The sequence below is a fragment of the Lithobates pipiens genome, unplaced genomic scaffold (assembly GCF_037356315.1).
Source record: "Lithobates pipiens isolate NorthernLeopardFrog02 unplaced genomic scaffold, aLitPip1_a1.2 Scaffold_13, whole genome shotgun sequence".
Taxonomy (NCBI): Eukaryota; Metazoa; Chordata; class Amphibia; order Anura; family Ranidae; genus Lithobates; species Lithobates pipiens.
In genome coordinates this window covers 6,304,634-6,592,991 of record NW_027507718.1, presented here as the reverse complement: position 1 = coordinate 6,592,991, position 288,358 = coordinate 6,304,634, and the positions used below count along the sequence as shown (strand labels likewise).

The window sequence follows — 288,358 nt, the reverse complement described above, 5'->3', positions numbered from 1 at the left end:
ACCTAGTAATCACCGGTTAGTAACAGGTCAGATGAATCACATTCCTCCCCTTATTTGCAATACTAATCTGTGTGAGAAATCTTGGGAAGAAGGGTGTTGCTGTTACTCAGCTCTGCCAGCATAAAGCACTATGATGGGAGAAAGCAGATTTTTCACCTTTTCAGAGTATTTGACATAAATAGAAAAAAAGGTGTGAGACCACAGTTGGACTTGAGTATGTTAGCACTTAGTACTTAGATAAAATGTAGCACAAGAGAAAGTAGACTTTTCCTTGTTCTTGTATTTATGTATAAGACTAAAGCCTGCCATAGATGGTTTGAATCTTGACCAGGTTAGCAGAGATTCAAAACATGTATGGGGAGGCTGATTTTACTCAAGTTGATCAATTGATCAACTTGAGTACAACCAGCCTATCAGATTTTTTCATGCAAATATTGCCAGCAGCTATAGACACTAGGAATAATCACTGTTTGTTCTCCTGGCTGGGATGACTCCCCCTACTCTCCCACCAGGAGGACGCAATAGCTCCGCAGTCGAGATTCCCCCATCAACCCAGTCAGCATTGCTGCAGGAAAGAACATTGCTCCATTTATTGCCAGCTTTAGCTTATGTGTGTTAGCAGTAATACCACATATGCACGATCGCACATTCCGAAAACAAAATCCATGGGATTTTTTCCGATGGATGTTGGCTCAAACTTGTCTTGCATATACACAGTCACACAATGTTGTCGGAAATTCTGAACGTCAAGGACGCGGTGACGTAAGACGAGCCAAGAAAATTGAAGTTCAATAGCCAGTGTGGCTCTTCTGCTTGATTCCGAGCATACGTGGAACTTTGAGCGTCAGAATTGTGTACACACGATCGGAATTTCTGACGGATTTTGTTGTTGGAAAATTTGAGATCTAGATCTCAAATTTTGTATGTTGGAAATTCCGATGGAAAATGTCAGATGGAGCCTACACACAGTCAGAATTTCCAACAACAAGGTCCCATCGAACATTTTTCCGTTGGAAAATCCAACCGTGTGTACAGGGCATAATAGAAAAATTTAATATCAGTATTTGGAAATATATACATTTCGAGGGGATTAAACCTTAGATGGCAGATAATCAGTTGATGCTTAGTTAGTAGAAGTTGGCATAGTTAAACTAGAGGTGTTACAAAGATAAGTATGGCGTTTGGCATGTGGGTAATAAACGACAGAAGTTTTTCCTTATAGGAGCTGAAATGTGTTTTTCAGCTTGATACCCTGCAGTACTGTATGACCATTATATTCTGATATGAAACCTGCAGTACACATGTAGTATAGTGCCCTCATCCACACTGTAAAAGCTGGCTAGTTGTCCAAGGTGATAGGATGCTGATGTAGGCAATTATTTTTATTTTGAACAAGTATATTTTCTTTTTCTTCTTGTTGCATTATACTGTATATACAAAAAATGGTGTAAATGTAAATTTGTCACTTAAAATTACAAAAGCATAACACAAACGGTATTTTCATTACTATAGGGTTGCATTACTAAAGGCAAATAGGCAATTCGTTTGCATGAGAAGTTGCACTTTACAAGGGAATTTTCCCCAGAGCATGTGTGGGATCTACATTATTCCAGGCTGGCCAATCAAGATAGCTGAAATGTCACTTTGGGGTTGATTTACTAAAGACAAATATGCTGTTCACTTTTTTTTCACATGAACATGGGTATCCTTTCCAAAGTGAATTTTCACCACATTCACTAAGGTAGGGGAAAATTTCCCTGCAAAGTGAACAGCCAAATTGCCTTTAGAAAATTAACCACCTTAAGCCCCATACACACTATCAGATTTTCTGCTGATTTTTTTCCTTCAGATTTACCAAAACCATATAATATGAGGTCAAACCTTAGGAGTTTCAATTTGTATGCAATCCTGCAGGCCCTTGCACTACATGGTTTTGGTAAATCTGAAGACAAAAATCAGCAGAAAATCTGATAGTGTGTATGGGGCTTCAGCGTGCATAGGTACCTTACGATGTATAAGGCAAGTAGAGAGGAAGCCTGCTCTTCATCTTCCATAATAAAGAGAACAATGCATCATTTTGACTTTGATAAAACAGATGAGGAATGTAACTGATTGGGTCACGTTTTTTTTATTTTTTTTGTTCGTGTTCATCTTTTCACAAATGTATACTTCAGATGTTTAAGTACTTCGCTCATGATGTAGGCATATGTTCTGCAGGAAGTCAGTATGTAAACAAGGAAGGAGACAAAATGACATATGCACTGAAATTTGCATCAACTGAATCAAACTTTATTTATTGTTTTAACTTCAGCCTTTGGGTCTTTCCGAAAATGTAATCAATGATTCATTGAACTCTGGGGAATTTTTAAACACGTTTAAAGAGGAAAAAGAGTGTGAGTCCTGGTTAAATTTCATATGAGCCTGATCAAGAACACTACTAGGGTCTCCAACAAAGAGAATATATTCACACTATGTTGTAAGGTAATCATTTCCATGTCATGTGTAACAAACAGAATTTTCAAACTGCTGTGTTGTAGGTTACTCATTTAGATACTCAGCAGAAACAGGTTTCTTTTTTTACCTGAAGCACACATTGTACAGAAATGGAAAGACTGACAGAGTCTGGCAGGCTAGAATTTAATTGCTCGAGGCAGGAAAATGTATCAATTTAATTGACTATAATTAGCTCTTTCCATAAGGAAAGACTGTGCTGTAATTCTTATCACATGTGATTAAGAATCAATGGATCAGATTAAGGGGAGATTCAGTGATGACATCTCAAACAATTTTTGTTTTTACAGAAGGATATGTGAGCAATACTAACCATTTGAAAAGTGTATTAAAGCGGAGGTTCACACAAAAATTGAACCTCCGCTTTTCGGAACCCTCCGCCCCTCCGGTGTCACATTTGACACCATTTAGGGGTGAGGGGGTTGCAGATACCTGTTTAAGACAGGTATTTGCACCCACTTCCGGGCATAGACTCCCATGGGAGTCTATGCCTCTTCCTGTGCTGCCGTGCTGTCTGCTGGGACAACATGGGTACCAGGGACAGCGCGGACCATTCTCATTGCGTTACGCGACTTGCGCATGCGCAGTAGGGAACCGGGAAGTGAAGCCGCAACGCTTCACTTCCTGATTCCCTCACTGAGAATGGCGCAGGCAGCAGACGAGAGCCAATCGATTGCTCGGCTTCGGCTGCCGACATTGCTGGACTCCAGCAAAGGTAAGTGTCCATTTAGTCAGCAGCTGCAGGATTTGTAGCTGCTGGCTTTTAATAATTTTGTTTTAGGTGGACTCCCTCTTTAAAATCAGCAGTTTCCCTATTATAAGCTAGTATATTTGCAGTATACTGCCAAAAAAAAAAATGTGTTTTATTAGTATTTGGTAACTAACATCTAATAGCTTGTTATGACAGGTGACACATTTGCCAATAGGTAAGATTAGGATTGTATCCAATAGGTATGTGGACCACCTGTATGTGAGTTTAAAAAAAAAAAAAAAAAAGAGTGTGCCACTGATAAACAAACTTGGTTTGTTTCAGCCCTGTTCCTTCAAAGCAGTCCAGAAAATCCTCAAGGCGCCATGACAATGACGATAGTCCTGAGCGAAGGTCACGCTCTTCTCATTATAAATCTTCCAGAAGATCAGAATCCTATAGACGTCGTCATTCACTTTCGCTTCCACCGCAGGCATCGAGGAAAAAATGCTGGGCCTGTGGTGCGGTTCCACTCCCTGATAAGCTTGTCTGCAGAGACTGTCTCAGGGATTAGTGATGGACGAACGTTTCGCCCGGCGGTCGTTTCGCGGCGAATTTCCGACATTCGCGGTCCGCACGTTCGAACGCCTTTTTCCGTCGTTCGCCGCGGCGGACTTACGTGTTTAATGTATACAAGAACTTTAACCTTTGGTGACACGTTTATCATGTGATACAGGACAGCCAATTGAGACATGACAGCACATGGACACTTGGACATTCCCCCTAACCTATAAATACACCCGATCCGGTGGCCATTTTACATTCTTTCTTCTGTTACGATAGGGACAGGTTCCTGTGTGGAGTAGGGAGAGATAAACCACTAGCTATTTGGTACACAAAAGTTCTTTTCAGGACTGGTATAGGTGTTAGGTGTTGATAGGTTTGCTGTGCTGCTGATTCTTGCAGCAGCCTGAGTGTCTTTTGTTAGTTTAGAGAAAGGGAAAGGACGGTGTATGCTACAGGGACAGCCAGATTAGTCTTTCATCATCATCATCATCATCATCATCATCATTAGCTGTTACTATCAAGGTCCACAAAAGAGCTGTTCCAGTAACCACTAATCGTTCTCTTTTTTTGCCAATTTGTATAGGGACAGGAAGGAAGCAGTGTTGTCAGGCAGTGAGGGTAATTTTAAAGACTTGCTGTTATTATTAGTTCCACAAAGGTTCTTTTCAGGACTGGTATCAGTGGTACAGTAATAGGCTTGTACATGTATAATATTCTTTCTTCCAAATATAGAAAGGATATTATACTTGACTGCTGCCCTTCTGCTGCAGTCTGCTAAACATTCACAACTCACTTGTTCCACAAAAGTTCTTATAAGGACTGGTAACTTGGTATAGGGTGCTACGGTACATAGGCTTGAGTGCGGTACAGTCTGCTGTTCTGTAAGGACCGCTATCGGTCCACAATAGATAGGGTTGACGTGCACCACTGCTGACCGCTGCCCTATACTGCAGCAGTCCTTCAGCGGTATAGGGACTGACGTACAGTCTGCTAATCACTAACACACAACCTGCTTGTTCCACAAAAGTTCTTATAAGGACTGGTAACTTGGTATAGGGTGCTACGGTACATAGGCTTGAGTGCGGTACAGTCTGCTGTTCTGTAAGGACCGCTATCGGTCCACAATAGATAGGGTTGACGTGCACCACTGCTGACCGCTGCCCTATACTGCAGCAGTCCTTCAGCGGTATAGGGACTGACGTACAGTCTGCTAAACACTAACACACAACCTGCTTGGTCCACAAAAGTTCTTATAAGGACTGGTAACTTGGTATAGGGTGCTACGGTACATAGGCTTGAGTGCGGTACAGTCTGCTGTTCTGTAAGGACCGCTATCGGTCCACAATAGATAGGGTTGACGTGCACCACTGCTGACCGCTGCCCTATACTGCAGCAGTCCTTCAGCGGTATAGGGACTGACGTACAGTCTGCTAAACACTAATACACAACCTGCTTGGTCCACAAAAGTTCTTATAAGGACTGGTAACTTGGTATAGGGTGCTACGGTACATAGGCTTGAGTGCGGTACAGTCTGCTGTTCTGTAAGGACCGCTATCGGTCCACAATAGATAGGGTTGACGTGCACCACTGCTGACCGCTGCCCTATACTGCAGCAGTCCTTCAGCGGTATAGGGACTGACGTACAGTCTGCTCACTTCCTTGACCCAAAAAAGCACACCGTACTATATGCCCCTACCCTCCTCTTTGAAGAGGTTGAGCGGTGTCATATTTCTACTGGGGCTGCTTATGATATCCCTGTGCTGTGCTGACTTCCTCCTGGGGGTTCTTATTATGAAGGGATCACACTATCCCTGTGCTGTGCTGACTTCCTCCTGGGGGTTCTTATTATGAGGGGATCACACCATCCCTGTGCTGTGCTGACTTCCTCCTGGGGCTGCTTACGGTGCTGCTGTCAGTGCTGTATGTCACGGTGCTGCTGTCAGCGCTGTATGTCACGGTGCTGCTGTCAGCGCTGTATGTCACGGTGCTGCTGTCAGCGCTGTATGTCACGGTGCTGCTGTCAGCGCTGTATGTCACGGTGCTGCTGTCAGTGCTCTGTATTACGGTGCTGCTGTCAGATGCCTCTATCACGGTGCATGTGTCATTCCGGTATGTCACGCTGCTGGTGATCATCTCCTGCACCCTCTTCTTTGCCTACCCTGGTCCCTGACCTTCCCTCTCCTCCATTGCCTTCATTAGCTCCATAGTCCTGAATTGTTAGAACAATTTCCCAAATAAAATAAAAATGCTTGTAGTTATCGATCCCAAATTCACCTCATACATGTATTATGTCATTGTCCAGATGGTGGGACTACGTTTTACCCCCTAATAATTACCACGTGGCCGCAAATTCAACATGAAGGTTTGCAAAGTTCGCCTCCCATTGAAGTCAATGGGGCCCGCGGCGAACGTTCGGTTTCGCGAACGTTTGGGTCCGTTCGCATTTCGCTTTCGCGAAACGTCCCGTCGGAAGTTCGTCCATCACTATCAGGGATTACGCAGCTAACTGGGGGAATTAGAAGGCCAACAGGTGGTTGACCTGCTTAAGCAAACCATGAGAGACTCTCTTTCTGAATTGACGGCCATGATTCCTGATGACTCGGTTTCACAAGCTGCACAAGTGTTGGATGTAGAACCCGACATACCGGATCCATCAGCTGTTAGTACTCCTTTGCCTCCGGTAGATTCATCCGAGGAGTCTTCAGATGATACTGAACCATCCTGTTTCAATTTCTCCCTGGTTAAACCCTTTGTACAGTGCCATTGCCTGGGAAGACCCGGAAGAACCTCCTCAAAAATCAAAATCAAAAACCTATTTCCTTTTCCTCAAGAGAAAGCAGATCTTCTTCCCATTAATGGGGGAGATCAGGGAGATCATAGAGGATGAGTGGAACAAAACTGACAAGAAGTTTTCTCTAACCCGTTTAACCAAACTATATCCTCTGGCATATTCGGATACTCATTCCTTGAGTTCAATGCCAGTGGTTGATGTAGTGCGTCTTGCAAAAAATTTAACACTGCCAATGGAGGATTCAACGTCTTTCAAGGATCCCCTAGATAGACGTATTGACCTAGACCTCAAGAGGAGTTTCCAATGCCATCAGGTCCTGGACGGAAAATGTTGAGACAGCCCTGCACCAAGACATTCCTAAAGATGACATAATCAAAGCTCTGGAGGAGCTTAAGTTGGCGGCGGATTTCGTATGAGAAGCTGCAATTTACACAATCCGGTGTTCAGCTAATTCAATGCTGCACTCTATTATGGCAAAGCGGGCCTTATGGCTAAAACCTTGGACAGCCGATCTAGAATCAAAGCAGAATTGGTGCAAGATTCCATTCGATGGAAAATCTTTATTTGGCGAGAAAATCGACAAAGCAATCTCCAGAGTAACAAGGGGCAAATCTGGCTTACTTTCTCAGGACAAGAAGGTCTGGAGAACAAAGGCCTATTTATCAGATTCTGGCAATCAAATTCTAGAGACTTCAGACAGTCTCGCCCCTTTAGGGACAACAAGTAATTGTGGAGAGGCACCCAGACTTCTTTTTCGGAGCCAGAAAGAACAAGTCTCTTACTGCTCCCCAGGAGGGGACAAAGTCTTTTTGATGTAAAAGGGGCGGAGATGCCCCCAGTGGGGGCCCGGCTTAAAAGCTTTTTCCCCATCTGGGCCTCCAAGTGTCAAGCCTCATGGATCCTATCAACGATCCGGTATGGTCACTTTTGGACTTTTTCTCAGCAGCCTCCTCACACATCCTTCAAAGAAACAGTTACCAGCCTCCCCACAGAAAGCACTGGCCTTAAACCAATTTTTGGGGTCCCTGCAGCGTCAAGGGGCAGCAATACCTGTCCCCCCATCGGAGCAATTTACAGGTTTTTATTGCACCCTGTTCCTGGTACAGAAAAAAACAGGCGACTGGAGACCTGTAATAGATCTGAAGAAGCTAAATAAATACATCCATCTCAAAAGCTTCAAGATGGAGTCGCTCCAAATGATCATCCAAACCATACAACCAGGAGATTGGCTAATATCGATAGAACTGCAGGATGCTTACCTGCACAACCCTATTCTTTCCACATTACCTCCACATCCCTATTCCTTCCAAAAATACTTAAGGTTCGCAGTGGGTCATGTCCACCTGCAATTTCAAACTCTGCCCTTCTGGCTATGCACCTCCCCCTCGGGTGTTCACAAAAGTATTGATATTTATCTTGGCCCCTATGAGAGAGAAGGGATTAAGAATTTATCACTACCTGGACGATATCCTCTTGCTGTCAAACAACCCAAGCCAGCTTATAGTCCATAGGGAGATTCTTCTTCAGTCGTTGTCAGAGTTCGGGTGGCTGGTGAACCATCGGAAGAGCTCCTAGGCACAGTCTCTTTACCCCAGATGAAGATGGAGGGCATCATTCAGAAGGTATCCAAAATCATACAGAGATCCCATCTTTCAGCCTCACAGTATCTGAGCCTTATTGGCACGATGTCCTCGTGCATACCTCTAGTCCCATGGTCTCACTGGAATCTGAGACACTTCCAGATGGGATTCTTAATACAATGGAGACGGCAACATCTTTCCCAGACAACCTGTTCAACAATACTAATGAGCAGGAGTCTACACTGGTGGACGAATCCAGAGAATCTATCCCGGTTCCATCATTTGGGTTCCACCTCATGGACCACAATTATGTAAGATGCGAGTGCCCATTGCAGAGAATTATGGATTCAGGGATGATGGTCCTTTCCCACCAGAGGGATAGTGTCCAATGTCCTAGAAATGAGGGCAGCATTTCTAGCCTTAACTTCTTTTGCATCTCAAGTCAAGGGACAGAAAGTACTTCTATGTTTGGAGAACAAGGCGGCGGTCTCGTACCTTCAGAATCAAGGGGGCACCCACAGCAAGACACTTTTGAGGGAAGTGGAACCTTTAATGCTCTGGGCAGAGAGGAAACTGGTAGACCTCAGGGCAATGTATCTCCCAGGCAAGATGAACACAGAGGCAGATTTTTTTATCGAGGAGATTTGGGGACAACAACGAAGTTGAGTTCCCTCAAGGTACAAGTGTCCGTAATTTCTGCAGCAACCAACACCAAGTGGGCAGAAGACCCTCTAGTGGTTACGTTCCTCAGGGAAGTATTGAAGATGCGTCCTCCATCCAGATGTTCCTTCCCAAAGTGGGATCTTCCTTTAGTATTGGAAGTTCTATCTATTCATCAGTTTGTGCCGGTTGAAGAAGTCTCAATTTGGAATTTAACTTTAAAAACAACTTTTCTGTTGGCCATTATATCTGGCAGGAGGATTTCAGAACTCCACTCTCTAGGCATCGGGGATGAACATATATAATTTTTTCCAGATAGGGTAGAACTTCACGCTCTCAGAGAGTTTACACCTAAGGTCACCTTAATGGCAAACATGCCAGAACCATGGGCATTACCAGTTTTTATGGACTCAGAATCAAACTCCTGTCGCGAGTTTGACATATCCAAAGTCCTCAGGACCCACTTGTAAGCCACAGAAAGTTTCAGGAATTCTGAAAGATTACTCGTCATCCCATGGGGCAAAAATAGAGGAAAAGGAAGCTTCTACCAGAACCTTGGCATCTTGTGTTGTCAAACTAATTCAAAAAGCATACAGGGTGAAGAACTTGGAACCTCCGGCTCAGGTGAATGCTCATTCAACATCCTAGTGTTCTGCTGTTCTGCTGAACTAGGCCCAAATTAGCCTTCTGCTTCATCATCAAACTTGTGGAAACTGTATTGTAAAGGTTCCCACCATCTTCCAGCCCGTTCCAGCCCGTTCCACTGGGTGCAGGATTATAACTAATTACACCATAGACATATCTTGATTTAATCTAAAAATCAAAACAATTATATCACATTCAAACAGACAATGCATTATAATCCATATCCCTAGAAAACCTAATATATGATATACAATAGTCTTAATAGTATTAACATTGTCATATCATTAAAAATATTCAATGACAAACACTGGGTGAAGAATAGTAGCATATCTGGACATCAAGGATTAGTAAATCCTGATTTATAAGGGATAATAATATTTAAAAAAATGTAGGCCTTAAAAAAAAAACTCAATTAAGTTGTAATAATATTTTTCCCTTTCATACAGCTTTACAAATTACATAGAGGTGAAAAAAAGGGAAAAGAAAGGAAAATAAATGATAAATAATTAAATCAGTGAATATTCTTACAATAAATATGTTTTCAAATTCTAAGGAATTTCTAAAATATTTCCACACTGTCATCATATTACTATATATGCAGCATCCCACAAAAGTGAGTACACCCCTCACATTTTTATTATAAATATTAATATTATATTATAAATATTTTATTAATCTTTTCATGTGACAACACTGAAGAAATTACACTTTTCTACAATGTAAAGTAGTGAGTGTGCAGCTTGTATAACAGTGTAAATTTGCTGTCCCCTCCAAATAACTCAGCACACAGCCATTAATGTCTAAACTGCTGGCAACAAAAGTGAGTAGACCCTTAAGTGAAAATGTCCAAATTGGGCCCAGTTAGCCATTTACCCTCTCTGGTGTCATGTGACTCGTTAGTGTTACAAGGTCTCAGGTGTGAATGGGGAGCAGATGTGTTAAATTTGGTTTTATTGCTCTCACTCTCTCATACTGGTCATTGGAAGTTCAACATAACACCTGATGGCAAAGAACTCTTTGAGGATCTGAAAATAAATATTTGTTGCTCTGCATAAAGATGGCCTAGGCTACAAGAAGATTGCCAAGACCCTGAAACTGAGCTGCAGCATTGTGGTCAAGACCATACAGCAGTTTAACAGGACAGGTTCCACTCAGAACATGCCTCGCCATGGTCGACCAAAGAAGTTGAGTGCACATGCTCAACGTCATATCCAGAGGTTGTCTTTGGGAAATAGACATATGAGTGCTGCCAACATTGCTGCAGAGGTTGAAGGGGTGGTGAGTCAGCCTGTCAGTGCTTAGACCATACGTCACGGATGTCTTTCCCGATCTTTTCCAATTGGCCGATGCTGCTGCTGATCAGTCCTGTGATCACTTTAGTTGGTCAGGAGAGATGGGGTGGGCAGTATCTACAGCGTTGCCTGTCTGAAGCATCGTGACCCGGAGCAGTGGTGTCACTAATGTTGGTGTTTCCTGGTACGGTAACACATGGTGCCACCCCCCCCCCCCCCCCCATGTTTTACTGCATCAGAGCAGCTTTCCCCTCCTGCCTGCCACAGTGCTCTGTTCTGCTGCTGTAGAGTGACAGCATGAGCAGAACAGAGCAGTAGACACTTGGAAGGCTAGCGCATCAGGCTCTTCTCTCTAGCCTGCCACAGTGCACTTGATGGTGTCATCCAAGGCTCATCCATGCCCCCACCACAACCCACCCCACAGGGGGAGCACACTAAATAAAAGGGTAGGTGCAGCTGAATTGTGTGCTACTCAGGATTGCACTAAGTACAGGGTGCAGGACTCAAGATTGCTCTGTATACGGGGCGCATGGCTCAGGACGGCGCTACGTACAGGGTGCAGAGTTCAAAAGCTCGCTGTGTACAGGGGGTAGGGTTTAAAAACTCACAAAGTACAGGGTGCAAGTCTCAAGAGTGTAAAAAAGTTAAGTACTGCATGCTACACAGAACAGAAGAGAGGACAGAGGGGCTGCTGCCAAAGAGCAGCTACAGCTTACAGAAGATGTGCAGTCTGTGCTTTAGAAGGCGCTGCCTCCGGGACAGTAGAGCTGTCATATGCATTGCCCGCCCTCTCCCTCTCTCAGAGATACTGCTGGGCAGTGGAAATCTTTCCCAATCTCTATCAATTGGCCGATGCTGCTGCTGGTCAGTCCTGTGATCATTTAGTTGGTCAGGAGAGATGGGGCAGGCAGTAACTACAGTGTTGCTCGTCTGAGGCATAGTGGCCCGGAGCAACATTGTGTGATGTGTGTGGGGGTTAATATGACATCGAGCAGCCATCAGTCATAGGTGCACCTGCAGGGCTCAAATTTGTTCCAGATAACTACGTGTGCAGTGTGGCTCAGCCTCGCACACTCTGCACAGAGATAAATTATGCTCACCTAGTGTCACCCCTCTGGCAGATGCACCCGGGTGCGGGCTGCACCCCCTGCCCCCCCCCCCCCCCATAGCGATGCCACTGCCTGGTTGTGTTTTCTATTGTTATGCTTTATGTTGACTGACCTTAACTTGTCAATACACTCTGCTATTTATTATACAGTTGTGAGTCTGATTCTTGTGTGCCTCTTAAAGTGCATAAAAGGTATTATTCTACATTGGTTGTTAAGGTATAGTGGTGGTGTGAGTGAGGTAAGGTCCCAAATAGGGTTGAAGCAGGAACAAAGGACCCTATGCAAATAGCAGCTCCTGCAGGGGTAGCACTATATTTTATAGATCTGTCTCAATGAACCTTCTTGGCAGCTATAATTTGTACCTCTCATCCATATAGAAAACCATTAAAACCCCAATTATGAGATTTTTGGACATCCAATTCCAAAACAATGGGTATTAAAGTCAAACTAAATTAAACACCACTTACTTTCAGCATGGTAATGCCTACAAGCCTCCTCACTGGTGCCAACATAATCTGGATTTAGCATCTCCAATCCTTCCACACAAAACTTGTCTAACCATGTTTTCATGGACCTGACATTTGTACAGGGGCGCCGTTATGCTAGAACAGAAAAGGGATGTTGCCACAGGGTTGAAAGTGCACAATTGTCTAACATTATTCCTGTATTGTACATGGGGGGGGGGGGGGGGGGGCAAATGTTCGTTGGTGGGAGCAAATTATACAGCAGGCTACAGTGCACTAGTCACACAGTTTGAGTGAGCAGAGAGAAGGTAAGCAATACTGCCTCTTCTGCAGCCCCCTAAACTTAACAAACATCGAATCCTTAGTGTGTGTGTGTGTGTGTGTGTGTGTGTGTGTGTGTGTGTGTGTGTGTGTGTGTGTGTGTGTGTGTGTGTGTGTGTGTGTATGGAGGGCATTGCAAGGGTATCTCTTTCTTCTTTTTTTTTTTGCATTGCCTGGAGTTGAGCCAAAAGCTCTTTATTCGGACATCAGGGTCTATTTGTATCCTCTGCCCTATGCTGATGCTAATGGAGCACAAATCATGCTCTATTAGCTTCTTCCCTGGCCGCAGCAGCCAGGGAAAGTGACAGCCAAATTCGGAAGTGACTTAATAGACATCACTTCCATTTACATTCACCAGATGGCAGATTATGTTGATACTGGGTCTGTGGGTGGGACATTTAAGCCTGTGATACATGGAGGAAGCAGTTAGGCAGATGGGGTTGCTTTACAACTGCCCAAATCACTTTCACATGAAAGTTCATCACTGACTACAAATATAAACAAATATAAATGGTACTGGTAGACAAGGGGATAACATATATTCTGGTGTGAACAGAGGTAAAGGGAGCGATGCCTGCCAATGGTTGTCAAGCAATATGGTTCTCCTATTCAGCCAGCAAATTAGTCTTAACAGCAGCCTAGCATTGTTCAGAATCTAGTGCGCTTCCTGAGATTTAAAAGAAAGATGATATAGCCCTTGAAATAAAACGTCTACCAAAAAATTATACAAGACAAACCATGTTGACCTTTTATTATTATGATGAATGTAAAAAATTCTTACAGCCTTAAAATGATTCCATCTTTACCATATACAGCATCAGAGCAAGAGATATTGTCTCATTGATGTGAAAGATATGGAACCGTATCCTAAGTAAAATTTAAGGTACAAAACTAATCTTGTGTAAAACTTACCATATGTACAAGAAATTTGTCATTGGGACAAGTTTGGGCCCATAAAGTAGTTTAAAGGTTCTTTGTCTATTAGGCAAGTCATATCATGTTGTTTTATATTACTGTTGTGTGCAGTCTTAAGTAAACTAAACTTTTGACTTCATACGTGGAATGCCTCATTTACCTTAAATGGCTTACTTTTTAATGTGAAAAGTGCAATTGGATTGGATGTATCTGGCAAGCTGACAATAAATTGTAATAATGATAGGAGTCCTCTCCTCCAAAACTATCATGGCTTGTGTTTGTTTAATATCCATCTATAGTATGTTCCCTTGCTTTGAAATATTTAAAATCTTCTATAATTTCAATTTGTTCAGATATTCACTGTTTTATTTTCCACCTCTTAGTCGAATAACTCACCATGATATGTTTCAGATATTATAAACACTATCTTCAGAATTTCTCAGGTTGCATATATTCATGCAATGCCTGGTACCATTCATCCCTCTGATAGAAATACTTGCTAGAAAGCTCATCAATTACAGTATGTAGTAAGCAGGGGTGTTTTTTTTAACTGCACCATGCTAATAAGCATACTGTAGATGTGAAATGTGCCTTCATTCTATTGGAGACATGAGCTACCGTAACGTTAGGGTAAAATCTTGCCTTAGGGGGCCCACACCAGGAAATGATCAAGACAATTTATTACCCTTTCAACCACCTACTCCTAAAATTAAGAGATAATATCCAATTACAAGCTCACAATATTTTCATTAATTTCATTACAGTGCAATACATATTTGATTAAATTTATTATTGACAATGGATTATTCAATCTCTTACCATACTGATGATTCACACCAGATGCAGTACAGTGCATATTTATTCTGCATCAAAAATGCATGGATGGTGTTTAACATGAATTTCAAAGGCCCTAGTTCACTCCAGTGCAGTCAACAAAAGTAGAACATGTTGCATTTTTTTCTGTATGGAAAGCATCTGTAACATAGCAAAATGCATAAAAAATGCACCGGAATGCACATGTCCTACATGGCCTCAATTACGATTGAAAAAAAAAAATGCACTGAAATACATCAAAAATGCATAAAAAAACACACTGGAACACATAAAAAAGGCACATGAAGAGATGCATGCTGAACACAAAAATTGTGGTATGAACTGGCCTACAAAGCATAACGTGTCCATGAGTTGGAGTGCAGAAAAAAAAGCTGCTTGAGAAGGTGACAAAATAACATTTTATTATTTTGCCAGGATCAAAGATATGGAATTGATGGAGAAAATGACCGTCAGAATACAGAACAGACTGGAGGCCCATGATAAGGTCTGGGAGTTGTGGCACCTCTGGGAGGACCCACCCTGATTAGGTAGATAAGCCAATCTGTTGACTTCTTAGGCCGCGTACACACGGGCGGATTGTCTGCCCAACTAAGTTCGTCAGACAATCCGACAGAAAGTCCGTCCAAATTTTGAATGAACGGACTTGACCACACACGACGAACAAACAGTCCGCTGAAAGCTTGCGCGATGACGTACGGCACGTACGACGGGACTAGAAATAGGAAGTCCAAGACACAGCAAAGCACCCTTTGGGCTCCTTCTGCTGACTTTGCGTTAGTAGAAGTTTGGTTAGAGACGATTCGCGCTTTTCAGACTTCAGCTTAATTTGTCCGTTCACTGCGGCGCAGTCTACCTGTGAGGTTTGTATCTGTCTTTCGGTACGCGTGGATCAGTTGTACCTGTTATTAGGCGCTTCTGGTCCGCTCGTTTCTGGGTTTCAGGTCGTTCTTCATAGGTCTGGCTGTTCTTCAGTGCGTTCAGTTGAGCTTGTTTGTCCAGCCGACCGTTTCAAAGCCATGGAGAGTGGACGTACTCGGGAACGAGTTCGTGCTATATTGGGGCTTGGTGTTGGGTTAATACTTTGACCCGAGCCCAGTCTGTGAACAGGGTGAGGAGGAGTTCATGGACAAAGAGTTGGTTGCGCCAGCGTGACCAATTCTCGCATATGCCTTTACTCCGTGAGATCCGTGAGAATAATCCTGATGATTTCAGGAATTATCTCAGGATGACGGACCCTGTTTTTCACCGTCTGCTGGCTTTGCTGACCCCTTATATCAGCAGGCAGGATACCTGCATGCGGCAAGCCATCACTCCGGAGCAGAGGCTCGTCGCCACGTTGCGCTACTTGGCGACAGGGAGAAGCCTTCAGGACCTCAAGTTCTCGACAGGCATCTCCCCCCAGGCTCTGGGGATCATTATTCCAGAGACCTGTTCTGCCATTATTCGGGTCCTACAGAAGGAATATATGAAGGTAAGTTTGTTCTTTTAATATTGCATTATATGCATTGTATGTTTGTATTCATTTCATCATGACTTTTAATATCCATGACAGGAATATGATGTGAATGTCCCCTTTATATGAATGCATGCATTTTTTTTTTTTTTTTTGTATTTTTTTTGATGGTTTTTTTTTTTTTTGTGTCATTTGTTTTTTGAGCTTTTTACCTTTTTGTGTCCCACGTGCATATTTGCTTTCACTAACGTCCTCGGCATTCAATCCTGGGCCCCTATACACCCACAGCCGAGACTGTTCTTCTCTATAATTCATATTGTCAGCTCCATTGTACTATTTTACTGCCCCCCCCCACCCTTTGTATACTCTTTGTATACACCCTGTGTGTGTGTGTGTGTGTGTGTGTGTGTATATATAGATATAGATATATATATATAGATATATAGATTTATATATATATATATATATATATATATATATGGATTGTCAACTCATTAATTAGTCACCCCACTCAAATTGGTTCCAGGTATTGTCTACTCCTTAATTAGTCCCCCCACCCCACTCAAATTGGTTCCAGGTATTGTCTACTCATTAATTAGTCCCCCCATCCCACTCAAATTGGTTCCAGGTATTGTCTACTCATTAATTAGTCCCCCCACCCCACTCACCCACCTAACTTATGTCCCCTGGTCCATCAGAGGGCTGATTAATCTGTGAATTGGGCCGCCTATTTTTTGTTTTTTTTTGCAGAAAAAAAATTTGCAATATTTCTGTTTAACTTTTGTTCCAAAATGTTTTTGAGTTTTATTTGTTTTGAATTGTTTTTATTTAATGACTAATTTTTTTTTTCCCTGTGTTTGACTCCCCAGTTTCCTTCCACGCCACAGGAATGGCAGACTGTGGCTTCCCAATTCGCTGCCCGTTGGGACTTCCCCAACTGCGGAGGGGCGATCGACGGGAAACATGTGAGGATTGTGCCCCCACCCCATTCGGGGTCCTACTATTGGAATTATAAGGGGTTCCATAGTGTGGTGCTAATGGCGGTGGTGTCGGCACAATGTGACTTTCTTTATGTGGATATGGGGAAGAACGGCCGGATGTCTGACGGAGGAGTCTTTAGGCAGACCGAGTTCTGCCACCGTCTCCTCACTGGTGGCCTGGACTTGCCACCAGATGCCGAGAATGTGGAGGGTCTACCGTTTGTGTTTCTAGCTGATGAAGCGTTCGGTCTGAGTGACCATCTGATGAAACCCTTCCCCCAAAGGACCCTCACCCCGGAGAGGAGGGTTTTTAATTACCGGCTGGCCAGAGCAAGAAGGGTTGTGGAGAGTGCCTTTGGCATTATGGCCAGCCGGTTCCGTCTGTTACTGACAGCGATCAACCTAGCAGAATATAAACTGAACTATGTGATTCTGTGCTGCTGCATTTTGCACAATTTTCTCCGCAAACTTTCAGGGAACCAGTACCTGCAGACTATTGGGCCTGAGGCCGGACTAATATTTCAAGAACTCACAGGGCTGGATCATGCCCTTCCTGGTTTAGCCCCCCAAACAGTACGTGAGGTGCGTGACCGCTATGTCAGCTATTTTAATGGTAGGGGGGCTATTCCAATGCCAGCTGAGCAATAAAAATTAATTTTTCTTGAAATATGTATTGTCTGTTCAAATATTTAAGTTTGGTTCTTGTTTGCTTGTCTCCTACATTCTCCTAATTCAGGGATATGCAATTGGCCAACCTCCAGCTGGTGCAAAACTACAAGTCAATCATGCCTCTGGGTCTCATGCTTGTGGCTGTCAGTCTTGCTATGCTTCATGGGACTTGTAGTTCTGCAATTTCCACTAATTGCATATTCCTGTCCTAGTGCATTTGTATTGCAAAGTGGTTTTTGCCAATAGTAAATAAGGCCCTTTGTGACAGAAAACACAAAATGACTTCCCAAACTGGTATTGAGTATTGAAAGAAGAAGACACACACACACACACACATCTTTTTTTTTGGAATTTTTAATAGTGCACATTCCAACCAGTGCGTCTTTTTTAGATATTTTTCTTTTTGTTTTTTGTTTTTTTTGGTAATTTTTTTTTTTTTGGAAACATATAAATATATAGATATATCTATATATATATATATCAAATAAAATTATAAAAAAAATACATAAAATCTAATTTTTAACTATTTACAGAAAACAAGGGGTAAAGCCAAATTTTGAAGATGCACACCAAAAATTGGTAATGTCAACATGTGCTATGTACCATCATGAGTGATCAATGGACGTGTTTGGTGGGTGCAATCCCTTCCTCTCACATACTAGAATAGGAAGGGTTTGCAAACACCAAATGCGTCCATTGCGATCCTCTGATGGCACATAGCACATGTTGACACACCGTGTGCATCTTCAAAATTTGGCCTCTAAAAACAATGTTCTAAAAACATTAAAAACTTTTTGGCAAGGAAATGAAGAACATGATCTTCTGTTTTAGGGAAAAGGGGCTTAGATTCTCCCTAAAACATCTATCATGTTCTTCATTTCCTGCCTCATAGTGTCCAGTTGTTGTTGCATGGCATGGATTTGGTGTTGCATGGCATGGATGTTGTTCTCCATTAAATCAATCCTGCCATTCCAGGCCATGATCTGCCCAATTAGCCTCTGGGCACTGTCTGTGGAAAATGGCTCCGCGGCTTGTCCTTCCACAACCAGATCATCACCTAAAAACATGTGTAGATAAAAAATTGGTTAAAATATACAGCCATTAATTGTTTACCTTAAGCTGGGTTGTCAGACACTCACTTTGTGGGGTGTGTATCTCCACCACCTCTTCCTCCTCCACATCTAGCCCTGGGCTGGGCTGATCCAGCTCGGACACTGGGCTTGGCTGCTCCCTCAGGGACACGGGGCTGGGCAGCTCCATCACGGACACGGGGCTGGGGCTAACTGCCCAATCAGGCTGGTGAGGTCGGGGGGTCCTGGGCTGCTCCGCCTCTTGTCTGAGTCTTTGTTCCCCTATGAGAATGAAAAACCAAACAAAAAAAGGTATACTTTTAAGCATAGTGATATTTGAGTTCAGAAATTGGAATATGAAACATTGGTTTGAAGTGGTGTACAATTATTAGCTGGTTATTACAAGCTCCTAGTTTAATACATCATTAAAATGAAATTTTTTTAGTTAGGCTGTGTTCAGACTGCTGCGATGTGCGAACGCTGCAAATCTACTGTGGTTTCACGCATCGCATTCTTCCCGGAGGCAGTTCGCACTGCCCTATGTGACCTGCTGGGAGTATCAGTGTAAAGTTTTATTGACACCTCCAAATTATTTCTCATATCACAGTGCAATCTTTAAACTCGGACAGGAATCGGACCACATGGTGTGAACACCCATGTGATCCGATTCGGCTGTGGACTAAAAAAAGGGCCATGTACAAGTTTGGGCCGGATGCGATGCAAATTCAGCCATACTATATGTATGGCTGAAATCGCATCACACAGAGATCACGAGATCACATGTGATTTGCACTGCAGTGTGGTGCAAATCACATTTGATCTCGTACATTGCAGCAATGTGAACCTAGCCTTTAACCAAACTGTAATACTTTATATCTTTTGTCCAAGTTTCACAGACGGACACACTCGAATCATCCCCTGGAGTACCTGTGTGTGATTATGTCAAAAAAAATTTCTATGATGTCCCAAACTACACTAAATGATTCCCAGTCCAGATGTTGAACCAGCATTTTATCTATCTATCTATCTATCTATCTATCTATCTATCTATCTATCTATCTATCTATCTATCTATCTATCTATCTATCTCATTTTTTTATTGAGACTACATTGCTACAAATTTATGAAACTTTATTAAAAATGTATATCCTAAATTGAGTGTGACAATTCAGTTTATCATGAACAATACCAAAAAATTAATAACTAATTAAAATCTAATCCAACACCAGATAAATTTACACCATATACAAATTCATGCTATTTACGCCCACATATACGAACAACCATATGCGCTCATTACATGAACTATTAACTACACGAACGATCAAATTCGCCAGATTTACATACAATACCTATACGAACGATTACGATCAAATTCGCCAGATTTACATATAATACCTATACGAACGATTATGTCCGACAGTCACGATAAACGCGGAGTTTACTCCCTTTTTTTCAGGGCCTTTTTGATGCGATGATATTGGTCCGGCTCCCTGGACTTGATGTCGGACCATCGTTTCCGGAGCTGGTCCTTGCCTCTTCGTACCCCAAATTTGCTCTGCAAAGTTGTGACGACCATGTCCATGATGCTGCTTTTGCGGATATTGGGTTTGGGGTATGGCCCATTATCCCCATCATAGTCCTCCCTTCTCAATATAGCCACCATCTCCACCATCTCTTCAAAGGCCATGTTTGTGGCCTTATATCTCTTCTTTGCTCCGGAAGCATGGGGTTCAGGGCTTTCCTCCGCGCTGCTCAATGAATTTACGTCCGCCATTTTCACCAATCAATCTCCCACAGCGGAACGAGGGTAAAAGGGCGGGGAAATACGGTCACACGGAACGTCAGGGGCGGGCGACGCAGGCGGAGCTTGAACGCATGCGCTGTATATAAAGCGTTACCACAAGGCCGTACGCTTGTCCGAACGGAAGCAACGAGTGCTACACGCGACGGTAAAATAGTTATGTTTTTATTTTCTTTTAATTTTAAGCCTGCGTTAGGAATGTATATAGTGAAATTTCACCTTATTGATGGTTAATTGATTTTTATGTGGGTTGGTGGTTGAGTGGGGTTGGTGTTTTGTGTGGTAGTGTGGGGGTGGGGGTGGGTGTATGGGGGGGGTAGTGTGTGTGTGTGTGTGTGTGTGTGTGTGTGTGTGTGTGTGTGTGTGTGTGTGTGTGTGTGTGTGTGTGTGTGTGTGTGTGTGTGTGTAGTGTGTGTCTCGCCTACATTGTCACAATATAAATAGTGTGCATTTGGTCTGACATTATTTATTTATTTATTTTCTTTTTGTTTTTCAGAAATCAAAATGCAAAAGTATAACCCAGACCCCTTTAAGGAGGAGGCCTTCCTCTCCACATTTATTGATCTAATAGAATCACACAGGAGCCTTTGGGATTCCAAACACCCACAATATTCCAACCGTCCTGGCCGGAGGAAGACACTGGAGACAGTTTTGACGTTTGTGAAAACCCGACTCCCCCAGGCAGACACTGACTTTGTGAACTCCAAAATTCAGAACCTGCGTAGCGTGTATAGGCGGGAGCGCAAAAAGATCCTAGACTCCCAAACATCAGGATCAGCAGCAGGTCAGGTCTATGTACCTAGGCTGTGGTATTATGACAGGCTGCGTTTTCTGGATGACACGTCCGAAGCCAGGCAGTCACTTTCCACTCTTCCGTCTACCCTTCCCTCCACCCTTACCTCCACCTCAGGTGAGCCATCCCTGGAAGATCCAGACCCTTCCTTGCTGGACGAAGTTGATGCGCCCAGCTGGAGCCAGGTATATTTTAGTTTCTAAAGTTAGGATTGCTCAAATATTAATGATGTAAAGTTCAATGTTTGAATTGCTTCCAAATCTAGGATTTCATCACAAATTAAATTAGATATAAGGATACAGTAGTTTCCACAAATGTGGCTCAAATCTTGGTGAACCGAAGGAAAAATTATGGTGACAAAATGATAGCCTTTTGTATTTCAAGACAAATGTATTTGCAAGTGAGAACTGTAAAATTGTTAGTGATTGATGATTTCAAAATATAGACATATTTTATTTATTGATTTCTTTGTTTTTTTACACAGGATGAGCTCACCCAGGAGGAGGCCGGGACCAGTGGTATGGAGGAGGAGGCCGGGACCAGCCACACACAGGAGCTAGCTGGGCCCAGCAGGAGTCGGACCGAAAGCCAGGTCCCTCCCCTCCGCCTAGCCAGCAAAAGGCCCAGGAGGATGACACGTACAGAGGAGGAGTCCTTGGCACTTATACGCCAAGCCACCCAAGTGCTGAGCAAACCCCCCAATCCTGAGGAGGCCTACGGTACTTATTTAGCAAGCAGGTTGTTAGAAATGGAGAAGGCACAGCGCAACTTGTGCGAAGCAATTTTTTTTGATGCCATTCAACGGGGTCTGAAGGGTGAGCTAACACCGACCACCAAACTGTATAACACAGACCCTACTGCTCCTCCTCCTCCTCCTCCTCCTCCTCCTACCACAAGTCCACCACCAGAGGCACAGCCTCCAGCGAAGCGTGGAGGGAAGGCTAGACGGAAGAGTCGGAAGTGACTGCCTGGCTTCAGTCTGCTCTGAAAGAAGACGCAGCCTGTTGTAGTACCACAGTCTGGGGACATAGATGTCATCTGCTGCTGTTCCTGGTCTTTGGGATTCTAGGACCTGGTTGTGCTCCCTATTTACATGTTACACAGGTTCTGAATTTTGGTGGCCACTCACTTGATGTGTGCCTGGGGGACAAAAGGCTTCACAAACGTCAAAATTGTCTCCAGTGTTGCCTCCCTCTTGATTTAGTTTTGTTCTGACGAAAAATAAATATTTATTATTTCCAAAAATATTGTATGTTTTTTTTTGTTATTTTGGCTTAAAAAACAGAGTTTATTTGTGAGTAGGCAGGTACATGTCAAAAGACTCTGGGGGTTATTTACAAAACACACGTTCATGTTAATATAAATATGCTAACTTCAAGTGCAATTTTTAAAGCACTGCAAGTGCACTTGGAAGTGCAGTCGCTGTAAATTTGAGGCTTAACATTTGAAATGAGGGGAAGCTCTGCTGATTTTGAACATGCAATCATGTGTAAGCTAAAATGCTGGTTTGGGTATCTATCTATCTATCTATCTATCTATCTATCTATCTATCTATCTATCTATCTATCTATCTATCTATCTATCTATCTATCTATCTATCTATCTATCTATCTATCTATCTATCTATCTATCTATCTATCTCTACTTACATAGTCCTGTTTGGCCAAAGGCCAAAAAAGTCCATCTTGTTTCAAACCCCCCCCCCCCCCCCCCCCACCAAAAAAAATAAAAATAAAAAAAAAATTTTTAACTGACAATAGTAGTTCCAAAAAATATATAGTAATAGATAAATTCTATAGTTTTAAAAAAAAAAATATATATATATAATATATATATATATATATATATAAATATATATATATATATATATATATATATATATAATATATATATATATATATATATATTTTTTTTTATATATTTTATTTTTTATTTTTATATATATATATTTTATATATATATATATATATATATATATATATATATATATATATATATATATATATATATATATATATATATAATTTTTTTTTGTTTTATTTATATATATATTTATATATTTATTTTTTTTTGGATTTTTTTTTTGTTTTTTTTTTAATTATTTTTTTAAATATTTTTCTAAAATTGGAAGATTAATCATAGGATGAGGATGAATAAAAACATTCGGTATAACTCTGTGTGAATATAAGCAGCAAAGCTACTTCACTTTTCTTGCATTATGAAGAAGAAAAGAAGGGCTATATTAAAAAACACAAAATTAGCAGCATGACGAATATGCTAGCTTCAATACGAACACTAGTTTTACAAGACCGAGCGCTTCCGCCCTGTCCGCCCTGTAAATCCTTTCTGAGCATGCGCCATACTTAGTCCGTCCAACTTGCCTACTCACGAGCGGACTGTCCGCTGAAACCAAGTTTGGACGGACTAAATTACGGAAATTCCGAAAGACAAAGTCCGTCAGACTGTCCGCTGAAAAAGTCCGCTGAAGCCCACACACGAGCGGATTGTCTGCTGAAACACGGTTCATCGGACTAAGTTGGGCAGACAATCCGCCCGTGTGTACGCGGCCTTACTTATTTTTCCCCCTCTCTCGTTCTCTTTCTTTCACTATGAGTCCCCTAGTGACGCCTATTTTCATTTAATCAAGTTAATATATCTAGTTGATAACATCAATACATAATTTGTTTTAATAAGTTTTAATAAGTTTAAAAACATAATTTGCAATGTTATAATACCATAAGATATGTGATCACTGTAGCCTTTATATAAGGCACTGCATGAGTGATAGTGTAACAGATTGTGCTTTCTGCGAAGGTTGATGCCTTCCTGTTTAAGTAACCATGTAACCATGTAATGCAGTAGACCACCAGGGAAGCCGCCTAAACCACCAGGGAAGTGGGCAACAAATGATGCCTAATCTGTGCCAGTCAGTGCCCACAAATGGGCACTGACTGGCACCATCATGTACCAAAATAAAAACAGTGATGCCCAGCAGTGTCACCCATCAGTGTCCAGCAGTGCCACCTATCAGTGCCCATCCGTGCCCATCAGTGCCCACCTATCAGTGCCCATCGGTGCCACCTATCAGTGCCACCCATAAGTACCCATCAATGTTGCCTATGAGTGCCCATCAGTGCCACCTTTGTGTGTCCATCAGTGCCACCTTTGAGTGTCCATCAGTGCCCATCAGTGCCACCTATCAGTACACATCAGTGCCTGTCAGTGCCACCTCATCAGTACCACCTCATTAGTGCCGCCTTATCAGTGCTCATCAGTGCAGCCATATCAGTGCCGTCATTGAAGTTTAGTGTCTAAGATATCATTTTTATCATTATTAGTGCATAACCACTTAAACCCCGGACCATTTTGCAGCTAAAGGACCAGGCCCCTTTTTGCGATTCGGCACTGTGTCAATTTAACTGACAATTGTGCGGTTGTGCGACATTGTTCACAAACAAAATTGGCGTCCTTTTTTTCCCTCAAATGGAGCTTTCTTCTGGTGGTATTTGATCACCTCTGCGATTTAAATTTTTTGCGCTATAAACAAAAATAGAGTGACAATTTTGAAAAAAATGCAATATTTTTTACTTTTTGCTATAATAAATACCCCCAAAAAATATATCAATTTTTTTTTCCTCAGTTTAGGCCGATATGTATTCTTCTACATATTTTTGGTAAAAAAAAATCACAATAAGCGTTTATTGATTGGTTTGCACAAAAGTTATAGTCTCTACAAAATAGGGGATAGTTTTATGGCATTTTTATAATTTTTTTTTTTACTAGTAATGGCGGCGATCAGCGATTTTTTTTATTGTGACTGCGATATTATGGCGGACACGTTGGACAATTTTGACACATTTTTGGGACCATTGGTATTAATACAACAATCAGTGTGATTAAAAATGCATTGATTACTGTAAAAATGTCACTGGCAGTGAAGGGGTTAACACTAGGGGGCAGGGAGGGGTTAAGTGTGACCTAATGTGTGTTTTTTACTGTAGGGGGCGTGGCTTGGCGTGTGTCATCACTGATCGTCGTTCCCTATGACAGGGAACAGACGATCAGTGACAAGCTCACTAGGAAGCACGGGGAGAGGTTTGTTTACACTTACCTCTCCCCGTTCTTCAGCTCTGTGACCCAATCGCGGGACACTAGCGGCGTTCGGGTCCACGGGTCCCGCGGCCACGGTCACGGAGCTCAGGACCAGGTCGCGAGTGCACCAGGGTGCGCGCTTGTGCCTAGCTGTGCTATTCTGCCAACGTATATCGGCGTGAGGCTGTCCTTAAGTGGTTAAAGTGTAACTGCACCTTTGGAGCAGTTCCATTTTAATTGTAGCCCTTGCCTTTCGGCAGACTTTTACTTGGCTGTCCTTGATCCAGTGAGTCTGTCATGTTACACATGCATTGTTGTTTGTTTGACTTTAAATAGTTTTATCCCTTCCTTATTCTGTATCTAGGAGATTCTCTGTATAGCTAGTCCCACCCTCTTTAGTTTCTGTTCTGAGTACATTTAATTGCTGGAGCTAGACATACTATGATTTATTTATTTTTGACCTATTTAATGTTTTTCTGTAAAGATCTGCACAAGTTTTGGATTAAAGCGGGAGTTCCGCCATTTCTTTTTTAAAAAGTCAGCAGCTACAAATACTGCAGCTGCTGACTTTTAAAATAAGGACACTTACCCGCCCAGCACGCCCGCGATGTCGGCACCCGAAGCCAATCTCTTGATCGGCTCTCGGGTGCTGCCGCCACCATCTTGGGTATGGGAATCAGGAAGTGGAGCCTTGCGGCTTCATTTCCCGGTTCCCTACTGCGCATGCGCGAGTCACACTGCACAATAAGGATGGTCCCCGCTGTCTTTGGGATCCGTGTGTTTCCCAGCAGACAGCAGGGGACCCGCAGGAAGTTGCGTAAATATCCACAGATTCTGCGGATATCTATGCGGAAGTGGGTGCAAATACCTGTACTATACAGGTATCTGCACCCCTCCTCCCCCCTGAAAGGTGCCAATTGTGGCGCTGCAGGGGGGAGGGTTCCAATGAGCGGAAGTTCCACTTTAGGGTGGAGCTCCGCTTTAAAGTTTTCTACAATCTGTTAGATGTAATTTAGATCTTGTCACTGTCTGCTACTTCTGCTGAAACTGTAAGTTACAGCTATCCTGCAACAACTGGATCAGTTATAGAGATCACACTTCAGTGCTTAGATTGAAGAATCAGAACCATCAAAAATTGTTTAGCTACAGTCAAATCATTTAGCTCAAGTAAAAAGAAAATCATCTATAGCTCTGGTGTAAACTGTTAAATGTGATATGGACAATGGACACTGGATATACAGCTGCTTAAGACAGTGTAGCCATTGCCATACAGGCCTGTATATGCCTGCAAGCTAATCACAGCACATCTTTTAGCCTCAAATACCAATACTACAGTGATTGCCTAATGGGACCATTATACTAGTCAGTTTTGCATTATACTGTACATGTATACAGTTGAAGCTAACTGCATTACTACGTGACATTCTGATTTCTGCTTGTAATAAGAGATGGTATAGAGATGGAAGCGGAAGCTGTACACAAGAAAGCAGAGATGGTACCAGAAGCTGCATGCAAGAAAACAGAGATGCATGCAGAAGCAGCTTTAGTAAAAGCAGAGATGAACATTTATGATAAGCAATATGAGCATGCCACAGCCATGGCAAGGTTAAAGGTTCCAGAGCAGGCTGCAAAAGTGAATAACATGACAGCAGTAGACACTCAGCTGCATTATATCCCTCACATGCTCTTCTTACTAGACTTTAGCTCCAAGTCACAACAGCTTTATCCCTCAACCAAGGTCAGTATGCCATAGTATGGGGCTTGTCAATTACCTCCTACCAACTACAATCGGCTCTTAGCCAGCGTCAAGTATGAACGCCTTTGCACCACTATACCTCCCACGATCGCTCAATCTAAGCACACCAGCCAATGTAACTGATTTTGTGCCACTTGCAGCTCTACATTAAATTTCTGAAAACAGAGACTTATCATAGCATGTTAACCACTTTAATACCAGGCACTTTCTCCGATATCCCCCCCCCCCCCCTTCCTGCCCAAGCCAATTTTCAGCTTTCACCTCTGGGGTTTTTATCACCTCTGGGGTTTTTTGTTTTTGCTAAACAAATTTAAAAAAAAAAGAAAAAAAAAAAAGTTTTTCTTCGTTTCTGTTACAAAATGTTGTAAATATGTACGTTTTCTCCTTCACTGGTGGGCACTGATGTGGCTGCACTGACGGTCACTGATAAGGCAGCACTGATGCGCACTGATGGGCACTAATATGCAGCAATGATGGGCACTGATAGGTGGCACTGATATGGGCACTGATGGGCATTGATAGGCGGCACTGATGGGCACTCATAGGGGGCACTGATGGGTACTAATAGGCAACACTGGGCACTGAAAGGCTGCACTGATGGGTACTTATGGGCGGCACTGATGGGCATCACTGTAAAGGAGGCACTGGCAGACATTACTGATGGATATCATTTTTGGCAAAAATTGTCATAATTTTTGGGCAAAGATTGTCATCTCTGGTGGCCATGGGTGGCACACCTAGTGGTCATCCCTGGTGGTCTTGGGTGGGCATCCTCAGCCGATACACGGCTTTTCCTGTTTACACCGTGATCAGCTGTGATTGGACACAGCTGATCATGTGGTAGAGTCTCCTTCAGAGACTCTTTACTGAAATCGGTGTTGCGGTGTGTCAGATCGACATGTCGCACCACTGATCACCACGCTGCGCGACCCGGCGGGCGCACGCCAGCTGTTACCCTGAAAGACGTCATATGATGTCTAGTCAGGATAACGGAACCAGTGGTTAAATACATGCTTTGCAAAGAGCACACCAAGACAGGTCTCACTAAGTTCAATGATAAACCTGAAAACGACAGGATCTGGAAATCCACCTTCAAAGCCACAATCTGTGAAATGCATCACAATTACAAGAACTAGATCTACTTATCAGGTGGCTGGGTCCTCAATCTGCTGAACATATAAAAAGACTCAAAAAGGTGTTTACATTGACAATGCTGCCACAGGTCTTTCTGTTTTTCTCTTTTTTCAACCTGTTTTTGTCGTCTCTTTTGCTTATTTTCCCTTCACTCTTTAAATTGAAGTACAATCATTTTCTATACATCATAAATTCACAGTTATATAATTTATTCCTACTTCATAACCCCCCCCCAAAAAAAATCTTTACTACCCTTCAGGCAGAAGCCCCTGATACTGCTTGTTAAAAATAGGTATTATTTAAATAAATATTGAATAGATATGGTAGAGTAGATATCCACAATTTTCCTCCCATATACAGTGCCTTGAAAATGTATAATTCAGCTATAGACATATAGAAACATGGTAATACATGACAGTGGAGAGAAATTAAGACTGCACAACCTGTGGGACTTCCTATTGCGTTAAAAGTTATTGATAATCATAATAATATGCAAATATTCATATGAATAAAATTGAACACATGATCGGTTTATCACTGCATGTACAAGAGGTTTGACGCGTTTTGTGGGGTTTTATCCACTCTTCAGAAACAAAGATGTGTATATCTGAAATTAAATATATGTGTTTCTATGTCACTGCCTTTATAAGGGAAAAAAACCAAGATAGAAGAAAGAGTATGGATTGGGGATATGCCCTTATCTGGAGAATACTCACAACTGTCATGTAAAGAGAGTGCAACATTGAGAGCTGAAGGCTCCCCTAAGGGCATCTTTTCCGGGAGCTGTGGCAGCATATGGCGCATATGGGGCCCCCACATGATAACACCAGGGGAGGACAAATATCCATGAAGTAGTTGCAAGTGTAGCTAAAAACGTCTTGGAGGGCTTCTATAAAAAAAATGTGGACATGTATGATTAGCATATTGTAGTGTGTTTTGTGTGTGTGTCTGTATGTATATGTATATATATGTGTGTGTGTATATATGTGTGTGTGTGTGTGTGTGTGTGTGTGTATATGTATATGCATATATATATATATATATATATATATATATATATATATATATATATATATATATATATATATATATATATATATATACACACAAACATATAGGAATTAAGGCTACACCACCTGTGGGACTTCCTATTGCATTAAGTTATTGATAATGATATACAAATATTCATATGAATAAAATTGAACACATGATCGGTTTATCATTGCCTGTACAAGAGGTTTGCTGTGTTTCATGGAGTTTTAGCGATAAATGGTTTTCCAAATTTTTTTACAAATAAATATCTGAAAAGTGTGGTGTGCATTTGTATTCAGCCCCCTTTACTCTGACACCCCTAACTAAAGTCTAGTGGAACCAATTGCCTTCAGTCACCTAATTAGTACATAGAGTCCACCTATTTGTAATTTAATCTCAGTATGAATACAGCTGTTCTGTGAAGCCCTCAGAGGTTTGTAGGGGGATAACCTTACATCATAACAACAGCATCATAAAGGCCAAGGAACACACCAGAACACACCACACCAAGTTATGAACATGTCATGGAGCACTGTTCAGTCTATCATCTAAAAAGGGAAAGAGTATGGCACAACTTCAAACTTACCAAGACATGGCAGTCCACCTAAACTGACAGACTGGGCAAGGAGAACATTATTCAGCCAAGAGGCCCATGGTAACTCTGGAGAAGATCCTCAGATCAGATGGGAGAATCTGTCCACAGGACAACTATTAGCTCCCGTACACACGGTCGGACATTCCGACAACAAAATCCGTCAGATTTTTTCCAACGGATTTTGTCCTAAACTGGTGTTGCATACACTCGGACAAAGTTGTCGGAAAATCCGATCGTTCGGAACATGATGACCTTAGTTCGTTACGATGGAACTACGTTGAGGCTAGTAGCCAATAGCTTTGGTCTCGTAATTTGATCTGAGCATGCCTGGCACTTTGTCCGATCGGAATTCACTACAAACGATCGGAAAAAGTACGAAAAAAAATCTGATTTTTTTGTCGGAAAATTTGAGATCCTGCTCTCAAATTTTTTCCGTCTGAGTTTCCGATGGTAAAAAATCCAATAGAGCCCACACACGATCGGATTTTCCGACAATATAATCCGATCTGACCTTTTCCATCTGAATTTCCGACCATGTGTACAAGGCATAAGTCGTGCACTCCACAAATCTGGCCTTTATGAAAGAGTGGCAAGAAAAAAGCCATTGTTGAAAGAAAGCCATAAGAAGTCCCGTTTGCAGTATGAGAGAAGCTATGTGAGGGACACAGTAAACATGTGGAAAAAGGTGCTTTGGTCAGATGAGACCAAAAATTGAACTTTTTGGCCTAAAATAAAAATGCTATGTGTGGCGGAAAACTAATGCCGCGTACACACTATCGGAATTTCGGCCAGAAAAAGACCGATGAGAGCTTTTAAAAAAAAAACTTTCTATCGGTAATTCCGATTGTGTGTATGCAATTCGGACACGCCAAAAATCACGCATGCTCAGATTCAACTATGAGACAGAAGCTATTGGCTACTGGCTATTGAACTTCCTTTTTCTAGTCGCGTCGTACGTGTTGTACGTCACCGTGTTATAAACGATCGGAATTTTGTGTGACGTGTGTAGGCAAGACAGCTTGAGCCGAATTCCATCAGAATTCCGTCAGGAAAACCATCAGAGCTTTTTCCGTCAAGAATTCCGATCGTGTGTACGCGGCATAACACTGCACATTACCCTAAACACACCATCCCCACAGTGAAACCTGGTGGTGGCAGCATCATGTTGTGGTGAGGCTTTTCTTCAGCAGGGACATGGAAGCTGGTCAGAGTTGATGGGAACATGGATGACCCAAATACAGGGCAATCTTAGAAAACAACCTATTAGAGTCTGCAAAAGACTTGAGACTGGGGTGGAGGTTCCAGCAGGACAACAACCCTAAACAGATAGCCAGAGCTAAAATGGAATGGTTTAGATTAAAGCATATTCATGTGTTAGAATGGCCCATTCAAAGTCCAGACCTAAATCCAATTGAGAATTTGTGGCAAGACTTGAAAATTGCTGCTCATAGGTGCTCTCTATCCAATCTTACAGGGCTTGAGCTATTTTGCAAAGAAGAATGAGCAAAAATGTCACTCTCTAGATGTGCAAAGCTGGTAAAGACATCCCCAAAAAGACTTGCAGCTGCAATTGCAACGAACGGTGGTTCAACAAAGTACTAACTAAGGGGGCTGAATACAAATACACGGCATACTTTTCAGATGTTTATTTGTAAAAAAAATTGAAACTCATTTATCATTTTCCTTCCACTTCACAATTACGTACCACTTTGTTTTGGTCTATCACATAATTACCCAATAAAATACATTTACGTTTTAGGTTGTAACATGACAAAATGTGGAAATTTCAAGGGGTATGAATACTTTTTCAAGGCGCTGTACGTACCTACTTATAGATTCATCCTTTTCCTTTTTAAATTCATTCTCTGAGTTCTTAAATAATAACCAATCTTTTCATGTAATTATAAATATATATGAAGTGTCCTCATGCGTATGCATGATCTCTTCTATAGCATATGTATTATCTACTTTCTCAGTCCATTCCTCCTTGCTTGGAATTTGTTATAGCTTCCAATACTTTGGAATAAACCTTTTGGCAGTGTTTTACAAATAAGGCAGGAGGGACAACTTATACTGAAACTCTGACATTTCTGTAATATGAAAGAAATACTTCCGAGGATCCAGCAGCCCTTGCTTATATCTTTATCTGTCTTTTTTTGCAAATATGCTATAAATTTGAAAAACTGAGTGTCGAATGTCACCTGGAGAGCTTATTACAGATTACATCCACTGATGTTCTAATAATATATAATATATTCTAGAGTATGACTCGTAACTGGAGAAAAGTAAGTATAGACCCTACTGCTCCTACGCATGGTCCTCCATGCATCCATTAGTTGATGCTTTTGGAGTAGTAATCATACCCTGGTAATTTTATGTACACCTCAATACTTCAGATGATACGTCTAACTGTGGGTCTAAATGTATATTTAAAATCTCCTGCAACAATTCATTTCTCTTCTTTGAATTTCATAAATGTATTTAACAATCTTTTTAAATATATACTTGGCGACTTATTAGAGCAGTAAATCTTTGCAAGCATGCATTTAAGATTGAACAGTGGCCCTTTTATGACCAATTACCAGCCTTCTGAGTCTACTAATGGCTCATTTTGTAAGAAAGCAGTATTCCTGTCTACTCCAATGGCAACTACTTCTATTTGGTCAATCTTACTTTAGAATCATGTTAGGTGTGTCTTGTGCAAAAATACTATATTTGCCATATAGGGTTGTAATTCTTTTGTTATTCTATATCTTTTCCTATAAATATTTAAGTGCCTCACTTTATATGTATTATTATGTTAAGTGGAGCCAATTTTGATGGAAACAAACCTGAAGAGTAATTGTAGATGTGTAGGATCCAAGAAAAAAACAAGGCAAACCCCACATCTCCCTCCATCCCCCATCTATACACACATCTCCCATAGAGAGTTTCACTCAGGAGATTGTTGGTGCTGGTCTGAGACCAGCTCAGTAATCGGCCCCCCCGACTGGAGGAACTTTACTGAACACGTCTACCCACTGAGCCCCCCAGGATTATAAATCCAAGGAGAGATCTTTCAAGCACAGACAAGCAGTGCATCTACCACCACTGTGCTTATCTTCTTTTTATATATATAGACCATCCTCAAACAGAGAGTGCAGAATACCTGTACCACTGTGTCAGCTTAAAGTGGGAGTCCGCCGTTTTTTTTTTTTAAAGCCAGCAGCTACAAATACTGCAGCTACTGACTTTTAAAATAATGACACTTACCCGCCCAGCGTGCCTGCGATGTCGGCACCCGAAGCCGATCTCTCGATCGTCTCTCGGGTGCTGCCGCCGCCATCTTGGGTATGGGAATCAGGAAGTGGCGCCTTGCGGCTTCATTTCCCGGTTCCCTACTGCGCATGCGCGAGTCGCGCTTCGCAATAAGGATGGTCCCCGCTGTCTCTGGGATCCATGTGTTTCCCAGCAGGCAGCGGGGGACCTTCGGAAAGGGGCGTAGATTCTGCGGAAAGGGACATAGCTTCTGCAGAATCTACGCCGGAAGTGGGTGCAGATACCTGTACTGTACAGGTACCTGCACCCCCCTCCCCCCTGAAAGGTGCCAATTGTGGTGCCGGAGGGGGGGAGGGTTCCAATGAGCGGAAGCTCCACTTTAGGGTGGACCTCCGCTTTAAATATAACACTGCTACCTGGGTTGCTGGCTCCAACTCACCATCCCCCTCAATCTCTCTGTTCCTCTGCCAATGCTGATAAAAAGCTATGCTGCTTACAGCACCTCCTGGGATTCCGCTGCTAGTGGGGACACTGCTAGTGGAACACAAAGCCAGCTCAGGCTAGCCACATTGTTACTCTCTCTCCCTCACCTGCACCATGTCAGATCAGGCATATAAGCTGCCAAGCTGACACAGCTCTACTGCTAATGGGGTGAGAATTTGGCTTGGGCTTGTGCAGCACTCACTCAGCACCATGCACAGATGCTGCCGTAGGTCTTAACGCTGCTTGAGAATCACTTGAACTTAGCTTTGGGAGTCCAGAAATTATTGTGGATGCATTGTTTAAAAGGTTGCAAAGCTTGCTGAAAATATCTAGCATAGACAATGCAAAGTTTCAGGAGCTCAGTGACCTTCTGTTGGAGCTTCAACTCACTAGCGCTGATACCCATCTACCCGAGCTAACTTATCTAGATACCACTCAAGGGGTCTACCCAACAGTCTCCAAGTTACCTTATTTTGGTATACAGGACAAATGGGCATCACTGAGATGAAGGTGCAAGGAAGAACATAAAGGTTTCCTTCCCTCACTCTGTGAGTTCATTAGAAGAATTGCAGATATTAAAAATGATCCAAGTTTCTTCTATGGGGAATCAAACCCTCTTGGTCCACCTTCTCATACATAGTTACATAGTTAGTCAGGCTCAAAAAAGACACAAGTCCATCCAGTTCAACCACAAAAAAATAAAAAATAATTATAATATCATACAATCCCATATACCCAATTCTATACCCACAGTTGATCCAGAGGAAGGCAAAAAACCCCAGCAGAGCATGATCCAATTTTCTAAAGCTGGGGAAAAAATTCCTTCCTGATCCCCCGAGAGGCAATCAGATTTTCCCCGGATCAACTTTACCTATAAATGTTAGTACCCAGTTATATTATGTACACTTAGGAAATAATCCAGGCCCTTCTTAAAGCAATCCACTGAGCAGGCCAGAACCACCTCTGCAGGGAGTCTATTCCACATTTTCACAGCTCTTACTGTGAAGAAACCTTTCCGTATTTGGAGATGAAGTCTCTTTTCCTCTAGATGTAAAGAGTGCCCCCTTGTCCTCTTTGTTGACTGTAAAGTGAATAACTCGACACCAAGTTCACTATATGGACCCCTTATATATTTTTACATGTTGATCATATCCCCCTTAATCTCCTCTTATCAAGAGTGAATAAATTCAGTTCCTCTAATCTTTCCTCATAGCTGAGTTCCTCTATGCCTCTTATCAGTTTGGTTGCCCTTCTCTGCACTTTCTCCAGTTCTCCGATATGCTTTTTGAGAACTGATGCCCAAAACTGAACTGCATATTCCAGTTGAGGTCTTACTAATGATTTGAACAGAGTCCATACCTCTCTTAATACAGGAAAGGACTTTGCTCGCTTTGGAAACCTCAGCTTGGCATTGCATGCTATTATTGAGCTTATGATCTACCAAAACCCCCAGATCCTTCTCCACTATGAATTCCCCCAGTTGTACTCCCCCTAAAATGTATGATGCATGCATATTCTTAGCCCCCAAGTGCATAACTTTACATTTCTCAACAATAAACCTCATCTGCCACATAGTCACCCAATTAGACAGAGCATTGAGGTCGGCTTGTAAATTGGAGACATCCTGTAAGGACGTTATTCCACTGCATAGCTTGGTGTCATCTGCAAAGACGGAAATGTTACTTTTGATCCCAGACCCAATATCATTTATAAAGATATTAAAAAGTAAGGGTCCCAGCACTGAACCTTGGAGTACACCACTGATAACCTTAGACTATTCAGAGTAAGAATCATTTACCACTACTCTCTGAATTCTGTCTTTTAGCCAGTTTTCTATCCATTTACAAACTGATATTTCCAAACCTGTAGACTTTACCTTACACATGAGCCGTGTATGCGGAACTGTATCGAACGCTTTTGCAAAATCCAAGTATACCACGTCCACCGCCACCCCTCTGTCCAAGGTTTTACTTACCACCTCATAAAAAGAAATCAGGTTTGTCTGACAACCTCTGTCTTTCATGAATCCATGCTGTCTGTCGCTTAAAATATTTTTTTACTCGTCTATGTGGTCTTTTATTAATCCCTCCGGTATCTTCCCAACTATAGAAGTTAAACTAACAGGTCTATAGTTACTAGGTAAAGAATTTGTTCCCTTTTTAAATATAGGCACCACATTGGCCCTGCGCCAATCCAGTGGTACTATTCCTGTCATTAATGAGTCCCTAAAAATTAGATACAATGGCTTTGAAATTACAGAGCTCAATTCTTTTAGGATCCGTGGGTGGATGCCATCAGGTCCAGGTGCTTTATCCACCTTTATTCTGTCCAAATATTTCTGGACCATATCACTTTTGAGCCATTGTGGATTTGGGGCTATGTCACTACCACCCCCATTATGGACATGAGCTCCCCCATGCTCTTTTGTATACACAGAGCTGAAGAAAGTATTTAATAAGTTAACCTTCTCTTTGTCCCCAGTCACCCACTCCATATTATTTTGTAAAGGGCCTACATGCTCAGACTTGACCTTTTTACTATTAATATATTTGAAAAAAAATTTGGGGTTTGTCCTACTATCTTTTGCAATCTGTCTTTCATTTTGAATTTTTGCATCCTTTTTACATATTCTGTTATATTCTTTGTAACATTTCAATGACACTAGCATTCCTTCATTTTTATAATTTATAAAATCTCTTTTTTTATAGTTTATAGCTTTTTTGGCCGTGAGCCACATTTATTTTTAGCCTTTTAAACGTATTACCCATGGTAATATACTTTGCAGTGAGATCACAAACAGTCTTTTTGAAGAATTCCCATTTCTGTTCTGTGCCCATTGATGCCAATATTCTCTCCCAGTCTAGGTCCTGGAGAGCAGCCCTCATCCTGGGAAAATTAGCTCTCTTGAAATTAAGTGTTTTTATCTTTCCCGTATGTGATTTTTGCTTACAGCTAACATCAAATGAAATCATGTTATGGTCACTGCTACCCAGGTGTTCCTTTATCTGAACATTAGTAATACGTTCTGCATGGTTTGAGATTACCAGGTCCAACAGAGCATCATTCCTAGTTGGGGCCTTCTCCAAGGCCTGCAAGTTCTCGCATTTCACATAGAGACAGCAGACGTCCAGTATCTGTGAAAAGGACTGATATTCCACCCAAACCTGCTCTAGTCCTTGAAAAGATTGATCAGAACAAGAAAATAGAGAGCTTAAATCGCCAATGTCTCATACATAACAGACAACACCCACTTTGGAAATGTATAAGCTTCAGAAATAAAACCTTGCAAGAATGCAAAGAACTTTTGGATTTGCTTCAAATGCTGTGCCTCTGCAGAACATAATGCTAAAGACTATAAGGCTACTATTAAGTACATATAATGTGACAATGATGATCACCTGCAAGCGCTTCACCCGTTTCAAGACAGTCCCACTCTGTCCACAGGTAAACCTCCCGAGGCAAAGAATGGCATGGAGAGCACAAGCCAAATAATGCATCATACTCAATCATACTGTTTTTGCTACATGTACAGAAGTTTTTGGAGAAAGTCTGTGTGACAAATCCTGTGTTTAGTTTGCGGATATGCCAAGGGTTAACCTGAAAAAGCTTTAGGACTATATACTTGTCTAAGTGTTCAGAGTAACAGGTCTCTTACAAGATCAAAGCTTTTTGACCTGTTAAACATAACAGGAGATACCTTACCATACACTCTTAGTACCTGTGCTGGCATTACAGAAGTTTCAGACAGGAGAACCACTGGTCTTGTAGCAGCTCCCTTGAATGGCAGTGTAGAAATACCATTGACCACTCTAATAAAGTGCAGCAGATTCCAACCAACAGAGACATTATGCTTATTCCTGCATCCGCCTTCTACCACTCTAACTTGAGAGGTATAGCTGACTACAGGCAGAAATGCTGGTATTCTCTTACTTCTCGCCATATACATGCCACAGGTACACAAGACTTGGCAACAAATCAAGGGACCACATGACACACTATACACCCAATGCCTGGACCTAGGCTGAGTTATTATAGGCAACGTCTATCTTAGTAATGTATGAAAGTCTTCCACAATTTCATCTTTTAAGATACATGTCCTACCAAATGGTCACATAACTTGTTTTAAGCAGTGCCCACATCATTACCATCTCAAAGAAAGACTTTGCTATAAAGGCATGTTATTCATACAAGGGGATAGTAAGATCCTTCATTTCTGGGATAATAATGTTGGCACCCCAGTGTTTGATGTAAGAACTAAAGATAATGAGCTGGCAGCCACCATGGAAGTCTGGAAGACAAGGAGTTCTTACAAAATGAGTAAGGAGTTCAATCAGGACAATTTCTGGATGGCACAGCTACCATTTTGTGCCTCAAGAAACTATCAAATAATGTTCAACATGCAGACGCACCATTTATTTATTTACAGCACACCCTGAAAAGAAAACCTGAGATGAAAAAGCACTTTGCTGATCAAGCTGAGGTTGCACCACCTCTCAAGGAATGAGAGGAATGTTGGTACCTCCCATGCTCTGGTGGGTACCATCCATGCAAGCTAGATCAGATCAGGGTGGTCTTTGACTCAAGGTGTGTCCCTCGGCGATGTCCTTCTTACCGGGCCTACCCTGAACAACCTTATATCAGTTTTACTTTGCTTCAGACAAGAACCAGTTGCTGTAATGGATGACATTCAGCAAATGTTCAACTGTTTAATCATTCAAAAAGACAACAGAAATACCCAATGATATTGCAACAACAATGTCAGCAACAAAGTCATAGACTACCGAATGAAAGTATGGTACATAAAACATTGGAAGTAATCCTGAAACTATTCTTTAGGGCCTCACACACACACTGAAGATTTAGCCCTGGTGCTAAATCCCAGCATTTAGGTGTGGGTGGATGGCACATAGGACTAGACTATGCACAAAGTGGTAATAATGTTTAGGGCAGCATGTGCCCAAGGATGAATGCCTGAAATGTAAGCAGTCTTTCTTCTGGGCATTTGTTCCTGCTCTCATACTGCCTTAAATGTTATTGCCATTCAGTTCACCGTCCAGTCATTTCCAACCACAGCAGCTTTCAGCTCTCATAGCATTGAACAGGCTGCAAGCAAATGGAACACCTGTGGCTTCTGCCCAATACCTAAACACAGGGATCTCAAGCATGGTGGCTAAACTCTCCGTTTGCATGAGGCCTTAGCCTGAATGAAGGACTGTGTTTTTTTACGGTAGAGATGTCACTGTTTGTAGTAGTTTTCGGGTATAAAAGATGTTCCAAGAAAATATAAATCTCTACTCTAACATTACCTTTCCCTTATTTTTCTCTAGAATCTGTATGCATGATAAACCTCATAAAAGTAATGAAATGCTGATTAAGATTAACTATTTGTATTTTATTGTTTATCAGTTTAAACAAAATTTTTCTTAAAGTTTAGGTAAACCCCCATATAGTTTTCAGCCAAGGAAGCTGCCATCTTTGACTCTGTTTAATGTACAACTGCCATGATGCTGCACATGTGATCAGTTATGACACCAGCCATTGTATGGTTTGACAGTTTGGTTGAGAGCACAACCAATGGGAGTGTTATATTTCCAGCACCTGCCATACATGAAACTTATTTATAGATGGGTTTACTTCCGCTTTAAGTTTTGGTCTGTCTTGACCTAAGCCATGTATGCACAAGCTAATCAATCCCAGGATTCACATAATGCTATAAGGTGTCTGTAACCATGGCATACCTTTGGTCATATGATTAAAAGTAAATGAAAAAATATGTAATGAAGTAATTTGCATGGCTATAATATTAACTGGGGTCGGGGGTGACACTTTATACACAGGCTAGGATCGCCCCTGGACGGTCTTCTTATTAAAATTACATGATTTAGTTGTTAAAATGATTTAATATTTTGGGCTACCCCTTGATAAACACTGTGGAAATTTGTGGCAATACATTTTGAATTTGTCTTTATTTATTTGTCTTTAACATTTATTGTTTTTATTTGGGAGGTTTCATCCCATGTAACTCAATAACTTGTGTTTTATGTGTTGGTAAGCTATAATATGAATAGCAGTTTTTCTCCATCTACAGTGTAACCCATGAAAATGCCAAATCAGATTATCCTTCTTCTAGCATATAGAATTCATTGTTCTGTTCAGATGTATGCAATTTACATATATGTATTAGTAAGGTGGAAAAACCTTTCCTTGACACCAGTGTTGTATAAAAAGTCCAAAGACTTCTGAAATAAAACAGACACATTTTGACTTCCTTAGAAAGCCAAGCATTCCACTGAAAATAAGAGATTCTGTTAAATAGTAACTCCAAGCTACAAATGTGACATTTTTTACAACTGTTATTCAAATAATGTCTGGGTTGAAATGTGAAAGATCAAAAATGTTTGGCCGTCAGACAGAACATACACAATCAACCACCAACAAAGTTTGTATGCCAAGTTTGAATTAATGGATTTGTTGTGTGCTGCCAATGGTGACTGAAATGAAGTAAACATACACAAAACTCATTGATTAAGTTGCAACGTTATTTCCCAGAAACAATCAGCTTTTTTAAAAGGTTAACTGCAATGTGGCACAGTCACAATTATTCTGTATGCTTTCCCACAACCCCTCCTTGAGCCCTATGTTCATCTGTAACTGATACAGCTCTATATTGTCTCTGGGATCTCATTGGCACCATACAGCTAATTCTCACCAGGGCCCCTGCAGTATCATTTGTTCCTAAGGGGAACTCTGGAATATGAGTTTGTACTCCCTATTAAAGCGGAGTTCCACTCAAAAGTGGAACTTCTGCTTATCTTAATCCCCCCCCCCCCTCTGGTGCAACATTTGGCATCTTTTGGGGCGAAGGGGGAGCGGGCATCTGTTTTTGACAGGTACCTTGTCCACACTTCCGTCAGACCTTGCCACGGTGAGGTATGTCAGAAGTCTGGCCCCCCTCCTCCCTCCTCTTTCCCCTGCTGCCGGACCAGTAAAAGAGCACAGCATGCTTCGAGCATGCGCAGTAGGGACCCGGCTGTGAAGCCGCAAGGCTTCACTGCCGGGTTCCCTTACTGGCAATGGTGACGGTATGGGGTGCCAACATCGCTGGATTCCAGGACAGGTAAGTTTCCTAATAATAAAAGTCAACAGCTATAGTATGTGTAGCTGCTTACTTTTAATTTTTGGAGGGGGAGGCGGAACTCCACTTTAACTTCAATAGGAATAAATGAGAATATAGAGCTCATAGACATGCCCTACTGGCAATATTTGGCAAAGGTCTGTGAATGGCCAGTTAGTCTGTGTTCTGCATCTTCACCTGGTGCATGCTTTTGCCATGGCATCGAAGCAGTACCAGGTACCAGATTTTTATCTTTACTCACATTCATCATGCTTCTGTAGCTGTTTTCACTTAATGTATGCAGACTTCATAAGCTATTGTTACTCGCCCTTTATGTAGGTCTTTTATATGATATAACTGCATGTGTGGAAAGTAATTATGTAATATTATCTACTACAAGAGGCCATTGTGCCACTCCACACAATATTAGTTGGGTTCACTATCCTGTGCTTTTCTTGGGAGATCTCTGCAGCTCATCACCCAGGGCTGTCCCTACCAGTCTGGCGGTGATGTTCATGGTGGCAGCATTGGTATATTCACTTTTTGGTTTTAAATGTGTAGCAGGATACATATTACTCACATCTCTCTTCATTTTTGACTGATAGCAATTTGTGCCATCTTTAGATACCTCTGAAGAAGAGTCCTTGAAATGCGTCAGTTTTCATGTATCATGTTTGAACTACCTGTAATTTTGTGTCATACATATATGTTTATTGGCGCAATGTTTGTACTTTTATACATGTCTTTTCATCTTTATTGTATCAATAAATGTTCATTTTTATCTATATTTGAGAATTTTTGGATAGTGTTTACATAGTCCCAATCCTAGGGGGTTTGTTTGTATAGTCAAAATTTTAAAAAGGAAACTTTTCTTCTAACAAAAATGTAAATGAGAAATGTTGAATCCTAAGTCTGTATAGTTTCAGGTGCTCATGGGAAATTGTAGCAAGATTTTCTTTGCTCATTATTGTCTGTAGATTTGTTTTTATTAGATTTAGTTTTGAGAAACTTTGTTCATTGCTTGTCACATTTACAGGTAGCTACAGCCAATGATTGATTGCTATATATATATATAAAATAAGCACTCGCGCCAATATAATTCCTAGTGTGCAGCAACTGTCCAAAAACAAATGTCTAAAACCACAAATAACAATATAATATATGTCCTAGACAGTGCTTGCAAAATTAATCACTGCTACTATAGCTGTGTAAAAAATCAAATGCTATCATGATCAATCTCAATCCATTTGTAAAGTGCTCAGTCCAACAAAATGAATCATCATTAAATCCAAGGTGAAAATCCATTCTTAAGACTGTGAAAAGATGTGCTGTGCCCTAACACCAAGATAGTGCCCTCTGGTGCTGCTATATCACTGTGTGTTCTAATGAAGATCCACACTCACCACATGGGGTTGACCCCTTTTTTATATAATAAAAAAGGTCAGCCTCACTTTGTGGTCACTCAGGGACCAGATGGTGTCTCCCAGAAAATTGCCTGGTATCCTCTCCATGTGGTAATGTGGTTCAGTAGTCCAGTGGCTCCAGTGTGAAAGCAACCAGTCAGTTAAAAAAGAGAGAAAAGGGAACCTCTCATAGTGTAAAAATGTATTGTTTTATTGTTAAAAACGTTCGCTGAACAAGCAAACACAATCACACCTTTAACTATGTATACCTTCACTGTCCAATCCTGCAGGAAGCCACTGAACATCCACATGCATTCCACCTAGCCTGGAAGTGACACACTGAGAGTTCTGCTTGATGCGTTTCGCCATCATGTGACGTCCTCAGAAGCATACAGCTACAGCCAATGCCCTTGTTAACATATATTTTAGGACACATCTTGAACTGGTTCAGTTAAAAGGGACCTATCTAGAAAGTACTTTGAACACAAGTCAGCATTTTCTCAAGTTCAGTATACTGTTGTATTTCCTTGACAGTGAAACTAGGAGATGTTATACAAAATTTGAAATATTTTATTGTGTTCTCTGAACTGCAAGAAAAGCTCCTCATAGGGACTAGGATGTAGTAAAAGTACTGCACTTTAAAAAAGCTGTTTTGGATTCATTCTTTTCTTTGAGTGTATTTGTCCTTCCTGCACCAGTGGAAAATTCTCATAAATTTTCATTTCTAGAGCAAATTTCTGTGCAGACTTCAGAACATATCTAACTGGTTCCCGACCGGCGTTTGCCGATGTATGTCGGCAGAATGGCACGGCTGGGCAAATGGGCATACCTGTACGTCCCTATAAATTTGCCGCTGTGCCATCACGCACCAGCCGGGACCTCTGTGAGTTTGGTCATGAGTCACGCGGACTCGATTGCCGTGGGTATACCTCACTAGGAGGAACAACGGGAGATGCTAATGTAAACAAGCATCTCCCCATTCTGCCTAGTGACAGTGTCACTGATCTTTGCTCGCTGCGATCAGGAGCAAAGATCAGTGATGTGTGACACACAACCACGCCCCCCCCCCCTACAGTTAGAAACACTCCCCAGCTTAACTCTTACCCTGCCCCCTAGTGGTTAACCCCTTCACTGCCAGTGTCATTTACACAGGAATCAGTGCATTTGTATAGCACTGATTGCTGTGACAATGGTCACAACAATGTGTCCAATGTGTCCGCCATAATGTTGCAGTCACAATAAAAATCGCTGATCGCCACCATTACTAGTAAAGAAAAATTATTAATAAAAATGCCATAAAACTATCCCCTATTTTGTAAACGCTATAACTTTTGTGCAAGCCAATTAATAAACGCTTATTGCGATTTTTTTTTTACCAAAAATATGTAGAAGAATACGCATCGGCCTAAACTGAGGAAAAAAAATTTCTTTTTAGATATTTTTGGGGGATATTTATTATAGCAAAATGTAAAAAATAATGCGTTTTTTTCAAAATTGTCGCTCTTTTTTTGATTATAGCGCAAAAAAAAAACCGCAGAGGTGATCAAATACCACCAAAATTATTTGTGGGAAAAAAAGGACATCAATTTTGTTTGGGAGCCATGTCGCACAACCGCACAATTGTCCGTTAAAACGACATAGTGCCGAATCGCAAAATGTGCTCTGGTCAGGAAGGGGGTAAAATCTTCCGGGGCTGAAGCGGTTAAAGTTTTCTTCTGAAAGATATCTTTGTAAGAACAACTTTGTTTTTTCCAGCTGTTGAAGCCCTTGAATGATCAAGTTCAACAGTTTGCCACTTTTTATTACTGGCGTTTACAGTATTTCAAACATTATATCAAACCACAACACTAAGCCACATAGAAATTTGACATAGCATATTTTGTTTTGGATACCCCTTGCTTATGCAACTGGTTTAGAGCCAGAAACACCTGACAAAGCTGGATCCTCCATAACTGCAGAAATGACATCATCTATTCTTGCAATTTGATCCTGTAAAGCTTTTACGGCATCATTGCAACTTTCCCAATGAATGGTACTAAGTGCTCATGCACACGGACGTTTTAAAAAACTGTCTGCAAAGCTAGCTCCGACGCTTAGAAAAATCAGCGTTAAAAACCGCGTTTTGCATTGGCGTTTTTGCGCGTTTTTTAGCGTTAGCGTTAAGTAGCGTTTTTAAAGAAACACATCTCTTGGCTATAGCACTCAGAAAACAAAGAAAATATGTTGCACGTTTATGCGCGTTTTTGCGCGTTTGCGCGCGTTTTCCCGCGATTCGCGTTTTTACAGCTCTAGCTCCGCGCCAGGGAACGCACTGGTCCTGGGTTTTTTTTACAGCTTAAAAACGCCTATGCCATTTGCAGCTCAAAAACGCCTAGGTGGGCATGAAGCCATAGACTAACATGGACAGGCCTTTTTAAGCTGCAAAAAACGCTCAAAAAAGCGGCTGTAAAAACGTCCGTGTGCATGAGGCCTTAGTGTTTTCCATGTAAGGTATTGCTGTTAGACCTTTAGTTGAGTCATCAGAATTTTCAAGTGATGGGTAGAGGCAGAAAAGAATAGATGCTTTGGGTGATATTAAAGAATTCCACAGCTTCCACACAGGCCGAAGCAGCAACGCTAACTACAAGATTTGAGGAATGGGAACTGTAAGGTAGGAAGAAAGTCAGAGGGTTCACTTCCCACACATGTGTCTGTATTCCTCTGTTTTTCCTTTCCTTTGCCTTTTCCTTTGTTTGTCCAGTTCCCTCTCCTCATATCGTTAGCATACTCCGATAACTTTTCAACTTTTCAAGTAGTTTAAGACAAAGGTAAATTCTGCTCCTGATGTGTCATCTATTTCAACGACCCCCAAAAAGTGTTCTATAATATTTACAAAGGTAAGTTCACTTCCATTACTTTCCTCCCCTGTAATAAACCTTACCATTAGTGTCATTTGTTCAGCATGACTTGAAGCAGTACAATCCAGCATCACAGATAGGGATGAGCTTCGTGTTCGAGTCGAACGTACGTTCGACTCGAACATTGGCTGTTCGGGCGTTCGGCGAAATCCGAACTCTTGGTCCGTTTGCGTCAAAATTCGTATGGCGCGCGCGGACCACAATGCACTGCGATGGCGCAGTGCATTGCTGGCTCATGATTGGCCAAGCATGCACTGTGACCCCGCATGCTTGGCCAATCGCAGCGCCAGCAGCGAGGAGAGCCATGATTGGCCACAGGCATCCTGCCTGTGGCCAATCATAGCTCAGGCTGTGTAGTGCACGCCCCACACTATATAAGGCCGCCTTTGAGGCGGCCTCGTGTAGTGTGTTGGAATCTGAAGCAGTGGGTGTTCTGTGTACCTTCAACACAGTTACACACCAATCGTTTTTTGGCTGATTTCCTATCTTGCTCTTGTGTAGTGGTTATTGTCTGTGCCCTGACCGCAGTATACACCACTACACTATATTCACCTCACCTATATAGCTAGCTAGTGATCTATCTTTAACCACTTAACAACCGCCCATTGCCGATTAACGGCTTCAGGGCGGTTGTTTAACTCTGAGAGGCCGTTAATTAACGGCCTCCCAGAATTCTGCTTTCGCTCGCCCCCTGGGGCGCGCACTCGAGAGCATCCGTGACCGCCGGGTCCACAGGACCCGGCGCATCACGGATCACGGTAAACGGCCGCTCGTCGCGGCCGTTTATCACGTGATCGCTCCGTCAAATGACGGAGTGATCACTTGTAAACAAACTGGCGTCATGTTATGACGCCGGTTCCTCCCTCCCCTCTCTGTACCGATCGGTACAGCGGAGGGGAAAGAGATCGGTGTCAGCAGCGATGTGGGCTGCATCTTCAGTGCCCACATCGCTGCTCACCGAATTTAACCCCTCAATTCCCTGCCAATACTCTGCAATACCAGTGCATACTCTGCAGTACCCTGCCATTACTCTGCAGTACCCCCCATTACTCTGCAGTACCCTGCCTTTACTCTGCAGTACCCCCCATTACTCTGCAGTAACCCCCATTACTCTGCAGTACCCTGCCATTACTCTGCAGTACCCCCCAATACTCTGCAGTACCCACCATTACTCTGCAGTACCCCGCCATTACTCTGCAGTGCAGTACCCTGCCATTACTCTGCAGTACCCTGCCATTACTCTGCAGTACCCTGCCTTTACTCTGCAGTACCCTGCCATTACTCTGTAGTACTCCCCAAACTCTGCAGTACCCTGCTATTACTCTGTAGTACCCCGCCAATACCCCGCCAATACTCTGCAATACCAGTGCATACTCTGCAGTACCCTGCCATTACTCTGCAGTACCCCCCATTACTCTGCAGTACCCTGCCTTTACTCTGCAGTACCCTGCCATTACTCTGTAGTACTCCCCAATACTCTGCAGTACCCTGCTATTACTCTGTAGTACCCCGCCAATACCCCGCCAATACTCTGCAATACCAGTGCATACTCTGCAGTACCCTGCCATTACTCTGCAGTACCCCCCATTACTCTGCAGTACCCTGCCTTTACTCTGCAGTACCCCCCATTACTCTGCAGTAACCCCCATTACTCTGCAGTACCCTGCCATTACTCTGCAGTACCCCCCAATACTCTGCAGTACCCACCATTACTCTGCAGTACCCCGCCATTACTCTGCAGTGCAGTACCCTGCCATTACTCTGCAGTACCCTGCCATTACTCTGCAGTACCCTGCCTTTACTCTGCAGTACCCTGCCATTACTCTGTAGTACTCCCCAAACTCTGCAGTACCCTGCTATTACTCTGTAGTACCCCGCCAATACCCCGCCAATACTCTGCAATACCAGTGCATACTCTGCAGTACCCTGCCATTACTCTGCAGTACCCCCCATTACTCTGCAGTACCCTGCCTTTACTCTGCAGTACCCTGCCATTACTCTGTAGTACTCCCCAATACTCTGCAGTACCCTGCTATTACTCTGTAGTACCCCGCCAATACCCCGCCAATACTCTGCAATACCAGTGCATACTCTGCAGTACCCTGCCATTACTCTGCAGTACCCCCCATTACTCTGCAGTACCCTGCCTTTACTCTGCAGTACCCTGCCATTACTCTGTAGTACTCCCCAATACTCTGCAGTACCCTGCTATTACTCTGTAGTACCCCGCCAATACCCCGCCAATACTCTGCAATACCCTGCCATAAATTGCTATACCCAGCCATACTCGGAGATACCCAGCCATACTCGGAGATACCCAGCCATACTCGGTGATACCCTGAAATACCCAGCCATAGACGCCCCCCACCCCTCACCGCCCTCCGGTGCTTCTACCAACTCGCCAGTACGATCAAAGCCAGAATCTTTTTTTTATTTTTTATTTCAGGCTTCCCAGCCTAGAGGTGAGATGTGGGGTCATATTGACCCCCAGATTTCACTGTAAAGAGGACCTGTCACCCCATATTCCTATTACAAGGGATGTTTACATTCCTTGTAATAGGAATAAAAGTGATCAAAAATATATTTTTGGGGAAAAAAATGTCAAACTAAAATAAATAAAGTAAAATGAACAATAAAAAAAAAAAAAAATTAAAGCGCCCATGTCCCCATGTGCTCGCATGCAGAAGCGAACGCATGCGTAAGCCCCGCCCACATATGAAAACGGTGTTCAAACCACACATGTGAGGTATTGCCGAGAACGTTAGAGCGAGAGCAATAATTCTAGTCCTAGACCTCCTCTGCAACTCAAAACATGTAACCAGTAAAAAAAAATTTATGAAGAAAAAATTACTAATCTGCAAAATTTTATAACAGAAACAAAGAAAAATTAATTTTTTCGCAGAATTTCCGGTCTTTTTTCTTTTATAGCACAAAAAATAAAAAAACTGAGAGGTGATTAAATACCACCAAAAGAAAGCTCTATTTGTGTGAAAAAAAGGACAAACATTTCATATAGGTCCAGTGTTGCATGACTGAGTAATTGTCATTCAAAATGTGAGAGCACCAAAAGCTGAAAATTGGTCTGGTTATTAAGGGTGTTTAAGTGCCCAGTGGTCAAGTGGTTAATAATAGAGCTTGCAGTCAGTAGTGTTAGGAGATAGTGCGTGCTGTCTGCATGCTCTGTACCCAGTACATACCGCTATAATATAGGGCAGGCCCCTACTTTCAAACATCCAACTTACAAACATCTCCTACTTGCAAACGGAAGGAGACAGCAGCAAGTGAGATGAAAAAAGACGGATGGCAAAACAAATTATACAGGGATGATAACCCTTCCCTATGTTTTCCAAAAAGCTTAAAAATAGTTTTTTTGACTGGAGCTACACTTTAAAAATGTACCAGTTGAAAATTACAAACAGATTCAACTTAACACAACAAACCTACACAGTCCCTGTCTTGTTTGCACCGCCTGTATACTGCTGTTCTGAGTATATAGGGCCTGGGGGCCACACGCATTTCCTTTTTTTAATATGGGTACAGGGTTCCCCTTAATATGCGTACAAGACCCAAATAGGCTGGTAATGGGCAGGGAGGGCTACCCATGCCATTTTTCTGAATGATTTTCAACCATATTGCAGGAACCAGATATAACATTAAAACCGCAAGCAGTTTTAAATGGTGTTATTTCCGTTAAATGTCATTTTGTGCAGGGACTGTTCTAAACACGGGAAACACGTGGCATTTCACAGGCATACTACAGACACCCCCCAGGCACCATATTTAAAGTAATATTTCACTTTTTTTTTTCACTTTAATCGTCATTAAAATCAGTGCTCCCGCCAAAACGGCCGTTTTTAAAACTTTTTTTTGCATTGACCCATGTCCCCTGGGGCAGGAGGCAGGTCCCCAAACCCTTTTTAGGACAGTATCTTGCATATTAGCCGTTAAAATTAGCACTTTCCATTTCGAACGTTCGAGTCCCATAGACTTCAATGGGGTTCTAACGTTCGTAACGAACGCGGGGGCCGTTCGCAAGTTCTGGTGCGAACCGAACCGGGGGGTGTTCGGCTCATCCCTAATCACAGAGTAGTATTTTACTGCATTTACGTTCTGCCATATTCTGCCCATTGTTAAGCAAGTAACTGGATAATCTCATTTTTTATTCTGTTTCCAAGGTAATGATTGTATGTTTCATTGTTGGTTACTGATTTTACATGTTTTTTTTAAGTACTGTGTCAAACTCATTTATTCCCTCCACAAATTTCCATTATTAGGTTGGAAAAGTTGACTTTTCTTAAAAAGCTACATTTTGTGTTGCCACTTGCCAGGATTCTAATCAGTAAAATTAACCTTTTTAAGACATTTTGCCAGTGCAGAGTTTCAGATTCAGTTCACTCTGCATTTCTATCCTCAGTTGTTCTCTTTAACCTGCGTCTCGTCTCCAGATCTTTCCATTTATGCAATGCTCTACAGTGGTAGTTTGTCTTACCGTGGTTAGCCAAATTTCTTGCTAGGTTCTTCCAATCCAACAATATGAAAAATATTAAATTATAACATATGTGCTCAGTGCAAAGAAATTTTGTGCAACTTCTGTGTAATCCAGGCAAAAAAGTGCATAAGAAAAGAAGAAAAGTGCTTGTGTCTCAACCACAAAAGGTCCCTCTTAATAATATTCCACCATGTGCTCATGTGAAACAACCCACACTGAAATCCAAAGACCCCCTTGTTGTATAACAAGATAAGTCATCTGCGTTTTTGTGGTCACCTCAGGACCTATTCAGATCTCCTAGTTGGCATCTTCCATGGATATCCTTTCCCAGTGGCGTAACTAGAACCTGCAGGGCCCCAATGCAAGAAACCATGAAGGGCCCCCCTGAACCCCGGCCAGGGCCCTTCCCTCCGAGTCCGGTGGTGGAACTCCAGGGCGTGGTCACAGGTATGACCTTTGTGAGCCCTGTAGTTCCACCACTGGTATCAGTCGTTTTTTTTAATAATTTTTTTTTAATTTTTAGGTGCCCCATTTGGGGACTGTCCCTAGGCAGGATGGGGTCCCCGTCCCCAGAGGAGATGAGGTCCTTTTCTCCAGGGCAGATGAAGTTACTGCCCCCAGGTGAGGTTGGGGTCCCTGTCCCCATGTGAGAAGGGGTCCCTGTCCCCAGGGGGAGATGGAGGGGGTATGTAATGGTGTGTGTAGGATGGGGTCCTCTCACTCACCATGACCAAGCTGTAGGCCGCACACTCATCCATGTTGGCCTGGGCTCCATCCAGTGTGCTGGACGGGTGATCAGCATATCTCCCAGAAAGACCTTTCATCATCTGTGTATGACGAGGGAGGAAGGGGGCTGGCAGACAAGCCTGCAGTGTCCTCCGGGGAGCCAGGCTCTCATAGGGCTGAACTGCATCTGTGTGCTTAAAGTTTGTTTACCCGGGAGAAGTATGCAGTGCAGTGTGGTCCGGACTCTGGGGGTTGGGACTCTGGCTGGGGAGAACAGACATCGGACTGAGCGGCAATGCATGGAGCAGGAGAGGGGTACTCTGAGGAGCCGGCTGAGGACACAGGTCATGCGGGGAATGCACAACTAAAGAGCAGCCAGTGCGATAGTCGAGCATGGAGCTCTGCTAGTCACCCTCCACCTCCAGCCACAAATGTGCATGGTGCACTGGTACCCCTAGCTGCCGATGCTGCTGCTGGCCATATGTAGAGGGGGCTGCATGGGCCCCCTGCATCACAGGGCCTGGTTGCGGTCGCGACTGCTGCACCCCCTATAGTTACGCCCCTGTCCTTTCCTATTTAGTACTTGGATCCATATCACAATGAATAAAATGTCAAGAGGGTTTAAAAGAGGAAGGAGAGGAGTCATCTTATAGTGTGAAAATGCTTTATTAAAACTCTGTTCCACCTGGACCGGAAATGACAAAGCGAAACTTCCGGTGTGTAATTTCCAGTCCAGGTGGAACGCATGCCAAGAGCCAGGCGGCTTCCCCATAGCTTTGTATTACCAGACCAACAGTTTTTTATGTATGAGGCTTTCATTTTATGCAGTTTTAATAAAATTTCCAAGCATCTTTGCTCTCTGACTGCATCAGGTATTGTTTTTTGTGCAGATTGCATCTATAATGCTTGCAGTCATGTTTTCTCTTGCTTTAATCTTTTGGAAATCTAACTCAGAGGTTTCACCAAAAGTGGCCTAGAGTGTTGCCACCATTCCATACATAGATATGTAAAAACAGGGGTCCCCAAAAGAGGATTGGGACTTTAAAGCCAACTAAATGTAAATACAAGCATCAATTATATAGTAACGTAATTTATAAACTTTTAAGATAATAAATCAATGTAGAAAAACATTACAATTGACTAGATAAGAACAATATCAAAATATAAATGATAGATACAAAATTACACTATTTATCTCCAGGTAAGAGCTTAGGCCCAATGCGTTTCAGGATTGTGTCCTTTCTTCAGGGGCATTCATTTGTGCAGAACAATGTACATCTATGATAAAAACATAAATTAACATTGGGACATACAGAGACAAGGAGTAAATGGTGAGCATCGTTAAGAACGGAACAGCAATCAAATCTCACACCACCCACGCATGTAAAGTCCAAAAAAAAAAAAAGACACAAACAGCCAGACACAAAAACAAACACAAACAAACACAAACAGCAAAAACAGAAACAAAAACAAAAGACAAAAAACAAAAAATAATAAATGTAACCTGGTATCAAAAAAGAGGAATATTCACTGCTGGATGTCAACCGTATATATCCGTCTACTTGTGGTTGACATCCAGCAGTAAATATTCATTCTTAATGATGCTCACCATTTACTCCTTGTCTCTATATGTCCCAATGTTAATGTATTTTTTTTTATCATAGATGTACAAAGGCGTCAGGCCTTAGCTCTTACCTGGAGATAAATATCAGTGTCATTTTGTATCTATCATTTATTATTATTATTATACAGGTTTTATATAGCGCCAACAGTTTGCGCAGCGCTTTACAACATGAGGGCAGACATTACAGTTACATTACAATTTGGTACAAGAGGAATCAGAGGGCCCTGCTCGTTAGAGCTTACAATATAAAAAGGAAGGGTCAATTGATACAAAAGGTAATAGCTGAGGGGGGATGAGCTGATGGAGGAAGTAAAACAGTGTTAGATTGAAGCAGGATAGGCTTCTTTGAAGAGAAGGGTTTTCAGAGATCGCCTAAAGATGGATAGATTAGGGGATAGTCAGACAGATGGGGTAAGGAGTTCCAAAGGATGGGAGAAGCTCTGGAAAAATCTTGGAGGTGAGCATGGGAGGAGGTGACAAGGGAGCTAGAGAGCAGGAGGTCTTGGGATGACCGAAGAGAGCGGCTTGGTTGGTATTTTGGGACTAGGTTAGTGATGTAGCTGGGGGCAGAGTTATGAATATTTTGATATAGTTCTTATCCAGTCAATTGTAATGTTTATCTACATTGACTTCTTATCTTCAAATTTAATAAATTACGTTACTATATAATCGATGCTTGTATTTACATTTAGTTGCCTTTAAAGTCCCAATCCTCTTTGGGGGACCCCCTTTTTTGGAAATCTAAGGTGAGCCACTGGTTGAGGTCCATGAAATGCAAGAAAATCTCTCAGAATTTTGTCCAGTAAGGACACTTCTGGTACTTTCCCAGACTTACATGTCCATATCCTTTTCTAGCATTGAATCTATTATTGGCAGCTATGCAGTGGCATCTCTTGTGATTTCTTTGGATAAACAAAAAAAATAGCATTGGATTACCAGGAGAAACCCTTTTCTTGGCTTCAATGTCAGAGCCAGTGTGTTCACTTTTTGGCTGTGGGGTTGATTTACTAAAGACAAATAGGCTGTTCACTTTGCACAGGAAATTGCCCCAGAGCTTAGTGAATGAGGTGAAACTCTGCTGACTTTCATTATCCAATCTTGTGCAAGCAAACATTACGGTACTTTTTGCAAGGTGAAATTTCACCACATTAACTAAGCTTAGTACAACTACTAAAGTGCATGAGGTGATTCTTTGTGCTCCTGGTGTTAAATATTTTAAAATTGTTCCTTTCTGCTTTTTCAAAACAATTTGGCTTCATGACTTTGTTTTATGCTGCTTTAGCATATAGGAGATGCGTCCTCTGTCAGACCATCCTTCTGAGACTATGAAAACAACTGAGTATTGTCGATGATTCTTTTTTTTTTTAATTGTTATTTCTACTAGCACTTAAATTTTCAGGGCAAGCTTTCAGGGTGTTCCCTTCTTCTCAGTCCAAGCAGTACTGCTACACAAATTTTTTGCAAAATTTTAATTACGACAATCTCCAAGAAAAAACTCAAACACAGCAATGGTAATGTAACTGTGATAGTTGATAAGAAAAAGGAGTGGGCAAGAGTCACAGTTGTGAGAATGGTCCTAAAAAAAAAATTGAAAAGTGATTTAGAAAATGTAGATCTACATTTAGTCCTTCATCTCTTGTGGCAATAGAATTATTATTTGAAGTTCCAAAGAATTCCTTTACTGAGTATTTTTAAACACTCATATCATCCATACAGTGGTATGGTTATGTGAAATGATGTCCCACAGATGTGTAATAATCATCTTTCATATGTTCCTGTATGGTGTGTCTGCGTATATTCGTTCTTTTTTGTAAATATTGTCCTGTTTCTGCAATATGACGATGCACCATTTAAAGTGTTTTTCATTGCAAGGTTTTGTACTCTCCAGTGCGTCCCTGTAGTCAAAATGAAGTTTCTTGCTTATTATTCATGTCTAAGGTTGGTGGTTACCTGAAAGCCAGCATTAGGGGTTGTAATATTCCACCCTCTGTTATGATGGGTTGCAGCTCTTTGATTATCTTTCTCTTCTTTTCCAAGCAACCACCAACTTGGAGACAAAATAACACTAGCAGAACTGTGTTATTTGTTTTTATCTTTGTATGATGGGAAATGTTCTCTTTTGGTTTTCAACAGTTTATGTTTAACTGATGGCTTTGCTCCTATAACCTTTCTTATGAAAAATTCAACTAGAATTTTGAGATGTTTATTTTTATCTTCATGGTCCAAGCATATGCAGTGGAATCTAGTGGCTTGTCTCTGTATGATGGCTTGTTTGGTGTGGTGGGGGTTGAAACTTGCACTGTTGCATTGGCCAGTGGATTCCCTGTATATAAAGGTGTGCAATTTTTTAACCCTGATAGATACTTTGGTATCTAGGAAGTTCACGTGTGCTTAAAGAGGAAGTAAACCCTGATGGGTTTACTTCCTCTTTGATTCCCTGCAAAGGTAAAGCATAATGGACTACTATGCATCACATAGTAGTCCATTATGTGTCACTTACCTGACACAGGAGCCAGCGAAGTCACCGCTGTCCCCTGTAGTTCCGAGCGTCCATCTTCTTGGTGGGTCTCCGTGGGTCTCGCTGCTCCGGGGCTGTGATTCGCCGGAGCAGCAATGACATCACTCCTGCACATGCGCATGAGAGCCGACACTCGCGGCATATCGCCGCAATCTGCGGCTTACCCAGTGTGCCTGCGCGCAGCTGTCTATGGCGCATACGCCGTAGACAGCGGTGGCTGTCTTCCGGTAAATATCTCCTAAAACGTATAGGTTTAGGAGATATTTCTTGGACCTACAGGTAAGCCTTAATCTAGGCTTACCTGTAGGTCAAAGTGGTTTGTAAGGGTTTACAACCACTTTAAATAGTACATTTTTAGGAATGCTTGACAGGTGAAATGTATTAAACAATGAGAGAATTGTTTTAAATTGTTTTCACCTTCTGTCCATATGAGAAAAATATCACCAATAAAGCCATAGTGTGTGTGTGTGTGTATATATATATATATATATATATATATATATATATGTATATGTATATATATATATATATATATATATATATATACACATATATATATACACACATATATATATATACACATATATATATACACATAAGTTAGTATATATATATATATATATATATATATATACATACATATATATATATATATATACATATATATATATATATATATATATATATATATATATATATATATATATGGCAATTATTGTATGCTGATAAGGAATTTCTCCTCCGGGTCTGCCATAAATGGGTTGGCATACTGAAGTGCAATTTTACTTCCCATAGTAGTATCCATACACTGAAGATAAATGTCCTTATCAAAAGTTAGCATGTCGTATGTTAGAATGAATTCAATGATCTGTATAACATCCTTAATATTTAATTGTTGGCCTGGTGAAGAATAAAATAATCTGTGACATGAAATCCTATTCTTGTGAGGGACGCTACTGTACAGAGATTCTACAACCATAGTCACTAGAAGTGTATTTGGTAGTAATTGCTGTATATTGTGGAGCTTGTTTAGGAAATCAGTTGTAGAGACTATGTTTTGATGTATATAAATAGTTTAACACATGCCTCACATACTAACAGCAGACTGGCCCTAATTTTTATGGAAGGAGAAACATGAAAAATAAATTATCTCTGAGTGTCTTGTGGAGTGTAGACTAATAACCTGTGTCTCGTTGGCACAGAGGCACGGTCAATTTTCAGCACACAAGAATCGCTGTAAATAAGATTTTGGGCTACATAATTGTTGGCCTGGTCATGCATTGTGTTGCAAAATAAAACACATCAAGCAGCTTGAATAAATAGTTAACTCTTAACTGGTTGTGAAAAGCCAAATATAAAATGGCAATACATCCTTCCAAAACAAACATAATTAATGAAAAGCATGGTTTAGACATGTGTGCACAAATGTCAGCCTTCAACACTGGAAAAGTTTCTGACAGGCAAAAATTGCATGGACCAATGTATGTACACTATATAGACAAAAGTATCAACACAACTGACCATCACTCCTGTTGTGTACAGGAACTTGTAGGACATTCCCTTCCAAATCAATGGGCATTAATATAGAGTTGAGTTGCTCCTCCCCCTTTCAGCTGTAGCAGCCAGTTGTCCAAGACATTTCTGAACATTTTCAATTTCCCTTTCCTGTTCTAGCATGTGAACACGTTTGGGATAAATTGGAATTCCAGTTGTAAGCTACACTTTCTTGTTTAATGGCTATCCTTACAAATGCTTTTCTGGTTGAATAGCCAAAGATTCCCACAGACACACTCAAAAAGTATGGAAGTATGAAGGCTAAGAGGTAGAGCAACTCCATACTAGTGGAGTTTGAGTGGAATGCTCTACTCCTGTAAGTATGACGGTTATGTACAGTGGTGTACCTAGGGCAGTGATGGTGAACCTTGGCACCCCAGATGTTTTGGAACTACATTTCCCATGATGCTCTGGCACTCTGCAGTGTAATGGAGCATCATGGGAAATGTAGTTCCAAAACATCTGGGGTGCCAAGGTTCGCCATCACTGACCTAGGGGGTGCAGTGTACACTGAATACTGGCACTTTGGGGGTGCCTGCTGTCCTACATTTTAAATTTTTCATATTGCCGTTAAGCAAAAGTATGTATTTCAGCTCAGCTTCTGCCATTCTGACAGTGGCAGTTGAGATTCAAGGGAAGGCTCCTCCTCAGCTTCGGTCACATGAAACAGCTAATAGGGGGACTACACTCACTTTGAACTACTCATTAAGGAGATCTACACTGTAGAGGGAGAGACTGTACTGGAAAGGTCTCTATTTAGGGACAAGGCTTGAAGGAGGAGTCTGTACTAGAGGGTCTGTACCCATCAGAAACTCCATGAATGTGATTCTTTCATTCAGTATATATTAAGAGCTGCATGCTCCTCAGCCTGCCTTGCCCTATAATGACTCTTGTCATCTTCCAACATTCTCCCAACACCACGCATGTACTGGCCATCAGGACTACCGGTAGTTTTCTGGTGGGCCGATGGCTCAGTGGGCTGTTTTCAGTGACAGCCAGTGGAGTCGCTAGGGTGTGGCTTTTGGAGCTATAGCCCTGAATCTGAGACCCATAGCCCCGAGTCCCAGGTGTCCCCAACCACAGGGCTGCAGCCCATTACCGGGCTGTGGCCTGTCTGTAGCTGTGCGGCAGGCAGCACAGGAGAGACGGAAAGTGGGCACGCAGCACGGGAGAGCCAGGCGGGCGAGAGAGCAGAGAGATTACATCATCTCTCCCCGCCTGCCCTGCATTACTGCTGTTCCGCCCTCACTATGCCACCACGGGCAGCAGAGAGATTGCATTATCTCTCACTGCCTGTTCTCTCTCTGGTGACCCTGATGTAAGGAGGGGCTCTCTGGGGACCCTAATGTAAGTGGGGGGACTCTTTGGGGACCCTGACAGCACCACCTACAGAAGGGAGGATAAACTGCACCTGCCTACAGACTGAACAGATATGTTTGCAATTGCTTGGTGTTTGTCTCGCATTTCTGAAATTTACCATCCCCAAAGTGTATTTCCATTTTGCAATCAACTATAGGGAAAATCCCACTATATTGTTGTTATGTGCTCCTATTCATACAGCATACCTATTTTTTTTTAAATATTTCTTACCTTTTGAATTTCTCTGGAGGAGGTGTTATGGCTGACCTGCAAGGTTTTTTGATCAATGTTGAGTCGGAGTGAGTAAGCCAGTCCCAAGTTTGTCCTCCTAAACATACAATGCAAGAAGCCCAGCCTTTACACCTTTAAACATTTGTTAGAGCAGACAATGTTCAAATCTAGTTACAATTCATAATGAAAATCTACCTGTACAGTACAGTGTTAATTATGGAAAACACAGATACCCAACCCCCACATGGACAAAGAAAACTACCTAGGATTTTCTGTGTTGAATGGTCCAAAACAGAGCATCTAAAAAGGTAAACTGCAAATTGTATATATATCTTTTTTTTTTTAAGTTATTCTATGTGAGAACGGGGACATGTAACAAATGTAAATATGGTAGGTATTAACCCGATTTGGCTACTAAGGTAGAAATACACTTTAAGCTTCTGTAATGTCAATTGTGGGATGGGTGGTATGGCATCCAGAGGTTTAAAGTACAAGGACAGTGTTGAAAGATGTAGGAGTTCACCCAGCACTGATTAACTTGTGTTTTTTGGTGGACATTAAGCGATTGCTCACTATCACTTTAAAAGCAGGAAATGAATTTTTTATTATAGAACTCTTTCTTCTACTCGTAGCTTTTTTGAATACCATCTTTACCTTTTATTTCACAGAAAAGGGAGGATTAAGGCATACATAGCCTTGAGACACAGACCAGCTTGTTTACTGTAATAACAAACATTGTTCTCTATTAAACAGAATAACAGAGAGCTATTATTTAATGGGATGACACTATGTCCTGACAGCAGCCCACCCACAAAGACAGCATTGCATCAGAGTGACTTTGTATGCTGAAAATGACAAGATGTATTCACACATTACAAGTCTGCTGCTTTAAGCTGTTTAAACAGCCCACACAAGGTGACAGACCATACTGCAGCAGGTAATTATTTGGTATTATGAATTTGTTATTATCTACCCTTAAGCTAGCTCCGGACTTGCTATGGAATGAACATTAAACTGATTATCTTAGTTTTCATTATGTTTATATTTTGCTTTACCAATAATATCATTATAATATATAATGAATACAATCCATCGAGAATTTTTTATTTTTTCTTAAAAACCCTAATTTCATTTTGGAGTCACACAGGACACATACTGTATACTTACAAATATTTATAGAAAAAGAGAGAGTATAGTTTAAAGGCATGAAGTATTATTTAGAATGATTTTTAAATAAAGACTCGCCGTCTCATTCAATAAGGAGTGTAAGAGCTCATTTACACTTGCCTCGACTTTTACACCCATTAAAGCGCCTACCGCTTCAACATGCTTTTTTGATGATTCTGTGATGCTTCAGTCATGCTTTTTTGAAGCTTGGTAAATGAAGCTTGGTAAATGCCCTGTGTGTTATGATTTTCTATTTGTTTTAACCACTTGTCCACTGGGCACTTATACCCCTTTCGTAACCAGGCCAATTTTCAGCTTTCAGTGCTCTCACACTTTGAATGACATTTACTCAGTCATGCAACACTGTACCCATATGAAATTTGTGTCCTTTTTTTTGTTGCTATTTAACCACTTCCCACCCGGCCAATGCATATATACGGCCGGGTGGGAGCCATCTACTTCTGATAGGACGTTCAGGAACATCCTTCAGAAGGAGCGGGATCGCGCACGCACGTGCCCGCGCAGCGGCGCAATCCCGATGTGCTCGTGTCACCCGGACACGGCACATCTCAGATTGGCAGGAGGGCTCTGTGATTGGCCCTCCTGATCACATGACAGCCATGTCCAATCACGGCCATCATGTGATGTAAACAAACAGCCGGTTGCTTGGCAATCGGCTCCTCCTCTCCTCACACAGAAGTCATCGCTGAGGAGAGGAGAGCAGATCGCTGCAGCCGGCTGATGATCAGTGAGTATGAGCTGTTTTTTACAGCTTTTTACTCACTGATCACCAGTCTAGTGTAAACACACAACACACCACACAGTATAAACACAGTCCCCACATATGTCCCCAAAACATACATGTCCCCAAATAATAAAAACACATGTCCCTAATAATAAAAACATGTCCCCCACATATGTCCCACTAAAATCACATGTCTCAATGATTATCTGCACACATATGTACATGATCATTTGCGTACATATGTCCGTGATCACACAAACCAATTATTATACACTTAACGGAATTTTATTTACCAAAAGCATGTAGCAGAATACATTTTGGCTTAAATTTATGACAAAATTAGATTTTATTGGATTTCTTTTAAAATAGAAAAAAGAAAATATTGTTTTTTTTCCAAATTTACGCTTTTTTGCGCTTATATCGCAAAAAATTTAAAACGGAGTCGTGAATAAATACCACCAAAATAAAGCTGTATTTGTGCGAACAAAATGATAAAAATTTCATTTGGGTACAGTGTAGCATGATCGCGCAATTGTCACTGAAACCGCTAGAGCGATGAAAGCTGAAAATTGGGCTGGGAAGGAAGGGGGCGAAAGTGCCCTGTATTGAAGTGGTTAATCCCCACTTTTATTTTTTGTGCTATAAATGAAAAAAAAAACAAAAAAACATTTCGTAAAAAAAAATAATGCATTTTTCTTTGTTTCTGTTATAAAATCTTGCAAATTAGCAAATTTTCTTTATAAACTTTGGCCAAAAGATATACTGCTACATTTCTTTGGTAAAAATAACACAAATCAGTGTATATTATTTGATCTTTGTCAAGGTTATAAAGTCTACAAGCTATGGTGCCAATCTTTGAAAATTGATCACACCTGATGTACTGATAGCCTATCTCACTTGAGACACTAACATGCGGGACAGTACAAATACCCCCCAAATTACCCCTTTTTGGAAAGTAGACATTACAAGGTATTTAGTAAAAAGGCATTGTGCGCTTTTTGAAGTTGTAATTAGGGACATAAATTACACATCTAATTTCTTAACTACCAATTAGACTTTTGAATACCCTGGAGCACTAGGAAAATTACCCCATTTTGGAAAGCAAACACCCCAACGCATAATTTAGAAGGCGTTATGAGTCTTTTGAACATGTAATTTTTTTCCACAAGTTTTTGGAAAATGTCGAAAGAAAATAAAAACACATTTTTTTTAACAGAAAGTTGTCAATTTATAAGATAGTTCTAACACATAAAGCGACAGGCAGCGTTACTAAGCCGGCCGGCGAACTTGTTTGTTTTACAAAGCAAAGTTTTTTCTACTTGATGTAAGTGCAATCTTTTTTATTATATTAAATTTCGTGACTATATCACACTATGGCGATTCCTTTCGTTATTATATGTGCTGGGCAATGAGCGGTGTGGCCGTAGGATTTTTCTAACCATTGGAATAAGCGGTGTGGCCGTAGGATTCTTCTAACCACTTGAACCAAGCGCTTAAAGAGGATACACCCTCCATGCAGTCCTGACTCAGAGGAAGCGTTTTTGATTTGGCGATATCTGGTCTCTGAGATGGGATCAGTGTAGCTGGTAAGCGGCAGTAGTGTTGGTGGTGGAAGTCCTCTTTTTTCCTGCAAACTCTGATGACACTTTTCCTATATCGGTGTGGTGTGTTTAAAACACGTTGGAGATTACAAGCAAAACATTTTTTGTTGATGGGATGATGGACTAATATTTGAACATTAGTATATGCATTTCCCTGTCTGCACTTTGTTAATATTTTTGATTTCATGCTTTATTTATTCACTTATTTGCTTCACATAGCATTTATCGGATCAGTATAGCGCAGCTTATTTGGGAATAATTATTTGAATTGTGGGTATCTCACGGTTAAAGCTGCTGCTGCGTTTATAATTCACAATTTTTTTTTTTTTTTTTATTGTTTCATTACTTCACATTAAGTTTACATAGGAACAGCGCTGTATTTTTTAGGTTTTTATTCTGTTTTGATATTGATACACGAATATAGCAGCAGTTCAACACTATCACAGTGATATTAGCTAAACACTTTGAGAGTATGGATATTTTTGAGTATAGAGCATCCAAAAAGGTGAACATAGAGGGTGTTTTTGAACAATTTAAAGAGGATGAGGGGGATCTGAGTGGACTTTTTATGCGATTAAAAAATCTTACAGTCTCAGAGGTACACACACAGTGGGATATCGCCTTCTTGGAAACTTATATTAAAAAAAGTATGGTCCCTCGAAGTTTACGCTGGTAGGTGTGCCCCCAAAAAGGTGAAACTGAATTGGAGGAATGGTTTCGATATTTTAATGAGGCAGGAGTCAATTTCCTCCAATTCTTGGTATCTAGAAAAACTAGTAAATTAGTACGTCTAGATGGGGATATTAAAGTTTTGAAAGATAAATTATTGCCACATAAGGACAAAGAAGAATATAAGGATAGGAGCACAGCTTTGCTCAAAACGTTAGATAAAGAAGAAAGAGAACAAAAGATAAAAAAAAGGAAAAAGTTCAATAGGGATTTTGAGGATTACCAGTCTAATAGTGTGTTTGCATGGCAAAAGAAATTGAGAGAGGAACAAATATTATGTTCAGACTCACAAATGGAAGTAGGGACCCAGGGAGGAGGCACCTCTGAACAGGAGCCCTCTCAAATACAACATATGCCTGTAGCAGGTCAAGGTCAGAAAACTCCAAAGAAATCTGTTAGTAAACTTAATAAGAAAGAGAGAAGGGTGTCGTATTCATCTTCCCAAAAAAATTCTAACACTGGGAGAATGGGACAACAATATCGTAATCCTGGAGGGAATTATCCACCCCCATATAGGCAGACAGGATATTATGATAGGGAATATCGTCAGCCCTTTAACCCAGAACAATCTCATTATGGTAGAGATCCTTATGGAAACATAGGAAGAATAGAAAGACCATATAACCATTTCATATCTAATGAGAGACCTTTCAATTATGGTGCACCACCTAATCATTATGGTGGCCAACGACCTTACCATGACAATTGGAGAGGGGAGGATTTTGAGTATGGGGTGGAGACCCGGAATCGTTTCTTCCCTTTACACGATAGGGAAGGTCCGAATAATCAAAGTACACAAAATTACACTCAAAAAGGAAGGGATTATGGCGACTCAAGAGTGGATCCCCCTAGGTCGGGAGCAAATAGTCAAACTCAGCAGAATTGGGGTTTTCCCAAGGCAAATCAAGGTGTAAAAAGGGCAATAGAAAACAAAGAGGAACCAGAGGGGGGAGGAGAGCACAATCAAAAAAATATCAAAGAAATAAATGGGGACGGTATTTTTAACCTAAGCTCTCAAACTCTCACTATGGCTGAAACAGCCCTTCTCAATAAAGGCTTAAAATATGCACCTCCTAAGAAATTAAATAAGTTTCAAACGTACATGGACATACATAAGTATGTCCGTACTATCAATATAAAGAGACACTTTACGCTTACTCCAACTACTCAATATGAAAGTACGCAACAGGAATACATACATACAGGTCTCTCTAATGCATCCACTTTTAATCCCCCTGGTGTATTGGCCCCATCGGTTAGGGTCTTTAGGGATGTTCTCCTACGTGATTTGGAGTCCATTAAAATTAAAAACATCAAAATGGAAAAAAACTTAGAAGAGGGTTTAGACTCATTATGCCAGAACAAAAATCTGGTAATACGCCCAGCGGATAAGGGGGGGGGGGGGAATAGTGGTTTTGGAACGCAAAGATTACCTGGCAGAGATGCATAGGATAGTGGATGATAAAGATACCTATATGATCCTCCCGGGTAATCCGGTCATTCAATATAAAAAAACGTTGCAATTATTGGTGGATAAGGGTTCTCGTTTGAGTATATTAAATGAAAAAGAAAAAATCTTTTTGATCCCTAAAGCACCACGAACCCCAGTTTTGTATTATCTTCCCAAGATCCACAAGAGTCTTACTTGCCCCCCGGGCTGTCCGATCGTGAGTGGTATTGACTCCGTCACGGCCCGGGTGGGCAAGTACATAGACTTCTTTCTTCAACCCTTGGTTCAATGTATGCCATCATACATCAAGGACACCAGACATGTAATTCATTTACTGTCAGAACTAAAAGTGGGTGTCTCCACCTTCCTAGTAACAGCAGACGTGTCTTCCTTGTACACTATAATTCCGCATGCCATGGGAATCTCTGCGGTAAAATATTTTTTGGAGGGTTTCTCCACTACATCTAAGGTGCAACAAACATTCATTATGGATCTTTTGGATTACGCGGCCAATCATAATTATTTTTGGTTTGAACAAGAATACTACCGACAAATTCGCGGTGTAGCTATGGGGGCAAAATATGCCCCCAGCCTCGCCAATTTGTTTTTGGCCAAGTGGGAGGAGGACGTCGTCTATAAGGACAAGAGTCCTCATCTGTCCTTTTGGGCTAGATATATAGATGACGTCCTCCTCCTATGGGATGGGACAGTTTTGGAATTGGAAGAATTTTTTATTAACTTAAACAATAATGAGAGAGGTATTAAGTTCACATATGAGGCTAATCAAGAGAGAATTAACTTTTTGGATTTAACTATTTGGAAGAGTGGTGATACACTTAAGACAGTCTCTTTTTTCAAGAAGACTGATAGGAATGCGTTTATACCCAAAGGGAGTTGCCATCATGAGGTATGGTTGGACTCGGTCCCAAGGAGTCAATTTTTGAGAATGAGGCGAAACTGTACTGACCTCGTTGATTATAAGCTGCAGGCAGATATAATTAAAAACAGATTAATAGAGAAGGGCTATGAGGTTGAGTCGTTGAATCAGATAATGCACCAAATAGGAGAGATCGATCGTTCTATCTTGCTAACTGTAGGCCCAAACAACAATAAGAAAAAGAGGGAGAGACCGGTTATACCTTTCATTACCACATTTTCAACTCAACATTACCTCATTAAAAAATTGCTTTGCAAACATTGGCATCTGTTGGGGAATGAAAGGATCATTAAAACTTTTTTACCGGCTAAACCTCAGGTGGTGTTTAGGGGAGCACCTTCGCTCCGAGATAGAATTGCTCCGAATGCTGTAGATCCACCCACTAAAAAGATATATTTTTTCCAGAACATGTCAGGATATCATCAGTGTCGCAAATGCCAAATTTGCGCACTAAACAAAAATAAACAGAGGAAAACTGAATCTTTCATTTCTACAAGTACATCTAGGGAACACATAATCGAACCGTTCATCACATGTAGTTCCACGGGGGTGGTGTATCTCTTACAATGTCCCTGTGGGTTCCAATATATAGGTAGGACCAAACGCACCATGCAGGTGCGTTTGGGTGAACATCTAACCAATATAAGAAACGGGTTCAGATTTCACTCAGTGTCAAAACATTATGCTATTCATCATAATCGCAACCCAGCTAGCACGTTGTTCTTGGGAATAGATAAATACAGTGCTCATTGGAGGGGAAGCTCTCTGGTAAGAGAATTATCCAAGTTAGAAATGACTTGGATACATAGGGTACGTTGTTATACTCCTTATGGCCTTAATGTGGAAGTGGATGTTAACGCTTTTATTGATAATAGTTAGATGGCAGGTGATGAGCTAAGCTGTGAACCCACTGTGAGTTTCTCTATGACCAAGTAACGTGAATTTTGCTCTCCATTTATTTTTACTATTTTTTCTAATAAAATGAATTTTCTCTTGAGGTGTCTTTAGAGAGCCCCACTATTATGATGGCAGATTAACGTTTGTTATTATTATTTGTGGGGTGGCAATTTACATAAATAGCCCACCAATAAACAATCTTAAAAGAAAGGTTTCTGACATACCATATATGATCCATTTGAATTAAATGGGGTCCTTATATATTTTCTATATTTTTTATAGGTTCCCCTCAGAAACGTGTAGAATAGTGGCTGGTAATCCTATAGGTAGAAATAATAATGTAAGGGAATTAAACCTTTTTTTCCCTTTTTTTATAAAATTATTTATATTTTTTAGATATATATTTTTGTCTCTTAAAATAATTTTCATTTTATTTTTTAGATAATTTATATATTGTCTTTTTTGTCTCAAATTAATTAATTATTTTCCCTTGCTCCGATATGCCTATTGATTTGAATGTGCTGACCGCAAGGTCAATGCATATTCTGGCGTTCGGTTTGATATAAAGTAATTTTTGCCCAGATCTAATATGGTTACTTTTAGATTTAATATGGCCGATGTTGTTTACAATATAGCTGATCACATGCGGCGGAAGTGATCTCATTACAGCTGATCACATGTGGCGGAAGTGATCTCATTACAGCTGATCACATGTGGCGGAAGTGATCTCATTTCCGCCCACATTATAGGGAATCTTGCCCTTAACTGACATGGTCAATGGAAGCTCAGAGCGGGGCGAAGTTAATTGTACACAGTGCTATTTAATGCGGTGAGTCAGTACGCCGCCTGTGCCCCTGGAAGACGTTACCTATAACGAAATGGCGTAGGGAGGAGCGACGTACTGACGTCACCGCGATCTACGCTGGACCCTGATGCGACAGGCAGCGTTACTAAGCCGGCCGGCGAACTTGTTTGTTTTACAAAGCAAAGTTTTTTCTACTTGATGTAAGTGCAATCTTTTTTATTATATTAAATTTCGTGACTATATCACACTATGGCGATTCCTTTCGTTATTAAATGTGCTGGGCAATGAGCGGTGTGGCCGTAGGATTTTTCTAACCATTGGAATAAGCGGTGCGGCCGTAGGATTCTTCTAACCACTTGAACCAAGCGCTTAAAGAGGATACACCCTCCATGCAGTCCTGACTCAGAGGAAGCGTTTTTGATTTGGCGATATCTGGTCTCTGAGATGGGATCAGTGTAGCTGGTAAGCGGCAGTAGTGTTGGTGGTGGAAGTCCTCTTTTTTCCTGCAAACTCTGATGACACTTTTCCTATATCGGTGTGGTGTGTTTAAAACACGTTGGAGATTACAAGCAAAACATTTTTTGTTGATGGGATGATGGACTAATATTTGAAAATTAGTATATGCATTTCCCTGTCTGCACTTTGTTAATATTTTTGATTTCATGCTTTATTTATTCACTTATTTGCTTCACATAGCATTTATCGGATCAGTATAGCGCAGCTTATTTGGGAATAGTTCTAACACATAGCATGTACATTCCATTCCATGTACGGATGAGCACTGATGTGGCATGGGTGAGCACTGATGTGATTTTGGTGTTTTAGGTGAAAAAGGCTTTTTCCTTTCATCCATTTAAATGTTAATCTTCAGACTTTGGATGTTCACAGGTGTTTCCTTAATTGCTATCTTGTCATACACATATTTTATTCATTTGTCTAATTGCATGTGTGTGTCTGTATATAGCTCCGTATGTATATTCTGCTCATTAGCTATGACTAAGCACCGTCTTCGGTGTGAAACATGTCAGCGGCTGTGCAGTTAGTCTGTTTGCCAGCCTAGATGCTATAATTTTAATTACATTTTTGAAATAAAGTTGAATAATTCGGAGTGCGAATCTTTTCTAATTCACTGATGTGATATGGAAGAGCATGGAGGAGGCACAGATGAACACTGATGGGACACGAATGAGCACTGATGTGGCACGGATTAGCACTGATGTGGCATGGATGAGCACTGATGTGGCATTGATGAGGCATGGATGAGCACTGATGTGTCATGGATGTTTGCACTGATGTGGCATGGATGAGCACTGATATGGCCTGGATGAGCACTGATGTCACATGAATGAGCAACGGATGAGCTCTGATGTGGTATGGAAGAGCACTGATGTGGCACAGATTAGCACTGATGTGGCACGGATGAGCACTGATGTGGCACGGAAGAGCACTAATGTGACACAGATGAGAACTGATGTGGCATAGATGAGGCATGGATTAGCAATGGTGTGGGATGGATAAGCACTGATGTGGCATAGATGAGGCATGGATGAGCACTGATGTGGCATGCATGAGGAACGGATGAGCACTGATGTGTTATGGATAAGGCATGTATGAGCACTGATTTAACCTGGATGAGCACTGATTTGGCATGGATGAGCACTGTGGGCACTGAAATCCAGCCCACTCACACTGCTGTACTGTCTCCCTGCTCTCCCTCCTCTCCTTACTTGCTGTATCGATCAGTGTAAGGAGAAAGCTGAACCAGACATTATACCGGTTTGTTGACAAGTGATCGCTTCTTCATTGGGCATAGTGATCACGTGGTAAAGGGCCGCAGTGTATAGCCCTTTACCCCGATCAGTGATGCTCTGGGCCCCGAGGACCCAGTCATCATGGACACTCCTGGCTGTGAAAGCACGGGAGGACGTCAACAGACGCCATCTCAGAACTAGACGGCCATGCTGTAGCCGGCATTCGGCAAGTGGTTAAAGGGACCCAGTGGAACCCTGGGTCAGTAATACCCCAATTCAGCCGATCCACAGCTCATTAGTATCCCTGTTCAGCATATTCCCAACTTATTAGTACCCTCATTCAGCAGATCCTCTGCTTAGTAGTACCCCCAACACTGCTAATTCCCCACTCAGTAGTACCCCCTGCTTTGCTAAGCTTCCTCTTTCTCTGTTCCCCACTCACTTCCCGCTATATTGCTCCCACACTTCTAACTACTTGTGACATCTGCCAGTTTCTCCTGCTCGGATCCCCCAGATCTGCTGATCCTCTGCCAGTCCTCTATTTCCAGTCACCTTCTGCTACAGTGTTCATATTTTGCACACAGGTGCATCATTGGCTAGTTGCTTTGCTCCAGTCCGGATCCCATTCACCTGCTTGCTACTCACACCAGATGTGACCTGCACACTAGACACTAGACACTTCCAGGATATATACACATGAACAGGAAGTGGCTGCTGATGATGCCTTTCCAGTTCACTTTTCTTCTCAGTGCATTAAAAAATGTACCATGTCCACTTTATCTGACCCTTGTTTCCTCTATTAGGTCTGCATTTTGTAACTGTTCTCTGAAGCATTGCATATATTGAACGTAATGTGTGGCCCTTTGGTGAAGTCAGGGGCTGCATTTGAGGCCCCCTTTAGCTCATAAATTGACAACCACTGGCCTAAAAAGATGTTTTTCCCTGAAAAATAGCAGTGCATTTCCTCATATGTGTGGGTGCCTAGGTCCTTTGCCTACAGCCTCATAGCTGTATATCCACAGTGTGAGATCTAAGGCACTGCTACCAGTGAATAAGTGCTATTCTCAGGAGATTTGGAGTGAGACTTGGTGATTTCACTGCTGTTCTGCTCACTGTTCTCGGCTGAAGACTCTGGAATTTAATTACTAAAGGCAAATAGACTGTTTACTTTGCAAGGGAAATTGCACTTTGCAAGTGAATTTTCTCCAGATATTATTGAAAGAGGTAAAGCTCTGCCAACTTTAAAGGGTAACAAAAGGTTCGGTTTAAAAAAAAAAAAAAAACATGTTATACTTACCTCCTCTGTGCAGTTGGCTTTTCACAGAGTTGCTCCGATCCTCCTCTTCTGGGTTCCCTCAGCGGCCCTGTTTTTGAGTGTCCCTTTGGAAAGCCGCTCTCCCTCGGAGCACTCGTGCGGGTGCACTCCCGTGCCCTGCTGCTGCATCTAATGACACAGACAGCAGGAATCGCGTCATTGGATTTGATTGACAGCAGTGGGAGCCAATGTCTGTGCTGTTATCAATTTAACCCCTGTTCCACCTGGCAGACACAAACAGCCATACCATTCCATCCTAGGTATTAGAGCAATAGGGCCTCTCCAGTCATCAGGTAGATCCATGCACTAGTTTATAGCCTGCAATGGTTCGGAGGTTTGGATTCAAGACACAAATTCTACTCCACACCAACCTGATCCATGTGTATGGGGAATAACTACTATACATCTCCTTTAGAGTCACTGCGAATGTAGCTATACTACAATCTTTGCATTGGGATGATTTTGTCCTATGTTGATCACTGACTGCCGCTATCATCCTGGTCTGATGCTTGTGCGCAGCTCTGACGGACATATCTCTCTTTTCAATATTGAGTTATGATCCCTCTCTGAAAGAGTGGAGCTTTAACACTTGGGATATAAGCTACAGATTTGGAACTTGTAAGCCCTGTGCCCCTGAAGAAGATCTGCATTTTGTTTTTTCAAAACAAGTTGGACCGTTCTGCCTGTTTGACAGGTTTTGGGCTTTCTTTTCATTTCTGTTCCCAATATATGCGTTTGTTGCTTTTATTTCCACTCTGATTTTGTTGACTGTTATCAATGTGTAATAAATTTGTAAATTTTTACTAAAATACTGGTTGTGGTTCGTTTGAGGAATCTGCTTTACTCTATGCATCAGGGATGTGGTCCACAATCAGTACAGTCAGCTAGTTGCGGCAAATATCTTTTTCATTACTATCAATCTATCCAATCAGGACCCGTGACACCGGCTGGAGCTGGTGTGCTCGTCCCCGCCTCTGGGGGCAGCTGCAGCACAGAAGGTTTTTCACTTTAATATATAGTATGCATTAAGGTGAAAAACCTCAATGGTTTACAACCCCTTTAATCATCCAACCATATGTAACAACAAGTTTCAGCTTTTTTATTTTCCTTGCATGTGAAATTTCACCACATTCACTTAACTCCTTGGAAAATTCCCTTGCAAAGTGAACAGTCTATTTACCTTTAGTAAATCAACCAATACTGAAGACTAGTCCTCTGTCTGCCTTTTTTCTGGGTACAGCTTCTGGAGTTCAGTTATTCTATATATGGTATGCCTGCATCTCTTGAAATCTAAGAAAAATGTACCGCCCAAACCTCTGAGACCAGTGGCAGATCTTTCAGTTGGCATTTAGCCCACTCATACTTGGCATATTTGCAATTTTTATTTTGGATTAAAGATGACTTGCAGAATAATGGTGTCTCAAAATCTTCCCATATACATTTGTGAGAATATTGATGAAATCCTACATTGTTAAGAGGAGCATTCAGAATTTGGCAGCCCAAATGGTTGTGCTGCCCTAACAAATTGCGCATAAAAACATGTTTTCAACACACTGCAATGAATCACCCTGGTGTAAAAAGTACCTAAAGGCATTAGAGAATATTTGCCTGATCCAGATGGCCAGATCAGTGACTGTTTTATGTTTGCAGGCTGCTCCACAACCCTGGCAGATGCCCCTTGGCCAAGTATGCTTGGGACAAATTTGGACTTCCCTAGTCAAACAATGCTGTCAGTTAAGATGTTTGCAGAAAATGTGCTATGAAATGTGCTTTGAGTTTTTCAAGTCTGACATTGTAAGTTACTGTCGGGGCAGAACTTTGTTCATTTATAAGGAATGAGCTCACTCTGTATGATGTTGCTTTTTTTGGTCTCCTTTGTTTCTCTGGGTATCAAAGTTTTCATTCACTTGTGTGAAAGGTCTGTAAGTCAGTGTAAGCACAGACAGAAATGGACACCATAGAAGAATTTTCAGAAAAAAGGATGAAATAATTGAAAATTTCCTAAAAATGTTAGAAATGCCAAAGCATAAATGTAATTTTTAACTCTGATTTCCTTCCAGAGCTGTCCCTTTTCTGCGGTAACTGTTTAATGGAACAAGACTTTGGTCGAGAATGAATTATCTGGTTGTACCATTTGGGAAAAAAACAACTCCTCTAACCTTACAGTGACATAATAGTTTCTTGTAGTAGCTATCATGAAATATGTAAAATAAAATAATATATCTGAATTAAATAGAGTAATAAAAGGGTAGATTCATAGGATACCTTCTAGATATAACCACATGTCAAAACAATTAGCAGATTCAGAGAAATTACCTGCTGAAGTTATGTGATTATCTCAACTTTTTCTATAAAAGTCAAACTATGTCCTGTCTGCTCCTTATTTACCAACTCTTACCAACTTCAGTCCACATTTGAACAGATGGTTGATAGATGCAAGAAATTCAGCCTTGTTGCTGTAGAAATAGACATCCTACAAGGATCAGTACAAAGGCATTATGTACAAACCCACAAATAGAAAAGGTAAGACAAGGGATGAACGTTTTGGTAAATACGCAAAGTATGTTTGGCCCAAAACATGCCATACTGCCTAAGAAGCATGGCGGAGCAGTATAAGGCCTCATGCACATGGACGTTTACATGGTCAAAATTCCTCTAGTAAAAATGCCACCTTTAAAAGCGAATGGCTATATATGGCTGTACACTTGTAAACAGTGATGGCTTCTGCATTGGCATTTACCCACACATGTACATATGGCATTTTCCCCTAAATGGGGAATATTTGGGGAAATGTACCCTACACACATTCTTGGAGTAAATGCTGATGCAAAGGTCAATATACAGACTTTCACTTGTATGGGCGGCTGTATGTGGCACCTGTGGCTCACTGTGTATGGGAAAGCACCAGATGTTTATGCTATAAGACTTTTGAGCATGTAAACATCCATGTGCATGAGGCCTAAAAGCATGGTGTTGTATTTCTGCTTAAAAGCCTAGACCAGTGATGGTCAGTTTTATTTTTATAGGGTCCCCAAGTGCAGTAATGTTCTGTAATGCTACAAAAAGCAGCCAGAGACTGCATACATGCAACAGGAGATGATTAAAGACTGCTAATATGCTATAGGACTTGTTAGAGATCATGAACATTTTGTAATAGTTGTTGGAAAATGGGAACATGCCTCGAGAAGTTGTCAAAGATAAAGGACATATTACATGTAATATGAAAACACAGATTAATGTATGTAGGGCACCCAAGGGCCATGCAAAAGGTATCGAAGGTCCACAGGTTGGGCAATAGGGGTCTAACCAGCTTGCAAATATGGAAGGACAAACGTATTCCAATTCTACAGCAGAATGTCAAGGTGTCTTTCCAAAAACAACAAAACAAACATGGGTGATGGCAACCTAAAAATGCATGGGAGTAAATCAACAGCAGGGTGTCTCAAATAGAAACATACTAAACAGAAAAAAATACTAAGCAGGAATTTTTTTTTAGAAAACACCAAGTCAAAGAAGTAACCTCGAGTACACTAAAAGGTATGTTGCATGATATGAGTTAGGTTGCTCACACAAGACATTCAAAAAGTATACATTGTGTGACATGGGGTGATTAGACTTAGTGGTAGATGCATTTTTTTGTGAAGTCCATGCCAGTCTAAACTGTGTTTAAGGGCCTGGTAGCCCACTTTTATTAAAGCAGATTAATGTAAAGTCCATAAACTTGCCCACAGAGGGGTTTGTTACACACAGCATAAACAGGTAACACAAATTGCAAGCCACCTGACTCTTTCTTCAACAGTACCTCTGCTTTTAGTTATGGGTCCCTCAGACCATTGGCTCTTCAATGCACATAGCTTCAAGCCCGTCAATGCACACAGCTCATCCTCAATTCACACAGCGATACCGGATCACACCTGTCTGATAAGGTGAAGCTATATCCACAAAATGGGAGCACTACTCCCTCCTGGCTTGAGCCCTGATCTATTCCCAGTCCTTCATTATAAAAGTTGTGTGCACCTGCACACACATCCTGCTGGTCTTCAGCAATACCTGGAAACTGGGTTGGCAATTTATTCCCTCCCAAAGCACTTTGAAATCTCCAAACTATGGAGGCCAATCCAAGAATACCAAAATCCAGAGAAAGCTGTAAAAACATTTTCTCTGCTTGAGCAGATTTGGAATTTGGAAATCAATACTCCGGAGTCCTGCACTCTGCACATGTGTGAACCCTGTGTCCCTTTCAAACCATCTTCTCAGTGGCTGGGCCTCACAAAGTCATAAATGCTTTAAACAGTTTATCCCTAATCATTGCATGAGTGTAATCCACAGTTTAAAAAATGATAAGAGGTGTCAGAATGATCAGTTCAAGTGGTTGTGAACTCTTTTTCTTTTTTTTTTACTGAAATAATAAACATGCTATACTTACCTGCTCTGTGTGTGCAAGGGTTTTGCATAGAGCGGTCCCAAACCTCCTATTCTGTGGTCCCCCACCAGCACGCTTGTTCCTCCTTTTCTCCTTGCTATGTTGCTTCCCATTGTGGCACGCATGCAGGGTTGATCCAGAGCAGGGCTGTGTTTGTCTACAGGCATGTGCAGCTTGGCTTGGCCCTGCCTTCTGCTTCCTCTTTATTGAATTTGAATGACAGAAACAGGAGCCAATGGCTCCTGCTGCTATCAGTCTGCCCTGTGAGCCCAGGTAGAAAGAGCCCAGGTTAAAAAAAAAAAAACGGGTGGAACATGTAACATGTTCCCAAAGGTGAACTCATCCTTTAAAAATATTTATGTTCCTTAGATATATAGTACCTTGTTCCCACCTTGGCTCCCTTCCTTTTCCTAAAATCTCTACACTTGGCCACTATCTGTTACCACTTTCTGCCTCCTTGCCTATGTTATCCACCTCCTCCATCTTTGCATGCTTTCTTCATATGCCTCAGAGAACTATCATGGACAGTTGCTTACCTTGCATATCTAGTACCCAACGCAAATAATTTTTTTGACATTTTTACCCCATCAAAATTATCATCAGTAATAATCAGGGTTTTTTCGTTAGAGGATAGGTGCAATAACTTTCCACCCCTCCCTAGGGCCCTGGCAAACAGTAAGGCTGGATTCACACCTATGCAGTTTTAGTGCTTTTTGCATTCTGCAGATTTGCACTACAGTCCATTTAACATTGTTTCCTATGGAACAAGTTCTGTAGTACAAATCTGCTTAAAGCAAAAGGACACTAAAATTGCTTAGGTGTGAATCCAGCCTAATAGAGCATGCAGCACAACTCTGAATGGTGAACGTGGCCAAATTACACAGTGGAAGGGTATTAAAGAGGCATAGTCAAATGGATCTGAAGTGGACCTTTCTTTAGGTATGCCATTGCCCATGGGTCTCACAGCAAATATCTTTCCTATCTTGTTCTATTGAGACTTCCCCTACCATTCTACCATGGTCAAACTCTATAGGCGACAGCACTACATGCAGCTGAAAATATTCCCTTTTATTGTACTATTAAACAGCTATTCTAATTGTGATTTATTTTGAGACCGTACCTTCGCATAAATATATAAAACCTTACTGTATATAAGAAATACATTTGTTTTCTGTATTTTAATATGGATATGTTACATATAATTTATCTAGTGATTTAAAATATTACTATTATTGTATAATATGTTATTGGCATTGTTTTTAACTGTATAAGTAAATTATGTACCTAACACATTTTATGAGTTCAGATTTAATGCTTTTACAAATCAAATTGACACTAGGCCATACTTAACCTACATTTGGCAACAATGAATCCAGCCTCCTTACATGTCTGTAAAAGCAGAAATAAAGCACATTTTTTTTTCACCTCAGACAATTGTTAGATTTTGCTAATGCTTCCTGTTGCCTCTTCAGCATTGATTGCCTCTTGCAAGGGTTCAGCACATTTACTGTCTTAACAGGAGATGCATTTTTCCTCGGTTTCCCACCGTCTGCTGTTCATCCCCTCTGCTCACAAGTATCATTCAATCAGTATTCAGGCTCTCCATCAAGGGTTCACGGCCACCCATACAGACAAGCTATTCTTCTTTGTTTAGTGAAATCCAAATTATAGAACAAATAAATATACCACCCACTATAAGTAGCTCATCCACAACTGATAAAAACAAAATTCCGATTACCATGTTATTTCACATCTGTTTCCGACAGACTGTTTCAGCATATTTAGTGTGGTGTTTTGGTTGAGCTTAATTATTAACAATTAGTAACTGTGATGTGGTATTTTCCCAGGATGACAAAGTTATGCCATGATAGATAGATAGATAGATAGATAGATAGTTAGATAGATAGATAGATAGATAGATAGATAGATAGATAGATAGATAGATAGATAGATAGATAGATGGATAGATAGAAAGATAGATACTGTCATGTTTCCCCCTATAGTCAACTGTGGATTTCTGGGCTGTTGAATAGAGTAACTGTAAGTTACTCATTAGTGGTTACCACTGCTGGCATGCATAGCAGAATTGATCCTGTCCACATGTAGTGCTGATTATCCCCAATGGCTGTGAGAACCCACTTTCCATTTGTTGTGCATGACATTTTGCTTAAGGTTAAGGGCTGAGATTTGGAGTCAGCACAACCATGGAGCCGTGGTGAATCCCGTTATCTGAAAATTTACAGTCCCAAAGAATTTATGTGCAAATTTGCTGGACCAAATTTTTTTAAGCAAAAAAAAGCACTACATGGCTATTGAACCATGGCTAGCAGGCAAAGAAGGGCCAGTAAGGGGGCTTTTGATTAAGCCACCCCCCTCACTATAATAAAGGAGGCTCAGAAAAACCATGGAGGATGATTTAATAAAACTGGAGAGTGCTAAATCTGGTGCAGCTCTGCATAGAAACCAATCGGCTTCCAGTTTTTTTTTTGTCAAAGCTTAACTGAACAAGCTGAAGTTAGAAGCTGATTGGCTACCATGCACAGGTGCACAAAAGTTTGTACAGTTTTAATAAATCAACTCTATAGTGTCAGTGCTGAATGGAGGGGAACTGACTGCATAGGAAGAGATTAAGATCAGTTAGAAAACTGCTTTGTTACTCTTTTAGTCATCAACCTCTTTCTGCCTCTGTTTATTTTTATTCCCGGGGACTTTTTTATTTTCATGCCAATATGTGGTTAATTTGAGGGCAATGATCACTTTTAGCTAATGTCACAGGCATTTTTTTTCAGCAAGGCTTTCCCTTAAAAAAGTTGTCTTTTTTTTTTTTGGGGGGGGGGGGTATTTTGTGGTTTTTATTTCTTTTGGAGCTGCCAAAAGTTCAGCAATCACTTGTTGCTGCCGCTGCATCATTTGAAAGAAAAGAAAATTTAGTGCAAAATTGGTGAACACTTAAAGTACCTCACTGTATATCTTTTATATTCTCCCCCTCTTCCCCTCCTGCCTTATCTCCATGGTAAAAAAATAAGTATAAGGAATGCATTGGTTATGCCAATTCTCTGTGATTAAAATTAGCCAATTTTACACTACTTTATCATTTGTGGTCTCTTCATTCTTGTTGTAAAACAAACGTCTCTGCCCTGTGTCTCTTGTGAATTTAGCCCTAGACTTGGTCATTAAAATTGTTCTGTTGCTGTTTGGTTTTTACACTGCTTTATCATTTATGGTCTCTTAATTATTAATAATTTCAACTGGCTAATTTCTTTACCCCAGATAAAGTAAGCCTGCTTGCTGAGGAAGCATTTTGTAAACTTCCTGAAAAAAAAGAAATCTAGGAAAGGTCAAAATTTCTCACCAGGATTTGTTCCCCATACACTTCAATAAGAGTTTTCAATAAGTTCAATAGACAGGATTCTCCAAGCAAATCGAACCCAGGCAGATTTGCATTTTTATTATTGCTGTTAATTTAAGAACAAAGAAAAATACATTTTGATAACTGTTTCAACAGGTACGTATCATTTGAAATGTAAACAAACCTTTTGGATCTCCTGGCAACTCTGTTGCAAATGTTGTCATCAGCTTAGAGCTCCTCTGCGGTCAATATGATTTTTCTCCTGTAAATGTATAGACCAGCTCTTCATTATTTGATGTAAATTAGTGAATCCCGATAAAAGTATTGGGAGCCATTTAGTTCATATCAAATACCGCTGCACAAAAAAATGCTGAGACTGCATGCGTTTGGGCAGAAAGTTAACACCTGGGAGAGGGTAGAATTTCCAACAAAGGACACCACAGAGGTATATGTTGTTTGTCCCAAAGGATGACCATTTAAATATGGACATTGCACAGTACTATATATTTTGTGTACGTGCTGAATATAGTTCCCTGTTTATCAGCTTTGTACATAAATGTGCCACAGTACCTATATGTGTCTTCTGTTTGTCAGCATTCTGAGTGTAATTTGGGAAGATTTTACCCCCTTCCTGACCAGAGCATTTTTTTGCATTTCGGCACTGCGTCGCTTTAACTGACAATTGCGTAGTTGTGCGATGTTGTACCCAAACAAAATTGACGTCCTTTTTTTCCACTAATAGAGCTTTCTTTTGGTGGTATTTGATCATCTCTGCGTTTTTTATTTTTTGCGCTATAAACAAAAAAAGACTGACAATTTTGAAAAAAACACGATATTTTGTACTTTTTGCTATAATAAATATCCCCCTTTTTTAAAAAAGCATTTTTTTTCTCAGTTTAGGCCAATATGTATTCTTCTACATATTTTTGGTAATAAAAATCGCAATAAGCATATATTGATTGGTTTGCGCAAAAGTTATAGTGTCTACAAAATAAGGGATAGAATTATAGCATTTTTCTTCTTATTTTTTTTTTGTACTAGTAATGGTGGCGATCTTCGATTTTTACTGTGACTGTGACATTATGGCTGACACATCGGTCAATTTTGACACATTTTTGGGGCCCCCTGGCATTAATACAGCGATCAGTGCTATAAAAATGCATTAATTACTGTAAAACTGTAATTGGCAGTGAAGGGGTTAACACTAGGGGCGATCAAGGGGTTAATTGTGTTCCCTAGTGTGTGTTCTAACTGAAGGGGGGATGGGACTGACTAGGGGAGATGACAGATTGCTGTTCATACTTTGTATGAACAGACGATCTGTCACTCCTCCCCTCAGAGAACCAGTATCTCTGTGTTTACACCCAGAGATCCCGGTTCTCGCCGTGTTATGAGCGATTGCGGGAGCCCAGCAGTCATTGAGGCCCTCGGGCACTAGCGTCGGCTCTGGAGGCGAGCTGCTGGCGCACTCGCTCCTAGTGGCCACCAGAGGGAGCATGGCTCACGGGTGAGCCATGTTGCCGCAGTAAAACTGCGGCGGCTGGTCGGCAAGCGGTTAATAATGCTAAAATCAAAAACTGCCATATATACAGTATATATATATATATATATATATATATATATATATATATATTGTATCATACACCGTATTCATCCAGGCAGGTTGAGGGGTTCCAGGGTGCTTGCATAATACAGTGAAACTGGATTTTTATTTTTCTCAGAGGTTGTTAAAACCTAGTTTGGGTTCGGGAGCTGGGAGGCTTTGTAGATATTTGAAAGAGATGAAGTCTCCAATTCTGGACCCAGGTGTGCAGAACTGATTTTATAGTGATGATTATGGCTCAGGGCTGCACCCTGGTGGACGGAGGAAATCTCAGCCCATGAGTCAGGAGGTCTGCACCTAGGAGACAGGGGGGGGGGGGGTGCAAGTGCAGCCGGAAGCCTCTACATACATGGAATTTGTGTGAGAAGACTGTCTGGAGGAAAAAGATAAGGGTCAGAGGATTAAAGCAGAGCTCTGCAAGTATAATCCAGAAAGCTAATGAACGTTTGTTTTTGTGGTAGACAAATGCTAAAAAAAACACAAATGCGATGTGATGCTGGTTTATATTGTAATATATATATATATGTGTGTGTGTGTGTGTGTGTGTGTGTGTGTATTAAAGATTTTAACACAACTCAAATAGCTATTTGTATTTTTCATTTACTAGTGCTTTATGATGTGATCAAGAAACACATTACTATATCAATAACAGAATGTCAATTGTCATCATGTGATTGTTGCATTTAATGACTTTGTTAATAATGAGAAGGTGCAAATGGAAAAAATTATTCCGCGCTAGGAAAAAAACACGAAAACAAATATACTAAATGTGAAACAGGCAGCAGCAATAGATGTGATACAACACCAAACAAATATACAAAAACAAAAAACTGCGCCAACCCTACAGTAAAAAATGTCAGAAAGTAATAACAAAATAAATAGGCATTGACCTTAAATGGTTATAACAATGGAAAAACACCTTAAGTGCATAAAGAACACAGCAATGTGTAAAGTGAAAAAAACATAAATAAAAGTCCATTCAAGGGAAGTTCCTATGTGGATCCAAATAAGCGTTTGTGGCACCACGGTGATTAGAAACGATCCAAAAGCTCATAAAAGTGCCCGTCATTGTACGGTGACGGGCACTTTTATGAGCTTTTGGATCGTTTCTAATCACCGTGGTGCCACAAACGCTTATTTGGATCCACATAGGAACTTCCCTTGAATGGACTTTTATTTATGTTTTTTTCACTTTACACATTGCTGTGTTCTTTATGCACTTAAGGTGTTTTTCCATTGTTATAACCATTTAAGGTCAATGCCTATTTATTTTGTTATTACTTTCTGACATTTTTTACTGTAGGGTTGGCGCAGTTTTTTGTTTTTGTAATAATGAGAAGGTATCTGGTGCACCCTGTTTTTTTATGTGAATCCTATACCATGTTCACATATTCTGAAAGAGTTAATGAGAAAAGGCTTATACATCAGAGTTACAGATTAGTCTCTAAATCTACTTCTCACATAGTTCCAACCAACAAGCTGAAGTCATAGGAAACCACAAGCTGTAAGGACATATTTTCTAAAGAAATGAACACAGATCGAAGTCATTTTTATGGGATTGTAAATAACTTGTTAATTTTGCCTCTCTTGTTGCCTGGATTTTTTCTATTCAATGAATGACATTTTCCCTTTAGTCTAATCACTCATTGGATGAAAACCCATGAAGAGCACAAAAGACACTGAAACAATCATTTAAAGGGAAGTAAAAGTGATAGCTATTTTCTACATAGCCATAAAAAAAGAATGGCAAACATGACGATTAAGAAGCATGAAGTGGGATGCTATGAAAGAAAAGAAAATACCCCCAACAGAACATGCTTAACAGCTGCTAAGCCCATACAATTTGAGCAGGTCTTAAACGTCTGTAGAGTACATCTTATTCAAGGCCCTTGTCTCATCTGAGCCAGCCTGAAGAAGAAACGTTGACTGAAGAGGTCTTTTGTGAACAATTTATTGTTTGATAAACACTTTAAGACTTCACAGTTTTTAAGAAGTGGAATTTTAACAAGGATCTTTTCTTTATAAAATTGTGTGAGCTAGTCTTGAAGTACTTTGTAGTAGAACAGACATCTTGGTGAAAATATAAAGACACGAAAAGCCTGTCTGAACTGGAGCTCTGTAACCAACTAGGTTTTCTTATATTAGCTTCATTTTTACTAATATTACTCGTGTATGCAACTTACCACTGGTAAAATCCACAAAATATATTTGGCTTATTGCCAGCTTATTCTATTCAGTTCTGCACACACATCTACACTATACTGTTTGTGTAGCCCCAGATTAGTAGGCTGAATAGACCAGACCCAGGAAATAAAAATGTAAACAAGGTAGGTGGCTCTTTGCATACTTACCTTCTCATATTTATGTATTAAAGCAGTAGTAAAACCCGCTTTGTGATTTTTACCTATAGGTAAGCCTATAATAAGGCTTACCTGTAAGTAAAATGACTATCTCCTAAATGTGCTGGAGGGCTTTGTTCTAAGGTAATTATGCATACTAGCACATTATGCAATTGCCTTACAGGTGTTTGTTTTTTTTGTTTGTTTGTTTTTTAACCATCCACAGTTTACAACAACTTTAAGTAAGGTTGTGATGGACTATCACCACTCAAATAATAAAATTGGTAAGTCTTCCCTATATTTGTGTGCGTGAAGCCATATAGCCTTAAATTTCAGCAGTGCATGCATTCAGACAGGTCTTATAAATAATATTGGTAGTCTAAACTGATAATTTTGATTATGCATATAAAACATTAATTTACACTGGTTCTTCTTATGACTTTTTAGTTAGGCATTACATTAAGATATAGGATCTTACCAGTCTCCTCCATAGCAGAAGAAGAAAAAAAACAAGAGTATTTAGCCCAATTAACAGTGATCCATCTTTCTTGTGTACCCACTCTTTATATACAATATTCTCTAAAGATGGTGGTGGGGGCTCAAATAATACCATACAAGATATAAGACACCACTAACCTGGGCTCTGTCAGCAACATGAAAACACTTTGCAGCCAGCAGCACACAAATTCTGCTTGCAAGTCAGTAGGCCCAAATACCCATCTGCAGATAAACTGTGTAGCTGATCACATCATGCCATGTATGCCCTTTAAACGTCCTTCTAGCTCAGTCCAAAAGCTTTTGCCAAATGTCAAACAAGAAAAATACATTGTAATAGTAAAGTAATGTAATTATATGTGGAGTTCTTGTCAATCAATTTGCTAGTGTCCATCAAAGCATAAGGTCGAAAAACATAGTTTCCTGCAACACAGCACCCTCTTTCTTACTGCCTTAGGTGAATACTGATGGGGCATGGTTGAAAAGGGTGGTTTCTGCACAGGTAGCTCAGGTAAATAAAAATATAATAAATAGTGCACTTTCACTGCTTGTACTCTCATAATATCAATGGGCACTTTAATAGAATCAGCAGCAGAATCATGTTGTAAGTTCCAGTTAGTAGTAGGAACCTCTTTTAATGGAAATGGTGTCTGCTGGCCTCAATTTGACTTTCAGGTCCTCAAATGCAATATACTGATACCCATTTCAGATGCTTTGAAACTACCTGTTTTCTCAATCAGTCAACTAATTTTTGATGGGAAACAAGATACAATCTTCCACTACAGGCACCGCTCTTCAATAAACTCCAACTCAGGGAGAAGGCTCCCAGCGTTCAGTGGCCACTCTTAGAACTCCAAACTTTAGCTTTCTAAGGGAAAAGGGAGGCACTCACCATACAATATCCTTCAGTCAGATTTATTTAGGCTCTCCAAAATAAAGACAATACATCCTGGTAAAGCACAAAGCCCTAACGTGTTTCATTCATATCAGAGCTTACTCAAAGGGTTTACTACCAAGCAAAAGCAGCTGAAATACCACACAGCTTCTCCCTCCCCCCAAAAAAATCTGCTTCTCAGCACAAATCCTCACCTCAATCCAAATCCCCCCCTCCCAGCATAAATCATCTTCCTGCCCAAATTTCCTTCCCAGAGCTAATTCTCTGCCGTCCCACCCAGAAGAAATTCCTCCCCATCCAAATTCTCTCTCCAAGCACAAATCCTCTGCAATGTGACGTTTTGATACCCACACACTGACCCCCCCCCAGGTCATTGTTAACCCTATTATAGTTCCTCCCTCCCCTGGTGAACTTACCAACCTCAGATACAGCATGGTGGAAAGCTGGAGATGTTTTTCCCCCCACCTATTGTGTCAGGAGGTGTCATCTCCGAGCCAAAGAGCTCTGAGGGGCAGCTTCCCTCAGCTCTAAACTCTATTGCTATGACAGGCAGCTGATAGAGAGAAATTCCAGCTGCAGTGGCTGGCAATCAAATCATTGGGAACTTGGGATAATTTGAAAGGAGATGCAGAGCACGTGCACTAGCAGCACCACTGTCAAAACATTTTGCCCACATACTTGAGTGAACACTAACTGCTTCCTCCCTCCAAATAATCATAGAACAAGTGAACACTGAAGACACATATTTTACGCTTTTACCAGTTTTGAGGCAGATAGCCTGCTTTGCTAATACAATTTTAAGTTAAACGTTGGCTGGAACCCTTCCTTCATGTATCCATTCTCCCACTGTTAGCCCTTGTACACACAGTCGGACATTCCGAAGGAAAATGTCCGATCGGACCGCGTTGTCGGATATTCCGACTGTGTGTGGGCTCCATCGGACTGTTTCTGTCGGAATATCCGACGGACAAAGTTTTAGAGCTGGGCTATAAATCTTTCCGACAACATGATCTGATTGGACTTTGTCCGATTGTGTGTAGAGAATTCCGATCGAACAAAGTGCCACGCATGCTCAGATCAAATTCTTAGACCAAAGCTATTGGCTACTAGCCTGAACGTAGTCCCATCCTAATGAAATAACGTCATCACGTTATGTATGATCGGATTTTCCGTCAACTTTGTCTGACCGTGTGTATGCAACACAAGTTTCGGACAAGATCCATCAGACAAAATCCAACGAATTTTGTTGTCGGAATGTCCGACTGTGTGTACAAGGGCTTAGACATGGGCCACAATGAGCTAGGTGGGAATTTTTAAAGAAAGTTTCTTGGTCCTCTTCCAGTTTCAAAGAGCTTGTGGCACGTCAGTCACTGTAGGTCATTTCACTTGTCACACTTACATTCATGTTTACCTGGAGATAACTTGGGCCTTCTAGAAGGAGCACAAGACCAAAACTTTTGATCTTAGCAGATATATTAGGCTGAAGCAGTACTTGCACAAATTAGCAGCCATCTATGACCAGAAACATTCAGTTTTACTATTGTCAAAATACAAGAAATTTTCAGTACTCACCTCAAACTGAGCCTCACACGGGAACAAGAAATTTAGGGTTAGAAATTCCAACTTGAGTAACAGGCATTTTCTACCCCTCTTTAACAAAAAAAGAGGCCGCAGGTTTACTTCAAAGCTTTCCTGGTTTAATGAAAATATGATTTCTCTAAAAACGACATACAAGTTGATTGAAATGTGTTTCAAAATCACATGTTTTTTTCAAGCTTTAATAAGCACACAGTAGACATTTCATGTCTATTTTTGTATAAATAATTTGTTTAAACCCACACCTTTCATGTTCTAAGTCTCGTCTGATGTGAGGCCCAGTACAGATCAAGAATGAAAAGACACCCCTAACAATAAAAGAAAGACGTTGACTGCCAATTTTGTAACTAAAAACTATACTAACAAGAGCACAATATCTAGGACATTAGCTTTAACTTTTTCCATCAGCTCTCTAAGCGGCTACTGGAAGTAAGCCATATCCATGCAAGTACATTGGATATTTAGATAAGTGAGTACTGGCCCACGTGAAGTAGCCTTGATAAGAAGCAAAACAATTCAGCACATTAATCCAGGTATTAAGTTCAATGCCTGCTCTTTGGTGCCCATGTCTATTACTCAGGAAGCTTATATAGTTTTATCTTGATTAATGCAGGAAACATTCCAACTTCAATATGGTGCAGCCATGCAGGAGATACCTCATCTTGGGAGTTCGACAGCTTTTACTTGGCGCTGGAAGATTTGGCTAAACAGATACTACACTGTGAAAGTGTAGCTATTAACAGTAAAATGAATTGAGCCCATGTGAAGCTTAGAGGTTTGTATCACATTCCTGATTCAGAATAAAGCCTCACACAGCTGGAATTAATTAGGAAGAGTGCAGCCCTGAGTGTTTACATGAGTACATGATCTGTACTGTCTCATAGCTCAAGATCTGTTGTTTATGTACTTGCACTGCAAGGAAAAGAAAAATAGGAATAAAAAATAAAAAAAATTAAATGTGTATTATTGTGATATGCTACATTTATCTGAATTACCTAACGTGTTCTAATAATGTTTGTTTTCTAACTTCTTCTGGAAAATGACAGTTACTCTCTCATTGATTGCAATGGACAGAACACTTATGTGACTAAGTGCTGCTCAAAACTGTTTGCTAACCTCTACTGGAAAATGACTGTTGCTCTTTTGTTGACTGCAATGGACAGAACACTTATGTGGCTAAGTGCTACTCAGAACTGTTTTCTAACCTATATTGGAAAAATGACAGTTACACTCTCATTGGCTGTAATAGACAGCACACTTATGTAACTAAGTGCTGTTCCAAACTGTGTACAAATGGGCTTATGCAAGAATCTGAATATTCTGTTTTATAATTATTATATTGACAGATTTAAATTTGATACCTTCTTAGCTTTCATTAAATTGTTATCAGCTTGTCTACCATCAGCTTTTATGTTTGTATGACTTTATAAAATAGCATAACCCTGTAGTTATTTGCATTCCTGGTAAAGTAAACCCTTCCTTTAGCAGCACATACCTTTCCTTCCTTGACTGCCCAAGAGCCAAAAAAATCTAGGATACTAGATCATATATAAATACAGACTTGAAAAATAAACTTTGATTAAAACAATGGGGGAGATTTACTAAAACAGGTGAACTCACAATCTGGTGCAGCTGTGCATGGTAGCCAATCAGCTTCTAACTTCTGTTTGTTCAATTAGTGTCGGTTTAAACTGGGACGACTTGTCAGGCGACTTAGCCGCCTCACAAGTTGTGTCCCATTCTGTACAATGGAACCATTCTAATCAGAGTGCCACAAGTCACTCCGACTTAGAAAAAGGTTCCTTTATGACTTTGGGGCCGACTTGAGGCGACTTGCATTGACTTCTATAGAGAAGTCGTTTTGCAAGTCGCCGCAGCGGTTGTGTCCAGGTCGCCTGAGGCAGTCGCGCTGCAAGTCGTGCTGCCTCAGTGTGAACTGACACTTAAGCTTTGGCAATAAAATCTGGAAGCTGGTTGGTTTGCCTGCACAGCTTTAGTAAATAACCTCTGATGACTGACTAACTTTTTTGCAAAGCACTGGGAACAAAGTAAAATTGGTAAGAGATTGTGCTCCTGTTTGCAATGTTTAGATAAAGAATATAGTCTGCAATTCTAGTCATGCAATATTCCTGTCTGCAATTCCAGTCATGTAATATTCCTTTTTTGGACTTAAAGGAAAATTGATGGACTGGCTTGCCTTTAAATGCCTCCTCTGCCTGAGCCCTAGTTCACATTGATGCGGGATTGAAATCATGCGAGTTCAGCTGAACTTACACAATTTCATTCCCGCATGTCAGTCTTACAATTTCAGAGGCATCGGTGTGGTTTCCTGCACAGATGTCTATTGAAATCGCACCTGAAATCACCAAAAGTAGTACAGAAACTACTTTTGGGAATCGGTGTGGCGCTGCAAAGTTGGCATCGTACCGATTAGGACGGTTCCATTGTGGGCAAGAGCCGCCAATTTGGCATGCGATTTGACATGTCACCTCCACATAGTGTAAAACTGTTGTGATAAAGAATTTATTTAAAAGGTAGAAAACGTACAACAGTTCTGAAGTGAAATTAAGATAACTACTTCGACCACTTGCTCTATACAAAATGAAAAATAAAAAACAAGTATTGGCTATAGTTCTACTTTAAGGTTCATAAAATCCTGCAAGCTTTGTGCAAATTAGTGACTATTAATAGTGTCCAATGTGCTCACATTCATTCCATAGTGATGCCACTTTAAAGCTAAATGATTTAAGTCCTGCCCTGTTACTATGAAGAGATAGTTGACTTCAGCTCATTGGAGTCAAAGATCAGTCTAGGGATGCTGTTTTGTAGTTTTATTTTAGAGGAACTTGGATAGGGTAAGGGGTTTGCGGTAGGATACCCTGGAACAAACTATTCACAAGTTGAGGACTCTAGCTGACCTACGATGGAGCCTTAGATGAAGGCCCTTTGCTTGGAGCAAATGGCAGACTTATCCTGATTTAGCAGTGTAGAAATAAAGAATCTTAAGCAAAGTCCCTTGCAGGAAGTGGCAGGTGGGCAGAGCTCTTCAGATCACCAGCCAGTGATCTCTTTCTCTGAGCCCCTCAGCTGACTAGAGAACCTCAGAAGGGGGGTTAATAGCACTAGTCCCTGAGATCCCACAGATGTACTTAGGGCCTTTGTAAAGCAAGTGACAGCCTCTCTCAGTGACACCAGATGGATCGTCAGTGAACTTTCCCCTCAGTCAGCTTTAGAAGAACCAGGGACACTCTTCCATTCCAGTTTCAGGCCCTCAGGTTGCCCACCTTAGGCCACAAGGCAGCAGGTGCCAGGGGAGGCAATCCTGCCTCAACCCTGGCTGGTGCAATCCACTATGTGAAGGACCCAGAGCTCATGTGTTTTCAGAATATATATGCCAATCCTGGAAAAGAGCATAGGTTAGGTACATCCTATCAATCAAGATACTTTTGTGCTAGAAAATATGTTGAAGGAATATGTCCCCTTAGGAATATCCCTTTAATAAGCAAAAAATAAAAATAAATCAAAGGCCACCATGCCATTCCATGGCCTATCTGCACCCACACATGCTGACAAAGCCCCTATAGGGCACTAATAGCATTGTGCACATAAATATACACATTTTGCCCCCCCCCCCCCCGCGGGTAAGATAGTGATCTTCGCACAGTGTCCATCAATATACTCTTGCAAAGAATCTGTAAACCCTGGTCCCACATCAGCATACATGGGCCAGGAATTCCCCTCCCTTTGCAGAAGAAAACTACAGGTGGCATGACTATTGCCCCTCGAAGCCAAACTTCCATGAAACATAACTTAGACCCTTTGAACTTGGTGAGCTTGAGTTAAGCAGCTGCTTTCAGGCCACAGCGTGGTGAACTGTATGTCTCAGACGTTCCTATAGGTGAAAGTGGAGCTCTCTTCCTTTTCCATTGCAGGGATGTAAGGGAGAAAAACGACAAACTTGAGAATGAGGGGGTGGTTCCCTGAATGTCAGCACTCAACTGATCCCTTTTTCTCCCAAAACAGACTTCTCTCCATAAAAGACCCTAATTTAGCAGCCAATGGAAATTCAAACATGGCCATAGCAACAAATGGGGGTCTGTCTCAGGGCCAATAATAGCAAACAGGATGATGACGGTCTCACCATTGGTTCAGCAGTAGCAGTCTGGGTGGAGAACCCTAACCTCTCCATTTGTGCCTTGGATGGTGGCAGACCACTCTCGGTCTCTGCAGCATGCTTTCACTACCAGCACTTGACCCATGTATACTGAGCGCCCTAAACTCCAGTTCTGTTTGATGGACAGGAACTGTTGCCATAATTCAGGGTTGGACCGATTCCTGAAAGACTTTGGAACATAAATAAAATTCCACACTTCCTCCTCATGCCAGGAGACCCTCTTTGCATCGATTTCCTCCATGATTTCCCTGGGGACATATAGAAAATCATACACATACTCCAGAGCCACTCACCCTTAGACTATCCTCTGGAAACAGGAGAATCTGGGCAAAGCTTCACAGTCTTCTCTTCACTGTGGAACAAAAGGGCTTACCAATTTCTGGATGAAGTACCAGTAAGCCTCATTCTGTGCGTGAATCCTAACAAAGGTGAGAGTAGGGGACAGATCGGGCCTCCTCTCCACATAGGCCCGGCAGCACCCCAGATTTTTAGCACACAGGATCAACTGGGCATTGGGCTCTCTCTTTTCACTGTTCAGCCTGGAACACTGGGAGTCAACCTCACAGTCCCATCTGGACTCCATCACTGACCTCCAGTCTCCCATCCCCTCCTCTATGGACCCAAACACATTCTCGAACCTCGGAGACCCCACATCCATGATTTATGGCTCCCCTTCCCCTGAGGAGCTCACAGACTTCAGACTCTGCACCTTCTGGGCCTCTGAAGTGAGTGTTATCGCCAGCTAGCTGTTTGCAGGTTCTGCCATATTGATCACAGGCTGCTCACTACTCTCCATAGGTTTGATGCTAACAGCAAAGGTGCACATCTCTTGGGTCTGACGCAGCATGGCATGGGTATACAGCACCGGTCCCTGCCCCAGCCTTGACTTTATCGCACTGCTTTCTTTCCGCTGATCTACCACAAGACTGTTTCTCACTTCAACGGTATATACTGTCTCCCAGTTTACTAACAGGGTAACTGACTAGATGTCACTGGGCACTCTCCCCACAGTGACTACAACCCCAGGCCTGCAGCTTAACTGTAACCCACTGGCATCTGCTACATACCAGTCCCAGGTGTTCTGCCTCATCACCCCTGTACAGCGCTAGACTTTCTCAGTGTAGCAGATGCAGTGTCCATCAGTATCCTGCCTGGCAGTTCAGTCAGCCTTACTGAGAATCCACCACAGACAGCAGCTCTGGTACTCGCATTAGCACCTACCGTCTTGCTGCTCTCATCTCATAGTTCCTCTCCAGCTACACCCATATATGGTGCCGTTCCTCCGGCCGTCTCTCCGGATTGGCTGACTCTGAGCATAGACTCTGCCCGCTGCTCCCTGTAAACCGGCTCATGAACAGGCTCTCTCCCTGCTAGGCAGACTCCCTGAGCGCTCTCTTTCCTGAATTCTAATTTAACCCCCTCTATGCCGCTTGGCCGACTCACAACAACAGTCTGATGTGTTATATTAGCAGTGGTACACACTTGGCATCTTTGTTCTCAGCTTCCCAACAGATCTCACAAGCTGGGTTAACTCCGTCACTGCCATCTGCTACTCCAGTATTAACAGACTCTCAACATACTCTCTCCACCATTATCAGGCTCTGCTGTAACACACACAGTCTCAAATTAACTCCTTCACCCCCACCACCTGAAAATGTTCTGGAAATGGTAATTTTGCACTGGTGAAGTCTCTGATACTTAGGTTCCCACACCCTGAGTTAACACTTTCCCGCCATCTCCTGGAAATGCTTCTGTACTGGAAGCATATTTTAGTGCAGCACAGACAATTTTCCTCATGGCATGACATTTTTCACACTGATTGCAGTCCCTAAATCCACACAGCAACACATGACAGTCTCTTGAACATGTTTCCTGGCCATTGCTGATAGCAACTGCTGCAAGAGGTTCCAACTTCATATCCAGGACGTAGCCCCCAAATGTAGCACTACCCCCATAGGAGCTGCTAGAGTATTGCCCAGGTATCCCCCAATTCTGTACTGACAGCCAGGAACAAGGTATTTCCACAGCCAGATGCACCCACCCACTTCAGCTCATTGGGGTCACAGACCACTCTAGGGGTGTTGTTTTGTAAAGGAACTTGGATAGGGTAAGGGGTTTGCTGTAGAATACTCCAAAATAAACAGTTTACAAGCTGAAGACTCTAGCTGATCTAAAATGGATCCTTAGGTAAAAACCATTGCCAAGAGCAGAGGGCAGACTTCTGATTTAGCAGTGTAGAAGTAAAGAAGCGATCTCTTTAGCTGGGCCCTTAGCAGCTGACTAGAGAACAGCAGAGGGGAGTTAACAGCACTAGTCCCTAGGATCCCACAGATGTCTGCACTCACAGGCCTTTGAAGAGCAGCCTCTCTCAGTGATACCAGACAGATTCTCAGTGCACTTCCCCCTCAGTCAGCTTTAGAAGAACCAGGGACACTCTTCCATTCCAGTTTCAGACCCTCGGGTTACCCACCTGAGGCCGCACGGCAGCAAGTGCCAGGTGAGGCAAGCCTGCCTCAAGCCCAGCTGGTGCAATCCACTATGGGAAGGAGCCCATTTGTTCCCAGAATATATATGCCAGCCCCAGCATGCTCAGGGGCCAGAGCTACATACTAATTCATGCCTATTTGTCTAGCTCCAATCTATGTTCGGGAAAGCTCTACTAGTTTCCGAAAGGCAGGAGGAGCTCAGGCAAACTCAACAGCACCAGAACATCATGAGCAGTCCTGACTAGTAGATTGCAGCACTCTGTGAGGCAGAACGCTAGAGATAAATTTGCCTCTACCTCCCCCGTTAGGCGGAGGAGCAATTTACACTAATTGAACTATTCACATTCTAGCACCTATACCAGGAGGGTGCTACATAAATAACGTTCCTTCTGCTGATTTTCTCTTTAAATTGTTGACTAAACTTTACTACTACCTAAAACAACAATCCAAGCATCCCCAGTGATCAGAACATGTCTCTTATCTTATGTTTATCCCTTTCTTATCTCATAAGCTTTTACATATTCCTACACAGATCTATTCACTCCTTTGAAAAAATAACAATTTCACATTCCATTGCTATTAAAGAAAACTTGGCAATAAATCAAACCCTATCTAAAGTGACCTAATTGTTAGTAGGATATATATAAACCCCCAAGTCCTTTTTAATACAAAGCTTCATTCTACCTACCTTTGTAGAAAAGTAATGTACAATGACTATTTAACATTTTTGAACATAAAGCAAATACATTACTATTTTTTTTGTTTGAATGTACAGTATATTAATTGTTTTGTTGAAAAGCTTACTGATAAATGGTGAGGTGCAGATGTGAATAGTTTAGTGCTGAAATATACATTCAGGCTAAGGCACACATATTATATATAATGATTGTCTGGTATTTTATTGCCACCATGTGGCCAAAGAATGCTATACAAGGATGAAAAGTTCAACAACACATGATAGTAAAAAGTGCTTGCTGGAAGTGTACACAGTTCCGAAACACAGGACAAATTCATTTCTGGAAAGTTGTTATGTCTCAAAGCAAAAATTCCAAACAGTTACATTCACAGCTAAAATACCAATACTCAATGTTTACTGTTTTACCTGCCAAAGGATTTGCAATTTTGTACAGCTAGTCTTGTTATTTATACAACGTGTTCTCACCACACAAACAGGTGATGCACATAATTCCTAATAAAGCAATTGATTTTCTCTGCAGTATACAGGCCTCTGTGTGGATTGGAGGCTGGAGCTTTAATTATTTTGGTGCTGCCTGGTGCAGCATTCTTCTGCCCGACAATGGCAGCCAGGGGCAGAATGGATGATCAGTAACTATTGAACATGGAATGCACAAATAATGTTTACTCTTGCTTCTACTGACACCAAGGATGAAGTTATTATTTTTTTCACAGGCTCAGACAATAGGCTTTTGGGGCTTATTTTACTCCCACTATTAACAGCAATGGGGCTTATTTTACTCCCACTAACACCAACAATGGGGCTTATTTTACGCCAACTAACACCAGCAATGGTTCTTATTTCTCCAACAGATGCCAGTGACTGGGGTTTGTTTTATTCTCACTAACACCAGTGATAGGACTTATTATACTCCCACTAACACTAGCTATGGGGTTTATTTATCCAACTGACAATGACTGGGGTTTGTTTTATTCCCACTAACACCCATGATGCGACTTATTTTACTCCCACTAACACTAGCTATGGGGTTTATTTATCCAACTGACACCAACGACTGGGGTTTGTTTTATTCCCACTAACACCAGCAATGGGACTTGTGATGGGAATTATTTTACTCCCACTAAAAACCAGAGATTGGGTTTATGTTACTCCCCCTAACAATAGTTATGAGGCTTCTTTTATCCCACTGACACCAACAACTGAGGTTTATTTTATTCCCACTAACACTAGCAATGGGACTTGTTACTCCCCCTAACACCAGTGGCTGGGGCTTTTTCTCTCCCCTTAACACCAGTTGCTGGGGCTTATTTTACTCTACATAATACCAGTGGGTGGAGCTCAAATTGCTCCCACTAACGCCAGTGATGGGATATATGTTGCTATCCCTAACACCAGTGGCTGGGGATTACTTTACTCTCACTAATACCAGTGATGGGGCTTATGTTAAACACACTAACACCAAGGATTGGCTTCTTTTACTCCAACTGACTTTAATGATATGGCATATTTTATCCTCAATAATACATGCCATGCAACTGATTTTACTCCCACCAACAGCTAAGAAGGTCTTTCTTTTACTCCCATTGACGCCAATGATGGTCTTTTTTTTAATTTTTACTCACACCATCTATGTAATCCAAGCACCATCACAGGTAACAGGGCAATGCCCACCAGTAACCAAGCCTAAATGGTAAAACAAGGCGCTTTGAAGATTCCCAAATGAGTCTCCCACTAAAACCAGGGAAGGGGCTTACATTACACCCCGTAACAATAGTTATGAAGCTTATTTTATACCACTGATACCAACAACTTGGGTTTATTTTACTCCCACTAACACCTGCAATGGGACTTATTTTACTCCCCCTAACGTCAGTGGCTGGGACTTATGTTACCCCCCCCCAACACTATTGGCTGGGGCTTATTTTACTCCCACCCACTAGCACCAGCAATGGGATATACTGTTTGTTATTACCCCTAACACTTGTGGCTGGGCTTATTTTACTCTCACTAATACAGTGAAGAGGCTTGTGTTACTTCCACTGACACCAAGGATGGGCTTTTTCTTTTACTCCAGCTGACATTAATGATATGACATATATTTATTCCCAATAACACCTACCATGCAGTTTATTTTCATAGTTTCATAGTAGGTAAGGTTGAATAAAGACAATAGTTCATCCAGTTCAACCTGTGTAGGTGTGTCAATGTTGATAATCATTTCCCATATCTCTGAATATTGTGTTTACTAAGATGCACGTCCAAGAATCTTTTACAAATATCAATACTCTCAGCTGACACCACCAATTGTGGAAGATGGTTCCACATCTTTATCGCCTTGACAGTGAAAAATCACCTACGCAGCTTAAGGTTACCCACTTCTCCTCCAATTTCTTTGTGTGGCCCCATGTGTTCTTACATTCCCTGAGACTGAAAAGTTTCCTTCCTATGCTGGGATCCCCATTGAGGTATTTGTATACTGCTATCATATCTCCTCTCAAGCATGTCTTCTCCAGGGAGAATAATATCAGTGCTTGCAATCATTCCTCGTAATTGAGGTGCTCCAATCCGCCTACCAATTTAGTTGCCCTTCTCTGGACTCTCTCCAGCTCTACCACGTCCCTCCTGAGGACTGGTTACCAGAACTGGGCGCAATATTTCAGATGTGACTAGACCAGAGATTTATAAACTGGCAGGATAATCATTTTATCTCCGGAGTGAATTACCTTTTTTATACAAGCTAATAGTCTGCTGTCTTTGCTTGCTGTAGCTTGACATTGCCTGCTATTGCTCAGTCTGTCTTCTACCAGGACCCCCAGATCTTTCTCAATCCTTGATTCCCCCAGAGGTTCTCCCCCTAGTGAATAGTTTGCATTTATATTCTTAGCCCCCAAGTGCATTACTTTACATTTTTCAACATTAAACCTCATTTGCCATGTAGTTGCCCACCCCATTATTTTATTCAAGTCTTTCTGTAAAATTTCCATATCCTGATGTGAAGTTATTGCCCTACCTATTTTTATGTTGTCTGCAAAAACTGAGATTGCGCTATCTATACTGACCTCTATATCATTTATGAATAAACTAAACAGAGTTGGTCCCAGAACAAAGCCTTGGGGTACTCCAAGTACCACTCTAGAACAGTCTGAGTATGCCTTATTCATCACCACCCTTTGGACAAGCCCCTGTAACCAGTTTTCTATCCATGAAAAAACTCTATGGTCTATGCCCACATACCCCAGTTCGTAGATTAAGCGTTTATGGTGAACTGTATGGAATGCTTTTGCAAAATCCAGGTACGCCACATCCACCAGCCTTTCCTTATCTGGGTGTCAACTCACTTCCTCATAGAATGTTAACCGATTGGTCTGGCAGGAACAACCCTTTGTTAACCCATTTTTACTCCCACTGATGCCAATGGTGGACTTTTTTTTACTCCTACTGATGCCAATGGTGGGCTTTTTTATTTTTTATTGGCATAAATAATGGGGTTTTCTTTACTCCCACTTACACCATTAATGGGCTTTTTTTATTTTACTCACATCATCCATGTAAGGAGCTCTATGTTACTGAAGGCTAGACTTTATGTGCTAGGTTATGTTGTATGTTACATTCTCCTGACCAGAGTATTTATTGTCTCAACAGTTGCTCCTGCCCCTTCCACAGCTAAGTGCTCGAGTGAGTTGGAGACTGACAGTCACGGCTCTCTGGTCAGAGTGGAGGGGGGAGAACTGAGTGGCTTCGATAGCTCAGTTCTCTGTACAGAGTCGGCGTGAGACACCAGATCAATGCTGCATACACCTAGGTAAGTATAATATTTTTTTTTTCTCCCATAGCTCATACTTCTCTTTTTAGACAATAAGGTGTATTTATAAAGCAGTGAGTCTAACATTCAAACATTCTCTGCAGGCAAATCTTCCAGGCATATGTTTTTTTTTTGTTTTTTTTTATCCAGAGGCATATGGTTTTTAAATGACAGTAATTCACCACTAATAAATGTTTGGTGACAGTCACATTCACTACTTTATATATATAAACCAATGATACACACAATCGCCTTCACACCTGTGTATCACCACTGCGCTTAAAAAAATAAAAAACAATAAATGAATAGATAACTATAGCTGCCACTATAAATAAACAATATGTGCAATCAATATTCCTTTTAAATAAAATGGAAAAAGTGGCGCTAAAAAATCAGTGTATGTGTGCACCACTGACTACAAAGTGCAAAGTGCTATAAATTATAAATTATTATTATTATGGTAGCCAGGCCTGTGTGTTTTTCTTCTGGGACAGGGTTGAGTGACTCAGGCAGAGCTGGTGACTCAGCATCACAGAGAACCTCCTACTTCATTCCAGAGTGGAAAGTTCTGGAAAGGAAAGAGAAAAGGAGAGTTGGAGCTGCCTGGGGTATTCTGAGGAGCTCTGACCAATCCCCAATCTGGATTGGCAGGGGGCAGGCCTCCTTAAATACTCAGGGTCAGCCCAGCTGGGGGGGGGGGGTTGTTCAGGTGGAAGCTGGGGAGGAAATGCTAGGCTGTCGTGGCTCTGAGGGAACTCCCCAGTCTGGGGGGGGGGGGTGACCTTGGGACTGGGCTTGAGTGCGGACAGGACCATTCTCACACAGAGGTGTCCTGGACAGGTGACACGGGAGCAAGGAGAGCACTGGCAGGCAAAGTCTCCAGGGAGGAACAACAGGTCGCAGCCAAGAGGGCTGGTGAGTGACACGCAGTTGGGAAGGACTGGGGAGGCACGCCTGAGAGGACTGGGAGATTGCAGTCTGCGATGGGTGCAAAGCCAGTGGAGTGGACTGTGGTGGCACGGGCAGTGGAGAGAGGCAGCTGCAGCCAAGAGGGCTGGCAGTGCCTGAGAATGTGGTGCTGGGATCAGTAGCCATGTGGACAGCTAGCACTAGGACTACCACTTTTTTCTGCTACACCAGCGGGGCCCATGCACCCTGCCTGCAAAGGGCATTTACTGATGCCTGACTGAGCTAGTGTCAGGCCTAATATATAGTGCTAGCTGGTCCTGAAAGAACAAGCAAGTGAAGTGCTGGAGGTGTTGAGGAGAGATAGTCTGCAAGCGATGTGCAGGAGAGAAGAGAGGAGATTGTATATATCATGAGTGTGTATAGATCAGTCTTAACATTGATTTTCTGTTTCAATATGTTTATTGTGAATTTTTGAAGAAGCAGTAATAAACAAAAGAGCATAATCATCTCCTTGTGAGCCCTCGCAGGGGCCACTCATCACAAATATAAATCCAAAGGGCTAACTATCACAATATATTCCTGATAAACACAGGAAAAAAAAAAGGGGAGATGAGCAAAAAATGGGATCTAGACTGATTCAGTGTCAAACAACTCGTCTCTTAATCATGGTCTGCAAGTAAGCCCTGTTCCTGCCACCCCCGTCCATGGGAGGTAGCAGTTTTTATTTAGAAATATGAGAGAGTACTAATGAAAGAGAAAAGAAATAGGGAACAGAAGAAAGAAGGGTAGAGAGAAAGAGAAGACAAAAAAAAAGGGGGTGGGGGAAGGAAGGGGGGAAAGCTCGGGCTCGGACGCCCCGCCAGGAGAATTCAGACCAAACCCAGGCATGCCGCTTGGAGCGTGGGGAACTCATAAGAGATCCACGGCTCCCAGATCTTCAGAAATTTAGCATGAGAATCATGGACAATACTGGACATACGTTCTTGAAGTAACATAGCAGTCATACGTGTCTTAACCCCTTGAAAATCTACCCGTGGTGACTTCCAGGCTTGAGCAATGGTCCGCTTGGCCACTATAAATAGATAGGTAGCCAGCTTCTGTTGAGGGCCACGCAGGCCAGGGACCGGGCAGTGTAGGAGAGCTAGCCTAGCGTCCCTTCGGATCGTTAGATGAAAGAGTGTCTGCAGTAAACCAAAGATCCTAGACCAGAACCCCACCAACCTTGGGCAAGCCCACCATGTGTGCATGACATCACCTCGCTGACCACAATTGCGGAAGCATCTGTCAGTACTCCCAGGGAATGCCCGAGCCGTGCGGGCAGGCACCCAATACCATCGGAACATTACTTTATATGCGGCCTCTAAGGTATTTGTGTTGAACGAGCATTTGGCGACCGTGTGCCAGGCTCTGTTCCAATCCTCAGGGTCTACTGGAGCCCGAAGGTCCTTTTCCCATTGAGTCATATAAGAGAGGGGTGCCGATGGCGGACGACCATTCAGGGAGGCATAAATTGCCGAGATGAGGCCCGGAGACCCTGGGGAGTGATGGCATGTATGTTCAAAAAAAGTTTTTTGGAAGGGATAGGTGGACGTGCGGCGCAATGCTACAATCCAGTGCTTTAATTGGATAAAGTGATAATGCTCCGTAACCGGCGCCCCCTGCGCTTCCCTGATACTCTCCCAGGAGGGAAAAGAACGTGAAGATAGAAAATTTTGAACTTGTGGGTAGCCATGTGAAGACCACCAGGAGAATGCCTGGGGCTCCACATGACCGGGAAGGAAAAGAGGGTTATGGGTGATGGGGAGTAGGGGTAGGAAGGGGGACATCAAATTGTTAACCGATCGAACTGAGTCCCACACCTGCAGACCATGAAGCAGCATAGGGCTTAGAGAGGGAGGGCGTAGATTCCTGGGGAGCCATAGGAGTGCCTGAAGTGAACACGGGTCAGAACCAGGTACCTCAAGGAGCACCCACAGAGGAACATCCGTGGTTGCATGAAGCATGGTCAATGGGGAGATCTGGGCTGCTACATAGTATTTAGAGATGTTGGGAACCCCCAGGCCTTCCCGAAGCCTGTGGGTATAAAGGGTCGCTCTAGGTACCCTAGGGCGTTTGCGCGCCCATATAAATTGGAGGATCCTATTCTGCAGGAGTCGAAGGAAAAAAGCGGGTACCCGGACAGGCAGAGTGCGAAAATAATAAAGGACTTTGGGAAGTATCGTCATCTTTGCCGCCGAGATCCTTCCTACCCAGGAGAGTGAGGGAAATTGCCAGGTTTGCATAAGGGTGGACACCATACGTAATAGGGGATAATAATTGGCAGAGAATAGAGAGGAGTAAGCTGGAGTCAATTTGACACCTAAATAGTCAATCGAGTGCGATGCCCAGCGATAAGGAAAATGGTCTCGAAGTCGCTGAACCAGTTCCAAAGGGAGGTTAACATTCAGCGCTGTGGTTTTGGAGTGGTTAATTTGAAGACCTGAGAAGGCTGAGAATTGATCTAATACAAGTTGCAGGTTGGGCAGGGAGATGAGCGGGTTTGAAATGGTCAAGAGGGCGTCGTCCGCGAATAGGTTCACTTTGTATTGAGTGCCCGCGTAAGGCTTAACATTGATTTTCAATCATCTGGGCATCTAATAATTTCCTATCCAAGTTAATTCCCTTCAATAAAAACAAGTTCAAGGACTGTTTCATGTCTCTGGATGCTTGAAATTGTGCCTGGCTGGGTAGGGTGACAGACGGACTACAACACTCAGCAGCCCATAAGAGGATACTGCTGCATTTGCTTATCACGTGTGTATTCTGTACCTGACTACCCCTGTACTGACCCTGGCTTTGTTTACTCTCTGTGCTTGTTCGTTGCCTGCCCTGACCTCTGCTTGTCTCCTGGACTTCCTATTGTCTCCTGCTGCTTGTACTCTACACACGTGAGTGGTCTCTGCATCCTCAGTTCATCCCCACCATCAGAGGCTCTGTTGAAGAAGCAGGCTGGGTCTTAGACTCCATGCCCTGGGAAACGCTGAGTTGGCAAGCTACAAGGGCTTGCAACTACAGACGCTTGACAGAGTGGCAGGCAAGTGGCTAGTTTGGTATACAGAGCTCAGCAGGCTAGCAGCTGGTGAATGTCTAAGGCTCAAGCAGACACATGTCAGCTGTTTGCTTTTTAATGCTCAAATGTAGCCAATACATTTTTGCATCAAGGACTTTGGAGTTGCCAGCTCTCCAAAATAAAAATAAAAAAGAAACCACTATCAATTCTACAGAGTGGAACGCAAGCTTAGTGTCAGCTCAGCGGCTTCCGAGTAGCATTCGCCAGCCTGGATGAGATTGAATCAGCTGTAAGGAAGTCCGAGGATGACGTCACTACGTCAGGAAGGGGATGTGGCTGTGCATTTCTGGGCACACGACACACCCCTTTGTCAAACCAAAGAGAGTCTATGGTTTGACAAAGGGGAGTGTCTTGTGCCCCAAAACACGTAGCCATACCCCCGGCACAATGACATCATCCTTAGGCATTCTTGAAGCTGAGCCGATTTACATTTGTGATATGCCTTCACCACTTTTATTCCAGAATGCATTATTTTATTTTATTTTTATTTCAATAAACAGCTTATGCTTAGATGGTGGTACCCTCTTTTGTTTGCATTTACATGTTCTCTAGGTGAGCTCAGGGACTGTTTACAGGGAAGCAGCAACCATCTTCATCCAAGACTTCTAGTCATTTACTGACCCAACCCCACTTATCTCTGTGGGTGCCCAGCAGCGCCATTGCTGTTATAACTTTCTGCTTGGATCACGTCTTTTCAAATTATCCCCTATTTTTTTTTCTTTTTTTAGCTTATAATATTTACAATGTATATATTATGTTATGGGTTGTGACTATATTTCTATTGGTGTTGAGAAAGCAAAAGTATGGTTGATAACTGTACAGGAAAAGCTGTACGTGCCTCTGCCACTTATAGGGACAGCCCTACTGTGCCTAATGGTAAATTCAGTACTGGTCATAGGGATCTGATGACAGGCACGGATGTACTGATTGTTGTGATTGTCATGTTAGCAGATTTTTTCCAATATTTAAGACTCAAAAAGACATGGTTGCAGCTTGGCAAAAAACAAGAGAAAATGTGGGACTTTAAATGAGGCACATATATATTGTGCCTCCATCCCTATTATTGTGAAAATAAGGAGAGGTTTGGGACTTTAAATTAAGTACGTAACCAACAGTTGGTTTATAGCAAGAAAATATGGTATACATTGATGTACAGAGAGATGATATTGTTAAAGCTTACCTCCACTTTTGTTGAGAAAAAAACATTCCCCTCTAGGTGATCAATGTCCATTGCAAGATTATAACAAATTTTATTGCAGATTCCTACCTTTTGTTATTCTGAAGAAATTCCTGTGTGTTTCCCTGTGCTTCTGTTCTGAGTAGGTCTAATGGGAGTGGATTCATAGTTAACTGCCAGGTGTGGAGCTACAGGACACTAATGAGGAATTCTGCAGGACCTGCATTGCTTTAGACGGGTTCTTATTGAAAGTATTGCTCAAAAAATGAAAATTTTTTGCAAGGAATGCCTGAAATCTGACTGGTATCTTAAGCCTCGTACACACTGTATGATTGTTGGGAGGGGTTTTTCTGTTGACAGACTGTTGTCCTAAAATCTTACCGTTAGTATCCTCCTTTTGACAATTGTTGTCCAACTTCCCACCAACAAATGTTGGATAACAGGCTAGTAAATTTTCAGTGGACAGCGTTTTGACGTCAGATTTCCGTATGGTCAGTACACAAATCCATCACACAAAAGTTGAAACACGCATGCTCGGAATCAATGCTCACTAAACACGTTATTAGCAGAAGGGGCTCAAAGGGTGGCACTCAGGAGCTGAAATTCCTTGTAGTACGTCACTATGTTTGTGTTTGTGGCACGACAATTGTGTAACGTCAGTATGCAAGACAAGGTCCTGGCACACAACCTTAAGACAAAAATCAGACGCTCAGTTGACCAACAATCGTACCGTGTGTACGAGGTTTTAGGCAGACTTCTGGGAAAATTGATGAGTCAATCACACAAGCAGGAAATTATATTTCTGGGGATTGGTCAGTGCACACTCTGTGTACAGAAAACTCCAGGTAGCTATATTGTAATGTAGTCTTAGAAAATTACAGTGGCTGCAGATTAAAAAGGAAAGGTCATTTTTAATAACATTCAATTACAAAATGAATGGTGTCGCAATCATATGCACTATTATATTTTTTCTTTTTTTACTATTTTTTTCCCCCACGAAAGTGGAGTTACCCTTTAAGAACAAATATTTTATTGAATAGCCTCATTGGCAGGTAATGAAAGTTATACATCATGGTTACAGTAGTACATATAATAAACAAATATACATTGATGGTAAAATTGAGCTAATTGCATGGAAAATCACAATAGTATTGCACTATTAATCCATAGAGGTAGAAATTGAGATATAGATAGATATAAATGAACATCTATATACATGGTAAAAACAGAAAAATGCACCCTATGTTTCTCAACACGTTTTGTGGAATCAGCTCTGAAAGTTAACTCATGGTGATGAGGACCAAGGGCCATCTGCCCCGGGAACTGTGGAAGTGCTACCCGTCAATGTCAGGAATAGATAAGAGGACTGCAGGAAAGGTGCAAATCTCCATTGTGAGGTCACTGGTGGCTCAGGTAGCAGTGCACAAGACATTATTTTATTGGTTATTAGATCCATAGTCCAGTGTGTAGTACTGAAATGTCCCAGGGAAAAGTGCAAGATGGCAAGATGAAGGGTGCAGCTTGTTTCACTTATTATTTGATTCCCTGCATATTTCTGTGCACAATCCAATACAGGGAAAATTATACACAGAACACACAAAAAAAAACTACCTGATATATGTTTATACTGTAAGATTGGTCTTTATGTGTGGGAAATATTATTAGAGAAACAACAGCAAGGGTGTGCTATACCCACACATCAAACAAACTATGACCTGCAACTTCACTTTTATTCATAACTGTCTAAAACTTATATTGTATAAAATTAAAGGAAGTCATAAAGATGACAGGTGTATAACTTTATAGGGCAGTGCGTAATCAGTGCAAAAATACAAAATGATGGAATACATATAAAACTGCCTTCAATATAGGGAGATAACAGCCAGACAGGAAAAGGAATTAAAAAACAAACGTTTAAAGGATTTTTGGATTTCCCACTAATGTCTTTGACAGTAGTGAAGACCTAGAGAGGGGCAGGACCATGTCCCTTTCTAACCAATGCAGATATGTTCATTAATCTTGTTTTTCTTGCAGCTGTGCATTTTCTACTCAGATATTTACCTGTTTCATGATATAAAGAAAATATGGCTGTCATGGTACAAACTTACTGAACAAAGTTGTCTGTCAGTAAGGCTTTATGCTAATATTGTGTTAAGGCTGTATGTTTGTCAGGTTAGAGTGCTATATCATGTTTCATTTTTTATTATATTTCATATAAAAATAACAGGACATCCCTTCCAGTTACATATGTAATACACACTTTCTGTTATACAAGATGTTGGGAACAGAGAAGTCACAAACATTTACGGTCTTAGTAAAGGCAAGGTGAAATGCCTAAGGGGGCATGTAATTGAAAACCAGTCTGTTTTTTTTTTTTTTTTTAAGGACAGGTACTCCTCACTTAACGACCAGGTTCTGTTCCAATGACCAGGTCATTAAACAAATTGGTTGTTAAATGAGGAGTCACAAGAAATCAATATTTTAAGTATTCTTTACTGTACTGTACTGTATTTTGAAAAAAAGGTCTAAACACAAAACTCCAGCTTAATAACGTTGTTTTAACTTGTAGAAGTACAGAACACAAATTAAAATTCTGTACAGTACTGTAAAATACAATGATGTACAGTATGTTGTCCAGGGGGGGGGGGGGGAGCAGATCGTAAGTCCGAGCAGTCTTTAAACAGGTAAGTCGTTAAACAAGGTGTATCAGTATATCCAATAAATCTAATCAGCTCCTCAACACTGCTTTGTTACTTTAAAATATGTACACAAGAGATTTCCCAAGCTTTAAACATTCCAAGGAGCACTGTGCAAGGGATCATTTTGAAATGGAAGGAGTATCAGACCACTGCAAATCTACCAAGACCTGGCCGTCCCTCTAAACTTTCAGCTCAGACAAGGAGAAGACTGATCAGAGATGCAGCCAAGAGGCCCATGATCACTCTGGATGAACTGCAGAGAACTACAGCTGAGGTGGGAGAGTGGCAAGAAGAAAGCCATTTCTCAAAGATATCCATAAAAAGTCTTGTCTAGTTTGCCACAAGCCACCTGGGAGACACACCAAACATGTGGAAGAAGGTGCTCTGGTCAGATGAAACCAAAATCGAACTTTTTGCCCACAATGAAAAACGATATGTTTGGCGTAAAAGCAACACAGCTCATCACCCTCAACACACCATCCCCACTGTCAAACATGGTGGTGGCAGCATCATGGTTTGGGCCTGCTTTTCTTCAGCAGGGACAGGGAAGATGGTTAAAATTGAGGGGATGATGGATGCAGCCAAATACAGGACCATTCTGGATGAAAACCTGTTGGAGTCTGCAAAAGACCTGAAACTGGGACGGAGATTTATCTTCCAACAAGACAATGATCCCAAACATACAGCAAAATCTACAAAGGAATGGTTCACAAATAAACGTATCCAGGTGTTAGAATGGCCAAATCAAAAGTCCAGACCTGAATCCAATCGAGAATCTGTGGAAAGAGCTGAAAACTGCTGTTCACAAACGCTCTCCATCCAACCTCACTGAGCTCGAGCTGTTTTGCAAGGAAGAATGGGCAAGAATTTCAGTCTCTCGATGTGCAAAACTGATAGAGACCTACCCCAAGCGACTTGCAGCTGTAATCGCAGCAAAAGGTGGCTCTACAAAGTATTAACGCAAGGGGGCCGAATAATTTTGCACGCACCACTTTTCAGTTTTTTATTTGCTAAAAAAGTTTAAAATATCCAATAGATTTCGTTCTACTTCACAATTGTGTCCCACTTGTTGGTGATTCTTCACAAAAAATTAAAATTTTATATCTTTATGTTTGAAGCCTGAAATGTGGCAAAAGGTTGAAAAGTTCAAGGGGGCAGAATACTTTCGCAAGGCACTGTATTTATTAATTAGTATCATAAATGTTACGACAGCTAGGCAAATATTTGTGCATTTTTCTAGGTAAAACGTCATCTGATTAGTCATTGTCAAATTTTATGATATTCAATTTCAGTAGAATATTAAACTAAGTAAATTTAAAAATGTAAACAAACTTGTTAGTGATTCAATAGGGATGCAAATCAGGGTGCCTGTTATTTTGCAAAATCTGTGTACCAGTCTTTTTGTGTATTTGTGATGCCTGCACCTGTAACCCTGAGCAGCAAACTGCAATCTATTTGCAAAGTTCTGAGTGAGATTTATTGTTGGAGATAAGATAGAATTTCACTCCAAGCAGGCACTTAATTGACGTGTTAGTTCACCTTTTCACAAATAATAAAAAGGTGAACTAACAGCACTCTCCCAAACCCTCCGGTACCTTATTTGATCCCCATCTTCCAACACCACCCTCTCCATTTGGTATAACAATAAAGAACTTAAAGCTTACTTCACAAAGGTTGCTCACAATGACAAGCGCTGACCACATGACCATGCTGACCAATGATAATCACTGCTTTCCTTGGGATGACTTTGCAGAAGAAAGGAACATGAAAGGGATTCCTACCAGTCAGTATGGTAATTTTGCTAGTGCTGACAAATGATTTCTTCCCATTGCAAGCAATATGTTGTTACACATTCTGCAGCATTGTGTAGTGATGCTTTACATTGCAAGACCGTTATACAGACTGGAGAGGGTAGTAGAAGATGAGGATCAAATAATGTACATGCACTTGGGACTAAAGGGGTGGGGATGGTGTTGTGAGAGTTTTGAACTTTTCATTTTTAGTGAAAAGGTAAACAAACACTTTATGAAGTGGTCAGGGTCAGGTTTGTTCTGTTGCAGCGCTACTTTAGGGGAGCAGATGGATATATAAATCAAGCTGTGAGCTTGTAGAAAATATTTTGCATTCTATATCTCACTGCTACTCAGTGGCGTACTAATTGGGGGGCGGGGGGGTGGGCAGCCCCGGGTGCCACACACTGGAGGGGTGTCAGGCCAGCGCCCACCCCCTCCATGACTGAAGAGGAGACAGCGTTGTGGGTTAGGCAGCGGCACCGCGCAGTGACAGACTACACAGGGAGAGCCCGAGGCAGTGGTTTTGCAGTGCACAGACCATCCTAACAATACAGACCGCCCCTATAGACCCATAATGTACCCCGGAACACACACGGAGAGCCCAAGGCAGTGACATTGCAGGGGGGAGGTGCGAGCAGCACCCGAGTGACACCTGTCACCACAGTGATCCAGGACCAGGCGCAACAATCACCTTCTCTCTGTGGTCGTGGCTCTGATCAGTCTCGGCAGCGGCTGTCACAGCCGAGCAGAGTGAAGCCGCCTCCCCCTCCTCCTGCATGCACAGCACTGTGTAGACATAATGTGCCGACTGATCAGAGCCGCGATCACAGAGAGAAGAGGATTGTTGCGCCAGGTCACGGATCACTGTGCCGACGGGTGTCACTCGGGTGCTGCTCGCACCTCCCCCCCTGCAATGCCACTGCCTTGGGCTCTCCGTGTGTGTTCTGAGGTACATTATGGGTCTGAAGGGGGGGTCTGTATTGTTAGGGGGGTCTGTGCACTGTAGGGGGGTCTGTATTGTTAGGGGGTCTGTATTGTTAGGGGGGTCTGTGCACTGTAGTGGGGTTCTTTACTGTGGGGGGTCTGCACTGTAGGGAGGTCCTGCACTGTAGAGGGGGTCTGCACTGTAGAGGGGTCTGTACTGTAGAAGGGGTCCTGCACTGTAGAGGGAGTCTGCACTGTAGGGGGGTCCTGCACTGTAGGGGGTCTGTACTATAGGGGGTCTGCACGGTAGGAGTAGGAGTCTGTACTGTAGGGGAGGATTCGGTACTGTAGGGGGGTCTGCACTTTAGGGGGGAGGAGTCTGTACTGTAGGGGAGGATACTGTACTGTAGGGTGTGTGCACTGTAGGGGGTGTGCACTGTAGGGGGGTCTGTACTCTAGGGGGGTCTGCACTGTAGGGGGAGGGGTCTGTACTGTAGGGGAGGATTCGGTACTGTAGGGGGGTCTGTACTGTAGGGGGATCTGCACTGTAGGGGAGAGGGGTCTGTACTGTAGGGAGGATACTGTACTGTAGGGGGGTCTGTACTGTAGGGGGTCTGTACTGTAGGGGTGGATTCTGCACTGTAGGGGTCTGTACTGTAGGGGAGGATTCTGTACTGTAGGGGGCTCTGTACTGTAGGGGGGTCTGTACTGTATGGGAGTTCTTACTGTAGGGGAGGATTCTGTACTGTGGGAGGGTTGCACTATAGGGGGGAGAGGTCTGTACTGTAGGGGAGTCTGCATTGTAGGGGTGAGGGGTCTGTACTGTAAGGTGGTCTGCGCTGTAGGGTGGAGGGGTCTGTACTGTAGGAGGATCTGCACTGTAGGGGGGATTCTATAGTAGGGGAGGATTCTGTACAGTATGGGGGTTCTGCACTGTAGATGGGGGGGTCTGCACTGTAGGGGGGGTCTGTACTGTAGGAGGGTCTGCACTGTAGGGGAGAATTCTACTGTAGGGGAGGATTCTGTACTGTAGGGGGGGTCTGTACTGTAGGGGGGTCTGCACTGTAGAAGGGGGGGTCTGCACTGTAGTGGGGTCTGCACTGTAGGGAGGGGGTTTGCACTGTAGGGGGTCTGTGTAACATGCAGGGGGTCCAGAGCTGTGAGGGGCTGTGTAATGCAAAAGGGTGCAGAGGTGCAGGTGCTGTGTAATGTAAAGAGATCCTTAGGTGCAAGGTCCTGTGTAAGGTAAAGGGGTCCAGAGGTGCAGGGTGCCGTGTAATTTAAAGGGGTCCAGAGGTGCAGTTGTGGAGAGGGGGTACACAGTAGTGACAAAAAGATATTGAAGGATGCCGAGGTATGCAGAGGGCACAGTGGGGTGTTTTTACATTTTAAGGTGGTGGTGGGGGAGGGGTGCCCCGGGTGCCAAATGCTCTAGGTATGCCCTGCTGCTACTGTTTATTATTGTCTTTATATGGAATGAAATTGATAAATGCCCCCCATGCTATTGAGTGAAAGTGGGAAATTGGAATGCTTTAATTTTGTGTAAAGTTGAGCTCCATACAAACAGTTAAACACACATACAATATATTCTGCAATCATATACAATTCATGTTTTATCTGTCACTGTAATTTTGCTTTTTTTTTGGACAATTTCCCTGCTTGTTGCCCAGAGGTGCTGATGCAAATTCACTACTAAGTGAGCAGGTCAAGGTTCGAGATGATGCAGGAGACCAAGTTGCTGAAATAAGTTGCCTAACTGAGTAATGTGCACCATTTTAAAGGGATTATCAATCACAGCCTGTGCAGGATTATAACTGCTTTGACAAGAAAATCTAAACATTTGTCAGGGTTGGGCTCTCAGTCCTTCCTTCTCTGTGCTCAGGTTGCTCAGCTGTCTCTTAATTGGCAGAACATATTGTTCCACAGTGGCTCACCTGTTGTTCATCTCCTGCTCGTCAGTCAAGCCCACAGCCAGCCCCTCCTGGATATGTAAACTGTCTGGTTCATTTCATCAATTGCCTTCACCTTGGTCAAACATATCTAGAGACTCTCTGCTGTGTTCCTGTTGATGACTTGGCTGGCTGACGTCCCTTATGGTTTCTGATCCTGTCTGTTGCCTCTGACTATGCTGACCTCTGGCTCCCTGATTTCCTAGCTTGTTCTGACTACCTGATTTGGCTACCCAACCCTGAATGTTTTGACTACGTTTACCATTTGTACCATTTTTACCATTTTATTAAAAGGTGTGATTTTTATTGCATTTTCTGTCTCTGTCTGTTTCATGGTTCCTGACAACATTGGAGTATTGGAACTGGATCTAGCTGCATAGTTCCTCTTTAACAAATTACACTGGTCTAGTAAATGTTGATGTCATATTTTTTTATTAAAAAATTGACATCTGTTTACCAGAAACAACAAAATTAAACACTTTAATAAGTTATGTGCAGGACTGTGGTGAGACTTAAAAACACATGCTGTGTATCATGTTGACTACTTTAAAAGATGTGTGAGAAAACTTTCTGTTAAAAGATTATTGTTTTTTTATTTTTTATTTTAAAGGGAAAGTGTCAGTTCTACTTATCTTCCATGGTTCAGCGCCACTTCTGCTTGTATTTATCATTACTACTACCCAGAGTATCAAGGCCACATTCAATCAGAGGGGCACCCTCCTCCTGACATGCCATAGCCACTCTGTGGTGATCTCTGCCTTGGCATCACCACAGCCATAATTAGCACACTGCCTGCAGCTGCACTCTGCATTGTCACCACCACAGCCATCCATTTTTTCCTTTGTGCAGACCTCTGGCTTGTTTCTCAACTACTCATGTCTGCTGCATGTCCTGATCTCTGGCTGTATCCTTGTTTTCCATGTCCACTGCCTAATAATTTCTAACTAGTATACTGGTTATATGTGTCTGCTGCCTGCCCTGACCTCTTGCGTGTATTTTGGTCACAGGCGGCTAGCCCTGACCTCTGGACTATTACTTGTTGATCATTCCACTCCATTACACCAACAGTTCACTTACCTGCTTCAGTTCTACTTCCTGCTGCCTACATGAATTTTGGTTCATGGTACCATAGCAGGGTGAATGCTGGCTGGTGAATGCCCTGGGGGGGTCCTGCGTCAGCTACTCTCATGTGAAACCATCCTCATAAATCCTTATCCTACTCCTCGCTCTCCTACTCCTTGAGGTGCAGATCAATTCCCCAAATCTTGCTTACAGCAGTGTGATCCAATATTGTTCCAATTCTGCAGACCCTACCCCCAACTCTATCTTGTCCCATGGTGATTTGACCTATCAAAAGCTGGCTGTCAGCCTTCTCTTCCCAGGTTTGCCTTTCCTGGGTTATCATTTATAGTGTAACTGGATTGTCTTTCACCACCCTGACAGAAAGTATAATGTATTTTCTATGAAGACATATCTTGAGTTATTGTTGTAGTGTCTAAGGCTGCTTTCACACTGGGGCGGGAGCAGCGTCGGCGGTAAAGCACCGCTATTTTTAGCGGCGCTTTACCGTCGTTTTAGCGGCGGTGTGCGGGCGCTAGCGGGGTGGTTTTAACCCCCGCTAGCGGCCGAAAAGGGGTTAAACCTAGCTAGCGGCGCTTTGCCGGCGGTATTGCCGCGGTGTCCCATTGATTTCAATGGGTAGGAGCGGTATAGGAGCGGTGAATACACCGCTCCTTCACCGCTGCAAAGATGCGGCTAGCAGGACTTTTTTCACCGTCCTGCCAGCGCATCGCTCCAGTGTGAAAGCCCTCCGGCTTTCACACTGGAGTTAAAGGGGCCAGTTTTTTTCAGGCGTTACACAGGCGCTATTTTTAGCGCTGTAACGCCTGAATACCGCCCCAGTGTGAAAGCAGCCTTACTTAAAGTGTAAATTTCACATTCACCCATTTGTGTTCCCTTATGTATTACAGTATATGTTGTTGTAATAAGCAAAAATGTTTGTAGATAAATCACTACACAGAGACCTATAAAGTATCTGGCTCAGCCTAACCATCTGTGCTCACCATCTGTTTAAGGTATCAGCCACAAAGAGAGTGTATTGTTTTCAGTGGGTCAGCTGATTTACAGTCTTGCATTGCAAAAAGGAACAGTAAAGAACAGCAATTGTGTTGCATTGCATTGGAGGTATTAAAGATATTCTGGGTATCTGTATTGCATACATACATTGGTCCAGCTTGGGGAGGATAGGTGGAGAGGAGTTGGTGGTAATGTAGCAATCTCCACCTTGTCCAAATCAGAGAGCATCCTTTATTCATTGAAAAAAATTCAAGGCATTCTATGAATGGGTGGAGGTGCCAAGTGAGCAACTTCTTCTGGTCAGTATGCAAAGGGAAAGATGTTCACACATAACCCAAAAGATCATGGTTGTTACTGTATATAGCATGGGTTACCACAGTGGATTATAGCATCCCCAGTAGCCCTCCATGTATAAACAGTCAAAATTAATTGCAGAGTAAAAGGGGCAGTTGCCCTGGGCCCAATCATTGTTGTGAGGACCAAAGCAGCTGCCCCTTGAGCCAGCGATGCTATCCGCAAGGTCTTTTTTTCAGCCGGAGTTCTTCCACCTCTGGTGCTCATCACTTGCTGGCTGCTCAGTACTGTTCGTTGTAAATCCAGAAGCGCTGATTCTTAATTTACAAGTGACAGCAGTCCTCTGTTCTCTCCTTGACACTTCTCTATATGACAGCAGATGAGGGAGGGGAGTGGGGAATCTATACAGGCATAAGCTCCTTGTGAAGCTGGCAGCCTGCATGGATGTGCTGTCAGTTGTAGCTGCTCTTCTGTAGCCCCACTCTGTGAAGTTGTTGGGAGAGGATATGGGGTGGGAGAAAAAGCTCTGTACTGGAAGGAGGAGCTCTGAATTGGAATCTGAGGGGAGCACCCCTCAACTCTGAACTCCTTATGCCGCGTACACACGATCAAACAATCGGGTGGAAAAGTCCGGCAAACTGAAGTCCGCCAGACAATCCCCCCGTGTGTAGCCTCCGGCATACTTTTTTGACCCAAAAGTACGGCGGACTTAGAATGTAGTTTTGCACTCCAATCTTCCCGCCGGACTCGCATTTCGGCGGACAATCCGGCCGTGTGTATGCCAGTCCGCCGTACTTTTGAAATGAGTGGACTTTTCCTGCCCGGAGAAAAGTCTGCTCATTTCGAGCGGGTCTCCAGGTAGGTGGGGCCCGCGAAGGAGACGCCGCCGGCCCCGCCACCTGGTATGGACTTAAAGGGGAACCCCAACGCCGAAAAAAATCGGCGTGGGGGTCCCCCCAAAGTCCACAACAGACCCTTGTCCGAGCACGCTACCCCGGCCGGCCAGGAAAGGGGGGGAAGAGCGAGCGGCCCCCCTCCTGAGCCGTACCAGGCCGCGTGCCCTCAACATGGGGGGTGCCTTGGGGAAGGGGGGGCCACGTGGCCCCCCCACCCCAAAGCACCTTGTCCCCATGTTGATGAGGACAAGGGCCTCTTCCCGACAACCCTGGCCGTTGGTTGTCGGGGTCTGCGGGCGAGGGGCTTATCGGAATCCGGGAGCCCCCTTTAATAAGGGGGCCCCGGAAAACGGCCCCCCACCCTATGTGAATGAGTATGGGGTACAATGTACCCCTACCCATTCACCTGTAAAATAAAAGTACAAAAAAAAACACAACACACAAGATAAAATAGTTTATTGCACAGCTCCGGGGGTCTTCCGTCTTCGAGGGTCTTCTCGCCGGACTCCTCCGCTATCTTCTTGTAGCTCTTTTGCTAGCGGTGGAGCCCGGCTTTCTTCCTCGCCGCTGCCCTCTTCTTCTGACTTCGGGGGTCTTGTCCCCCTCTTCGGTTCTTCTGTCCGGCGAGAAGACCCCCGAAGACGGAAGACCCCCGGAGCTGTGCAATAAACTATTTTATCTTGTGTGTTGTGTTTTTTTTGTACTTTTATTTTACAGGTGAATGGGTAGGGGTACATTGTACCCCATACTCATTCACATAGGGTGGGGGGCCGGTATCCGGGGCCCCCTTATTAAAGGGGGCTCCCGGATTCCGATAAGCCCCCCGCCTGCAGACCCCGACAACCAACGGCCAGGGTTGTCGGGAAGAGGCCCTTGTCCTCATCAACATGGGGACAAGATGCTTTGGGGTGGGGGGGCCGCGTGGCCCCCCTTCCCCAAGGCACCCCCCATGTTGAGGGCACGCGCCTGGTATGGCTCAGGAGGGGGGGCGCTTGCTCTTCCCCCCCTTTCCTGGCCGGCCGGGTAGCGTGCTCGGACAAGGGTCTGATGTGGACCTGGGGGGGCCCCCACGCTGATTTTTTTCGGTGTTGGGGTTCCCCTTTAAGTACATACCAGGCGAGCGACGTCTCCTTCGCGGGCCCCGCCTACCTGGAGACGCGCTCAAAATGAGCGGACTTTCCTCCTCGTGTGTGGGCGAGTCCGTTCATTTCAAAAGTAGGGCGGATAGTACAGCGGACTTAGTACGCCGTATTAGTCCGCTGAAAAAGTGCCGTGTGTGGGCAAGTAGCCCTTCGGAAAGTCTGACGGACAGTCTGGCGGGAAGTCCGCCAGACTAAGTACGTCGGACAGACGGCTACGTGTGTACGCGGCTTTACATAACGCACACATCAGCCCTGCACTCCCTACAAAGTGCATACCTCAGCCCTGCACTCTGCACATAGCGCACCCCTCAACCCTGCAATCTGTACATAGTGCACCCCTCAACCATACACTCTGTAAATAGCACACCCTTCAACCCTGCAGTTAGCAGTAAAGATGTGCAGTAACTTCTAGCAACTAATCAGTGGGTGGCAATGATGTGCAGTAATCTCCAGCAACCAATCAGTGAGTGGTTAGGATGTGCAGTAACCTCTAGCAACCAATCAATGAGACGTAATGATGTGCAGTAACCTCTAGCAACCAATTAGCAAGAAGATACGCTGCAACCTCTGGTAACCAATCATTGCCTAATCTGCTGCAATGAACTGATTCTGAGTCTAGCTGCTATTTATTGTATGTCTCACTGCTATTTAATGCTTGCCCAGAGTCCAATCAATATTAAAGATGTGACCCAAGAAAGAACCGCGCTGTCTTAAGAATTAATCTTAGGGTGTGTGCCTCCCATAAAGGAAATTTAACATGTGAAGAAAAAATATTACGGTGTCAACCAATAATTGTATCTGTACCTAATACCTAGAAAAAAATTGTGCTAAAATTATGATCATAAGTATGCATCAACAGCAATAACACATCTTAAGTATGTTATAAATGGTGAAAAATTACAACACGTACAACCTTATCACAATACGTGTAGAAGAGTGACTATAGATGCATATACATCAACACAAACTATGGTAAAGGGTACAAACTAAAGTTTTTACATCTATAGAACCCTGTTAGATTCTGGAAAAAACTCCTATTCTAGGGGGAGGGTTCTATAGATGTAAAAACTGTCAGGTGTGTACATTGAATGTGAACAAAAGTTCCAAAATTTTTGCTTTTTCCTCCACAAGTACGCATAAAACATATGAAGTTGAGCCTTTTATAACATGCTCCTCTGAAGCAGTAGTATACCTCATTCAATGTCCCTGCGGGCTTCAATACGTGGGGAGGACCAAGAGGGCCTTAAAAGTTAGATTAAACGAACATATTGGTAATATTAAACGGGGCTTTGACAAGCACCCAGTTTCTAGACATTACAATGAGGTACACGATAGGGACCCCTCCAATACCCTTTATATGGGAATAGACAAGTATAGACCACATTGGAGGGGAGGGTCACTAGTAAGGGACATTTCCCGTTTAGAAATGTCATGGATCTACAGATTAAAAACATATGCCCCTTTTGGGATGAACGTTGACATTGATGTCAACGCGTTTATAAACAATGCTTAGTGCAGTTGAGAGTCTGAAGTCTATATTTTCGCTAGGGGGTTCTTGTGGAGACTCCTCCCCAATCTTAGGCAATCGTAACATTAATATTATATCATATTTCTGTGGAATATAACAGAGTAAGGAACAATACTTTAGTGTGTGACCCAGATTGAGGCTGTATTCACTTTGGTTGATGGGTTGCATCTTAGATATTTCTATACATACTTGTAACTTCGGCCCAACCATTGATAGTATTTATTCGACCTTTAATTTGTAATTTTTTATGTTTATCTCAGTGATGTTGTTGTAAAAGATTTCTGTAAAATTATTTTTTATATATAAATATGTTAGTGAAGGGTCACAAATGTGCTGTTTACAACCTGTTTTAAAGCATTATGAGCAATGTCTATTAGGACAGTGTGTCGGTACAAGCCTCCTCCTTAGTGGCGTTTTTGTTGTGCCCACTGACATACACTGATTTTCGGTTCAGATTGAATATCATCCCCCCTTTCAGATCGGAATTGTTTTTACTGGGAAGATTTGACCAATGGGGGAGGTGCCTGTGGGACTGACGTGAGGACGGTGGGTGGATTGGGCTAAACCTGAGAGTGAGGCTAATTTTTTTCTGTTTCGTCTTTTTTCCTGTCCTTTATGTTCCCTACAGGGAGTGAGGATCGAATGTGAGGCTTGGTTCACATCACTGCGCCACTACGGATTGGTTGACCCCTCTGACGTAGCCGTGAGGGCGAGGGTATCTTTTGTGCGTCATTTCCGCCCTTACGAGTGTGGGGACAACGCTTCCGATACACCATCGGAAGCGAGGCTTGGTTCCCGATTCCGAGGAGCGGCGAACCAGCGACTATAGGCTAATGGGACCTGTAAGCGAAATGATTGGTTAGTGCGTCACTTCCGCCACGGGATTGACAATGAGGCCTGAGCTTTCCATGGAGGAGGAGGCCTGGGCCATAGCACACTATATAAATGAGGCATAGTGGCGTGTCACCCGTGCCCCGAGACGACGTGATATCTCACGAAACGCGTCGGGCGGCGTGACACGCTATTCATTGCCTCTGAACATACCAGCTGGAGAAAGGACATTGTCGTGGAGAATCGCGTTCGGCCGACGCTTCCCACTGTGATATGCCTAACCTTACAGTACTTTTGTAAGTGTATTTCTTATTTTTATCTTTTAATTTTAATAAACGTTTTTACACTATTTGGAGCGCTTTCTCTCCCTTCTTATGGTGGACCGTTTAATACAAATATATTGGAGCCTGACTGAAATGCGATCTTGTATGTGGGCGGAGCCTATGGATGAATGAGGGATGTACATAGCCTGGCTTGATCTCTTAAAGCGTACTATTTAAGGACATCTGGTAAGGAGCCAATCCTCACTTTCGGTGGTGGTGCACTACAATATACGCTGAGATTTCGAACAGGATACAGAGAGTCGAGTTTTCTAACATTATATTTGACACGTGGTGTTTTTTAGAGTTCTCACGGATTTTCCTTAACAATTGGATAATGGACACTTATTTATTGAGAGTACTTTAGTTTGTACCCTTTACCATAGTTTGTGTTGATGTATATGCATTCATAGTCACTCTTCTACACGTATTGTGATAAGGTTGTAAGTGTTGTAATTTTGCACCATTTATAACATACTTAAGATGTGTTATTGCTGTTGATGCATACTTATGATCATAATTTTAGCACAATTTTTTTCTAGGTATTAGGTACAGATACAATTATTGGTTGACACCGTAATATTTTTTCTTCACATGTTAAATTTCCTTTATGGGAGGCACACACCCTAAGATTAATTCTTAGGACAGCGCAGTTCTTTCTTGGGTCACGTTTATAAGTATATAACTTTTGGTATATAGAAGAACTGCAGCAGTATTGGATGTGTACACATTTTTATATTTTTTATTTTAAGTGGTAGCGCGATTTTTTTCTTTCAATATTAAAGATGGCCTTGACTATAATATTTATTATTATACAATATTAGAATAAACAACAGTCCCACTAGAACAGCTGAAATCCGCTGTAATGATTGGCTCAGTCCTTACTCACTCAATGCAACCCATCTATCACAGATGGTACTGTATCAAAATATTCCTTCTGTATAAATCACATAAATTGCCAACTCACCATGACTAAAGACTGCCTAAAAATTGCAGCAAAAGTGCCTTAAACCTCAATCTTGGAGATAGCATTTGGAATATTTAGCACCTAGTAGACTGTTTCATCCATTCATCACCTTCTATGACTTATGCTCATGAATTGTCAGAAAATAATAATTAAAAAAAATATATAGTGTAGCATTTTTTTAAATCCATAAACTGATAAACACCCATGAAACAAGTGCCACACTGTGAAAAAAAAATGTGTTCAAACTTCCTACGCCACCCACATGCAGTGCACACTCACCACAAATTAATGCTGCCAGGTGAGCATGTAGCAAGAAGAATTTCACATAAATGAAATACAGGCATCAACCCTCCACTTTACAAATCAATCTCCTCACTCTCCTTCTCTCCTCCACTGGGGGGAAGTGCTTTGCTCTTTTATTCAAACACCACCATGAGGCAACATAAATGAAACCACCATATAGTGTAACATTTATTAAACTTTTGGCAAACAGCAGAGGCATATAATTTCATAACATCTCTTCAGTAAAAAGTATGTAGGGTAAAACAGCATTAAAATCCAAAATTAGCCAGTGGTGATGCAAAGAAAGTTGATCTGGAGTCATGGAATGCGGACTTGCTGCAATTGTGCAACAAACTTGTGAAGCCTGGCAAGTCTAGCAATAGCTTATCATTTTCAAAATGGCAGCTCAATTGCTTGTTATCTGGGATTGTATCTAAAGCTCCTATATGGTAGCAAGCCGAATCTGAACATTGTTTAAACCTAATGGAACAAAATATATAATGTTCACTGTTTGCAAGCATGATTGTTTTGATGTGATGCCTCGGAATATCATTGCATCCATAAATGTGTATTCTGTAAATAGAGAGTAAAGCCCCATACACACTATCAGATTATCTGCTGAGTTTTTCCTTCAGATTTACCAAAACCATGTAGTAGAAGGGCCTGCCTGATTGCATACACATTGAAACTCCTAAGGTTTGTCCTCATATTATATGGTTTTGGTAAATCTGAAGGAAAAACTCAGCAGATAATCTGATAGTGTGTATGGGGCTTTAGTCTTTAATCACGAACATATGAAAATGACAGAAAATCTTTTAATAATAAGTAAAATTACTGGGAGCAAAAGTAGAAGTTTGGATTGAGAGTAATAGCATTTAGATTGCAGTGCAAGCTTTTGAAATACACTGGCCTATTCTTTAGGTAATTGAATGTGCCTGAAAAAAGTGGCCATTGTGCTTTAAAAGATTGCATTGCAATCTATTTAGTTAGCCAATAAATGCTAACATCCTAAATCCAAACTTCTACTTTTGTTGACAGCTAACATGATATAACACTCTGCTGCTGCCAGGAGACCTCACTGAAATATACAGTAGTTTACACAATTGCACAATGAAAATCAGAACACAGACAAAAAAAAATAATATTGAGCACAAGCTAGTATGAATGATATTTTTAAAAAGTAGGCATAATTTGAAGTTGAGAGCAAGGAGACTGCTTATCCTCATAGACTCATTATGGTTTGCAGTAGTAGCACACTTAATATCTAATAGCCTTTACCTGTCAATAGACAAAAGGGTAGTCCGACACACAGCTAATCCTACACTATTCGTATTTGTCTGACCCATAAATGGGTAACAGGTAAATTTGTTTTAACTGCTTTAACAGAAAGATTAATACCCGGTTTTCCATTATCCTCCAAAGATATACAAGGTAATATCACCACTGGTCCCTACATTGGGTCCCTTTGTGAGCCTTTGGGAGATTTGATTGAAACGTTGCTTTAACCTTTAGGCCTGGCTCACATCTATAAATTTTTTAGTGCATTTTCAGTTTTGCAGAAACACACTACAGTCCATTTAACATGGTTTCCTGTGGATGTAGTTCACACCTGTGCATTTTATGGTTCCATAGGCTTCAATGGATCAAAAATATGTATTGAAAAATGCAAAATGCACCTGAAATATGCCACCTGTAACCTGCATAGGTGTGAATCAGGCCTTAGTGTAGATTACCTTCCCATTTTGCAGATTTGCACTACAGAACGTGTCCCATAGGAAACCATGTTAAATGGACTGTAGTGCAAATCTGCAAAATGCAGAAAACACTAAAAATGCATAGGTGTGAATCCAGCCTTAAGGATCCCATTTCTGTTTTTCAGTTTGTTTGTACTGTATATGTTTTGTGTCTTTTAGGTAGGAAGGTAATCTACACTAAGGCCTGATTCACACCTATGCAGGTTACAGGTGGCATATTCCAGGTGCATTTTGCATTTTTCAATACATATTTTTGATCCATTGAAGTCTATGGAACCATAAAATGCACAGGTGTGAACTACATCCATAGGAAACCATGTTAAATGGAAAAAAGTACAAAAAATGCATAGGTGTGAATCAGGCCTAAATGCTTGACATGTGATATCTCAACCTCATGCATCCCACATAGATAAACCCTACACCATTTAGAGCATTCTAATGAATATTCTAAAGATTTGAAAAATGTTATTCAGTCTCAAACTCAGTTTAGCACTATCAGTCAATAACCAATTTCATAAATATTCTTTGCTCCATGTAGGTAGCTGTCCCATGCAATTAGAGTCATACCTAAAGCACAATTTATAAGGGTTTGACATAATTATTCTACCTTACAGGGATTTGAAAAATAAGTAATAGGCATGAAAAGCAGGTTTTGTAATAGAGGTTACAAATAATCCACAGTAGATCAGGCTTACCATTTTGCCAAAAACAAATCTACAGAGGATTTTAAAGATAAGGCCACGTACACACGGGCGGACTGTTCGCCCAACCTTGTCCGCTGAACAGTGTTTGGGCGGACAGTCCGCTCGTGTGTGGGCTTTCAGCGGACAGTTTCAGCGGACAGTTGGACGGACAAAGTCTTTCGGAAATTCCGAAAAACTGTCCGCTGAAACTGTGTTTGAGCGAACAGTCCGCCCGTGTGTGGGCCTGTCCGCTGTACTTTCGAAATGAGCGGACTGTTCCCGCTCGGAAAGTCCGCCCATTTCGAGCGCGTGTACAGGTAGGCGGGGCCCGCGAGGGAGACGTCGCGGGCTCCGCCGCCTGGAATGGGCTTAAAGGGGAACCCCAACGCCGAAAAAAATCGGCGTGGGGGTTCCCCCCAAGTCCACACCAGACCCTTGTCCGAGCACGCTACCCGGCCGGCCAGGAAAGGGGGGCGAGCGAGCGCGCCCCCCCTCCTGAGCCGTACCAGGCCGCGTGCCCTCAACATGGGGGGGTGCCTTGGGGAAGGGGGGGGCCGCGCGGCCCCCCCACCCCAAAGCACCTTGTCCCCATGTTGATGAGGACAAGGGCCTCTTCCCGACAACCCTGGCCGTTGGTTGTCGGGGTCTGCGGGCGGGGGGCTTATCGGAATCCGGGAGCCCCCTTTAAGAAGGGGGCCCCCGGATACCGGCCCCCCACCCTATGTGAATGAGTATGGGGTACAATGTACCCCTACCCATTCACCTGTGAAATAAAGTACAAAAAAAAACACAACACAGAGAAAAAATATTTTATTGCACAGCCGGGGGTCTTCCGTCTTCGGGGGTCTTCTCGCCGGACTCCTCCGCTATGTGTGTGTAGCTCTTTTGCCAGCGGAGGAGTCCGGCTTTCTTCCTCCCCGCCGCCGGCCTCTTCTCCCGACTTCGGGGGTCTTGTCCCCCTCTTCGGTTCTTCTGCCGGGCCACCGCGCCTGGTCCGGTGGCCCGGTCTTCTGTCGCCGTCTTCCGTTCTTCTGTCGCCGCCTTCGGTTCTTCTGCCGGGCCACCGCGCCTTCTTGTAGCTCTTTTACAGGCGGTGGCCCGGTCTTCTGTCGCCGTCGCCGCCTTCCGTTCGTGTTCTTCTTCTTGTTCTTGTTCTTCTCCTGGAGATGTTGACTCGACGAGCTCTCCGGCCGGAATGCCGGGGACGCGCTGTGCGGTCACTTATATAGTGACAATGGGGCGGGGTCACATGGTATATGTCACATGGGTTGGTCACATGGGTTGATGTCACATGGGGACTATGACATCGTAAGGGGGCGGGGTCACCATGTGACATCAACCCATGTGACATATACCATGTGACCCCGCCCCATTGTCACTATATAAGTCACAGCGCAGGGCGGCTCTGGCATTCCGGCCGGAGGGAGCGACGTGTCAACATCGCCTGGAGAAGAACAAGAAGAAGAACACGAACGGAAGGCGGCGACGGCGACAGAAGACCGGGCCACCGCCTGTAAAAGAGCTACAAGAAGGCGCGGTGGCCCGGCAGAAGAACCGAAGGCGGCGACAGAAGAACGGAAGACGGCGACAGAAGACCGGGCCACCGGACCAGGCGCGGTGGCCCGGCAGAAGAACCGAAGAGGGGGACAAGACCCCCGAAGTCGGGAGAAGAGGCCGGCGGCGGGGAGGAAGAAAGCCGGACTCCTCCGCTGGCAAAAGAGCTACACACACATAGCGGAGGAGTCCGGCGAGAAGACCCCCGAAGACGGAAGACCCCCGGCTGTGCAATAAAATATTTTTTCCCCCTGTGTTGTGTTTTTATTTGTACTTTATTTCACAGGTGAATGGGTAGGGGTACATTGTACCCCATACTCATTCACATAGGGTGGGAGGCCGGTATCCGGGGGCCCCCTTCTTAAAGGGGGCTCCCGGATTCCGATAAGCCCCCCGCCCGCAGACCCCGACAACCAACGGCCAGGGTTGTCGGGAAGAGGCCCTTGTCCTCATCAACATGGGGACAAGGTGCTTTGGGGTGGGGGGGCCGCGCGGCCCCCCCCTTCCCCAAGGCACCCCCCCATGTTGAGGGCACGCGGCCTGGTACGGCTCAGGAGGGGGGGCGCGCTCGCTCGCCCCCCTTTCCTGGCCGGCCGGGTAGCGTGCTCGGACAAGGGTCTGGTGTGGACTTGGGGGGAACCCCCACGCCGATTTTTTTCGGCGTTGGGGTTCCCCTTTAAGCCCATTCCAGGGGGCGGAGCCCGCGACGTCTCCTTCGCGGGCCCCGCCTACCTGTACACGCGCTCGAAATGGGCGGACTTGCCTCCGCCTTACGTGGGCGAGTCCGTTCATTTCAAAAGTTGAGCGAACTGTTTGCCCAACCTTGTTCGTCAAACAGTCCGCTCGTGTGTGGGCAAGTCCGCTCATGCAAATTTTGAGCGGACTGTTTGACAAACTGTTTGCCGAACAAGGTTGGGCAAACAGTCCGCGCGTGTGTACGCGGCCTAATACCAGAGTCTGGTATAATTACTTTTATCATGCAACATGCATAGTTTGAAGAGGATACATGGATAATCCATAGACATTTGCCTTTGCTGTTTTCAGGAATGTTCTTTTAGTACTTTTTGGGGTTGATTTACTTGCACTCATTTTTTCCAGAGTTAAATAATGTGAGGATGCTTCCCTTTGTAAAGAATACCTAATCAGGTACAAAGAAAATAAAAGAAATATAATTTTGCATGCACATGATTGGATGATGGAAATCAGCAGAGCTTCACCATATCCAAGAAGCTTTGTGGAAAATGAGTGCAACTGCACTTGCAAAGCACACAGTCTGTTTGCCTTTAGTAAATCAGCCCCTTTGTCTCAAGGAGAGCTCTCTCTAAAGCTGGCTATAATTGGATACAATTTCGAATAAAAATTCTTAAGAAAAGTCTTAGAAAAATCTATACGAAAATTCTCCAAACCTTTGATTTTGGTATGAATGAAGTAAACTAAAACCACATACTCGGTTATAAATATGTTAGTTTTTTTATTTTTATTTTTTTATTCTTTTTTTAATTGAGTTTTTGATTATCATACAAAACTTACCCGCACAGGGGCCAAACATTACCCACGCAGGGGCAGAACTACTGATGCAGCTGCATAACACAGCCAGGCACATCATATAGCTAAAACATACTGCCTCTGAAGCCGCAACAAACCGCAACAGGGCAGATCAACAACCAACACAACCTTACTTATCTATACCCCTATGTGGGGAGGGGTTTAATTTAGGAATAAATGTGTTAGTTTAAGAAAAATGGTCCATTCTGCTCCTTCAAATTTTATTGTCACTGCACTTGAAAATGAACATCAATTTGACCCACTAATGATTAGAAAAATGAACAAACTTTCTTAGAGCATTCTTTTCCAAAGAATTTTCATTTGAAATTCTACCCATCTATGGCCAGTTTAAGAAATGTCATCACCCAGTTTATTTAGTACAAAAAAATAGAGAAGACATATCGTTTCATGCTATATGTGGAAAAAAATTGCAGTATGTAGACAAGACCAGACACGTGTACGATCACTAACATTAACCTCTTCAGCCCCTTCCAATGCTGACACTTCTGACATGTATATAAAAGTCTAAATTTATTTGCTAGAAAATTACATTCAACCCCCAAACATTATATATATTTTTTAAGCAGAGGCCCTAGTGAATAAAATAGTGGGTGCTGCAATTTGGTATGTCATGTGGTATTTGCGCAGTGGTTTTTCAAACATTTTTTTTTAATACACTATCATGAATTTAAGTGCACATAGACATGATATAATAACCACATTTTTGGACAAAAATTTTGAACTAGAATTTTCAGGGTATGAATCATAAGTGGGATGTCTCTCACTAGTATATGTAAGTTTGTGCCATCCCAATCATGAGACATTTTGCCTTGTACATTCTTAGGTTCAATTTACAATGTTGGTCATTGAAAAAAAAATTCTCTATACTTTGAAACAATTTTTTTCAATTTTTATTGTTTAAATTAGCTTTTTTTTTTTTTTTAAAGTGTCCTTAATAAATATGGGATTTAGCAAAATATAAATGTCACCTCTTTTTAATTTAAATGTGTTTATTTTCCTTATTGGAAAGTAGTAATAATAATTTTGTGAAGTTCTTTTTTTTACCATGTGTTTATTTTATGGTAGGGAGGTATTACTAGCCAATTTATATATGTTAATGTATGTAAAACAAATTATGGTTGAAGACACTGGTTCCTTTAAGAAGTTTCATAAGCTAATATTATTGATGAAAACATGCCAATCCCCTCCCTACTGCCTCTTCCCATCTCTATGATTATGCCCACTTTGGGTGAAACACATCAGAGGAAGTCTGAGAAAGCTTTTAGTTGTTTGTCCTGGACACTTAAAATTTTACCCATGAGGGATTCTACGATGTGCCACAGTTTTTTTTCCATTGTGACTCGTATAATGAAATAAAATCTGTGTGGCCAGCATTACAATGGAAGAGGAGACTATGAGTTGTAACTCTCAGTGACATCATACTTTATTGCAACTTTAATTTTAAAGACAATGTGATGGATTTCTGCATTCTTGGCTGCTTTTAGCTCACCGTGTTTTAAATACAGTATTTGTATACTGATTTACTGGAAACAAAATGCTAAAAGAGAGTTTTAAAATTAAAACTGTATGACTTCTCTCATCTCTTAATGTAGTCAAAACAAACCAGTAATGTTTTTGTAGCTGGACAGTTTTTATAGTCAAATCAATTAAGTGTTTGGCTGTTACATGTGTTATTAATACACACGGATACATGACTTCACACATTAAACATTTACAAGCTGTTCTGTAGGCAACATGATTTCCTTTTTTACAAATTCTATAGCATTGCCAACCATCCAAAAAAAACTTTTTTCAATGGCTACTTAGTACCTCTGAAGCATTCTAACTTTAACATGCATTTAAAATGTTTTCATAGTATTTGACAGTTTAAGACCCATTATAGCAACGGGTGTTCTATTCTAGTATTGTACCTTTACAGGGATAGTCTGGGGATTATGATAACGTGTTGATTGATGAGATAACTCATATGACAATGGAGGGAGAAATTTGAATTATGAGTGTCTAAAATATAAATGTGATAGCGCTTTATAACTCCTATTATAGAAGCACATAAATCCATAAGTAACTGAAAAGAAACACAATTAATAATCAAGTGCAAGTGTCAATGCAGACAGTTCATTAGTAAAGTGCAGGTGCCAAAAAAACAAGTGCCTATAAATGAAAAATGTGCAAAAAAATCAAAAACAGTCCATGAATATTATAAATCACAATTCTTCTTAAGAATAGTGCCCAAAAAGAGTCTATATTGTGAGTCAGTCTTGGCAAATACACAATGTATTCTACTCCATGCTTTGTGCCCCCTTCACCGAGTGCAATGAAGGCTCACCTCCATCTTAGACCCTAGCAGGGTCAAGTAAGCATAGAACACTGTACAATTCCCCCTTAAGAGTGGCTCCACACTGATCACCAACAGCTCCAAAATGACATAAAAAGACAAGAATGGCATAAAGGGGCGCAATTCATTTGTGCCCATGCACATGGGTTAGTGGCCATTCCCCTCCCCTTCCTTTCTCTCGTGCATATTTGTTATATATATATATAAAAAAAATAAAAAATTACATTGAATTGCATGTTATTTTCTGGCGTCACTGCCCCTTTAAATTTTCAGGTTGCCTGGGCAGGTGCTCTCTGACTGGCCCAGGTGAAGCAGGTGACCATGAGGAAAGTTCTGGAACTCACCTGGCTGCTATATAAGGCAGAAGCAGCCTGTGCTTTGGGCTGCTGGCTGGACACTGGACTTTGCTCCCCTACCCCCCTTCCTGTCGCAGGCACATTTATGTGATCTGTCACCCCTGCATCAGAGGGGGGCTTTACAGTTTCAAAGTTGTGATAGTTGCTCGAGTCCTAAGACTGAGCAGGGTTTTTTCCTTTATTAAGAGCTCTATTGAGTATTTTATGTGTTATTCAATTGATTAAAATAAAATATTAAAATGGTTAATTAAATTCATACCAATAAAGTGTTGCAACCATTATTCAAGCCATACTGTTGTTTTGATGTTTATTTGCTTCGGTAGGTTTGGGTTTGAGGGAGGGGTTTATGTGGCCTGCGATCGCATGTTTCCTATAGTGCAGTACCTGGGTGTTAATCAGAACAAAAATCGCCACCCCAGCTTCATTCAATACACTCACATTTATTGAATTAAAACACGCATAAAAAACTTAATCCAGCAGATCTCACATCAATGTAGATAATCCCACGGCCAGGCTCCATCTCTACATGTTACGCCACCATCCTCATGGCTTCATCTGGAGGATAACATGTTATGTTTTTTTTATTTAGTTATAAGTGAATTTCAGCATGCCGGACATTAACTCAAATTTTCAGATTTCAAATGTTTTAAAATTTTTGAAACATTGCATGAAGATTGGTCAAAGCATTGGAAACTGCAGTTTACGATTTCTAAATGTAAATCCTCAGATTGAGGTCACAATATTGGTCATACACGGTTGGCAAGAACTATATAGAAAAAATACTTAGGGTTGCTTATTTCAGATAATTTCAAAATGAGCAGTGTGGACAGGCAGTAGGGAAAGTGAAATGAATACTAGGATGCTTCATTGGAGGTATCATCAGCAGGAGGAAAGAGGTCCTGGCCCCCCTATATACAGTAGATCTTTAGTTAGACCTCATTTAGAATACTGTATTTAGTTCTGGAGACCTAATTTACAAAAAAGATGTATCAGAGAAAGGCAACAAAAATGGTGAAAGATCTGGGGGATAAAACATATCAGGGGAGACTTTAAGAATTTAATGTACAGTTTAGAGGAAACAAGGGAAAAGGGTGACATTATTGAAAACCATAATGGGTGTGAATCTGGTTGAAGAGGGCAGTGTTTTCAATATGAAGTTAAGATCAAGAAAATTACATAAAATTAGCAAAGGAAAGTTTAAAACTAACCTGAGAAAGCATTTTGTACTGGAAGAGTAAGCCCTTGTACACACAGTCGGATATTCCAACGGAAAATATCCGATCGGACCGTGTAGTCGGATAATCCGACCGTGTGTGGGCTCCATCGGACTGTTTCCGTCAGTATATAAGATGGACAAAATTTGAGAGCTTGGCTATAAAATTTTCTGACAACATGATCCAATCGGACTTTGTCCGATCATTTGTAGAGAATTCCGATCGGACAAAGTGCCACGCATGCTCAGATAAAATTCAGAGATCAAAGCTATTGGCTACTAGCCTGAACGTAGTCCCGTCATAACTAAATTACGTCATCACTTTACGAACGATCGAATTTTCCGACAACTTTGTCCGACCGTGTGTATGCAACACCAGTTTTGGACAAAATCCATCGGACAAAATCCAAAGGATTTTGTTTTCGGAATGTCCGACCGTGTGTACAAGGGCTAAGTGATGCTTGGATCAGACTTTCACCAGAGGTAGTGAGTCAGCCAACAGTAAGTAAATTGAAGCATACTTATCGCAAACAGAGATCTAAACTCTTGGTAAAAAAAAAAGGACAGACTAGATGGACTACAGTCTCTTTTTCTGCTTTCCAGCCAAAGTAATCATAACAGGATTGGGGACAAATAATTAACTGCCTTCTGCCCGCTGTATAGACAAATGACGGTGGGCAGGAACCCATCTTGTTCTGGGATGACGTCGCCCAGTCTCCCTGGGATCGCTCCCCCCTGGGGCCTGGGACATGGCGCAACCCTGATCCCCAAAAGTGCAGCCTATCAGCGCACACCAGTGAAGGAGAAATTACTCATTTACAAAATTTCCTGACAGAAACAAAGAAAAAAAATTTTTTTTTTAAATGTTCAGTCTTTTTTCGCTATTTTAGCAAAAAATAAAAAAACAGTAGTGAATAGATACCACCAAAAGAGAGCTCTATTTGTGGGGTAAAAAAATTATAGTGCCCTGTACGCATATGGTTAAACTGGCAGTTGTGCTTAGACCACAACCTTTTTTCCAAAAGAAAAAAAACGTTGTTGCAACTGCCTAAAAAAGTACTAACTGGAGTCAGGCTTTAATTCGTTCATTTCTTTCTTTAGGATCTTTAAAAACAATATGTTTTCACTCCTTTCCAATCTATCCTAAATCCCATTTTATACTGTATACCTGCTCTTTTTCTTTGCATGTTGATCAACAATATAACCTAACTCATAAACGTTGCTCATCTCTCCCTCTTCAACCTATTTTCCTCTCATATATTATGTGCTGTATACCTGCTTTTTTGTTTGTATATGCAACATATACAGTATGTAATTGTTCTTAAATGTTTCATAAGATTCATGCTAAATGATGCTCTGCATACCAGTGGCAGTTACCATTTTGCTGAGTCGAAAGCTAGTGTGAAACCTTTGGACATTTGTTAGATATTGAAGAAGCTTGTAGGCAATGATATATTATAACAGAAGCCTTCTGGGAAAGTTGATGGGTGGTAGCCTGGAGGTCCCTCACTGTAAAATAATTCAGTTGTTTAACAATTCAAATAAAATATGATCCCAAGAGTCATGGCAATGTTGAAGAGAGTTTTTCATGATTGTATTCCATAAATATGGGTAGATATTTTTAATTCTAACATCATGGAGTGTAGCAATAATTAGAACATTTGAAATCAAGTCTCTTAAAATAATATTGAACACTTCAAATTTCTAATTTGTCACAAGATAAAAATGCTGTAGTTGGAAAATGGGCAATTTAGTAGTGGCCAGAGTACATAATATTTTCCAATTAATTCGCCACAGACATCAGGCATGTGCCAGAAGACGGCATACTAGGTTTGACAGTGACTCATATTTTGCCAGCACTGACTCTAAAGTGCAGTTGAACACAAGCTCCTGAATTGTTGTAACGCCAAAACAAACCCCTGACTTTCTCCACATGCCTCTAGAAACCTCAACTTCAGAACTTTTTCAGAAGTTATTGCTTCAGCTGCTTTTAGACAGCTCTGCCTTACTACAGCCAATCTTTATATGTATAAGCTCTGTTGACATTTAACTTTGTATAGACATCTGGGTGGCTATCCGATTAAATCTCTATTCCCATATCAGTAAATGATATTGATTAACGTTCCTCTATTTGAATGTTGTAGCTGACTGACAACCATTCTCGTGTTATCACTGTCAAGTTGTATTCATAATTTCTATTTGAATTTGCTTTTCTTTATATACTACTTTTGTAATTTTTGAAAATGTGCTGATAAAAATATATTCAACCTAACCTCATATGGACCTTGCAAATGCTATGTACAGGCATGGCCAAAAGATTTGAGAATGACACAAATAATAATTTTCACAAAGTCTGCTCCCTCAGTTTTTATGATGGCAATTTGCATATACTCCAGAATGTTATGAAGAGTGATCAGATGAATTGCAATTAATTGCAAAGTCCCTCTTTGCTTTTGCTATGAAATTGAAATTAATCCCATAAAAACATCTCCACTGCATTTGTGAAGAAGGCTTCAGGGTGCCCAAGAAAGTCTAACAAGCACCAGGGCCGTCTCCTACAGTTAATTCAGCTGTGGGATCAGGCACCAACAGTGCAGAGCTGGATCAGGAATAGCAGTAGGTAGGTGTAAGTGCATTTGCATGCACAATGAGGCAAGGACTTTTGGAGGATGGCCTGGTTGAGATGCCACTTCTCTCCAGAAAAAAACAACAGGGACAGACTGATATTCTGCAAAAGGTACAGGAATTGAACTGCTGAGGACTGGGGTAAAGTAATTTTGTTGGATGAATCCCCTTTCTGATTGTTTGGGGCATTTGGAAAAAACCTTGTCCAGAGAAGAAAAAGTGAGCGCTACCATCAGTCTTCTCTCGTGCCAACAGTAAAGCATCCTGGGAGTAGGCTCACTCACAGTTTTGTCTAAGAACACAGCCATGAATAAAGAATGGTACAAAAACATCCTCCAAGCGCAACTTCTCCCAAGAACAGTTTGGTGAGGAACAATGCCTTTTCCAGCATGGTGGAGCACCTTGCCATAATGCAAAAGTAATAACTAAGTGTCTTGGGAACAAAACAAACATTTTGGGATCCATGGCCAAAAAAACCCCCAGACCTTAATCCCATTGAGAACTTATGTTCAATCCTCAAGAGGCGGGTGAAAAAAAAAATCTGACAAACTCCAAGCATTGATTATGCAAGAATGTGCTGCCATCAGTCAAGATGTGGCTCAGATGTTGATTGACAGCATGCGAATTGCAGAGGTCTTGAAAAAGAAGGGTCAACACTGCAAATATTGACTCTTTGCATAAATTTAATGTAATTGTCAATAAAAGCCTTTGGCACTTATGAAATTCTTGTAATTATACTTCAGTATACCTTAGTGACATCTGATAAAAAGATCTAAAAAGACTGAGGCAGCAGGCTTTATAAAAACTTATATTTGTGTCATTATCAAAACTTTTGGCCATGGCTGTATGCCCAAACAAATTTCAGTGAAGTATAGAAGTATGTATGTGGCCTGTCCTCTCACTCTCCCCCTGCGGCTGCTCCCCCCTCTGCACTTCCAAGCACTGCTGTCAAAATTACTGTGGGTGTGTTTGCAAGCACTTTTTGAAGCCTTAATTAGAAATACCATATGTTATTATTGTTACATGTTACACTTTGATCTACATATGCTGAAAGGTATTTTTTTTTTAATTCCTTTATTGAATGCCAGAAGAAATAACAGGCGCATGGACAACATTAATAAAACATACAGAATTTCAAAACATAAACCTTTCGGTAACACCCGGGTGGGAGATATAGAGACCACCCCCAACTTAGGCTTAAACTAAACATGGAAGCATTCCCGAACAGGGGACTAAATTCCCCCCTAAGACCTCCGACACCAAATAGGCAATCCGATCCCACCCAGGTGAGCAGTAATCATCACATGGCCATTCATTACAGTGAGATGCACAAATTTAGTTATTTTATAAAGAATGGGAAGAGGAGGGAGATGGGCGATGGGCCGGGCCCCAGGCGGGCAGAGCATACATTGTTGAAAACTGGTCATTCCCGGGGGAGCCCACAACCCACCGCAGCCTACATGGACTAGCTGGCAAAATCTAACCGTGAAAGAAAAAGGACTGAGGAGGTGAAACGATAAGGGGGAAGGGGTTACGGAAGAAAGGGACTACAGGGGGAGACAGGGGGAAAGGGGGCTAGAGAGAGAGGAAAAGAGATCAGAACAGAGAGACAGACCAAATAGAAGAAGCAAAGAAGAGACTCCAGGCAGGCTGAAGCAAAAGAGCCTAACACAAAAGAGCAGAATAGTGACCGTGGGCGCCACCAAGCCGTGGGGGGGGGGGGGTCCAGAAGCAAGCGAACAGAGACCCTCTCTCAATGGGCATCTAAAGCTACCACCCGGAGGTAAGCCTCAGTGTAGGTGAAAGGTTGTCAAGGTCTCCAAGTCTCACAAAAGGCCTCCTCCCTATTGTGAAGCGTCGCTGTGAGGTCTGCCATATCTCTTAATTCGTTCACTTTAGAGAACCATAGAGCCATAGCTGGTGGGTTCTCCGATCTCCAGGACAAAGGGATACAGACCTTCGCCGCATTCAGCAATTGAATAGTCAAAGAGCTCTTATACTTTTTAATGGATCGCTCCGACAGGTGCAGCAGGCAGGCCGCAGGGTTCCCCTCCAGGGAGACACCCGTCAGACGACCGACCGTGTCGGTCACCCTGCGCCAGAAGGGGACCAGCTTGGAACAGGCCCAAAAGACATGCAACATGGTTCCCTCCGCCTCCCCACAACGCTGAAAGGTATTTTTTGCGTATAAAGTGTGCTTCTCTTTACTCAACCCTTAGTTAAAGCTTAAACTTAATTACAATTCTTTTTTGCTACATGGCATCAGGGAATAAACTTACCTGTAATAAAGGGTGTCCTATGTCCTGGTCTTTACAGCTGTGGGGAGCTTCCAGCATCAGTGAAGTGAGGATTTCTATAATAAGTAGCCCGTCTGATGTAGGACACCATTTATTAGAGGTTATGTACCAGGTGTAGTATAGCAAGAACATTTTTTAACTAGACTTCAGCTTTAACTCTAATCAACATGCATTTAAAAATGTGCAAAAGTTACAAAACAAAAACGTTTATTTAATTTGAAAATAATTTTGCAATTCCCTGTTCCAGAATTGTAATTTTAGTGTCAATTTAAAGCGGGAGTCCACCGGGATTATCCAGGTAACTGCACCCCCCTCCCCCCTGAAAGGTGCTGATTGTGGCACCGGAGGGGGGGAGGGTTCCGATGAGCGGAAGGTCCACTTTAGGGTGGACCTCCGCTTTAAGAATGACACATTTTTGTAAAAAATTTTTTACTCTACAGTAACTTTGGCTGTTTTAAAACTAACATGGGTCAAATTAGACAAAAAGGAGGGTTGTTTTGGAAAACAAAATATTTTCTGCAAGTTAATATTATCAATGCGAAACCTGGTTTGTACCCATAAAATGATATATGTACCACTTTGTTATCTTAAGTGATGGTAAAGTTATTGCAAAATAAACAGGTCCATAGCAAAAATATAAAAATTGCTGTAGTCCCAAATAGTAGCTGAAGTGGTTAAAAAAAAATACAGAAAACCCTCTTAGTCAGTAAAAAAATGAGGTTACTTTATTTTAGCCATTCAGAATTTTAGATTTTATTATACATATGTTTCTTTTATAAAATAAATTGTACACTAATAATAATAATAATAATAATGTCTTCTTTTTTTTTTGCTAAAAATAACATACATGGTATACTTACCTGCTTTGTGCAGTGGTTTTGCACAGAGCAGCCCAGATCCTCCTCATCTCAGGTCCGTTTTTGGCTCTCCTGGCCCCTCCCTCCTGTTGAATCGAGCCGCAGCTCCCTGTGTCCATTCAAACATGGGGCTGTGGCCCGGCTTTGCCCCCTCTCTCTTCTCATTGGCTGACTGACTTTGACTAACAGCCCAGTCTATCGTGCAACTTCGCTGAATCGAGATGGGGCTCAGGTAAGTATTAGGGGGGCGGGGAGGTGACCGGATGTATGTGGGGCGTGGCGTGGTGTGAGGAGTGAGGATGTGGCTGGGTTGAGGTCAGCGAGACGCCGCCACGCTGTCTCTCCCTCGTTCTGTCTGAGTGACAGGCTGCGTAGGAACAGATGAGGTTCGCCGGAGGTCTCCAGGAGAGTGGAAGCGCCGGTATATGCCGAAGCCAGCCGACAGCGGCCGAAGATATCCTGATGTAAGCCGACGCTGGCCGCGGACCATCCGAGTGCAGGAGTGGAGGCACCGACATACATGCCGGCCGATGAGGACTTCCCGGGCGCTGTACGAGCGAAGACACCGGTATCTGCCAGCTGCTAATTTTGGTATCCGTGAGTACCCCCTGTTGGGGAAAATAGCCTGGGAATAGCCCCTCTGGAGGTGAGAAAAAATGATTTCTCCGGATAACGAACTGTAGTAGCAGCTTCATTTGTTCGTTTTCTCTGGTATACAGGAGTCTAGGCAGTAGGATGTAACCTTATGCCTCTCTATGCTTTTTTTGCTGACGGAACTGAAAGAGTACACATGCCTATATTGCTATCTATTGGTTTGCTATTAGATTCGGTATCTCTCAGGATGATAAGATCTCTCTGGTAAACTGTTTGAATGATATTCCAGTGATATTTAAAAAAAAAAATTATTAAGCTTTGCCTCCCTAAGTGCAACTGTACAACTGAATACCCACACTTATTTAAATGTCTCGTAAACGCATCTACGGACGATACAGCTAGGAACGTTTTTTAAAGAAAAAGAAAACACAGGAATATTTTTTTTTTGTATTTTCTTTCCCCTTCTTCTTCGCTTTCCTTACGCAGCACGGATTTACAGCAATGTCCGAAAGGCCTTAATACTAAGTCTCTCTTTTCTTTTGCTTTATTTGGGGTAACGGCTGCATATAGCATTAGTGTCATAAGTGTTATTGGCCCCCTCGTTAAAATTTTTTTCTTTATTTACTTTTTTATAAGTCAATATGTCAAGGCGAAGAGGGGAGGAACAGCCGCAGCAGGAGGGTGCGGGGGTACAACATCTCCGCTCCTCCAAAGAAAAGGAAAAAAGTAATCAGGCAGCAACGTCAGCTGCAGCAAAATTAGAACGGTTTACGCATACCCCGGCCCAAACACCAACAAAAGGAGGACAGACGACACAAACTAAATCTCACCACGGGGGTCCGGCCGATAGAAAAAGCCAAGGCCAACCGGCCGCTCTGACCACGCTAGTACCTGAGGGTAAGAGCAAAAAGAGCCAGGGGGGTACCCAAGTAGATCTGGAGTCAGACGTGTTTAACAAGCCACATGAGGAGGAGGAGGCCCCAACACTGAAAGATGTATTACAGGCGGTAAACGCATGTAAACATTCCTTGGGAGACTTGGCAGCCCAGCTAACAGGAATGAAGGAGGATATATTGTTAGTTCGACAAGACATTCAAAAAGCAGTTGAAAGAACAACCGCTCTGGAATCGAGAATTAGTCAACTGGAAGATGACTTATGCCCAATCCAGTCGGTGGTTAATAATATGCAAAAGCACTTGGACAGTCACGCTACTAAAATGGACGATTTAGAGAACAGATCTCGCAGGGACAACATTAGGTTGTTGGGCCTACCCGAGAAAAGTGAAGGCCCCGATATTATAAAATTTTTGGAGTCCTGGTTGGTAGACAAGTTTGGAAAGGAAGGTCTCTCACCCTTTTTTTCGATAGAACGAGCCCATCGGTTTCCTTTTAGAGCACCGCCACCCGGAGGGCGTCCCAGACCCGTGCTGCTGAAGCTTTTTAATTATAAGGATAAGGTGTCATTAATGCGCAAGTCGAGGGAGATGGGGGATATCTCCTTTAATGGTTCAAGGATTTCACTCTACCCAGATTACTCTCCCGACTTGCAGAGACGCAGAGCGGAATTCCGGACAATTAAAGCTACTTTGCAGTCATATAAAGTATCATATGCACTTTTATATCCAGCAAGACTGCGTGTGATGACCCCGGATGGGGTACAGATTTTTGACTCTGCAGATGCGGCATTAAACTGGCTGGAAACTAATAAGGAGTCCCTACGGAGTAGCCAGGGGGAAAGGGAGGGAAGATAGCAAGGGAGGGGGGTGGTTATATGTTGATTGATAAATTTTCAGGTGGAAATGGAAGTTACGTTTAGGCAGGATGGGGGGGGGTCAACGGGGTGGCGTCTGTGAGTTTGGGTACTAGGTGGGTTATGGATGTTTCGGTCACGTTAAACTCCCAAAGGGAGCACCTTGTTAGGTGGAGGGAAGGGGGGGAGGGGGTGGTATTAAAAGGGAGGGTAGGACGTTTGGGAGGAAGAGGGGGGGTTGGGTTGGATGGGAGGGGAAAATTGTTAAAAAAAAGTAAACACGTGAAGGGAAAATTCGAATATAGCACGATAAATACACAAGTGAGTAAGAAAAGTAACACTAAACACAATTACAAGATACCACAAACTAGGGTTAAATTTAATTGTAAGTTGCAAATATATAAAGTATGGAAAAGCTAAAGGAAGATGAAATGGAGGTGGGAGCACTTTTTGTATATCGGTACTCCGGTAGGGTCTATATATTATAAGAACTATGTTTATGTACATTGTTTGGTTGCGTGGCACTTTCCGCTTGTTAGCTTGTCCTTTTTTTCTGTTTGATGGTACAGATGCTACAGGCTAAAACCCTCAATATTGGGTCCTGGAATGTAAGGGGCCTGGGCACCCTGGTAAAAAAAAAAAGGGGAAAAAAGAGGGGAAAAAAAAAAAAATGGTGGCTTTTGTTGTGCTGGAGAGATTTGACGTAGGACTGGCCTGTCCGCAGGAGGCTCACCTAACCAATGTGTTTAAACCACAGCTAAATAATAGGAAATACCAACAGCAGTACCATTCAGTATCTTTTGGTACCCTGGAGGGAAAATATGATAGGCGCAGGATAATTGCACAAGAGAGAAAGTATATAAACATTAAGCACTATGATAAGATAATATCTGGGGTTAAATTTAACCCTGAGCTATTAATGTACAAAGTAGAGAAATATAAACTGTATATGACACTAGGGTGGGTGTACTTAATAGAGATAGGTATTCTAGTAGACTTTATATTCTATAAATATCATGTAGTTGCTCTCTGTGTAACTGTGTGGCGCTCTTTGCCTGCAGGTATGTTTTCTTTTAGATCCGATGGTAAATTCGATGCAGGGTAAATCTATAAACATCGGGTCCTGGAACGTGAGGGGCCTGGGTACCCCGGTAAAAAAAGCGATAGTTTTTGCTATGCTGGAGAGATTTGATATTGGACTGGCCTGTTTGCAGGAGACCCACCTTACCAATATATCCAAATCACTGTTAATTAACAGGAAATATCGACAACAATACCACTCAGTATACTCCTCCTACTCAAGGGGGGTAAGTGTGATAATAAAGGAAGGGGTGAGTTTCTCCTGCAACCAGGTCAGCATAGATGAGCAGGGCCGATATATTTTTTTGTACGGTAAACTGGAGGGCAGTAGCTGTATCCTGGCAAATATATATATACCCCCGCCGTTTAAAATGGAAGTTATGTACAGACTTTTGGAATTCATTGGGGATAAAGAGGATACTCCAGTTATTGCGATGGGAGATTTCAATGAAGTCCTCGATGTAAATTGCGATAGGTTTCCCCCTAAGGTGCGATCCAGGGACCTAGGTGAAACTAGGCTGAGCTGCTTTCTGAATGAAATAGGCTTGATGGACCTCTGGAGAGAGAGGCACCCGAGAATTAAACAATACTCTTGCTTTTCAGGTACTTACGGTACTCTTTCTAGGATAGATATGGCTATAGGAAATGTGGAAATGGCACAAAACATAACTAAGATAGAATATATGCCTAGGGGTATCTCAGACCACTCCTTGTTAAGGGTCGTGCTTAATACGGGGATTAAAAAAAAAATTCAAGGGTGTTGGAAGATCAGCCCGTTCTGGCTCGAACTTATGAAGGACGAAGTGGAAGTTAAACTAAGCTTAAAAGAGTTTATAGGTTTTAATGCCGGCTCGGCCCCAATGAGCGTGATCTGGGATACCCTAAAAGCGTTTATTAGGGGCGTTTTGATCCAACAGGTAGCTAGAATGAAGAGAAAATCTAGATTATGGGAGGAGAATATTAGGAAGGAACTTCTAGAAGCTGAGAATGCCTATGTCTTGGACCCAACCCCAGAAAACCAAAAAATCTGGCTAAATAAACAACAAGATTATAAAATAGCAATTGTAAAAAAAGAAGAGAGTAAACGAATATTTGTGAAACAGCGCTACTTTGGGGAAGGGGAGGGGGTGGGAAGATTGCTTGCACAGGTGGTTAAGACAAACTCCTCCCCCTCACTTATTTCTAGTATTAGAAATTTAAATGGGGTGATAACATACAAGAGCGAGGAGATAGTAGAAATTTTTGGAAATTACTACAGAGAGTTGTATCAGTCACGAGGCTCAGGGGAGCAGGGGGAAATGGATAGTTTCCTGGAAAATTTAGAAATGGTGACCCTCACTCAGGAGGAACGGGAAATCTTAGATGCCCCGATAACCATTAATGAGCTACAACAGGCATTGGCTGGGATGCCAAACAATAAGGCTCCCGGCCCGGATGGGCTCTCGGTAGAAATTTACAAATATTATGGAGAACTGCTACTTCCCGAGTTGCATAAAACTTTAACAGATTCAGCGGAAGGAAGACACCTTCCGGCTTCAATGACAGAGGCAACGATCATAGTCATCCCCAAAACGGATAAGGACCCGTTGGAAGTGGCCTCATATAGGCCAATATCATTACTGAATGCGGATGAAAAAATCTTAGCTAAAGTACTTTCAAATAGGCTGAATCAGTTCATGTCAAAGCTAGTGCACCCAGATCAAACTGGGTTTATTATGGGAAGATCTACAAGTATGAACATCAGAAGAACCTTCCTAAATATGCAGATCCCAGTAGAGAATGTAGGGGCGAGGGCCATAATGTCCCTGGATGTTTCAAAGGCTTTCGACAGTTTAGAATGGAACTTCCTATGGCGGGTGTTGGAGAAAGTAGGAATGGGCCCCACCTTTATAGGCTGGATTAAAAAGATGTATAATGGCCCTAGCGCCAGGGTAAGGGCCAATGCTAGGTACTCAGAAAAAATTGAAATGAGCAGAGGGACAAGGCAAGGTTGTCCCCTGTCCCCTCTGCTCTTTGCATTGGCCATAGAGCCATTAGCCATAGCTATTAGGGCCAACTCTGGGATTGAGGGATTTCAAAGAAGCGGAGAGAGACAGGAAAAGATTGCCTTATACGCAGATGATGTGTTATTGTTTTTGGGAGATACCGGACCATCTCTGACGCAGGCAGTAACTTTAGTAGAAGGTTTTGGAAACTTCTCAGGGCTGGCTATTAATTGGGAGAAATCTGAACTGCTTCGAGTCGACCCCCAGGATGCTGCAGTTCCGTACCCGGGGATAAGAGTAAGAGAGGTGGATGTGCTGAAGTACCTTGGCATATACTTGACATTGAACCCCGATCAATATATTAATAAAAATTTAATCCCTCTTCTGCATAAATTTAAGTGCAAATGCGAGGTCTGGAGTAAACTTCCGCTTTCAGTTATGGGCCGCTGCAGCCTGATCAAGATGATCTGGCTGCCACAGCTGCTGTATGTTTTGCATAATGCGCCCGTATGGATATGCAAAAAATGGTTTAAGAAAGTAGACACCCTTTTTCGGGAACTTATTTGGAAAAAGGGTACGGCCCGGATACGACTCCAGACGTTGCAGATGCCAATAGATAGAGGAGGCCTGGCTGTTCCCCATCCTAGGAACTATTACCTGGCGGCGCAGATGCAGCACCTGGCAGGTCACGACTCGGAGCAAGGAAGAAAGCTAAAAGAAGGGATTAGAATGATAGGAGCCCCGCATGAGTTTATAGCTGAGGTCCTGGAGGCTGACTCTTTTCAGTATAGTAATTCGATAACTAAAATGATAGGTAAGGTTTGGAAAGCGGTGAAATTAAAAATGGGTTTCTCAGGGCTGTTAGAAACCACACCCCTATGGGGCAACAAAAACTTACCTGAAATATTTAGTATCGGTAAGATTAAATCTTGGGAAAGGAAGGGTATAACCAGACTGATCCACCTTTATGATGGAGGGGTCTTAAGGACATTTTCGGACTTAAAAAAAGTCTACGATATACCACAACACTCATTCTTTAGCTACGTGCAGATAAGACATGCTTTAGCAGCACAGTTTGGGGGGAAAATGCCACCGTGGGACAAAATACCTCCACTTCAGAAGTTGCTCACCTCAGATAGTATAAAGGGGTCCATCTCAGGTATTTACAATCATTTAGGTATGAATTCTAATGATGAAATAGACCACCCGAATTTGAAGAGGAAATGGGAAGAGGACTTAGGAGAAATCTTAGATACGCAGTGGAGGAGAATAATGGAATTAGGGCCAGTGACCTCGCTCTCTCCTTCTCAAAAGATCTCACAATTGATGCTGGTGCACAGGGCTTATTATACCCCTAAAAGATTACGTCAGATGGGTAGAAGAACAGATGACAAATGTCCTAGATGTCGGGGACAGGGAGATCTCTTACACATGCTGTGGCGCTGCCCGAAGCTCTTTCGATACTGGAGAGAAGTGATGGCGAGTATCAATAGGATCTTTAAGTTAGAATTGGGAATGGACCCGATCTTGTGCGTACTGGGATATAGACAAGAGCCAAGAGAAGGGAAATATGTCACGGTGGCAGTGGTAAGATGCCTGTTTCAGGCACGCAGATTGATCGCGCAAAGATGGCAAGCTGATAGTGCCCCTACAGTAGGAGAATGGACCCAAAGTATTAATGAATTAGTTTGGAAAGAGAAGACTTTGTTCGTAAGGAGAGGAAATTATAGAGTATGGAAGGGAATATGGTCTCCATGGATAACCGAGATGGGATACCCAATAGATTAGAATGAATAGGAGACATAAGGGTAGCATATTGTTGTTTATGTGCAAACGGGCGCAAGGGAGGGATGTGGAGGGGGGGGCGGGGGGGGTTTGGGATGGGCAGGGGTAGGGCGGGTAAGGGATAAAATTTAGGTAGATTGTTGTTGTCTAGATAGGCCTCAGGAAGGCGGGTAACTTTTTTGTCGGATATTGTAATAGCAATAGCAAAAAAAAAAAAAAAAAAAAAAAAAAAAAAAAAAAAAACATTGAAAATAAGAATTATAATCCACGATGATGAGATACGATGCTGAGATAAAAATGAGAGGCAATATGATTGTGTCTCAAGCACAGGTCTTCTGACGTGGAGATAAAAAAAAAAAAAAAAAAAAAAAAAAAGTATTAGGGGGGCTGAGGGTGGCTGCTGCACACAGAAGGCTTTTTATCTTAATACATAGAATGCATTAAGATAAAAAAAAACATTTTGCATCTGTGTCTGATTGGGGATATTTTCCTCTAATTTTCTGCCCTGCAGAAATAACAGGAAGCTAGAGAATATCTCTCCAAAGTGAGGGAAACCCCCATTGAAAGATTTTCCCTGTATTCATTTTCTGGAATAAACTCAAAATGTTTGACTTTTTCATAACTTTTAGGTACTGGTAATAACATTCACTAGGACACACAAAGAGGGTATATCTCCCCTGCAGGGACACAAAAGCAATATAAATATTACAGAGAGGCTCTAACTCTTCACCATTCTATTTAATTTTTTTGGAAAAAAGAATGTAGCACGCTCACTGTTGCTAGAGTAGTCAAATTTTGTTTAGGAGGCTGTGCAGTACTTCAAATGCTGTGGCTCCATTACCTCCCCCTGCCTTCTGGAACTCTCTGGATATTTCCAGAATTCAGTGGGTAGAGGGACAGAGGCTGCAGCCTGAATATTTATGTTGTTTCCACCAATCCCTAGGGAGGCAGGACTCAGAAAGTGGAGAAACAACCCATAAATACTCAGGAGCAGTCTGGGAGTAGAGTGTGAGGTCCAGTTGTCTGGAGGAGACCCCTGTGCTGGGGATTCTTCCCCCCAGGGCAGAAGAAAGAGCAAGACAAAGAGAGAGAAGTGGGAAGCTTCAAGTCTTCACTCAGCTAGGCTTAGCTGCAGACATTCAGCCAAGCCAGGAAAAAAATGCCTAGCAGAGGGGTCAGTGCAGAAGCTTTCTGGATTTGAGAAACTACTTAAAGGAGACTGAGTGAGTACAAACCAGCATCACACCCAATGCTACAGAGTACACAGTGAAGTGCAATACCTCACATAAGGAAGCTTAAGTGCAGAACAAATCAGCCAGGGAAAATTTCTGTTGCCTGGCTGTGGGTGCTTTGTGGGAGCAAAGGGCCCAAAATTCAGCGGCTTTTTCGGGGGGAACACTACATGAGTTTTGACTTTAAATGCACTTTAATAATATTTTGCTTTTACAGAGTATTGTCCAGTTATGAAGACTGTGTAGCTATAAAAAACAATGTAATAGGAACTATAAGATTTACTTAAATAAGCATTCTCTCAATTTCTTACTTGTAAAACAGCTATAGTTTTCGGTATACTTTATTTTAGTATTTCATTTATGAAGGCTACTGTAAAGTATTACATACTGTAGACTTACTCAAGATATCACGGAATATAGATCACTTTTTTTTACAAAAATATTTACGTGACTTTGTGCTCCCAAAGAAGCTTGCAATCTAATGTCACTATCATAGTCATACATGCACACACTGTAGGGATGATATGGTAAAGAACTAGTTGTGATCAGGCATGAGCAGACCTTTCCAACTCAACATAAAAAATGCTATATAGGGAGGGCAAGGAGGGATCCATGAATGTAGGAAACTAGTGCTGCTGGCAACAAATCCACTCCAGTGTTACAATTATATAAAAATTTACAATGATAATGCTTTAACAATAACATGATTACAGTCATGATACTCTCCCTACAAAATCACAATGCCTCCTCAGTTTGGCATTCCAACATCTGAACAATGGATTAACAGCACATCACCAGATAGTGATTATTTTTTGAATATTAAAAGATAAGGTATTTTGAATATTTTTTTTTATGATTTGCTCTTATGTTTTATTTTGAACTGCTTGCATGGTACTTTCTGATGTAATGGTCAAAGGTATAACACATTTTAACTCTGAAATAATGGTTCAGACCAGAATAAGTCTTCCTGACTGTATAATCTAGCTTCATAAATCTAAACAACTAAAAAGAATTATATTTGGCATTCATATTTTTTGTACAATTCAACTTTATCCAAATGCATGCATTGGTGATGTTAGCAGAATAAAATTATATTGCATGGTGCAATACTATGTCCATTTTACTGTTGAAGAATGTCATGCTTTGAATGTTATTCTTTTTTCCGTTCCTTGCTAAAGAAGCGCATGAAATGTTCTTGTACTTTTGTGCTATGAATCACCCAGAGAGGTATATTGTTCATGATGAGTCCCTATAAACAGAGGAAAATTATTATTAACATATACTTTTTTTTTGATAATTTGAATCATGTATAATATTGTATCCTGCTGTGGGCAATTTTGTTTGTGGTAGGGAGTCTAGTTTCAACCAGGGGCTGCCACATCAATTAAAATACCGTCAGCTTAAACTATCTGTGGTCAACATTTAAAATTACCATGATTATTTCCACATTGTATTTCAATTATTACTACCCTATGTCCATTAATCTGAATGTTCTTTAATTTTCTAAACATACTTTGTTACGTTCCCACGCATTTACTTCCTTGAATTCTGTGACACATATTCATTATGCCATGTGAGTAAGCACTTCTGTGTCATACATTTCACAGAGCCTGCCTTCTGAACTACGGAGGTGGCGTTAGTACACGATTCACAGCTTGTTGGCAGCAAGGTACCATGAGACATGTAGTACTTGGAAAGTGGAAATAAACAGCAAAGGAGAAGCTACAAAGCCTACCCTTGTAATCCAAGAAGTTGTGGAAAAACAGGCAACACTCACAACATGAAATTTTTGATTTTTTTTTACTAAGCCTATTGGGTTGTTAAAAATAATTATTGTTTATATTGCTATTGCAATGTTAAAAAAATGAAAGAGTATGCTGTGGCCATAAATTTTCTATATCAAAAACAAAAATGAGGAAAAACCATAATAGGTTCTTATTAAATATTGCAATATTTGGTGTAGAGCACCCCCTAAAGGGCCGCAGGTGAAATGGGACCGCCCCCACCTCACCCAGCTCAGCCAGGCACACTGAATTTTCACAGTTACACAGAGTCACAGTTTTATTGAGGGTAATAAACTTGGATGGGGATAAGGGTATTATGGGATGCCCAGTCGACTTCAGAACAAACTTTAACTGCTTAAGGACCGCCTCCTGCACATATACGTTGGCAGAATGGCACAGCTGGTCACAAGCACCTACCTGTACAGCGTGCTCCCGACACGGTCCTGAGCTCCGTGACCGTGGGACCAGCAGACCCGATCTACGCTGGTGTCTCACGATGGGGTCACAGAGCTGAAGAACGAGGAGAGGTCTGTATAAACAAACCTCTCCCCATGCTTCCTACTGACCCTGTCACTGATTGTCTGTTCCCTGTCATAGGGAAAGACGATCAGTGACGCCAGACGCCAAGCCACGCCTACCCTACAGTTAAAAAAAAACAAAAAACACACACTTAACCCCTCCCCGTCCCCTAGTGGTTAACTCTTTCACTGCCAGTGTCATTTACACAGGAATCATTGCATTTAAATAGCACTGATTGCTGTATAAATGACAATGGTCCCAAAAATGTGTCAAAAATGTCCGATGTGTCTGCCATAATGTAGCAGTCACAATAAAAATCGCTGCGTAAACTAGTAAAAAAAATATTAATAAAAATGCTATAAATCTCCCTGTTTTGTAAACGCTATAACTTTTGCGCAAACCAATCAATAATCGCTAATTGCATTTTTTTTTACCAAAAATATGTAGAAGAATACGTATCGGCCTAAACTGAGGAAAAAAAATGTTTTATATATTTTTTGGGGATATTTATTATAGCAAAAAGTAAAAAATATTTTTTTTTTTCAAAATTGTCACTCTATTTTTGTTTATAGAGCAAAAAATAAAAACCGCAGAGGTGATCAAATACCACCAAAAGAATTTGTGGGAAAAAAGGACGCCAATTTTGTTTGGGAGACACATCGCGCGACCAAGCAATTGTCAGTTAAAGCGATGCAGTGCCAAGTCGCAAAAAGGGGCCTGGTCCTTTGGCTGCAAATTGGTCCGGGGCTTAAGTGGTTAATGACACCTCTTATACACAGTCTTTATACACTTCTCTGCTTCCTCCAGCATTCACTTGCTTGCTATGTACCCCCTCCCCAAAGCACCTTGCCCCCATGTTGATGGCGACAAGAGCCTCTTCCTGACAACCCTTGCCCGGTGGTTGTTGGGGTCTGTGGGTGGGTTTAACAATGTACCCCTACCCATTCACCAAAACAGTAGACAGTTTTTGACAAGTCTTTTATTAAAAATATCTTCTTCTTCCTTCGGTATTCCTCCGGTGTAACTTCTTCTTCTCCCGCTTCTTCTGCTCTTCTTTCTCCTGTCTTCTTTGACCCTCCTCCATTGCTGTGTCCCACTGATCTGTCTGTGCCGTTGTCAAGAATTTCTTAGATAATGATGGGGGCGTGGTCATCCAATGATGTCATCCAGAGGTCCCACCCCCTTGTGACATCACAGACCCATCATGCCCCAAGCAGTGGCGTTGGAAGGGGGTGTGGCCTATGGGTGATGTCACCATATGGCCACGCCCACATCATTATCTAAGACATGCTTGACATTGGCGCAGACAGATCAGCAGGACGTAGTATCAGAGGAAGGTCGTCGGCGGAAGCGTTGGCAGAGAAAGAAGCACACCGGACAAAGAAGACAGGAGAAAGAAGAAGAGAGGATGAAGAAGAAGGAGAAGCCCAGAGGAGGTAGATGCAAGAGGACCGGAGGAAGAAGATATTTTTAATAAAAGACTTGTCAAAAACTGTCTACTGTATTTTTTCACAATACACTACTTTTTTTTCTGATGAATGGGTGGGGGGGAGGCCAGGATCTGGGGGCCCCCTTGTTAAAGGGGCTCCCAGATTCTGATAAACCCACCGCCTGCAGACCCCCCCAACCACTGGTTAGGGTTGTTGGGAAGAGGCCCTTGTCCCCATCAACATGGGGGCAAGGTGCTTTAGGGTGGGGGCCACAGAGCCCCCTGTCCCAAACACCCACCCCCTATGTTGAGGGCATGTGGTCTGGTATGGTTCAGGAGGGGGGTGCTCGCTTGTCCCCTCCCTTTTCTGACCTGCCGGGATGCATGCTCAGATAGGGGTCTGGTATGGATTTTGGGGGATCCCATGCCATTTAAAAAAACTAATTGGCTGGGGGGGGGGGGGGTTCCCCTCTGAATCCATACTAGACCCAAGGGCCTGGTATGGACCTGGGGGGGACCGCACACTGTTTTTTTTGTGATTATTTTTTAGCCAGCAACTCTTTTTTTTTGTTACAAAAAAACAGCTGATGACTCATTGGTTGTTAAAGACACGGGGGCCAGCTTGCCGGCCCCCTTCTTAGCAACAACCTCTATACAGTGTAAAAAAAAATGCAAAACACTGTAAAATCATTGATCACTGCCATTAAAATAATAAATTATAAACATAAATCTATCCCCTATTTTGAAGATGCTATAACATTTGGTCCAACCAATCAATATACTCTTTTTGCAGTTTTTGTTTACCAAAAATATGTAGAAGAATACATATTGGCCTAAACTGATGAAGAAATTGATTTGTTTTGTTTTTTTATTTGGGATATTTATTATAGAAAAAAGTAAAAAACAGAGAGCTTCCAAAGCATCAGAGGGAGCTAATGTTTATTTTTATATATTTTTTTTTAATTCTTTATTTAAATTTTTCATTTAAGTTGCATACAAAACATAATCAGGTATTAAAAGAAAACCATAGGACCAATATGCATTCATGCCTTTCAATTTTTCACATTATCCTGGTTTTCTTTCTTTACTTCTCGAGTTCTTCTAAAATATCTCCCTCCCACCCCTCTTCCCACCCCTACCGACCCATTACCTTGTTAAAGATCATAGATTGTCTAAAGATTTTCCAGTATTTCCATTTCACATGGAATCTCTTTCTTTCTCTTTCTTCCTCCATTCCCAGCCCTTCAATGCTGTACATTTCCTCAACTTTTCCTAACCATTCCTTTACTTTGGGTGCTTCTATTTCTTTCCATTTTTTCGGAATCAGACTTTTTGCCGCGTTTATTAATGAGCTTGTAAGGGAATTCCTATACTCCTTAATTGGGGTATCTACTGCATGGAATAGGCATACCCATGGGTTCTCAGGTAACTGTATTTTAGCTATTACTTCTATATATCTTATTATTTCTCTCCAATATTCTTTAATCTTGGGACAATCCCACCATATATGGGCCAAACTTCCCGTTTGTCCACAATTCCTCCAACATTTCCCAGATTGTCCCTCCTGGTACTTTGCCATTATATCTGGGGTCCTATACCATCTTACTAAAATTTTATAATTTGTTTCTATCGTCTTACTATTTTCTGTCGATCTGTGCACCATCTTCAATATTTTTTCTATATTTTGGTTTTCACCCCGTGCTCCTATCTCTTCTTCCCATTTTTTAATGAAGATTGGTACCTCCGCTTCACGTTCCCGTCTCAAGACCTTATAAAACTGGGCAATACCTGCCCTTGGGGATTTCCCCTCACATATCCGCTCCAAGGCAGTCAAATTTTCTCCATCTCTAAGCGGTTGTGGTAGTCTTGAGACGAAATGTCTAAGCTGCAGGTATCGCCACTCATTCAACTCCATCCAATCATTTTCTTTCTGTAATATTGCTAGTGTTTTCAATTTCCCCTCTTTAATTATGTGTCGTAATTGCATATTATCTTGTTTTATCCATTTCCCTCCTATTGTACTTTTACCAGGTGCAAAAAAATCATTATCTTTTAAATAAATTAAAGGGGAATTATATTTCCACTTGTTATGTTTGTGTATTCCCTCCCATACGCTAAACACATTTTTTGTGACCAAAGGTGTTGTCTTCCCTAGTGATCTATATTTTAAAGGAGTCCAGATTTCTCTACCTAGATTTGTGCCTGATAAACTGTGTTCTATTTTTCCCCATCTTTTTTTACTTTCTAGTTTTGCCCATTCCACCACCCGTGTTAACACTGCTGCTTCGTAATATTTTCTAAAGTCTAGGACATTCAGACTCCCCTCATCTTTTCCCTTTTGCAAAGTCTTCAGTGGGATTCTAGGTTTCTTGTTGTTCCAGATAAATTTAGAAATTAAAGAATTTATCATTTTAAAATATAGGGGGGGGGGGGGGGATATATATTGGTAATAGCTGAAATTTATAAAGGATTTTTGGTTGAATAATCATTTTTAAGGCATTAATTCTTCCTAACCATGACAGGGGCTTTGTTCTCATTCTCCTTATTTCTTCTCTCAATTCTTCTAGAAGGGGGATATAGTTTATTTGGTATATTTTTTCTATTGATGCAGTCAGTTTAATCCCTAAATATTTAATTTCTTTTTGCCATAGAAATGGGAATTCTCTCTTAATGTCAAGTTCTTCTCTCGGATTTATATTTACGTTTAAGATTTCTGACTTGCTTGGGTTAATTATAAAGTTAGATAATTCCCCGTATTCCTGTAAAGCCTTTAACAAGTTTGGCATGGAGATTCGTGGGCTAGATACATAGAACAGAATATCATCTGCAAATGCGGCTGTCTTATGTATTCCCCCCTCTATCTCAACCCCCTTTATATCTGGGTTTCTCCTTATCGTCTCCAGGAGTGGCTCCAATGCCAGAACGAACAATAGGGGGGACAGCGGACACCCCTGTCTAGTCCCATTGTTCATTCTGAAGGCTGTTGATAGTACCCCATTAACTCTTACCACTGCCTTGGGGCTGTTATATAGTGCCTTTATCCACTTCAAAATTTTGGGTCCAAACCCCATTCCCCTTAGGGTGCCCATCATGAATCCCCAGTCTACTCGATCAAAAGCTTTCTCAGCATCTATTGATAGGAGTAGACTGGGGATTCTACTCTCCTTCATCCTCTGAAGCAGTAATATTGACCTTACTCCATTATCTTTTCCTTCTCGCCCCTCAATGAATCCCACCTGATCTGCGTGGACTAAGCTAGGCATTAACTTCTTTATTCTAGCGGCCAATATTTTTGCGAACAATTTAACGTCCGTATTGAGTAGTGAGATCGGTCTATAGTTTGAGCATATTGTATTCTCTTTTCCCTCTTTCAATATCGTGGAGATTGTCGCAGTGGAGGCCTCCTCGCTCAGTCCATATTTTGTACCTAGTCCATTATAATATGCACATAAAATTGGGGCTAGTATGTCTCCAAACTTTTTTAGATATTCTATTATATAGCCATCAGGCCCTGGGCTCTTTCCTCCTTTGGTCTCTTTTATTGCCTGTATTACTTCTTGAACTGAGATTGGATTCTCCAGTTCCTGCGCCAATTCCCCCGGTATTTTAGGGATATTTGTTTGAAATATATAGTCTTTAATTTTTCCCCTTCTCTTCATCTCTTGTTTTCCTGTATCTTTTTTTCTCACGGAATATAACTGCTCATAATATTCTCTAAAAACTTCTGCTATTTCCTTAGTTTTATAGACCGGCTCTCCCTCTTTATTTAGTATTTTCTCTATATAATTCTTCGATCTTTTTTTCCTCAATATCTTTGCTAAGATCTTACTATTTTTAATGCCGCTATAATATCTCTCTTTAGTAATCCTATTATATGTCGTCCTTATTTCCTGTTCCATTAATTCCCCGAGTTCCTCTCTTTTCATAGCCAGTTTATGTAATAGGTCCACTACCTGTCCACTTTCCCTGCCATTTGCCTTTTTATGTTCTTGCTCTAATCCGTGGATTTCCTCCCTCAACTCCCAACTCTTTTTAATACCTTCTCTCTTCCTATTTGTACCTAGTGAAATATATATCCCTCTTATATAAGCTTTATGTGTCTCCCAAATAATATTTTCCATATTCTCTTCATTTAAATTAGTGGTAAAAAAAAACTCCAATTCTTTTCTAATTATTTCCTCTCCCTTCTCGTCCAGCAGTTCCCTATTCAATTTCCAGGAAAAAGGAGATTTCTGAAATCCTGGGATTTTGATCTTCAGGCATATTGGAGAATGATCAGACAATGTTCTAATTCCTATATCTGTGGATATCACCTCGTCCAGAACCCTATGTTCCACTAACCAGTAGTCGATCCTTGTGTACGTCCCGTGTACAGGGGAATAGGACGAGTAGTCTCGTGTCCTTGGGTGCATAGTTCTCCACGCATCCATAAGCTGATACTGATATAGCCTGTGTTTTAGTATTCTCCTCTGCTCTTTCCCAATCCCCTGCACACGGGACGAACTATCTATTTGTGGATTCATACAAAAGTTCATATCTCCAGCTATAATTACTCTTCCTCTTTTAAAAACCCATAATTTCTCCAATATTCCTTTCAGAAAAACCGTTGGACTTCTATTTGGGCAGTATATGTTAGCAAGGGTATAGTCTACTCCCCATAGTTTCCCCTTCAGAAAGAGGAATCTACCCTCCGGGTCGACTAATCTTTCTTCTATTTTATAATATACCTCCCGTCCTATACCGATAGCTACCCCTTTTGAGTTCCTTGAGTAAGAATCTCCATAAAACCACACCGGCAACCTAGGGGAATATATTCTAATCTTGCTTTCGTATGATAGATGGGTTTCCTGTAAGAACACTATACCCGCTTCATATTGTTCTATTTCTTTCAAAATTTTAAACCGCTTTGCTGATTCATTTAGCCCCCTAACATTATATGACAAACAATTAACTATAGACATAGATTTTAGTCAGGCTGGTTTTTTCTCTTTTCTCACTTAACGAGGTTTTCTGCTGTCGGGTCTTCTTTCTCCCCCCACCCCTCCCACCCCCCTCCCAACCTCCTCCCAACCTTCCCAGACCCCTCTTTGGTCATTGTACCTATATCCAGAATATATCCCCATCCTGGAATATGTACCTCACCCCTTGGGGTGAAGCTCCAAGCCCGGCATTCCGTGTCCCTCCACTCCCCCCCGGCCATGAAGGCCCGGTAGTCATAGGGGGGGGGGAGAGGAGGGAGCAGATAGTCCAGGGAGGCTCTTCCCGTTTCCACCCATACCCACATTAACTTTTATTTACTTTACCTCTCCCATCTCGTTTCTTTTGTAATAAATTACACCAGCCCCCCCTCCCCCCTCTCCCCCTACCCCCCCCCCCCCCCACATTAAGCTCTCTGCCCTATTCCCTCTTCAATTAGTCTTTCTTCTCTTTCCGTTCGCTTAGGTATACTACTGGTTGGAATCTGTAACTCTGTACAAAAGTCCTGTACTTCTTCCGGAAATTTCAATCTAACCGTCTTTCCGTCCCTATATACTATCAATGCTGCAGGGAACCCCCAACTATATTTAATATTAGCTTGTCTTAAATGTTCTAGTAATGGTTTTAGTTGTCTTCTTCTGGATAATGTTTCACTTGACAAGTCCGCAAATACTTGCAAAGTTGTTTGCTCGTATTGCAGCGGGTGTCTCTCTCTGAGGTTCCTCCATATTTTCTCCTTGTCTGTATACCGATGGAATTTAACAATGACATCTCGTGGGGTTTCCTCCTTCATTCCTAGAGGCTTTCTAATTCTATGTACTCTATCGATCTTTAACTCCTCGTCCTCTTCTCGTCCTAGTAGGGGGTTAAATATTTTCCTTATTTTTTCCTCCAGTCTCTCTCCGTTTTGCTCTGGGAGGGCTCTTATCCTTAGATTTTGGCGTCTATTTTGGTTTTCCTGTGCTTCCATTTTATAAAAGGTATTTCTTTGATTTATTTGCAGTGCTTTCACTTGCGATTTTAATTCTGCGATTTCTTGTGTTTGTTTCTCAGTTCTCTCCTCAGCCTCTTCTACTCTCCGCAGCAAATGGCCCAGATCCATCCGGACATTTGTAATCTCACTCTTGATTAATCTTTCCATCCTTTCAAACATTGCCATCATCTCGATCTTTGTGGGCATTTGAGCTATACTTCGCTGTTCTTCCCCTTCCCCCTCGTAAGTTTCCATCACTCTCTCTGTTTGTGTTTCTTCTCTTGTTTTATCTCCTTGGGCTCCTTTTAACTTAGCCGTTTCCTTTTTTGCGTTTTTGGTTGGCAAGGATGTTTTTTTTTTTACATCTGGGCTTTTTTGGTTACCCTCTTTAGTTGTCAAATATTTTTGTATTGAACTAGCGGTTACACTAGTATTTAAACTCTCCCTCGGGGTTTTAGGTTCTGTTGTTTTATGTGATCTTCCCCTCATCATGTATCTTGTTCACTTATCTTGTTTGACAAAATAGTTGTCCTGTATAGAGGGGAGTACCTCTCGGTTCCAATCTTTGCTTTTATTAATTTGAAAGGAAGGGTAAGGGGAGAGAAGAATATCCTGCCGTTTCACCTCCCAGGCTCCCAGTTTAGATGAAATACTTCTCTTCACTTTTGCTTTAAGAATTGAAAATTCTGCGACTTGATGGATTTTTTATTTTTTTTCCTTTACTTATTTTATTAGGGCACCTGTAAAGATCCTGTAAATGACCTATAAAAAGCGTACCCTTCGTCCCTTTTTTCCGATCTCTATATAGCGTAAGCGGGGCGAGAGGACACGTAGAGAGAGAGAGAGGAAGAGAAGAAAAAAAACGCATAAGGGAGAAAAAAAAAAGAATGTCCTTATACTTTTGCAGCTCTATTTCAGCTTGACCCAATTGTCTAATCAGCTGCTATCCACCACAGAGTGGAAAGTTGCTCTCCAGTAGATATCGATTCGAGCTTATCGCATAGTTTAATCGCAGAGTTCATCACTTAATTCCCAGCTTAGTTCGTAACATAGTTCATAACCTTTCAAATCAGTACTACGCTGTATCAATACATAGTCCTTAAGTAAAATAAGAACTCAATACTAGTTTCAGCTATCAGTTTAGTAATTCCAGCGTTTAATCAATTGAGCCGCTCCTAGGGTTATTAGGCAGTCATTTCAATAGGTCCTCTCGTTAATACAGTTCATGCAAAATTCCATAGATCTCATGGGTTCATAGTTTTCAGACAAAATCATTGCTCCATCAAGACCTCTCTTATGTCTCCAGTCACTTAACCCTCTCAGGCCCCCTAGTTTAGATGGAATTGAAAATTCTGCGACTTGATGGATATTTTTTTTTTTTTTGTATTTTATTTTGCTGGAGCACCTATGAAAAACGTACCATTCATCCCTCTTTCCCGGTCTCTGTATAGCGTAAGAGAGGCGGGAGGAAAGAAAAAGAAAACCACAGAGGGGGGGTAGAAAAAAAAAAGGAATGCCCTTATACCTTTGCAGCTCTATATTAGCTTAACCCAGTTATCTAATCAGCTGCTTTTGCAGCTCTATTTCAGCTTGACCCAATTGTCTATTCGGCTGCTATCCACCACAGGAAGAAAAGTTACTCTCCAATAGAAATCGCTCCGAGTTTATCGCATAGTGAAATCTCAGAGTTCTTCACTTAATTCAGGGAGCTAATGTTTAAAAGGTATCAGCCAGGAGAAGGATACAAAAGAATTTCCAAGGCATTAGATATACCATGGAACACAGTGAAGACAGTCATCATCAAGTGGAGAAAATATGGAAGTGACATTACCAAGAACTAGATGTCCCTCCAAAATTGATGAAAAGACAACAAGAAAACTGGTCAGCCAAGAGGCCTACAGCAACATTAAAGGAGCTGAAGGAATATCTGACAAGCACTTTCCGTGTGGTACATGTGAAAATAATCTCCTGTATTCTTCATATGTCTGTGCTATGGGGTAGAGGGGCAAGACGGAAGCCATTTCTTACAAAGAGAAACATCCAAGCCCGGATAAATTTAGCAAAAACACATCTGAATTTTGAAAAAACACATCTGAAGTCTGGTCTGATGAAATCATGGTTGAACTTTTTGGTCGTAATTCCAAAAGAAAGGTTTGGCGTAAAAATAACACTGCACATCACCAAAAGAACACCATACTCACAGTGAAGCATGGTGGTGGCAACATCATGCTTTGATCCTGTTTTTCTTCAGTTTGAACAGAGGCCTTAGTCAAGGTAGAGGGAATTATAAATGGTTCCAAATACCAGTCAATATTCGCACAAAACCTTCAGGCTTTTGCTAGAAAGTTGAACATGAAGAGGAACTTCATCTTTCAGCATGACAACGATCCAATGCATACATCCAAATCAACAAAGGAATGGCTTCACCAGAAGAAGAATAACATTTTGGAATGGCCAAACCTGAAAACTACTGAAAATCTGTTGGGTGATCTGAAGAGGGCTGTGCACAGGAAATGCCCTCGTAATCTGACAGGTTTGGAGCGTTTTTGCAAAGAAGAGTGTCAAGTCAAGATGTGCCACGCTGATAGACTCATACCCAAAAACACTGAGTGCTGTAATAAAATCAAAAGGTGCTTCAACAAAGTATTAGTTTAAGGGTGTGCACACTTATGCAACCATATTATTTTAGTTTTTTTATTTTTCTTCCCTCCACCTAAAAGATTTCAGTTTGTTGTTTAACTCAGTTGTACAGTTTATAGGTCACATTAACGGTGGAAAAAGTTCTGAAATGATTTATCTTTGCGTCATTTTTTTACATCTCAGAAACCTGACATTTTGACAGAGGTGTGTAGACTTTTTATATTCACTGCAGTGGTGGCCACTCCATCAGGGGCGCCATCAATGAATCCATGCGCCTGGCCCCTAATCTATATGCAGGGCACTGGATGCATGTATTTCAATGTTTTTTTTTAAGCACATGATTAGAGCTTGAGGCTCTAATTGGCTTCAAAAAGGGTGGGCTCTGAGCGCAAAGCACTGCACCCCGAGCCCACTAACTTTTGTGACAATAGCTTCTCCTCCCGGCCAATCGGGAAGCAGGTCTTAAGACTTAATTGGCAGAGAGGAGAAGTGGCTAGGAGCAGAAGCAGGGGGGAAGCTGCCGAGCAACGAGGGGGGAGTTTATTGGACGAGCGACCGAGCAATAGGGGGGTATGGATCGACCAAACGGGGGGGTCATGTGGTTTGTTTGCCACCCCCTCCCAAAATTGTAGCACCAGCCACCACTGATCCACTGTATATGGCTATGGATAGATGCTCTGCCACTAATATATACAGGAAAGGGGGTAGGGCACCCATTTCACTTTCCATTTTTAATTTCAAAGGTATCAGATAGCATAAGTTAGACTTTTATAAAGCAAGTTGGGACCAAGGCCTGTCTGTAGCATGATTTCTTTTAGGAAGGAGTGACTTTTCAGCACCAAGAAAAATAAGGCAGGCAGAATTACATTTCTTCTGTATGTATTCAATGATGGATATGAGCTTTAATTAATTATCCTAGCCTACCAACCAGATGTATTTCCGCTCTGATCAAGATTTATTTATTTTTTTCCAATAATTTTTATTGAAGTTTTTGCATGTTTACAACCAAACATCTAAAAGGAAAAAAAAAAAGAGGAGGTAAGGGTGTAACAAACACCAACCAAAAAGTTCACATGCCATCATATTGTACAAACATGTAGACTTCCAACCCTGCATTTATGTTTTTAGTCACACAAGCAGACATACAAGATTCAGAGAAGCTATGTATAGGTTTTTGTAATATTCTATATCCGGCAACATCTCAACATGGTAGAACAGTGGCACTTCTATATACAACGTAATAACGACCAGATTAGTCCCAGTCATTTCACAGATATAAACCCCTTTATAGTATCTATAGACCATGTGCAATAACCTAGCATCTGTATTGACCTTGGAAAAATCTGTAATTTCTCTACTTTATATGTAAGGAGAGCATACAATATCATAGCAGGATCAACCACATTGCAGTAAGCTGAAAGATACTAAAGAAAGTTGAGCGAGACCTGGGGCCACCGCTGATCAAGATTTGTAATGGTAGGGGTAAAATATTTGGGCCTATTTACAATGATCTACGGAGTATACGTGGACATAAGTTGCAATGGATCACTTTCTCCGTTTCTTTTGTGAAAACAGGAAACTTCTCCACGTCTCTTTTGCACTACGTGGCCAGTCATCTAACTTCCCACTGGTTGTTCTTCAGCACAGTAATTGTGGTCATCATGTAAGCTCTGCAAATACTGTTTAGTTTTAGTAGCTACTAGACATGTGCAGAGTAAAATATTTTGTTTCGGAATTTCGTTTTTGTCCGAAAAATTAATTTATTTAGTTACTCCCGAAATTCGTTATTATTTATTTCGTTTTTCGTTCAAAAATTGCATTCGTCCGAAAATCCACATGAATTACGGTCGAATCTGTCTTTGAAGGCTTATGGTGTCTGTCGAATATATAAATAAGATTCGACGGAGCTAGTATATAGCATACTTCGTGTGAACTTTAGAACCCTATTAAAGTCTATGGGACTCCAGCGTTCAAAATCTAAAGTGCTAATTTTAAAGGCTAATATGCAAGTTACTGTCCTAAAAAGTGTTTGGGGACCTGGGTCCTGCCCATCTGACTGCATTATTTCTGTTTTCAGAAGCTATGTATATGCATTTTGGTGGTTGAGGGTGTTTTTTTAGTAATATACAGCAAGTTTTGTCAGTCACAATACCAAAGTGTGAATGGGGAGGTATAAGGACCTGCAAAGTAGCTACTAGACATGTGCATTCGTTTTCGTCCGAATGCATTTTCGTCCAAATTTTAGGTATTTTCGTTTTGACAAACAATAACAAAAGCACAGAATCCGAAAAATGAAAGATCCGACTTAAATAAATGCTTTATTTTAGTTTTCGTTGTTACAACAGTTCGATATAGAATAAGAGATTAGACATGACTCTGACAATAACAATCTGTGTCTATAGAACCTGTGGTCGAATGTGCCTAACCTTACCTCTATCAGTCCAAGATTATATAGAGAAAAATATTTGACAGAGAAAAAAGATTTGACAGAGAGAAAAGATTCTGCAAGTTACTGTCCTAAAAAGTGTTTGGGGACCCGGGTCCTGCCCCAGGGGACAGTTTTAAAAACGGACATTTTTTCGGGAGCAGTGATTTTAATAATGATTAAAGTGAAACAATAAAAGTGTAATATTCCTTTAAATTTTGTACCTGGGGGGTGTCTATAGTATGCCTGTGAAGGGGCGAATGTTTCTGGTGCTTAGAACTGTCCCTGCACAAAGTGTCATTTATGCAGGAAAAAAAGTCCTTTAAAATCATTCACAGCTATTATGAATTGTCGGTTCCGTAATACAGAGAACACTCATTGAAAGTCATTGATAAAATAAATAAATACATTTTAAAAAAAGCGTGGGGGTCCCCCAAATTCAATTACCAGGCCCTTCAGGTCTGGTATGGATATTAAGGGGAACCCTGCATCAAATTAAAAAAAAAAATTGACGTGAGGTTCCCCCTAAATATTCATACCAGACCCTTCAGGTCTGGTATGGACATTAAGGGGAACCCAGCGTCAAATTTAAAAAAAAATTGATGTGGGGTCCCCCTAAAAATCCATACCAGACCCTTTATCCGAGCACACAACCTGGCAGGCTGCAGGAAAAGAGGGGGGACGAGAGAGCGGCCCCCCTCCCTCCTGAACCGTACCAGGCCACATGCCCTCAACATTGGGAGGATGCTTTGGGGGTCTGTGACCCCTCAAAGCTCCTTGTCCCCATGTTGATATGGAGAAGGGCCTCATATCCACAACCCTGGCCGGTGGTTGTGGGGGTCTGCGGGCGGGGGGCTTATCAGAATCTGGAAGCCCCCTTTAACAAGGGGACCCCCAGATCCCGCCCCCCCTGTTTGAAATGGTAAGGGGGTACAAAAGTACCCCTACCATTTCACAAAGAAAGTGTAAAAAATAGTTAAATAAGACAAACACACTTTTGAAAAATTCCTTTATTAAAAATGAAAAAACATAAAAAAAAGATTCCAGCGGTGCTAATCCAATCTTGCTATCCAGCGATGGATGGGTGATCATCTCTCCGGCATCCAGCGATGGCTGATCTGATCCAGCGCAGCAAATCCATCCATCTTCTGTCTCCACAGAGGAGACACTGTGGGGATCCCGGCGGCCTGACGTTTGTTATATGCGGAGGGCAGGGCCATCCATCACCTGACCCTGCCCCCCTCTGACACAAGGGGAATCCCGGGCTTCCCCAGTGACGTATGGGTGACCCCGCCCCCCTCTGATGTAACGGAAACCTGCCTGTGTTACATCAGAGTGGGCGGGGTCACCCATACGTCTCGGGTAAGCCCGGGTTTCCCCTTGCGTCAGAGGGGGCGGGGGTCAGGTGACGGGTGGCCCCGCCCTCTGCATATAACAAACTCCAGGCTGCCGGGATCCCCGCAATGTCTCCTCCGTGGAGACAGAAGATGGATGGATTCGCTGCGCTGTATCAGATCAGCCATCGCTGGACGCCAGAGAGATGATCATCCATCCATCGCTGGATAGCAAGAGTGGATTACCACCGCTGGAATCTTTTTTTTAATTTTTTTTATTTTTAATAAAGGAATTTTTCAAAAGTGTGTTTGTCTTATATAACTATTTTTTACACTTTCTTTCTACATTTCAAATGGGGGGGTGGTATCTGGGGGCCCCCTTGTTAAAAGGGGGTTCCAGATTCTGATAAGCCCCCCGCCCGCAGACCCCCACAACCACCGCTCAGGGTTGTGGGGATGAGGCCCTTCTCCACATCAACATGGGGACAAGGTGCTTTGAGGGGTCACAGACCCCCAAAGTATCCTCCCAATGTTGAGGGCATGTGGCCTGGTATGGTTCAGGAGGAAGGGGGGCCGCTCTCTCGTCCCCCCCCTCTTTTCCTGCGGCCTGCCAGGTTGCGTGCTCAGATAAAGGGTCTGGTATGGATTTTTAGGGGGGCCCCCACGTCAATTTTTTTTTATTTGACGCAGGGTTCCCCTTAATATCCATTACAGACCTGAAGGGCCTGGTAATTGAATTTGGGGGACCCCCACGCTTTTTTTTTTTTTTTATCAATGACTTTCAATGAGTGTTCTCTGTATTACGGAGCCGACAATTCATAATAGCTGCGAGTGATTTTAAAGGACTTTTTTTCCTGCATAAATGACACTTTGTGCAGGGACAGTTCTAAGCATGGGAAACATGCGCCCCTTCACAGGCATACTATAGACACCCCCCCATGTACGAAATTTAAAGGAATATTACACTTTTATTGTTTCACTTTAATCATTATAAAAATCACTGCTCCCGAAAAAACGTCCGTTTTTAAAACTTTTTTTTGCATTGATACATGTCCCCTGGGGCAGGACCCGGGTCCCCAAACACTTTTTAGGACAGTTACTTGCAGAATCTTTTCTCTCTGTCAAATCTTTTTTCTCTGTCAAATATTTTCTCTATATAATCTTGGACTGATAGAGGTAAGGTTAGGCACATTCGACCACAGGTTCTATAGACACAGATTGTTATTGTCAGAGTCACGTCGAAACTCCTATTCTATATCGAACTGTTGTAACAACGAAAACTAAAATAAAGCATTTATTTATGTTGGATCTTTCATTTTTCGGATTCTGTGCTTTTGTTATTGTTTGTCAAAACGAAAATACCTGAAATTCGGACGAAAATGCATTCGGACTAAAACGAATGCACATGTCTAGTAGCTACTTTGCAGGTCCTTATACCTCCCCATTCACACTTTGGTATTGTGACTGACAAAACTTGCTGTATATTACTAAAAAAAACACCCTCAACCACAAAAATGCATCTACATAGCTTCTGAAAACAGAAATAATGCAGTCAGATCCCCCCCTTCTCTAGAAAGGCATGAATCCCACAAAAATGGACATGTAACACATCAATGGAAAGGCAAAACTCATAATAAAAAAAGCAATTAGGAACATCTTAGAAAACAATTCCATTTGTTTAAATGTGGAGGAATAGAGCTCGAGAATATTTTTTGGCCTGCTTGGAGTTCTGTTTTGAATTCCTTACCAAAGTAGCATGTGCAAGGCAGCCATATGTCTCACTTCCTTGGGTAACATGATTCAGAGATTCCTTTACAAAGTCCATTGAAGATTTTGTTATGATATTTGTTGATGTGTTTTTCGTCATTGGCGTTGAAACACCATATGGCGTAACTGCCTGAAAAACAAAAGCAAATAAAGTTTAAATGAGGTTAAAGCTGAGCTTTAGGCAGCTATAAAATGACAACTTAATGTATTAATTCATTCGGACTGAACACTGATTGCCGCGGTTTTCGTCCAAACACTGAATGTTTACAGCATTTAAGGCATTTAGCATCGACAAACATGACTGCTTTGACATGTCAATGGCTCCTAAGGAAGCAGCAGATACCTGCACCTGTTGCTTCCTTACCAACCACTAACATCACTGTCCATTCACTTCACACGAGAATCCCCAGCCACCTAAGCAAATGAGCAGAAAATGGAGTTGGTTACATTATTGCCTAAATATGGCCACATGGCCATGTCACCACTATGAGTGAAAGGACAGAGCCTCTTACTGACGTCATTCCGTACCAGGAAGTGAATGTCTATGCCGGTTTGGTGATTATTTATACATGCACATGTCTTTTAAAGGGTAAGTTCACCTTTACAGAAACTCTGTGAGGTGAACTTAAACTGGACCCCCACCCTGGTCCCACTATACAGAAGTCCTGCATTCACCAGCTGTGACACATTTGGTTGACCCTTCACCGGTCCAGGGATTTGAAATTCCCACAGCTTAATCTCCTAAATGTACCTCCTAAAGGTGCGTATAGGAGGCATTCTAATTCACATGGACGGCGCCAACCAGTCAGGACCCACCTAGCCTGTCCTGTCAGCGCTGGAGAAGAGGAGAGAAAGCCGCAGAGATTTCAAATTCCTGAAGCGGTATAATGGCGACGCAATGTCTCACAGCAGGTGATTGCGGAACTCAGGTACAGTGGGACTGGGGCGATGGGGAGGGGGTCCAGTGTAAGTTCACCTTACAGATTTTTTGGAAGGTGAACTTACACTTTAACTTTGTGTAAGTGTATTTCGTTATTCTATAAAGCATTTTACTTGACATGTACACTATGGGAAGATGTTATCATCTTGCTTTACATGAACCACTATGCTGAGAATCTGAGAATTGGGTTATGAGTATCGAATTGACAGTGTCCTTGGTTTCCATTGCAGCTGTTTGGAAGATTACTTTGTTTTCCAAGGAGATTATACAAGGTTTTGTGACTACCCTTGAATCAAGGTGGTCATGGAAAGCTGGTAAACGTGTACCACGTTATCACTTTGGGTGATGGTGTCTGGTGGTGGTACTTTACGATAACAGGAAAAAACAATTTTTCACTTGTCATTACACCCTGGATGGGACTCTTGATATGAAATTATTTGTTATCTCACAATTTATGTATTATGAAATGTTTAATTCCATTCATTTACTTTGAACACGTATAATATTTGCTAATGTTTAGCACAACACATTTTAATTTGAAAGTATATACATAGGAAGGGATATGTTCTTTTTTTTTCATACAAGTCACATGTCACTGCTATCCCAGCTGTGAATTGTTGCTAAGGAAGCATCACCCTACATCACCCAGCACAATCACTTAAGAATCCTCAGTCACGTAAGCAAGTGGTTGTGAATGGAGCATTATAGCATTGCCTAAATATGGCCTAAATATGGCCACGTTGCAATAACATTCCCAGAAGCTAATAAGGTGCAGAAAAGAGCTGTGTTACTGAGTGTTATTGGATCTAAGACTTTTGATATTGTCCGCTCACTGATATGTCCTGCTAAACCAAAAGACTGACTATATGAGGAAATACTGGCCCTGTTAAAAAATGCAAGCTATATGAAGAGTGCAATTTAAGTGCTGGTTTAGAATCCTTGCTAAGGGACAGGCTAGTGTGGGGAGTACAAGATGAAGCACTGCATAGGAGACTTCTAGGCAAACAGAACATAACTTTTATTACTGCACAAGAGGAAGCGCTGCTTACCTTAATTCTAAAGAAATTTTAATATATTTACAATGCTTTCCCCTACTGGATGCAGTATAACACACTACTACATAACAATTCCAATACTTCTCTTTTAATTACCCAACATCTCCTCTTTCCTGCTGTCTGACCCACATGACAATTAGGCCTCATTCACATGAAGCATATGCGTCCATGCCCAGTGTGATGGCCGTGTACTGCGTGGGGATACATGGAGTTCTGTGCATCCCTGGGCAGGCAGTCTAGCCAAAGTCAATTAGGACGGAGCAGCTACATGGACATAGTCAAGTGTCGAAATTTGAATTGGCGCAGCTGTGTATGGAAACCAATCAGCTCATAGCTTTAATTTTTAAAGCTGAAGATAGAAGCTGATTGGTTGCCATGCACAGCTGTTCCAGATTCTGATTGCACCAGCTTTTTAATACATACCGGAGCACCTTCTCGATCCAGGGATGTCCACTAGAGGCTTGGCTGTCCGACGACTCGCACTCCTGATTGGCTTTTGGCAGCAGCAGGAGCCATTGGCTCACACTGCTGTTGATAAGAGCCAGTGAGCAAATCAGAAGACAGAGGGGGTGGAATCGAGCCATGGCTCCGTGTGTAGAAAGACACACAGAGCTGTAGCTCGGGAGCGTGCCTGCTTGGGTGTCCCCATAGCAAGCTGCTTGCTGTGGGGGCACTCAGAAAGAGGGAGGGGCCAGGGGTGCCGGCGAAGGACCCAAAAAGAGGAGGATCCAAGCTGCTCTGTGCAAAACAATTGTAATTACAATTCTTGATATAATATTCCACAGCAAAGCCCGTTCCAGCGTCCACCAAGAGTAACAGTGAGGGCTTACAGTGTTCTGGTACCACCAACATCTAAGGCCCAAATTTCTGCAGTGTATGCAGGACAGGCCAGTAGCTCAATTGCATACTGTGCAAGCTCAGGCCAGTGATCCATCCTGATGACCCAGTAACCCAGAGGACTTTCGGTTGGAAAGGTTTGCAAGTCTGATCTTGCCCCTAGGTATTCCTGCACCCTCTAATTCAGACGCTGGCGATGGTTGCTGGAACCGATCAGACCTTGGGGCTGTAGACTAAGAAAAAGGTCTGAACGCATCTGTCAGATGGCTACCTTCTCCACTGCTCCTTCTGTGACTGACCGAAGCCTCAGCAACACGTTGTCCAGGACCAGGAATTTGTAACCTCCCAGGTGCTGGAAACGCATTGCACAAACCTTTCTGCAAGGCCTCCCGAAGATGTTTCATCCTCTGCGATGGCTGGATAAATTCCACAATCTTACCCTTGTAACGTGGATCAAGGAGGGTTGCCAGCCAGTACTGATCCTTCTCCTTGATACCAAGAATCTGAGGGTCCTTTTGCAGGCTTTGCAGGATCAGATAGGCCATGGGTCACTAAGAACAACCTGATCCGCAGCCACATCCTCCCAGCCACGTACAAGTCCATGGGTTTCTGGGGTCTGTAAACGATCCCTTGAAGACTGCTGCTGATGCTGAGTGCTAGGCTCCACCTCCATGCTGACACAATCCTCCTCCTCCTCCTCTGTGATCGGCAGGCCCACAGGAACACGGTCTGGATAAAGGGGGCCTTGAGTGGTAAGGAAGTCCTCCTCTTCCTCCCTCTGTTCTGCCTCAAGTGCCCTGTCCATTATTCCACCATTGCTCCAACAGGTAGACAAAAGGGACAGTATCACTGATGCATGTACTGTCACTGCTCACCATCCTCGTGGCCTCCTCAAACGGTGAAAGGACAGTGCATGCATTCTTGATCATGAGCCACTGGCGTAGCGAAGAAAAGCCAAGTTCCCCTGACCCTGTCCTGGTGTCATAGTTGCACAGGTACTCATTGATGGCCCTCTGCTGCATGTGCAGCAGCTGCAGCATGGCCAACGTTGAGTTACATTTGGTGGGCATGTCACAAATTAGGTGGTTCTTGGGCAGGTTGCATTCCTCTTGGAGGTCAGCCAGCCGAGCACTGGCCTTATATGACCGGTGGAAATGCACACAGACTCTCTTGGCCTGCCTCAGGAGATTCTGTAAGCCAGAGTACCTGCACAAGAACTGCTGAACCACCAAATTAAGGACGTGAGCCAAACAGTGAACATTGGTGAAGGGTCCCTGTCAGAGGGCAGAGAGGAGGTTGGTGCCATTGTCGCAAATCCCCATTCCTGCCTGAAGCTGGCATGGCATCAACCACCTCTGAGCCTGCCCCTTCAGAGCTGACAGAATCTCTGCCCCAGAGTAGTTCCTGTCCCCTAAGCCCACCAGCTCAATCTCCGCATGGCATCTTTTTGCCTGAGTGCTTGCATAGCCCCTTGAACGCCTACGGAGCACCGCTGGTTCCGAGGACAAAGCACTGGAAGAGGCCATGGATGAAGAAGAAGAGGATGGGTGGAGGAGAGAGGTGTGTCACAACCAGTAGCATTTTGGAGGTGTGGTGGCGAAACAACCTCCAACACTACTGCACCTTGTCCTGCATCCTTCCCAGCTGCCAGAAAAGTGACCCAATGGGCCGTGAAAGATAGGTAACATCCCTGTCCATGCCCGCTGGACCATGAGTCAGCGATAATATGCACCTTACCGCTGACCGCCCTGTCCAGCGAGGCATGGACATTGCCTTCCACATGACGGTAGAGAGCGGGAACCTGCCACTGAGGTACCACACATTCCATAAATTCTTGAAAGGGGGCAGAGTCTACCAGCTGAAAAGGCAGCAGTTGGAGTGCTAGCAATTTAGCCAAGCTAGCATTCAGCTGCTGGGTATGGGGATGGCTGGGACCGAATTTTCTTTCGCCGGTTTAGCAACTGGGTTATGGAAATTTGCCTGCTACAATCGGACGTAGGTGTAGCGATAGCAGATTGCCCGCAAGTACTTGGCACATCTAATTCTACACCTTCATTCCTCTCAGTGCAGGTTTCTGAGAGAACTGAAGGTATAGTGGGGTTGGCTATCCCAGCTGATGAGGAGCTAGGTGAGGTCCGCCTTGCTCTTTGGTGTGGGTCTTTTAAGTACGCTTGCCAACGGACTGCATTGGAGTTCGACATATGTGTGGTCAAGCATGTGGTGCCCAAGTGACTGCTGTTTTGGCCATGCTTGATATGCTTCAGACATATGTTGCAAACAACAACAATGCAATCTGCTGCACACGTCTCAAAAAAGGCCCACATCAAAGAACATTTGGAAAAACGTGTGGAGCTCTGCGGTGTGATGCAGTTGGTTGGCAGCCCTTAATCTAGCCCCTGGAGGGCATCCTGCCTTGTTGGAGATGTGCCTCCTCATCCTCCTCCTCCTCATCTCTCCTATCAGGCACCCACATAGAGTCAGCGACCTCATCATCCCCTCCCTACTTGTCAATGGAGCAAATCTGGCAGTATGCTGCAGCTGGGGGAACATGACTGCCAGTTTGTTGTCCTTCTTGGGCACCCCCTCTCTCTGGACTCACGTTACTGCCTTCCTCAATCTGGGTACCATCATCGGAGCCTTCAAAATGCTGTGCATCCTCCTGCAGCATGTACCCAACTCTGTGGCCGAACAGTTTGGTGGACTCCTCAGGGCATGCAGGTGGGGCTAGAGAAGGAGTGACTGATGACATTGAGCCGATGGAAGAGGTCACTTTGGCAGCTGCATTGGCAGCCAAAGTACTCTGAGCCTAGGTGACAGAGGATGAGAAGGATGAGGACAGCTTGGTCATCCACTCTACCAACTCTTCTGCATGTTGTGGCTCAACATGGCTAGCTACCGAAAAAAAGGACAAGTGTGCCCAACGGCCACATGCTGAGGATGCACCATGTCCATGGCCAGCAATGTTGGCTGTAGACACAGAGCCTGCTTGCCCTCTTTTAGTGGCCTGTGAGCATCTGCTTCTCCTTGGTGGACTTCCAGACATACTTTATTTGATTTGTTTGTAATGTATTTGAATAGCTACACCAGGAATGGCCTGCAGTGAGATGTAGCTGTACAAAGCTGGGAGATATATATATATATATATATATATATATATATATATATATATATATATATATATATATATATATATATATATATAAACACTGATTCTGAATATGCTGCAGCTAACTATTTCAACTGCCTGCCTGTAGTATATTAGGAAGAGAACAACATGAACCATGAACGTCTGCAGTGAAATCTAACTGCACAGGATACAGTACTCAATATATACTGCAGCTAACTGAATGAACTGCCTGCCTGTAGTATATTAGGAAGAGAACAACAGGAACGGTCTGCAGTGAGATCTAGCTAAACTGGATCAACTGCCTGCCTGAAGTATATTACAAATAGTACAGCAGGAACGGTCTGCAGTGAGATCTAGCTAAACTGGATCAACTGCCTGCCTGAAGTAGATTAGAAACAGTACAGCATGAACTATAACTGAATAAAGTGCCTGCTCAAAGTAAATGAGATGACACACTCTCTCTCTATCTCTCTATAATGCCAGCAACACACTACACAGGGCTGACGTGCAGGCAGCCTTATATAGTGTGGGGCATGTACATCAGCCAGTAATCCACTGAATCCACTGCGATGACGCAGTGCATTATGGATCGTGATGCGCCGCTGGAATTTGGCGCGAACGGCCCATAATATTCGATCTTCGGCGAACAATCGAACAGACAAAGTTCGAGTCGAACTTATGTTCGACTCAAACTTCAAGCTCATCCCTACTCCCCACCACTGTGCCCTCACACCAACCCATCCTCCCAATTGCCAATCATTCTCCCCCTGAATCACACCTGCCCAGCAAACCCTACTCTCACTTCATGTGCCTGATCCTCATCGCCCTCCCTGCCCTCACCACTTCTCCCACATGTTCCCACTTCACTCATCACTGCACCTTTACCCAGGGCTCAAGCCCTTCGGGAATGCATGGGAACAGAGTTCCTGTACTTTTTCCACAACAGGAACTCAGTTCCCGTTAGCAGCCGTGTCCTGCAAGACTTTGAAGTATGCGAGCTGTGTGGCTGGTGCTACACCAGCAGCTGCCAACACAGCTCGCAATAGAAAGTGCCGCACACCTGACCATTCAGGCATTGCCAGTAGGGGGCCACATGACAGCTTCTGCTTCGATCTACCTGTCAATCACAGCTAGCCGATGGGCAGATCAGGTCCCTGCTGCTAAGAGATTGTATTTAGTCCGACCTCTCGTGATGCGCTCCTCCCGCCGGCCCCTCCTGATTTTCTGTCTCCTCATTCCCCCCCCCCCCCCCCCGTCTCCTGAATACTTGCTCTGTGTCCCGCTGGATCCCCCCCTCCTCTATCTTCAGTGCGATATGATGAGAGAACCAGAGGAGGAGTACAGCTATTCTGCTCACAGGACATGCAGGGAGAGAGGTGAGCTGAGGGAGGAACATCAGTCTGGGGTGGTAAGCTGAGCACAATACCTGGCAAAATGTAATGCCAGGAGGGAAGTTTATGTCGAAATATGTGAAGGGTTGGAATAGCAACGAGTGTGTGTTGGAGCCCTGCAGAGTTTGCAGCCCCCCACACTAACATACATCTCCTAAGCAGGAACACATCACTATCTCCCCAAGCATTCTGTCCAGATAATGTGCAGTACATTTATGACCTTTCCGTTTAACCCTGTGTTATCCAAACTCTGTTCAATGAAAAGTGTAAACTCACCACATAAACACTCTATATACAAAATAAAATTCCCCAATAAAGATCAGAACATGATGTTCACATTTGCATGGAAGCACAACTGAATGAATGCTGATTATTCAGAGAATTACCGTATTTATGTTTATTGAGGATTTTTTTTATTTTTATGTACTAACAGTTAAGCTTCATACACACAATACGAAAATTGGATGAAAAATACCACTTTTGAAGCGTTTGTGCATATGAGCGTATCATTTTTTTTTGGGTGGGGAAGGGGATCTTGGGTGGGAGTTCCCACACTTTTTTCCCCAGGACTTGACCCCTGCCTTTACCTGCCTCTATCCTTGCTGACACTGCATTGAAGCATGCCTCACTGCAACTGCAAAAATGCAAACTTCTGCGCTCTCCACTAATGTTGTGACACACCCTTTCGTATTAAGCCTGTTCATGAAATGGGCACACTTTTGCTATCATTTATTGCTTTACAAATTAGTCTTGTTGATTCAGAGAAATGCATAGAGGAACTCAGGAGACTCACAGAACCACAGAATACAGTGGTGTGAAAATCACTTTTTCACACAGGGCCATGATGGTTTGGATTTTTTTTCACCTTTAATAATAAACACCTTCATTTACAAATTGCATTTTGTGTTTACTTGTGTTGTCCTTGACTATTGTTTAAATTGGTTTGATGTTCCGAAACACTTAAGTGTGACAAACATGCAAAGGAACAGGAAATGAGGAAGGGGGCAAACACTTTTTCACACCACTGTATATAGATTATCAGTTTTACATAAATAAAACCTGTATATTACTTAGCAGGGGATTTCTTTAAAGAGGAGCTCCGCCCCCCAGCAAAAAATGCTGCTGACTTTTAATATTAGGACAGTTACCTGTACTGGAATCCATTGATGTCCGCACCCCAGCTGATGTTTCCATCGGCTCTCGGGTGCTGCCATCGCCATTCGTAGTAGGGGAACTCTGCAGTGAAACCTTTCGGCTTCACAGCCATTTCCTTACTGTGCCTGCGCGAAGCGCCCTGCACTTTTTGAATGGCCCAGCGGCGGGAGTAGGAAGAGGGGGCTGAACTTCCGAGTGATCTCTCCATGGCAAGATCTCTCAGAAGTGGGGATGGGTACCTGTCAAAAACAGGTACTCGTTCACCCTTCCCCCCCCAAAAGGTGCCAAATGTGGCACTAAAGGGGGGAGGAGGTTGATAAGCGGAGCTTCCACTTTTGGGTGGAACTCCACTTTAAGTAATATTTTATTGTATAATAAGATTGTACAAAATCTGGGTACCTGTATAATGATTCCTTTGGATTTATACTCAGCTTGTAGAGCTTTGGAAACACTTACCTGTACTGGAATCCAGCGATGTTGGCACCCCAGCTGATGTTTCCATCGGCTCTCGGGTGCTGCCACGCCAATTCGTAGTAGGGGAACTCTGCAGTGAAGCCTTTCGGCTTCACAGCCATTTGCCTACTGTGCCTGCATGAAGCGCGCTGCACTTTTTGAATGGCCCGGCAACGGGGGGAAGGAGAAGGGGGCTGAACTTCCGAGTGATCTCTCCATGGCGAGATTTTTCGGAAGTGGGGATAGGTACCTGTCAAAAACAGTTACCTGTTCACCCTTCCCCCAAAAGGTGCCAAATGTGGCACCAAAGGGGGGGAAGGAGGTTGATAAGCGGAGCTTCCAAATTGTTTTTTATCAGAACCAGAACCTGGTATTTTTATATCTGGCCCTGATCAAATTATTGAATATAAAGCATGCACGTGCTGAAGTAACCACTCTGACACCTTTGATCCAGTGTGAAAATTACTTTCTGATTTATTTCCTCTTTTTCCTTGCAATTTATTTAACACTGGCTAGACATAAAAAAATTAAAAAACAAGGCGAGATGTATGCAAAACATATTATTGCGACATATTACTGTAACAAATGTATGTATATATGTATGCTTTTAGCGGATTTAGAAAGTTTAGGAATAACCATCCTCATAATTTTAGTGACTTTGGCTGTCATGGCCTGCTGTATTCTCCTCTGTCTTAAAAAGTGTGTAGAAAAAGCTGTTGACCAAGCCACTCCCACGTTTGTGAACCAGGAAATACCAGATGAAGATTATGAAATGCACTCCATTACAAACACTCCCTCCCCGAGATGTAACACCATAGGGTTATAAGGACAGACAGCACCTGACTGTCCTTCTCCAGGCTGTATCGAGAGGGATAGTGTGTTAGTCACTGCCTTTCTCTAAATGCAGTCCGAAAAGAGTTGCTGATGAGAATGGGCAAGGTATAGTAGGATTTTAGTGTGAGGGACAGATTTAAAATAGACATTTTAAGGGGGGGAACTGTAATGGATGTTACTAAGGTATCACATAAAGTTGTCATATAAGGTATTAGGTAGAATGCTATAATGCCTATTTCAATATGTAATATTATGTCATTGCATAGCTTTCTATCCTTAACTCTACTTCAGATAACTGCTAGCTCCCCCCCCCCCCCCCCCACCCACTATCTTGAAGCCGAACCGCAGAGAATTATAAAACTATTGTGCCTCTTTTCTGAGAACTGCACCCAAGACAGACATGACATCAATATCCAACGCCTCGAAGAAGAAGTTACCAAAATACCCAATATAGCTATGATTAATTACTAAACTTGCTAAATCAGCTAAAAGCATACATACATACATACATTTGTTACAGTAATAACCTTGCTTGTTTTTTTATGTCTAGCTGGTATTATATAAATTGCAATGAAAAAGAGGAAATAAATCAGAAAGTAATTTTCAAACTGGATCAAAGGTGTCAGAGTGGTTACTTCAGTGCGTGCACACTTTATATTCAATAATTTGATCAGAGGCAGATATAAAAATACCAGACCTTGGTTCTGGTTCTGATCCAAAACAAAGTAATTTTCACACTGGACCAAAGGTGTCAGAATGGTTACTTCAGCGCATGCACGCTTTATATTCAATAATTTGATCAAGGGCAGATATAAAAATACCAGACATGGGTTATGGTTCTGATCCAAAACAAAGACATTTTCACACTGGACGAAAAGTGTCAGAGTGGTTACTTCAGCGCGTACATGCTTTATATTCAATAATTTGATCAGGGGCAGGTATAAAAATACCAGACCTTGGTTCTGGTTCTGATCCAAAACAAAGTAATATTTTACTGTATAATAAGATTGGACAAAATCTGGGTACCTGTATAATGATTCCTTTGGATTTATACTCAGCTTGTAGAGCTTTAGAAAATGTTGTTAAAAATGCCTGTTGAGAAAATAAAAAGTTAGATGCTGATAAATAATTATACGAATGACAGATTAATTTAATTTTTAGTATATATAAACATAAGTATTAGTAGCCAAGGAGTTTCAGATGGACATACATTTTATGTAGCGCTACCTCAAAGGGGTGGCTGCTAATTGCCCAAATTATTTTCTCAGTAGATTGCCCCGCAGCCAGGCACGCATGATCACAGTCACTCTTTAGCTCAATAACAAATCTACGAGTGTTCTCTTTGTTGTTTTTATATTTGGAGTAACTAGGATAGGGTTGAGGGAATTGAGTACAATACTCCAAAAAGAGAACTTTGTACAGATTGATCTAAATAATAGTGATCATGTTGCGCTGTCAACTATCAAAAATAAATAAATTGATATGAATATATAATGAGTTCTATAAGAAGAATAAATAGTGTAATACTATAAATGACACAATGGTGCACATAAAATAGATGCTCATAAAATAAAACAAGCAGACAAATGAATATTCGTTAACTTTGCTTATCAGTGTTTGTGGCAGTTACTATTCACTATTATATTTAAAGTGAAAGCGCAGGAGTGCCAATTTTTCTATATGTACAGATTGAGGACAGTAAACTCCAGTCCTTTCTGAAAAGCTGAAGCAGAAGTCCTTGCACTAGCAAACTGTATACTTTGTCTGTGGAACTTGTTTGGCTTTGTAGTAATAGCAGTTAAAAGCAGGCTTATTTGTTTAGAACAACCAGAGCAGAGTCCCTTCACAAAAGAACTAGATAGACTAAGCTCTTTAGGACACCAGCAGATATTCTCTTTGGTCAAATACACAGCTCACTCTCTAGCACAGTGGTCTCCAAACTGCAGCCTGGGGGCCAGATGCAGCCCTTTGCTTGCATTTATCCAGCCCATTGAGGCCATAATTCCCCCAATTGACACCAATGAAGGGGCACAATTCCTCCCACTAATACCAATGATGAGGCACAATTTCTTCCAGTGACACTGACAAAGGGGCCCAATAACACCCAATGACAGGGAACTATTCCTCCATATGAGACCAACAATGTGGCCCAATGACACCAAATGATGGGGTACTATTCCTCCGAATGAGACCAACAATGTGGCTCAATGACACCAATGATGGGGAACAATTTCTCTGAATGACATAAACAATGGGGCCCAATGACACCAATAATGGTGCACAATTCCTCTCAATGACACCAACAATGGGGTACAATTGCTCCCACCATCAACAATGATGAGGCACAATTACTCCCACTGAAGCAAGCAATGGGACATTATTTTCTCCCCACTGATGTTGGGACCTTTTCTACTCCCAATGGCCACAGTCTGCCCCCCCCCCCCCCCCAAAGTCTGAAGGAAAGTAAACTGGCCCTTTGTTTAGAAAGTTTGTAGAACCCTGCTCTAGCACAAGACAGGTGGCAGCAGCCTAAAAGTCCCTAAGATCTATCACACCAGTCTGTAGTCACAAAATGTCCAGGGGAAGTTGGTTGTCTTCTTCCAACATCTATGTAACAGCTTTCTCCAGTGATACCAGATTAGATCTTCAGCATACAGTTCCTCAGTCAGCTCTCTGTAGATTCAGCATCCAGTCCCTCAGGTTGCTCACCTGAGGCCTAATGAACAGCAAGCACATGGCAGCGCTGCACTGGAGGACAACAAGCCCTCCAGGCTGGACTTCCCCTCTGCAGGCCCTCTACAGCTCTGTGTCTCCGAGTATTCTCAGGCCTGGTTCACACTGGTCTGACATAAAAGTCGCATAACTTCAGATCTTCGGATCCAACTTCCAGGCGTTTTTAATGAACAGGATCTGATTTTACCCCTACCCATTCACCCAAAAAAAACTGTGTAGTGTAATAAAAACATAAGAAGGTTTTTTACAAGTCCTTTATTAAAAATGACTAATGTCCCCAGTGGGAAATGTAGGTCTTTATTTAGGACTCAGCAGCAAGTCTGCATTTTTATGCAGCGTAATATGCAACAATTCATGTTAACACCGGTCACTACACACTGTTTGCATAAAGTTAAATGAAATGCCATTTCAATATATTATAAAAAATTGAAAAACAATAACATCGTATCACACCACCCCTATACGATGCACATGAGCGTATACTTTATATGGAACTTACTGTGCACTCACTGGTATCAAATGTCCATTAGCGTTTTGCTTTTAAGTCATGTTTACTCTTTATATTTTAACTTGGCATTAGACATGCACAGCAGACATTTGTGCCTGAGGTGCTTTATTTTGCCCACTTGCTTTTTCTATTATTCATTGAATCAGGCCACCCATCATAAGGGTGGAAGAAAATTTTGCCTAAGGCCGCGTACACACGGGCGGATTGTCTGCCCAACTAAGTTCGTCAGACAATCCGACAGACAGTCCGTTCAACTTTTGAATGAACGGACTTGACCACACACGATGAACAGACAGTCCGCTGAAAGCTTGCGCGATGACGTATACAGCACGTACGACGGGACTAGAAATACGACGTCCAATACACTGCAATGCAACCTTCGGCCGTGTAAATCCTTTCTGAGCATGTGCCATACTTAGTCCGTCCAACTTGCCTACACACGAGCGGACTGTCCGCTGAAACCAAGTTTGGACGGTCAAAACCAAGTTTGGACGGACAAAATTACGGAAATTCCGAAAGACTTAGTCCGTCAGACTGTCCGCTGAAAAAGTCCACTGAAGCCCACACACGAGCGGATTGTCCGCTGAAACACGGTTCAGCGGACTAAGTTGGGCAGACAATCCGCCCGTGTGTACGCGGCCTAAGGTTTCAATCACAGAAGCCATTCAACCTTCTAGATCTCTTCTAGAACACCTGTAGATGCCTGCTGCCTATGCCTAGTGACATTTTAGAATATTTAAATTGAATGCAAGTTCAGCAATATATACTTACCTTGGAGGCAGAATAGAGTGCATAAAGTGGACAAGGAAATGTACCAAACGCAGAAGAAATATTCAACACAAGACCTTTTTTTCTGAAAAGAAAAATTCAATTCAGTTTTGTTTTTGAACATGTTTCTACGTGGTTATTGCTTTCATATTAATGCAAGTGAAATTGTAGTAAATGGGGGAAAAAAACACTTTCTTTGTATTTTTCAAGAAAGTAGTACAAATTGAAAAACAAATTCCATTAATTCCTATGTTCTTAGAAGGTTTGTTACTGTACCTGAAATTGAGTATGAAAATTAAAATAGTGATGACACAGGCAGGTTATCTGCCCTGGGCCTATTAAGATGGAGGACTTCAACAGGCAAGTAGGTAGTCCAGTAGAATAGGTTATATTCTTGTTAACTATTACACAAAAAAAAGCCAAGAGACCCTTAAAAATACAGAACATTTTACTGGCTTACTTTGCACTGTGGCGCACATTTAACGTTTCATTCAGGATCTCACTGCTGATAAAGTTATTGCTTACTAGTATGAGTCCTGGGTCCCATATTAAGATCCTAAATGAATTTTTAGCTGTTTTAGCTTAGTAAGGAGTTGGGATACGTCAGAACCTCTGTTGATTTTTCACTCTTATTAGGGTGATTTATCTTTGCTTTTTGTTCCAGATGTTGCTGGCATAGAAGAAGTCCCCACTGTTCTGATGACAGCTGTAAAAGTTTGGCTTTCCTGGCACTTTTCTCCCAGTAACAGTGGTCATCAATTTAAGAAGTGAGGGTACATTTTCTCAGCATGGACACAAGTAGCAATAAAACAAATGTTGTTATCCTTTACCACTCTATCTAAAAATATTTTGGCCAAAGTCCAATTTAGATTTGTCACAGACACACCAATGACAATGGGAGCTGATGGCAGAGGGTAAAGTTAATAGCGGGGAAAAGAAGGGCAAATGAGGCTAAAATGTGGAAGATAATGGTAGCTTAAGGATGGCATAATGATGGTTGGTAAGAGCTGATGGTGGAGCCAAAAAGCAGGAAACACAAACACAAGAGCAAGGAAAGGTGTGATGAGGGCATAGAAAAAAGGCAAATTGAAAATTGGCAAAGTTGGGATTTTAACTGGAGATTGAATATGGGAATGACGGAAGATAAGCAGGACAGAGGCCTAGAAATCAGAGGAGGTCAGTGAATTTGTATTTTTAAAGGAGGGTAAGAAAGATATCAGAGATTGGAGGAGGAAATTGGGACATATGAGATAAAGACCGCAGGTCCAGGGTTTCTTTATAAATTAATATACGTAAACGAGTTTTAGCAGAATGGGGGTCCTACTGGCAGGGTCTCTCCACCATGTTCATTCCTGTCCTATCCTTGTTCTCCCTTTCATTTCTTTCTTTCTTTATCCTCTTATGTCAGAGCATTCCCTTTTTTTCTCAAGTTTTGCACCTGCACCCAGGGCCAGGACAAGGGGTGGGCAGGAGGGATGGCTGCCCTGAGCATTGTGGTATCATGTGAGCTGGGGGGCACTGTGAGGAGATTGAGAGGAGAAGGGATTTGTGTTGAGTGGAGGAATTTGGGGGGCCGCAGGGGGTAAGAATTTTTCTAGGAGGGGAAATTTGTGTGTGTGTGGTAGGATTTGTTTTTTGGGGGGTTTGTGTTGGGAGGGGGGTGGGAAAAGAGGAGGGTCAATTTGGGGGGTTTGTGCTAGAAGAGGTGATATGGTAGGGGGAGGAGGGGTATGTGTCAGTGGGTATGATTGAGGATGTGTTTGTGTTAGGAGGGGCATTTGTGCTGGGGGGGGGTTTGGAGTAGGGGGTAGATTTGAGGGGTGGATGATTTGTGCTAGGACAAGTGATTTTTTGGTGGGGTAATATTTGTGCTGCAGGGATTTAGTGGGTGCAGGGGGGAGAGATGTGTGCTGGAAGTGGGGAATTCAGCAGGGGGGGTAGATTTGAACTGGGAGGAGGAGGAATGCTTAGTGGGTAATCATGCAGATTAGTGCCCATTTTTTTTTGGGGGGGGGTGGATTTTTGCTGACACATAACTCTCATACATCCTATGGTGGGGGGCATAATTTGGCATGTTCACCCTGGGCTCTAGGTGACCTTGTCTACACCGCAAAGAGGGACTTCTAATGTATATAGTCTGCTTTATTTAACCATTGCAAACCTATGCCGTGTAGGATCTCTGGTACTCCATATAGTGGGTAGCACTGTTTCTAAGTTGGCATTGCTTGTTCCCTTTTATGTGCCCTCTGACTGTTTTTAAATGGTCTTGTTGCACTCTAATTATTATTCTGATCATTCCCATGCACTTACTGTTTTGTACAAAAGCTTCTTAATAAACATATTTGTAAAAAAAAAATCCAAGAGAAAGAATAGCCAAATAGCCACAGCGCAGGAGAGCAGGGACAGACATACAGGTAAAAGAATTGAGTTGAAGATAACAGTGAAGGGGAGTACAAATGAGGACAACAGGGGAAGCAAAAGAAGAATAACATGAAAATATCATTGTAAATCATAAAATTAACCAGTGGAGATTTTAATTGCAACAAAATATCAAACATTTTTCAAACTAACGACATTGTTGTGTATGTTTATTATCTACTTAAGGAACGCCTCATGTACATATACGTCGTTACTTTGAAGAGGGATATCTCGGTAACAGCAGCAGCTGCTCCCACAACCGAGATATCCCTCTTTACAGGAGGCGGTCCTGTGTGTACGATAACGTTGGTCTCTGCAAGATCACCGTTATCGGCGGCGGGAAAGGTGCCACCCCCCTCCCGCCGGTCTCCTGCGCCCTCTGCTGCTTACCAGAGCCATCGGTAGCGGTGGAGGCGATTGGGCCCCCACTCATCTCTATACCATAGGAGGGCGGAAGCGACGTCAAAACATCACTTCTGCCCATACCTCTTAAAAGGTATATTTTTTTCAATGTCACTTTTTCAAATGACATTTTTTTTTATTGCATTTAAGAGTCCAAATATGAGATCTGAGGACTTTTTAACCCCAGATCTCATATTTAAGAGGACCTGTCATGCTTTTTTCTATTACAAGGGATGTTTACATTCCTTGTAATAGGAATAAAAGTGATCCATTTATTTATTTATTTTTTAAAGTGTAAAAATAAATAAAATCAAGTAAAATAAATAAGAAAAAAATAAACTTTTTTAAAACACCCCGTCCCGATGATCTCGCGCACAGAAGCGAACGCATACGTGAGTAGCACCCGCATATGAAAACGGCGGTCAAACCACACATGTGAGGTATCGCCGCGATCAGTAGAGCGAGAGGAATAATTCTAGCCCTAGACTTCCTCTGTATCACAAAACATGCAACCTGTAGAATTTTTTAAATCACGCTTATGGAGATTTTTGAGGGTAAAAGTTTGATGCCATTCCACGAGCAGGCGCAATTTTGAAGCATGACATGTTGGGTATCAATTTACTCAGCGTAACATTATATTTCACAATATTATATATTCACAATTTTGTCTTATTTTTTAATTCAAAAAAGTGCATTTGTTCCAAAAGAAGTGCGCTTGTAAGACCGCTAAGCAAATATGGTGTAAAAAAAATTATTGCAATGACCGCCATTTTATTCTCTAGGGTGTTAGAAAAAAAACTAAATATAATTTTTGGGGGTTCTAAGTAATTTTCTAGCAAAAAAAAAAGTTTTAAACATGTAAATGCCAAATCTGAAAAAGAGGCCTGGTTCTTAAGTGGATATGCATAATTTACAAAGATATGCTAACAGCTGGTACACAAAATAGGTCTCACCTTTCTTCCATTTGTTTCAATATTATTCTTGTCATCTAAACAAAAATAAAGTGTATGCTGATGTATTATTAATAAATGAAAAGTGACTTTTCTGATTCAATAATTCTATTGAGATTAATGCAAAGGATACTGAAAAGTGACTTTTAAATACCTTACTGGCCCTTACTGAGCTCTTGTTCTTGGGCCTCATAGCAGCTGCATGGGCTGCTATGGTGGTTGTTTCACCCTTGGTCAAGAATTATATTGTATAAAATGCTTTTTGTCCAAATAAGTCAACTCTCTAATTGTATTCTGGATTTGTAAAATGATAGCATTTTAGAATTGTTCAGTGAAGTCACAAATTGCAGAATGGCTCAGCGCAGCTGAACTGAAACAGGTTTGTCAATGAACAGGTGAACAGAAAGGCTAACAACTGAATTGAATCCAAAGGGTGGCTTGCCAGGTCTGTATTTGAGTACACAAGAATCACTTCAGATTACAGTGCCTTGTATACTGCAGCTCTTCCTTTAATGATTGTTTGGTTTTTAGTGGCTGCCTCAGATCCAGTTGGTGCTGAAAATACCGTTGTCAGTGACAGCCTAGGTCCAGATATCTGCCCAGGAGCTGAACAGATTAGATTGGTCTTTCTGTCTTGCTACATGTTGTTTTGTAGCCCAGTGTTACTACATGGTGAAAGCATTAACAATCCCAATATGTCTGACTTTTACAAGTGATGTGATATATGGGGGAGACTTGGAATAAAAAAACATTAAAAGCGGACCTCTGCTATTTTGTCATAGCTTTCGCCCAATGCAAAAAACCCCAAATAATTGAAAAAAAGACAGTGAAAAAGTTAATATATGTACCTTACCCTGATTTCCACTCATGGCTCCCACTGGAAGATGATAGCACTATCCTTCCTGGTGAGATTTCAGACATTGCTGTGTATCCAAAATCTCACAAAAAGATGTTGCCATGCAGTGCCTGGGGTCTCGTAAGGAAAGAAAGGAATGTCACCCTAGTTTAGACATTGTGGGTGGAAGCTGGGATAAGGTAAGTAGATTAACTAACTTTTTTTCCCACAGACTTTTTTTCATCTTTCCACTGCGATTTGGGGTTGGGTAGCCATGGGAAACAAAGGTGGAGCTTTCAGAACATCTATATTTTGGTAATGTCCAGAGAAATCAATAGTTATTTCATTTTTCAGATGCAATCTGATAATAATGTCATACACATATAATCCAATCAATAGATGCTTCTATTTTATAAACTTCTCTAACACGACATAGGTAATTTAATTGGTTGCCACTTCATATATGACTATTAGGACTTTTATTGCATAGCTGTTCTCACATGAACCCTTACAAAGAGCAATCAACTATTTAAAACATTTATTTCCTTTTATATATGCAATACACATCATCAGAACAATTCTTTGAATACTTGGCTGAAAGTTGGCAACATACTTCCAATCCACTAGATGCAAATGAAATAAAACACTTATGAGTAAAAATACATTTTCTGTAAAAGCTGGCTTACAATCCAGTACCATGTCAACATGATCTTCTGATTTCATTGATACTTAATCCCATACTAGAAAACATTTTAAAATTAGAATAAGGTACACCCATTTCCTAAGAAACATCTGCAAACAATCTGTTTCAATCCATGTTGAGATGTAATATAGCCAAGATGATTCAGCTAGAGAATATGTGACATCACTGAGGGGGATCTTTTAAACAGCACTGATGTTACATGATCAGCCCATGGTGACCTTTTAACTGATTTGTGGGTGGTGGACCCCTGTTTAGTAGTGTACCTATGCATTTCTCATTTAGAGGCACTTAGGTTGATTAACAGTTTGTAATAAAAAAAAACAAGCATAAAATTGACATTCTGACTGCATCCACATAGACCAAGCTGGAGGGGGATTTCTCAAGTTAATAAATCCCAACTGAAGCTGGGCATACCATCACCCCAAGGATACAAAGGTAATCAACCATATGGTTGTATTCCTCTGAATTAATTAGGCATACACAAAAAGAACAGGAACAAAACAGATTTTTCAAAGAATTCTTCAAAGAGAAAATAGCTGGTATTAAACAACATTGTTTTATTAGGAAACTTCACATAACACTAAGGCCGCGTACACACGGGCGGACTGTATGGCCTACTTAGTCCGTCATACAATCCGACGGACAGTCCGTCATACTTTCGAATGAACGGACTTGACCACACACGGATGCACAAACAGTCCGTCGAAAGCTTGCGCGATGACGTGTACAGCACGTACGACGGGACTAGAAATAGGAAGTCCAATACACAGCAATGCAACCTTCCGCCGTGTAAATCCTTTCTGAGCATGCGCCATTCTTAGTCCCTCGAACTAGCCTACTGACGAGCGGATCCGAAATACTTAGTACGCCAGACTGCACGCTGAAAAAGTCCGCTGAAGCCCACACATGAGCGGACTGTCCGCTGAAATGTGTTTCGACGGACTAAGTAGGCCATAAAGTCCGCCCGTGTGTACGCGGCCTTACAATAGATAAATCTAATAGTACTAATAAACCTCCACCATGTACATCTAAAAATTTGACAATTGTCTTAAGGACACAAGTGGCAACCACAATCAGACATACAGGTCTCACAGACTCCACACCCTGTTTAATCCCAGTTTGATTAAATTAATAAAAGAAAGGATAATAGCAGCACAGCAATTTCACTGAGCAGTCAAAATAGGATGTAGTAAAATGCACAAAGTTCATGCATGTGGGCTCCAATCAAAGGACTTGCAAAGTTAATAGTACCCACTTGGCATCATTGAGTACCAGATTTTCTCCCAGGTTTGTATTCATATAAACTGAGCATTCAGTGAAAGCAGGGTTATTCCCTCTGAGAGAGAACTGGCTATGTAAATAAACCCCAAGGTGCATACATTTCTCCAGGGGTTAGGTTCAAGTAAACAAGACACTCAATAAACACGGGATGGTTCCCTCTGAGGGGTAACACAATATATATATATATATATATATATATATATATATATATATATATATACAGCCTAATTGGATTTAGCAGCTGAAGAAGGGCTATTGGGTTCTATCCACTACAGGTGAGTGTATGAATGTGTAAATCCCTTGCCAGTAAGTCAGATATATCTCACTGCTTCCTCCGTCATCCTGAGTCAGACTTATCCAGGTCCTGGATCAGGAATAGATAATGCAGTCATCTCAGGGCTAAATCCAGATCACAGGGCATAGAGGGGACCCTTGCTTCAATAGTCAGCGTATCCAGGAGGCAAACAATGCTGTACGTGATTGCTTTATTGTTGCCGGGTTACTCTTCAAGATCTCTTGCTGGATCTCCAGCGAGAAACGGAGCGTCATCTGGAGAGTTGTCTAGTGGGTGGACACAACTTGTCCTCACATCACAGAACATGAACGGTCATGCTGATGTGTTTCACTCGTCATACGCGTTTCATCAGAGCATGCGCGGACGTCTGCCACACGTCTTTAAATATCGGTGAGATCCAGCAATTGGAGTCACCGGCAGTTGCCTGCTCTCTGTTTGGCCCCTGGCGGGATCCCATCTGACTCTGCCCTCTCAGCTCCCTGGTGAGGCACCTTCTGCCACCCTCTTGGAGCCCCACACCTGTAGCCATGGTCAAGCTCAGTGTTGAGTATGGGAACCTATAACCCCCTCCTTACCTTGTGTCTTCATAATTATTACTGTACCTTATTGTCAAATATATACTTTTTCATCCTATGCACATTGTTATACACATCCACCCCTGAAGAGCGAGCTGGAACTCGTGAAACGTGTCAGGTAGTATGATGCCGTGTACTATGACTGCTATTACATCAATGTATTGATATTCCTTGTTTATGCATCTTTTTTAAATTGGCAGTTATTGGTGATTCTATGCATGTAAACAATTTTACTTGAATAAACCATATACTGTATTTACTACTGTTTTATTTACTGACGGAAACGGTACCCACTTCATATAAAGTCCTGGGGTGAATCCTTCATTTTATTATATGTTACAGAGATGGAAGTGGGTTACTGGGGACACCAGACCTTTCCCCTTTTTCTATATTGAACCCAGGTGGAAGACACCACTAGCCCAAACCTGGTCTGTTGTCACCCCCACCAGTGTCTAAATGTATAAACAACCATTACACTTTGATGCTATACCAGCTATTCATTCTCCAACTCCAACACGTTTTTTATCCCAGTATTGTTGTATACCCTGGCTCCTTGTGCGATTCTTTGCTTGGCATTAGCGTTTTCTGTCTCACAATGGGAGCTGCGATGTGTATAAAGAGAGGCTTTTCTGTGTCTCCCGCTGTCCCTATCTGTTTTTGGCCGGATGAGGACACCTACACATCGGCGCCATATTCAGGCGCCAGAGGCGTGGCATCTGCGATTTTGTGGACTTCGGCGCAGTTGGACGCACTACATCATCTGATGGTTTGGGGGAGTGCCTGCATTTGCTTCCTGCGCTCACATGTCAGCCATCCACACATGATGTTGGTGGCAGAGCCTCCTGGGCTCTTCCGGGGTTAAATTGGAGGTCAGGCATGGCTGGGATTTCAATTTCACTCTTCACCGAGGACACACACAGCTGTGGAGGTTGCTTGCTGTGATTCATTACTCTTAGGCCGCGTACACGGGGGGACTGTTCGCTCAACTTTGTTCGTCAAACAGTTTCAGCGGACAGTCCGCTCAAAATTAGCATGGACGGACTTGCCCATACACGACGAACGAACAGTCCGCTGAAACCGTGCGCGATGACGTGAACGGCACGTACGACGGGACTAGAAAACGACGTCCTATACACTGCAATGCAACCTTCAGCGTGTAAATTCTTTCTGAGCATGCGCGAGACTTAGTTTGACGAACAAGCCTACACACGGGCGGACTGTCCGCTCAAACCAAGTTTCAGCGGACAGTTTTTCGGAATTTCCGAAAAACTTTGTTCGTCAGACTGTCCGCTGAAACTGTCCGCTGAAGCCCACACACGAGCGGACTGTCCGCCGAAACACTGTTCAGCGGACAAAGTTGAGCGAACAGTCCCCGCGTGTGTACGCGGCCTTATAGTTAAGACATTCACCATATTCAGGTACTTAATTCACCTTTTGATACCCACTATATTTAGGCATACTTGCATATCTTACACACAGTTCATTTTTTGAGCACTTATTTTTACTTAATTTTATATTTATTTTTGTTTTCTGACATCACAGATTTCACCACACAATCACAGTCCACCTCTCTCTCCTCTCTCTTTTTCACCTTGTCACTTGCTAGTATCCCTCTGATATCCTATGTTTTCCACCATCTCCATGTCCCTACCATCTTTGGCCCAGGCCTTTTACTTATGTATACATATCTTTATGCCAATACTCGTTGATTTTACTTTACTACTTCAGATGCCTGACAAACATACTCATGTTTATAGCCTATACTTTTTATGGACTAACAAGGTCTCTAGGGATACATCAGTATACTACCATTACACTATCACAGTCCATGTCTCTCTCCTCTTTCTCCTTTCCTATCTTGTCACTTGTTAATATACCTCTGCTATCCTATGTTTCTAACCATCTCCATGTCCCTACCATCTTTGGCCCAGGCCTTTCATTCATATATATATATATACATATCTTTATGCTAATATTTATTGATTCTACTTCATTACTTTAGATGCCTGACAAACATAGTTATGTTCACCGCCTATACTCTTTATGGACTAACGAGGTCTCTAGGGTACATCACTATATTCATGCCATGCCTGCTCTCCGTTTGGCCCCTGGTGGGGTCCCATCTGACTCCACCCCCCTCAGCTCCCTGGTGAGGCACCTGCTGCCGCCGTCTTGGAGCTGCACACCTGTAGCCATGGTCAAGCTCAGTGGCAAGTATGGGCACCTATAACCCCCCTACCCCATGCCTTTATAATTCATACTGTGCCAAATATATACCTTTTCATCCTAGGCACATTGTTACGCACATCCACCCCTGAAGAGCGAGCTGGATCTCGCAAAATGCTTCGGGTGGTATGATGATGCCCATGTATTATGACTGCTATTACATCAATGTATCAGTATTCCTTGTTTATGTATCTTTTTTAAATTGGCAATTGTTGGTGATATCTATGCATGTAAACAATTTTATTTGAATAAACCATATATTGTATTTACTACTGTTTTGTTTACTGACAGAAACGGTAGCCACTTCACTTAAAATCCCGGGGCAAATCCTTTTGTTTTATTATATGTTACAGGGATGGAAGTGGGTTACTGGGGACTCCAGACCTTTCCCCTTTTTCTACAATATGAGGGAAGGGTGGCCCTGGAGTGCAAGCATGCCACAATCAATCATAAATAATCAACTATACAAAAAAAGCCAAACGAAAATGCATTTAGCAAAAGCAAAAAATAAACAAAGAACAAACAATAAACACGCAGTATCTCCATTGGGGGGGGGGGGGGTAAGGCAGAGCTAGAAATGCACTTAAGTGTCATATATTAACTATTTATTGAATATCACCTACTTTTCAATTTCTCAATGCTGGAAAGGATATCACATATATTGACATACAATGCAGAGGGTAGGAAATATTAGCCTTATTTATCACTATAGACTGACCACTATGGCCATTTACAAGTGGGTACTCTTAACTTTGCAAGTCCTTTGATTGGAGCCCACATGCATGAACTTTGTGCATTTTACTACATCTTATTTTGACCACTCAGTGAAATTGCTGTGCTGCTATTATCCTTTCTTTTATTAATTTAATCAAACTGGGATCTAATATAGAGAAACACATGGTGTGTGGTGTCTGTGAGGTCTGTGTGTCTGATTGTAGTGTCCACCTGTGTCCTTAAGACAATTGTCAAATTTTTAGATGTACATGGTGGAGGTTTATTAGTACTATTAGATTTATCCATTGTTAGTGTTATGTGAAGTTTCCTAATAAAATGATGTATCTTTAATACCAGCTATTTCCTCTTTGAAGAATTCTTTGGGAATTCCTTTTTGTTTCCATTCTTTTTTTTTGTATGATTGGGCTGTAGATCAGCCTTTGTTTAAGTCTGAATTTATCCACATTTGATATTTTACTTTTCACAGACGCTAAAGAGAATAACCATGTACTGGTTTGTTACATCTCTCAGGGCATCTGTTACCAAAATCTATGTTTTTTTATGCATGCCGACCACAAAAGTTAATGGGAGTCTAACTTGGTCTGTAGCATTTTTTACATTTATTGAAATCATGGAGAATGTCATAGGAGGTGTGGAATCACACAAAGGTAGGCAGGGAACACCCAAAAGAGACCTCGCCACTGTAGTTCCAAAGGCAGACGGTGACAACTCTCACCGGAAAAAACATCTAAAATGTCTTTACTGATTATCAAAAATGTCATGCAGCTAATAATGATTAAAAGCACACCACAGCAAACAACTAAATAACAAGTCCTTAAGATCATATTGAAGTTTCCAGTCTGATCTTTACCAATATTATAAGAATAACGTATTCTCTAGCCCTCTTACATTCTAGTGGCAAATATAAATTTATTCACAAATCAGTTTTCTAAATAGTAGTCATGTTGTTAATTTATTCTATATTAACTCAGTTGCTACAACTACTACCAATATCCATACCTTAACAGCAGAAATCACATTGCAGTTAATCAGATTCTAGATGAAGGCAAGAGGAGAATTGTTACAAATTTTGACTAATATTTTAATTGCCACATTTTTGTATACCATTGCTTTAATATGATTAATAATAAAAATGTAAATTTTTACAAAAAATGTTTTCCTTTTTTAAAATCAGTAAAAGATCAGGAGAAATCTTATAGACAAATATTAAAACAGACCTTCACCTATGAAGAGCACTTCCTCTCTTCTGCCTCTGTACCCCATCCTCTCTCCTGCTGTCCTGCTGTCCTACTGCCTTCTGGTATTTCTACATCACATTACAGGAGGCAGTGTTTCAGCATGAGATCCCACGCATGGACAGACACATTGTGGGTCTCTGTCAACCTATAAATTATGAGACCTAGCAGAGGCCTGTAGCATGTCTACCACTGTGTGGGAAGTCATGGGCAAGTGAATGGTGGTATCACTTTTTCTATATAACAGTAGTGTATTTAGGTTTTGTGCTGCCCTGGGCCTGACTAAACTCAGGTACCCCCTAATTTAAATATGAACCAACCCTTCCTGTCAAGGCCAAACCCCTTGCTGTTTAAGACCTGCCCTGAAGTTTTGGAGTGGGGACACTAGTTCCACTAGTTTGGGGGGGAGGGGGCAATGGATTCCCTTAATTTGCATAGATTTCCTCTCACTTCCTGTTGGGACAGGGATGGTAAAAAATAAACTGACAGGAGCTATCACCCTCCGTTACTCTATCCAAAATGAAAATAGTTCTACTTTAAGCACAAATTTCTGATAATTTTATGGAGAGGACTAAGAAGATATAACCATGCCAATGGTGCAGCAGAAAATAGCACGGTGAGGAAGGTTTGTGGTCCAGGATGCTAGAACAGTTAAAATTAGAAGCAGCCCCCCCCCCCCCCCACAGTTGCGGAATGCCATCCGCATACCGGAAGCAGTGTGGCCGCTTTATGGGGGCACTAGACTAACTTGCCTCTGAGCCCAGTCCACCCCATAAGACTGGTGCTACACTAACAGCCAGCGGGGACTCTTTCTTAGGGCCTTGTCGACCTAGGCCTGTATACAGCATTGCTATAGAAGAAAGTTTACTGTTCACCAAGTCCTAACTTTAATTCTGTCAGTGTTGGGGCCCAGCCATCCTCCTCTTCGTATATACAGCATAGATGGCCAGACAGGCTGTTTCATTAAAACTTTGACATTTGCAATAGGCCAGGAAACTAAAAGTAGCAGATTTGTCCTGTGTTGTCCTCAATCCAGAAGAGGGACAGGAAGACTAAAAAGTAGAGCAATACAATCCAACAGTTTTCACAGTTATACCACAGAACCTGGTGACTGCATCTCAGAATGATCCAGTGATTCAAGAAACACTGACCTACTTACATGGTGAGTGACCATCTGCCAGAATGTCTTCAGCCATACTACCAAGTAAGAACTGAGTTGTCATTTTGGAAAGGTGTTTGCCTTTTAAGAGCACACATAGCAGTATTTCCATCTACACTGAGACAACCAGTTTTAAAAAGCCTCATCTAGGTGTGATATGGACAAAACAACTTTGCAGAGAAACAGTGTGGTGGCCTAGTTTGGACAACCAAAAAGAAACTTTAGTTCTCAGTTGTGAACCCTGCTTGCTCAGTGTCAAAAATAAGAGGAAAACAGCTGCTCCATTACAAGTCAGACATTTCCCAAAAGGTCCATGGCATACATTCCAAGTGGATCCATGTGGAGAAATTACTTGCACTAGAAATGGGCAGAGGTGGCTACAGCAGGAGTCATGACCACTAAAGTTGTCATCACTGCCTTGGAGGGATGGTTTCCCAGGTGGGGATTATCACTATAAATAATTACCGAAAATGGTTCACAATCTATTTCAAGAAAGTTTGAGACTTTCTTTAAATCAAAGGGAACAAAGCACATCTTAACACCACAATACCATCCACAGGTCGCTCACATGATTGAAGCAAACAAATAAAGTAGCAGAACCTCTAAACCGGCAAACTAGAATGGGGAGGTACCCCCGTCTATCTAATCCTGCACAAATCCACAGCCAATTGGCACCAGTACCCTATAGGCTGGAGGATGGATCAATTTGGCATGTGAGCAGGATAGTACCTGTTCAAGATCCCTTGGTCAAGCATGACACTACTCCTAATCGATTTACTTGGAATGGTGCATCCAGTCCTACCACACTACCATCAAAAACAACTGGAAGCCCGGATAACAGCTTCCATGCTCATGAACTGGGCAGAGTTCAGAATGCACCAAAACTCGATCTAGGTACCTGACTATGTACTCTATAATGTTACTGAGTTTTGTAACTGGGTGGAAGAATGTTATGTATTTGTTCATTTTTGTGTATTGCCATTTTAAGAAAATTTCTGCTTTAAGAACTAGTATGATGAGTTGGAGCAGGAAGTTAGTGTGATTAATAAAGATGGTGACCTGTTAACAGTATGTGTGTACTGCTGAGACAAAACATATATACATACCTTTTTTTCTGCAATCTGTGGTCTGGTTGCATGACATCAAGGATACTCTTTATCTTCTTCTTCCGTTGGCGATAAACAAATCCTAAATGATGCAGGGAGTGGGGCCACATAATGATGAGGCTCTACTCTCTGCAGCGTCCTCCTGTGAGTCTAGAGTAGTATGCTCATGAGGCATAGCACTGGGCGCTATTAAAGCCAGAAAATTGTCATCACTGGATCACAGGGCTGGGAGTCTGCATGTTGCATTTTAACAGCATGCAGAATGGCTACAATACATATCTTAGCTTGAAAAACTACAACATCTGATAGCTAGTTATCTGAAATTTGCAATAGTCATGTCAAAAAAAGTAAGAATTAAATTATCTTTGTTAATCATACTGTATCTATTTCTTCACATCTGGTAATGTTAACTGTTTAAAAATACATATCTCTGCATTAAGATATTATGAGGCAGAGATAAAATATAATCAAGGGTGGTAGCGAGTTAAATTGTAAAGTGATTCTTATTCTGCACACAGGCCAGAAGCAGGGAAGAGCAGAGTCCAAGACTGTGCACACAGGTGTACATTGTGTGTCTGTTAAATAACGAGACTGTGATCCCACCTAGTAAACAAAGCAGTCAGAACCAGTTATAACTGCATACGTGGTGACCTTGAACATGTTTGAACCTGTATGACAAGCAGCAACACTCGATGACGTTCAGTTTATTATTAGTCACCATTTAGTTTGGTTGTGGTTTCTGTAGTGTGCTGAAAGTTTAAAAGTTTAAAAGTTTAAAAGTTGAACAATGTGTCAATTAGATTTTTTTTTGTAAAATTGGACAAAACACCAACAGAATGTTTTTAAATGCTTCTTACAGCTTATGGGAATGATGGCCTGTCTCATGCGCGTGTGTTTGAGTGGCAAAAAATGATTCAGCGAGGGACGTGAGAATGAATTCCCAAAAGTTAAATCAGTGCTTAAAGGGACACGTTTTGAGTCAGTTGATTCTGTAAAAAAGTAAACGGTGCATGTGTTGAAACAGCTGAAAGAAATAGATTTTCTCCATGCCTTCCACCAGTGGAAAACAAGACTGCAGCAATGTATTAATGCAAATAGAGAATATATTGAAGGGGACAAGCATTACATTTGTAATACATATACTGTAAATAAAAATTTGTTATTTAATCAGTCTCGTTATTTAATAGACACACCTCGTATTCTCAGTTTTCTCTCCTTTACCACATTTGAAGCATAAAAAAAGTTGACCTTTATGCCGCGCTCAAATTGCTGTGGACACTGCTGTTAGGCTGACACATGAAGCAAAAAAATGAAAAACTGCAGCACTCTTCCTATTGTCTCTGTCTTTCTCATTTAGTTCAATAGCAGTAAATAGAATTATGCCGTTATATGTCACCAAACTATTGTTCACTAAGCAATCAAGTCTGTACGTTATCATTGACTTATATCACACATTTTTTACAAAATGTCAGACAGAAAGGTCAGACTTATTCTCTGCTAGAAGTAGATGTCTCAAAGCATAACTACATTACTGTACTTTGTAGAAAGAATACAATACAGGCATAAAGCCTGTTAGAATGCACCCATTGAAGCAGTATTGCCTACTTCTAGCAATGAAATAAATAAATTGTATATATATAGGCTTTCATTAAAAATAAAGGTATTTACTGTAAAAAAAAAAAAAAAAAGAAAAGAAAAGAAAAGAAAAGAAAAGAAAGAAAGAAAGAAAGAAAGAAAGAAAGAAAGAAAGAAAGAAAGAAAGAAAGAAAGAAAGAAAGAAAAAGAAAAAGAAAAATATTTTTTTTCACTAGACTTCTATGAATCTCAAGTGTTGACAAAGGCTCTGAAGGAGCAATAGTATTGCTTTGCGTAATTATTTGCTTCCAAGATTTAATTTTTTTTCCTAGTGTCTTGTAATTAAAACAGATTTAATGATACTGATTTACACAATACAGTCCATAATGATGATGTAGGAAAAAAATCCCCAAAGCAATCTTAACAGTCAGTTGTCTTCAGAGATTATACATTTTAATGAATTGAGTCTATTTGTGTGCAATTGCAATGTCACATGATACAAAAATAAATACACCTATTTTTGGAATGGCTCAGTTAGTTAGGCTTCATTCATACCAATGCGTTTTTTTCATGCGTTTTGCCTTTTGCAGAAATGCAGGACTTTTTTTGTAACATGGGTTCCTATGGAACATGTTTACATCAATGCATTTTTGTGCCTCTGCATTTTTGGAAAGAGTCAGGGACTTTTTTTTAATGCAAAACTGTGCTTTTTTGCTTTTTTTGGCTCAATAGACTTCAATGGAGAAGCTGTAGAAAAGCATGTAGTGCAGTTTACCGCCTTTTTACCACAATTTGGCTGTGATTTGCATTAACCACTTCAACTCCGGAAGGTTTTACCCCCTTCCTGACCAGGCCATTTTTTACCATATTGCACTGCGTTGCTTTAACTAACAATTGCGCAGTTGTGCAACACTGTACCCAAATAAAATTGATGTCCTTTTTTCCCCACAAATAGAGCTTTTTTTTGGTGGTATTTGATCACCCTGTGGTTTTTATTTTTTGCGTTATAAACAAAAAAGATGGACAATTTAAAAAAAAAAAAAACAATATTTTTTACTTTCTGTTATAAAATATTCCCAGTAAAAAAAAAATAAAAAAAAAATCTAATTTCTTCATCAGTATGACCAATATGTATTCTGCTACATATTTTTGGTAAAAATCCCAATAAGCATATATTGATTGGTTTGCGCAAAAATTATAACATCTACAAACTATGTGATAGATTTAGGGACTTTTTTTTATATATATATTTTTTACTAGTAATGGTGGCGATCTGCGATTTTTAGTGGGACTGCGATACTGCGGCGGATAAATCTGACACTAATTGACACTTTTTGGGGACCAGTCAAACCAATACAGTGATCAGTGTTAAAAAAAAAATTGCACGGACACTATAAATTACACTAGCAGCTGGTGCTCTGCTGATCCTATACCACAGGCAGCTGCAGTAATTACAGTCGGTGTACTGTGTCATCTGCACAGTGTACACTTAAAGATACCCCAATTGCTGGTATTCTGCTGATCCTATCCGCAGGTAGTTGTAGGAATTACAGTCGGTGTATTGTGCCTTCTGCACAGTGTGCACTTAAAGCTACCCCAATTGCTGGTGTTCTGCTGATCCTATACCGCAGGCAGCTGCAGTAATTACAGTTGGTGTATTGTGTCATCTGCACAGTGTGTAACTAAAGCTACCCCAATTGCTGGTGTTCTGCTGATCCTGTCCACAGGCAGCTGTAGCAATTACAGTTGGTGTATTGTGCCATGTGCACAGTGTGCACCTAAAGCTAACCCAATTGCTGGTGTTCCGCTGATCCTATACCGCAAGCATCTGCAGTAATTACAGTCGGTGTACTGTGTTATCTGCACAGTGTGCACTTAAAGCTACTCCAATTGCTGGTGTTCTTCTGATCCTATACCACAGGCAGGCAGCTGCAGTAATTACAGTCGGTGTATTGTGTCATCTGCACAGTGTGCGCCTAAAGCTACCCCAATTGCTGGTGTTCTCATACTAATAATACTACAGGCAGGCAGTTGATTCTGATAGCTGCAGTATATCAGTATATACATCCCAACTTTTGCAGCTACATCTCCCTGCAGGCCATTAGTATGTCTAGAAGGCCAACAAGGAGAGGCAGACAGTCACAAGCCAATAAAAGAGGGCAAGCAGGCTCTGTGTCTAGAGGCAACAGTGTTGTTCATGGACACAGTACATCCTCACCAGAACGTGGCCGTGGGACACGCTTTTCCCTATTTTCGGCAGCTGGACATGTTGAGCCACAACATGCCGAAGACTTGGTAGAGTGGATGACCAAGCTGTACTCATCCTCCTCATCCTCTCTCACCCAGGCTCAGGGTACTGGCAAAGCAGCTGCCAATGCGGCCTCTTCCCTTGGCTCAATGGCATCAGTCACTCCTTCCCTAGCCCCACCATGTCCTCCTGAGGAGTCCCCCGAACTGTTTGAGTACAGTGTTGGGTACATGCTCCATGAGGATGCCCAGCCTTTTGAAGGCTCTGATGATGATACCCAGCTAGAGGAAGGCAGTAACGTGAGCCCAGAGAGAGGGGGTGTTCAAGAAGGACAGCAATCTGGCAGTCATGTTCCCCCAGCTGCAGCATACTGCCAAGTTTGCTCCAGTAATGAGGAGGGAGTGGATGATGAGGTCACTAACTCCACGTGGCTGCCTGATAGGAGAGAGGAGGAGGAGGCACATCTCCAAGGAGGCAGTATGCCCTCCAGGGACCAGCTTAAGGGCAACACACTGACTGCATCACACAGCAGACATCCGCATGTGCAGGGCGCTGCCTCTGCGTGTTATTCCAAAAGTTCTTTGATGTGGGCCTTTTTTGAGACACGTGCATCAGATCAGACCGCTGCTATTTGCAACATATGTCTCAAACATATCTCGCATGGCCAAAACATCAGCCGTTTGGGCACCACATGCTTAACCAGACATATGTCGACCTGCCAAGCAGTTCGTTGGCAAGTGTACCTTAAAGACCCACACCAAAGAACAAAGCGGACCTCTCCTTGCTCATCATCAGCTGGGATCTACAACCCCACTATATCTTCAGTCCTATCTGAAACCTGCACTGAGAGGAATGAAGGTGTAAAATTAGATGTGTCACGGCGAAGTACTTGTGGGCAATCTGCTATCGGTACACCAACGTCTGATTGTACCAGGCAAATTTCCCTGCCCCAGCTGCTGCACCGTCGAAAGAAGTTCACTCCCAGCCATCCACATGCCCAGTGGTTGAATGCTAGCTTGGCTAAATTGCTAGGACCTCGCTGGACAGGGCGGTCAGCAGTAAGGTGCATATTACCACTGACTCATGGTCTAGCAGGCATGGACAGGGACATTACCTATCTTTCAAGGCACATTGGGTGACTCTTCTGGCAGCTGGGAAGGATGCAGGACAAGGTGCAGTAGTGTTGGAGGTTGTTCCACCACCATGCCTCCAAAATGCTACTACTGGTAATTCTGATACACCTCTCTCCTCCACCCCCTGCTCTTCTTCTTCCTCCATGACCTCTTCCTGTGCATTGTCCTCCAAACCAGCAGTGCTCCATAGGCATTCAAGTACGCAAGGGGCTACGCAAGTATGCAGGCAAAAAGATGCCATGCCGTGCTTGCACTGTTGTGCTTGGGGGACAGGAGCCATACTGGGGCAGATATTCTGTCAGCTCTGCAGAGGCAGGCTGAGATGTGGTTAACGCCATGCCAGCTTAAGCCAGGAATGGTGGTTTGCGACAATGGCACCAATCTCCTCTCCGCCCTCCGTCAGGGACAACTGACTCATGTGCCCTGTGTGGCTCACGTCCTTAACTTGGTGGTGCAGTGGTTCTTCAGCAGGTATTTGGGATTACAGGATGTTCTGAGGCAGGCCAGGAAAGTCTGTGTGCATTTCCGCCAGTCATATAATGCCAGTGCTCAGCTGGTTGACCTACAAAAGGAATTTAACCTGCCCAAGACCCGCCTAATTTGTGACATGCCCACCAGGTGGAACTCAACGTTGGTCATGCTGCAGCGGCTGCACACGCAGCAGAGGGCCATCAGTGAGTACCTGTATGACTATGGCACCAGGACAGGGTCAGCGGAGCTTGTTTTTTTTCCCCATGCCAGTGGTTCATGATCAGGGATGCATGCACTGTCCTGTCACCATTTGAGGAGGCCACGAGGATGGTGAGCAGTGACAGTGCATGCATCAGTGACACTGTCCACCTGTTGGAGCACACGCTGCGTGGAATAATGGACAGGACACTTGAGGCAGAACAGAGGCATGAAGAGGTGGACTTCCTTACCTCTCAAGGCCCACTTTATCCAGACAGTGTTCCTGCTGGCCCGCCGCTCATACAGGAAGAGGATGAGGATGAAGAGGATTGTGTCAGCATGGAGGTGGAGCCTGGCACTCAGCATCAGCAGCAGTCTTTTAGGGATCATTTACAGTCCCAAGAAACCCGTGGACTTGTACATGGCTGGGAGTAGGTGGCTGCGGATCATATTGTCCATAGTGACCCAGAGGACTACAGACCAAATGCCTCAGCTAACCTATGCTGCATGGCTTCCCTGATCCTGCAAAGCCTGCAGAAGGATCCTTGTATTCGTCGGATCAAGGAGAGAGATCATTACTGGCTGGAAACCCTCCTTGATCCACATTACAAGGGTAAGGTTGCGGACCTTATCGTGCCATTGCAGAGGGAGCAGAGGATGAAACATGTTCGGGAGGCCTTGTAGAAAGGTCTGTGCAACGCGTTCCCAGAGACTGGGAGGTTAAAAATTCCTGGTCCTGGACAACGCGTTCCTGAGGCTTTGGTCAGTCACAGAAGGAGCGGTGGAGAAGGTGTCCATCTGACCGATGCGTTCAGACAATTTTTTAGTCTGCAGCCCCAAGGTATGATCGGTTCCAGCAACCATCGCCAGCGTCTGATTTACATGGTGCAGGAATACCTAGGGGCAAGATCAGACTTGGACACCTTTCCCACTGAAAACCCTCTGGGTTATTGGGTCTTGAGGATGGATCACTGGTCAGAGCTTACACAGTATGCAATTGAGCTACTGGCCTGTCCTGCATCCAACGTTCTTTTGGAACGTACATTCAGTGCTGCTGGAGGCTTTGTAACCGATCAAAGGGTGCACCTGTCCACAGACTCGGTTGATCGACTGACCTTCATAAAGATGAATCAGTCTTGGATCACCACCAGCTACCAAGCACCTGATGCTGATGTAACCGAATATTTTTTTTTTAAATGTCAGATCCCTTCAAGACAGACTATGCTGATGCTGAGTGATTACCCTCTTATGCTGAGTGACTATACTCTTCCTCCTCAATGATCATGCTGATAACTTGGAAGAACATTTTTTGTTCTGGGCGCCGCCATCAGTGGCTAAGGCCCAATTTTTCAGCCCCTGTTTAGCAGGGGTGTGTAATTACAACTTTTGATGCAATATTTTGCAGGAGGGTCCGTTGCTGCGCTCAACTACAATATATGTGAGTGGTTGCAGTATTGTGGCACCAGTGCCTAAGGCCCAATTTTTCAGTCCCTGTTTAACAGGAGTGTGTAATTAAAATTCTTGATGCAGTACTTTGCAGCAGGGCTCATTCCTGCACTACAACTAGAGTATCTGTGAGCGGTTGCAGTGTTGTGGCATCAGCTCCAGTGCCAAAGGCACAATTTTTCAGCCCCTGTTTGACAGGGGTGGGTAATTACAATTTTTGATCCGATACTTTGCAGCAGGGCTCACTCCTGCTCTCCAACTAGAGTTTCTGTGAGGTGTTGCAGTGTTGTGGCACCAGTGCCTAAGGCCCAATTTTTCAGCCCCTGTTCAACAGGTGCATGTAATTACAATTCTTGATATAATATTTCACAGCAGAGCCCGTTCCAGCACCCATCAAGAGTAACTGTGAGGACTTAGTGTTATGGCACCAGCACCACCACCAAAGGCCCAATTTTTCTCCCACTGTTCAACACTGGCATGTAATTACAATTCTTGATATAATAGTTCACAGCAGGGCATTCCAGCACCCACCAAGAGTCATTTTGAGGGCTTACAGTGTTATGGCAACACCAACACCTTAGGCCCAAATTTCTGCAGAGCATATAGGGCAGCAGCCATCACCAGCATCTGATTTACATGGTGCAGGAATACCTAGGGGCAAGGTCAGACTTGGACACCTTTCCCACCGAAAATCTTCTGGCTTACTGAGTCTTGAGGATGGATCACTGGCTAGAGCTTGCACAGTATGCAATTGAGCTACTGGCTTGTCCTGCATCCAGCGTTCTTTCGGAACGCACCTTCAGAGCTGCTGGTGGCTTTGTAACCGATCACAGGGTGCGCCTGTCCACCGACTCGGTTGATCGACTGACCTTCATAAAGATGAATCAGTCTTGGATCACCACTAGCTACCAAGCACCTGAAGCTCATGTAATAATATTTTTTGAAATGTCACATCCCTTCAAGACTGCCTATGCTGATGCTGAGTGACTGTCCTGTTATGTTGACTGACTATCCTCTTCCTCCTCAATGATCCTTCTGATATCTTGGAAGAACATTTTTGGTTCTGGGTGATGCCACCAGCCCAATTTTTCAGCCCCTGTTTAACAATTAATTAGAGTGCAATGCTTTGCAGCAGGGCTCATTCCTGCACTCCAAATAGAGTATATGGGAGAGGTTGCAGTGTTGTGGCACCAGCACCAGTTTCTAAGGCCCAATTTTCAGCCCCTGTTTAACAGGGGCATGTAATACACTTTTTGGTGCAATGCTTTGCAGCAGGGCTCATTCCTACACTCCAACTAGAGTATATGGGAGAGGCTGCAGTGTCCTGGCACCAGCACCAGTGCCTAAGGCCCAATTTTTCAGCCCCTGTTTAACAGGGGCATGTAATACAATTTTTGATGCACTACTTTGCAGCAGGGCTCATTCCTGCACTTCAACTAGAGTATCTGGGAGAGGTTGTAGTGTCGTGGTACCAGCAAGCAGTGCCTAAGGCCCAATTTTTCAGCCCCTGTTTAATAGGGGCATGTAATTAAAATTCTTGATATAATATTTCACAGCATGGCCCGTTCCTGCGCCCACCGAGAGTAACTGTGAGGACTTATAGTGTTGTGGCACCAGCATCACCACCACAACCACAAAAAGGCCCAATTTTTCTACTACTGTTCAACAATGGCATGCAATTACAATTCTTGATATAATCGTTCACAGCAGGGCACTCCAGCAAGAGTCACATTGAGGGCTTACAGTGTTGTGGCAACACCAACATCTTAGGCCCCCATTTTCTGCAGAGCATATAGGGCAGACCCCAACTTACAAACGTCTCCTACTCGCAAACGGAAGGAGACAACAGGAAGTGAGATGAAATCTACCCCTAGGCAGGGAAATTCTCTCCTGTAAGAGTTGATATGGGGAAAACGTGTCTCCTCTACACTGATGCTTTATCCCAATCCTTGTTTTACTAAAACCCCAAATTTTCAAAAAACATTGGTCATTGTGACAGAAAGTGAGGTGAAATCATCTGAAGAGTTGCACAGACAGCAAAAAAATGTTACAGGGGTGATAACCTTAAAAATAGATTTTTTTTACTGGCGCCACACTTTAAAAATTTACCAGTTCAAAATTAAAAACAGATTTACTTAACAACAAACCTACACAGTCCCTGTCTTGTTTGCACCGCCTGTATACTGCTGTTCTGAGTATATAGGGCCTGGGGACCCCACACGTTTCCTTTTTTTAATTTGGGTACTGGGTTCCCCTTAATATCCATACAAGACCCAAAGGGGCTGGTAATGGGCAGGGGGGGTACCCATGCCATTTTTCTCAATGATTTTCATCCATATTGCTGGGACCAGACATTACATTAAAACCGCAAGCAGTTTTAAATTACTTTTTTTCCGTTAGAAATGTCATTTTGTGCAGGGACTGTTCTAAACATGGGAAACACGTGCCACTTCACAGGCATACTATAGAAATGCCCCAGGCACGATATTTAAAGGAATATTTAACTTCTTTTCACTTTAAGCATCATTAAAATCAGTGCTCCCGAAAAAAATGGCAATTTTTAAAACTTTTTTTTGCATTGATACATGTCCCCTGGGGCAGGAGCCGGGTCCCCAAACCCTTTTTAGGACAATAACTTGCATATTAGCCTTTAAAATTAGCACTTTTGATTTTGAACGGTCAAGTCCCATTGACTTTAACAGGGTTCTAAAGTTTGCGCAACTTTTTGGTCCGTTTGCAGGTTTTGGTGCAAACCGAACCACGGGGTGTTCGGCTCATCCCTACTCATAACTAACATCCTCCAGACCCTTTATTAGCTTTGTTGCCCTTCTTTGTACTCGCTCCATTTCCAGTACATCCTCCCTGAGGACTGGTGCCCAGAACTGGACATAGTGTTAGTATAGTGTGCAAGAATAGTGCAAGAATAGTGTGTCAGTGTAGTGTGTTACTGTAGTGCAGTGTTTAACACAGCTGTCCATAACATTTGACTGAGTGTAGAGTTTTAGTGTTAGTATAGTGTGTGAGAATAGTGTGAAGTGCAGTGTTAAACCCACCATTACATTACATTTAGTGCTATATACAGTGCTGTATACCCTTTTTTGGGGGTTGCTGCATGCTTTTTTTGTGTCTTATTTTGTCCCCTGCCTGGCCCATTTTTTAAACTGTCAGTCGCAGTTTTTCTGACTGTGACGTGGTGTTTCCCTTTTTATATTTTTTATAGTATGTAAATTTCGGTCAGCATTCATCCAGTTACACATTGCAAGCATGCTGCATGCTTTTTTTTTCTGTGTCTTATTTTGTCCCCTGCCTGCCCCCATTTTTTAAACTGTCAATCGCAGTTTTTCTCACTGTGACGTGGTGTTTCCCGTTTTATATTTGTTATAGTATGTACATTTCGGTAAGCATGCATCCAATTACACATTTCCCAGTATCTTTAAAATTTGGGTAATAAGCCCCCCCATCAAGTCTTGGAGTCCAACAAGGAGAGGAAAATGTTCCCATGCCACTATGAGGGGGCCAGTAGCGCCAGTGTCCACCGGCAAAGGTGGACATGATCCGTCCTCAAGCAGGTCACCTTTGTCTCTATTTAGTGATGTTGCCCATGCTATCCAGCCACAGCATGCAGAGGAGGTGGTGGACTGGCTTACTAAACCATCCTCATCCTCCTCATCCTCTATGACCCTTAAAGCTGGAATTAGCACGCAGTTCACCGGAGGAGGACAGCTGAATTATTTGAACACAGCATCAGCCACTAGCTTCTTGAGAATGCACAGACATTACTTGATTCTGATATTGGTTCTGAGGTAGAGGAATTGACTAACGTGCCAACAGAGAGGGGTAAACACTGAAAACAACAAATTGTCAGTCATGTTCCCCCAGCCGCAGCGTATTGCCAAGTTGGCTCCAGTGATGAGGAGGATGGAAGGGATGATGAGGTCACTGAAGCAACTCGGGTGCCGGATAGAGCAGAGGAGGAAAGTGAGGGGGCAAAACAACCCCAACTATGCAAAATGTTCGCCAGAGGCAGGCATCAGGGAAGAGTAGAGGGCAGCCACCCTATGCCATCAGATTGTGGAGCTGTTATTTCCCGGCCCACTTCCCACAGCTCAGCTGTCTGGGCATTTTTTAGCACATGTGCAGCCAATCGTACTGTTGCAATTTGCAATCTCTGCTGCAAGCAGATTAAGCATGGCAAAAACACCAGCCATTTGGGTACCACATGCTTGACAAGGCATTAAACCTCTCACAACTCAGCTTGTTGGCAAGAGCACATGGAAGTCACACACACACAAGGGACCAAATGCTTCTCCTCCTCACTCCTCACCTCTCGTGTATATCTCATGACCTCTCAGCAGTCTCCACTGAAAGGGATGGCGGCATTGTAAAGGGTGCCACAGGTCCTTTGAACACGTCTGCCAGCAGCACGAGCTGTAGAGTATAGCAGGCAAATTTTTCTGCCCAGCTGCTGCAGCGCAAAAATAAATACACTCCCCACCACCCACATGCCCAGCGTCTAAATTACAACTTGTCCACATTGCTGGCTTTAAAACTCCTACCTTTCCATCTGGTGGATTCTACCCCCTTGAATTTCAAGAATGTGCTGTACCACAATGGCAGGTTCCCCATAACTATTTCTTTGCATGCAAGACCATTCCTGCTCTGTACCATTACGTGGAAGGCAATGTTTTGGCATTGTTGGGCAAGGCAGTCAGCTGCAACCTCCATCTTACTGCTGACTCGTGCTCCAGCAAGCATGGTCAGGGCCAATATATTTTGTTCACAGCACACTGGGTAACTCTGCTTGAAACTAGGATGCAGGACAGGCACAGTGCTGGAACTTGTTTTTCTGCTACAACTCCATACAGCTGGTGGTGATGATGTGAGATCTGTCAGTGCATCCCTCCTCCATGCCCTCCTCTGCTGCATTGTCCTATGAACCACCAGTACCCCCTAAGCAATTAAGGGACCATTCAATGAGTCAGGCTAAATAATGTCATGCAGTGCTTTAGCTGGTCTGTCTAGGGGACAAGAGCCACATAGGAGCAGAGATTCTTTCAGCTCTGCAGAGGCAGGCCCAGCGGTGGTTCATGCCATGATAGATTGAGCCAGGAATGGTGGTGGGAAATAATGGCACTAGTCATCTGTCTGCCTTTCAAGAGGGAAAGTTGACCCATGTACCATGCCTAGCAAATGTCTGAAATTTGGTGGTGCAGTGTTTCTTAAATGGGTACCCAAGTTTGCAAGATCTTCTAAAGCAGGCCTCAAGAGTCTGTAGCCATTTCAGGCAGTCAAACACAGCCAGTGTTTGGTTGGCTGAAATTCAGCAGAAATTCCACCTCCCTGTAAACCACCTAATTTGCGACATGCTCACCAGGTGGAACACAACTTTGGCAATGCTGCAGCGGCTGCACATGCAGCAGAGAGCCGTCAACGAGTGCCTATTTGAGTATGGCACAAGGACAGGCTCAGGACAACTCAGGCTTTTTTTCCCCATGCCAGTGGTTGTTGATAAAGGATGCATGCACTGTTCTGTCACCATCTGAGGAAGCGAAAAGGATGGTGAGCTGCATGCATCAGTGACACAATCCCTCATGTATTCCTTCTGGAGAAGATTTTGCATGGCATTATGGACAGGGCACTTGAGGCAGAGCAGCAGGAGGAATAGGTGGACTTCCTTTCCTCTCAAGGCCCACTTTATGCAGACACCATTCTTACGACGCCACAGAACATACAAGAGGAGAGGTAAGAGGAGGAGGAGGAGGATTATGGCAGTTTTAGAGGCATTGAACCACAGGAAGACATACATCAAACCTTAAGAGATGGTTTTCAATCCCCAGAAAACTTGGGAGTAGTACGTGGCAGGGAGGAAGCAATTCCAGATACTGTAACCCTCAGTGACCCCGAGGACTCTGTTTCTCATGCCTCCACAAACTTGCGGTGCATGGCCTCCCTTATTCTTCAAACCTACGAAAGGACTCGAGAATTTGTGGCATCAAGAATAAGGATCATTATTGGTTGGCAACCCTCCTTGACCACAGTTACAATGGGAAAGTCTCGGAACTCATCCTGTCTTCACAGAGACACCTTAAAGAGATGTTTATGTAAAACCTCTTCAGACTCCGGTAGGTTACAGTCTCATGGAAAAGCTACTTTTGAGGCTTCTGTTGGTCAAAGGAGGAGCGGTAGAGAACAGAGGCGCCTCAGTGATGCATTTAAATTTTTTTTTAGTCCTCCACGCCCAGGATTGTCAACTTCAACATCCCATCAGCAACATCTGTATCAAATGGTGGAAGATTAGGGGCGAAAACAGACATGCAGAGCTTTCCAGTAGAGGATCCACTGGGTTTCTGGGTCATGAGAATAGACCACTGGCCAGAACTTGCCCAATATGCAATTGAGCTGCTGGGCTGCCCTGCATCGAGCGTGCTTTCTGAACGGACATTCAGTGCTACCAGATGTATTGTGACAGATAAAAGAGCACGTCTGTCCACGTCTGTAAAAATGTATCAGTCCTGGATTAGCAGCAGCTATTAAGTCCCTGATGCCGATGTTGCTGATTAAGTGTTATTGGGATTGCCAATTTCTGCAAGTCTGTCTATGCTGTCTAGCTTTGTGGGTACTCTTGAAGTCATTTTTTAGTATAGGTTTCATGGGTATAATAAATACCAAAGGGGCAATTTTTCCACACCTATTTGTCAGGTGCATCAAATTATTATTATTTTTTTTACAGCAATGCCAATTCTTGCTTTCATTAAGACTCTAGAAGGTTACAGGGTGAGGGTACCAACAACAACTAAAGACCAATTTTTCTGCAACCGCGTGACAGGAGCGTCAAATTAAAAATGTTTACAGCAAGGCTAATTAGTGATTTCATCAAGACTACCTCTAGAAGGTTACAGGGTGAGGGCACCAACAAAACCCCAAAACAGATTTATTTTACAGCAAGGCCAATTCTTGTTTTCATCAAGACTACCTCTATACACTTACGGTGTGAAGGCTCCACCAAAACTCACATTTTTCCACAACTGTTTACCCGGCCAATTCCTTCTTCATCAAGAGTACCTGTATAGGGGTTACAGTGTGAAGGCACCACCAACACCCAAAGCCCAATTTTTCTGCACCTGTTACATCTATTGAAAGTCTGCAAAAGAGACACCAGACTTTTAAAAAAAAAAGTATCATTAAAATCACTGCTCCTTTAAAAACAATCTTTTTTAAAAACAATGTTTGCATTGGTACATGTCCCCCTGGGCAGTTGCCAGATCCCCATCCCCCTTTTTTTATGTCAAATAACGTGCATATAAGCCTTCAACATGTGGACTTTTGATTTTTCCTGTTTGGGACCCATAGACTTTAATGGAAAACTTTTGCAATGTTCGAGAGTTCTGGTGCAAACTGAATTGGGTATTCAGCCCATCTCTACAATTCAACACTGCCACAAATTTGTGTCAAGTTATCCTTGCAATCTGAGTAACAACTATGAAGGAGCTTCGCGGATCTACAGCTAATATTGGAGAAACTATCCATGAGACAACTGTAAATAGGAAAATCCAGAGAGCTTGGCTTTATGGGAAAGTGATAAATAGCAATTACTGAAAACAAAAAAACTTATATTTTGATCTAAGGGTACCTGCTTACACAACATGGTTGCAGATGGATGGAGCCAAAAGCAGGGAAAATTCAGGAGGTAAATTTCTTTCAATATGTAAGTTCAAAACCCAAAAATGTCTTTGAATGACAAACTCAAAACCCAGAGCTTATTTAATTTAGAACCTGTAGCAGGAATTTTTAACAGCCCCTGTTAGGTCTGACAACTATTTTGCTGAGATCATGTAGATGTGCCAAGCAGATACACCGGCAAAGACTAACAGCTGTAAATGCACCCAAAAGATATTCTAGCAAGCATTGACTTAGGAGAGGTAGAAAAAAACATATGCAAACATATGCTTTGCTTAAATAACTGTATCAAAATAACATTTTACAATTGCAGAGTGTTAGGCTGGCCATACATGGTTCAAATCTCAGGCAGTTCAGGTGAGCAGGTTGAATGTCCCAAATTTATTCAATCAACTTGGGTGAAGCCCACCAAATTCTCTTGCGACTAACAGCTAGCGGCCGCTATAGGTTCTAGCGATAATCACTTCTCCTGGCAGGGAAGGCTTACCCTGTCCGTTGCCCCCCCTCCCCCCGCCCCCTCAGCTCCCTTAATACTTATCTAAGCCCAATCTTGATCCAGCAATGTTGCACAAGAGCCTCGGCTGTCCGAGACTCTTGCTCCAGATTGACTGAGACAAAGCAGTGAGCGATGTTGGCTCCTGCTACTGTCAATGAAAGTCAGTGAGTCAATAAGGAGAGACAGGGCAGGGGGGGGGGGTGAGCCACGACCCCATGTCTGAATGGACACACATAGCATCGGCTTGGATCGGGTGCACCCATAGCAAGCTGCTTGCTGTGGGGGGCACTCAGCAGGACGGATGGGCCTGGGACACCAGCAAGGGACCCAAGAAGAAGAGGATTTGTGCTTCACAGAGCAGGAAAGTATAACATGTTAATTATAAAAATAAAACAAGTCTTTAACCACTTCAATACCATGCACTTTCTCCCCTTCCTACCCAGGACAATTTTCAGCTTTGATGGGCATTGATGAGGCAGCACTGATGGGCACTGATGAAGTGGCACTGATAAGATGGCACTGATGGGCACTGATGAGGAGGCACTGATATGTAGAATTGATGGGCACTGATAGGCGGCACAGGTATGCAGCACTGATGGGCACCAATAGGCTTCATTGATATGCACTGATAGGTACTGATAGGCAGCACTGATGGGCACTGATGGGCACTGACAGGTTGCACTGATGGGCAGCACTGATGATGAGGTACTGATGTGTTACTGACAGGTGTTACTGCTGGGCACTGATTGACACTGTGGTGGGCTCTGATTGGCACTGTGGTGGGCACTGGCAGTCTTTTATTATGAGGACACTGCCGGGCACTTATTGGCATGTGATTGGCACATCTGAGGGGGCTGTGCTGATAATCAGTGTTATTTGGTCACAGCTGATCACGTGGTAAGAAGCCTCTGAGAGGCTCAGAGGCTTCTTATCACAATTGAAGATGCAGCATGTCAGACTGACATGCCGTACTCGCAATCGCCACACTGCATGCCCCCACAGGTGCGCGCCGGCATGTTATCCTGCTGGACGTCATATGAAGCCCAATCAGGATAACAGAACAACTTCCCGGGTGGTCAATCTGTTATTAGCCAGGCGGGAAGTGGTTAATATTACTTTAATGCATTCTCTGCATTAAGATAAGAAAACCTTCTGTGTTCAGCTGCCCCTAAATTCTTACCTGAGCTTCATCTTGATTCCACACTGTGCCCAGGAACAGCCACTCTCTCCTTTCTCTCTTCTCACTGGACATGGAGGCTGCAGTGGGAGCCATTAGCTCCTGCTGCTGTCAATCATAGCCTGTGAGGAGAGAGTGTGGGTAGGACCAAGCTGTGCTGTGTGTCAATGGACACATGGAACCTGGCTTGGGATTGAGCCCTTATGAGTGCCCCCATAGAAAGCAGCTTGCGGACGGCGCATGCGCGGAAGCGTCCAAGATGGCCGCATAGACCGGGAGCTCCGCGCCACCCTGGACTAACGCTCGCCGCCACGACTTTCTGAGCCCTCGTTTTTACCGGCAAACAGTCACTTCGGATTGGGGAAAACGCAGGCTTCACACGAATGCCCGGTTCTAAGTCCCGACGGAACCCCAAACCCGCGCTTTCCACAGCGTTAGAGAGGTCAGGCCGATCCAAGATGGCCACCGTTACCTCACAAAATACAGCCTGCAATGAGGAATCCATAGCGGACCAAGACTACACAGTTAAGCACCTCTCTTCAACCTCAACTTCAACTTCAAACGGCACAGTGAGTGAAATTCAACTCGGGACCCTATCCCCAGCATCCACAGACCCTCTTCTGAGTCATATTAGGGGGGAAAGTAACCCATCCATACAGCATATTTTACCTATAAGCTTTGCCCCATGGGACATAGTTCCTAGAGATGCGCCCTCACCTCCCACAGACTTTGCCTCTATGATGAACGCATTTTCTCAAATGTTGTCCAGAGGTTTATCTCAGACTGCCACACAGATCACAGCTTCCATCCATGCTGATTTGCAACAATTAGGAACCAGGATTGATGCAATAGAGCAAAAATCAGATCAGTCATGCCTACGCATTAACCAAAACACAGCCAGGATTCAAGAACTCCAGGATCATTTAGAAACAGCCACAGCCAAAATTGACGACCTCGAAAATAGGTCGAGGAGATATAATTTCCGTGTTAGAGGCATTCCTGAATCTATCAAGGACATTCATCTCGCTATCCAAGACCTCATCAAAAGCTTAATTCCCACAATTTCACAAGATCGTCTAGAATTAGACAGGGCTCACAGGGCTCTGCAACCTCTTCGCACAGATGGTCTTCCTAGAGACATTATAGTGAAACCTCACTACTATTCAGTGAAAGAAGAGATAATGAGAGTTTCCAGAACCTCAGATTCTCTGACATTTCAGGATCATTCCATACAAATTTTTACCGATCTATCACCATACACAGTCCAAAAACGACGAGCTCTTAAACCTCTACTTCAAGTTCTGACGAGCAATGAAATCCCTTACAGATGGGCCTTTCCTCTCCGCCTGAATTTCTCTTATAATAATAAACCATACCACTTCTCGACGTTCCAAGATGGTGAACGGCTTCTGCTTCAATTGGGAATGATCACCCAGGAACTTCCACAGACTTCTACACCGAAAGGATCCTCTTCATCCAAACGCCCCTCACCGACAAGCCCCTTGACGCAAATATGGCAGAAACAGATGCCCAAGAGATCGAGGGAATCTCCACCAACCTGAAGATACACCTGAACTGTCCAATTTTTGTGGAAAGAAGGAAGGAAAAGGACAGAAAAAAGGAAGAAATTTTTTTTTGACTTCCTTACGGTTTGTCCTTAGGGCCGAACCTTTACCAGGACCGGGTTGACATTTGGTCCTGTTTTTCCTGGAAACTTCTCCAGGCTTTTTCCCACAGAAGACATTAAAAAGGATATTTTTTTTTTTTTTCTCTCTTTTCTAAAGTGGAAAATTTCAAAGTATTTTTCCTTTTTGACATATAAATTTACTGTAATGCCTGTATTAGACCCCTCTTCCTCTATAATTTTATTTTTCTCTCCAACTGACCTTTTGGCTTTATATTTGATGTTTTTTTTTTCTTTATTTTTATTCTTATAATGGCTCTTTTTGACATTAAGTCACGGTCACTCATATTGTAGAGGAAGAGGGGGGCAGTTGCACATTATTTATATTTCCCCTATGTTTATTATAGTCTGGGCTCAGATTTTTTTGTTTTAGTGCCTTTGAGATAATCAACCTATGTGGCGAGGTTGTCCAGGGTGGGTACAATGCACCCCCCTGTTTACTTCGATAGGAGAACTATTTCTCCTACCGGGATTTGTTTACAGCGACCCTTTTGGGCCGCTTTGGGATTTTTTTCCCTTCCTATTTTATTTATTGTATACATTACTAATTTTTTTTGGCTTGAATTGTTATTTTATATAATGCATATTCTGATGTACTTTTATTTTATTTCATTTTTTCCTAATTCTATTATCTCCCTACCTTCTTCTTCCCCCTTTCCATTCTCCCTTTCTTACCCTTCCCAGTCTAATCACATCTTCCTTCCCATCTCCCTTGTACAGGATCAGGGCCTGGTTGGATTCTCCTCGTTTTTTTCCCACAAGCATTTCCTCAAAAGAACAGGTGTCATCTCCTATCTGCCAGGGATCACCACAAAGACAGGTATTCCTTTTGTTCATAGTATTAACTCCTACATGCTCTTCCCATGAACTCTACCTCACCGGTACAATCTGATCTCCGTATAATGTCCAATAATGTTCAAGGCCTTAATTCCCCAGTGAAAAGGCGTAAAATCATGCAACAATTTCATGCCCTCAAAGCTGATGTTATCTTGATGCAGGAGACGCACTTCCCCATTTCTTATAACCCCATTTTCCTTCACAAAAACTTTTCTCAATTTTATCTAGCTAATGCTTCCAATAAAACAAAAGGGGTTGCGATATGCTTTGCCAACAAAGTTCATTTTCATCATTCTAAAACAATTAGAGACCCAGAAGGCCGATACATCCTGGTCTCTGGATCAATTAATACAGTAACATACACATTTGTTTCCTACTATGCTCCAAACTCCCGCCAGGACAATTTTTTTGAAAAGACTCTCTTGACGCTGAAATCCCATCTGAAGGGAATTGTTGTCCTGGCGGGAGATTCGAACATCCCATTTGACCTTTCCTCAGACAGATCCAATCCTACTAAGCCAATGCCCAAAAGACCTCCTAAATGCAGTCTTAGGGTTGCACATTCCATCCAATCAGCAGGCCTTATAGACATATGGAGAGAAATGAATCCCCGATCCAAAGACTACACTCACTTTTCTATCCCTCATAATACATTAACCAGAATAGACCATATCTTTATTCCTCCACATTTCATCTCTTTGGTTGAATCCTCCAAAATTTATGATTCCTCTCTCTCTGACCATTCCATCGTTTCATTCATTATTAGAGGGGGAGGAGGAGATAAACGACCATTCCAATGGAGGCTTAATGAGTCTCTTCTAAACAATCCAGCTCACTGTGCGGTATTAAACTCAGCCCTTTCGGACTACTTTACAGATAATAATACAGACTCAATTTCGCCAGGCTCCCTGTGGGCGGCACACAAGGCGGTCATGAGGGGTAAAATAATTCAACTCTCAGCCCGACTCAAAAAGGAACACTCCGCAGAGCTTATACGACTCAAAGAGGAATTCCAAACACTTAGCAAAAGTCATAAACAACATCCTACCCCAGAAAGCCTGGCTGAACTTGATAGAGCACGCATTGCACTTAATCTCTCACTCACTACCTCAGCAGAAAAACATCTGCGATGGACAGGAGCTCGCTTCTATTATCAAAAAGATAAAATAGGTGCCAAACTCGCGAGTAAATTGTGTCCTCGAACTCGTACCTTGGTCTTCCCTAAAATTAGACAATCTTCGGGTACCCTTACACAAAATCCGGTAGAAATTTTGAAATCATTTCATGATTTTTATGAAAACCTCTACTCTAAGACAACTCATACACATTCCAAAGCTAGGAATCAGTTCCTCGATCACCTCGATCTACCTTACATACATCAAACTCATAAAGAACTAATGGATGATTCCTTCTCCCCTGCCGAAATACTTGACGTCATAAAAGCCCTTAAATCAGAATCAGCACCGGGCCCCGACGGTTTCTCGGTCAGATATTATAAGACTTTTGGACCAAAATTAGCTCCCTACATGGCTCGTTTCTTTAATTCTCTGCGGGATGGAGCCCCCCTCCCGAATGATTCTAATACTGCATTTATCTCTGTTATTCCGAAACCTGGTAAAGATACTAGTGAAGTGGGAAATTACAGACCCATTTCGCTGATCAATAATGATCTTAAAATTATGACTAAAATATTAGCCAACAGAATGTCCAGTTTTATATCTAACTATATTCATAAGGATCAGGTGGGCTTCATCCCGGGGAGACAGGGAACGGATCAGGTGAGAAGGGCAATTGACTTAATATCATTATTGAATTCGCACTGGGACGGGGGCCCGGCACAAGAAGGCCTTCTGCTGTCTTTGGACTTGCAGAAGGCATTTGATTCTGTTTCATGGCCATATCTTTTTGAAATTCTCACCAAATGGGGTTTCGGAGCAAATTTTATGAACATTCTAAAATCCCTATATTCAACCCCCTCTGCTCAAGTACGTCTATTAGGCCACCTCTCTCAACCATTAGATATCCATAGAGGTACTAGACAGGGTTGTCCCTTGTCACCGTTAATCTTTATTATAGCTATAGAAACTCTAGCCATCGCCATTAGAGCAGATATAAATATTAAAGGTGTTCGTTGTGGTTTAGAAGAGCATAAATGTGCTCTCTTTGCTGATGATATGCTTATATTTCTGACCTCACCCTTAATTTCCACCCCCAACTTACTTCATCTCCTTCGGGATTTCGGAACTATTTCAGGTCTCCAAGTTAACATTTCCAAGTCAGTTGCTCTCAATATTTCGGTTCCCTCATTAACCATCTCCCGACTTGCGCCCTTCTTTCCCTTCTCCTGGGCTACAGATAGGATTCCCTATTTGGGTATTTCTCTCACCAAATGTGTCAGTAATTTATACAATGCTAATTACCCACCCGCCTTCAAATCTTTAGAAGCAGATTTAACTAAATGGTCTAAAGAAGGATTGTCTTGGCTGGGCAGGCTCAATGCAGTCAAGATGAACTTATTTCCTCGAATTTTGTACTTATTCAGAGCCCTTCCCATACCTATTAAAAAGTCGACTCTCAACAAATTCCAATCAAAAGTGATTGGATTTGTCTGGGGAAAACAGGGACATAGACTGGCGCGTGACATCCTGTTCCGCCGGACAACCCAAGGTGGTTTAGGACTTCCTAACCTCTTTTTATATTATCAAGCAGCACAACTAGCACAATTTTCAGCAATATATACTAAAACCAATAGTCCAGACTGGGTTTCTATTGAGAACCAGGCAGTACCTGACTACACATTAGATCATCTAATATGGAGACCAACAAAGCAAAGACCTGCCATATTGTCCCCAACGCTTTCTCAATCCCTAGCACTTTGTGACAGACTATACAAAAACGAACACCTGATTTCCCCACTGAGACCTCTCGTACATTTATTCCATAATCCTGATTTCCCTCCTGGCCTGAACATCCAAGATTTTCATTGGTGGTTGAACAAGGGCCTTTTCAGAATTGGACATTTCATTACACCAAATGGACCCATTTCAATGGGACACTGCTACTCCAAACTAGAGATGCCCGATTCAGAACAATTGAGACTTTCACAGATTAAACGTTTTATACATTCTCTTGAACTTGACAAACCAAATAGTTACAATGTTACGATTTACGAGCAATGGTGCTTAAAACATGGTCATCGCAAAGGAGGTATTTCCCTTATCTACTCGTCCCTGGCAGATAGGAGTGACAAACCGACATATGCTCGTTCTTGGGAAGAAGACTTGGACATCCAACTAGATACGGAATTGTGGTTTCAAGTTTTTAGACGTTCTTCCAAAGGTATTTTAAATATTTCCTTAATCGAAGCTAATGTCAAAATTCTAACGAAATGGTATTATGTTCCTGTGAGACTTTCAAAGATGTACTCAGAGATTTCACCGCTCTGTTTCAGAGGATGTGGTCTTTTAGGTACAATGTTACATATATGGTGGTCTTGTCCTCGCATACGAAACTTTTGGAATAACTTTATACATCTAGTGAGGAAGGTCACGAAAGCCCCAATCCCACAAGATCCTTCATATATCCTTCTGAACCGCAGGCTACACAATACCCCTAAACATACTCAACAACTAATCTTTTTTATGTGCTTGGGAGCCAAGATCACTTTAGCAAAAGCTTGGAAAACTTCTAGGGTTTCTCTTGTGGCTACCAGGCAAAAAATTTCATGGATTATGATTCAGGAACAAATAGTAGCTAAATTACGGAATACCACTCAACAATTTGAAATGACATGGGATCCATGGGCCCAACACATCAAAGTACAATTGTTTCCAGGACACCTTCTGTCTTAAATTCTACATGGATGGAGCCAGGACCCTGAATCCTGTACAACTCTCCCTTCCTTACCCTCCCTCTTCTCTCCTGACTATACTTTCTACTTTTCCTTTTTTTTGTTGTTTTTCTTTAAGCAGGATTTCTCATATTTAGTAATTGATCAGATGTTACCTTATTCTACTACATTTTTCCTTAGTTAACCTTTGTGGTTCGGACTGGAGTTTACTAGTTCTAAAGAGTTCATTTGGAATTTAATTGGGAGTTTTGAAGTTCAGCTGTTCACTTCCCTCCGGGGAGCACAATTTCTGGGTGCTGTCCGGGGGTTTAAAGGGACGTAGTTGGGGAGTTCTTCGGCGGGAGTCCCCCGAGCTATCCCACTCCACAGTGTGAGCCCATTGGGGTGGAGTGGTGACCTTGGGGGTCTCCTTAGAAGTTGCCGATATGTTTATAACCTAAATCTTCTACACCTCCCATTTAAATCTTAATCAAATTCCTTTTTTTTTTTTTTTTTTATCTATGTTTATGTATGTATATTTATATATATATATATATTTATATATATATTTTTTTAATTTTTGTGTCCCTTTTTCTTATATACATCATTATTACAAATTTTCAATGAAGTGGATCTTTACACTCCAAGCCCTTCTTGACATATAATAGCCCCAATTATATCTGTATAAGATACCTTGTATATCTTCTCTTTTTTCTGATTGATGCATCCTGCTTTATTTGAATTCTCTGTTTTTTTTATGTTATGTTTTTGCTTTATTTCTATTTTCTGATTATACATGATGTATTTACCAAAGAATTAAATTCAATAAAAATTATTGAAAGAGAAAGCAGCTTGCTATGGGGGCATTCAGAAGGAGGAGGAGCCAGGAGCACCAATGGGGGACCCCAGAAGAGGAGAATCGATACTGCTCTGTGCAAAGCTATTGCACAGAGCAGGTAAGTATAATTTGTTTGTTATTAAAATAAATACCTTTACAATCAAGTGTTTTCTGAAAATCAAATGGTAATCGTCCTTATTCAATCAGCCAATTGAAATTTTAAATGCATGTTGCAATACAAAAAGATGTGAAAAAGTTCTAAGGGTGAATAGTTAAGCACAGCACTGTACTTAAAGGGGTCGAACATTGGCTGTTTGCACGTTCGGCGAATACCAAACATTATGGGCCATTCGCGACAAATTTGTGTGGTGCTCAAGGCCCACAATGCACTGCGCCATCGCAGTGCATTGCTGGCTCATGATTGGCCAAGCATGCACTGTGACCCCACATGCTTGGCCAATTACAGGATGCCTGTGGCCAATTATAGCTCAGGGGTGTTTAGTACACGCCCCACACTATATAAGGCCGCCAGCGCGGTGGCCTTGTGTAGTGTGTTCCGGCGTGCAGGGAAAGAGCTAGATCCAGCACAGTATACACCTGTATCTACCCTTTATTGCTGGTGTTCTCTCATACAGGCATCTGCAGGAGTTAGTGGGTGTTGTGTGCCTCCAGCACAGTATACACCTGTATCTACCCTTTATTGCTGGTGTTCTCTCATACAGGCAACTGCAGCAGTTAGTGGGTGTTGTGTGCCTACAGCACAGCACAGTTTTCACCTGTATCTACCCTTTATTGCTGGTGTTCTCTCATACAGGCATCTGCAGGAGTTAGTGGGTGTTGTGTGCCTCCAGCACAGTATGAACCTGTATCTACCCTTTATTGCTAGTGTTCTCTCATACAGGCAACTGCAGCAGTTAGTGGGTGTTGTGTACCTACAGCACGACACAGTATACACCTATATCTACCCTTTATTGCTGGTGTTCTCTAATACAGGGCATTTGCAGGAGTTAGTGGGTGTTGTGTGCCTACAGTACAGCACAGTATACACCTGTATCTACCCTTTATTGCTGGTGTTCTCTCATACAGGCATCTGCAGGAGTTAGTGGGTGTTGTGTGCCTCCAGCACAATATACACTACCCAATTGCTGGTTTTCCCATCTCCCTGCAGGCCATTACTATGTCTGGAAGGCCAGTGTCTAGAGACAACAGTGCTCGTCGTAGACGCAGTGTATCGTCATCAGCACATGACCATGTGACACGCTTGTCCTTATTTTCGGAAGCTGGACGTGTTGAGCCGCATCATACCGAAGACTTGGTAGAGTGGATGACCAAGCCCTCTTCATCCTCCTCATCCTCTCTCACCCAGGCTCAGGGTACTAGAAAAGCAGCTGCCAACGTGTCCTCTTCCCTCAATGTCATCATCAGTCACTCCTTCCCTAGACCCACCATGTCCTCCTGAGGAGTCCCCCGAACTGTTTGAGCACAGTGTTGGGTACATGCTCCAGGAGGATGCCCAGAATTTTGAAGGCTCTGATGATAAGGTAGTAGCATGAGCGCAGAGAGAGGGGATGCTCAAAAAGGACAGCAATCTGGCAGTCATGTTCCACCAGCTGCAGCATATTGCCAGGTTTGCTTCAGTGATAAAGAGGGAGGGGATGATGAGGTCACTGACTCCACGTGGGTGCCTGATAGGAGAGAGGAGGAGGAGTCACATCTCCAAAGAGGCAGGATGCCCTCCAAGGGCCAGCTTAGGGGCAGCACACCGACTGAATCACACCGCAGATCTCCGTCTGTGCAGGGCGCTGCCTCTGTGCGTTATTCCAAAAGTTCTTTGGTGTGGGCCTTTTTTGAGACGAGTGCATTAGATCGCACCACTGCTATTTCCAACATATGTCTCAAGTGTATCTCGGACAAAAAATCAGCTGCTTGGGCACCACATGCTTGACCAGACATATGTTGACCTGCCATGCAACTCGTTGGCAAGCGTACCTTAAAGACCCACACCAAAGAACAAAGCGGACCTCTCCTTGTTCCTCATCAGCTGGGATCTCCAACCCCACTAGACCTTCAGTCCTCTCTGAAACCTGCACTGAGAGGAATGAAGGTGTAGAATTAGGTGTGTCACAGCCAAGTACATGTGGGCACTCTGCTATCAGTACACCCATGTCCGATTGTAGCAGGCAAATTTCCCTTCCCCAGCTGCTGGACCATCGAAACAAGTTCACTCCTAGCCACCCACATGCCCAGCGATTGAATGCTAGCTTGGCTAAATTGCTAGCACGTCAACTGCTGCCTTTTCATTTGGTAGACTCGGCCCCCTTCCGTGAGTTTGTGCAATGTGCGGTTCCTCAGTGGCAGGTCCCCAAACGCCACTTTTTCTCAGAGAAGGCGATTCCGGATCTCTACTGGCATGTGGAAGGTGTCCTTGCCTCGCTGGAAAGGGCGGTCAGTGGTAAGGTGCATATTACCGCTGACTCATGGTCCAGCAGGCATGGACAGGGATGTTAGCTATCTTTCACGGCCCATTGGGTCACCCTTCTGGCAGCTGGGAAGGATGCAGGACAAGGTGCAGTAGTGTTGGAGGTTGTTCCGCCACCATGCCTCCAAAATGGTACTACTGGTTGTGACACACCTCTCTCCTCCACCCCCTCCTCCTCTTCTTCCTCCATGGCCTCTTTGAGTGCTCTCTCCTCTGAACCAGTGGTGCTCCATAGGCGTTCAAGGGGCTACGCAAGTACGCAGGCAAAAAGATGCCATGCCGTGCTTGCGCTGGTTTGTTTGGGGGACAGGAGCCAAACTGGGGCAGATATTTTGTCAGCTCTGAAGGGGCAAGCCGAGAGGTGGTTGATGCCATGCCAGCTTAAGCCAGGAATGGTGGTTTGCGACAATGGCACCAACCTCCTCCCCGCCCTCCGACAGGGACAACTGACCCATGTGCCCTGTGTGGCTCACGTCCTTAACCTGGTGGTGCAGCAGTTTTTGGGCAGGTACCTGGGCTTACAGGATGAACCTGCCAAAAACCGCCTTATATGTGACATGCCAACCAGGTGGAACTCAACGTTGGCCATGCTGCAGCGGCTGCACATGCAGCAGAGGGCCATCAATGAGTACCTGTGTGACTACGGCACCAGGACAGGGTCAGGGGAGCTTGATTTTTTTTCTTACCACGCCAGTGGGGCATGATCAAGGATGCATGCACTGTCCTGTTATCATTTGAGGAGGCCACGAGGATGGTGAGCAGTGACAGTGCATGCATCAGTGACACTGTACCTCTTGTCCACCTGTTGGTGCATACGCTGCATGGAATAATGGACAGGGCACTTGATGCAGAACAGAGGCAGGAAGAGGAGTACTTCCTTGCCTCTCAATGCCCCCTTTATCCAGACAGTGTTCCTGCTGTCCCACCCATCACACAGGAAGAGGACGAGGAGGAGGCTTGTGTCAGCATGGAGGTGGAGCCTCGCACTCAGCATCAGCAGCAGCAGTCTTTTAGGGATGATTTACAGTCCCAAGAAACACGTGGACTTGTACGTGGCTGGGAGGAGATGGCTGCGGATCATGTTGTCCTTAGTGACCCAGAGGACTCCAGACCGAATGCCTCAGCTAACCTACGCTGCATGGCCTCCCTGATCCTGCAAAGCCTGCAGAAGGATCCTCGTATTCTTCGGATCAAGGAGAGGGACCATTACTGGCTGGCCACTCTCCTTGATCCACGGTACATGGGTAAGGTTGCGGACCTTATCTTGCCGTCGCAGAGGGAGCAGAGGATGAGACATCTCCAGGAGGCCTTGCAGAAAGATCTGTGCAAGGTGTTCCCAGAGACTGGGAGGTTACAAACTCCTGGTCCTGGACAACGTTTTGCTGAGGCTTCGGTCAGTCACAGAAGGAGCGGTGGAGAAGGTGGCCGTCTGACCGATGCGTTCAGACAATTTTTTAGTCCGCAGCCCCAAGGTATGATCAGTTTCAGCAACCATCGCCTTCATCTGATTTGCATGGTGCAGGAATACCTATGGGCAAGGTCAGACTTGGACACCTTTCCCACCGACAATCATCTGGCTTACTGGGTCTTGAGGATGGATTACTGGCCAGAGCTTGCACAGTATGCAATTTGATCTACTGGCCTGTCCTGCATTCAGCGTTCTTTCAGAACGCACCTTCAGTGTTGCTGGTGGCTTTGTAACCGATCACACGGTGCACCTGTCCACCGACTCGGTTGATCGACTGACCTTCATAAAGATGAATTAGTCTTGGATCACCACCAGCTACCAAGCACCTGAAGCTGATGTAACCGAATAATTTTTTTTGAAATGTCACATCCCTTCACGACTGCCTATGCCGATGCTGAGTGACTGTCCTGTTATGTTGACTGACTATCCTCTTCCTCCTCAGTGATCCTTCTGATAACTTGGAAGAACATTTTTGGTTCTGGGTGTTGCCACCAGCCCAATTTTTCAGCCCCTGTTTAACAGGGGCGTGTAATTAGAGTGCAATGCTTTGCAGCAGGGCTCATTCCTGCACTCCAACTAGAGTATATGGGAGAGGTTGCAGTGTGTGGCACCAGCACCAGTGCCTAAGGCCCAATTTTTCAGCCCCTGCTTAACAGGGGCATATAATACAATTGTTGATGCAATGCTTTGCAGCAGGGCTCATTCCTGCATTCCAACTAGAGTATCTGGGAGAGGTTGCAGTGTCGTGGCACCAGCAAGCAGTGCCTAAGGCTCCATTTTTCAGCCCCTGTTTAACAGGGGCATGTAATTAAAATTCTTGATATAATATTTCACAGCAGGGCCCGTTCCTACACCCACCGAGAGTAACTGTGAGGACTTATAGTGTTGTGGCACCATCACCACAACCACCAAAGGCCCAATTTTTCTACCACTGTTCAACAATGGCATGTAATTACAATTCTTGATATAATCGTTCACAGCAGGGCGCTCCAGCAAGAGTCACTTTGAGGGCTTACAGTGTTGTGGCAACACCAACACCTTAGGCCCCCATTTCTGCAGAGCATATAGGGCAGGCCCCTACTTTCAAACATCCAACTTAGAAATGTCTCCTACTTGCAAACGGAAGGAGACAACAGGAAGTGAGATGAAAAAAGACGGAAAAAAATTATACAGGGGTGATAACCCTTCCCTATGTTTTCCAAAAATCTTAAAAATCGATTTTTTGACTGGAGCTACACTTTTAAAATGTACCAGTTCAAAATTACAAACAGATTCTACTTAAAGAGGAGGGCCAGTTTTAATTTTTTTTTTTTTTAAAGTCAGCAGCTGCAAACACTGTAGCTGCTGACTTTTAATAAGCACACTTAGCTGTCCAGGGCGCCTGATGACGGCCGCCCGAGGCTGACCCATCCCTCGGCTCTCGGGTCCCGGCACCGCCATTGCGGCTTCACTGGCCGTTTCCTACTGCGCATGTGCGAGTCACGCAGCGCTTTGTGAATGGGGTGCGCTGTGTTCTGGGACACACAGTTCCCAGAACAAAGCGAGACCCATTACCCAGAAGACGCCACATGGAGGAGAGAAGATAGAAGATCTCTGCGGCGGAGGAAGAGGCAGATTAGGACGATGTGCCTAGCAACAGGCATTTCTGGTAAGTAAAAAAAAAAAGTTTTCATTTTTTTTCTGATTTTGTTCTAATTTTTAATGTATTTTCTTTTTCAGGGTGGCCCTCCACTTTAACACAACAAACCTACACAGTCCCTGTCTTGTTTGCACCGCTTATATACTGCTGTTCTGAGTCTATAGGGCCTGGGGGCCCCACGCCTTTCCTTTTTTTAATTTGGATACGGGGTTCCCCTTAATATCCATACAAGACCCAAAGGGGCTGGTAATGGGCAGGGGGGCTACCCATGCCATTTTTTTCAATGATTTTCATCCGGCATTGACTCATGTCCCCTGGGGCAGGAGCCGGGTCCCCAAACCCTTTTTAGGACAATATCTTGGATATTAGCCAATAAACTTAGCACTTTTTATTTCGAACATTCGAGTCCCATAGACTTTAATGGAGTTCTAAAGTTCGCACAAATTTTTGGTCCGTTTGAAAGTTCTGGTGCAAACCGAACCGGGGGGGTGCTCGGCTCATCCCTACCCTCATGTTAGGATGCGTTAAGGGGAAAAAAACCCTGCCCCCCATTTTACTTGTTCTTTCCTTCGGGGGTGACATGCTCACCTTCTCTGACTGGGGTTCTCGGCTTATGATTGGATAGATTGATAGCAGCGCAGCCATTGGCTCCTGCTGCTGTCAATCAAATCCAATGACAGGGACCCGGGGGGCCGAGTCTGGCATTCTGTGTCTATACACGCAAATGCTGGACTCGGGAGCACACCCGCAATATGACCCCCAGAGAGAGCGCTTCTCCCAGGGGGTTTACCGATGTGAGGAGGAGCCCCGAGCTCCACGGGGGGACCCCAGAAGATGAGGTGTGGGGCCACACTTTGCATAACCAACTGCACAGTGGAGGTAAGTATGATATGTTTGTTATTTAAAAAAAAAAAAGGCCTACAATCACTTTAATTAACAGAACTCCAATTGACCAACAGCAAACACAACAATCTTCTTCTTACGACTTATAACGTGGTACATCACTTGCTATAATTTTGGAAAGGCAATTTAACAAACCTGAATATTACATTATTAATACATTTTTGAACAAATGCACCTCGTCATTATCTGGTCCAGCAAGAAAACAACATGGATCAGGGTTGTGAAGCATTCCAACATTGTTAACTGCAAAATAAGAAAGTAAGAGTTAAAAAATGTAAACCACAGACTTGGGCTAGTTGTCATGGACAGTAAGTAACCCAAAGCTAGGGGTATGGGGGACACCATGGGCAAGGGGACTCAAAGACAGGAACATAGTGGGAATTCACAACAGAGAAGGAAACTTTGGGAACATTGAAGATACTCAGGTGAGCAGGTACAGGATCAGAGCACACAATCAAAAGTAAGCAGGCCAGCTGATGTTGGGTTACTTTCACTGGGGTGTAAGGACCAGAGCTGTTGAAGGTACAAAGAAAGCCTGTATGGCAAGACAACTTTCAACATACAAGCCTTGCAATTGCTGGGCTAAGCAATCACAGGCTGACAGACAGGAACAGACAGTCATAACCATGTGCAATAGGATACATAAATAAGCAGCAACAGAAACCAAAAGCAATAAAGTCAAACAGGATCACAAGAAAAAGACAATATATGTCAGATCAGCATATACATAACAGGGGGACCTATCTTAAACACTAAAAAGATATTGCAGCCTGAGTCAGTAAGAGTGTGGCTTATGATAAGACACAGTTGTAAAAAAGTAAAAACTCAAACTGACATAACAGCGCTGACATGAAAAACATACTAGATGCAAGTGAAAAGGGGTTTTTGAGGTGATAATTTTTCTGTATTACCTTTGGCATTATCTCTGTGACAGCAATTGTTGAAAATACATTATAAAAATGCTTAATGTGATGATTTATGAAAATACACATTCAACGTATGATTCATATAAGATAAGACATAATCACAGTGTGCGCATTGAAAGGATGATATATGAATAGATATGTGTTTTAAATGATGTTACATAGGTATGTAGTAAGGTTAAAAAAAAAGACACAAGTCCATCCAGTTCAACCCACAGGACAATTCCATTATACCTGACTGTGTTTATATGCCAGGACATGTCTTGTCCTTTACCAGTTGTTTATCAGATGCCAGTGGCCATACTAAATAGTTTCAATTGCTCTCTATGGAAGGTGTCTACCATTTTATGAAAGGTTGGGTTTTCTCTATCTCAAACTCTTGTTAGGGTCAGAGGTAATGTTCTTTCATGATTGAATGTATAATGCTATTCCATTATTGGATATATTTTAAATTCTTAATGTAATTGGTTATTAGTTCATATACCAATAATGTATTAGCCTATCTTTTAGTACCCAGGGTTGCCAACCTCCCGCCGCATTTTTTACTGACAAAACATGGAAATCTTACTGGTGGAGCACATTTTTTACTGGTGACCTGAGAAATTACAGAACTCCTTTTGAAAACTAACCCAGTGAATATTTGAACAGTATAAACATGATATGGAAACACTGACAATACCTATAACAAAGTAATTTGCCTGATTTACACTTAAAAAACCAACATAGCATGAAATGATCAGCCCCTGATATTTACTGGCAGTTGTAAAAAAATCACAGATTTTTACAAACGGTCAGTAAATTTACTGGTGATTGGTAACCCTGTTTGTACCTCTGTTTTGTAGCCAAACAATGAACGTATAACCAAGGAGGGATGGGACCTCTGTGTCCCGTGATGTACTCCAAGAAAAGGATTGTACAGGTAAGCTATTATAAAAATCCTATTTTCTTTATCGCACATCACGGGACACAGAGCCATAGTAATAACTATATAGGATGTCCCAGAGCAATGCTCTCTGTGGGGAGTGAGACACAAACAAAAAACAGGACGCCATCAGACTATACGGCAGCCTGCAGCACACTGTGCCCAAAGGCGATATCCTCATGCCTTTTTACATCCACCTGATAGAATATAGTGAATGTATGGACTGAAGACCAAGTTGCGGCCTTGCAGAATTGAGCCATGGAAGCATGGTGATGCACTGCCCATGAAGCACTAACAGCCCTAGTAGAGTGCACCTTGATTTGAAAAAGTGTAATCTTCCTCTTCAAACCATAATCTTGAACAATTACTTGCCGAATCCATTTAGAAATAGTAGACTTTGCTGCTGCCTGTCCTTTCCTAGAACCTTCAGGCAGCACAAACAAAACATTCATTTTTAGAATCTGAGCAGTCGCTTTCAAGTAGACCTTGACTGCTCTCCCTACATCCAGAGAATGCAGCGACTTTTCCTCTGTAGAACAGGGTTCTGGAAAAAATGAAGGCAGAATAATATTCTGGTTTAGATGAAAACCTGACACTACCTTCGGTAGAAAGTTAGGAGGAGGACGCAATACTACCCTATCCTTGTGAATAATTAAATATGGCTCTTTACAAGAAAGAGCAGCAAACTCTAATACCCATTTACCAGAAGATATGGCTACCAGAAAAACTAGCTTCCTTGTCAAAAGGACCAGGGGAATGTATCGTATTGGCTCAAAAGGCTGTTTCTGTAATACCGGCAGAATTAAAATTCAAGTCCTAGGGGTTCAGGGGGTGGCTTAACCAGTGGATTAAGCCGTGTTACCCCCTGTAAAAAGTTACGGACCAAAGAATGCAAAGCAAGTGGTCATTGAAACAATACCGATAAGGCAGAGACCTGGCCTTTGATAGTACTCAAGGCCAGCTTCATCTCTAACCCTATTTGCAGAAAAGCAAGGATTCTACCTATGACATACTTTCTGGGATGTCAACCCCTGGATTCACAGCAGGAAACATATGCCTTCCAAATTCTATGATATATGACTCTGGAGGCCGGCTTTGTGGAATTAATCAAGGTAGATACAACTGACCCTGACAGCCCACACTTCCTCAAAATGTGGGTTTCAATAGCCAAACCGTTAAATTTAGCTCTTGTAATGTAGGATGGAATACCGGACCCTGCGAGAGCAGGTCCGGACATGGTGGAAGGGTCCATGGGTCCCCTACCACCATCTTTACAATCTCTGCATACCAAGATCTTCTGGGCCACGCTGAGGCCACAAGAATCACCAACTTCCTTTCCTGCTTTATCCTGCTGAGAAATTGTGAAAGCAGCAGAATAGGAGGGAATGTATAAATTAGTGAAAACTGAGCCCACGGGATCACCAAGGCATCTGTCCGGCATGCTAGAGGATCCCTTGTTCTTGACACAAAGTTATCGATCTTTTTATTGAACCTGGATGCGAATAGGTCTATGTCCGAGATCCCCCATCTCTGGCATATTGGCAGGAAGATATCGGGGTGTAGGGACCATTCCCCCAGGAACAACTGCTGGCGACTCAAGTAGTCCGCCTGCTAATTTTCTATTCCTGGAATAAAGACTGCCGATAGGCAAGGAACATGATTTTCTGCCCAAGCTAATATATGGTTTACCTCTCTCTGGGCCACAAGACTTCTTGTGCCCCCCTGGTGATTGATATAGGCCATGAGGCATTGTCAGATTGGATCCTGACAGGACAATTCTGTAATCTGAAAGTCCAGGCCCCCAGGGCCAAGCGTGCTGCCCGAATCTCTAGAATATTGATTGACAAAGTCCTTTCAGATCTGGACCATTTCCCCTGGGCAGTGGCCTACTCCAGGACTGCTCCCCAACCCAAAAGGCTGGTATCTGTTGTTACCCACCATGTGACTGGTTAGAAGGATTTCCCCTTCTGCAGATTCTTGGTTAACCACCACCAACTGAGGCTCTAGCGCACCCTTGGAGATAGATGCATGTGGAGGTCTCAGGCTTGGACATTTTTATTCCAAGCAGGTAGGATACTGTTTCGCAACAGTCTCAAATGAAACTGAGCACAGGGAATGGCTTTGAACGAAGCCACCATCTTCGCTAACAACCTCATGCAAAGGCGAATAGGAGGGTCCTTCTTTGCTCTTATGATCCAGACCAGCTCCTTTATGGCACTGATCTTTGCTTGTGGTAAAAATACTCTTTTCTGGTCTGCATCTATGATCAGACCCATAATAAAAAGAGATATTCCTATGCCAACTCAAATGGTTAGAGCATGCGTACTGCTGCACACACTGAGGGAAATGTCTGAACCCAAAAGAGGAATAAAGGAGCACACCACTATGCTTCTATCTATGATGAGGCCGCGTACACACGCGCGGACTGTTCGCCCAACTTTGTCCGTCCAACAGTTTCGGCAAACAGTCCGCTCAAACTTAGCATGGACGGACATGGCCACACACGACGGACGAACAGTTTGCTGAAACCGTGCGCGATGACGTGAACGGCACGTACGACGGGACGAAAAATACGACGTCCTATACACTGCATTATAGCTTTCGGCGTGAAAATCCTTTCTGAGCATGCGCGCAACTTTGTTTGACGAACAAGCCTACACACGAGCGGACTGTTCGCTGAAACAAGGTTTCAGCGGACAGTTTTACGGAATTTCCGAAAAACCTTGTCCGTCCAACTGTCCGCTGAAACTGTCCGCTGAAAGCCCACACACGAGCGGACTGTCCGCCCAAACACTGTTCAGCGGACAAAGTTGGACGAACAGTCCGCCCATGTGTACGCGGCCTCAGACTCAAGTATTCTAGCCTTCTTAATGGTTATAAGGAAGACTTCTCTAGGTTGAGAACCCAACCTAGGCTTTCCAGGTAGTTGACGGTGGTGACCACGCTTTTGTCTAAGCAGGCTACTGACCTGTCTATCAAGAGCAGGCCGTCTAGGTATGCAATAACTGTTATACCTTGAGCACTTAGTCTGGCCAGAGGAGAGGCCAGAACTTTTGTGAACACCTGGGGTGCAGTGGCTAGACGGAAAGGCAAAGCTACGAACTGAAATTTTAGTTTTTCTACCTCCAAAAAGTAGAAATTTCTGATGGGTAAGGAAAATAGGCACCTGCAGCTATTCATCCTTGATGTCAATTGACACCAGAATCTCTCCTTGCAGGATGGAGGCTACTGACCTGATTGATTCCATGCGAAAGGAGCAGATATTTAGGAATCTGTTCAGATCCTTGAGATCTAGAATGGGTTTGACATCCCCATTTGGATTTGGCACCATGAAGGAGTTTGAATAAAACCCCAACCCCTGCTCTTCCATGGGAACTTCTCTTTCAAGCCAGTCTAATGCTTGAAAGAGACTTATTTTTTTCTGGATCTTTGGGGACATTTGACCTCAGAAAACAAGGAGACGGAAACTCATGGAACTCTAGTTTGTAACCCAGAGCTACTGTGGAGAGCACCCATCTGTCCCGGAATTCTTCCTGCCAGACCCTTGAGAACTGCAGAAGTCTTCCCCCCACTCGTACGAGCAGGAGGCCTTAGCTCCTGCTTTGTAGGTTTCCTTCCCCAGGACTTCTTCTGTCCCTGGGGTTGATCCTGAGGTTTACACCTTGAACCTGATGGCAGAGGTTGTCGCGACTGCCTGTCTAGAGGCTGATGCCCCTGACCCTGGAGAAGGAGCCTGTTTAAATGAAGGAGGTTTATTCCTTTTCTTAATTGGCAAAAGGATACCTTTTCCACTTGAAATTTTCTGGGTGTATTTATCCGAATCCTCTCCAAACAGCCGTTCACCGTGAAAAGGAAAACCAGCCAGGAGTTTTTTGCATGGCACTTCAGTTGACCAATTTTTTAATATAAGATCCTACACATATGTACAAGTACAAATGCCAGGTGTGAAGCCTGAAGGATAGAATCTCTAATAGTGTCAATAGCAAAACATAATACCCCTGGTAGCTCTGCTAAATATCGTGCATGTTGATTAGGGATGACCTTGAGCACCTGTCTCAACTGGTCCTTCAGGGATTGACATACACCTATTGTCGCCACTGCAGGTTGAGTTACTGTTCCTGCCAAAGAAAATTAGCTTTTTAACAGGAATTGCAATCTTTTATCGGTTGGATCTTTAAGCATTTGAGCATCGTCTACCGGACAAGTTACATTTTTATTCACAGAGGAAATAGCCGCAACAATTGCCGGTATATTCCACTTTTTTGTGAATTTTTCCTCCATAGGATAAAGTGTAGAGAACTTTTTAGGAGGGAGAAAATGCTTATCTGGGTGATCCCACTCAGAATACATAAGCTGTTCCAGCAATGGATGGACAGGAAAAGCATGCATAGCTTGGGAAGGCTTTAGGGAACCCAAAGAAGAAGTGGGTTTTTCAGCTGACTCATTTAAGGGTAGCTTAAATGTGGAGCGAACCATTTCTGTCAGTGATTGTACCAGCAATTTTTCTGATTGTGAAGCTGAAAAAGGCTCTTCCACAACTGATTCCTCGGAAGGGGAGTCATCCTCCTCACGGTTCCCTGAGGGGGCCTCATTCTCCCCTGCCCACTGATCCTCTGCTTGAGGGTCCTGGACAGTAGCAGGAGACCTATCCCGTTTTCTTCCATGCTGGGAAGATGGGATTAGAGCAGTCAATCTTTCCTCCAGTCCCACCAAAGCTGAGGAAAAAACATCCTCAGTAATATAGGCAGGGGTTGAATTGTTGGAAACAGTTGTAATACTTAAAAAAAAACGATAGCTCACCCTCTTCAGCTTGGAGAAATTTTAACCAAATCCTCCCCTCCAACCTCTTACCGGTAGCCAGGACGGATAGCTGAAGGAAGCCATGCAGCTTCTGCTGACACAGAGCGAGATCTGTAAGCATGGAAACAGGTACATCCACTTTACAGTCGCCAGTGGTGACTTTAGGCATGACAACATTTACTGTATAGGAGAAATCCAAAGAAAATTATTATTTTTTTCCTTAGAAATTCCTTAGAAATCTCCTCTTGCCTTATACCGCCTCAGAATTCTGTGGTACAACCTTACAGACCCAATCTTTGCCCATCACGGTGGGCTCCGTTAAAAAACCTTCAAGGACTAGGGTCCCTTTTTATTGGGGTTCACCTGCCCTGGACCTGTATAGCACCCTGTCAGTAGGCTTTATGGCACTGCAATCTGACCAAAGCACTGAATCCCAGGATCCGGCTCTAAAAAGAGAAGCGTTACAGGCAAAACCTTGTTTCTTCCTCCACAGGGCCTGGGGACCAACAACCTTGGCCTCAATGGCACTTTGGATGGATCCGGTTGCAAAGGTTTGCTCCAGAAAGGAATACTCCAGTAGAGCCTCTGCATAGCACACCTTTACTCAGGATCAACACCTAAGTCACTGGCGAAAAAACAGAGGTTCTCCCAGTAATGGGAGGGGTTAGATAGGGAGTGAACTTCCTGTCTTAGGGCATGCCAGTGCCCATGACCTAAAGGTGGCCTATATACCCATATAGTTATTGCTATGGCTCTGTGTCCTGTGATGTATGATAAAGAAAATAGTTTTTGGCCCCTTCTGTAATCAAGGAGTAGTGAGTGTTTTGCCTGGTCTGTTCAGAGTTTTACAGATTGGGAGTTTGATTGCTTCGACCTGCCTCTGGAAAAGGGCTTCCAGAGCTTATGGGAAGAGATTCAAAATACCAGCCTGAATATTTATCATACTCCAGCCAATCCCTGGAAAGGAGTGTCCAAAAGGGGGCTGGAATAGTCAGAAGCATGGAAAAGCTGTGTTCTCTATCCCAAAGAGTGTTCCAGAGGCTGAGGGGCTGCTGCTCTTAGGCAGTCCATGGACTGTGCAGCTGTTCTGGAGGCCTCAGCGGTGCTAGGGCTCAAGGCTTTGATGGATTTGCTTAGAGCAGTGGTCCTTAACTCCTGTCTTAAGGATCCATTAACAGGCCAGATTTTAAGTATTACCTTGGGGAGATGCAGACTAGAATACTGCAATCAATGAGCAGCAAATCTTGCAAACCTGGCCTGTTAGTGGGTCCCGAGGACAAAAGTTGAGAACCACTGGCTTAGAAGCTAATTGCAGGGCCTTGCCGCAAGGAATCTGGTCTGGAGAAAAACTGTCTCACTCACTGAACCATGTCTGTAGAAAGTTGGAACGTGGCAGTTGTCTTGGAAACTTGTGGGTAAAGACCCTAACTGGAACCCTGTGACTGAGCAGTGTTCTGGAAATCACATTGGCTACCAGTATTTGTGCATCGGTGCAAGGTACCCAGATGCCAAAAAAACTTGCTTCATATCTTCAGCTGTGAGGCCTTAGGGTACTTTCACACTGGGGCAGTGCTGGTGTTAGCGGTAAAGCACCGCTAGCTTTCGCGGTGCTTTACCGCTGTTAAAGCGGTGCTTTTCAGTCACTAGCGGAGAACTTTTAACCCCCGCTAGCAACTGAAGAAAGGGTTAATTGTGCCGTGTTGCATTCATATCCATTGGCGGGGCACTGCCCCAAAGATGCTGCTTCCAGGACTTTTTTTCCCATCCTGCAAGCGCACCACCCCAGTGTGGCTTGAGAGCCGCATTTCAGGCACTTTACAGGTGCTATTTTTAGCGCTAATACACTTGAAACACGGCCCAGTGTGAAAAGGGTCTTACACTGTTCAGTAGCTTGCCTCATGGCCCCTAGCTGTGAGGTCTTAGCCTGTTCAGAAAGTTACATCCAGTCTTCAGCTGTAGCAGTTTACACTGTCTGACATTAACATTTACTCAAGGAGAAGATTGTCCTCTAATTACTATGTGCTTATTGTTTTGGTGTATCCAATGTCCTTCACTTCACTTGTTTAATAGTCTCTTCAAGCAATAAATCTTAAAAAGGCATCTGTCAGTCTGACAATGCTGCTGCTAATTGCAAGGCAGTGACTTAGCGCTGTCAGCTTGCAAAAGGAAGTACTGTTACTGGCATGATCTCCAGGCAAGAAACATTTTACCAGATTTAATCAAAATATTTTGCTTAATAAAACTGTATACAACTAGACATAATGGGTCGAGGTACATACACTTTAATTATTTGAAGAACCCCTGAGTCTTTTGATTTAACCGATTCCCGACCAGCTCCTGCACTTATACGTCAGTAGAATGGCATGGCTGGGCAAAGTAACGTACCCGTACATTCCTTTGAATTTCCCGCTGTGCCCGCTCTTGCCTGTTGCGAGCTCCGTGGTCACGGGTCCTGTGGACTCGATCACCGCAGGGATACCTGTGATCGTGTCATGGAGCTCAAGAACGGGGGGAGATGCTGTTTACATCGGCATCTCCCCATTCTGCCTAATGACAGCACACTGATCGTCTGCTCCCTGTCATCGCAAGCAGCGATCAGTGTGATATCACACACAGCCACGCCCCCAGACAGCTAGAAACATGCCCCTAGGATACAATTAACCCCTCCCCGCCCCTAGTGGTTAACCCCTTCACTGCCAGTGACATTTTTACAGTAATCAATGCAATTTTATAGCATCAATCGCTGTATTAATGCCAATGGTCCCAAAAATGTGTCAAAATTGTCCGATGTGTCCGCCATAATGTTGCAGTCACAATGAAAATCGCCGCCATTACTAGTAAAAAAAAAAAATTATTAATAAAAATGCCATAAAACTATCCCCTATTTTATAGACGCTATAACTTTTGCACAAACCAATCAATAAACACTTTTTACCAAAAATATGCAGAAGAATACCTATCAGCCTAAACTGCGGAAAAAATTTTTTTTTATATATATTTGGGGGATATTTATTATAACAAAAAGTAAAAAAAAATGCTTTTTTTTTCTAAATTGTCACTCTTTTTTTGTTTATAGTGCAAAAAAGAAAAACCGCATAGGTGATCAAATACCACCAAAAGAAAGCTCTATTTGTGGGAAAAAAAAGAATGTTAATTTTGTTTGGGAGCCACGTCCTCTCCCAACAGACTGACAATGCTGACAAAGATGCCTCTAAGTTCCTTCATCCAGAGTGGTGTTACTGACCAGTCACCAGATGTAAACAGAGAGACCGCATCTAATGCCTAGTAACCTGCAATATACCGTATTACAATTTTGGTTTTGGGTTTAATACTGCTTTAAGTTATTTGGGGAATGCTGCCTACGTGTAGCAAGCAAATGTATACAGCTTTAGATAAACTCATTTGCTGTGTTGACTTCAAATATTCATAGCTTTATTTATAATTCTGTAGATGCCAAGCATTCTCATGTGAGAGCTAGATTCTGCTCTGAACAAAATCAGGATTGTTTTTTCCCATAGACAAGTACCCAAAAAAGAACATAGAATTGCAAATCTTGAACTTACCTAGAATTCCTATTTCCAGACCATTCAGACTTTCTTCAATGCGTTCATATATTTTATTTTGTGTAAAGTCGGCTTGTATTAATTTAACATTTCTCCCTGTAGCCTGCTCTAAGAAAATAAAGAATATATATGAATTATAACATCACTACTACTAACAAAATATATTATTAAATATAACAAAATATAACAAAATATATTATTAACCATTGTGTATTTGCTTCACACTATGTTTGCACTCTGCTGTGATAGAAGTAGAATAACACACATTGGAGTTCATTTACTGAAGGCAAATAAACTGTTTTTTTTTTTTGATGAAAATGAATGTTGCACCTTGTAAGGGAATTATCCTTGGAGCTTATGGAATGTGGTGAAGTTTCACTTTGCAAAGAATACCCAATCACATGCAAGGAAAATAGAAATAATGCATTTTTGCTTGCAAATGATTTAATGATGGAAGCCAGCAGCGCTTCAAAGCATTCATTAAACTCTGAAGAAAATTCCTTTGTAAAATGTTACTTTCTTTGCACAGTAAACTGTCTATTTGCTTTTAGTGAATCAACCCCAATGGCTCTTACATTTATTGTTACATATTAAGTATATTTGCAAATGTAACTTTCATGTCTTTCTCCTTTTTTACCCTGAGAGCTGTATTTGGTTCCCCAAATGACTGCCAGTTCAAATTTCTTGCCTGGTGGCTGATAAAGATGTATGCAGATGTCTTCAAATACAATAATAGATGTAGTAGAGAATAATCAAATTATCCTGAAATCCCCTCACGCGCATTCCTGCCTTATGACGCTTAGCCCACAGTCTGTATATGATACAAAAGGTGTCTACAGACATAGGAGAACATTTTCCTAATTCAGTCAATTGTAATTCAGAGCAGGCAAACTTCTTATGACAGCAAAATGAGATCTATCTCCATATATAAATATCTGCAGTTTGAGAATTTTAATAGGTACAAAGAAGGGTAGCAAGGTAGAAGCTAACATTTATAGGCCAGTGACTTTAACATTCCAAGTTAATAGAATCGCTCACAAAAAGAAAGGTAATTGATCACTTAAAAATACACATTTTTATGAACCCAAAGCAGTATGGCTTTACTGAGGGTAGATGGTGTCAGATTAATCTGTATTAAGTTTTTGACTAGATCACTAAAGTTTTGGACTAGGGTGGTGCTGTGGACTTATATCTTGATTTCAGCAAAGCATGTGATACAGTTCCACATAATGATGTAATAAAAAAAAATGATACATGTAAGGACTTAACCATTGGGTTGGTTAGTGGATATTCAGTTGGCTAAAGTATAGATACTAGAGTGTGCTTGAAAATAGGGTGGGTTCATCCGAAACATTTGAACCAGAGACCAAGTATTGATAGTGTAGTGTAACGGTTTCAGCCAAATGATCAGACCAGCGGTGATGTGCAATTTCTACTTTACTTAACAATAAACTTCAACATAAATTGTACGGGAGATCGTGTGAACAAGGTTATATAGTACAGAACATTAATATGAACCGTGAAGAAAAAGGATATAACAATTATACAGCCATTCAACTAATGTCCACTAGATGGCAGCAGGGTGTTCTGAGTTCAATCTTCAGATAGAATAGAGAATAAAGAATTTCTTGTGTCCAGGATAGTAATCATTTGTTCAATAGACTGGGAGCTGAGTGGACCTACTGTTGGTACAAACCTCACGCTGGCCCTGCTTTCTGCTTGCTTCGGTCAGGAGGTTCTGGTGGCTGCAGATAGGGCCAGCCCATGTCATGGACAGCTTCCGAAAATGGACTGTAACAGAGTCCACTCCAGTGAATGGGGCTTGGAAAAATGCTACGTGCTCTTGTGCTCACTGCTGTTGGCACGCACACCAGACTTAACAGGGGAGGACCCAGCACCTGGGAACAGCTCACTTGCCCCGCCACTGCTGTCCCATCAGGCAGGATCTCTCTGGGCACAGGAAGCTGGGTGGAGCTGACATTTATACCCCCCGGGTGTGTCCAGGAGCTCAGAGAATTGTGGGGAGTTGAGTTAAAGGGACCTGCACCGGAATCTGGACAAAGGGGCACCCACTACACTCCACCCCACTTGAACTTGCGATTCCGGGCAAGTTTACCGACCATACAAAGTCCTGTGCAAAGCGTTCAGGTGGTTTCTTAAAGTTGTGTCTCTGAGAGCATCTCTTCAGGAGCCGGCAAAGGTACATCTTCACCTTCAGGCATCTCAGAGGACAGTGGGTCAGAGGGCTCCACAGCAGGAGTAAGAATCCGAGCTGGGCAATCATTGGGCTTCATGGCATTGTCTGTATCTGTAATCTCTCCTGGGAGATTTGGAGGGAGCAGTGAGGGGACAGGGAGTAGCCACCGCTGATTCTCTGCTGGGGCTGCTATGGGTGGCTCGGAAACCTGTTCTTCTGGCTCTCTAGATAAGCTCTCAGGCATCTCAACATAATTTCTAATAGGTTTGAGGAGACTGCGGTGTAGCCACCTCGGCCTTTCTTGTGTACTTTCCTTCTGGACGTCATAAACTGGCACTCCTGGAATTGGTTACTGTAGCACAACTCTGGGCACTTCCTCCGATGGAGTTTGTAGCTTGCCCTGCTGATGTGCACCTTTGCGCCGTTCCTGACTCTTCTCGTTCCACCCAAGTTCGCTCCTTTACAAACTGTTGGACTTCTGACAGACGTCACCTCCACTCCACTCTAGAATCCAGGTTGCTGGAGTATACTCCAGTTCTTCAGTGGGGACAACACCACATAGATCTATGGGTCCCCCAAGAGTACGACCAAACATCACGTGGTAAGGAGAGCAAGCTGTTGCTGAGTGCACAGTATGATTATACTTTCAAAGCACTTAAGCCAAGTAATGGATCCATCTGGTTAGTTTCTCATGGGCCAGCCCTCTCAACAGTTGTATCAGGGTACGATTAAAGCTCTAGCAGGCTCCGTTACCCTGTGGGTGATATGGGGTCATATGCGTCTTCACTCCTGGAAGAACTCACTTTCAAACCAGGGCCCTTGATCTGAATGTATCTTATGAGGGCAACCATAAGGGAAACAGAAGTGCTTCCACACTGCTTGAGCTGCAGTCTTTGCAGTCTGGTCACAAGTTGGTACAGCTACTGCAAAGCTACTGCAAACTTGGTCATGTGGTCCACCATAACAAGGACATGGCAATATCCATCTTCCGACATGTCGAGGGTGAGGAAGTCAACTGTCAATACTTCCAATGGGGCAGACGTGTTCCAAATCATGGGAGGCACCTGGACCTCAGCCCCCTTGGTCACAGAGCATACCTCACAGTGCCGACATATCTGATCAATCAACTGGAACAGCCCCACACACATGGCTTGCCTTTTGAACCAGGTGACTGTCTTGTGGACACCCCAATGTCCTCCTTCCACATGGATCCTTTCTGCCACTGGTCGAGCTCTGGTCCGTGACAGTACGACCTGCCAGGTTACCGAAGAGTCATGGGGGAACATTATTCTGCGATACAATATGCCATTTCTCAAGAGGAGGCATGACCATCCGTTGAGCAGTTTTTGGGTTTCTGGTAGCAGTTGTGATCTTTCTGTTCACTGGGCCAGCACCGTAACTGCATTGCCTCTATTACTGGGGCAATCACAGGGTCATCCTTCTGTGTTTCTGCCCAGTTATAATCTTCCAATACCTGGATGAGGTCCACCTGTGGTCTACTCTTAGATCTAGCCCCCATTAAGGGTGGAATTTCTTCTTCTTCTGCCTCTTCATCAACATCTTGCTGTGGTTGTGCTGAAGGGTACCGTGATAGGGCATCAGCCACGTGGTTGCCCTTTCCCGGGTGGTAATGCAGGGAAAAGTCAAACTTTGCCAGACGTGCTGCCCATCTTTGTTCCAGAGTGCCAGGTTTGGATGTCTGAAGATGTACTAAGGGGTTATTGTCCGTCCAGACTTTGAACTTAGACCCTGTGAGACTCTCTGCGAAACGTTCTGTGACGGCCCACACCAGCACTAACAGTTCCAACTTGAAAGAGCTGTAGTTTGCAGGGTTTCTCTCAGTTGGATGAAGGCTGCAGCTGGCATAAGCAATAAACCCCTTCCTTACCATCTTGCATTTGTGAGAGCACTGCCCCCAGGCACTGGTTACTGGCATCAGTTTGTAACAGAAAGGGGAGGGAGAAATCAGCAAAGGCCAATACAGGGGCTGTCACTAACCGTTGCTTTAAGTAAAATGCCTTTTGTTGTTCCAGTCCCCATTCCACCCTCTTGTGACCTCCTTTCTGGTCTACTCCATGTAGTCATTTCTGGATTGGAGCACCATGATGGGCGTAGTGCTTGATGAAATGTCGATAGTGCCCCGCTAACCCTAGGAAGGCTCTAACCTCAGGCACGGTCAATGGTGCCTTTCATTCTTGTATTAACTTGATTTACTCTGGGTTGGGGAGCATACCCTGTTTTGAAATGACATGTCCCAAATATTCAATCTCACTTTTGAACAGGTGGCATTTTTTTTGCTTAAGTTTCAGCCTATACTGATGTAGCCGGGCTAGAACAGCATTGAGGTGAGTGCGGTTTTCCTCAAAGTTGGCAGAGAACACCACTATATCATCAAGATAAATCAGGATGCTATCCAAGTTCATATCCCCAAGACAATGCTCCATTGTCCTTTGGAAGGTAGCAGGTGCATTGTTCAGCCCGAAAGGCATTGTCTTAAACTACCATAGTCCCATAGGGGTCACAAAAGCAGTTTTTGGTCGATCTGCTTTGGCAATGGCCACTGCCAATACCCACTGGCGAGATCAAGTGTGGAAAAGAACTTGACTTTTCCTAGAGCAGTTAGGGACTCTTCAATCTGCGGCAGGGGACAGGTGTCTCTCTTGTAGTGACAGCATTCAACCCTCTATAATCTACAAAGAAGCGGAGGGTGCCATCCTTTTTCCGCACTAATACAACGGGAGCTGCCCATGGGCTCTTGCCGTCTTTGATTATACCTTGCTGCATCATCTGTTCCAACATCTGCTTGACTTCCTGATAAAGGTGAGGGGGTATGCTTCTGTCGCAATCCCGGATGGGTGGATTTCCTCCTGTTGAGATCTCATGTTCAATCCCATTGCTACAGCCCAGGTCAAAATCACCCTAGTAAAACGCCTCCGACCACTTATCCACCAGTTGCCTTACTGCTTCTACCTGAGTGGGTGTAAGTTCCTTAGTGGACAGCTGTAGAAGTGGAAGTATCTGTTCTCTTCCCCATGCTGGGTCTGCCCCTGCTGACCATTTGGCAACATTCACTTTAGCTGCATAGCGTCGTCCATGAAATTTCTGGAGCTCTATGTGGTCCACTTTGGGAGAAATCACACCTGTAACCAGGGCCAGTTCCGCCACTGGTGTCACCGGGGCAGGTGAAGTGGAATCTTCTTGCTGTTCTGCATCCTAGCTAGCATAGTGCCTTGCCGAACTACTGTGAGAGTTCTAGGAACAAATGGGGCCATATCTGAGGGTAAGGGTTCCACTAGCACTGGGATGCCCTGCAGTCTATGGCATGATCCAACATTCTTGGGAAGTACAAGTTCTTTGCAGGGAGGTATTACAATCTCTGTCCCAAAGGGAACACTCATAACACCAGCCTTTTCATTAATGTTTGCGTCAGAGTCCTTTAGTGCAGCCAAGGTAAGGAGCAGCTTCATAACTTCTTTAGGTGGTCCCAGGTATGTAGGACATTGTTTTAACAGCTCAGGCCTCAGCCCCTGGATGATATTCATGCCCAATATCACCTGCGGCCGTCCTTTCCGGATGCTCGTGTAACCACAACACCTTTTTGGCCAAGGTCCTATCCCCACAGTTCTACTTTCATCCAGGTAATCCCAACCACTTCTATAGGAAGTTCGTTGGCAGCTGTCAGTGAGATCCAGGGGGTATCCTCACTCATTTTCTTCTTTAATAAGTATCACTGGAACAAAGGTTCTGGCAGAATGGTGACTTGAGACCCAGTGTCAAAGAGACATTCGATCTCTTGGCCATCGAAATACCCGTGGACCACAGGGAAATCGACCACCACGTCCTCCGTGTGTGACGGGGAGTCGTTTTGCTGGGCCTCCCCACTGCTTGACTCTTAGCGTCAGGGCACTCTGAGTTTAACGGCTCCCTCAGTATTCGATCAGGACAGTCCCTCAAGCGATGTCCCTTTTGTCAACAGCCCTAACATGGAGAGGGGGACCTCTCCTGTCTTGGTAATCTGCGGGGCGGTGATCGGTTTCTCCATGAAGGAGTGTGCTCCCTTGGCCCCCTAGGATTGTCTAGCTCATGTCTCAGCATGGCAAGTTCTGTCTCGAGCTGGGCCATTCCTTTCATCAGCTTGTGGATGGCCACCTCCCATGGAGCTGTGTGTTCAGTTTGTGGCAGTTTACATGGTTTATCACCTGCGCTGGCCATGAGGACATCCGTACTGGAACATCTGGGTTCTGAATATAGGATAGAGACTTCTAGAATTTAGTGGAATTTTAAGTTTGGGTTATTTCTGTCCTTTTCCTGTAACTTTTCCCTAACTTTGTCAGACAGAAGCCCATCCACAAACTGATCCTTCAGCCACCCATCTGTATCAATTCAGCCAGCACGTCCTGCTCACCTCCTCTCCTTGTGGCGGATCTCGGCTGCTATATCCTGCAGTTCCAGGGCATACTGTGGAATGGATTCTCCCACTCTCTGCCTTCTACTGATAAAGCGAGCTCTAAGATCCCCTAATGCAACCGTCTGGGTGTACACTGCTTCCAAGCGGCTGATTATCTTGTCTAGAGAGTCCTGGTCCTCTGCTGGAAGGTGTAGGATCAACTTCCTTGCTTCTCCTTCAAGGGCATTAATGGCCAGGTCTGCCTGTTGTGCAGGTGGGACCCCATATGACCCGATCAAGCCCCGCAATCTTCTAATCCAATCATCTAAGTCCTGATCTGGTCCCGGCAGCTGTTGTGGTAGCAATCCTGCTAGCAATAAAGAAGCTATGGCAAACTGTTTAACTCCCTCCGTGCCGCTGCTGACTGGCTCTGCCATTGTGCTGCTCTCCTCATCACTGGCTGACATGGCTGATCCTGTTTGTGAAGCCAAGTGTAGTGTAACGGTTTCAGCCAAATGATCAGACCAGCAGTGATGTGCAATTTCTACTTTACTTAATAATAAAATTCAACATAAATTGTACCAGAGATTGTGTGAACACGGGTATATAGTACAGAACAATAATATGAACCATGAAGAAAATGGATATAACAATTATACTGCCATTCAACTATTGTCCACTAGATGGCAACAGGGTGTTCTGAGTTCAATCTTCAGATAGAATAGAGGGCTAAAGAATCTCACGTGTCCAACATAGTACTCGTTCGTTCAACAGACTGGGAGCTGAGTGAACTTCCTGCTGGCACAAACTTCACGCTGGCCCTGCTTTCTACTTGCTTTGGTCAGGAGGTTCTGGTGGCTGCAGATAGGGCCAACCCACGTCATGGATAGCTTCCGAAAATGGACTGTAACAGAGTCCTCTCCAGTGACTGGTGCTTGGAAAAATGCTGCGTGCTCTTGTGCTCACTGCTGGTGGCCCGCACACCAGACTTAAGAGGGAAGGACCCAGCACCTGGGAACAGCTCACTTGCCCCGTCACTGCTGTCCCATCAGGGAGGATCTCTCTGAGAACAGGATGCTGGGTGGAGCTGACATTTATATCCTCCGGGCATGTCCAGGAGCTCAGAGGATTGTGGGGAGTTGAGTTAAAAGGACCTGCACCGGAATCTGGACAAAGGGGCATCCCACTACACTGATGTACCACATGGCTCCGTACTAGGTCTTGTTCTATTTACGTCTAATTTATGTCTGTTTGCAAGTCATATAAATAAAGGTTTGGTGGGTAAGCTATGTCTTTTTACTGATGACACAATGGTGTAGACTAGGGTTGATACTACATGACCTACATTCTAGTAACAGCCTCTGCTTTCAAAGTCTCATGTTCACATTCCTGTTGTAGTTCATGTTGTTTTTATGACTCCACAGACCAATAGGTATGAGAGTTTGACCATACTGGTCAATGGTTCCTAATATAACTTGTCAGATGCACTCACCTAGCTTGGATGAAGATGTCAGAAACCACATTTTCATATAGAAATAAGAATTATTTTCAAGTGTATTTTCTCTTTTGTGGTCAAGTTTGAGAAAATATCACTATATGTTTATGTGTTACTATTCACACAACATACCCAAAAATAGTTTTTAAAATATACTTCTTGCCTTTACAAATTTTGTCTGGAGTGAGGACAGGCCTTGACCCGACTGCAAGTTACTGTGAACAAGTTGAAATGAGAGGAAATTCAATCTGTCCCCACTAACACAGAGGGACACAGTGGGACATATCCGCTCTGCTGATTTCTATCATCCAATCATGTGCAGACAAAAATTATTATAAGTTATTTATTTTCCTTGCATGTCCCCCTCAGATCTATAGCGACTCCACTACCAAGTGCAATTGTAGTACAAAGTGGAATGAGTTCCCCTGGTTAAAATACAATTAAGAAGTCCAGCTTCTGGATCTGTAACCCTTTGTTTGGACAGACAGTGGTCTACTTATCTATAAATCTATTTTTACAAATGATAATACCATCTGTACAGACTACAAATGGGGTAATTATGGTAAACCTTATCTCCACAGGCCCCTCTGCATGGCTTTAGTTTTGGAGCTTTCAGAAAAGAAGTGAAATGTAAGTAGTACTTTTTTATGTTATGTTCTGTGAATGAGAACATGTAACAAATATAAAATGTGTTATGGCAATTTGGCTGCAAAAGGGGAAATACACTTTAAGGCATTTCCAACATTAATGCCAAACTTCATGTTGTCGTACTGAATGAACCTAAGCTTGTTTTAATTAATTTTAAGTTGCCTTTCTTTTTTAGAAATGTCATGAATAATCAAACAGAACAATTTTTTTTTTTTTTGCATTGATTCAAGGGAATTTTAACCTGATGATATGACATCTTTCAGGATAACCATCAGCATGCACCCATGGGGGCATGCAGCGATTGGGGATGGCGCATGTCCCTCGGACACAGCCCTTCCCTGATCACGGTAAACAGCCAATGCAATTGGCTATTTCCCACATGATCGGCTGTGTCAAATCACAGCCAGTCACATTTGTAAACAGAATCCGAGGCGCTCACCGCGGTGATCGGGGATGGTGTGTGTCTCTCAGACATAGCTCATCCCCGATCAGGGTAAACAGCCACGTGACCGGCTGCGATTGGACATCGATCGTGTGAGGAGAGAGCAGGGATCAGTGAGTGATTAGTGTCTGTCTACCGTGTATATTACTGTGCACAACATGCCCCGCAAATAAACAAAACCCGTCAGAAGTTCTGTCAGTCCATCTGAATCTGTCACAGCCCATCTGTCACACAGGACCGCCACCAGTACCGCCATTGGTACTGCCACCAGTCCTGCCATTGATATCGCCACTAGCACCGCCATTGCTACCGCCACACAGGCCCGCCACTAGTACCGCCATTGATACCGCCACCAGTACCGCTATCAGTACCGCCACACAGGCTCACCTCTAGTACCACCATCGGTACTGCCACACAGGCCCACCACTGATACCGCCATCGGTATATCCACACAGGCCCGCCAGTATTACTGCCATCTGTACCACCACACAGGCCCGCCACTAATACCGCCATCAGTATATCCACACAGGCCCACCACTAATTCCACCATCGGTACTGCCTCTAATACCACCATCCGTATATCCACACAGGCCCACCACTAGTATAGCCATCGGTACCACCACATTTTAATGATAATTCACAGTGCCCTCCCCATGATCACACCAACCACAACAAATTATACAAAATATGCCCCATAATAAATTCATTTTCCCAGCGATTTGCTGAAGTGTTTATCCCAGACCAAAATATTTGTGTGAATGAATCCCTTATACACATTACTGCCCATCTGCACTTCAAGCAGTATATCCCATGTAAGAGAGCCAGGTACGGGTTAAAATTTAATAAACTTTGTGATCAAGTCACTGGATACGTGTACACCTTTTGAATTTATGAAGGCAAAGACTCTCAGGTTTCAGCCTCGTGAGTGCCCCACATGTATTGTAACCAGTGGGAAAATTGTCTGGGAGCTGGCATACCCCCTGTTGGAAAAAGGATACCATTTATATGTGGACAATTATTATACCAGCTTTCCCCTTTTTCGCCACCTTTACCGTAATCAAACCCTGGCCTGTGGTACCTTAACCACTTCCCGACCAGCGCACGACGATGTACGTCGACAGAATGGCACGGGCAGGCATATTGGCGTACAGGTACGTCCAATATTCGTTGCCGCCGTGCCATCGGGAGCGCGCCGCCGGCGGCGCGCTCCCGCGCTGGTCGGGACCCCCGTGAGTCCGGTCGCGGGACCCGCGGACTCGATCGCCGCGGGCATCCCCGCGATCGTCTCACGGAGCGGCCGAATGGAGGAAATGCTGTATAAACAACATTTTCCCATTCTGCCTAGCAACTAGTGACGCTGATCTCTGCTCCATGTGATTGGAGCAGAGATCAGTGTACACTAAATGAAAGCCCAACCCCCCCACAGTTAGTAACACACCCCTAGGAACACTTAACCCCTACACTGCCACCCACAGGTTAACCCTTTCACTGCCAGTGTCATTTACACAGGAATCACTGCATTTATATAGCAGTGATTACTGTATAAATGACAATGGTCCCAAAAATGTGTCAAAAATGTCCGATGGGTCCCCCACAATGTCGCAGTCACAATAAAAATCGCAGATCGCCGCCATTACTAGTAAAAAAAAAAATAATAAAAAATTATTAATAAAAATGCTATAAAACTATCCCTATTTTGTAAACGCTATAACTTTTGCGCAAACCAATCAATAATCGCTTATTGCGATTTTTTTTACCAAAAATATGTAGAAGAATACGTATCGGCCTAAATTGAGGGAAAAAATGTTTTTTTATATATTTTTGGGGGATATTTATTATAACAAAAAGTAAAAAATAATGCGTTTTTTTCAAAATTGTCGCTCTATTTTTGTTTATAGCGCAAAAAATAAAAACCGCAGGGGTGATCAAATACCACCAAAAGAAAGCTCTATTTGTGGGAAAAAAAGGACGTCAATTTTGTTTGGGAGCCACGTCGCACGACCGCGCAATTGTCAGTTAAAGCGACGCAGTGCCGAATCGCAAAAAGTGGTCTGGTCTTTGACCAGCAAATTGGTCCGGTCTGAAAGTGGTTAAAAAAAAAAAAATGTAAGGGCTTCCCACAAAATCTATTGACAAAAAAATGACAAAACGGGGAATCTGTATTCATGAGAAATGAGGAAGTGTTGGCCATTAAGCGGATGGACAAGAAAGATGTTCACATCCTCTCTACCATCCCCAATGTCACCTTGGTGGAGTTCCAGAGAAAATGTGGCCCCATTGTAAAACCTTAATGTGTCCACGACAACAATCTATTCATGGGTGGTGGGTTTAAATGATCAGATGCTATAGCCATATTTGTCAACCCAAAAGTCCCGTTACTGGTATAAGAACGTTGTATTTCATCTGTTTCATATGGCCTTGTTCCATTTGTTTGTCTGCTGCCAAAAATCAACTGAAAACCAACAAATCACCTACCTCAAGTATATTGAAGACTTCGTCACTGCCCTGATTTACCAATAAAGACCTGCCCCAGGAAGCATTCGCTCTGATAGTGTGAGTCGACTTCCTGAGCAACATTTTCCCTATAACATTTCCCTCCACAGAATCCAGAAGAAGACGCCAAAAGAGATGTCGTGTTTGCAGCAGAGAAGAGATACCAGCTATTATTGTCCCCAATGCCCCTCCCAACTTGGCCTGGGCATCGAAAATTGCTTCAGAAGTTACTACACATCCATTAGATATTAATTCCCCTTATTTTTAACAGACTGCCATTTCCTCATTCCAAATACCTGTGTGAATCATTTGTCTGCTACCATATTTCTACCTTCCGCGTTAACTGACCCTGGCCTGTTTACCGACGGTGTCTTTGCCTGCCGTTTTAAAACACGTTTCTGACTTCCACGTGCACCAACCTCAGCCTGTTTACTGACGATGCCTCTGCCTACCAATTTCGACCACATTTTTGCCTGCAACTTGGACTGATCTTTTGCCCTTCTACTTTAGTACACAGGTGTCCCACATATGAGAGGGGCTTCAGAATAGTGTTCTGAGTAGAGAAAAAAACAGTTTTTGGTTTTCTGTGTTCCCAGAATAGGGTCTGGTTGCCCTTCCTCCTGCCTGGACCAATACTTTGGCTGTGCTGATCATATTGCTGCCTGTAATGACCCAGGACTTTTTGGACAATATTTCTTTCTCCTGCCTGGACCAATATTTTGCCTGTGCTGACCATATCGCTGCCTGTTGCCTCTACTGACTATGGACAGTATTTCTGCCTGGACATCTCTGCCTGCTACCTGGACCAATGCTTTGGCTATGCGTTGGCTGTGCTGGCAGTATCTCTGCCTGTACTAACTATGGACAGTATTTCTGCCTGCTGCCTGGACAATTGCTTTTGCTGTCACTGGGCACATCCCTGCCTGCTGCCTGAACCAATGCTCTCCTCTGTGGACCACTGCACTGCTAAAACCAAAGGTAATATTTTGTTATTTGTATGTACATGCTATGTGTTAGAAATATGAAGGGCCTTCAAAAATGTAATCAGTAGTCAGAAAATTATATGTGTAATTTATGCTCCTAGAATGCCTGGGGGTGCTACTGTGTTGTTGGGCCTCTGTATGTGGCCAGGTTTTGTAAAAGTCTCACACATGTGGTATCGCTATACTCAGGAGAAGTAGCAGAATAAACCATTCAACCAAGACTCATAATGCCTCATAGATTATACGTTGGGGTGTTTGCTTTCCAAAATGGGGTAATTTTGTGAGCAGTTCTATTGTCCTGGTGCTCCAGGGCCTTCAAAAGTGTAATAGGTGGCTGAGAAATGAAATGTGTAATTTATGCTTGTAGAATACCTGAAGGTGCTACTTCAATGTTGGGCCTCTCTATGTGGCCAGGCTGTGTAAAAGTCTCACCCATGTGGTATTGCCACACTTTTGTTATGTATATGCTATGTGTTAGAAATATCTTTTAAATTAAACGATTTTAGTTTTTTTCCACATTTTCCAAAAACTTCTGGAAAAAAATGAACTGTTCAAAAGACTCATCATGCCTTATAGATTATACGTTGGGGTGTTTGCTTTCCAAAATGAGGTCATTTTTTGGACAATTCCATTGTCCTGGTGCTCCAGGGCCTTCAAAATTGTAATAGGTGGTAGACATGTGCAAAAGGAAAAAATTTGTTTAGTTTTGTTTCGTTTTAATTCGTTGATTAATTAATTTCGTTTAGTTATATCAGTTAAATTCGTTTTCGGATTTCATTTAGTTTTCTACTGAATTCGAAAAATCGGAAACCAAATTCGAAAATATTTCTACCGGATTCGAAATGATTTCAACATGATTCGAAATTATTTCAACTGCATTGGAAACTATTTCAACCGGATTTGAAAATATTTTGCGTCCCGACTTTAGGGCCATGTATCTCGGTAGTTCTATTGTGTTTGCATTTCCTTTAGTTCAGCAGATGTCCTGCAGACTATTAGCATTTCATTTTTTTTTGCAGATTACTATTTATTTCCATCAGATCTCCTGCAGACTATTAGTATCTATTTAATTTTCTCATCAGATCTGCAGACTATAAGCATCTATTTATTTTTTGCTGGTCTCCTGCCGACTATTAGCAGCCATTTCCCCGTGTATAGAGATATAAGCGGTGATGTCTTTCTTGTTGTCTCTTCCTCATACCGTTCCTCCATTCATAAATGAAATAGATGCTAATAGTCTGCAGGAGATCTGCTGAAATAAAGAAATGGCTGCTCTAATGCAAAATAAGAAAAGAAAAATTAAATGGCTGTTAATAGTCTACAGGAGATCTGCTAAAAAAAAGAAATATATGCTAATAGTCTGCAGGAGATCTGGTGAAAAAACTAAATAAATACCAATAGTCTGCAGGAGATCTGCAAAAAATGAAATAGATGCTAATAGTCTAATAGTAACAAATCGTAATCTGCAAATAAATTAAAAATGAAATAGACAGTATCTATATTCTATTCTGTTCTATTGTTTTTCTAGTCTATTCTCTATTTCTTTTCAAATCTTTTCTATTCAAATTCAAATTCATTCTATACAAAATTTGAATGTCGGAAAGAAATATATATATATATAAATTTAATGTTATAAAACCACCATCTTCTGAAATTCGAATTTAGTATATAATGATTTAGATTTTAATAGAAAAGTTTTTAATAGAATATAAAAGAATAGACTAGAAAAACAATAGAACAGAACAGAATAAAATATAATATATTCTATTCTGTTCTGTTCTATCGTTTGTCTAGTCTATTTTCTATTTTATTATAATCTTTTCTATCCAAATTTAAAATTAATTAATTAAAAAATTTGAATTCATACTATTCGAAATTCTAATTTATTCTATTTGAAATTTGAATTTCAGAAGATGGTTGTATATTCTTTCTATTTTATTCTATTAAATTATATTTTTGTTCTAATCTTTTCTATTTGAATTAGAAATTTTGGAAGATGGTTACTTATATACATCTGTCACATCAAATTCTCATACTTGCAGTGTACCAGTGCAAAAAAACACACACATCTTATTTCATTTATATTTATCACATCAATGAAGTTGTCAGCATGCCTGATTGAAGAAGTCATGGATGTCGATCACAAGGCAAGTACATATGCTGTATGTCATTGTCCACTTGCCACGTCACCTGCCACAAGTTGTGTATTGTCCACTTGCTACATCACCTGCCCCAAAGTCGGATCACAAAATGTCATTCTCTGCTGCAGAAAAGTGCTTGACATTTTGTGACCCGACTTTGGGGCCCCGTAACTCGGGGTCACTTGGAGCTAGAAACCCCAAATTCGGGTCGCAAAATGTAATTTTTCGAATTTGATTCTAATTTCGTTTGAATTCGTTAGCATTGTAATTCGGCATTTCGGATGCATCCGAATATCCGAATAATGAAAATTCGTCCGAATTTCGATTCGGAACAAAATGAAATGCACATGTCTAATAGGTGGTTGAGAAATGAGATGTGTAATTTATGCTCGTAGAAAACCTGAAGGTGCTACTTCAATGTTGGGCCTCTGTATGTGGCTAGGCTGTGTAAATGTCTCACACATGTAGTATCACCATACTCAGGAGGAATAGCAGAATGTATTTTGGGGTGTAGCTGCAAGTATGCATATGCTGTGTGTGAGAAATAACCTGATAATATGACAAGTTTGTGTAAAAAAAAAAATCTTAATGTTCCCAAGAATTGTGGGAAAAAATGACAACTTTAAAAAACTCACCATGCCTCTTACTAAATACCTTGGATTATCTACTTTCCAAAAATTGGTAATTTGGGGGTATTTGTACTTTCCTGGCTTTTTAGGGTCTCAAGAAATGATATGGGCCATCAGTAGATCAGGTGTGGTCAATTTTCAGTGATTGGCACCATAGCTTGTAGGCTCTATAACTTCTACACAGACTAGATAATATCCAATAATTTGGGTTATTTTTACCAAAGATACGTAGCAGTATACATTTTGGGCGAAATTTATGAAGAAAAATTATTATTTGCAAAATTTTACAATAGAAACTAAAAAAAAATTTTTTTTTCTAAATTTTCACTCTTTTTTCACATATATCGCAAAAAATTAAAAACTCAGTGGTGCTTAAATACCACCAAAAGAAAGCTATGGCTGTGAGAAAAAAATGTCAAAAAATTTGTTCGGATATGGTGTAGCATGACTAATTGTCATTCAAAATGTGCGAGCACTGAAAGCTGAAAATTGGTCTGGGCAGAAAGGTGCATAAGTGCCTGGTATTGAAGTGGTTAAAGAGGAACTGTAGTCTGCTCACAAAATTTGTAATTAACCACTTCAATACAGGGCACTTTCGCCCCCTTCCTTCCCAGCCCAATTTTCAGCTTTCAGCGCTCTAGCGCTTTCAGTGACAATTGCGCAGTCATGCTACACTGTACCCAAATGAAATTTTTATCATTTTGTTCGCACAAATAGAGCTTTATTTTGGTGGTATTTATTCACGACTCCGTTTTTTATTTTTTGCGATATAAGCGCAAAAAAGCGTAAATTTGGAAAAAAAAACAATATTTTCTTTTTTCTATTTTAAAAGAAATCCAATAAAATCAAATTTTGTCATAAATTTAAGCCAAAATGTATTCTGCTACATGTTTTTGGTAAAAAAAATTCAGTTAAGTGTATAATAATTGGTTTGTGTGATCACGGACATATGTACGCAAATGATCATGTACATATGTGTGCAGGTGATCACATACATATGTGTGCAGATAATCATTGGGACATGTGATTTTAGTGGGACATATGTGGGGGACATGTTTTTATTATTAGGGACATGTGTTTTTATTATTTGGGGACATGTATGTTTTGGGGACATGTGTGGGGACATTGTGTTTATACTGTGTGGTGTGTTTACTGTGTGGTGATTTGTGTGTACACTAGACTGGTGATCAGTGAGTAAAAAGCTGTAAAAAACAGCTCATACTCACTGATCATCAGCCGGCTGCAGCGATCTGCTCTCCTCTCCTCAGCGATGACTTCTGTGTGAGGAGAGGAGGAGCCGATTGCCTAGCAACCGGCTGTTTGTTTACATCACATGACGGCCGTGATTGGACACCGCCGTCATGTGATCAGGAGGGCCAATCACAGAGCCCGCCTGCCGATCTGAGATGCGCCGTGTCCGGGTGACACGGGCGCATCGGGATCGCGCCACTGCGCGGGCACGCGCGCGCGCGATCCTGCTCCTTCTGATGGACGTTCCTGAACGTCCTATCAGGAGTAGACGGCTCCCACCCGGCCAATGCACATATACGGCATCCTGCCTGTGGCCAATCATAGCTCAGGCTGTGTAGTGCACGCCCCACACTATATAAGGCCGCCTTTGAGGTGGCCTCGTGTAGTGTGTTACTTAGCATCTGAAGCAGTGGGTGTTCTGTGTACCTTCAACACAGTACACACCAATCGTTTTTGACTGATTTCCTATCTTGCTGCTGTGTAGTGGTTGTTGTCTGTGCCCTGACTGCAGTATACACCACTATATTCACCTCACCTATATAGCTAGTGATCTAGCTTTAACCACTTAACAACTGCCCATTGCCGATTAACGGCTTCAGGGGGGTTGTTTAACTCTGAAAGGCCGTTAATTAACGGCCTCCCAGAATTCTGCTCTCGCGTGCCCCGAGGTGTGCGCACTCGAGAGCATCCGTGACCGCCGGGTCGCATCACGGATCACGGTAAACGGCCGCTCATAGCGGCCGTTTACCACGTGATTGCTCCGTCAAATGACGGAGTGATCACTTGGAAACAAACCGGCGTCATGTTATGACGCCTGTTCCTCCCTCCCCTCTCTGTACCGATCGGTACAGCGGAGGGGAAAGAGATCGGTGTCAGCAGCGATGTGGGCTGCATCTGCAGTGCCCACATCGCTGCTCACCGAATTTAACCCCTCAATTCCCTGCCAATACTCTGCAATACCAGTGCATACTCTGCAGTACCCTGCCATTACTCTGCAGTACCCCCCATTACTCTGCAGTAAACCCCATTACTCTGCAGTAACCCCCATTACTCTGCAGTACCCTGCCATTACTCTGTAGTACCCCCAATACTCTGCAGTACCCTGCTATTACTCTGTAGTACCCCGCCAATACCCCGCCAATACTCTGTAATACCCTGCCATAAATTGCCATACCCAGCCATACTCAGAGATACCCAGCCATACTCGGTGATACCCTGAAATACCCAGCCATAGACGCCCCCCACCCCTCACCGCCCTCCGGTGCTTCTACCAACTCGCCAGTACGATCAAAGCCAGAATCTTTTTTTTTTTTTTTATTTCAGGCTTCCCAGCCTAGAGGTGAGATGTGGGGTCATATTGACCCCCCAGATTTCACTGTAAAGAGGACCTGTCATCCCATATTCCTATTACAAGGGATGTTTACATTTCTTGTAATAGGAATAAAAGTGATCAAAAATATATTTTTGGGGGAAAAAATGTCAAACTAAAATAAATAAAGTAAAATGAACAATAAAAAAATAAAATAAAAATTAAAGCGCCCATGTCCCCATGTGCTCGCATGTGCCACACATGTGAGGTATCGCCGAGAATGTTAGAGCGAGAGCAATAATTCTAGTCCTAGACCTCCTCTGCAACTCAAAACATGTAACCAGTAAAAAAAAAAATTAAAGCGTCGCATATGGGGATTTTTTAAGTAGCGACGTTTGGCGCCATTCCACGGGCATGTGCAATTTTGAAGAGTGACATGTTTGATATCTATTTACTCAGCATAACTTCATCTTTCACTTTATGCAAACATTGGGCTAACAAGTGGTTAATAATAGAGCTTGCAGTCAGTAGTGTTAGGAGATAGTGCGTGCTGTCTGCGTGCTCTGTACCCAGTACATACCGCTATAATATAGGGCAGGCCCCTACTTTCAAACATCCAACTTACAAACATCTCCTACTTGCAAACGCAAGGAGACAGCAGCAAGTGAGATGAAAAAAGATGGACGACAAAACAAATTATACAGGGGTGATAACCCTTCCCTATGTTTTCCAAAAAGCTTAAAGATAGTTTTTTTGACTGGAGCTACACTTTAAAAATGTACCGGTTGAAAATGACAAACAGATTCAACTTAACACAACAAACCTACACAGTCCCTGTCTTGTTTGCACCGCCTGTATACTGCTGTTCTGAGTATATAGGGCCTGGGGGCCACACGCATTTCCTTTTTTTAATATGGGTACGGGGTTCCCCTTAATATGCGTACAAGACCCAAATAGGCTGGTAATGGGCAGGGAGGGCTACCCATGCCATGTTTCTCAATGATTTTCAACCATATTGCAGGAACCAGATATAACATTAAAACCGCAAGCAGTTTTAAATGGTGTTATTTCCGTTTAATGTCATTTTGTGCAGGGACTGTTCTAAACACGGGAAACACGTGGCACTTCACAGGCATACTACAGACACCCCCCAGGCACCATATTTAAAGGAATATTTCACTTTTTTTTTTCACTTTAATCGTCATTAAAATCAGTGCTCCCGCCAAAACGGCAGTTTTTAAAACTTTTTTTTGCAGTGACCCATGTCCCCTGAGGCAGGAGGCAGGTCCCCAAACCCTTTTTAGGACACTATCTTGCATATTAGCCGTTAAAATTAGCACTTTTCAATTCGAACGTTCGAGTCCCATAGACTTCAATGGGGTTCTAACGTTCGTACCGAACGTGGGGGTCGTTCGCAAGTTCTGGTGCGAACCGAACCGGGGGGTGTTCGGCTCATCCCTATTCTAGACATATTTATAACAGTAAAGTGAGTTTCTATAGTGAAATACAGTACTTAGAACTCTGTTTGACTGCTTAGCTGTTGAATTTTAAAAGCAGCGAACTTCTGTCAGATTATCAAACCTGTGAGATGAGCAGGGTTGCCGCTGCTTTTAAAATTCAAGGTCTAAGTAGTCAGACGGAGTTGTAAGTACAGTATTTCACTATATAAACTGACTTTACAGTTATAAATATGTGTAAAATGCAAAACTCTGGTGGGTGTAACAATATGTCCACTTTCCCCCTTCTTAGTGTATCCTTACTGTGGACGAGTGTGGGGTGTAGCAAGATGGCAGCGGCGGAAGTCACTTCCGTAGCAAACTGCGATGAGTCGCTGAATATGTCATTACACCTGCACTAAGTCTGGCTGCATCCATTTTAACTGTGGGCAGCTGAAGCTGCTGCCTGTTCCCTTCTTGGATGTACACAGACACACAGAGGCACACCTCCAGCTCTGTAGCCCTGCAGCTCTCATTGCCCCCCTTATGACTCACCCCCCTCCTCCCTTCCTGGCAAACTCTCATGAGAGTGAGAGAGAGTTGTGCATGATGTCATATGTTTTACTATCCAAAGTTAAAACAAGGGCAGAAGATTTAATATATGGAAAGTTGAAACAAAATGACTTAAGTTCTGCTTTAATTTGCAGAATGTAGTGTAGTGTCTTAACATCTAAATATGTACGTGTGTGCATACATATAAGTTAATAATTTTGAGAACCTGAAAAGTATCAAGAAAACCTACCAATCTCCTTAGCAATTCGTTGCAATTTCTCAAGGGTTCGGCTGATCATCACAATGTTCATGCCACGATTAGCAAGCTATAAAAGGAAGTTCACTGTAGTTTATCTTAGTACATTATATACACATACACTTGCCACTGTTGTACAAGTCCATTGGGTTCAGAATAATGACAACTTAAAGACATGTCCTTTACTCATCTATTTTAGTTCATAAATATTGCACTCTCTTTAACAAAAATAGTCTGCATATTGATGCACCTCTGAGTAACACAGGAGTTCATAAATAGGATTTTCAGAATTGTAAAAAAAAAATTACTAACAAAAAATACTGGGCAACATTATAATGTTGGTTTCTAAATGGTCAAACTGTGCAGCAGGGAAATACGTGGTTTGACTGGTCTGCAACTTTATCAAGCTATGTTCACCGGCTTTTAGGCAACACAATATGGGGTTGATTGACTAAAACTGATCAAGAAAGAAACTTTAGCTTCCAGGTTTTTTGTGAAAGCTGTAAGTGGATGCAAACTCTAAAAAAAAAAACCTGCAAGGCAAGGGCATAATGGGTATCGCATACTAGCTCATTATGAAAAACTTACCTTAGATCGAAGCTGTTTCAGCGGTCCCCGCACACCACTGCGACGGGAGACATGTCTCCCGGGGGGTTATTTCTGGGTTTGTGGGCTCCGGAGCTGTGATTAGCCAGAGCTGTGATGACATCACTCATTGCGCATGCACGCAGGAGTCGTCGGTCATGGTACGGCTGCCGAAGAAACGCCAACAGTGGACCATTTCTTCAGTGCGCATGTGCCGATGACATCGGCACATGCGGATACAGTGAATATATCCTAAACTGTGCAAGTTTAGGAGATATTCATAGTACCTACAGGTAAGCCTTTACTATAGGCTTACCTGTAGGTAAAAGTGGTGTAACAGGGTTTACAACCACTTTAACTGGACAATCTGAAGTTAGGAGCTGATTGGCTACCATGGACAGCTGCACTGGATTTTAGTAAATTAACCCTTATGTGACCAGCTGCTTGACCTTTTTTGACTGCTTGAAAATCAAGAGGAGGATTGTACCCCAGCAATAATGTGATGGTCTCTCTGTTGTGGAATTTAGACAATAATTATTATTATGCTACATAGTTGGTACACCAGTCTGTGATAACAGCCACTTGGCTACTCTGATGGAACATTCTAATTCGTGCACATTGTGTCACAAATCTGAAGCCATTAATAGCCTTGGGTTTATATGAGCAGCCTTTAAAGTGGTTGTAAACCCACATGAAAAAAAAAAAGACCTGCAAGACAAAGGCATAATGAGCTAGTACTTCCGGGTATTGCGGCTCCGGCACCGCGATGACATCACTCCCGCACCGGTAACGGCACACTCACTGAAGCAAACGGCAAGTTCGTGCCATTGCTTTAGTGTGCATGTGCCGATGGCGTCTGAACATGATGATATAGGGGATATCTCCTAAACCGTGCAGGTTTAGGAGATATCCTGGGTAGCTACAGGTAAGCCTTATTATAAGCTCACCTGTAACAAAAAGAGGATTGTACAGGTTTACAACTACTTTAAGTGTTATGTTTTTTAATGTGGATTTTTCCACACCTGTTTTTAACCTGTTCAGATTCGCACTATAGCCGAATGGCGGCTACAGCGTGGATCTGCTTTGCCGCTTTGCTTTGTCTATTGACGTCCTCCCCTTTCAAAGCTGACCACGCCCCCTGAAGGGGGAGCGCTGTGCGTGCTGTGACCACCTGAGTCAATGAGACTCATGTGATCACAGATTCAAGTAAGGGGCCGATCACAGCCCCTTACCACGTCATCAGCTGTCAGCCAATGACAGCTGATCACGTGATGTAAACAGAGGATTGGTAATCTTTTTTTTTTCTCATGCTGACAATGTGAGAAGAAAAAAAGCCAATCGCCAGCTTCTGTTTGAAGGGACATCGGTCCCGAAGAGGAAGACCCTCTGTGCCCGCCAGTACCGCTGGCCAATGCCAGTAATCAGTGCCACAAATTAGTGCCCACAGTGCCCATCAATCGGTGCCCACAGTACATCTGTGCCACCTATCAATGCCCACAAATGCCACCTATCAATGCCTACCAGTGGTGCCAAGCAGTGCTTCATCAGTGCCACCTAGCAGTGCTGCCTATCAGTGTCACCTACCAGTGCCGATCAGTGGCCATCTATCAGTGCCACCTATTAGTGCCCTTCAGTGCCACCTATCAATGCCCTTCAGTGCCACCCATCAATGCCACCCATCAGTGCCCACCAATGCCACCTATAAGTGCCCACCAGTGTCACCTATCAGTGCCCACCAGTGCTGCCTATTAGTGCCCATCAGTGCCACCTTATCAGTGCCCATCAGTGCAGCCTTATCAGTGCCCATCAGTGCAGCCTATCAATTCCCATCAGTGTAGCCTCATCAGTGTACATAAATGAAGGAAAAAAATTACCTGTTTGCAAAATGTATTAACAAAATAGAAAAATGGTTTTGTATTTTTTTTTTTTTTTATCTGTTTTTTTAATTTTTTTTAACAAAAAATGAAAAACCCAGAGGTGATCTATAAGGACGAGCTCAGGCGTGTTCGTATACTCCACGTGCAGAGCCCGCCAGGAAGTCAGCGCAGTGCTGCGCTAATCACAGGCAGTGAGACATTGCCTGATCTCTGCAGCCGTGCATCGGGGCAATGTCTCACTGCCTGTGATTAGCGCAGCGCTGCGCTGACTTCCTGGTGGGCTCTGCACGTGGAGAATGGGAACACGCCTGAGCTCATCCTTAGTGATCAAGTACCACTGAACGAAAGCTCTATTTGTGGCAAAAAAATTATAACAATGTAATTTGGGTACGGTGTTGTATGACCGTGCAATTGTCGTTCAAAGAGTGACAGCGGTAAAAGCTGAAAATTGGTCTGGGCAGGAGGGGGTTTAGGTGCCCAGTAAGCAAGTGGTTAATGGTAGTCTATCCACTTCTTTACAGAACATGCATTAACGCATCATGTCACTTTAACAAAATAGGTAATTAACTGAATCATCAGAGAGTGAGTAGCTCTAACTTACAATTTATTAGCCAGGTACAAAGTTAAAAGCAGTTATACAAAATAGGTTCAGGATGGCAAAAAAAACATGCATACACTGCAAAATAATGAAAGTTGTACAAATAGGTTTCTTCACAGCAACGTCCCTCTGGCTCAATCAGGGTAACAAGGCTGCACAGCATAGTCTCTATAAGGCTCTAACAACAGAGGGTCAAGTTGAGAAGCACTGTTTCAGAAAAACTGTACAGGACACAGCTACATGTGATTATCTTCATACACAGTGTCCCTCACCTTAAGTCAGGGGTAGCTCTGGTAACACAGGTGAATGTCTGGAGAGATCTAACAAAGAAGCACCACCCCACTGGACTCAGAGTACTGTAATAGAAATCAGGGAGGGGCTTCCCGCAGTAGCTAGGTGCTGCATGCTATTAGGCTTTATTAAGTTAAAAGGATTAAAGCACACTGCAGCCCATTTAATTTGAATGGCCTGGCAATGCAACTTAAGGTATGAAAAAACAAACGTAACTCTTTTTTCTTATGCTGCTCACCACAATATAAGGCATGTGTTTTAGTGTCCTATATTGCAGATGCATTGCTGACTACTGTAACTGGGGTACCATTCAAAATAAATGCCACCACAATGCACTAAACTGCAGTTTCTGTGCTTTGTGGTGATGCACAGTTAAAGACACATTTTACTGTCTTCTTACCGCAATGCATAAATGTAAATTGGTCCTGAATGTGTACTAAGCTATCAGGGAAAGAGAAACTTTTGTATAATTCACCTGGTAATACTAAATACATCCAGAGCAGTTCTTATCAGGGGCGTAACTATAGGGGGTGCAGCAGTCGCGACCGCTACCGGGCCCTGTGATGCAGGGGGCCCATGCAGCCCCCTCTACATATGGCCGGCAGCAGCATAGGCAGCTAGGGGTACCAGTGCACCATGCACACGGGTGGCTGGAGGTGGAGGGTGACTAGCTCCATGCTCGACTATCGCACTGGCTGCTCTTTAGTTGTGCATTCCCCGCATGACCTGTGTCCTCGGCCGGCTCCTCAGAGTACCCCTCTCCTGCTCCATGCATTGCCGCTCAGTCCGATGTCTGTTTTCCCAACCAGTGGTGGAACTACAGGGCTCACAAAGGTCATACCTGTGACCATGCCCTGGAGTTCCACCGCCGGACTTGGAGGGAAGGGCCCTGGCTGGGGTTCAGGGGGGCCCTTCATGGTTTCTTGCATCGGGGCCCTGAAGGTTCTAGTTACGCCACTGGTTCTTATGCTGGGAAAAGTCAGCATCAGAGTCTACTGCTCTCCTGTATGGATGGCTGCTTATTCATCATTACCCGGTAAAGTTTGTTTTTTCCTGGCTTAAACTTGCTATGTAGCTTAAGTGCTGCACAAGCATTACTTGTGAGTTTTGTATTGTATTACAATTTTGCGTTATTTTATTATAACTGCAACTGCTACATAATAATCAGATTCCCACAATTTACATTTCACGTTCGAATCCGTCTGACTTTGGTGTGATTGTGTGTGGCCAAGTCCGTTCATTCGGAAAGTCCGTCGGAACTCTGCCGAAAGTCCGTCGGAAAGACCGTCAGACCTAGTCCCTCAAAAAGTAAAGTTGGCAATCCCAAGAAGTATCTCTATGTAAATTAAATAGTTTAGTTTATGAATTTAAAGGAAGACATAATTCTGTTTCTCTTACCTCTATTGAGTATGCTTTACCAATTCCATCTCCAGACCCAGTCACAACTGCAAAAAATAAAAAAATGCATTTATACTGCTGCAAAGTATGTGTGGAGATCCCATTTAAATTACATTCCAGACCCATCCACCCCCCAACTGGGCTAAAAGCAAAAAAAAAAAAAAAATAGCCTTGTTTGGCCAACTTTAGTTTTCTTTTGTGTAATCCTGACAGCGCCTTAGTTATATCACAGTTTGTGATTTGCTGTTATCAGCACTAAACTCAGACATGAGAAAGGATGGCCTTAAAATGTATTTCTGTTTTTGCAGTCAAATTTTAAAAACTCCACAATACGTTTATTATATGTTCCCATTCATACAGCATAAACCTACAAAAATTATGAAAGTATATGTCTTACTTTTCTACCTGTTTCTTTAGAGCAGATTTTTATGTCAGCTCTATGGGTAGCTTCTATTACGTTTACATGGTTAGGGGTCCAAAGTAGGGGCATTTTTCAAGTACATTAACATATAATTGCAGAACACAAGTCCTGAGATTTTAGCCCTTTGTTAGATTTTGTTAGGGCACATTCATTTACAACTAATAACGAGATCTGGCAGCACACAGACAGGGTAAATTAAATGTTAAACATCACTCCACAACCCCCTTCTTAACCACTTGCCGACTGGCGCATGCTGATGTACGTCAGCAGAATGGCATAGACAGGCAAATGGGCATACCTGTGTGTCCCTTTAAATTTGCAGCCGTGCCATCACGTGCACGCTGCCAGCGGCGCACGCATGTCGGTCGGAAACCTCCATGAGTCGGATTGCGGGTCCCGCGGACTCGATCGCCGTGGGGATACCCATCTCATGGGGAGGAAGAACGGGGAGAGGCTAATGTAAACAAGCATCTCCCCTTCTTCCTAGTGACAGTGTCACTGATCTCTTCTCCCTGTCATCAGAGCAGAGATCAGTGATACGTCACACACAGCCACGCCCCCCACAGTTAGAAACACTCCCCAGGACACACTTAAACCCTACATTGCAACCTAGTGGTTAACCCCTTCACTGCCAGTGTCATTGACAGTGACAGTGACACAGAAATCAGTGCATTTGTATAGCACTGATTGCTGTATAAATGACAATGGTCCCAAAAATGTGTCAAAAATGTCCGATGTGTCCGCCATAATGTCGCAGTCATGATAAAAAACGCTGATCGCCGCCATTACTACTAAAAAAAAAAAAATATGAATAAAAATGCCATAAAACTATCCCCTTTTTTGTAAACGCTAAAACTTTTGTGAAAACCAATCAATAAATGCTTATTGCAATTTTTTTATTTACCAAAAATATGTATCGGCCTAAACTGAAGAAAAAAAAATGTTTTTTTATATGTTTATGTTATATGTTTTATGTTATTTTTTGAGGGATATTTATTATAGCAAAATGTAAAAAATAAGGTGTTTTTTTCAAAATTGTTGATATTTTTTTGTTTATAGTGTTTATTAAAAAATAAAAACCGCAGAGGTGATCAAATACCACCAAAACAAAGCTCTATTTGAGGGAAAAAAAGGATGTCAATTTTGTTTGGGAGCCACGTAGCATGACCGCTCAATTGTCAGTTAAAGAGACGCAGTGACAAATCACAAAATGTGGTCTAGTCTTTGACCAGCAAAATGGTCCCAGGCTTAAGTGGTTAAAGTCGATGTAAACCCGATTTATGAAATTTGAGCTGGTCACATATTTCTGCAGTGTTTTGTTATCTCTCCGTTCTTCTGTTATCAGCCTCATAACTCCTGACAAGTCCTCCTTTACCATAAAAGCAGCCAGAGTTTTGAGTTGGGGAGGATGTTATAAATAGATTAGCAGAGCCCTGAACGATTCAACCAACAGAGCTGAAAGTCTCTACTAATGAGAAGAGGGGGTGTGTGCCTTTCCTCCAATCAGCTGTCTTGGCTGTATGCCCAGGCTTCACTGCAGTTCCAACCAGTTTCCACTTTCTAGACAGCATATAAAGATGAAGACAGCAGATATCATGGAAAACTTATGTAGGGAGATTTGTTTCCTCTCTGTGTATCATCTGAGGATGTTCACTTCACTGGGTATATGTGAGGGTTTGCATCCACTTTAAGCCCTTGTACACAGGGTCGGACATTCTGCCAACCAAATCCGTTGGATTTTGTCCGACGGATTTTGTCCGACGGATTGTGTCCGAAACTGTTGCATACACGCGGTCGGACCAAGTTGTTGGAAAATCCGATCGTTCAGAATGTGATGACGTTATTTCGTTACGACGGGACTACGTTCACGCTAGTAGCCAATAGCTTTGGTGTAGGAATTTGATTTGAGCATGCGTGGCACTTTGTCCGATAGGAATTCTCTACACATGATCGGAGTATGTCCGATCGGACCAGTTTGTCGGAAATCATTTCCAACAAGTTGGAAAATTGGGTCCGACGGATATTCCAACGGAAACAGTCCGATGCATACCACACACAGTCGGATTATCCAACAAAACGGTCCGATAGGACACATTCCGTCGGAATCTCCGACCGTGTGTACAAGGGCTAAGATGTTGTAGGAGGGGAGAACTTGTAAGGATTTAAAAAAAAATGGTAAGCAGCATTTTTTTAATATTTTTAACGTATGCTACGATAATGGTAACATGTAACAAATATAAGGTAAGTCGTAGGCAGGTGTAGTATTTCCCCCATGTTGTTGGTGGCACTCTGTTTCTGTGCCTCTGTGCATGTAGAAGTGGAGGCTGGGAAGAGCATTGTTCCTCCACAGACCCCACAGGTTTCATCATTTAAACTGTGGTCCGATTGGACTTTGCTGCCCTGAGTGACTGTTAGCGTCCATCTTTGGTATGGGCAATGCTAAAAAACAGCAGTACCCTGCTGGGGATGGCACACATTCTGCAAGTAGCTGGTGTAGAAAGAAGAACCATACTTGCTAAGAAGTGAATTAACCTCAGGAAAAGGTTTCTGCATTAAGAGGGAAAGCTTAGGGACATCACTGTATGCTCTTCTGCCCATCAACTGGAAGACTTACTACTTAGGTTATGCTAAGTCTCCTCAAGAGCTGCTTGTTCACCACAACCATTTATAGCCATTGTACTAGTGCTAGTAATTGCAGATTGCCATTTGCCTTGTTGACTGTTACAACTCTACAATACAAGAATCATTCAACCCTTTTTCTGGACTTTGTGTTCCTCCTCCAATTTAGGTACCAACCTCCTGGCTCTGCCCACAAGGTATTATCCACATTTAAGCTACAGGGCCTGTAGCTTACAAGTGTATTTGTAAATATGTGCAGACTAAACCTCTGTTTTTAATGCATACTGTTAGGTCAATTTGGTTGGTCGCAGGCTGGTCGGTAAGTTGAGCTTTGGAAATTTCTTTGGTTTTATTTGACTTACTTTTCCCTTCCAGTGCTCCTTGCTGCAAAAGGTGATTTATAGGTGGGGGCATTGGCCATTTGAGATTATATTGGTCAGGCAGCGCACTGACACCTTTGCTGCCATCGTGCTATGTGCTGGGTGTTCAGTGTGCCCCTGCGCCTTTAAGAAGGGGTGGACTCCTTCCAGGCTCACCTGCCCTCTGCCTATCTATGAAAATGCAAGTGCTTACACTGTGGAAACTTTTAGAAGTTAGAGGTAGGCACTACAGGTAACAGGGTGCCTTGACAGGGCCTGTAGCTTATGCATGCATTTGCAATTGTGTGCAGACTAAACTTCTGTTTTTAACGCATACTGTTAGAAAGATAAATTTGTTTTTTTGCAGACTGGTCGGTAAGTGGAGCTTGGAAATTTCTTTGGTTTTATTTGACTTACGTTGCCCTTCCAGTGCTCCTTGCTGAAAAGGCCAGTTATAGGTGGGGGCAGTGGTCATTTGTTTGCATTTAAAAAACATACATTCATCTTAACACCTCTGCTCTGACAATACTTGAGAACACAAGTAAGTAGTAAAAATTAATATAATCCCTGAGAGATCAGGTGCGCTAGTCTAAAAAAAAACAAATAGGAATGGTGTTTCAGAATATTACAAATCTCCATTGTTGACTAGATATTTTTCAGGGCAGCTACTTATAATCATGTATTTCTTGTCAACAAAAATGGATCAAGGATTACACTTTTATGACTTGTAAACTTCAGCTTCAGACACTGAGCATAGAGTCTTGCTCTGCAAAGTCTCAACATTAAGCCTTTGTACATACGGTCGGACATTCCGACAACCAAATCCGTCGGATTTTGTCCGACGGATTTTGTCCGAAACAGTTGCATACACACAGTCGGACAAAGTTGTCAGAAAATCCTATCATACTTAACGTGATGGCGTTATTTCGTTAGGACGAGACTACGTTCAGGCTAGTAGCCAATAGCCTTGGTCTAGGAATTTGATCTGAGCATGCGTGGCACTTTGTCCGATCGGAATTCTCTACACATGATCGGACAAAGTCCGATCGGATCATGTTGTCGGAAAATTTTATAGCCCAGCTGGAAAACTTGGTCCGTCGGATACTCCAATGTAAACAGTCCGACGGAGCCCACACACTGTCGGATTATCTGACAACACGGTCCTATCGGACATTGTCCAACGGAATGTCCGACCGTGTGTACAAGGGCTAAGAAGAAGCCAGCATACAGTGTGGAAAATAATTATTTTATCCCCTGCAGATTTTGAAAGTTTGCCCACTTACAAAGAAATGAAGGGTCTTTATTTTTATCATAGGTGTATTTAAATGATAGAGACAGAATATCAACCAAAAATCCATAAAAAACGCATAAACCAAATGCTATAAATTAAGTTTCAGTTCAGTGAGTAAAATAAGTATTTGATCCCCAAACAAAACATGACTTAGTACTTAGTGGAGAAACCCTTGTTGGCAAGCACAGAGGTAAGACATTTCTTGTAGTTGGTTACCAGGTTTACACATCTTAGGAGGGATTTTGGTCCACTCTTCTTTACATAAGAAAAATGGTGACTATGACCCCTAAGGCCCCATCCCTACAGTCAAGCAAGGAGGTGGAAACAGTATGCTTTGGGGCTGTTTCTCTGCTAAAGATTCAAGCCGACTCTGCCGCATTGAGGGGCCAATGGATGGGGCCATGTATTGAGAACCTTCTTCCCTCAGCCAGAACACTGTAGATGGGTCATGGATGGGTCTTTCAGCATGCCAAAAACCTACTGCCAAGGCAACAAAGGAGTGGCTCAAGAGGAAGCACATTAAGGTCATGGAGTGGCCTAGCCAGTCTACAGACCTTAATCCTATAGAAAATGTATGTAATGCTGTGTGAGCGGTGTGCAGCGACTTATATAGGCATGGGGCGTGGTCACCAGGTGATGTCACGCGGTGACCCTGCCCCTTATGACGTCAAGTCCCGGTGCATGCGTGACATCACCCAGTGATCACGCCCCATGCCTATATAAGTTGCTGCACAACGCTCACGCGGAATTACAGCGGGAGAGAGCGCTGTGTCAACATCGCAGGGAGAGAAGAGGGAAGAAGAAGGCGCAGAAGCCTAGGCCACTGCTAGCAAAAGAGCTGGAAGCAGATAGCGAAGGAGCCGGCAGAAGAACGGGAGAAGACGCCAGAGAGCAGGAGAAGAGGCCAGACACCGGGAGAAGAGGCCAAAGAGAGCAGAGAAGTCGGAAGAGACCCCCGAAGTCGGAAGAAGACCCCCGGAGCAGACTAATAAATTACTTTAAAAACCTGTAATGTGTTTTTTTATAGACACTTTTTTCCCCAGGTGAATGGGTAAGGGTACGATGTACCTCATACTCCTTCACATAGGGTGGGGGTTGGGATCTGGTGGCCCCTTATTAAAGGGGGCTCCTGGATTTCAATAAGCCCCCCCACCCGCAGACCCCGACCACCAATGACCATGGTTGTTGGAAGAGGCCCTTGACCTCATCAACATGGGGACAAGGTGCTTTGGTGTGGGGGGGCTGCAGGGTGCCCCCCTTCCCCAAAGCACCCACCCCCCATGTTGAGGGCATGTGGCCTGGTACGGTTCGGGGGGGGGGGGGGCGCTCGCTAATCCCCACCCACTTTCCTGACCAGCCAGGCTGCGTGCTCGGATAAGGGTCTGGTATGGATTTTGGGGGCCGTTTTTTGGGCATAGGGAGTTCCTCTTAAAATCCATACCAGACCTAAGAGCCTGTTTTGCCCCTGGAGGGAGCTGGTACGGTTCAGGGGGGGGGGGGGCGCTCGCTAATCCCCACCCACTTTCCTGACCAGCCAGGCTGCGTGCTCGGATAAGGGTCTGGTATGGATTTTGGGGGCCGTTTTTTTGGGCATAGGGAGTTCCTCTTAAAATCCATACCAGACCTAAGAGCCTGTTTTGCCCCTGGAGGGGGAACCCATGCCTGCTTTTAATATTAGAGAGGCGACATTGTCGCTTCAATATAGATGGAGATCTGTCTTGGAGGTGACTTCCATTGAAATCAATGGGTCCAAGTCACCTAGAACTCGGATTGAAGTCGTACAGGAACATTTTTTGAAGTCGGAGCGACTGCTGTAGTGTACGTTAAGATGGCTCCATTCACTACCATTGATTTTCTCAACAGCGCAACTTGGGGTGACCTGAAGTCAGGTTTCCCGGGTTGCCCCTGTGTGAACCAGCTCAGACTGAACAAGCTGAGGTTAGAAGCTAATTGGTTACTATGCACAGCTGAAGCAGATTCTGCGTGCACCAGTTTTAGTAAATCCCCTCCTTGGTTTTTAGGATGTGAGCCACTCAGGGGACCTCCAAACATGCTTGCCAGCAGTAGTAACTTTGGTAAATACACTTTAGTTAATAAATCCTCTTTACACTGGGTTCTATTCCACTTTAAATCTTTGTATTACAGACCTTTTTAGCAAAGAAAGTAACAATTCTTTTGTCCATCTTTAATGAGGAAAAAGAATTCCTGGGAAAGTGGCCAATGTTTCAAGCTGAGGGTTTAAGTGGACATGAAAGGCAAAATAGTTCATCAAAATGTACCCACTTAAAAATAACACAGTTGGGTTAGACACTCTTCCCGCTGATTATTGCTGCCTTTATATCCAGGATAATGGCCAATTATGCTGAAATCATTTTTTCGAACTACTAGGTAGATTGCAGATTTATTCTTCTCTTCGCCTTCATTTTAGATTTGTAACTCTGGTCATTGCCTTTATTCAGATTGAAGTGACTGATTTCATTTTTAGTTGGTAGGTCTCACAGCACAGAACTATGATTAGATATATCATAACTTGTCAAGTCTACACTGGAATCAGCATTGCATCAGTTTGTTTTTAATAAAGGCATAATTAAGTAAAAGTTTAATAATAACAATGGTTAACGCAAACCATTGCTAATATCACCTGCTCCATGTTTGCAGATGCGATTTCTACAAAGCCTTTAAGAACACTTATTATTATGTTGAAATTATTTCAGATTCTCTAATATTACTCTATTTAATACAATGACATTTTACATGGCAGCTCTCAGCAACAAAATTGATAAATGTTTTTTTTTACAGTTCTTTTGTTAGGGAAAAGCATAAACATAAAAATGAGAACCATGATAATTTATGAATGGAAGGACACATTTTGAAAGTGCTAACAATACTCTCAGAGTATCATAAATCTTTATTTCAAATTAGAGAAAAATGAATTACTGTGTATATATATATATATATATATACACACACACACACACACACACACATATCCATATAAGTTTACAGTCTGGAACAACATGGTAAATATATAGAATCTGATGTCTCGTCTAGGAGAGGATAATGGCAATTCAAGGAATTAGGTTTAGGAAGTTTACAGTAAGGAAGGGACAGACAGTAAAGCGGTAGAAGGAGTGGGGACAAGAAAAGGATATGGGGAGGAAGTGGAAAGAAGGAAAGAGAGGGTGCCAGGTAAAGGAAAGGTAGAAGAGTTTGAAGTATAGAGATGTCTGCGGTGGGCTGTTCAGTATCTGTTCTCCTTGAGGGAAATGGTTATTATGGTCAATTTCCATGTCTTTATGTGAGGCAGGGGGAGCCTTATAGTACAGTCAAATTTGTGAAAAGTAAATAGTTAAATTGTCAAAGAATCCAAATGAGACAAGTATAATTTTATCCATGGGGCCCATAGTCTTAGTAATGTAGTCACTGTATCATTCTAGATTTTCATAGACCATCTCTTGTGAGGCCTGATTGTTTACCTCAGCAAAGAGGATTGTTGGGGGTCTTCCATGTAGGTACCAGTCACTGTAAATAAGAACTGATAAATCCAGGTCCCCCATTTTTGGACTTTGGGCAACCCCACCATATATGTAAGAAGAAATTGTCCACTTGACAACCATAAAAAAAACGGAATGGATAAATAGGGATATGGCAGGAGCTGAACTTTTGGCTGTATAAACCCAGATATGGGTTCAGTCTTCAGCTGTGAAGGATTTTTGAAAATTTCTTTCCCACTTCTTCATATAAAAAGAAGGGGGATTGCAGTAGACCTGCTTTAAAGTATTTGATGTACTAGTTATAAATGTATTCATTTTGTACAATATTTTATTACTTTTTCAACTAAAAGTGGGTTGCCTAAAGTATAATACAAATTTATATATTTGGAGTAAAATCATATAATAGAAGGGAGCCCATTTAATACCTTTTTTTAATCAGGTCAGCCTTCCATATTGTGCAATGGAGCTCAGGCAAGAAATACATGAATAAATGAAACCCCTCCACTCTTGATTATACACTCTTAACAGATAAGCAGGTGAGTAGTGGACAAGGCTTCTTTTAGTATACCTATGTTTGCTTTTCTTCATGAAAATGTTCTTTTCAAAATGGTTAGTTATTAAAAAGAATGCACAAATTTTTATTTATATGAAAAAGCAATATAGTAAGTGCTGAAAGCTTTTATTTCAAGTGATTTATCATTTTATCACAACCTTAACACAAAACTCCAGACATTTTTCTTAAAAGCTGCTGTGTAAAAAAAAAGAAAAAAGTTAGGTGTATGCCACTTTTGAGATTGCTACCCTTTCTTTAATATTTACAACTTCATTCATGCTGGATAGTATAGATTTCACCATACTTCCAGTGCAGCAACTTTATTTGTCTCTCCTCTCTCCTTGGCTGGTCGTATAATGCCTTGTATTTAGTGAACGGTTCACAGAATACAACAAATTTAGTGACTAGAAGGGAAGAGGAGAGGAAGAAAAACAACAGTATGGCTCCTGTGTATGAGAGCTGTAATAGTCTCAGCACTGGGAGTATAGTAAAAGATATATTATTTGGCATGAATAAATTTATAAATAGTAAAGAAAGGGCAGTGATTCTAAAAGTGGCATACACCTCTTGTAGTAAACTTTTTTACACAAAATTTTTTTATGAGAAAAATAGTTTGCCTGGAGTTCTGATTAAATTGTATGTCTTGGCAAAAAAAAAAAATATTCAGTACTCTCTCTACAATATATGTGCAGTTGTGTTCAAAATAATAGCAGTTCAACATCACTAACCAGATCAATCACTGTTTTTGGTTTCACTTATATTTCATTTTCTTATGTTTTCATTTTCTTTACACATTTTCCAAAAACTGTAGAAAAAAATGACATGTTCAATAGACTGATAGATTATACATTGGGTTGTTTTCTTTCCAAAATGGGGTCATTTTTGGGGCGTTTCCATTGTCCTGGTTCTCCAGGGTCTTCAAAAGTGTAAGAAGTAGTCAAGAAATTATATGCGACATTTATGCTCCAAGAACGCCTGATGGCGCTCCCTGCATGTTGGGCCTCTGTATGCGGCCACGCTGTGTAAAAGTCTCACATATGTGGTATTGCCATACTCAGGAGCAGTAGTAGAATGTGTTTTGAGGTGTAATTTGTGCTATGTATATGCTGTGTGTGAGAAATAACCTGCTAATATAACACTTTTGTGAAAAAAAAAGAAAAAATTATCTTGATTTTTCAAAGAATTGTGGGAAAAAATTACAACTTCAAAAAACTCACCATGCCTCTTACTAAATACCCTTGGAATGTCTACTTTCCAAAAATGGGTAATTTGGGGGGGTATTTGTACTTTCCTGGCTTGTTAGGGTCTCAAGAAATGAGATAGGCCATCAGTACTTCAGGTGTGATCAATTTTCAGAGATTGGCACCATAGCTTGTGGACTCTATAACTTTCACAAAGACCAAATAATATACACCAATTTGAGTTATTTTTACCAAAGATATGTAGTGGTATAAATTTTGGCCAAATATATGAAGGAAAATTACTAATTTGCAAAATTGTATAACAGAAACGAAGAAAAATTAATTTAAAAAAAAAAATAATTTCAGTCTTTTTTCTTTTATAGTGCAAAAAATAAAAAACCCAGCTGTGATTAAATACCACCAAAAGAAATCTTTATTTGTGTAAAAAAAAGGACAAAAATTTCAAATAGGTACAGTGTTGCACGACTGAGTAATTGTCATTCAAATTGTGAGAGCACAGAAAGCTGAAAATTGGTTTGGTTATTAAGGGGGTTTAAGTGCCCAGTGGTCAAGTGGTTAAAAAGCAAAGTAAGTAAAATAAAATACCTATTGATTTGCCTATTTTTAATTAATTTCCAACTTCCAGCAGTGAGCTGACAATGCTTTCTCTACTGCACTAAAATCCCAGTCTCATCTCCATAACATAGTGGTAGGTGTTCAGTAGTCCAGCAGGGCTGATAACATAGGTTGGAATTTCAGTGCAGCAGAGTGCAGTGTTGTTAGCTCCAACAGGATGTTTGGAGCATACTGGATTTCTGACAGGATCGACATCTATTTTTCAGTCCTTGAAGTGTCTTCTAGAGCCAAAAGAGCCAAAATATTGAGAAATGTGCATGTATACATGTACTGCATTCTATCCCAAGCATATACTTTAAATGACTTTCCCTGTTCTTCTCAAGATTCCAAAAATAATTGCTAGCTGGGAACTAGGAGCATTGTAAGGGGCCAAAACCCATCAAATAATCTTTATGAATTGATTTTAGACCTAACATTTCATAAAAATCAACCAACTGACATGCATGCAATAAAATCAGCTGAACCCTGTGATAAGAAATTTAATGAAAAATAAAAACATTTTCATTGTTAAAATAAGCAAATAATGCACAGCAGTAAAAAAATACAGGCCGTGTTATACTTTTTTGAATTAGTCCTTAAATCTATTATTTTCTATATTAGTCCTCATTCACATGGGCACTGAGACCTCTACATTGTGAACAGGACTTTGTCTATGGGAACTTAGCAGCTTCACAAACACAGCTGTTCTTCCTAATTTTACAAACGCTCAGGTGTCGATAAGTGGCCCCAAACGCACACTGTCTGCACTCATGGCCACTTACCCACATATGCGTCAAATTAGGACAAGCAGTTATGTCTGTGAAGCCATAACATGACCTAGACTTACCTGGGCTGCCTGCATGAAGCACTTGGTGGCCTATTTATGGTGTATAGGGCTAAGCTCCCATGTGAGGCCTTATTGTAGACCAGGGACATGCAGTCAGAGGAGGCACCTGCCACGAACTAGGCTTGTGCAATTCGCTTTGTAACAAACCAAAATTCGGCCAAATTTTGCATCTTTCGGACATTCGAATGCATCCAAATGTCTGAATAAAAAAATAACGAATTTCAACAAATACGAAAGGAATTATAGTGGATATAATGAATGAATTCGACATGATTCAGTAATTCGTTAAAGATCTAATGAAACAAAAGGTTAACTCAAAGTAAATCTTACAGTCCAATCAGCTAATTAATTTTGTACTGGAGGTTGGATAACTGGCAAAGTGCATTCCTGAGAACTGAGTGAGAAGGGTGTTGTATAGACATGTGCAGAGTGAAATATTTTGTTTCGGAATTTCGTTTTCGTCCGAAAAATACATTTATTATTTAGTTAGTTTTTTATTTATTTAGTTTTTCGTTCAAAAATTGCATTCGTCCGAAAATCCACATGAATTACGGTCGAATCTGTCTTTGAAGGCTTATGGTATCTGTCGAATGTATAAAGAAGATTCGACGGAGCTATCTATATAGCCTATTAGGTGGAGCATTTGACTCAGGAAATATACGATTGCAGTGTCGTACAGTTTCGATGCTCCATCTAATATTATTATAAACGTGTGTGTTTTTCGTTGCTTTGTCGAATCTCCGTCTGTCACGTACCTGGTGATGGAGCCTGATATGCAGAGGACGGCCTCTTACAACTCTGACTTGGAGCTCCTGATAGAGCTGACAGGAAGCACCGAGATGCAGAGTCGCACGAGTGCCTGGTGGGATCGCTGAACCTGGAGCTGGATCGGAGCACTCGGCCGGGCTGTAGAGGTGTCTGTAGAACTCCCAGAGCAGTGATAGGCAGGTAGCTGGAACAAGTAGACAACTGATCCCCACAGGCAGGAGTGCAGATGCAGCAGAAGGGATGGTGGCACCCTCAAGGCTGAAGAGAAGGTAAGTACAGGCAGGCCGGGTCATACACAACGGGCACGTCAGGAACAGGGGCTGAAGCAGAAGCAGAATCAGATTACAGGCTGGGTCGTCAACAGGCTGGCAGCGGAGTAGCAGAAGGAGCAGGCAGGTGCGGAGTGGGGGACAAGCCGGGGTCGGATGCAGGCAGGAAACAGGAAGCAAGCCGGGTCACAACAGGAACAGAAGTCAGGTAGCTAATTGCAGGTTACACAGGAAACGCTGTAGAGCAGACAGCACTGAGCCTGGAAACTGGCTGAGTTTAAATAGCCTGTTTGGGCGGACAAAGCTGTCACATGGTGCGTGCACACCAATGGCATCCTGACAGGGGCAGAGGTAATAGGTCATCTTCTTCTGCAGCCATCTTGGGTGCTGGCATGCCCTTCCTGACAGGAAGAGGTAACAGGTCGTCTTCTTTGGCAGCCATCTTGGGTGCTGGCATGCCCTTCCTGACACTGCCCCTCCCCAAAGGGCAGCCTCCGGATGCCCAACTTGGCCCACTTGTCAGGATGGGAGTTCTTGAAAGCCTGAACCAAATCTTGGGCATGGATATTACCTTCGGGTTCCCAGGAGTTGTCCTCTGGCCCATACCCTTTCCATTTTATCAGGAACTGGATCTGATTTCTTCTCTTCCTGCAGTCTAAGATTGTTTCTACCTCAAACTCTTCCTCCCCGTCAATAATTACAGGTCCAGGCGGACCGGAACTTCGTCCTGGAAAGGGGTCAGGAATGGCAGGTTTCAACAAAGTTATGTGGAACACAGGGTGGATTCTAAATGACTCAGGCAACTCTAATTCATACGCAACCTCATTGATCCGTCTCTTCACCGGAAAGGGTCCTATAAATTTAGGGCCCAGTTTCTTCGAGGGACAGGCAAGTTTCAAATTAGTAGTTGCTAGCCACACTTGGTCACCAGGGTTCAAGATCAATTCTCCTCTTCTTTTCCTGTCAAAAACGTCCTTATTGTATGCCTGTGTCTTGGCCATTGTTTCCTGTAGAAGTTTGTTATTGGCGTTGAAGAAATTTATAGTTTCGGAAACAGCTGGTACAGGGGAATCTGGAATTGTATTAGACAAAAATGGAGATTGCTTTGTAGCAGAGTGTACTGAATTGTTATAAGAAAACTCGGCCAGGGGAAGCAGAGAAGCCCAATCCTCTTGAGAAAATGAGGAGAAACATCGCAGGTACTGTTCGAGGGTCTGATTAGTCCTCTCTGTTTGCCCATTTGTTTGTGGGTGATATGCAGAAGAAAATGAAAGTTCAATCCCGAGCGAATCACATAAGGCTCTCCAGAATCTGGATGTAAACTGCACCCCACGGTCGGACACAATATTGGCCGGAATCCCGTGAAGCCTTACGATCTTCTTGACAAAGGTTTGAGCTGTTTCTCGAGCAGATGGTGTGCCCTTCATGGGCAGGAAGTGTGCCATCTTAGACAGCCTATCGACAACTACAAAAATGGTGTTGTGGCCCTCAGATGGGGGGAGTTCTACAATAAAATCTATTGGAAAAAATCTATTGAGATCATCTTCCAAGGTCTAGTGGGAACTGGTAAGGGTTTTAGAAGACCCCAGGCTCTGGATCTGCTGGTTTTATTGCGGATGCAAGTGGTACAAGATTCTACATATTTCCTACAATCTTTCTCCACCCCCGGCCACCAAAATGTCCGTTGTACTAATTCAGTTGTCTTGCCAATGCCAAAGTGACCTGCCAGCACATGATCATGGCATCGCCCCAGAATGGCCATTCAGAGGTTTTCCGGCACAAAGACCTTGTCTTCGTGCCAAAGTAGCCCATCCTTTGCCAGTAGAGAGACCCCAGCTGGTGAAGGGTTCCTTACTAGAGTTTGTTTAATTTGTTTTATTAACTCTCCTTGAAGCAACATGAAGTTTCCAGGGGATAGAATGGTATCGGGAGATGAGATTTCTTCAGGTTTGCTGAACATGCGTGATAGCGCATCGGGTTTTGTATTCTTCGATCCGGGCCTGAATGTTAAGTGGAAAGTGAATCTAGAAAAGAATAGTGCCCACCTGGCTTGTCGGGGTTTCAATCTTTTTGCTGTTCTTAAATACTCGAGGTTCTTATGATCTGTATAGATCAAGATTGGGTGTGCAGCCCCTTCTAGCAGGTACCTCCATTCCTCCAGAGCGGCTTTGATGGCCAAAAGTTCACGGTCCCCGACATCGTAGTTCCTTTCAGCATTTGACAGCTTGCGGGAAAAAAAAGCAACTGGATGCAGTAGAGCCTTAGCTCCCTGCCTCTGGGATAATATTGCTCCGACCGCTGTTTCTGAGGCATCTACTTCCAAGACATAGGGCAGGGCTGGATCAGGGTGTTTCAGGACAGATGCAGATGTGAAAAGTCTTTTTAGGGTGTCAAAAGCTTTCTGAGCTTTTGGAGACCAAGAGAATCTTGTACCTTGCTTGGTTAAACTTGTAATGGGGGATATGATTGCAGAAAAATTTCTGATGAATTTTCGATAAAAATTTGCAAACCCCACGAAACGTTGGACACCCTTCCTATCAATGGGAGCAGGCCAATCCAGGATGGCTGTAACCTTCTGGGGATCCATCTGGATGCCTTCAGTGGAAATGATTAAACCCAGGAATTGGATGCTTTGGCGTTCAAATACGCATTTCTCTGGTTTTGCATACAGTCCGTGTTGTCAAAGGCGACTCAATACATTTTTGACATGACTACGGTGGTGATCTAGAGAGGGAGAGAAGATTAGTATATCATCAAGATAAACGACAACAAAAAAATCCAGGAAATCTCGGAAGACATCATTGATGAAGTGCTGAAAAGTAGCGGGAGCATTGCAAAGTCCAAAGGGCATTACGAGGTATTCGAAATGCCCAAACCGTGTGCGGAACGCCGTCTTCCATTCATCCCCCTCTCGTATGCGAACCAGGTTATAAGCACCCCGAAGATCCAATTTTGTGAAAATAGTGGCCGTACCGAGTCGCTGGAAAAGTTCAGGCACAAGTGGAAGAGGATAATGTTTTTTTACAGTGATCTTGTTAAGTTCACGGTAGTCCACACAGGGGCGTAATGAGTGGTCCTTTTTTTCTACAAAGAAGATCCCCGCTCCAGCAGGAGATGTGGAAGGTTGAATGAACCCCTTTTTAAGGTTCTCATCAATGTAGTCTTTCAAAGCAACAAGTTCAGATTCAGATAGAGGAAAGATCCTGCCAAAAGGAACTTCAACCCCAGGGAGGAGCTCAATTGGACAGTCATAGGCCCTGTGAGGAGGAAGCGTTTCTGCCCCCTTTTTGCTGAAAACTTCCAAAAAGTCGTGGTATGCCACTGGAACAACTTGGCGAGCTTCGGACTCCACATCAATGCACAGCAGGTTCTGATGATTCTCTTGCCAGCAATGCTGAAGGCAATAGGGGGAAAGAAACTTGATTTCTTCCGTAACCCAGTTAATGTGAGGGTTATGAGCTTTTAACCAAGGCATACCCAGAATGATTGGGAACAGAGGGGAGGCAATGGCATCTAGGCGTAGAAGCTCTTGATGGTTCTTGGCAATAGTGGTGGATAACGGGATGGTTTCATGAGTAACCAATCCAGATTTAATGGTGGATCCGTCTGCCAGATGTACAGAAAGTCTCTGAGCCTTGGGTAGTAGAGGAATGTGATGTTTGGCAGCAAAAGCTAAATCTATGAAACAGCTGCAAGCTCCAGAGTCAATTATAGCGGGAGTCTGGATAACTCCTCCTGGGAGCTGCAACAAAATGGAAAGAGCAAGATGAGCAGAGTTATTGGGTAGAGATGGAGGAGAAGCAGATGTAACTGAGAGGCACTTACGGATTTTGACTGGGCAAGACCTCACATAATGTCCTGATCCTCCACAGTACAGGCAAAGATTTAGCTGGCGTCTGCGCTGGCGTTCTTCCGTAGTCAAAGAAGGGCGGAGGAGACCAAGCTGCATGGGTTCAGATGCATCTGAAGCGGATGCGGCAGGAGCGGGTGAAGCGGGACTGAAAGAACCAGGCACTCTTGGAAGCATCCATACTGGGCGTGACTGGTCGGTGGCTCGTTCTGACCTACGTTCCCTTAGGCGGCAGTCAATCTGGATTGACAAATTTATAAGTGTCTCCAAGGTGGAAGGAACACCTGTTCGTGCTAGCTCGTCCTTGAGCTGATCAGAAAGGCCCATGCGAAACTGGTAACGCAGGGCAGCATCGTTCCAGCTGGTATCGGAACTCCATCGCCTAAATTCAGAAACATAGTCCTCCACGGCCCTGCGACCCTGCCGAAGCATGTGAAGAGCAGCTTCCGCAGTAGCGGCTTGCTGGGGGTCTTCATATAGCTGAGCCATGGCTCCAAAAAAAGAGGCTAAGTCCGTCAGAGATGTGGCCTTTTGTTCAAGGAGCCGGTGGGCCCAGGCCTGCGGTTCCCCCTGAAGCAAGGAAATGACAAACCCGACCTTGGTGGCTTCCAGGGAGAAGGTGCGTGGTTGTAGCGAAAAATAGAGTTTGCATGCATTGCGAAAGGCTCTGAACTTGTTGCGTTCTCCTTGGAACTTTTCAGGAGTTGGAACTCTGGGTTCAGGTGGTAGCATAACAACTGCGGGGGTTGCTGACATCCCAGAAGTGGAAGGTGCTTGAGCAGGAGCAGAGGCAGACAAGGTCTGTATTTGGCCTTCCAGCTGGGTATAACCCTGTTGTAAGTCTTTTACGGCTTGGGTTAATCCGGCTAGGTGTTGGCAGAGTTCCTCCATAGGAGAGGGTCCTCGCACAGGCTCGGACATGGCTGTCTGCTACTGTCACGTACCTGGTGATGGAGCCTGATATGCAGAGGACGGCCTCTCTTACAACTCTGACTTGGAGCCCCTGATAGAGCTGACAGGAAGCACCGAGATGCAGAGTCGCACGAGTGCCTGGTGGGATCGCTGAACCTGGAGCTGGATCGGAGCACTCGGCCGGGCTGTAGAGGTGTCTGTAGAACTCCCAGAGCAGTGATAGGCAGGTAGCTGGAACAAGTAGACAACTGATCCCCACAGGCAGGAGTGCAGATGCAGCAGAAGGGATGGTGGCACCCTCAAGGCTGAAGAGAAGGCATTCCCTGGCCATCTACAAGTGTTTCTGTATATATATTATATACTTGTTCAAACAGAAACTGGTGGACTGGTGATAGCGATCACTGATCAGAGAGATAACAAGATTCTATAATAATAAATCCCCCCCACAACACAGGCAGCCTCTGAGGCTATCACAACACTAGCAGCAACACTAGTATCACTATAAGGTTCTCACACTAACACAATAGCATCAGATTATTAGGAAAAAGCTAAGTTGAACTGTAGCTTGCTTCACCATTGTTCTGCTGCTGTGCTTATGCTTAATAATTATGCTTAATAATAATTCGGGTTCTCTGACAAGTGACAATTCAAACGGACCAGCTAAGATTGACTGTCTTCTGAAATGATTCTGTGTGTGTGTCTCTTTCTCTGCTAGCAATCGTAAGTGAAAGTAAGTTGGCTGTACGTGTGTACTTAGTTCTAGCTATTTTACTGCTCCTTCTCTTTGGTTACAATCAGCCAATAACATTCATCATCATCATTATTTTTATTTTACTTCCCCCACCCAATTCCAGAATCTTTTCTCTCTGTCGAATCTTTTCTCTCTATGTCGAATATTTTCTCTCTGTCAAATCTTTTCTCTATATAATCTTGGACTAATAGAGGTAAGGTGAGGCACATTCGACCACAGGTTCAATAGACACAGATTGTTATTGTCAGAGTCACGTCGAATCTCCTATTCTATATCGAACTGTTGTAACAACGAAAACTAAAATAAAGCATTTATTTATGTCGGATCTTTCGTTTTTTGGATTCTGCGCTTTCGTTATCGTTAGTCAAAACGAAAATACCTGAAATTCGGACAAAAACGAATGCACATGTCTAGTGTTGTATTGTATTTGAGCAGAGAAGAAGAGATATTGTCATTGTGTGTATTAATAGATTCAATAAACAAACAACTTTCCAAACTACGAATCATTATCACGAATCAATATACATACATAAATATTGAATTTCAACTAATATAAAAGAAATTATAGCGGATACGAATGAATTCGACATGATTCGCTAATTCATTAAAGATCTAATGAAACAAAAGGTCAACTCAAAGTAAATCTTACAATCCAATCAGCTGATTAATTTTTTGCTGGAGGATGGATAACTGGCAAAGTGCATTCCTGGGAACTGAGTGAGAAGGGTGTTGTATGTATTGTATTTGAGCAGAGGAGAAGAGATATTGTCATTGTGTGTGTTAAAAGATTCAATAAACAAACGACTTTCCAAACTACGAATCATTATCATGAATATATATACAAACATAAATATCAAATTTCAACGAATACGAGCAAAAATATAGCGCACATAATGAATGAAATCGACATGAGATTCAGTATAACGAATATTGACACTCTACAGAAATAACGAATTATCCAAAAACGTATTAACATAACGAATATAACAGAACGAAATTATATATCTTACAAATGACAATGAACCAAAACTAAACGAAATTTTTCGTTGTGCACAAGTCTACCATGAACATAAACAAAAACAAAAAAAAACTATTGAGCTTCGAGGGTCATAGCTCGATTACCTGGGGTCACAGAGGCCACAAATCTGGTCAAAAAATTGGGGCTCCTGCGATCTATGGTTTCGGAGATACGGGGCTCCTTGCGCAGCTTTTTAGAAGCTTCATACAGAGTGCAAGTTTAACCACTTCAGCCCCAGAAGAATTGACCCCCTTCCTGACTAAAGCATTTTTTGCGATTCGGCACTGCGTTGCTTTAACTGGCAATTGCACGGTCATGCGACGTGGCTCCCAAAGAAAATTGATGTCCTTTTTTCCCCACAAATAGAGCTTTCTTTTGGTGGTATTTGATCACCCTTGCGATTTTTATTGTTTGTGCTATAAACAAATAAAACAATTTTGAAAAAAACGCATATTTTTTACTTTTTGCTATAATAAATATCCCCCAAAAATATATATAAAAAAAATTTCCTCAGTTTAGGCCAATACGTATTCTTCTACATATTTTTGGTAAAAAAAAAAACGCAATAAGCGATTATTGATTGGTTTGCGCAAAGGTTATAGCGTTTACAAAATAGGGGATAGTTTTATGGCATTTTTATTTAAATGGCAGCGATCTGCGATTTTTATCGTGACTGCGACATTATGGCGGACATATCGGACATTTTTGACACATTTTTGGGACCATTGTCATTTATACAACAATTAGTGCTATACAAATACACTGATTCCTGTGTAAATAACACTGGCAGTGAAGAGGTTAACCACTAGGTGGCAGTGTAGGGGTTAAGTGTGTCCTAAGGGCATGTTGCTAACTGTGGGGGGCGTGGCTGTGTTTTACAGATCACTGATCACTGCTCCAATCTCAGGGAGCAGAGATCAGTGTCACTGTTGCTAGGCAGAACAGGGAGATGCTTGTTTACTTTAGCATCTCCCTGTTCTTCCTCTGTGAGGCGATCGCAGGTATCCCCACGGCGATTGAGTCCGCGGGACACGCGACCGGACTCACGGAGCTTCCCGTGGGCATGCAATCGGGCTGCCGGCGGCGCGGGCATGCACGCTCCCACTGCCTCTTAAAGGGCAATGTACAGGTACGTGATTTTGCCTGTACCTGCCCTTCTGCCGATGTATATCGGTGTGGGGTGGTCGGGAAGCGGTTAAATACAAGCTGGCACACTCTATTTGCAGCATTCTGAGAGGATGATCTCACAGTGCCTCTCCTCATTTCTTGTTATAGACACTGAGCTCAACGGACAGCTTGGAGTCTTGGACCAATGCTAAAGTACCATTGGCCCAAGCTGTCCAATAAAAATGCTGCAGTGGAGGCACGCCTCTCGCTGCAGTGTCAGAGAAGGGGGCATGTGTCTAAAAGACAAATGCTCCCATCCAGCCCAGACCTCTTAACTAAAAGGTATAAGATTTAGCCACAATCCCATGTTTTTCTCACACAGTTAAGAGGGAGAATGAGAATCTGCTGCTGTTGAAAAGGTACTGTTTTAATCAAGCCACATGATATATTTATATGCTATATGTTATAACATAAAAATGTATTATTTATCTATTTACTGTTAACTTCTGTAATTTGTCCGTTGAGCCACCTGCTTGAGTATAGTTTTTGAAAATATCATAAATTACCTTAAAAGCAATAATTATTTGTATATTTCTTACTTAAGGTAATTAAACATATATATATTTTGGCAGACACCATAGAGATATAAATGGTGGTCATTGAAACTTTTTATGTCACACGGTATTTGTGCAGCAATTTTTCAACCGCGTTTTTTTTTTTTTGGAAAGAAACTGTTCATGAATAATAATAATAAAAAAACACTGAAGTTAGCCCGATTTTTTTTAATGTGAAAGATGATGTTATGCTGAGGAAATAGATACATAACATGTCATCACAATGGGCATCACTGATTGGCATGCATTATTGTTTGGCACTGATTGGCATCCATTAGTACAGTATAACACCAATGCTGCCTATGAGTGCCCACCTGTGCCGCCTATGAGTGCCCACCTGTGCCGCCTATGAGTGCCCACCTGTGCTGCCTATCAGTGCCCACCTGTGCCGCCTATCAGTGCCCACCTATGCCCATCTGTGCCGCCTATCCATGCCCATCTGTGCCGCCTATCCATGCCCATCTGTGCCGCCCATCCATGCCAATCCGTGCCAGCTATCAGTGCCAATTTGTGCCACCTATCAGTGTCCATCCGTGTCGCCCATCCGTGTCACCCATCAGTGCCGTCTGTCAGTGCCGCCTATCAGTGTCCATCAATGCCACCTCATCAGTGCCACTTCACTGGTGTCACATCATTGGTGCCCATCAGTGCCGCCTTATCAGTGCCCATCAGTGTAGCCCCATCAGTGCCCATCAGTGAAGGAGAAAACATACTTATTTACAAAGTTTTGAAACTGAAACAAAAAAAACATTTTTTTTTCAAAATTTTCGGTATTTTTTTATTTGTAGCGCAAAAAATAAAAACCGTAGAGGTGATCAAATACCACCAAAAGAAAGCTCTATTTGTGGGAAAAAATGATAAAAATTTCATTTGGGTACAGTGTAGCATGACCGCTCAATTGTCACTCAAAGTGCGACAGCGCTGAAAGCTCAAAATTGGTCTGGGCAGGAAGGTGTTTAAGTGCCTGGTATTGAAGTGGTTAAATATCGTGCCTGGGGGGCGTCTATAGTATGCCTGTGAAGTGGCACGTGTTTCCCATGTTTAGAACAGTCCCTGCACTAAATGACGGATTCAAATTAACGGAAAAAAGTAATTTAAAACTGCTTGCGGTTTTAATGTCATGTCTGGATTAGGCAATACGGATGAAAATCATTGAGAAAAAAATGGCATGGGTAGCCCCCCTGCCCATTACCAGCCCCTTTGGGTCTTGTACAGATATTAAGGGGAACTCCGTACCTAAATTAAAAAAAGGAAAGGCGTGGGGCCCCCAGGCCCTATATACTCAGAACAGCAGTATATAGGCGGTGCAAACAAGACAGGGACTGTGTAGGTTTGTTGTGTTAAGTTGAATCTGTTTGTAATTTTCAACTGGTACATTTTTAAAGTGTAGCTCCAGTCAAAAAAAATATTTTTAAGCTTTTTGGAAAACATAGGGAAGGGTTATCACCCCTGTAGAATTTTTTGGGCCGTCCTTCTTTTTTCATCTCACTTCCTGTTGTCTCCTTCCGTTTGCAAGTAGGAGATGTTTGTAAGTTGGATGTTTGAAAGTAGGGGCCTGCCCTATATGCTCTGCAGAAATGGGGGCCTAAGGTGTTGGTGTTGCCACAACACTGTAAGCCCTCAAAGTGACTCTTGGTGGGCGCTGGAGCGCCCTGCTGTGAACAATTATATCAAGAATTGTAATTACATGCCATTGTTGAACAGTGGTAGAAAAATTGGGCCTTTGGTGGTTGTGGTGGTGGTGCTGGTGCTACAACACTATAAGTCCTCACAGTTACTCTCGGTGGGCGCAGGAATGGGCCCTGCTGTGAAATATTATATCAAGAATTGTAATTACATGCCCCTGTTAAACAGGGGCTGAAAAATTGGGCCTTAGGCACTGCTTGCTGGTGCCACGACACTGCAACCGATCTCAGATACTCTAGTTGGAGTGCAGGAATGAGCCCTGCTGCAAAGCATTTCATCAAAAATTGTAATTACATGCCCCTGTTAAACAGGGGCTGAAAAATTGGGCTGATAGCGTCACCCAGAACCAAAAATGTTCTTCCAAGCTATCAGCAGGATCATTGAGGAGGAAGAGGATAGTCAGTCAACATAACAGGTCCAGGATCAGGAGTTTGTAACCTCCCAGTCTCTGGGAACGTGTTGCACAGACCTTTCTGCAAGGCCTCCTGGAGATGTCTCATCCTCTGCTCCCTCTGTGATGGCAAGATAAGGTCCGCAACCTTACCCTTGTACCGTGGATCAAGGAGAGTGGCCAGCCAGTAATGGCCCCTCTCCTTGATCCGAAGAATACGAGGATCCTTCCGCAGGCTTTGCAGGATCAGGGAGACCATGCATCGTAGGTTAGCTGAGGCATTCGGTCTGGAGTCCTCTGGGTCACTAAGGACAACATGATCCGCAGCCACCGTCTCCAAGCCACGTACAAGTCCACATGTATCTTGGCACTGTAAATCATCCCTAAAAGACTGCTGCTGCTGATGCTGAGTGCAAGGCTCCACCTCCATGCTGACACAAGCCTCCTCCTCCTCCTCCTCTTCCTGTGTGATGGGTGGGGCAGCAGGAACACTGTCTGGATAAAGGGGGCCTTGAGAGGCAAGGAAGTCCTCCTCTTCCTGCCTCTGTTCTGCCTCAAGTGCCCTGTCCATTATTCCACGCAGCGTGTGCTCCAACAGGTGGACAAGAGGTACAGTGTAACTAATGCATGCACTGTCACCGCTCACCATCCTCGTGGCCTCCTCAAATGGTAACAGGACAGTGCATGCATCCTTGATCATGCCCCACTGGCGTGGTAAGAAAAAAATAAAGCTCCCCTGACCCTGTCCTGGTGCCGTAGTCACACAGGTACTCATTGATGGCCCTCTGCTGCATGTGCAGCCGCTGCAGCATGGCCAAAGTTGAGTTCCACCTGGTTGGCATGTCACATATAAGGCGGTTTTTGGGCAGGTTCAACTCCTTTTGGAGCTCTGCCAGCCGAGCACTGGCATTAAATGATCAGCAGAAATGCACAGTCTTTCCTGGCCTGCCTCAGTACATCCTGTAAGCCCAGGTACCTGCCCAAAAACTGCTGCACCACCAGGTTAAGGACGTGAGCCACACAGGGCACATGGGTCAGTTGTCCCTGTCGGAGGCGGAGAGGAGGTTGGTGCCATTGTCGCAAACCACCATTCCCGGCTTAAGCTGGTGTGGCGTCAACCATCTCTCGGCCTGGCCCTGCAGAGCTGACAAAATATCTGCCCCAGTGTGGCTCCTGTCTCCCAAACAAACCAGCGCAAGCACGGCATGGTATCTTTTTGCCTGCGTACTTGCGTAGCCCCTTGAACGCCTACGGAGCACCGCTGGTTCTGAGGACAGAGCAATGGAAGAGGCCATGGAGGAAGAAGAGGAGGAGGGGGTGGAGGAGAGAGGTGTGTCACAACCAGTAGTAGCATTTTGGAGGCGTGGTGGCGGAACAACCTCCAACACTACTGCACCTTGTCCTGCATCCTTCCCAGCTGCCAGAAGAGTGACCCAATGGGCTGTGAAGGATAGTTAACGTCCCTGTCCATGCCTGCTGGACCATGAGTCAGCGGTAATATGCACCTTACCGCTGACCGCCCTGTCCAGCGAGGCATGGATATTGCCTTCCACATGCCGGTAGAGAGCCGGAATCGCCTTCCGTGAGAAAAAGTGGCATTTGGGGACCTGCCACTGAGGAACTGCACATTGCACAAATTCAAACTCACGGAAGGGGGCCGGGTCTACCAACTGAAAAGGCAGCAGTTGAAGTGCTAACAATTTAGCCAAGCTAGCATTCAACCGCTGGGTATATGGATGGCTGGGAGTGAACTTCTTTTTCGATGGTCCAGCAGCTGGGGCAGGGAAATTTGCCTGCTACAATTGGACGTGGGTGTACTGCTAGCAGAGTGCCTGCAAGTACTTGGCTGTGACACACCTAATTCTACACCTTCATTCCTCTCAGTGCAGGTTTCAGAGAGGACTGAATGTCTAATGGGGTTGGAGATTCCAGCTGATGAGGAGCAAGGAGAGGTCCGGTTCTTTGGTGTGGGTCTTTAAGGTACGCTTGCCAACTAGCTGCATGGCAGGTCAACATATGTCTGGTCAAGCATGTTGTGCCCAAGCAGCTGATTTTTTGGCCACGCGAGATACGCTTGAGACATATGTTGCAAATATCTGATGCACTCGTCTCAAAAAAGGCCCAAACCAAAGAACTTTTGGAATAACGTGCAGAGGCAGCGCCCTGCACAGGCGGAGCTCTGCGGTGTGATTCAGTCGGTGTGCTGCCCCTTAGCTGGCCCCCGGAGGGCATCCTGCCTCATTGGAGATGTGCAGCTTCCTCCTCCTCCTCTCTTCTATCAGGCACCCACATGGAGTCAGTGACCTCATCATCCCCTCCCTCTTCATCACTGGAGCAAACCTGGCAGTATGCTGCAGCTGGTGGAACATGACTGCCAGATTGCTTTCCTTCTTGAGCATCCCCTCTCTCTGCGCTCACACTACTGCCTTCCTCTAGCTGGGTATCATCATCAGAGCCTTCAGGTGTATATTGTGCTGGAGGCACACAACACCCACTGTAAATGCTGCAGATGCCTGTATTAGAGAACACCAGCAATAAAGGGTAGCTACAGTTGTATACTGTGCTGGAGGCACACAACACCCACTTTAACTCCTGCAGATGCCTGTATTAGAGAACGCCAGCAATAAAGGGTAGCTACATGTGTATACTGTGCTGGAGGCACACAACACCCACTTTAACTCCTGCAGATGCTTGTATTAGAGAACACCAGCAAAAAAGGGTAGATACAGGTGTATACTGTGCTGGAGGCACACAACACCCACTTTAACTCCTGCAGATGCCTGTATTAGAGAACACCAGCAATAAAGGGTAGATACAGGTGTATACTGTGCTGGAGGCACACAACACCCACTTTAGCTCCTGCAGATGCCTGAGAAAAGAACACACTGTCCCTGCCTATCCTTCTCTCCCTGCAAGCTGGAACACACTACACAAGGCCGCTGCGCTGGCAGCCTTATATAGCGTGGGGCATGTACTAAACCCCCTGAGCTGTAATTGGCCACAGGCATCCTGCCTCTGGCCAATTATGGCTCTCCTCACTGCCAGCGCTGTGATTGGCCAAGCATGTGGGGTCACAGTGCATGCTTGGCCAATCATGAGCCAGCAATGCACTGCGATGGCTCAGTGCATTGTGGGCCGTGAGCGCCACACGAATTTGGCACGAATGGCCCATAACGTTCGGTATTAGCAGAACGGGTGAACACCTGGTGTTCGAGTCGAATATACGTTCGACTGGAACACCAAGCTCATCCCTAGCGGCGTATGTAACCTGTGTGTATCTGGCTCTTATACTAGCCAGTGCCTCACCAGCCACTGACCTCACCGCACATCCCTGTTGTAGACAGTATCTTCTGATTTCTTCTGATTTATTTAGATAGCAAAAAAATTCTCTATGTATTCTACAGTACATTAGTTCATGTTCTCCTAAGAAATTAATTTAAAACATTGACAAAACAAAGAGGAAAGCAAGAATAACTTTGTGGAAATAAAGATAAAAAACCTCTAAGCCACGCACCCTGGAAACCACAATTATAAATATAACCAAATATAGAGCAGCGTGTAGTATAACCAAAGGTCAAATAGCGAAAGGAAAATTAATAATTAATTCATAGGGTGCTCAAATGTATAAGTAATATTAAACATATGATGAACAATACAAATAAATATATAAAAGAAGGTGTAAATCAAATAATGTTCAAATGTGAATATGAATTTTCAATAAAGTCCAAAACAGCCACCACCGACGATTCTTCAATCAAATGCACAGTGATGAATAAATTCAGTGACAGGAATAGAACGTGCCGTCTTCCACCAGTTTAGGCAAACATCCTACTCACCAGATTCATCAGACACCATGACAGGTGTTAGATAAGCAGAAAGATCTATCGACATGTATCCACCCATATAAACGCCTCTCGTGAGCAATGTCAAGATGTGACCACCCATGCAGACACCTCTCCTCAGCGATGTAGCCGGATGGGGTTTATAAGTGAAGGAGAAAAGAAGAACTCATAGCATAACTTGTAGCCATTTATTCATAAAAATGAATTCCAGTAAAAAAAGCACATAAAATGGAGCCGGTACGCCAAGCTGCATTTCACCTGTGCTACAGCACAATGGCGGTAGTGGGGTATCAAGTAATCCGACACGTTTCATCAGCACGTCTGACGTCATCAGGGGTCATGTGATTGGGTGGCTGTTTTTGACTTTATTGAAAATCCATATTCACATTTGAACACTATTTGATTTACACCTTTTTTATATATTTATTTGTATTTTTCTTCATATTTTAATATTATTTATACTCTTGAGCGCGGTATGAAATTAGTTATTAATTTTCCTTTTAAAACAAGAATAATACTGGGACAACATAATTGTACTTTTATGAGTACATAAAATAGCGAAAAGCAGATGTTACTGCATTTCACTGTCTGTCAAAAGACAATAACTTTTTAAAGTAAAGGCATTGACAGCATGAATAAGAGACTAATAAAAAGGTATAAATATTGCTATGCTATGTCAGTTTAAAACTTGATCATTGTCCAAAGTAGTTCAAGATGTTCAATATGTTTCTGTGAAAACCATTCACATGTCTTAAAGGATTGTGGCTTGTCAACCATGTAAATGGATAAAAATGTTTTGTGACTGTAGTAATTAGATGTTGACATACTGTATATGCAAAGTTTGAATATAAACATACATATGGTCACATAAATACTACTTACAGTTAAAACTCTATTTATTTATTTTTTTTCAAATGATAGTCTGGCAAATCTCTAACATTCTCTACTGATTTAATAAAAGCTGTAAACTTGTAACAATGTTTTTAAGTGTTATTATCTTATATCTTAACCACTTTCAGACCGGACCAATTTGCTGGTCAAAGACCAGACCACTTTTTGCGATTCGGCACTGCGTCGCTTTAACTGACAATTGCGTGGTCGTGCGACGTGGCTCCCAAACAAAATTGACGTCCTTTTTTTCCCACAAATAGAGCTTTCTTTTGGTGGTATTTGATCACCCCTGCGGTTTTTATTTTTTGCGCTATAAACAAAAATAGAGCGACAATTTTGAAAAAAACGCATTATTTTTTACTTTTTGTTATAATAAATATCCCCCAAAAATATATAAAAAAACATTTTTTCCCTCAATTTAGGCCGATACATATTCTTCTACATATTTTTGGTAAAAAAAATCGCAATAAGCGATTATTGATTGGTTTGCGCAAAAGTTATAGCGTTTACAAAATAGGGATAGTTTTATAGCATTTTTATTAATAATTTTTTATTTATTTTTTTACTAGTAATGGCGGCGATCTGCGATTTTTATTGTGACTGCGACATTGTCGGGGACCCACCGGACATTTTTGACACATTTTTGGGACCATTGTCATTTATACAGTAATCACTGCTATATAAATGCAGTGATTCCTGTGTAAATGACACTGGCAGTGAAAGGGTTAACCTGTGGGTGGCAGTGTAGGGGTTAAGTGTTCCTAGGGGTATGTTACTAACTGTGGGGGGGTTGGGCTTTCATTTAGTGTACACTGATCTCTGCTCCAATCACATGGAGCAGAGATCAGCGTCACTAGTTGCTAGGCAGAATGGGAAAATGTTGTTTATACAGCATTTCCTCCATTCGGCCGCTCCGTGAGACAATCACGGGGATGCCCGCGGCGATCGAGTCCGCGGGTCCCGCGACCGGACTCACGGGGGTCCCGACCAGCGCGGGAGCGCGCCGCTGGCGGCGCGCTCCCGATGGCACGGCGGCAACGAATATTGGACGTACATGTACGCCAATATGCCTGCCCGTGCCATTCTGTCGACGTACATCGTCGTGCGCTGGTCGGGAAGTGGTTAAGCATATCTTATTATGATCTTATTATCATTAAAATTAACTGGCCAATTTACTAAAGGAAAGAGTGGAAAGTGCAAGATCTGGTGCAGCTCTTCCTAGAAACCAATCAGCTTCCATTTTTTTTTTCAAAGCTTAAAGCAGTTGTAACACCACTTGTTATGTCTCTACAATCCACTCTGTTAGATAATAATATGTACCCCACTGTATGTCATTTATTTAAAAAAAGCAGATTTGTATTTTATATCAGAGCGTCTCCCATCGCTCACGTGACTCCTTGGCTCTCTCCTCTCACAGTCTGACAGCTAGAGCGGGAGGAGCCAAGAACTCCCGCTGATGTCAGCCCAGAGGAGAGAAAGCTGAGGAGTCACGTAAGCATCGGGAGATGCTCTGATATAAGGTATAAATAGGCTTTTTCTTCAGAAGAAAAAAAGGAGAGGAAAAATTAAGGAATTAGAGACAAGTTAATCAAGGCTTAAAAAAAAAAAAGCTGTAGTAAACTGCTGGGTGCATTTTTTTCCCCTAACCTGCAAGGTATTGTCATAATGTGCTAGCATGCATCACATACTCGCACATTATGTTAAACTCACCTGAAAACGAAGCCTTCCGGTGCCACGCTGTCACTGCTGCAGTCACTCCCATCTTCATCCAGTCTTTCTTCTGGGAGCTGCCAAGACTCTGAAGCCCAGCCCAAGTGACCTTTTCTTCATGGCGCATGAGCGAGTGAGGTCATCGGCTGCATGTACAGTAAATATCTTCTAAACGGTGCATGTTTAGGAGATATTTACAGTACCTATAGGTAAGCCTTATTATAGGCTTACCTATAGGTAAATGTTAGAGATGGGAGTTTACTCGCACTTTAATTAGAGAAATGTAAGGACAACAAGGGTTGGTCCTAAACACATGTAATAACATGAGTACATGTCCTTATATTTCTCATCTCATGTAATTCCAAAATTGGGATTGACTCATAAAAACTGGAGAAAAAGTGTGACCTGTAGCAACTGTAGCATAATTCCTGTATAATTCTTTAGTTTAAGGCTCCATTCACACCATGGTTCACAGCATGGGGTCCGGTGCATCCCTGTTTACTGACTCAGATGCGAATCAGGTCCGAATTTTTGCCTTAATTCGCACCTGAATCAGACCAGATGATGAACAGGAACCTTTCCAAATGCCAACCGTGGCCGCCTCGAAGCTGTGTGAACTGGCTCCATTGATAACCGGTCACATTCTCCTGTCATGCGAATTGGATAAGGAGAAACCTGCATCCAATTCGCATATATGTGAAAAGCAAAAGCGAAACCTGATTAGTTGCTATTGACAATAGCCCCACATTTGCTTTCATTTTTTAAGATGTTCATAGTTTTCACCTGCTTTCTTCTAAATGCAGAAGTGTTATAAACATGTTATCATGTCTGTTATCCAGAGTATGTGTTCTGTCTGTTAATATCAACCCATGAAAACTATTTTCCCTAAGATTCAGTTATAAAGAAAAAGCATTTCATGGTCAGTTATAGTAACCTGCTGTTAAATTATGAAAGATTCCAGAAAAGCCTCTTTAATACAATGACAGGTCAGGTGGTTTTCATAGGTTCAGTCGCACAGTTTCTGGTGACCAGGAATACTTTGGGCTACCCCACTATAGTTCCCATCTGTATGTAATTATAATTGTTTTGGAGACATAATACAAAAGAAGTCATCATGTTGTGTGATGATATAAGTTGTTGGAAATTAGTTTTAGAGCCTGATTCATCAAAATGTGATAGCATTTAAAGCATGGTAAAGCAACAGCTTTAGTTATCATAAGTATAATAGCAGCTTGATGAAGAAGGTACTCGTGATTTTTTTTGGATTGTAGCAAAGAAGGTGGTAAAGGTAATTAACAGTTCTGATATGATATTCCCTCAGTCTTACTGGCCATATCTGTAGCCGGACATAGATTCTTGATGTGTTCTTAATGTAAATCCAAACCTTAATTAAATGTTTGTTTGATTTTTTTCCTAAATACTGTTTTCACATTTTTTTTACATCTGTTGTTCTCTGTGCTGTTGAACTTCTCCACCCATTTTACTCGCTCCAGTCCTTGCAGCAGATAATTGTTTAAAGTCGGAATCCTGGCTATGGTAGACCATGCCTGCTCAACATGTGTTGGCATGGCCATTTGTAGTTTCCATCAGGACTATGTGTGAAGTGCTGGAGGTTTATTGGGAAATAATTGTAACCCCATAACAGAAAGTGTTAGTAAGCAAGAGCCTTCATGGTAGCATCATTATGTAGTTTGTTATGAAAATCTGCAGATTTAAAGAGACTGAAAACATCTATTGAAAGTAGATGAATATGTTATGGTCTTTGTTGGATTTTATTGGTTGGATTGAGATCTTTTTTATTCTTATAACCAAAGTGACATCTCTGATATGTAGGGGTTCATTTTAGGGCTGTGGAAATTAAAGATTAATTCCTTGATTAATCGTTAATTTTTTTGATCAATCAAAATTCTTTTGATTGGTACTCACCTCTCTGCCGGCTTCCGGGTCTTCAGGGAGTTCCGTCGGAGATCCAGTAACGTCACGGACATCGATGTCAACTGATTCCTCCCCCTTCCCCAAGTGCCTCTGTCTGCTAACGAAGGGAAGGGGGGTGGAGTCTGGTGACGTTGAATTTCTGATTGAACATAACGCGTACAAGGGAGGGGCTATGCATGATGTCACCCACTGCTGCCATACGGAACTAACATGATTGTCGGCTTTACATGCTGTGTTTTTTATCATCTTTATGTGAGTAGTTTGTGTTTGAACACAAAAATGAAATCTTATACTTAAGCGGTGAGCACTTAGATCTTTTCTTTCTACCCATGACCTGGCATCCTTGCTGAGATCTAAGGAAACGTGAGAGATGTTTATGGTCTGTGTTAACCCTTTTGATACCCGCTTGCATGACCACCTGTTTGCACAGGGGTACATGTCATAAGGTGAGAGTGATTAGTTAGACCGGGGGTGGAGGGATTGTCATGCTACTGTGGACAAAAAAAATTACTTATGTCAGTGCTACAGTTTGAATTTAAAAAGTATTTGCGCGAACTGTGAAGATAAGTCATGGATTGTGGAAACTAACTAGTGTCGGGTGATTGTACATAGTGTATACCACATTTAACACTGACTAATGCAGAGTTACAATGCAAGTAGATCAGCTAAAAGTGGTTGGATCTGTATGTGACAGATCGAGCTCCTTGAGTCGATTCAGTTCGCATTGCAGCGCTATACAAATCATTCATTCATTCATGTGCGTTGAAATTAATTGAAATTAGTCGATTAAACGATTTTAAGAAAAACGATTAATAGAACACGAAAATTTTAATCAGTAACAGCCCTAGTTAATGGGCGGCACAGTGGTGTAGTGGATAGCACTCTCACCTAGCAGTAAGAAGGGTCGCTGGTTCAAATCCTAACCATGACACTACCTGCCTGGAGCCTGCATGTTCTCCCTGTGCTTGCGTGGGCTTCCTCCAGGTACCCTGGGCTTTCTCCCACAATCCAAAGACATGCAGGTAGGTTAATTGGCTTCTGTCCAAAAAAATGGCCCTAGTATATGAATGGGGACCTTGGATTGTGGGCTCTTTGAGGGTAGGGACCAATGTGAGTGTGCAATGTACAGGGACAATTGTAGACACTCACTCAGGTTGAACTGGATGGACTGGTGTCTTTATTCAACTCTACTAACTATGAAACTATGAATTTACTAAAGGCAAATAGGCTGTTTAATTTGCAAGAGAAGTTGCACTTTTGTAAGGAATGTTTCCCCAGAGCTTAGTGAATGTGGTGAAATTTCACTTTGCAAAGAATATCCAATCATGTGCAAGGAAAATAAAAAAACTGCATTTTAACTTGTAAAGTGAAAAGACAATATGCCTTTAGTAAATCAACCCCACCGTTTCACAGCAGGCCTTCGGTGAACCTTTTTACTAATGATGTCTTTTACTTGATGACTATGTTTTTTACCAACCCACTGAAGTCTCTACCTAACTTTGTTGCAGAATTAGAAAAATCTAAAAAAATCTCAGGACTCCAGTTTTACAATAGCAAATGCAGGGCCCTCAATAGTAGTCTCCCCCAGGAGAACTTCTCTGAACTGCAGACCTCCTTGGGGATCTAGCCATTTACCATACCATTTTCAGCCAATTTACTCTAGTTTGCTTTGACAACTATGCCTCCTCCTCGAACCATGGAAGAGATATCAAATGTCTTGGCAGGGACGCATAGTGGCGGCCAAAAAGTCCCCCTTTTCAAAACTGCTTTACAGGCATACCCCACTTTTAAGTACACAATGGGGTTCATTTACTAAAGCTGAAAAGTGCAAAATCTGGCTCACTTCTGCATAGAATCCAATGAGCTTCTAAACCCAGCTTGTTCAATTACCGTAAGCATTTGTAATAAAGCATGCAAGCTCATTGGTTTCTATGCAGAAATTAGCTTGATTTTGCACTTTTCAGCTTTAGTAAATAAACCCCATTGTGTACTTAAAAGTGAGGTATGCTTGTACTTATTTTGCATTTTCCTGTTTAAAGTACCCCTCATATACTTTCCGTAGTCCAGAACTAACTGCTCTCCTTTGACTGGACCAAAGACAGACCGTGTGTAACCTGCAAAACCCTTTTTCAAACTAGACATTGTGGCGGGTTTCCATAGACGCACTGGAAATGAAACCCTATCTTGGCACAGACTTTACTGTGGATCACTCCACAAATGCGGAAACAGAATTCATCTGACACTGGGGTGCGGGACAATGTGAAATACTCTGTAAACTAATGTACTCCTACGCCTCACTCACAATTCTTATCGCAACATCATGTTATGGATCTAGAGGAGTGGAAGCAGATATGAGAGACCACAGTTCACTACTCCATAAACGCATTTGCCATAAAATTCAATTACAAATTGCTTGTGGTGCAATGGTGCATGGTCCCAGAATGCTTAGTTTATAGTTAAAGTTTGTATCCACGGTCTCGGAAAAATATATCTGGGGATGCCAGTCTCTGGGCACCCACCCAGGGCCAGGAGAAGGAGTAGGCAGGAGGGGTGGCTGCCCTGGGCACTGTGGTACACTGTGAGATGGAGAGGCACCACAAGGAGTTGGGGGGGATTTGTGTTGGGTGGGAGAATTTGGGGGACAGCAGGGGGTAGGATTGTTCTAGGAGGGGAGGTTTGGTGTGTATGGAAGGAAAGGTGATTTGGGGGAATTTGTGTTGGGAGGGAGATGGGGGAAGAGGATTTGTGCTAGAAGGTGGGATTTTGGGGGGTGTGCTAGAAGTTGTGATAGGTACAGGAGGAGGGGATTTGTGCTAAGAGGGGAATTTTTTGGGGGGGGATTTGTGTCAGTAGGGATGATTGGGAGGGGGATTTGTTCTAGGGAGGAAATGGGGGGGGGTTGTGCTAGGAGGGAAGATTTGTGCTGAGAGAGGGGATTTGGAGTGGGGGGGAGATGTGCACTTGGGGGGGGATTTGAGGAGTAGAGGATTTGTGCTAGGAGGAGTGATTTTTTTTGAGGGGTGTGTGTGCTGGGGGGGTTTGGGGAGAGAGAGGATTTGAGCTGAGGGGGAGTGGTGGGGGGTGCAAATATTTGTGCTGGGAGGGGGAATTTCAGCCGGAGGGGGGTGGATTTGTCCTGGGAGGAGGGAGAATGTATGCTTATGGGGTAAGCATACAGATTAGTGGTCAACTTCTTTTTTGGGGGGTGGACTTTTGCTAACATATAAAGCTCATACATCTTGGGGGCCCAGTTTAGCATGTTCCACCCTGGGCTCTAGATGGCCCTGTCTCAGCACTTTACCCACATACATAAATGGTGGAAATGTCCCAAGATCAAGAGGTTTTGGACCAGTGTGTACCATTTAGTGTACACAATACAGGGAATGGGGTATATGAAAGTCACGCAAGGAAGCACTGTTGAATTTGAGACCATCAGAATGTATGAACTCACATTTTTGTTTCCTGACAATTAGTTCACCATGGTAAAGCAACCTCAGACGGAAGCCTAGTGGCCCTCCATCCCCACAATGGTGAAGGTAAAGCATAACATGATTATGTGTTTTTTAACCCATCAGAAAATGGCCATGAGTTTTAAGATGCACAGTACAAAAAACTTGCCTATCTCCTATATATGTTGCTCATTACACCTCCACCTATATTCTTCCTGTTCATGGATACATGCATACTAACCGATCATTGGAGCAGTAGTGATGGATGCAACCTCACCTTTCACAATACAGTCATAACTCCATTTAGGTTCCAACCTCTTTAATATTAAAGAAGGCGTTTGTATGTCAGGTTCTGCTGCTGTTGTTGCTAGAGCTAAGACCTAAACTAAAGAGCTTTCTGAAAAGAAGAACCGTAATACTCACTTCTACTCCCTAGCATTGGTGTTACTGGGAGCACCAAAAGACAATGAGTGCTTAGTTTCGTTTTTTGTCATATGTCTCTTCCGTATTAAAAAGCCTGCCTGTTCACAACTTTTATTTTAAATAAAAGAGCGGTCCTTTGACTCATTACTTCCTTTGCTGCTTTATGCCTTCTGACATATAGGGGTTGATTTACTAAAACTGGAGAGTGCAAAATCTGGTGCAGATGTTCATGGTAGCCAATCAGCTTTTAACTTCAGCTTGTTCAATTAAGATTTGACAAAAAAAAAAAACTGGAACCTGATTGGTTTCTATGCAGAGCTGCACCAGATTTTGCACTCACCAGTTTTAGTAAATCAACCCCATAATGACAGTTGATTTTGAGAACAAATATGAAGAGAAATAGAGAAGTAGAATTTTCACGAACTATGCATAAACATTAAAATGTTTCTCTAGGCAATAGTTTTAGTTTTGTATAGAATACATAATGGTTGAAACTGCTGTCAGGTTTCTATTGCTCTGTGTCCTATCTGTCCTAACGACCATTGTCACCATAACAGGATGTGAAGGGAAAACAAACTAAAGCTTGCCATATATGTTACAATCTGATTGTATAATCTCTGTACAAATCGCATTCAATTTATGAAATGCTGTAATGTGAATGCCTATTTAAAAATCTATGCAGTTTGAGTTCAGTGAAACAGTCCTTTGCATTATTAAGTTGGTGATCTAAATGAGATTGTACAATCAAAATGTAATTTGTATGATTAAGATTTACCCTCACTTTATGGATTTCCTTTCACTTGCTGTAGTGTTTCCTTTGCAGGAAGGAGGGGAAATCTCTCTAGCGTGAAAAAACAAAATAAAAAAAACATCTTACTTAATCCAAACCATAATGAAAACATCTGGCTATGGATACACTTTACAGCTCTATACAATGACTACATTTTTTGTTTTGTTTTGTTTTCCATCATTTTTATTGTTTTCTGGATAAATTGTACTAACATGAGGTTATCATATAAATTGTGTCAAAAAATGCTTTGAATGGAAGAATGGTAAATACAGTATGTGCGGTTCATCTGATAATAATAATTTGTACTCTTAACGTAATAGTATTTGTTAAGCATGGATGAACAGTTGGACCATTTTGCAGTTTAACATTCTAGCTTATTTGTCAAAAACCCATTCTAACTTTTTTTTTTTTTTAAAGATAACCTACTATAAATGCATAGTAGCAGTCAATAATTTACATGTTAACTACACATCCTTTTATACATTGAATTTTCTTTCCTTCGGACACATATTGTGAATTAAGACAAAAGCATTACAAAGTAGGCTATTGCTTAATCTGACATAGACTAAACAAATGTATCATATGCCCTTAGTCAGTGTGATTCAGTATTGAAGACAATTCAGAAAGAAGGTAAGGAATGTAAAAAAGTCAGCCAAGTTTAATAATCTAAACAGTCAAAAAAACAACAACAACAAAAAAAGACCAGTAAATCTTCTGCTGTTGTATTAAACGTGTCCTTTATATCTAGAGATAATACTAGCTAGATCTTGTGTGAAAACCTCAAGAATATAGTTTCATTGACCATAACATTGGCCATTAACAGGCATTTCTCCTAACAGTCCAGTTTTTGGGAAGTCTGCAGAAATTACTCCTGACATTTGCAACATTATGTTTAATGGATATGCACTGACAATTCAGAATAGGTAGTTATACTTAAATCAGTCAGTCTACACATGGGCAGTGTATAGTGAGTCTTCACATATACTATTCTCCTTCCCAAAGTATTAGTGCTCTAAAATATAACTTGTCATTATCCTTTGAATTTACAAAGTTCTAAACTCTTTTCTCCTAAAAAAAAAAATGTGCTACATTTTCCTGCTAAAAAAGGGGATTAGCATCTCCTCATTGTTCCAGTTAATAACAAAGGGATGTCACATATTCACATGGTTATTGCTTGCAGTATGACGAACACCGTTTTTAAACCTTATATGTTACAAATACGTTAAAAATGTCATATACAATATCTAGACTTTGTTAAAGGAAATGTAAAGATCATTCAAAATATGGATTGCTTATAATGTTGCTTAGAAGATGAGGATAAATATAGAAAGGAAAACCTTTTTGAAATGTTTTAATGGATTGTTATTTGAAGAGTTAAGTATTAGTATTTCACATTTAGATGGAAAACTATTAGCAGTAGGGATAATATATATATATATATATATATATATATATATATATATATATATATATATATATATATAATATATATATGCAATTCTATTACCTGCCCATTTTCCCATTGATTGAAAGAAGGAGGGCGATGGTACTCCCCAAAGTCGTGGAAACATGTATTTGGAAAATCCTACAAATTTCAGGATAAGTTGCAGGCAGAACAGAAGTCCTAGGACAGTGAAAATCTGATGAACGAGCAGCTCCATGCCAGCAGATTCCTGGATGCACACAGTGCACTGCCTCACTCTCTTAATCGCTCCTTAGTTACTTGCTGGAGAGTTCTTGCCTAACAACTGCTAGGGAGAGAGCACTGAAATCACATGTATCCCAAGAGAACATGCAATGGCTTACAGTTCAGCTTATATGGTTACTCCTTTTCTCCTCCTTTTTTCCTTAAGTTTATAGAGTATCTATAAGAAGAAAATTAAAATAAAATCTCTTTTCTCTTCAATCACTCCTCTCCTCTCGGTATCCTTCCCCATATTATATATCTCTTTCCATATCAGGCTCAAGAGCCTCCAACCACCTTTTTCAAATATTCTCAAATTTCCCTGGGCAACCTCTATGTAGAAAAATATATTTTTCTTTTATCGAACTTTCCTTTATTTGTATTGTCCATTCCACTATTGTTGAGGGCTATATGGAGATACATTTTTGTGCTATTAATTTACGTGCCTGAAAAAGACTTCTTAATACAGGGATATAAGTGAAGTCAGGAATCCTAGATTCATTTATTATACTTAACAGGCAAATACCTGTAATATAATAATGATCATTGAACAACTGCAATTTGTTACTATCATTAATATGTATGTATGTATGTATATATATATATATATATATATATATATATATATATATATATATATATATATATATATAGACACACACACACAGTATCTGATAAAAGTGAGTACACCCCTCACATTTTTTTAAATATTTTATTATATCTTTTCATGTGACAACACTGAAGAAATTATAATAGTGTAACTTTGCTTTCCCCTCAAAATAACTCATCACAGAGCCATTAATGTCTAAACCGCTG

The 288,358-nt window shown here is 42.5% G+C and overlaps 1 protein-coding gene across 1 annotated transcript; it reads right to left on the bottom strand.

The window, feature by feature from the left end:
- Positions 1-138,376: 138,376 nt before the first annotated feature.
- On the bottom strand, positions 138,377-287,967 carry HSD17B3 (hydroxysteroid 17-beta dehydrogenase 3). Its single transcript, XM_077474804.1, has 11 exons — positions 287,366-287,967; positions 250,073-250,119; positions 245,318-245,393; positions 225,105-225,212; positions 215,072-215,139; positions 182,298-182,333; positions 174,652-174,686; positions 170,882-170,963; positions 167,896-167,961; positions 157,058-157,207; positions 138,377-140,478 (listed from the first exon to the last, which is right to left on the bottom strand). The coding sequence occupies exons 1-11, from the start codon at positions 287,517-287,519 to the stop codon at positions 140,380-140,382; spliced, it is 921 nt and encodes a 306-aa protein (XP_077330930.1). The 5' UTR covers positions 287,520-287,967; the 3' UTR covers positions 138,377-140,379.
- Between the last annotated feature and the right edge of the window lie 391 nt (positions 287,968-288,358).

Bases quoted from the DNA above. Each gene is read 5' to 3' on its own strand.
- HSD17B3 (XM_077474804.1), bottom strand. From the start codon at position 287,519: ATGGAGCTGCTCGTTCATCAGATTTTCACTGTCCTAGGACTTCTGTTC. The intron at 170,964-174,651 runs GTGAGACCTATT...TTTTCTTTTCAG, and splicing joins TTGAAACAAATGGAAGAAAG to AAAAAAAGGTCTTGTGTTGA. The intron at 157,208-167,895 runs GTACCCAGATTT...TTTGTTTTTCAG, and splicing joins CCAAAGGAATCATTATACAG to GCAGTTACGCCATATGGTGT.